The sequence below is a fragment of the Aquarana catesbeiana genome, linkage group LG11 (assembly GCF_042186555.1).
Source record: "Aquarana catesbeiana isolate 2022-GZ linkage group LG11, ASM4218655v1, whole genome shotgun sequence".
In the NCBI taxonomy this organism is placed as follows: domain Eukaryota; kingdom Metazoa; phylum Chordata; class Amphibia; order Anura; family Ranidae; genus Aquarana; species Aquarana catesbeiana.
The window spans coordinates 283725303-283935736 of NC_133334.1; the positions used below are offsets into that span (position 1 = coordinate 283725303).

At 46.9% G+C, this 210434-nt stretch overlaps 2 protein-coding genes and 1 long non-coding RNA gene across 3 annotated transcripts; 1 reads left to right on the forward strand and 2 right to left on the reverse strand.

The window, feature by feature from the left end:
* Positions 1-4345: 4345 nt before the first annotated feature.
* On the reverse strand, positions 4346-121022 carry TERB1 (telomere repeat binding bouquet formation protein 1). The gene is made up of 20 exons (XM_073605981.1): positions 120914-121022; positions 111662-111790; positions 110003-110134; positions 71765-71825; positions 68853-68856; positions 65707-65815; positions 65443-65565; positions 60089-60241; positions 52805-52936; positions 50043-50168; positions 47822-47967; positions 43395-43833; positions 36641-36815; positions 30514-30563; positions 26427-26516; positions 22132-22299; positions 13396-13470; positions 9029-9310; positions 6713-6807; positions 4346-4870 (listed from the first exon to the last, which is right to left on the reverse strand). Exons 1-20 carry the CDS (start codon positions 121020-121022, stop codon positions 4643-4645), a joined length of 2826 nt encoding a protein of 941 aa, XP_073462082.1. The 3' UTR covers positions 4346-4642.
* Positions 121023-139302: 18280 nt separating this feature from the next.
* Positions 139303-141253, forward strand: LOC141112879 (uncharacterized). The gene is made up of 3 exons (XR_012236655.1): positions 139303-140809; positions 140869-140968; positions 141079-141253. It is a non-coding gene; the product is annotated as an uncharacterized lncRNA (long non-coding RNA).
* NAE1 (NEDD8 activating enzyme E1 subunit 1) lies at positions 140920-209372 on the reverse strand (the record flags this gene model as incomplete). Its single annotated transcript, XM_073605982.1, is given in 20 exon segments — positions 140920-141257; positions 142289-142338; positions 145874-145988; positions 148144-148236; positions 148396-148482; positions 148627-148666; positions 152098-152173; positions 154005-154138; positions 156207-156266; positions 156351-156442; positions 166966-167029; positions 167102-167164; positions 168593-168702; positions 193790-193899; positions 195427-195506; positions 198423-198494; positions 201227-201257; positions 204943-205003; positions 207666-207769; positions 209312-209372. Coding segments are annotated over 20 exon segments (1596 nt in total). The 3' UTR covers positions 140920-141147.
* Positions 209373-210434: the final 1062 nt, after the last annotated feature.

Sequence of the window (210434 nt, forward strand, 5' to 3'; positions counted from 1 at the left end):
CTTCAGTAAATGAGTTGAAAACCTTTTTGGAAGTATATGAGCCTCCTTGTTCCTGCCATTGGTCCAGGTCCTTGGTTAGTGGATTCTTTAGAATTTTGTGAAATTGAAGGACTGTGATTGGTCCCGGGTGCTGTATGGAATGGCGGTGACTGGTCCCGGGCGCTGTATGGAATGGTGGTGACTGGTCGCGGGCGCTGTATGGAATGGCGGTGACTGGTCGCGGGCGCTGTATGGAATGGCGGTGACTGGTCGCGGGCGCTGTATGGAATGACGGTGACTGGTCGCGGGTGCTGTATGGAATGGCGGTGACTGGTCGCGGGCGCTGTATGGAATGGCAGTGACTGGTTGTGGGCGCTGTATGGAATGGTGGTGACTGGTTGCGGGCGCTGTATGGAATGGCGGTGACTGGTTGCGAGCGCTGTATGGAATAGTGGTGACTGGTCCCGGGCGCTGTATGGAATGGCAGTGACTGGTTGCGGGCGCTGTATGGAATGGTGGTGACTGGTTGCGGGCGCTGTATGGAATGGCGGTGACTGGTTGCGAGCGCTGTATGGAATAGTGGTGACTGGTCCCGGGCGCTGTATGGAATGGCGGTGACTGGTCGCGGGCGCTGTATGGAATGGCGGTGACTGGTCCCGGGCGCTGTATGGAATGGCGGTGACTGGTCCCGGGCGCTGTATGGAATGGCGGTGACTGGTCCCGGGCGCTGTATGGAATGGCGGTGACTGGTCCCGGGCGCTGTATGGAATGGCGGTGACTGGTCGCGGGGATTGTTAGTCACCCGCAGAGGAATGGTGATCGTTTGTCACCCGCAGAGGAAGGGGGATGGGATGTGCTGGGTTTTGATTGGTCTCTTTTCCTCACCTTGTATGAGAACAGAAAACTTTCTGTGGGGGGGGGGGGGGAACTGTAGGCTGTGTGGGGGGTGATCTGTAGGTGATCTGTGTGGGGGGTGATCTGTGGGTGATCTGTGTGGGGGGTGATCTGTAGGCCGTGGGGGGGTGATCTGTGGGGGTTGATCTGTAGGCTGTGGGGGGTGATCTGTAGGTGATCTTTGGGGGGTGATCTGTAGGCTGTGGGGGGTGATCTGTAGGCCGTGGGGGGGTGATCTGTGGGGGTTGATCTGTAGGCTGTGGGGGGGTGATCTGTAGGTGATCTGTAGGTGATCTGTGGGGGTGATCTGTAGGTGATCTGTGGGGGGTGATCTGTAGGTGATCTTTGGGGGGTGATCTGTAGGCTGTGGGGGGGTGATCTGTGGGGGTTGATCTGTAGGCTGTGGGGGGGTGATCTGTAGGTGATCTGTGGGGGGTGATCTGTAGGTGATCTGTGGGGGGTGATCTGTAGGTGATCTGTGGGCTGTGGGGGGTGATCTGTGGGGGTTGATCTGTAGGCTGTGGGGGGGTGATCTGTAGGTGATCTGTGGGGGGTGATCTGTAGGTGATCTGTGGGGGGTGATCTGTAGGTGATCTGTGGGCTGTGGGGGGTGATCTGTAGGTGATCTGTGGGGGTGATCTGTAGGTGATCTGTGGGGGGTGATCTGTAGGTGATCTGTGGGCTGTGGGGGGTGATCTGTAGGTGATCTGTGGGGGGTGATCTGTAGGTGATCTGTGGGCTGTGGGGGGTGATCTGTAGGTGATCTGTGGGGGGTGATCTGTAGGTGATCTGTGGGGGGTGATCTGTAGGTGATCTGTGGGCTGTGGGGGGTGATCTGTAGGTGATCTGTGGGGGGTGATCTGTAGGTGATCGCTGTGGGGGGTGATCTGTAGGTGATCTGTGGGGGGTGATCTGTAGGTGATCTGTAGGTGATCTGTAGGTGATCTGTAGGTGATCTGTGGGGGGTGATCTGTAGGTGATCTTTGGGGGGTGATCTGTAGGCTGTGGGGGGTGATCTGTAGGTGATCTGTAGGCCGTGGGGGGGTGATCTGTGGGGGTTGATCTGTAGGCTGTGGGGGGGTGATCTGTAGGTGATCTGTGGGGGGTGATCTGTAGGTGATCTGTGGGGGGTGATCTGTAGGCTGTGGGGGGTGATCTGTAGGTGATCTGTGGGGGGTGATCTGTAGGCTGTGGGGGGTGATCTGTAGGTGATCTGTGGGGGGTGATCTGTAGGCCGTGGGGGGGTGATCTGTGGGTGATCTGTGTGGGGGGTGATCTGTGTGGGGGGGGTGATCTGTAGGCCGTGGGGGGGTGATCTGTAGGTGATCTGTGTGGGGGGTGATCTGTAGGCCGTGGGGGGGTGATCTGTAGGTGATCTGTGGGGTGATCTGTAGGCCGTGGGGGGGTGATCTGTAGGTGATCTGTGGGGGGGTGATCTGTAGGCTGTGGGGGGGTGATCTGTAGGTGATCTGTGTGGGGGGTGATCTGTAGGCCGTGGGGGGGTGATCTGTAGGTGATCTGTGGGGTGATCTGTAGGCCGTGGGGGGGTGATCTGTAGGTGATCTGTGGGGGTTGATCTGTAGGCTGTGGGGGGTGATCTGTAGGTGATCTGTGGGGGTTGATCTGTAGGCTGTGGGGGGTGATCAGTAGGTGATCTTTGGGGGTGATCTGTAGGCTGTGGGGGGTGATCTGTAGGCTGTGGGGGGTGATCTGTGGGGGTGATCTGTAGGTGATCTGTGGGGGGTGATCTGTAGGTGATCTTTGGGGGGTGATCTGTAGGTGATCTGTAGGCCGTGGGGGGGTGATCTGTGGGGGTTGATCTGTAGGCTGTGGGGGGGTGATCTGTAGGTGATCTGTGGGGGGTGATCTGTAGGTGATCTGTGGGGGGTGATCTGTAGGTGATCTGTGGGGGGTGATCTGTAGGCCGTGGGGGGGTGATCTGTGGGGGTTGATCTGTAGGCTGTGGGGGGGTGATCTGTAGGTGATCTGTGGGGGGTGATCTGTAGGTGATCTGTGGGGGGTGATCTGTAGGTGATCTGTGGGGGGTGATCTGTAGGCCGTGGGGGGGTGATCTGTAGGCTGTGGGGGGGGTGATCTGTAGGTGATCTGTGTGGGGGGGTGATCTGTAGGCCGTGTGGGGGGTGATCTGTAGTTGATCTGTGTGGGGGGTGATCTGTAGGTGATCTGTGTGGGGGGGTGATCCGTAGGCCGTGGGGGGGTGATCTGTAGGCCGTGGGGGGGTGATCTGTAGGCTGGGGGGTGATCTGTAGGTGATCTGTGGGGGTTGATCTGTAGGCTGTGGGGGGTGATCTGTAGGTGATCTGTGGGGGGGGGGTGATCTGTAGGCTGTGGGGGGGTGATCTGTAGGTGATCTGTGGGGGGGTTGATCTGTAGGGGGTGATCTGTGTGGGGGGTTGATCTGTAGGCCGTGGGGGGGTGATCTGTAGGTGATCTGTGTGGGGGGTGATCTGTAGGTGATCTGTAGGCCGTGGGGGGGTGATCTGTAGGTGATCTGTGGGGGTTGATCTGTAGGCTGTGGGGGGGGTGATCTGTAGGTGATCTGTGTGGGGGGTTGATCTGTAGGCTGTGGGGGGTGATCTGTAGGTGATCTGTGGGGGGTGATCTGTAGGGGGTGATCTGTAGGCCGTGGGGGGTGATCTGTAGGTGATCTGTGTGGGGGGTGATCTGTAGGTGATCTGTAGGCCGTGGGGGGGGTGATCTGTAGGCCGTGTGGGGTGATCTGTAGTTGATCTGTGTGGGGGGGGTGATCTGTAGGCCGTGGGGGGGTGATCTGTAGGTGATCTGTAGGCTGTGGGGGGTGATCTGTAGGTGATCTGTGTGGGGGGTGATCTGTAGGTGATCTGTGTGGGGGGGTGATCTCTAGGCTGTGGGGGGTGATCTCTAGGCTGTGGGGGGTGATCTGTAGGTGATTTGGGGGGTGATCTGTAGGTGATCTGTGTGGGGGGTGATCTGTAGGTGATCGCTGTGGGGGGTGATCTGTAGGTGATTTGGGGGGTGATCTTTGGTGGTGAAAACTGACTGGGGGAAAGTTCCGCTGACATATGACCGGATGCTACAATTTATAATCCTTTCCAATATCAATCAATTCCTGTTGATGTTTTATTGTTGAAGTACCACTATGTAACACTAGAGGGCAGATGATACATTTCCATGTTCTCAGCCATTGGTGGACTTTACATAGCGATCCCAGAGGGACGATCTCAGTCATATAACACATATAATACGGTTTATATAAAATGAAACAAAAAAAAAACAAATCCCAAAACTCAATATTTCGGACACTAAAGAGACAAAGTCCGGCATCCGGCTCGATCGTCAGTTCCGATGAGGAAGAAGACATTCCGGAGGTGCTGGACGTTCGATGTGAGTTCATATTAAACATGGAGATCTCTGGCTCGGGTCAGGCCACTCACAATGGACAGAGCCCCCCCCCCCCCTCCAAGTACCCAGAAAAAGAAAATGCACCAATGGAAGCGGCACCAGATAAAGGACACATCGATCGTTCACTCTCTAATTCCAGCAATGCCCTTCCCTAGACTCCCCCATCTCTTATTTATCAGGAAGTCCTGATGAAGGGGGCGGAGTTCTCTGGCTCCTGAAATGCGTTGTGTTCTTTTAGTGTAAACGGATACATTGATCGACTCTTTTCATTCGGTGTGGCGCTCCCTCCATTGGTGAATGTTTTTCTCTGAGGACAGTACGGCGGTGTGAGATCCCGGCATGGCGGACGATCGAAGATTCGATGTCCTCATTGCTCGGTATCGTCACATGTCTGCAGCACTTGGAGCTGTTTGTACTTTTTGGCGAGATCGACGTTCCTTCTTCCTCTCTGGAAGGGATACGACCACAAAATCGCATTCCAGTGATGTCCGAACTTCCTCACCCCGTCCAGCAGGTCTGCGATCTCCTTCCCAGTGAAGTCTTTACGAATCGCTCTTCTGGGATTGGTCAGATCAGAGTTCCTGAGACTCTCTCCCTACAATAGACAAGATCGGCGTTATCTCTTATAGAAATTATTTTATAATCTTCAAAATCATCGAGAATAATAGGAGGAGGCTGGAAATGATCGAATACAATGTAGAGATGACTATATGATGTTCTGTTTGTTCACAGAGAAGCTTTAAAGCGGCTCTTCAGTCATTTTTTCATCTATTAAATCTTCTGCATTTGTTGTTGTTGTTTTATCTTTGGATAGTAAAACATTTTTTAAATTTTTTTTTTTTCTGCCAGTAAATCCCTTTCATGGCCCACTTCCTGTTTCCTGTTTGGTCATTGGCCGAGGCTTATGACATCATAAACAGCTCTCTCTCTCTTACGCTCGTGAGAGTTTGCAAGGAAGGGAGGAGGGGATGAGTCATAAGAGGGCCAATGACAGCTGCTGAGCTGGAGGTGTGCCTCTGTGTAAATCCAGGAAGTGAACAGGCAGCAGCTTCAGCTGCCCACAGTTAAAATGGCTGCAGCCAGACTCAGTGGAGGGAGATTTGTGCAGCATATTTGGCAAAGTACAGAATCCCAATATATATAAAATAATATGCAAAGTGGTTGGAGGGAAGCTTCAGAATGGCAAAGATGTTTTTATTACAAATTAATGACTGCAGTTCCTCTTTAACCTCCGGCATCCCCAGAGTCTCTATCACAATGTATTCTCTTATTGGTGCTGCTGATCATACAACTGCGCCATCTAGTGACTGAACAAGAGACACACAACCCATCCTCTAGGGATGCAGCTTTCATATATTTCTCAGTGACTCGGACTTGACAACAATAACGTTTCTGGATCTTAGAATTGTCAGGGAAATGTGAACCACAAAAGACAACAAGAGCGCAATTTCACACAAAGAGTGGATATTTTGTGACTGGAGGAGAGCGCAGTCATGGAGCCGGGATCTCCTCCTCCTCGCCCTCCTCCTCCTCATTCACAGAATAGGGCTTCCCTCTGTACACAGTGGAGGGCACATCCGACTTTGCCACATTGAGGGTCCAATGGACGGGACCATGTATTGTAAGATCTTGGAGGAGAACCTTCTTCCCTCATCCAGAACACTGAAGATGGGTCATGGATGGGTCTTCCAGCATGATAATGACCCAAAACATATCACCAAGGCAACAAAGGAGTGGCTCAAGAAGAAGCACATTAAGGTCATGGAGTGGCCTATCCAGTCTCCAGACCTTAATCCTATAGAACATTTATGGAGGAGATGAAACTTCGAGTGGCCAAGAGACCTTCAGGATTTAGAGAAGATCTGTAAAGAAGACAAAATCCCTCCTGAGATGTGTGGAAACTGATCACCACCTACAAGAAACGTCTGACCTCTGTGATCACCAACAAGGGTTTCTCCACCAACTACTAAGGGGAGCAAATACTTATTTTACTCCATTTATAACATTTGTATTGTGTGATTTTTCTGGATTTTTGGTTGATATTCTGTCTCTATCATATAAAATACACCTATGATAACAATTATAGACCCTTCATTTCTATGTAAGGGGGCAAAACTTACACAATCTGCAGGGGAGACGATCCTTATTTCCCCCACTGTATGGCCTGCCTCAGATCCAATGTGTTCAGCAGGAAGTTCTCTCACCCCAGACAATGGAAGGTAGCAGGAAATAGTTAATGAGGAATGAGCTCCATAGCGGGGGAGGGGGGGGGGTCTAAAGTATAATATTACATTCTGCAGCCACAACTTTCTACCCCAAAGAAACGATTTCATCATCAGAGGACTTCTGGATATTCCCCCCCCCCCACCTCCATGGCCCCGCTGATTGTAATCCACATCAATAAACTTCTACATTGAAGATCAATGGATTTCTCTACCTGATCTCTCGTAGACTCGATCTCATTATTGATCATTTCCTGGATAATTCCGGGTGATTCTTTCCGATGCTCCAAGTTTAAATCAGATTTTCTTACTGAAAAAAAAATCCCCATTAATACAATGGAAGAGCTTTCCTATTAGTATCCAGTGACTATCGATTGAAATCCTGGAAGCTTCACAGAAAACTGTTTAATTATTTCTTATCTAGAGAAAGGAACTTCTATGATTATCACCCGTGGCGGGGGAAGGGAGGAGAAGTGATGGGGGAAGGAAGTTCCAGATTTGTAGGACCATTAAATCATTTTTTGCAATGTGTTGCTCCACAAATGAGAATTTGGAATCAGATATGTGATGTTAAGTAAATACAGTCAGGTCCATAAATATTGGGACATGGACACAATTCTAATCTATTTGGCTCTATACACCACCACAATGGATTTAAAAAAACGAAATGAACAAGATTTGCTTTAACTGCAGACTTTCAGCTTTAATTTGAGGGTATTTACATCCAAATCAGGTGAACGGTGTAGGAATTACAACAGTTTGTATATGTGCCTCCCACTTTTTAAGGGACCAAAAGTAATGGGACAGATTAACAATCATCCATCAAACTTTCACTTTTTAATACTTGGTTGAAAATCCTTTGCAGTCAATTACAGCCTGAAGTCTGGAACACATAGACACCACCAGACGCTGGGTTTCATCCCTGGTGATGCTCTGCCAGGCCTCTACTGTAACTGTCTTCAGTTCCTGCTTGTTCTTGGGGCACTTTCCCTTCAGTTTTGTCTTCAGCAAGTGAAATGCATGCTCAATCGGATTCAGGTCAGGTGATTGACTTGGCCATTGCATAACATTCCACTTCTTTCCCTTAAAAACTCTTTGGTTGCTTTTGCAGTATGCTTCGGGTCATTGTCCATCTGCACTGTGAAGAGCCGTCCAATGAGTTCTGAAGCATTTTGCTGAATATGAGCAGATAATATTGTCCGAAACACTTCAGAATTCATCCTGCTGCTTTTGTCAGCAGTCACACCATCAATAAATACAAGAGAACCAGTTCCATTGGCAGCCATACATGCCCACGCCATGACACTACCACCACCATGCTTCACTGATGAGGTGGTATGCTTTGGATCATGAGCAGTTCCTTTCCTTCTCCATACTCTTCTCTTTCCATCACTCTGGTACAAGTTGATCTTGGTCTCATCTGTCCATAGGATGTTGTTCCAGAACTGTGAAGGATTTTTTAGATGTTGTTTGGCAAACTCTAATCTGACCTTCCTGTTTTTGAGACTCACCAATGGTTTACATCTTGTGGTGAACCCTCTGTATTCACTCTGGTGAAGTCTTCTCTTGATTGTTGACTTTGACACACATACACCGACCTCCTGGAGAGTGTTCTTCATCTGGACAACTGTTGTGAAGGGTGTTTTCTTCACCAGGGAAAGAATTCTTCGGTCATCCATCACAGTTGTTTTCCGTGGTCTTCCGGGTCTTTTGGTGTTTCTGAGCTCACCGGTGCGTTCTTTCTTTTTAAGGATGTTCCAAACAGTTGATTTGGCCACACCTAATGTTTTTGCTATCTCTCTGATGGGTTTGTTTTGTTTTTTCAGCCTAATGATGGCTTGCTTCACTGATAGTGACAGCTCTTTGGATCTCATATTGAGAGTTGACAGCAACAGATTCCAAATGCAAATAGCACACTTGAAATGAACGCTGGACCTTGTAAATAGGATAATGAGGGAATAACACACACCTGGCCATGGAACAGCTGAGCAGCCAATTGTCCCATTACTTTTGGTCCCTTAAAAAGTGGGAGGCACATATACAAACTGTTGTAATTCCTACACCGTTCACCTGATTTGGATGTAAATCCCCTCAAATTAAAGCTGAAAGTCTGCAGTTAAAGCAAATCTTGTTCATTTCATTTCAAATCCATTGTGGGGGTGTATAGAGCCAAAAAGATTAGAAATGTGTCGATGTCCCAATATTTATGGACCTGACTGTACATGACGAGTCACGTGTCAGTGAATGATGTATGGATAGAGATCTCCCCCGACAACGTCTTCATCTCCGACTTCTGGGCTGTAAAGTCCATGTTTGTATACAAAGCAGCCCGGCTCTTCTAGTTCTACTTCTAGTACCATCCGGATCAACAACCTACTTCTGGGCTCCTACCTTTACCTTCCCCTATCTAAGTGATTGGGGGAGGGGGGAGGGGGGGCAAAACTGTCAGCAATGTAGAATGTAGGCATGCAGATTTTAAAGTAGTAATAATAATAATAAGAGAATAACGGGCATTTTGGTGGAATACTAACATTGTGGGAAGCGCTCTGTATAGGCGGGATCTCGCTCCTCCTCCAGTCTCTTCGGATTTCGCTCCTCCTCCAGTCTCTTCGGATCTCGCTCCTCCTCCTCCAGTCTCTTCGGATCTCGTTCCTCCTCCTCCAGTCTCTTCGGATCTCGTTCCTCCTCCTCCAGTCTCTTCGGATCTCGCTCCTCCTCCTCCAGTCTCTTCGGATCTCGCTCCTCCTCCTCTAGTCTCTTCGGCTCTCGCTCCTCCTCCTCCAGTCTCTTCCTTATTGGTTTCAGCAGAATACCTGCAACATCCACATCCAACCTCCACATTACTTTCCATTCAGCCAAAGAAGAAATATTTTGTGTTTTTACATTCATTCCTTTTCCCACTTTTTTGTCCAATCAGCAATAATAGTAAAATATTAAAGTCCAACTCCAGGAGATGGAAATCAGTTTTATCTTGTTAAACTTCTAAAGCCTGAGGCCCCTTTCACAGGTGCGGACAGTTTTCGGATGAAATACGGACATACATGCATCCCTATGGGATAGCGGGTGTCAGCGGATATCATCCAGCCCTGCTATGGTCCGATTCTGCAGATGGAGGAAAATCCTATTTTTCTATCCGTCTGCAGAGCGGATCGGATGAACTTCGACAAACGGTCCGTGTTCATCCGATCCCTCGCATAGGGGAGGGAGGAGATCTGACAGGGCGGTCCCAGCACAACTGAGCGATCCCCGATGAGCAAGCGGATGTTCATTTTGTATTTTTAATACATTTGTAAAGATTTCATACGAACTTCTCTCACGTTGTCATTATGGGGGATTGTTTGTAGAATTTTGAGGAAAGTAATGAATTTATTCCATTTTGAAATAAGGCTGTAACATAACAAAATGTGGAAAAAGTGAAGCGCTGTGAGTACTTTCCAGATGCATTGTACAATCTCTTCCTGCCCTCAGGCTCGGTTCACACTGGAAATGGCCACGGATCGCATGGAAACGCTGTGCTCCCTGTTCTCCTTTTCAGGGATGAATCTTTCCTGAATTCGGCCCTGAGATGGAGGTAGACGCACGGCGTTTCTGTGCAGTGCGCTCCGCGGTCCCCGGAGATGTGTGAACCAGTTCCATACAGACCTCCATAGAGAGCTCCATAGAGACCTTCATAGAGACCTCCATAGAGAAATCCATAGAGACCTCCATAGAGAGCTCCATAGAGGAATCCATAGAGACCTCCATAGAGAGCTCCATAGAGAAATCCATAGAGAGCTCCATAGAGAAATCCATAGAGACCTCCATAGAGAGCTCCATAGAGAAATCCATAGAGAGCTCCATAGAGAGCTCCATAGAGAAATCCATAGAGAGCTCCATAGAGAAATCCATAGAGACCTCCATAGAGAGCTCCATAGAGAACTCCATAGAGAGCTCCATAGAGAGCTCCATAGAGACCTCCATAGAGAACTCCATAGAGAACTCCATAGAGACCTCCATAGAGACCTCCATAGAGAAATCTATAGTGAACTCCATAGAGAGCTCCATAGAGAACGCCATAGAGACCTCCATAGAGACCTCCATAGAGAAATCCATAGTGAACTCCATAGAGAACTCCATAGAGAGCTTCATAGAGAAATCCATAGAGAGCTCCATAGAGACCTCCATAGAGAGCTCCATAGAGGCCTCCATAGAGAAATCCATAGAGACCTCCATAGAGAAATCCATAGAGACCTCCATAGAGAGCTCCATAGAGAGCTCCATAGAGAAATCCATAGAGAACTCCATAGAGAGGTCCATAGAGACCTCCATAGAGAGCTCCATAGAGGCCTCCATAGAGAAATCCATAGAGACCTCCATAGAGAAATCCATAGAGACCTCCATAGAGAGCTCCATAGAGAAATCCATAGAGAACTCCATAGAGAGGTCCATAGAGACCTCCATAGAGAAATCCATAGAGAGCTCCATAGAGACCTCCATAGAGAGCTCCATAGAGACCTCCATAGAGAAATCCATAGTGCACTCCATAGAGACCTCCATAGAGAGCTCCATAGAGAACGCCATAGAGACCTCCATAGAGACCTCCATAGAGAAATCCATAGTGAACTCCATAGAGACCTCCATAGAGAACTCCATAGAGAACTCCATAGAGAGCTTCATAGAGAAATCCATAGAGAGCTCCATAGACAGCTCGATAGAGACCTCCATAGAGAGCTCCATAGAGGCCTCCATAGAGAAATCCATAGAGACCTCCATAGAGAAATCCATAGAGACCTCCATAGAGAGCTCCATAGAGAGCTCCATAGAGAGCTCCATAGAGAACTCCATAGAGAGGTCCATAGAGACCTCCATAGAGAAATCCATAGAGACCTCCATAGAGAACTCCATAGAGAGCTCCATAGAGAGCTCCATAGAGACTTCCATAGAGAAATCCATAGTGAACTCCATAGAGACCTCCATAGAGAGCTCCATAGAGAACTCCATAGAGACCTCCATAGAGAACTCCATAGAGAGCTCCATAGAGAACTCCATAGAGACCTCCATAGAGAACTCCATAGAAAGCTCCATAGAGAACTCCATAGAGACCTCCCATTGGGGACCCCTGCAGAGACTCTGGGCTATGGGCCCCAGATTTGGGGCTATAGCCCCAAAAGCCACCCCCTAGCGACGCCACTGCCTGCAATACCCCCAAAACAAAGCGCAGCTAAAGCTGAATAAAAGCCCCTCAAAAGCCGCAGGTGCTGAAAATGAGCGCTGTCATAGACTTCTGTGGAGGGTTTGGAGACGCTCTGAAGCACCAAGAAAGTGACACGGAGATTATTTTTGGAGTGAAACAAACACAACATGTGACCAGGACTGTAAGGAGCCATTTTATTTAGTGGGAGGGGCTTTGATTGCCATTCAGAGCGCTTTAAAAAGCGTTCAATGCCACATTCTGAAGCGAATGTAAACAAGGCCTAACTTTTGTCAAAATTGTCTGAAAACTTGTGTGTGTGGCCTGGAGTGACGAGGTCAGAGAGCCTGGAAAGTAGCATTTTCAGAAATAGGCCAACAATGGCAGCCCAATTATCGAGCTTCCTTGAAGACTGAGGGAGGGGTGACAGGCTCAGACCCCCCACAAATGATATTTGTACTGGGCTCACACCTATACATACAAGTTATTATGTGCGTTATCATATGTGCACCATGGCGCATTCATCATTCTAAATGGCACCCAACACATGTATGCAGTATAAACACATCTCCATAGAGACCTCCATAGAGAAATCCATAGAGAACTCCATAGAGACCTCCATAGAGAAATCCATAGTGAACTCCATAGAGACCTCCATAGAGAGCTCCATAGAGAACGCCATAGAGACCTCCATAGAGAACTCCATAGAGAGCTTCATAGAGAAATCCATAGAGAGCTCCATAGACAGCTCCATAGAGACCTCCATAGAGACCTCCATAGAGAAATCCATAGAGAGCTCCATAGAGAAATCCATAGAGACCTCCATAGAGAGCTCCATAGAGAAATCCATAGAGAGCTCCATAGAGAAATCCATAGAGAGCTCCATAGGGAAATCCATAGAGAACTCCGTAGAGAGGTCCATAGAGACCTCCATAGAGAAATCCATAGAGAGCTCCATAAAGACCTCCATAGAGAGCTCCATAGAGACCTCCATAGAGAAATCCATAGTGAACTCCATAGAGACCTCCATAGAGAGCTCCATAGAGAACTCCATAGAGACCTCCATAGAGAACTCCATAGAGAACTCCATAGAGACCTCCATAGAGAACTCCATAGAGAGCTCCATAGAGAACTCCATAGAGACCTCCATAGAGAACTCCATAGAGAGCTCCATAGAGAACTCCATAGAGAACTCCATAGAGAACTCCATAGAGAAATCCATAGAGAACTCCATAGAGACCTCCATAGAGAGCTCCATAGAGACCTTCATAGAGAGCTTCATAAAGAAATCCATAGAGAGCTCCATAGAGAGCTCCATAGAGAACTCCATAGAGACCTCCATAGAGAGCTCCATAGAGAGCTCCATAGAGACCTTCATAGAGAGCTTCATAAAGAAATCCATAGAGAACTCCATAGAGACCTCCATAGAGAAATCCATAGAGAGCTCCATAGAGAGCTCCATAGAGAACTCCATAGAGAGCTTCATAGAGAAATCCATAGAGACCTCCATAGAGAGCTCCATAGAGAGCCGGTCACATTCTCCTGATATGCGGGGAAAGCCTCATCCATCCACATAGGTGTGACCCCGGCCTTAATGACGGTTTTCTATCACAGACGGGGGTGATCTCTGATATTATGTGGTCAGTTTATATGTAGATTGAGCTCAGTAGATATAATCCTATAATTCTGACTTCCAGACATCTCGGGAACCCTTCCCTAAACACTCACCATGTGGGAGACGTTCTCTCTGGAGAGATTGCCCCGCCTCCTTTCTTCCTGTTCTTAGGGGTGTCAGCGAGAAACCTGGATCACACAAACACGAGTTGTATGTCAGCCAAAGATATTCATTTTCCTATCACTATACAACATTCGCTGCAAAGTCACACTCTAATCGATCGTTTACATTTCACTTCAACACACAATAAGGCGCCTATCGCTGCACCGCACTTCTCCGATGTGTGTTCAGTGCTTTCTTCAAGCTTTAATGAAGTTTGGCAAATGCCCTGTGTGGTGATTTTTGATTTGTTTTAAGGGGGTCCAATAGAATCCCAGCTCAGTGGTGCCCCCAATCAGCAGACCCCCAGCTTATTAGTACCCTTGTTCAGCAGATCCCCCACTCAGTAGTATCCCCCAGCTCTGCTGATCCCCACTCAGTAGTATCCTCCAGCTCTGCTGATCCCCCGCTCAGTAGTAACCCCCAGCTCTGCTGATCCCCCACTCAGTAGTATCCTCCAGCTCTGCTGATCCCCCGCTCAGTAGTAACCCCCAGCTCTGCTGATCCCCCGCTCAGTAGTATCCCCAGCTCTGCTGATCCCCCACTCAGTAGTATCCCCAGCTCTGCTGATCCCCCACTCAGTAGTAGTAACCCCCAGCTCTGCTGATCCCCCGCTCAGTAGTAACCCCCAGCTCTGCTGATCCCCCTCCCAGTAGTAACCCCCAGCTCTGCTGATCCCCCGCTCAGTAGTAACCCCCAGCTCTGCTGATCCCCCACTCAGTAGTATCCCCCAGCTCTGCTGATCCCCCACTCAGTAGTAACCCTCAGCTCTGCTGATCCTCTGATTTGCTGATCCTCCTCTCTCTCCGGTCCCCGCTCACTTCCCGCTATGCTGCTCCCACGCTGCTCACCACGTGTGACATCTGCTTGTCATTCTTGCTCCAGTTCCCCAGCTCTGCTGATCCTCTACCGTTCAGTTCTCTATCTCCACTCACCTTCTGCTATAACGTTCCCGGACCCCAGGAATCGCCTTCCTGCTGCTCCACACTGCACACCAGATGTGACGTCTGCACCAGACACTCCCAGAATATCTACACATGAACCGGAAGTGACTACTAATGACGTCTTTCTGGTTCGCTTGTTGGTTTCCTAGTGCATCCTGGGATATCTCATACCTGCAATCAGGGGAGTTGCTAGGTCTACAAAAGATCTGGGGCTAGAGCCCATAGCAGAGTAGTAAAGAAAGTAATACGCTTGGGCGAGCATACACATGTATATAATATACGTGTGTGTGTATATATATATCCCCAGAGACCCCCCCCTTACATCAGGGTCCCCAGAGAGCCTCCCCCTTGTATCAGGGTCTCCAGAGAGCCCCCCTTACATCAGGGTCTCCAGAGAGCCCCCCTTACATTATGGTCCTTAGAGAGCCTCCACCTTAAATCAGGGTCCCCAGAGAGCCTCCCCCTTGCATCAGGGTCTCCAGAGAGCCTCCCTTACATTATGGTCCTTAGAGAGCCTCCACCTTAAATCAGAGTCCCCAGAGAGCCCCCCCTTACATCAGGGTCTCCAGAGAGCCTCCCCTCCCATTGGGGACCCCTGCAGAGACTCTGGGCTATGGGCCCCAGATTTGGGGCTATAGCCCCAAAAGCCACCCCCTAGCGACGCCACTGCCTGCAATACCTCCAAAACAAAGCGAAGCTAAAGCTGAATAAAAGCCCCTCAAAAGCCGCAGGTGCTGAAAACGAGCGTTGTCATAGACTTCTATGGAGGGTTTGGAGACGCTCTGAAGCACCAAGAAAGTGACACGGAGATTATTTTTGGAGTGAAACAAACACAACATGTGACCAGGACTGTAAGGAGCCATTTTATTTAGTGGGAGGGGCTTTGATTGCCATTCAGAGCGCTTTAAAAAGCGTTCAATGCCACATTCTGAAGCGAATGTAAACAAGGCCTAACTTTTGTCAAAATTGTCTGAAAACTTGTGTGTGTGGCCTGGAGTGACGAGGTCAGAGAGCCAGGAAAGTAGCATTTTCAGGAATAGGCCAACAATGGCAGCCCAATTATCGAGCTTCCTTGAAGACTGAGGGAGGGGTGACAGGCTCAGACCCCCCACAAATGATATTTGTACTGGGCTCACACCTATAAATACAAGTTATTATGTGCGTTATCATATGTGCACCATGGCGCATTCATCATTCTAAATGGCACCCAACACATGTATGCAGTATAAACACATCTCCACTACAGAGAGCCGCTAAACACACATGGGAACGATCAGTGCGTTATGTGCCAGAAATAATGCGGGGAGGTTTTTTGCATGTTGAGGCCGATTGCCTTCATACAAAGTACATCAACACACTGAAAATGTACAGAAGTGTGCTGACAGGTCTGAGGCTCACCTTAATGTAGCTGTTGGAAAAGTTAAAGTATCTCTCTAGAGAAAGCTTTTTTAGTTTCGGATTGGGTGGAGACGAGTTGGACCCCCTGTCAAGTTTTTAATACGATCGAGTGTCCCCTATGGAAAGATTTGCCCCTTTGTTTGCCCTGGTGACACTTGTCAGAGAGGAAGAGAGAGGGAAATCCAAACTTTTAGAGTTGTCCCCAAAACAAGAATAAAGCTTCCAATGGGAACGGCCAACTGTCTAAGGGGGAAGAGTTCCTTCACCTTCAGAGATCTCCTTTAAGTTCTTGTTGCACCTCTGGAACAGGAAGTGGTGGGAAATGTCTCCGCTGGTACACAGATGGCAAAAATACCTCTTACATAGTTGGTAAAGTAGAATAAAGACAATAGTCCATCCAGTTCTACCTGTGTAGGTGTGTCAGTGTCAATAATCATTTCTTATATCTCTGTATGTTGTGTTCTTTAAGATGCGCGTCCAAGAGTCTTCTAAACATATCAATATCTGACACCACCAATTGTGGAAGAGAGTTCTACATTCTTAACACCCTGACAGTGATAGACCCCCCTACACAGCTTAAGGTTAAACCGCTTCCCCTCCAACCTCATTGTGTGGCCCCGTTTCCTCTCACACCCCGTCAGATTGAATAGCTTTTTTCCTATGCTGGGATCACCATTGAGATATTTGTAAATCTCTATTATGTCCCCTCTCAGCATCTTTTCTAAAGCGAGAATACATTTAGTGCTTGGAGTTGCTCCTCGTATTTGAGATCCTCCAATCCCCTTATTAATTGAATTGCCCTTCTCTGGACTCTCTCCAGCTCCAGCACATCCTTTCTGAGGACTGGTGACCAGAACTGGACAGAATACTCCAGGTGCAGCCGGACCAGAGTTTTATAAAGTGGCAGGATTATCGTTTTATCTCTGGAGTGAATCCCCTTTATTATGCATGCTAACATTCTGCCGGCTTTGGTAGGTGCGGCTTGACATTGCAGGGCCCTCAGATCTTTCTCCATCCTTGATTCCCCCAGAAGTTCTCTATCTGAAGGAACAGGGTTCTCTGGGCTGTGTTCCTGGTTCTGCACACCTCCTGTGGTCATTAGGAGGGACTCCCAGTCTTCCAGCATTTATTTATTTTTCACGTTCATCCTTCCTGCTGGATTTCTAGTTATGTTCTATTATAGAGAATGTAAAGGGAGCAGCTGGACCACACAAGGTGGGTGGAGATACCTGAAACTCCTAGGTGGATGAGAAGAGAAACCATAGCAGGGAGAAGACCCACGGGAAGTCAGGAGATGGATCAGCTCCAGGCTCCACCTATAACACAAATGTTACTTTTCAGTGGCTTGGCCTTTTACCTTTGGCTGGCTGTTCCATGTGACCAAATACACAAATTATATTGGATTGGTGGGTTTTCTAGCCACAGTAACCAATCAGATTTCAATTAGTGAAAAAAGATGGCAGCTTGGTTGCTGTGGGTTACTGTATTTCCCTAAATGCTTTTATTTGTAAATCGTATGTTTTACTTGGATGTCTGGTAGAATGGTGGGGATTGGAATTTGTATTTTCCTTCACTCACACATCGGGGAATCGTTCTTGTCAGTGGCAGGTCAGGAAGACAAGAGGATGATAAATAGGGAACTGAATTCCAGCTGCTATAGTGAAATATTATGCAGCTGCAAAGACCAAAGAAATGCTTTTTACTTGTTCTGTTGAATAGGATGTATTTGGCTCCTGCTGGGAGGTCTGGACCTTATTCCATCTAGCATACACCAGTCGCCATGGTAACTGCCAGCATATTTACATGAAGTCCCTGACAACTTATAGCTGGACCTTCACTTCTTCCCTGCTATGACAACGCATGCATCAGCAGGATCCGGGGGAAGATTGCAAATGATTGAAGTACATCAGCCATCCGCAAACTACTAAAAGCACAGATTGAGGAGCGCAGAGTTCAGTGACTATGGGGGGGGTGGGGGGGATGTACATTGATTTTGTAGCTTGCTGTATCTGTGTGATAACAGACAAATAGATTTCTTCCTGTTACCAGATAATCCCGAGCCGGCTGTTATGTGTCCAGAAACCTGACAAAGGTAAAACATCTGTGCCCATCACCTCCCTGCCTCCTTTGTAGGGCTAATCAACATGGGTGCCGAAAAACGGGCGCCTTTCAAATCCATACCACCAATCTGCATGCAGCTCTACTATAGGCAATGTGCCCATAGACATGGGGGTAGGGGTGTGTGAACTTTATCAGCAGTATTCAGCTGCCTGGAGAAGTTTCTGATGTAAGCTATAGAATTGTGGTGGAAGTGAGAAATCATGTGCAACCAGAATGTCATATTTTTCATGCAATTATTGCCAGCAGCTGAAGCACCCAAAGCTCCCATGAGGCCTGAACATCCACCTGATAGAAACTGGAAAACGTGTGAATAGAGGACCAGGTGGCAGCATTGCAAATCAGAGATACAGATGCTTGATGATGAAAAGCCCAAGAAACGCCAACAGTCCTGGTGGAATGACCTTTGATGGGGAATGGAGAAACACTTTTCTCAAGAGCGTAGGTCCTGGAGGTAAGTCGTTGAATCGACCTGGCAATGGTGGAGCAGGATGTCCTCTACTGAAACCTCCAGATAGAACATAAAAGGAATAGAGGCTGTAGCTGCCAAACAGACAATGACAGACCTAACCACATTCAAACAGTGTCATGTTTGTCATGTTTTTTTAAGGAGGACAGAAGAACAGGAGGACAATGTCCTGACTGAGGTGAAAAGAAGAGACCACCTTAGGTAAAAAGGAAGGTATTGGTCTCAAACCACCTTGTCCAAAACAAGAAAAGGCTCTTTATAAGAAGTTGCTAGACGTGATGGCAAATAGGAAGGCAACCTTACAAGTGAGGTCCTCCAAAGAAATGTCTTTAATTTGTTCAAAGAGGGACATCAGAGGAGCATAGAGAACAAGGCTGAGATCCCAGAAAGGAACTCCAGAAAGGAAAGGTCTTGATTAAGGATTGCAAGGCAAGAGGTTTCTGGAAGAGGATAGATAAGGTATAAACCTTTCCCTTGTGGGTACTCGGGGGGCCACAGTCAAAACCAGACTGAAGAAAGGCCAAAATACGTGTGACAGTATTATATGGGATTTAGCCATCTGACCTTGCACCATGCAACAAAGGCCTTCCATGTGAGATGGTAAATATTGCGGGAGTTGGAGAATACCTGAATCAGAGATACTCCTATCATTTAGGACTTGGGTTTCCATAGCCATGACATTAATGTCAGTGACTGAAGTAGCATGGAACAGGTGCTTTGGGCCAGATAGCCTGGTCTGTTTGCAAGGGGCCAGGGCTCGTCTGCTTGTAGTCTGAATATGTCTGTGTACCATGTTCTCTTGGGCCAGTTTGGTGTAATGAGAATCACCAGGACCCTTTTCTATCTTACGCAGCAGTCGAGTGAAGCTCGTTATCTGGATGGAAGGCATAAACCAGTTGGAGTTGAGTCCAAGGAATCACCACAGCATCTACTGCATAAGCTAGAGGACCCTTGACCTTGGCTACAAACTTGTTCAGCTTATTATTGAACCTGGAGGCCAGGATGTCCACATCAGGTTTTCCCCATGTTTGACTGAGATTCTGAAAGATCTCGGAGTGCAGACACCACTCCCCAGGTCTAGGCATTGGTGGCTTAGGAAGTCTGCTTGCAAATTGTCTACTCCAGGGATGTGGACTGCTGAGAGAGCTAGAATGTAATTTTCCACACAGGCTAGAATCAGAATTGTTTCTCTTATAGGGCAGCTAGACTTCCGGGGCCCCTTTTGATTTAAGTTGTAGCATTGTCTGATTGTACCTTATATGTGTGACCTTGCAGAAGAGAGGTCCAATGATGGATGTAGAGATTTTCTGATGGCTCTCAGTTCCAGAATGTTGGTGGGGAGTTTTGTTTCCTGCGGTGACCATGTCTCTTGGAAAGTCAGGGAGTTGTAAACTCGGCCCTAGCCTGTAAGGCTGGCATCATTACCACATGTGAAGGATGACATGTAAAGCAATGCCTTTCCCAGTTCCAGGACAGGATTGGAGGTCTACCAAGCCAGGGAGATCTTGGTTTGGCTGGACAGAGGCATTGGGGAATCCAAGGATTGGATTTGCTTGTTACACGTCTTAAGTATGTTGGATTGAAGAGGTTGAGGCAAAGGAACTGCCTAGGAGCCACCAAGAGGCCCAGAACCCTTTATGCAGAAGGAAAGTGAGGGGTGTTATGCTAGAAGGTAAAAATAAAGGCAAATAAAACAAGAAAACAAATGTAGCCATCGCATCGAAGATCTGCAATATTTTACATTTTTGTTCTTGTGTTACATACACTTTAACATTTTGTTACGTAGCTAATTGCAGATTCTGGTAATATTAGAAGCCATGTCAGGCTAGCAAAAGGCAACGGAAACAGTGAGTGCTAAAGACTCCATTGGAATTATTATACAGGAAGTCAGCTCTGCCTAGAGCAGTGGTCTCCAACCTGCGGACCCTTGCTTGCCTTTATCCAGCCCTTGGGGCACTAATCCTCCCACTGATACCAATGATGGGGCACTAATCCTCCCACTGACACCAAGGATGGGGCACTATTCCTCCCACTGACACCAATGATGGGGCACTATTCCTCCCACTGATACCAATGATGGGACACTATACCTCCCAATGATGGGGCACTATTCCTCCCACTGACACCAATGATGGGACACTATACCTCCCAATGATGGGACACTATTCCTCCCACTGACACCAATGATGGGACACTATTCCTCCCACTGACACCAATGATGGGACACTATTCCTCCCACTGACACCAATGATGGGGCACTATTCCTCCCACTGTTACCAATGATGGGACACTATTCCTCTCACTGACACCAATGATGGGACACTATTCCTCCCACTGACACCAATGATGGGACACTATTCCTCCCACTGACACCAATGATGGGGCACTATTCCTCCCACTGACACCAATGATGGGACACTATTCCTCCCACTGACACCAATGATGGGACACTATTCCTCCCACTGACACCAATGATGGGACACTATTCCTCCCACTGATACCAATGATGGGGCACTATTCCTCCCACTGACACCAATGATGGGACACTATTCCTCCCACTGATACCAATGATGGGGCACTATTCCTCTCTCTGACACCAATGATGGGACACTATTCCTCCCACTAACACCAATGATGGGACACTATTCCTCTCTCTGACACCAATGATGGGACACTATTCCTCCCACTAACACCAATGATGGGACACTATTCCTCCCACTGACACCAATGATGGGGCACTATTCCTCCCACTGTTACCAATGATGGGACACTATTCCTCTCACTGACACCAATGATGGGACACTATTCCTCCCACTGACACCAATGATGGGGCACTATTCCTCCCACTGACACCAATGATGGGACACTATACCTCCCAATGATGGGGCACTATTCCTCCCACTGACACCAATGATGAGACACTATACCTCCCAATGATGGGACACTATTCCTCCCACTGATACCAATGATGGGACACTATTCCTCCCACTGACACCAATGATGGGGCACTATTCCTCCCACTGACACCAATGATGGGACACTATACCTCCCAATGATGGGGCACTATTCCTCCCACTGACACCAATGATGAGACACTATACCTCCCAATGATGGGACACTATTCCTCCCACTGATACCAATGATGGGGCACTATTCTTCCCACTGACACCAATGATGGGACACTATTCCTCTCACTGACACCAATGATGGGACACTATTCCTCCCACTAACACCAATGATGGGACACTATTCCTCCCACTGACACCAATGATGGGACACTATTCCTCCCACTAACACCAATGATGGGACACTATTCCTCCCACTGACACCAATGATGGGACACTATTCCTCCCACTGACACCAATGATGGGGCACTATTCCTCCCACTGACACCAATGATGGGACACTATACCTCCCAATGATGGGGCACTATTCCTCCCACTGACACCAATGATGGGACACTATTCCTCCCACTGACACCAATGATGGGACACTATTCCTCCCACTGACACCAATGATGGGACACTATACCTCCCAATGATGGGGCACTATTCCTCCCACTGACACCAATGATGGGACACTATACCTCCCAATGATGGGACACTATTCCTCCCAGTGACACCAATGATGGGGCACTATTCCTCCTCCTTAAGATTCATTATTTTGTTTGTATACTTCAGGTTCTTTCTCCAAGACAAGATAGCACTTTGGATTTACAGACACATTTAATGTGCATCAGGTAAATATAAAACTGATTTTACTGTTATGAGGGGTGTAGATTCTGGTGGCGCTCAGTAATTTCCTTAATTCGGCTTTATATCGCTCCTCCGTCTGTAGAACGATTCTGTGGTTGTCACATAAGTGGGGGCATTTCTGTAAGATGTTGCTGCAGTTTCTGCTATTCATGGACAACCCTGTCACCAGGCAGCCTGGAAAACGGACAGGATCATGGCACAAAATTCCACTCAATCATCTACGGAAATCATCTACGGGGGACACACAATCGTCTACGGGGACACACAATCGTCTACGGGGGACACACAATCGTCTACGGGGACACACAATCGTCTACGTGGGACACACAATCGTCTACGGGGGACACACAATCATCTACGGGGGACACACAATCATCTACGGGGGACACACAATCATCTACGGGGACACACAATCGTCTACGGGGGACACACAATCGTCTACGGGGGACACACAATCGTCTACGTGGGACACACAATCGTCTACGGGGACACACAATCGTCTACGTGGGACACACAATCGTCTACGGGGGACACACAATCATCTACGGGGGACACACAATCATCTACGGGGACACACAATCGTCTACGGGGGACACACAATCGTCTACGGGGGACACACAATCGTCTACGTGGGACACACAATCGTCTACGGGGGACACACAATCGTCTACGGGGGACACACAATCGTCTACGGGGGACACACAATCGTCTACGGGGGACACACAATCGTCTACGTGGGACACACAATCGTCTACGGGGGACACACAATCGTCTACGGGGGACACACAATCGTCTACGGGGGACACACAATCGTCTACGGGGGACACACAATCGTCTACGTGGGACACACAATCGTCTACGGGGACACACAATCGTCTACGGGGGACACACAATCATCTACGGGGACACACAATCGTCTACGGGGGACACACAATCGTCTACGGGGGACACACAATCGTCTACGTGGGACACACAATCGTCTACGGGGACACACAATCGTCTACGTGGGACACACAATCGTCTACGGGGGACACACAATCATCTACGGGGGACACACAATCATCTATGGGGGACACACAATCATCTACGGGGGACACACAATCGTCTACGGGGGACACACAATCGACTACGTGGGACACACAATCATCTACGGGGCACACACAATCATCTACGGGGGACACACAATCATCTACGGGGGACACACAATCGTCTACGGGGGACACACAATCATCTACGGGGGACACACAATCGTCTACGTGGGACACACAATCGTCTACGGGGGACACACAATCGTCTACGGGGGACACACAATCGTCTACGTGGGACACACAATCGTCTACGGGGACACACAATCGTCTACGGGGACACACAATCGTCTACGTGGGACACACAATCGTCTACGTGGGACACACAATCATCTATGGGGGACACACAATCATCTACGGGGGACACACAATCGTCTACGTGGGACACACAATCGTCTACGGGGGACACACAATCGACTACGTGGGACACACAATCATCTACGGGGCACACACAATCATCTACGGGGGACACACAATCATCTACGGGGGACACACAATCATCTACGGGGCACACACAATCATCTACGGGGACACACAATCATCTACGTGGGACACACAATCATCTACGGGGACACACAATCATCTACGGGGGACACACAATCATCTACGGGGGACACACAATCATCTACGGGGGACACACAATGATATCAGTCATCATCTCCTTGTTCTGATCTCGGTCATCGTCTCCTTGTTCTGATCTCAGTCATCTCCTTGTTCTGATCTCAGTCATCGTCTCCTTGTTCTGATCTCAGTCATCATCTCCTTGTTCTGATCTCGGTCATCGTCTCCTTGTTCTGATCTCAGTCATCGTCTCCTTGTTCTGATCTCAGTCATCGTCTCCTTGTTCTGATCTCAGTCATCGTCTCCTTGTTCTGATCTCGGTCATCGTCTCCTTGTTCTGATCTCAGTCATCTCCTTGTTCTGATCTCGGTCATCGTCTCCTTGTTCTGATCTCGGTCATCGTCTCCTTGTTCTGATCTCAGTCATCGTCTCCTTGTTCTGATCTCGGTCATCTCTTTGTTCTGATCTCGGTCATCGTCTCCTTGTTCTGATCATCGTCTCCTTGTTCTGATCTCGGTCATCATCTCCTTGTTCTGATCTCGGTCATCGTCTCCTTGTTCTGATCTCAGTCATCGTCTCCTTGTTCTGATCTCAGTCATCTCTTTGTTCTGATCTCAGTCATCGTCTCCTTGTTCTGATCTCGGTCATCGTCTCCTTGTTCTGATCTCGGTCATCGTCTCCTTGTTCTGATCTCGGTCATCGTCTCCTTGTTCTGATCTCGGTCATCGTCTCCTTGTTCTGATCTCGGTCATCGTCTCCTTGTTCTGATCTCGGTCATCATCTCCTTGTTCCGATCTCGGTCATCATCTCCTAGTTCTGATCTCGGTCATCGTCTCCTTGTTCTGATCTCGGTCATCGTCTCCTTGTTCTGATCTCGGTCATCGTCTCCTTGTTCTGATCTCGGTCATCTCTTTGTTCTGATCTCGGTCATCGTCTCCTTGTTCTGATCTCGGTCATCGTCTCCTTGTTCTGATCTCAGTCATCATCTCCTTGTTCTGATCTCGGTCATCGTCTCCTTGTTCTGATCTCGGTCATCGTCTCCTTGTTCTGATCTCAGTCATCATCTCCTTGTTCTGATCTCGGTCATCATCTCCTTGTTCTGATCTCAGTCATCTCTTTGTTCTGATCTCGGTCATCGTCTCCTTGTTCTGATCTCGGTCATCGTCTCCTTGTTCTGATCTCGGTCATCGTCTCCTTGTTCTGATCTCAGTCATCTCTTTGTTCTGATCTCGGTCCTCGTCTCCTTGTTCTGATCTCGGTCATCGTCTCCTTGTTCTGATCTCGGTCATCGTCTCCTTGTTCTGATCTCGGTCATCGTCTCCTTGTTCTGATCTCGGTCATCGTCTCCTTGTTCTGATCATCGTCTCCTTGTTCTGATCTCGGTCATCGTCTCCTTGTTCTGATCTCAGTCATCGTCTCCTTGTTCTGAACTCAGTCATCTCTTTGTTCTGATCTCAGTCATCGTCTCCTTGTTCTGATCTCGGTCATCGTCTCCTTGTTCTGATCTCGGTCATCGTCTCCTTGTTCTGATCTCGGTCATCGTCTCCTTGTTCTGATCTCGGTCATCGTCTCCTTGTTCCGATCTCGGTCATCGTCTCCTAGTTCTGATCTCGGTCATCGTCTCCTTGTTCTGATCTCGGTCATCGTCTCCTAGTTCTGATCTCGGTCATCGTCTCCTTGTTCTGATCTCGGTCATCGTCTCCTTGTTCTGATCTCGGTCATCGTCCCCTTGTTCTGATCTCGGTCATCGTCTCCTTGTTCTGATCTCAGTCATCGTCTCCTTGTTCTGATCTCAGTCATCTCCTTGTTCTGATCTCGGTCATCATCTCCTTGTTCTGATCTCAGTCATCATCTCCTTGTTCTGATCTCAGTCATCGTCTCCTTGTTCTGATCTCAGTCGTCGTCTCCTTGTTCTGATCTCGGTCATCGTCTCCTTGTTCTGATCTCGGTCATCATCTCCTTGTTCTGATCTCGGTCATCGTCTCCTTGTTCTGATCTCGGTCATCGTCTCCTTGTTCTGATCTCGGTCATCGTCTCCTTGTTCTGATCTCGGTCATCGTCTCCTTGTTCTGATCTCGGTCATCGTCTCCTTGTTCTGATCTCAGTCATCGTCTCCTTGTTCTGATCTCAGTCATCTCTTTGTTCTGATCTGTCATCGTCTCCTTGTTCTGATCTCGGTCATCGTCTCCTTGTTCTGATCTCAGTCATCGTCTCCTTGTTCTGATCTCGGTCATCGTCTCCTTGTTCTGATCTCAGTCATCATCTCCTTGTTCTGATCTCAGTCATCATCTCCTTGTTCTGATCTCAGTCATCTCTTTGTTCTGATCTCAGTCATCGTCTCCTTGTTCTGATCTCAGTCATCGTCTCCTTGTTCTGATCTCAGTCATCGTCTCCTTGTTCTGATCTCGGTCATCGTCTCTTTGTTCTGATCTCAGTCATCTCCTTGTTCTGATCTCGGTCATCGTCTCCTTGTTCTGATCTCAGTCATCATCTCTTTGTTCTGATCTCGGTCATCGTCTCCTTGTTCTGATCTCAGTCATCTCTTTGTTCTGATCTCAGTCATCGTCTCCTTGTTCTGATCTCAGTCATCGTCTCCTTGTTCTGATCTCAGTCATCGTCTCCTTGTTCTAATCTCAGTAGTCATCGGCGTATTACCTGAACACCTCAGCCGGGCCTGTGAGATATGAGATCTGAGAACGCTGCTGATCTCCTCGCTGATGATTTCCGCACATAAAGACATCGGATCTGAAGAGGTTAAATATTTAGAAAAAAACAGCATTTTATTGGTCCTTTAATTTCATGGTTATAATGAAGTTTTGTTGTTATAAATAAAGTTTTGTTGTTATAAATGAGATCTAAACTATGAAGAGAACCTTCATATCATCTTAAGAATGACGCAGAATCTAAGATTCCACTTCATGACTTTTCAATGGAGGATCTTCAGACTAAACATTATTTACTTTCATGTATTCCGTATATTATGATAAGAAATGTTTAGGCCTCAGTATTGCCCCTCCCCCTTTACTTACCTGAGCTCTTATTCGATCCATTGCTGTGCCCATCTGCAGCTCTTCTCTCCGATCACTTCCAGGTCTCATTGGCTTTACTGGGGCATCAAATGCCATTGGCTCCCAGTGCTGTCATTCAAAGCCAATGATGAAGGAGTGGGGGGGTGGGACCCATTCTCCCTTTGTGTCAATGGATATTGCAGCGGGGCTCAGGAGCGAGCACACAAGAGTGCCCCCATGGAAAGCTTCCTGTGGGGGGTGCTGAACAGAGAAGAGGAGCCAGGAGCGCCGGCGGGGGATCCGAGAAGAGGGGGATCCGAGAAGAGGGGGATCTGAGAAGAGGAGGACCCGAAAAGAGGGGAACCCGAGAAGAGGAGGATCCGAGAAGAGGGGGACCCGAGAAGAGGAGGATCTGAGAAGAGGGTGACCTGAGAAGAGGGTGACCTGAGAAGAGGAGGATCCGAGAAGAGGGGGATCCGAGAAGAGGGGAATCCGAGAAGAGGGGGACCCGAGAAGAGGAGGACCCGAGAAGAGGGGGACCCGAGAAGAGGAGGATCCGAGAAGAGGGGGACCCGAGAAGAGGGAGACAGGAGAAGAGGAGGATCCGAGAAGAGGGGGACCCGAGAAGAGGAGGATCCGAGAAGAGGAGGATCCGAGAAGAGGGGGACCGGAGAAGAGGAGGATCCGAGAAGAGGAGGACCCGAGAAGAGGGGGATCCGAAAAGAGGGGGACCCGAAAAGAGGGGGATCCGAGAAGAGGGGGACCCGAGAAGAGGAGGATCCGAGAAGAGGGGGATCCGAGAAGAGGGGGACCCGAGAAGAGGAGGATCCGAGAAGAGGGGGACCTGAAAAGAGGGGGATCCGAGAAGAGGGGGATCCGAGAAGAGGAGGATCCGAAAAGAGGGGGACCCGAAAAGAGGGGGACCCGAGAAGAGGAGGATCTGAGAAGAGGGTGACCTGAGAAGAGGAGGATCTGAGAAGAGGGGGATCCGAGAAGAGGGGAATCCGAGAAGAGGGGGACCCGAGAAGAGGGGGACCCGAAAAGAGGAGGATCCGAGAAGAGGGGGACCCGAGAAGAGGAGGATCCGAGAAGAGGGGGACCTGAAAAGAGGAGGATCCGAGAAGAGGGGGATCCGAGAAGAGGTGGACCCGAAAAGAGGGGGATGCGAGAAGAGGGGGACCCGAGAAGAGGAGGATCTGAGAAGAGGGTGACCTGAGAAGAGGGTGACCTGAGAAGAGGAGGATCCGAGAAGAGGGGGATCCGAGAAGAGGGGAATCCGAGAAGAGGGGGACCCGAGAAGAGGAGGACCCGAGAAGAGGGGGACCCGAGAAGAGGAGGATCCGAGAAGAGGGGGACCCGAGAAGAGGAGGACCCGAGAAGAGGGGGACCCGAGAAGAGAAGGATCCGAGAAGAGGGGGACCCGAGAAGAGGAGGATCCGAGAAGAGGGGGACCCGAGAAGAGGAGGATCTGAGAAGAGGGGGACCCGAGAAGAGGAGGATCCGAGAAGAGGGGGACCGGAGAAGAGGAGGATCCGAGAAGAGGGGGGCCCGAAAAGAGGGGGATCCGAAAAGAGGGGGACCGGAGAAGAGGAGGATCCGAGAAGGGGGGGATACGAGAAGGGGGGGACCCGAGAAGAGGAGGATCCGAGAAGAGGGGGACCTGAAAAGAGGGGGATCCGAGAAGAGGGGGATCCGAGAAGAGGGGAATCCGAGAAGAGGGGGACCCGAGAAGAGGGGGACCCGAAAAGAGGAGGATCCGAGAAGAGGGGGACCCGAGAAGAGGAGGATCCGAGAAGAGGGGGACCTGAAAAGAGGGGGATCCGAGAAGAGGGGGATCCGAGAAGAGGGGAATCCGAGAAGAGGGGGACCCGAGAAGAGGGGGAGTTTTCTGCTACCTCCCCCACCCACATTCTTACTGGCCCATCACTGCTCAGCGGCCAATAGGAAGGTGAAGGGGCAGCGAGGGGTATCAGTAAGTGTTGTAGGTTTTGCCTGATGTTCAGGTATAAAAGGACACTGGAGGTGGGGGGAGGGGATAATCTTTGGTAGGAATGGCTGCAGCTTAGCTTCCTGAAATACACCGATCAGCCATAACATTATGACCGGTAAAGGGAATATCTGGTTACAATGGCATCTGAAAATTGGTGGGATATATTAGGCAGCAAGTGAACATGTTGTCCATGAAGTTGATGTGGTGAAAGCAGAAAAAATGGGTATCAGTTGTTGTTTTTGGGGCTGTGAAGCCCATGGTGACCCGAGTCCATAGCCAAAAACTTCTACAAGGGTCACATGAACCTCAGGAGTGGAGTACGGAGGAATGGAAGGAGGTGGTCTGATGAATGACGTTTTCTTGTACATCATGTGGGTGGCCGGGGAAGAGATGCCCCGGGGTCCTGCCATTGAATGGTACTTGGGGATCCTGCCATTGGATGGTACTTGGGGGTCCTGCCATTGGATGGTACTTGGGGCTCCTGCCATTGGATGGTACTTGGGGCTCCTGCCATTGGATGGTACTTGGGGGTCCTGCCATTGGATGGTACTTGGGGGTCCTGCCATTGGATGGTACTTGGGGCTCCTGCCATTGGATGGTACTTGGGGCTCCTGCCATTGGATGGTACTTGGGGCTCCTGCCATTGAATGGTACTTGGGGGTGCTGCCATTGGATGGTACTTGGGGGTCCTGCCATTGGATGGTACTTGGAGCTCCTGCCATTGGATGGTACTTGGGGGTCCTGCCATTGGATGGTACTTGGGGGTCCTGCCATTGGATGGTACTTGGGGGTGCTGCCATTGGATGGTACTTGGGGGTCCTGCCATTGGATGGTACTTGGGGGTCCTGCCATTGGATGGTACTTGGGGGTCCTGCCATTGGATGGTACTTGGGGGTGCTGCCATTGGATGGTACTTGGGGGTCCTGCCATTGGATGGTACTTGGGGGTCCTGCCATTGGATGGTACTTGGGGGTCCTGCCATTGGATGGTACTTGGGGGTCCTGCCATTGGATGGTACTTGGGGGTCCTGCCATTGGATGGTACTTGGGGGTGCTGCCATTGGATGGTACTTGGGGGTCCTGCCATTGGATGGTACTTGGGGGTCCTGCCATTGGATGGTACTTGGGGGTCCTGCCATTGGATGGTACTTGGGGGTGCTGCCATTGGATGGTACTTGGGGGTCCTGCCATTGGATGGTACTTGGGGCTCCTGCCATTGGATGGTACTTGGGGGTCCTGCCATTGGATGGTACTTGGGGGTCCTCCCATTGGATGGTACTTGGGGGTCCACACCTCAATGGCTCAGGGCTGCTCTATACTCAATATTAGTTGGGTGGTCATAATGTTATGGCTGATCGGTGTCAGCTGTCATTTATCTGGAAACGATCGGTATAAATGGCTGCTGAAGGTTTATGTCGGTACCTCCAGATGTCTGAACTTCATACTGACAACATCCAAGTATTAGGGAGACGGATTACATACAACTGACGCTCTGCAATCTCTAATATTATGAAACATCCACAATGCTGGAGACAAGGACATCATTTCCCAGGTTGTAGGTCACAGGAGGGAACTCCATTTCCTTATATGAAGAGGAAAGAAGAGGAACGTTTATTTCCTGGAATTGCAGGATTTGATCATTGGTTACATTCGTCCTACCGATCGATGTAAACTGGGACTTCTAATGATACGAAAAGGAAACCATCATCTTTATATTTCCATCTGATTATAACCTCCATATTCACCCGTATTCATTCTTCTTCTGATTGAAGGGGATTCTCCAGCCGCGTTGCTCCTATAAAAGACCCGGCAGAGATATTGTTAGAGACGATTATTCTAATCATCACATCCGATGACAATTCCTCACATCACCTCCTTTCTTTATATCTCTGCAATTCTTCCTTTTGTAGCTTTTTATAGGATTTTCACAAGACAAACGTCTCCAATCTCAGGTGCTGAATACAAAGTACCGATTGTATTCCATTATAGAACATTCACACTCACCGCCATTCATATAATCACAGTATACATAGAAATACATCGAGGAGCCAGTCCTCCTGTATACAGATATATACAACATCAGACAAAAGTAAGTACACCCCTCAGTGACATTTGTGTAAATCTTTTCTTCTATCTTTTCATGTGACAACACTGAAGAAATGACACTTGTCTACAATGTAAAGTAGTGAGTGTACAGCTTGTATAACAGTTATACAATGTTATACTCCGCATTGTGGTCCCGACACTCTACTCCGCATTGTGATCCCGACACTCTACTCCGCATTGTGATCCCGACACTCTACTCCGCGTTGTGATCCCGACACTCTACTCCGCATTGTGATCCCGACACTCTACTCCGCATTGTGATCCCGACACTCTACTCCGCATTGTGATCCCGACACTCTACTCCGCATTGTGATCCCGACACTCTACTCCGCATTGTGATCCCGACACTCTACTCCGCATTGTGATCCCGACACTCTACTCCGCATTGTGATCCCGACACTCTACTCCGCATTGTGATCCCGACACTCTACTCCGCATTGTGGTCCCGGCACTCTACTCCGCGTTGTGATCCCGACACTCTACTCCGCATTGTGATCCCGACACTCTACTCTACATTGTGATCCCGACACGCTACTCTGCATTGTGATCCCGACACTCTACTCCGCATTGTGATCCCGACACTCTACTCCGCATTGTGATCCTGACACTCTACTCTACATTGTGATCCCGACACGCTACTCTGCATTGTGATCCCGACACTCTACTCCGCATTGTGATCCCGACACTCTACTCCGCATTGTGATCCCGATACTCTACTCCGCATTGTGATCCCGACACTCTACTCCGCATTGTGATCCCGACACTCTACTCCGCATTGTGATCCTGACACTCTACTCTACATTGTGATCCCGACACGCTACTCTGCATTGTGATCCCGACACTCTACTCCGCATTGTGATCCCGACACTCTACTCCGCATTGTGATCCCGACACTCTACTCCGCATTGTGATCCCGACACTCTACATTGTGATCCCGACACTCTACTCCGCATTGTGGTCCCGACACTCTACTCCGCATTGTGATCCCGACACTCTACTCCGCATTGTGATCCCGACACTCTACATTGTGATCCTGACACTCTACTCCGCATTGTGGTCCCGACACTCTACTCCGCATTGTGATCCCGACACTCTACTCCGCATTGTGGTCCCGACACTATACTCCGCATTGTGATCCCGACACTCTACTCCGCATTGTGATCCCGACACTCTACTCCGCATTGTGGTCCCGACACTCTACTCCGCATTGTGATCCCGACACTCTACTCCGCGTTGTGATCCGACACTCTACTCCGCATTGTGATCCCGACACTCTACTCCGCGTTGTGATCCCGGCACTCTACTCCGCGTTGTGATCCCGACACTCTACTCTGCGTTGTGATCCCGACACTCTACTCTGCGTTGTGATCCCGACACTCTACTCCGCGTTGTGATCCCGACACTCTACTCCGCATTGTGATCCCGACACTCTACTCCGCATTGTGATCCCGACACTCTACATTGTGATCCCGACACTCTACATTGTGATCCCGACACTCTACTCCGCATTGTGATCCCGACACTCTACATTGTGATCCCGACACTCTACATTGTGGTCCCGACACTCTACATTGTGATCCCGACACTCTACATTGTGATCCCGACACTCTACTCCGCATTGTGATCCCGACACTCTACATTGTGATCCCGACACTCTACATTGTGATCCCGACACTCTACTCCGCATTGTGATCCCGACACTCTACTCCGCATTGTGATCCTGACACTCTACTCTACATTGTGATCCCGACACTCTACTCCGCATTGTGATCCCGACACTCTACTCCGCATTGTGATCCTGACACTCTACTCTACATTGTGATCCCGACACTCTACATTGTGATCCCGACACTCTACTCCGCATTGTGATCCCGACACTCTACTCCGCATTGTGATCCTGACACTCTACTCCGCATTGTGATCCCGACACTCTACTCCGCATTGTGATCCCGACACTCTACTCCGCGTTGTGGTCCCGACACTCTACTCTGCATTGTGATCCCGACACTCTACTCCGCATTGTGATCCCGACACTCTACTCCGCATTGTGATCCCGACACTCTACTCCGCATTGTGATCCCGACACTCTACTCCGCATTGTGATCCCGACACTCTACTCTGCATTGTGATCCTGACACTCTACTCTGCATTGTGATCCCGACACTCTACTCCGCATTGTGATCCCGACACTCTACTCCGCATTGTGATCCCGACACTCTACTCCGCATTGTGATCCCGACACTCTACTCCGCATTGTGATCCCGACACTCTACTCCGCATTGTGATCCCGACACTCTACTCCGCATTGTGATCCCGACACTCTACTCCGCATTGTGATCCCGACACTCTACTCCGCATTGTGATCCCGACACTCTACTCCGCATTGTGATCCCGACACTCTACTCCGCATTGTGATCCCGACACTCTACTCCGCATTGTGATCCCGACACTCTACTCCGCATTGTGATCCCGACACTCTACTCCGCATTGTGATCCCGACACTCTACTCCGCATTGTGATCCCGACACTCTACTCCGCATTGTGATCCCGACACTCTACTCCGCATTGTGATCCCGACACTCTACTCCGCATTGTGATCCTGACACTCTACTCTACATTGTGATCCCGACACGCTACTCTGCATTGTGATCCCGACACTCTACTCCGCATTGTGATCCCGACACTCTACTCCGCGTTGTGATCCCGACACTCTACTCTGCGTTGTGATCCCGACACTCTACTCCGCGTTGTGATCCCGACACTCTACTCCGCATTGCGATCCCGACACTCTACTCCGCATTGTGATCCCGACACTCTACTCCGCATTGTGATCCTGACACTCTACTCTACATTGTGATCCCGACACGCTACTCTGCATTGTGATCCCGACACTCTACTCCGCATTGTGATCCTGACACTCTACTCTACATTGTGATCCCGACACGCTACTCTGCATTGTGATCCCGACACTCTACTCCGCATTGTGATCCTGACACTCTACTCTACATTGTGATCCTGACACTCTACTCCGCATTGTGATCCCGACACTCTACTCCGCATTGTGATCCCGACACTCTACTCCGCATTGTGATCCCGACACTCTACATTGTGATCCCGACACTCTACTCCGCATTGTGATCCCGACACTCTACTCCGCATTGTGATCCCGACACTCTACTCCGCATTGTGATCCCGACACTCTACTCCGCATTGTGATCCGGACACTCTACATTGTGATCCGGACACTCTACTCCGCATTGTGATCCGGACACTCTACTCCGCATTGTGATCCGGACACTCTACATTGTGGTCCCGGCACTCTACTCCGCATTGTGATCCCGACACTCTACTCCGCATTGTGATCCGGACACTCTACATTGTGGTCCCGGCACTCTACTCCGCATTGTGATCCCGACACTCTACTCCGCATTGTGGTCCCGACACTCTACTCCGCATTGTGATCCCGACACTCTACTCCGCATTGTGGTCCCGACACTCTACTCCGCGTTGTGATCCCGACACTCTACTCCGCGTTGTGATCCCGACACTCTACTCCGCGTTGTGATCCCGGCACTCTACTCCGCGTTGTGATCCCGACACTCTACTCCGCGTTGTGATCCCGACACTCTACTCTGCGTTGTGATCCCGACACTCTACTCCGCATTGTGATCCCGACACTCTACTCCGCATTGTGATCCCGACACTCTACATTGTGATCCCGACACTCTACATTGTGATCCCGACACTCTACATTGTGATCCGGACACTCTACATTGTGGTCCCGACACTCTACATTGTGATCCCGACACTCTACTCTACATTGTGATTCCGACACTCTACATTGTGATCCCGACACTCTACTCTACATTGTGATTCCGACACTCTACATTGTGATCCCGACACTCTACATTGTGGTCCCGACACTCTACATTGTGATCCGGACACTCTACATTGTGGTCCCGACACTCTACATTGTGATCCCGACACTCTACTCTACATTGTGATTCCGACACTCTACATTGTGATCCCGACACTCTACTCTACATTGTGATTCCGACACTCTACATTGTGATCCCGACACTCTACATTGTGATCCCGACACTCTACATTGTGATCCCGACACTCTACTCTACATTGTGATCCCGACACTCTACATTGTGATCCCGACACTCTACTCTACATTGTGATCCCGACACTCTACATTGTGATCCCGACACTCTACTCTACATTGTGATCCCGACACTCTACATTGTGATCCCGACACTCTACATTGTGGTCCCGACACTCTACATTGTGATCCCGACACTCTACTCTACATTGTGGTCCCGACACTCTACATTGTGGTCCCGACACTCTACATTGTGGTCCCGACACTCTACATTGTGATCCCGACACTCTACATTGTGATCCCGACACTCTACATTGTGATCCCGACACTCTACATTGTGATCCCGACACTCTACATTGTGATCCCGACACTCTACTCTACATTGTGGTCCCGACACTCTACATTGTGGTCCCGACACTCTACATTGTGGTCCCGACACTCTACATTGTGATCCCGACACTCTACATTGTGATCCCGACACTCTACATTGTGATCCCGACACTCTACATTGTGATCCCGACACTCTACATTGTGGTCCCGACACTCTACATTGTGATCCCGACACTCTACTCTACATTGTGGTCCCGACACTCTACATTGTGATCCCGACACTCTACATTGTGATCCCGACACTCTACATTGTGATCCCGACACTCTACATTGTGATCCCGACACTCTACTCTACATTGTGATCCCGACACTCTACATTGTGGTCCCGACACTCTACATTGTGGTCCCGACACTCTACATTGTGATCCCGACACTCTACTCTACATTGTGATCCCGACACTCTACATTGTGATCCCGACACTCTACATTGTGGTCCCGACACTCTACATTGTGATCCCGACACTCTACATTGTGATCCCGACACTCTACATTGTGGTCCCGACACTCTACATTGTGATTCCGACACTCTACATTGTGGTCCCGACACTCTACATTGTGATCCCGACACTCTACATTGTGGTCCCGACACTCTACTCTACATTGTGATCCCGACACTCTACATTGTGATCCCGACACTCTACTCCGCATTGTGATCCCGACACTCTACATTGTGGTCCCGACACTCTACATTGTGGTCCCGACACTCTACATTGTGGTCCCGACACTCTACTCTACATTGTGATCCCGACACTCTACATTGTGATCCCGACACTCTACATTGTGGTCCCGACACTCTACTCTACATTGTGATCCCGACACTCTACATTGTGATCCCGACACTCTACTCCGCATTGTGATCCCGACACTCTACATTGTGATTCCGACACTCTACATTGTGATCCCGACACTCTACATTGTGATCCCGACACTCTACTCTACATTGTGATCCCGACACTCTACATTGTGATCCCGACACTCTACTCCGCATTGTGATCCCGACACTCTACATTGTGGTCCCGACACTCTACATTGTGGTCCCGACACTCTACATTGTGATCCCGACACTCTACTCTACATTGTGGTTGGCTCCATAGATTTAGACCTTAAATAATATCAGAGCGCCGGGAACGTATGGGTGGCAGGTAAACTGTCGGGAAAGCCAATATTCTGTAGCTGTGTTCTATCTATGGCAGGTAAGTTACCTTCCTCCCCAAACTCTACTGCAAAATGTTTTGTGGAGTTCTTCTTTAACAAGCAGCACTTTATACCTTGAATTAGAAGGAGAATGCCTGCGAGGATTGGTCTGCTTTCCTTCCTCTACAAGCTCGGTGTATGGCTGGAGGTCGGTCATGTGATGTTCGGCGGTCTGGGTGGCTGCGTGTTTGGAAGACGGATTCTTTCTGAAGGAGTCAGACTTGTAGCTCCTATCTCTGCACATCGGGCCTGTGTGTGATTCCTGTACAGCCCAATGCCTGTCACTTCTATTACAGGAGGCCGATGGTGGAACCGCCGCGATGTCTGGGGGGACGCCGAGACTTGCTTTATCCTAGATATGAATCATTTATAGATGACATAATCAAATACTACAACACAGCAAAGCAACTAGAATACATACAGTGTACACAGGCGTGTATATAGTGTGTGTATATATATATATATATATAATATTCTGTGTGTATATATATATAATATTCTGTGTGTATATATATATAATATTCTGTGTGTATATATATATAATATTCTGTGTGTGTATATATAATATTCTGTGTGTATATATATATAATATTCTGTGTGTGTGTATATATATATATATATATATATATATATATATATATATATATATATATATATATGGTGTGTGTACAGCCGGGGCCAAAAGTCTTGAGAATGACACAAATATGAATTGTCACAATTTTCATCTACTCCAGAATGTTATGAAAAGCGATCAGATGAAGTCCCTCTTTTCACCAGTGCAGGGGGGGGGGGGGGGTAATTGGGGCATCACCACTGCAGGGGGAGGTGGGGGATGGTGGCACAACCAGTGCAGAGGGGGGGGATGGCGGCACCACCAGTGCAGAGAGAGGGGGGGATGGCGGCACCACCAGTGCAGATGGGGGTGGGGGGGGGTAATTGGGGCACCACCATTTCAGAGGGAGGTGGGGGATGGGGGCACCACCAGTGCAGAGAGGGGGGGGATGGGGGCACCACCAGTGCAGAGGGAGGTGGGGGGATGGCGGCACCACCAGTGCAGATGGGGGTGGGGGTGGGGGTAATTGGGGCACCACCATTTCAGAGGGAGGTGGAGAATGGGGGCACCACCAGTGCAGAGGGAGGTGGGGGATGGGGGCACCACCAGTGCAGAGAGGGGGGGGATGGGGGCACCACCAGTGCAGAGGGAGGTGGGGGGATGGGGGCACCACCAGTGCAGATGGGGGTGGGGGGGTAATTGGGGCACCACCATTTCAGAGGGAGGTGGGGAATGGGGGCACCACCAGTGCAGAGGGAGGTGGGGGATGGGGTCACCACCAGTGCAGAGTTTGCTGAGGAATGGTGGCAGGCAGGTGTGAGGACATCGGCACACAGTGAGGAGAAGACTTTTGGAGGACGGTCTGTTGTCAGGAAGGGCAGCAAAGAAGTCACTTCTCTCCAGGAAAACATCAGGGGCAGACTGATATTCTGCAGAAGGTCCAGGGATTGGACGCTGAGGACTAGGGGGGGATCATTTACTCTGATGAATCCCCTTTCCCATTGTTTGGGGTGAGTGCTGCTATCAGTCCTGTGTCATGCCTCCTGAGGTCATTCATGTGTATGTGTGTGGGGGGGGGGGGCTCACTCACACACCGCCATGAATAAACAAGGGTACAAAAACATCCTCCACGAGCAACTTCTCCCAACCATCCAAGAACAGTTTGGTGATGAACAATGCCTTCTCCAGCATGATGGAGCACCTTGCCATCAGGAAAAAGTCATAAACAATTGGCTTGAGGAACAAAACATGAAGGTTTTGGGTCCATGGCCAGGAAACTCCCCAGACCTGAATCCCATTGAGAACTTGTGGTCAATCCTCAGGAGGCGGGGGAAAAAAACCCCACAAATTCTGACAAACTCCAACCATTGATTATAGAAGTATTGGGGGGGCAGCCATCAGTCAGGGTGTGGCCCAGAAGTTGAGTGACAGCATTCCGGGGGAATTACAGAGGTCAGGAAAAAAGAGTCATCACTGCAAATATTGACTCTTCTCATTAACTTCCCATAGTAACATCTGACACTTATGATGTCATTATACTTCCGTATCCATAGTAACATCTGACACTTATGATGTCATTATACTTCCGTATCCCATAGTAACATCTGACACTTATGATGTCATTATACTTCCGTATCCATAGTAACATCTGACACTTATGATGTCATTATACTTCCGTATCCCATAGTAACATCTGACACTTATGATGTCATTATACTTCCGTATCCATAGTAACATCTGACACTTATGATGTCATTATACTTCCGTATCCCATAGTAACATCTGACACTTATGATGTCATTATACTTCCGTATCCATAGTAACATCTTACAAAAATATCTAAACACTGAAGCCGCAGACTTTGTGAAAATGAATATTTGTATCATTCTTAAAACTTTTGGCCCCGGCCGTCTATGCAGAATATGTGAACACTCAGTTATCACTCTATTAGGTACACCTGATTGTTAAAGCCCAATTCAAACATAATTTAAAAAAATTAAATCAAACTAAAAAAAGCAGCTTAAATTGCAATACTTATCGCTTTAGTGCTTTTTCCTTGCAATACCTCTTCTCTGCCACAAGATGTCCTCAGTCTCCCATGTTGAAAAACCCTGGGCTGAAGACTGAGGACATTCTGTGAGTACGGGGTCTCATGGACCCCCCTGAAGAGCGTCACCATAACACTTTGCACTTACAGTGTATAGATACATAGACAGGAACTGATATCTCCGCATCAGAGGGTTACTTTAAGGTGGTTTTCAAAGCGATTTTTAGGGTGCAATGGGCTTTAATCCTAATGGCTCCTGGGTTACAGAAGTTTCTTTCATCTATCCTGGACTTGTTCTTGTGCCGATGAATGTTCCCTTTTAGTTGGTAACACGACATTAGCTATTATAACAAACACTCAATGTTCTAACAATTGGCCTTTTTTTACACGACTATTGTAACCTATGCTTGTTTTTGGGGCACACATCATCAATACTGTCCATTTCTTGCCCACATATTGAATCCATGGCCAGTTTGTTGCCCACCTCTGGGTGTGATTGCCCGTTTGTTGCCTGCATATTGTCAGGACTGTCATTTTTTGTCTTTCTATTGTTAAATAATCATTGTTTGTTCAGAGAACCGTTTTACTATAATTGATTACCCTTCAGGCCTGTCACCATCAGATATCCTGCTGCTGGTTTGCTGCGGTCTGGTGACATTGGAGACTCATTGTGGTGACTTTTTGGAGGATTGTCCATGCCGGTGGTGATGTATTGGTGTAGGAAAGGGTCTCTTGGTGCACATTAGTTCCTCATACCAGCTGAGCATCTCTAATGCCGCGTACACACGAGCGGACTTTACGGCAGACTTTCCGAATGAACGGACTTGCCTACACACGATCACACCAAAGTCCGACGGATTCGTACGTGATGACGTACACCGGACTAAAACAAGGAAGTTCATAGCCAGTAGCCAATAGCTGCCCTAGCGTCGGTTTTTGTCCGTCAGACTAGCATACAGACGAGCGGACTTTTCTACCGGACTCGAGTCCGTCAAAAAGATTTGAAACGTTTCATTTCCAGGTCCGTCAAACTTTTGGGGAAAAAAAGTCTGCAGAAGCCCACACACGATCGAATTGTCCGACGGACTCCGGTCCGCAGGACCAAGTATGCCGTAAAGTCCGCTGTAAAGCCAGTTGTTGCTGAGCATTTACCAGATCGGTGAAGTGGTCACCATGTAAGTATATGAAGGGCCACTATATATACAGTATATACTATATACAGGCACATTCTATATACAGTATATATTACTGTAAAATGTTGTCATGGTGGGTGAGAAGGAGGAGAAATAACAATCGATATGTTAGGAGACACTCAGCACACCCCCCTATTATACAGCGGCAGATATAAGAGTGATCATCCATCACAATGAATCGTCTCTCCAGCCAGTCTATACAATCACTGCACTCCACCAACGATCGGCCTATGGAGAGGTGTGTTAAGCAGCATTTCTGATCTCTGAGACCCCCAGCTGATTATTATTTTCTCTATGGAGAGAAGAAATAATGCTGAAGAGTCGCTGATCTAGAAAACGGCGTTGGATGTGTGCGACTCGCAGAGCCAGACAGAGGGCTTCCCATCCGTGCTTCTCAGTGACACGTCTACTCGTGTGTAGTCAGCTTCTTATCGATCATACATGGGCTTATATTCTGAGAATAACGGGGGGCCAGAGATCTGACAGAGAATAACGGGGGGCCAGAGATCTGACAGAGAATGAGGGGGGCCAGAGATCTGACAGAGAATGAGGGGGGGCCAGAGATCTGACAGAGAATGAGGGGGGCCAGAGATCTGACAGAGAATGAGGGGGACCAGAGATCTGACAGAGAATGAGGGGGGCCAGAGATCTGACAGAGAATGAGGGGGACCAGAGATCTGACAGAGAATGAGGGGGACCAGAGATCTGACAGAGAATGAGGGGGGGCCAGAGATCTGACAGAGAATAACGGGGGGCCAGAGATCTGAAAGAGAATGAGGGGGGGGCCAGAGATCTGACAGAGAATGACGGGGGGCCAGAGATCTGACAGAGAATGAGGGGGGCCAGAGATCTGACAGAGAATGAGGGGGGGCCAGAGATCTGACAGAGAATGAGGGGGGCCAGAGATCTGACAGAGAATGAGGGGGACCAGAGATCTGACAGAGAATGAGGGGGGCCAGAGATCTGACAGAGAATAACGGGGGGCCAGAGATCTGACAGAGAATGAGGGGGGGCCAGAGATCTGACAGAGAATGAGGGGGGCCAGAGATCTGACAGAGAATGAGGGGGACCAGAGATCTGACAGAGAATAACGGGGGGCCAGAGATCTGACAGAGAATAACGGGGGGCCAGAGATCTGACAGAGAATGAGGGGGGGGCCAGAGATCTGACAGAGAATGAGGGGGACCAGAGATCTGACAGAGAATAACGGGGGGCCAGAGATCTGACAGAGAATAACGGGGGGCCAGAGATCTGACAGAGAATGAGGGGGGCCAGAGATCTGACAGAGAATAACGGGGGGCCAGAGATCTGACAGAGAATAACGGGGGGCCAGAGATCTGACAGAGAATGACGGGGGGCCAGAGATCTGAAAGAGAATGAGGGGGGCCAGAGATCTGACAGAGAATAACGGGGGGCCAGAGATCTGACAGAGAATAACGGGGGGCCAGAGATCTGACAGAGAATGAGGGGGCCAGAGATCTGACAGAGAATGAGGGGGGGCCAGAGATCTGACAGAGAATGAGGGGGGGCCAGAGATCTGACAGAGAATGAGAGGGGGGCCAGAGATCTGACAGAGAATGACGGGGGGCCAGAGATCTGACAGAGAATGAGGGGGCCAGAGATCTGACAGAGAATGAGGGGGGGGCCAGAGATCTGACAGAGAATGAGGGGGGCCAGAGATCTGACAGAGAATGAGGGGGGGCCAGAGATCTGACAGAGAATGAGGGGGGGCCAGAGATCTGACAGAGAATGAGGGGGGGGCCAGAGATCTGACAGAGAATGAGGGGGGCCAGAGATCTGACAGAGAATGAGGGGGGGCCAGAGATCTGACAGAGAATGAGGGGGGGGCAGAGATCTGACAGAGAATGAGAGGGGGGCCAGAGATCTGACAGAGAATGACGGGGGGCCAGAGATCTGACAGAGAATGAGAGGGGGGCCAGAGATCTGACAGAGAATGAGGGGGGGGCCAGAGATCTGACAGAGAATGAGGGGGGCCAGAGATCTGACAGAGAATGAGGGGGGGCCAGAGATCTGACAGAGAATGAGGGGGGCCAGAGATCTGAAAGAGAATGACGGGGGGGGGGGGCAGGGATCTGACAGAGAGTGATGGGGGGCAGGGATCTGACAGAGAATGAGGGGGGGCCAGAGATCTGAAAGAGAATGAGGGGGGGCCAGAGATCTGACAGAGAATGAGGGGGGCCAGAGATCTGAAAGAGAATGAGGGGGGCCAGAGATCTGAAAGAGAATGACGGGGGGGGGGGGGGCAGGGATCTGACAGAGAGTGATGGGGGGCAGGGATCTGAAAGAGAGTGATCGGGGGGGGGGGGGCAGGGATCTGACAGAATGATTGGGGGGGCAGGGATCTGACAGAGTGATTTGGGGGGGCAGGGATCTGACAGAGAGTGATTGGGGAGGGGGGGGGGCAGGGATCTGACAGAGAGTGATCGGGGGGGGGGGGGGCAGGGATCTGACAGAGAGTGATCGGGGGGGGCAGGGATCTGACAGAGTGATGGGGGGGCAGGGATCTGACAGAGAGTGATCGGGGAGGGGGGGGGGGGGGGGGGCAGGGATCTGACAGAGCTTTTCTGAACCCTTGAACCTTCAGAACCAGTTCCACATTTTTTTCGGTATCGGCGATATATGTGACAAAAATATTACATTTTTTTAACAAGGTTTATGAATGATGAGGGATTTCTTTTTTGATTCACTTCGGGTAACCCCTACATTGTTCTCCATATGGGGGGGGGGCAAAGACTCTTTTCTCCCGATTTCTCAGCCTCAGAATAGAGAAAAGACAATATCAGCCCGACACCCCCACCCCCACCCCCACACGCACACACACCCCGGGGGGGGCACTCTCCCCACAGACCAGCCATGTATTAATTTCTATAGATAAGAAAGGAAAAAGCCGTCTATAAATCTGAAATACAGTCAGATATAAACAGCCACCAGTTAAAGCTTAAATTCACCCTAAAGGGGCTACAACTACCTACAGACATGACCTACCTTGTGTGCACTGCCCCCCTGCTCTGTACTTCCAGCACAGGGAGGATTATTCTGTAACTTCTCTGCAGGTTTGTTACTCTTCTCCAGTAATCTCTGATTGGATCCCACCAGACTGGGATCATTTCTCTTCTCCAGTAATCTCTGATTGGATCCCACCAGACTGGGATCATTTCTCTTCTCCAGTAATCTCTGATTGGATCCCACCAGACTGGGATCATTTCTCTTCTCCAGTAATCTCTGATTGGATCCCACCAGACTCTTCTCCAGTAATCTCTGATTGGAACCCACCAGACTGGGATCATTTCTCTTCTCCAGTAATCTCTGATTGGAACCCACCAGACTGGGATCATTTCTCTGCTGATTTGAATGGCTGTTTATAAATGGTAATGTGAACACGGCATTGGCTGCTGGTCTCCGATGAGGACTCCTATCTCTACTTCCTTCTGGTTCCTCCATGTTTGCAATATCCTAAAAAGAAAAACAATATAAAAAATATGCAAAGCCAACATAATGTGCAACAAACTGAATCTAAATTAATTCTATTGTTTCAACAATATTATCCAACTGGGAATCAGATCCAATCTCCAGGGGTCAGATCCAATCACCGAGGATCAGATCCAATCACCAGATATTAGATCCAATCACCAGGGGTCAGATCCAATCACTGGGGGTCAGATCCAATCACCAGATATTAGATTCAATCACCAGGGGTCAGATCCAATCACCAGGGGTCAGATCTAATCACCAGATATTAGATCCAATCACCAGGGGTCAGATCCAATCACCAGGGGTCAGATCTAATCACCAGATATTAGATCCAATCACCAGGGGTCAGATCCAATCACCAGGGGTCAGATCTAATCACCAGATATTAGATCCAATCACCAGGGGTCAGATCCAATCACCAGGGGTCAGATCTAATCACCAGATATTAGATTCAATCACCAGGGGTCAGAGCCAATCACCAAGCATCAGATCCAATCACCGGGGGTCAGATCCAATCACCAGATATTAGATCCAATCACCGGGGGTCAGAGCCAATCACCGGGGGTCAGATCTAATCTCTGGGGGTCAGATCCAATCACTGGGGGTCAGATCCAATCTCTGGGGGTCAGATCCAATCACCGGGGGTCAGATCTAATCTCTGGGGGTCAGATCCAATCACCGGGGGTCAGATCCAATCTCTGGGGGTCAGATCCAATCACCAGATATTAGATCCAATCACCGGGGGTCAGAGCCAATCACTGGGGGTCAGAGCCAATCACCGGGGGTCAGATCTAATCTCTGGGGGTCAGATCCAATCACCGGGGGTCAGATCCAATCACTGGGGGTCAGATCCAATCTCTGGGGGTCAGATCTAATCTCTGGGGGTCAGATCCAATCTCTGGGGGTCAGATCCAATCACCGGGGGTCAGATCCAATCACCGGGGGTCAGATCCAATCTCTGGGGGTCAGATCTAATCTCTGGGGGTCAGATCCAATCACCGGGGGTCAGATCCAATCTCTGGGGGTCAGATCCAATCACCGGGGGTCAGATCCAATCTCTGGGGGTCAGATCCAATCACCGGGGGTCAGATCCAATCACCAGATATCAGATCCAATCACCGGGGGTCAGATCCAATCACCAGATATCAGATCCAATCACTGGGGGTCAGATCCAATCACCAGAGATCCAATCACCAGGGATCCGATTCAATCACTTCTTCAGAAATGATATATAAGGTCCTCCTCCTTTAACATCAGTACAAATGCATCTCCCCATCTGGAATGGAGCAGACCTTTCTGATTGGGCTTCCCTATGTGATGTCTACTTACCTCCGCTTGTGTGACTTGGGTCCACACTCTCTGGTAAGCGTACCCTCTACATCCATGGTGGTGGGATTGTCACCATGTTATCATTATTTATGGATCATCACTTCAGGCACTTCTGTGAAGTTGATCATTGCTGGGCACATTATTGGTGGTCCTCTGTGGACATTCATGTTATGAATTCTTTATTTTTTAAGTTTTTTTTAGACTTTTGTATCTCTTTTCCATTGTGTTTTGACATATGCACATAGGTATGATCACTAAATGCAAGGATTGCTTAGCGCAGCACTTTGGATTTTTAAAGTTTTGCACAATATTTGTCAATTGTGGTGCTAACAGCTTTTCTCATAATCACAAGTGCGGTAATCTTCCCGATCTACAGCTTGCTTCACATGGTCCTCCCATTAGGATCTGTGTTCAATGTTTACACACTGGAGCTGAATGGTGCTTTAAAAGCTTTGACAAAACTTGCTGTTCACCTGTCTCCTATACAAGCTGGAGCCTGAGTGAGACGGGTGAGACAAGTAAGACGGGTGAGATGAGTGAGACGGGTGAGACGAGTGAGACGGGTGAGACAAGTGAGACGGGTGAGACAAGTGAGACGGGTGAGACGGGTGAGAGGGGTGAGATGGGTGAGACGAGTGAGACGGGTGAGAGGGGTGAGACAAGTGAGATGGGTGAGACGAGTGAGACGGGTGAGAGGGGTGAGAGGGGTGAGACGGGTGAGAGGGGTGAGACAAGTGAGACGGGTGAGACAAGTGAGATGGGTGAGACGAGTGAGACAAGTGAGACGGGTGAGACGGGTGAGACGGGTGAGACAAGTGAGATGGGTGAGACGAGTGAGACAAGTGAGACGGGTGAGACGGGTGAGAGGGGTGAGACAAGTGAGATGGGTGAGACGAGTGAGGCGGGTGAGACGGGTGAGAGGGGTGAGACGGGTGAGACAAGTGAGACGAGTGAGATGGGTGAGACAAGTGAGACAAGTGAGACGGGTGAGACAAGTGAGACGGGTGAGACGAGTGAGACGGGTGAGACGTGTGAGACGGGTGAGATGGGTGAGACAAGTGAGACGGGTGAGACGGGTGAGACGAGTGAGACGGGTGAGACGGGTGAAACGGGTGAGACGGGTGAGACGAGTGAGATGAGTGAGACGGGTGAGACGAGTGAAATGGGTGAGACGGGAGAGATGGGTGAGACGAGTGAGACGGGTGAGATGGGTGAGACGGGTGAGACGAGTGAGACGGGTGAGACGAGTGAGACGGGTGAGACGGGTGAGACGGGTGAGACGAGTGAGACGGGTGAGACGGGTGAGATGGGTGAGACGGGTGAGACGAGTGAGACGGGTGAGATGGGTGAGACGAGTGAGACGGGTGAGATGGGTGAGACGAGTGAGACGAGTGAGACGGGTGAGACGAGTGAGACGGGTGACATGGGTGAGACGGGTGAGACGAGTGAGATGGGTGAGACGAGTGAGACGAGTGAGACGGGTGAGACGAGTGAGACGAGTGAGACGGGTGAGACGAGTGAGACGGGTGAGATGGGTGAGACGAGTGAGACGAGTGAGACGGGTGAGACGAGTGAGACGGGTGACATGGGTGAGACGGGTGAGACGAGTGAGATGGGTGAGACGAGTGAGACGAGTGAGACGGGTGAGACGAGTGAGACGGGTGAGACGGGTGAGATGGGTGAGACGGGAGAGATGGGTGAGACGAGTGAGACGAGTGAGACGGGTGAGACGAGTGAGACGGGTGACATGGGTGAGACGGGTGAGACGAGTGAGATGAGTGAGACGGGTGAGACGAGTGAGACGGGTGAGACGAGTGAGACGAGTGAGACGGGTGAGACGAGTGAGACGGGTGAGATGGGTGAGACGAGTGAGACGAGTGAGACGGGTGAGACGAGTGAGACGGGTGACATGGGTGAGACGGGTGAGACGAGTGAGACGGGTGACATGGGTGAGACGGGTGAGATGGGTGAGACGAGTGAGACGAGTGAGACGGGTGAGACGAGTGAGACGGGTGAGACGGGTGAGACGGGTGAGATGGGTGAGACGGGTGAGATGAGTGAGACGGGTGAGACGGGTGAGACGGGTGAGATGAGTGAGACGGGTGAGATGAGTGAGACGGGTGAGATGAGTGAAATGGGTGAGATGAGTGAGACGGGTGAGACGGGTGAGATGAGTGAGACGGGTGAGATGAGTGAGACGGGTGAGATGGGTGAGACGAGTGAGACGGGTGAGATGGGTGAGACGGGTGAGACGGGTGAGATGGGCCTCGTGAGGAACGGGCAGCTGCAGGAAGACCACAAGCAATACTTGGGATCAGTGCACTTGCCTATTTTTGAGCGCAGCTCTCAGTTGAATTCCTCTTGAATACAATTATTAGGATTCCATTTGTCACATTTCTAGTGACTCTACACACGGGGAGGGTCTCGATGAAATCACAGGACGTTATGCAGTATCTAATGACATGAAACACCCACAATGCTCCTGACATTCGGAGAATGGAGGGAAGGATCACATGGAGGTGTTCAGGAAGTGAGAGATATGAAGAGAACCCCCCGTCACCTGAAGAGGCTCTAAATGCCCCAATAATTACCCCAGTGTCATATTGGGGCTGGTTATGGCCACCTTTACACGCACACTTACCTCATTATGCTGCTGCTGTAGATATTCTATTTTGCGATAAATTTCTTTTGCTTTCTCCCAGAATTCATCATGGCGGTTCTCCGGGATCTTCCAGGCCGCAGCCTGTTCTGGATTTGGCGTTTCTTCACTCAGAGACAACATTTCAGCTGCAATCAGGGAGAGGAAAAATGAATCAAAGAAAAGAGAATATTATTACCCCCAAGCTGGTAATAGTTCTATAAATCGCCCCACCAGACTCTGATCTTAGGGGGGTAAAAAGCCAGAGAATCTCCCAGCATGAATAAAGGGTGGAAGAACCGTTCCTGAGAGTCCAGACTTCCATCATCGGAGTGTGGAGTCCCCTCCCCCCCCTTGTATTATTCCTTTCTTCACCTTTCATCCATTCACACCAGAAATGGTGCCTTCACTCCGAATGTTTGCATGCGCAGTGACATGTGTTTGGCACACATTTCTATGTGCGTTTTCACACATTTTTGGGCATTTCTGTGTATTTGTAGTGCAGAAAAATACGTCTTGTTGTATTTCACGGCACAGCAATATTGTGAAGAGCGCCCATAGAATATCCCGGATTTGATTGGACTGTCTGTGGGAATGTTGGGAAGTCAGAAATGCGTCCCGCTGCATGTGGAGTGGATGGGCCTGACTGGTAGATTCATTCAGAAGATTTTACATGTAATCATTTTCTCTTAGTCTTTGTAGAAAGTAGCGGATCTCAGTTTGTAGAATTGTTTCCACTCTCCCTGTAATCACCAATATATAGATCGTTTTATAGATCGATTTATACAAATCTGCCATTGGCTGACACAGGGGAGATCACATGACCTGGCTGGAGTGGGCTGATAACAGGTAAGTATACAGATTTCTGACACAGGTGAGTCAGAATAGGTGGGGGGTGGAGCATTTTTAAGACTAGTCAGGTAAAGCCCGGAATTTTACTTTTAATCTTTCATTACAATAATATCCGGTGATCCCGCCAGGATGGTCTTTGTTCAGGCGCTTCCTGTTATTGGGTGACAATCGTCTTCTGATTCTGCTCCTGTCACACAGACTTCTGATGGAGGACATTTCTGCACATATTACTTCTCTATCACCCCCCTCAGGAAATCAGATGACACGCACCAATCAGTGGACTGCGTATAGCAACAAAGTATAAAAAGAAAATAAATCGGCACTGAGACATAAACAGCAATTGATTACGGCACCCAGAGCTGCAGCCAACCTAATATGATCTATTTAGGGTTTACATCCACTTTAACCACTTAAGGACCGCAAGGTTTTACCCCCTTAATGACCAGGCCATTTTTTGTTATACAGCACTGCGTCGCTTTAACTGACGATTGCGCGGTCGTGCGACGCTGTACCCAAATAAAATTGATTTTCCCACAAATAGAACTTTCTTTTGGTGGTATTTGATCAGCTCTGCGGTTTTTATTTTTTGCGATATAAACAAAAATGATGACTTCCTTTCATGTCATCCATTGTGTACAATTGTGTTCCTAGCTGTGATTGGTCGGTGTGATCACATGGTACAGACAGGACCAATCACAGCCCATCTGTACCATATGATTAGCTCTGGCCAATCACAGCTAATCAAAACAAAACAGCTGAATTATTCAGTTTCATTCAGTAAAATGCTTTATTATAGAAATGTAAAAACAATCCCGATCACTTCCCCAGAGTAGTATATTCTTACTGAGGTCACATTATTATATTGCTCTGGTCACAGTTTGTTAAAAAAATCTTTAAAAAAAAATGTAGTAAAAATAAAAATATATATGATTTTTTTTTGGCCGGTCAGCAGTCAATGTCCCCGATCATCACTCCAGTTATATTATATGATAAAGCTGCACTGGTGGATCGTATGTAAAAATAGATTTTTTTTTTTACATTTCTTCATTTCCCCAAAAAATTACAACTTCAAAACCTTGTTATGCCTCCTACTAAACACCTCGGACTGTCTACTCTCCATAAAGGGTCATGTGGGGGTATTTGTACTGTCCTGGTGTTTTTATATCTCAGGAAATGAGATCGGCCGTCAGTACATCAGGATTGATCGAATGATCAGATATATATCCCATACTTTGTGGACTCGATTACTGTCCTACACACTAAATAATATTCACTGATTTGGGGGATTTTCACCAAAGAAATGGAGCAGAATACATTTTATTACCCAGAAGTACATTTGCAGCGTGAGAAGTGACAGTTGAGCGTCTCTTACTTGTATGTCTGCAGTTCTGAAGGACGAAGGTGGCAGCTTTGTGAGTCTCGTCATCTTGTGACTCCGTCAGAATCTGAATCATGAGGGGAAGTCCGTTGCCTCTCAGCAGCTCGTATTGATTCGGTTCTGTTGAATGAGACGCTCATTAAATTCTGATGACATAAATGATCGTGTGTCTGATCGTTGCTGTCCCAGCGATACACAGCGAACGATGTTTTAGGCGGCCCAGCACGTCGATCAATAAAATGCAACAGCAGAGGAAAGATAAAACAAATGGTATTTATCTCACACAGAGTGCTGCCAATCCATTATATGGGGTCCTTTGTAGGGAAGGCGCCTTCTCTACCAGCGTGACATCCGAGCGCCGTGTGAGGTCTACACATATGAAGAGCACCACTAATCACACTTCATAGGAAATGTTCTTTAGAAATTCATTCCAATCAAACCTGAACAGCTAACAAAGGAAGAAATATTCCACTTTCCTTAAAGCCCAACTCCGAGCCCAGCCCCCCCCTCCACCACCAAAACCTCCCCCTCCCCCCAAGAGCCTTCCACCCATGCTGGATTCTTAACTTAAACTTTCCTGAAGTTTTCAGGCCGGTCATGTGACATTGGGGTCCTCTTCCCCCTTCCCTCTGAGTTGTCCCTGAAGATGAAAAAAATGTAATCACAATATTGCTGATCTCTGCAGTGCGGGGGTCCGATGACTCCTCCAGACGGGGGTCCGATGACTCCTCCTCCAGACGGGGGTCCGATGACTCCTCCAGACGGGGGTCCGATGACTCCTCCTCCAGACGGGGGTCCGATGACTCCTCCTTCAGACGGGGGTCCGATGACTCCTCCTCCAGACGGGGGTCCGATGACTCCTCTTCAAGACGGGGGTCTGATGACTCCTCCTCCAGAAAGGGGGTCCGATGACTCCTCTTCCAGACGGGGGTCTGATGACTCCTCTTCCAGACGGGGGTCTGATGACTCCTCCTCCAGACGGGGGTCCGATGACTCCTCCTCCAGACGGGGGCCCGATGACTCCTCTTCCAGACGGGGGTCTGATGACTCCTCCTCCAGACGGGGGTCCGATGACTCCTCCTCCAGACGGGGGTCTGATGACGCCTCCTTCAGATGGGGGTCTGATGACTGATGAACCCTCCTCCAGATGGGGGTCTGATGATGCCTGACAGCACTGAGAGATACAATACAGAGCCCCCCTCCCCCGAGGTCTGACAGCACTGAATCACACACACTGCCTTCCAGCCCCTACATGACAGTATCAGACACACAGCCCCGTATTATTTACCTTCGTAGGGCTTTTTATGTGATACTTTCATACAATCTCAGAGGACATCATTGCAGGGTCAGGTCAGGTCACGTCAGGTCAGGCCAGGTCACGTCAGGTCAGGTCAGGCCAGGTCAGGTCAGATCAGGTCAGGTCAGGTCAGGTCAGGTCAGGTCAGGTCAGATCAGGTCAGATCAGGTCAGGTTAGATCAGGTCAGATCAGGTCAGGTCCAGTCCGGTCCGGTCAGATCAGATCAGGTCACGTCAGGTCCGGTCCGGTCAGATCAGGTCAGGTCAGATCAGCTCAGGTCAGGTCAGGTCAGGTCAGGCCAGGTCAGGTCAGGTCAGGCCAGGTCAGGTCAGGTCAGATCAGGTCAGGTCCGGTCAGGTCAGGTCAGGTCAGATCAGCTCAGGTCAGGTCAGGTCAGGTCCGGTCCGGTCAGGTCAGGCCAGGTCAGGTCAGGTCAGGTCAGGCCAGGTCAGGTCAGGTCAGGTCAGGTCAGGTCAGATCAGGTCAGGTCCGGTCAGGTCAGGTCAGGTCAGGTCAGATCAGCTCAGGTCAGGTCAGGTCCGGTCCGGTCAGGCCAGGTCAGGTCAGGTCAGGTCAGGTCAGGCCAGGCCAGGTCAGGCCAGGCCAGGTCAGGTCAGGTCAGGCCAGGTCAGGTCAGGTCAGGCCAGGTCAGGTCAGGTCAGGCCAGGTCAGATCAGGTCAGGTCAGGCCAGGTCAGGCCAGGTCAGGTCAGATCAGATCAGATCACGTCAGTTCAGGTCAGGTCAGGCCAGGTCAGGTCAGGTCAGGCCAGGTCAGGCAGTTGGTAGTAGAAGAAGAAATAATTGCACTTTTCCTTTTCCAGCATTTTACTAATAAACGTTTCTGAAATGTGGCCTTTAATATATTCCCAGTCCTGGTCTCCAGTATACGTACCTCCAGATTCCTTCCAATAGGAGGCTGACAAAAGGAAGACAATCTTCGTATTGTTATGAGTTCAGACCATGCCAGACACTGCTAGATGACAAGAGGCTGCAGTCCCAAAAGTCCCAAAGAAAGAAGATGACTGACATTGGCTGCAATGGACTTTACACAGCGTGTCCCCTCCCCCGTTCCTCCGCCCTGCGCTCTGTACATCGTTCCTTATTCTCACATTAAACCTTTTCTCTTTGGCTGCTTTCTAAAACGCAGCTCTGAACTCAGTACCCCCTCCTCCACCCCCCCCCAATTCCACCGGAGCGCCTCAACCCTCTGATAACAATAATATCCACACAAACCTGTTTTATGGATCTTTGGTTCATTTTGAACATAACCGGTTCTCTTTATCAGGTGGTGAACACTGAAGAGCGACACCACTTTAGGGATTCTCTTCAGCCTCCACAGTAGGGGGTGGGGGGATTGATGACCTGGGCTCACAGGAGGTGGGTATAGGAGGGGAGGACTGGGATTGGTGAATGGGTGACAGATTCCTGACCAGTAATAGAAAGTCCTGGTACTTACCACAGTCCTCAGTGCAGTGCCCTAGAGTGAGGACAATGCTGAACCTGTCCTCGGGATTCAGACTTCTGTGGGCCAGCAAGGCGATCAGACTCGATACCACGCCGTACTGTGACAGGCAACGCACAGCTCCGCCTACAGAAACAACGCACAGCTTTATTGTCAACAAAAAATAATCACATTTAACAAACAGCGGACAGAATACGATCATTCAAAATGTGTGAAAAACAGATCGAGGATTCCAACCGATTAAAGAAATATTTCGATTGCCATTCACTGTCACACAGCAGGACCCCGAAGTGTCTATTATATGGGGGGGGGGGGGAGGGGGGGATCACAGAACAAATCACGTTCTAATAATGTCTTTGGATTATTTCACTTATTTTTGCACTATTTGTACTCAAATCTGCGATTTGTTTCTAGAAAAATAGGGGGATGGGGGACATCAATTGCACAGGGTCTTTTCTGGACAATTAAATAGAAAAGTCTGGGGGGGGGAGGGGGATATATAACCTTCAGTAATTCAGGTCGGGTTTGTTGTGGAAATTATATGAAGATGTATTTATAGTGGAGCTCCACCCACTTTTACAACTCTTCACCATCCCTCACTAATCTGTGCACTGTAAACAAATTGGATATTTTTAATTTTTTTTTCTCAGCACCTCCTGTATATCTGCTGTATTCATTTTTCACTTCCTCCTCCCTGGCCGCGGCCCATCACATCATTTCCTGTTTGCAATGCCTTCTGGGAAGGGGCGGCAACTTCCTCCGACACTGCTGTTGCTATGGAAACCTGACCTGAAACCTAGTACACTGCTTGTGCCGCACTGAGCATGTGCGAGATCTGCAAGGATGAGATCCAGGAAGAAATACAGTCTGGCTTCAGATGCCCACACTTAAGATGGCCACGGCCTGCTGTAAGTTTATAAAATAACAAACTACTTCTATAAACTAACAAAACAGACCTTCGTTTACAGACTCACTTTACTAGAATACATTGAGCTTGTGTATTATAGGGGGATTTTTATTTAAAAAGTATAATTTCGGCCGGAACATCACTTTAATATGTATTGTCATCGTGTGTCCCGGTGTTAGATCTCTCGCTCTATAGAGCTGACCAGCCCGACTGACGCTGGTGAGACCCGTTTTGGTAGTGAAAAGCTTCCTGAGGTTGCAGAGAAGTGTTTGCAGAGTGGGGATATGTCCGCCAGCGAAGGGCCCCTGTGCAATGCACAGAACGATCGTCTGGGGGGGGATGTGCTCTGTGAAGACATTATCGGTTATGGGGGGTGTTTCCCTCCTCAGGAATGGTAGAATAATCCGGGGATGTGATGTTCTCTGAACAACGCAGAATAAGGATTCACCCCAATGGTAAAAACGGGGAGTCTTTGTGTGTGTTGTGATCGGGGGGTCTTTGGGTGCGTTGTGGTCGGGGGGTCTTTGGGTGTGTTGTGATCGGGGGGTCTTTGGTGTGTTGTGGTCGGGGGGTCTTTGGGTGCGTTGTGGTCGGGGGGTCTTTGGGTGCGTTGTGGTCGGGGGGTCTTTGGTGTGTTGTGGTCGGGGGGTCTTTGGGTGCGTTGTGGTCGGGGGGTCTTTGGGTGTGTTGTGATCGGGGGGTCTTTGGTGTGTTGTGGTCGGGGGGTCTTTGGGTGCGTTGTGGTCGGGGGGTCTTTGGTGTGTTGTGGTCGGGGGGTCTTTGGGTGTGTTGTGGTCGGGGGGTCTTTGTGTGCGTTGTGGTCGGGGGGTCTTTGGTGCGTTGTGGTCGGGGGGTCTTTGGGTGCGTTGTGGCTGGGGGATCTTTGGTGTGTTGTGGTCGGGGGGTCTTTGGTGTGTTGTGGTTGGGGGGTCTTTGTGTGCGTTGTGGTCGGGGGGTCTTTGGTGTGTTGTGGTCGGGGGGTCTTTGTGTGCGTTGTGGTCAGGGGGTCTTTGTGTGCGTTGTGGTGTCTTTGGTGCATTGTGGTCGGGGGGTCTTTGGTGTGTTGTGGTCAGGGGATCTTTGGTGTGTTGTGGTCGGGGGGTCTTTGGTGTGTTGTGGTTGGGGGGTCTTTGTGTGCGTTGTGGTCGGGGGGTCTTTGGGTGCGTTGTGGTCGGGGGGTCTTTGGGTGCGTTGTGGTCGGGGGTCTTTGGTGTGTTGTGATCGGGGGGTCTTTGGTGTGTTGTGGTCAGGGGGTCTTTGGATGCGTTGTGGTCGGGGGGTCTTTGGTGTGTTGTGATCGGGGGGTCTTTGGTGTGTTGTAGTCGGGGGATCTTTGGTGTGTTGTGGTCGGGGGGTCTTTGGTGTGTTGTGGTTGGGGGGTCTTTGTGTGCGCTGTGGTCGGGGGGTCTTTGGTGTGTTGTGGTCGGGGGGTCTTTGTGTGCGTTGTGGTCAGGGGGTCTTTGTGTGCGTTGTGGTGTCTTTGGTGCATTGTGGTCGGGGGGTCTTTGGGTGTGTTGTGGTCGGGGGGTCTTTGGTGTGTTGTGGTCAGGGGGTCTTTGGTGTGTTGTGATCGGGGGGTCTTTGGTGTGTTGTGATCGGGGGGTCTTTGGTGTGTTGTGATCGGGGGGTCTTTGGGTGTGTTGTGGTCGGGGGGTCTTTGGTGTGTTGTGGTCAGGGGGTCTTTGGTGTGTTGTGATCGGGGGGTCTTTGGTGTGTTGTGGTCAGGGGATCTTTGGTGTGTTGTGGTCGGGGGGTCTTTGGTGTGTTGTGGTTGGGGGGTCTTTGTGTGCGTTGTGGTCGGGGGGTCTTTGGGTGCGTTGTGGTCGGGGGGTCTTTGGGTGCGTTGTGGTCGGGGGTCTTTGGTGTGTTGTGATCGGGGGGTCTTTGGTGTGTTGTGGTCAGGGGGTCTTTGGATGCGTTGTGGTCGGGGGGTCTTTGGTGTGTTGTGATCGGGGGGTCTTTGGTGTGTTGTGGTCAGGGGGTCTTTGGATGCGTTGTAGTCGGGGGATCTTTGGTGTGTTGTGGTCGGGGGGTCTTTGGTGTGTTGTGGTTGGGGGGTCTTTGTGTGCGTTGTGGTCGGGGGGTCTTTGGTGTGTTGTGGTCGGGGGGTCTTTGTGTGCGTTGTGGTCAGGGGGTCTTTGTGTGCGTTGTGGTGTCTTTGGTGCATTGTGGTCGGGGGATCTTTGGTGTGTTGTGGTCAGGGGGTCTTTGGGTGCGTTGTGGTCGGGGGTCTTTGGTGTGTTGTGATCGGGGGGTCTTTGGGTGCGTTGTGGCTGGGGGATCTTTGGTGTGTTGTGGTCGGGGGTCTTTGGTGTGTTGTGATCGGGGGGTCTTTGGTGTGTTGTGGTCAGGGGGTCTTTGGATGCGTTGTGGTCGGGGGGTCTTTGGTGTGTTGTGATCGGGGGGTCTTTGGTGTGTTGTAGTCGGGGGATCTTTGGTGTGTTGTGGTCGGGGGGTCTTTGGTGTGTTGTGGTTGGGGGGTCTTTGTGTGCGTTGTGGTCGGGGGTCTTTGGTGTGTTGTGGTCGGGGGGTCTTTGGGTGCGTTGTGGTCGGGGGGTCTTTGGTGTGTTGTGGTCGGGGGGTCTTTGGGTGCGTTGTGGTCGGGGGTCTTTGGTGTGTTGTGATCGGGGGGTCTTTGGTGTGTTGTGGTCAGGGGGTCTTTGGATGCGTTGTGGTCGGGGGGTCTTTGGTGTGTTGTGATCGGGGGGTCTTTGGTGTGTTGTGATCGGGGGGGTCTTTGGGTGCGTTGTGGTCGGGGGTCTTTGGTGTGTTGTGATCGGGCGGTCTTTGGTGTGTTGTGGTCAGGGGGTCTTTGGATGCGTTGTGGTCGAGGGTCTTTGGTGTGTTGTGGTCGGGGGGTCTTTGGTGTGTTGTGGTCGGGGGGTCTTTGTGTGCGTTGTGGTCAGGGGGTCTTTGTGTGCGTTGTGGTGTCTTTGGTGCATTGTGGTCGGGGGGTCTTTGGGTGTGTTGTGGTCGGGGGGTCTTTGGTGTGTTGTGGTCAGGGGGTCTTTGGTGTGTTGTGATCGGGGGGTCTTTGGTGTGTTGTGATCGGGGGGTCTTTGGGTGTGTTGTGGTCGGGGGGTCTTTGGTGTGTTGTGGTCAGGGGGTCTTTGGTGCATTGTGATCGGGGGGTCTTTGGTGTGTTGTGGTCAGGGGATCTTTGGTGTGTTGTGGTCGGGGGGTCTTTGGTGTGTTGTGGTTGGGGGGTCTTTGTGTGCGTTGTGGTCGGGGGGTCTTTGGGTGCGTTGTGGTCGGGGGGTCTTTGGGTGCGTTGTGGTCGGGGGTCTTTGGTGTGTTGTGATCGGGGGGTCTTTGGTGTGTTGTGGTCAGGGGGTCTTTGGATGCGTTGTGGTCGGGGGGTCTTTGGTGTGTTGTGATCGGGGGGTCTTTGGTGTGTTGTAGTCGGGGGATCTTTGGTGTGTTGTGGTCGGGGGGTCTTTGGTGTGTTGTGGTTGGGGGGTCTTTGTGTGCATTGTGGTCGGGGGGTCTTTGGGTGTGTTGTGGTCGGGGGGTCTTTGGTGTGTTGTGGTCGGGGGGGTCTTTGGGTGCGTTGTGGCTGGGGGATCTTTGGTGTGTTGTGGTCGGGGGGTCTTTGGTGTGTTGTGGTCGGGGGGTCTTTGGGTGCGTTGTGGATGGGGGGTCTTTGGGTGTGTTGTGGTCAGGGGGTCTTTGGTGTGTTGTGGTCGGGGGGGTCTTTGGTGTGTTGTAGTCGGGGGATCTTTGGTGTGTTGTGGTCGGGGGGTCTTTGGTGTGTTGTAGTCGGGGGATCTTTGGTGTGTTGTGGTCGGGGGGTCTTTGGGTGCGTTGTGGCTGGGGGATCTTTGGTGTGTTGTGGTCGGGGGGTCTTTGGTGTGTTGTGGTCGGGGGGTCTTTGGTGTGTTGTGGTCGGGGGGGTCTTTGGGTGCGTTGTGGCTGGGGGATCTTTGGTGTGTTGTGGTCGGGGGGTCTTTGGTGTGTTGTGGTCGGGGGGTCTTTGGGTGCGTTGTGGATGGGGGGTCTTTGGGTGTGTTGTGGTCAGGGGGTCTTTGGTGTGTTGTGGTCGGGGGGGTCTTTGGGTGCGTTGTGGCTGGGGGATCTTTGGTGTGTTGTGGTCGGGGGGTCTTTGGTGTGTTGTGGTCGGGGGGTCTTTGGTGTGTTGTGGTCGGGGGGGTCTTTGGGTGCGTTGTGGCTGGAGGATCTTTGGTGTGTTGTGGTCGGGGGGTCTTTGGTGTGTTGTGGTCGGGGGGTCTTTGGGTAGCTGATTAAGCACTGTTTGTAGTGTGAAACGCGTAAGCTCTTTTGTCCGTTCTGCTGTGTCATGTATTTTTGTTGACACTTTTTGAATAAAGGGCAAAAACTTCTTTGGAGTGCGGCTGTCCAAAACTTGATGATTTTGATTGCTATCGGCAGCTTAGAAGTGTTTCCCCTGGCACATTCCCCAATTTCCTCCCCACACCCCCTCTAGCACATGTCCCATCCCCATATAATGTTTTCTTATACCTTCTTCCTGTAGTGAACAGCTGACTTTATTACTACCTGTGATATCATCATCCGGCTTGTAGAATTCTTACAGGGACAGCTATTGGGAGCTTCATTCCAACAGACATGGAAACTTCCACCAGAACTACATATCCCAAAAACCCTTTCCCTGCACACAATGTCTGGGCAGACTTTTGGGCATCAGGCAGTAGCATTGTACAGCCGGGGAAGAAATTGATGTATGCGGAGGAGAGGGGCAGAGAAGGGTGGGGGGTGGACAGAGTTCTGTAGTCAGAAGGCAGAGCTGACAACGATTCTGGAATTTGAGTGCAGCAGAGGCACGGTGTTGTCAGCACCTAGCTCAGTATATACCTGTGCTAGGTAGATGTATATACTCACTTTTGTGGGATACAGTATATACCTGTGCTTGGTAGATGTATATACTCACTTTTGTGGGATACAGTATATACCTGTGCTAGGTAGATGTATATACTCACTTTTGTGGGATACAGTATATACCTGTGCTTGGTAGATGTATATACTCAGTTTTATGAGATACAGTATATACCTGTGCTAGGTAGATGTATATACTCACTTTTGTGGGATACAGTATATACCTGTGCTAGGTAGATGTATATACTCACTTTTGTGGGATACAGTATATACCTGTGCTAGGTAGATGTATATACTCACTTTTGTGGGATACAGTATATACCTGTGCTAGGTAGATGTATATACTCACTTTTGTGGGATACAGTATATACCTGTGCTAGGTAGATGTATATACTCACTTTTGTGGGATACAGTATATACCTGTGCTAGGTAGATGTATTTCAGAGATTTACTGATTTTTTTTTTTTCCCTAACATGCACTTTCAGGAACAAATCACATTGCGATTGCAGAGCAGTCAGAGCGCTCCGGCTGCTGTGTGTTTCCGGCTGGCTAGGGGGCAGTGTGGTGCACGATTCTGTATACCACACCCTCCCCTTTTTTTGTAGCAGCTTTATTTGAAGTGTACAAAATGTACACCTCATTCACTAAATGTCGGGACGTGCGCACGCTGCTAGACATTGAAGTGCGATTCGGTGAGCTGTGATAAAATGTCGCATATCTGCATTGTATTGCAGCACAGAGCTGAGCAACATTGCAGTGTGAATGGGATATATAAGAAACGATTGTTGTCCCTGTGGTGACAGATATTATACCATGAAGTAAAACGCCCGTCACCGTACACAAGGCCTCCTGAACACCGGGCATAAAACAATGCTGATTACACAGAGCTCGGGTGTTTTCTGTCTTCAGCCTGTATAACCAGCTTTACGTTCCTCTATATATATCTATATATATCTTTGGGCCTCTTTTCATTCATATTTGTAGAAGAACATTTTCAGACCGAAAGAAACCCCCCAAAATAATCACAAGTACGTTTTTGAGAGGAAGTTTCTGGTAGAAGAAATGTTGACGTGGCGTTTAGGAGAGCTCAGCACTTGATTATATAAAAAATGCCCCAAATACTCCCCTAAATTCGGTGCAATACGAGCCGCTATCTGCGATTTTATGCTGCTTTTCCTACCAGAGCTTCTGCCATTGATGTACCCTCCCCCCTCCCCCCAGTGTACATGGACCCCCATAGGGGTGACTTGTAAGCAGATCTAATATAATGTATTCTTTAAATCATAAATCAAATCTGAGAGATCTTCATGTTCAGAGGAATCTGTGAATCTGAAGAGAAACAAAGATACCAAAACGCAAGTACTGGAGCTCCGCCCCTTTCAGAAAAGTAGAGCAGTCGCCCCCTTTTCATTCTTTGTTTGATTTCCGATAAAATAAAAGACAATCATATAACTTCCATGTTTCCTCCACAGTTCTGTACTGAGATTTTATCATCAGCCCACAGATAAGGATGACTTACGGTTCTCTGCGATACACGCATCCAAAGTCTTTGATACGACCACAGCCAACATGGAGTCCATCCCCCTTGTCTGCACATTGGTCACCAGCTGGAGGAGAACCTTGGCCAACGTGTCCAACCCACCGACCGAGAGGAAGCAATCCTGAGAGAAGCCTGAGGAGACGGGAAGAATCAGACATTTATATCTTTATTTCTCCATAAATCACAAAGTCCCTTTTTATCCGGCACATCCAATAATATCTTCCGCCTTCCTCTACATTCACCAGAATCTATGAACTTCTATAACTTCGTTTATTATTTGTAATCTTCACACATAAATGTCAAATGGGAAAGTCACCATTATTATTTATATATTTATTTAGAGCTCAGCTGTCCTATAAATAAATCCTAAACCTCCTAAGTTTTCTCCGGCATGTAGAAATACCTCCATCTCTGCTCCTCGGGTCTTCACTGCGCCTCCTAGTGGGAAGAATTGCCATTAACCTGTTTATTCCTATGGAAGGACAATAGTCTGCTAGACAGCTGGAAGCCGCCATGAGTATGAACAGGATCTGAAGCCACAACCTCTGCTGTGTCTGGCAGTACATCTCCCTGCTGAGCTGAAAGTGAATAATCTTACCTTTCACCTGGTTTCTGGTGAACTTTGAACTCTTTGCTCCTCCCATAAACTTCCTATTTCAGCCATGTCTTTGCACTTCCTGTCTGCCAGATGATTGTGCTCTCTCCAGCAGATATCTTGCTCCTTTGCATACCTGCAGCTCTCCGTATCTCCACTACCACTTGTTACTGACCTTTCTCTTATTTACTGACTACTTTTCTGCTTGATCCCTATCTGCTATATCTGTTACTGGACCCCGGCTTGTAAAGCAGTGTAGTGCCACGTTTGGGAGCCACGCAGGACCCCTTCATGAGATGCCTGACAAAGGGGTCCCGCGTGGCACTACACTGCTTTGTGATGTGATCTTTGTTGAATAAATAAAACATTTGGATGACATTGATGATCTTTGGTGTGCTGCAGAATATCTACATAAGTTCCAGTATTCAGCTGGTGGTCGTTACAACACCCAATAGCTAAAGAGCTGGACTACGTGTGCGGAACGTGTGCAATATGGACTGCTGCTTCTGTACCGGCCCAGCTCCTCATGGGACATTTTCTGCATTACTGAAGACGCCTCAAACCTGTGATTAGAAGACAAGTTCAGAGATCCTGAAGAGGACCTGTCATGGCAGAAGTATGGAGGGGCCTCTGCTGACTTGTTTTTATTAAGCAGCTTCCAGGGCCGTCATCCATTTCCTTCTCTCTATTATTATTATTATTATACAGGATTGATGCGGCGCCAACAGCGCTTTACAATATAAAAGGAGACAATACAGTTATAATACAATAAAATACAAGAGGATTAGGAGGGCCCTGTTCGGAAGAGCTTACAATCTAATAGGGTGGGGCAGGTGGTATAAAAGGTTGTCACTGTGGGGGATGAGCTGATGGAAGTGGGAGGAGATTAGTTGGAGACGTGATCGGCTTTCCTGAAGAGATGAGTTTTCAGGGATCGTCTGAAGGTAGAAGAGTAGGGGATAGCCGGATAGATGGAGGTAGGGAGTTCCAGAGGATGAGAGAGGCTCTGGAGAAATCCTGGAGAGGATGTGAGGAGGACATGAGAGAGCTTGAGAGTAGGAGGTCTTGAGAAGAGCGGAGAGGAGGATTTGGGTGATATTTGGAGACAAGATTGGTGCTGGAGCTCAGAGCAGAGTTGTGAATGGCTTTGTATGTTGTGGTTAGTATTTTGAATTGAATTTGCTGGGTGATTGGGAGCCAGTGTAGGGATTGGAGGAGAGGGTTGGCAGACACTGAATGGAGACCAGTGTAGGGATTGGAGGAGAGGGTTGGCAGACACTGAATGGAGACCAGTGTAGGGATTGGAGGAGAGGGTTGGCAGACACTGAATGGAGACCAGTGTAGGGATTGGAGGAGAGGGTTGGCAGACACTAAATGGAGACCAGTGTAGGGATTGGAGGAGAGGGTTGGCAGACACTGAATGGAGACCAGTGTAGGGATTGGAGGAGAGGGTTGGCAGACACTGAATGGAGACCAGTGTAGGGATTGGAGGAGAGGGTTGGCAGACACTGAATGGAGGTCAGTGTAGGGATTGGAGGAGAGGGTTGGCAGACACTGAATGGAGACCAGTGTAGGGATTGGAGGAGAGGGTTGGCAGACACTGAATGGAGACCAGTGTAGGGATTGGAGGAGAGGGTTGGCAGACACTAAATGGAGACCAGTGTAGGGATTGGAGGAGAGGGTTGGCAGACACTGAATGGAGACCAGTGTAGGGATTGGAGGAGAGGGTTGGCAGACACTGAATGGAGACCAGTGTAGGGATTGGAGGAGAGGGTTGGCAGACACTGAATGGAGACCAGTGTAGGGATTGGAGGAGAGGGGTGGCAGACACTGAATGGAGACCAGTGTAGGGATTGGAGGAGAGGGGTGGCAGACACTGAATGGAGACCAGTGTAGGGATTGGAGGAGAGGGTTGGCAGACACTGAATGGAGACCAGTGTAGGGATTGGAGGAGAGGGGTGGCAGACACTGAATGGAGACCAGTGTAGGGATTGGAGGAGAGGGGTGGCAGACACTGAATGGAGACCAGTGTAGGGATTGGAGGAGAAGGTTGGCAGACACTGAATGGAGACCAGTGTAGGGATTGGAGGAGAGGGATGGTGGACACTGAATAGAGACCAGTGTAGGGATTGGAGGAGAAGGTTGGCAGACACTGAATGGAGACCAGTGTAGGGATTGGAGGAGAAGGTTGGCAGACACTGAATGGAGACCAGTGTAGGGATTGGAGGAGAAGGTTGGCAGACACTGAATGGAGACCAGTGTAGGGATTGGAGGAGAGGGTTGGCAGACACTGAATGGAGACCAGTGTAGGGATTGGAGGAGAGGGGTGGCAGACACTGAGTGGTTGGTGGATAAGTCTGGCAGCAGCATTCATGATAGACTGAAGAGAGGAGGAGCCTATGGAGAGGCAGGCCAATGAGAAGGGAGTGAATGAGGAGTTCGGTGGTTTCATTTGATAAAAAGGGGCGTGGTTTAGAGATGTTATGGAGGTGAATTCTTGGATTTGAGGCTGAAATGACAAGTCAGAGTCTAGGATTACACCGAGGACCCTGGTGTGAGGGGAGGATTAGAATTGCTGTGGGAGGGTCATGTTATTGATCACGTCATGGTTCATGTTATTGATCACATCATGGGTCATGTTATTGATCACATCATGGGTCATGTTATTGATCACATCATGGGTCATGTTATTGATCACATCATGGGTCATGTTATTGATCACATCATGGGTCATGTTATTGATCACGTCATGGGTCATGTTATTGATCACTTCATCGGTCATGTTATTGATCACGTCATGGGTCATGTTATTGATCACATCATGGGTCATGTTATTGATCACATATACAGTACAGAGAAAAAAGGGGAAAAATCTGTTCTAGTGATCTGAAGAAGTGATATCTGCTGAACACGTATATCACCTATGATACCCGCTACATCAAATAACATAAAACACAAGTGCAGCACAGATATTCTATAATCATAAAAAAGTGATAATTATTGTGCAACACATTCAACAGTGAAAATACCAATATAAAAAATGTCCTAAAATAATCGGTGAGATGTAATAATCGGTGAGATGTAATAATCGGTGAGATGTAATAATCGGTGAGATGTAATAATCGGTGAGATGTAATACTCGGTGAGATGTAATACTCGGTGAGATGTAATAATTGGTGAGATGAAATAATCGGTGAGATGTAATACTCGGTGAGATGTAATAATCGGTGAGATGTAATAATCGGTGAGATGAAATAATCGGTGAGATGTAATAATCGGTGAGATGTAATACTCGGTGAGATGTAATAATCGGTGAGATGTAAAAATCGGTGAGATGTAATACTCGGTGAGATGTAATAATCGGTGAGATGTAATAATCGGTGAAATGAAATAATCGGTGAGATGTAATAATCGGTGAGATGTAATAATCGGTGAGATGTAATAATCGGTGAGATGTAATACTCGGTGAGATGTAATAATCGGTGAGATGTAATACTCGGTGAGATGTAATAATTGGTGAGATGAAATAATCGGTGAGATGTAATACTCGGTGAGATGTAATAATCGGTGAGATGTAATAATCGGTGAGATGTAATACTCAGATGTAATACTCGGTGAGATGAAATAATCGGTGAGATGTAATAATCGGTATAATAACCTCCAAGGTGAGTATAGGAAGAAAAGGAAAGGTGGAAAGGAATCCAGGAATAGCCGGAGTGACACCCAAAGAAAGATCCACACCAGAGACTTACCGCAATGCCAGAGACCCCCTCATTCAGGGGGGTAAAATCCCGCCGATCAGACAAAGATTCCAGAGATCAGATCTCAGCAGACGGTGACATGGAGAGTAAAGGCTCAACATAGTGTAATATGTGTTAACAAAGGTATAAATGAAGAAATAATATCCCGAGGTCCTGCTGCATGCGCTGGAGGAGTGTCTGGAAGCACCACACAAATCTAACACAATCGTCTATTAATATCACACTGACATGTCTACAACCAAATGGAGTAGAGATTAGTTGTTCATCGGCTCTGGGAGGGGCCGGAAATTTGCGACCCCCTAAAAGTTCCAAATGTGGCACCGGAGGGGGGGGGGAGGGGGGGGGGGGCTGTGAACACTTTTGAGTGGAACTCCGCTTTAACAAACTTTGTTCCAAATTCCTACCTTTTGTTATTCTTACGAAATCCCTGTGTGTTTCTCTGTGTCCATGTGGGAAAGTGAGTCTAATGGGAGTGGTTTCAGAATTATCAATCAGCTGCTGGTGGATGCAGGAGATGCCCAAAATCTGACTCGTATCTTAGTGCAGACTTCTGGGAAAATCAGTGAGCCAATCACACAAGCAGGAAATGACATTTCTGGGGGGCGGGGTTCTGTATACCATCTGTGTACAGAGCGCCTCCAGGTGGCCATATTGCATTTTCAGAAAATTACAGCGGCTGCAGATTGATAAAGAAAAGTCATTTTTATAACATTCAATTACAATGTGATTTGACTACAATTTCTATACTCTGGATTATTTTTTCTTTGTTTGCAATTTTTTCCCTTTACAAAAGTGGAGTTCCCCTTAAAGTGCCAGGGACTGACATGAATGGTGCCCTATACCCAGTAAAGAGCCGCATGGTATTTTCTGTATAATGAAAATCTAGAAAATGAACTCCTCCAATGACTGAGTGAAATCTAAAGGTAGCAATGAATGTACCGCGCCTTAGCAGGGAGTGGAGGCTTCTGTTTACTTACGATTATTGGCCACAGAGAGACCAATCAGAGAGCAGACAGGTCTGACTATCTCGGGTCGGAGGGAGTGCTGCAGATATTTCTCTGCCCGGGGAAATGCTGAGCTGCACAGTTTTTGGTTCTCCTCTGGAAGAGAATCACAAATTCAATCAGTCACAGTTTAGGCATGGAAAAGTGAGCGGCTCTGTCATCGCCCTTCATGGGTGAATAATTCTGTTCATTAACATGTCAGGAGCAGAAAAGAAACTGGGAAGGGGGAAAGCTTACCATTCTGAGGATTATTAACACAGGCGCTCAGGGCACTGCACACCGACAGCCACAGCTGGTACCGGGGGTCACCGCTCTCCACCCACGGCTGGTACCGGGGGTCACCGCTCTCCACCCACGGCTGGTACCGGGGGTCACTGCTCTCCACCCACGGCTGGTACCGGGGGTCACCGCTCTCCACCCACGGCTGGTACCGGGGGTCACCGCTCTCCACCCACGGCTGGTACCGGGGGTCACCGCTCTCCACCCACGGCTGGTACCGGGGGTCACCGCTCTCCACCCACGGCTGGTACCGGGGGTCACCGCTCTCCACCCACGGCACCATGGACTGCGCTGTTCTGCCACTGGAAAATAAAGCATTACTACTAAGTAACACCAAAACCTAATTCAGGGTGAACCTGTCTACAGTGTGAAGGCAACCTACCTCCTCCGAAGACAACCGCACAAAACCTCGAGCTTTACCAGGCAAACTTTATTAATGAGTACGGACTCACAAAATCCAAAGGCTGGTAGGGCAGTAAAATCCAGACCCAGGCGACCCTCATAGGTATGTAGTGAACACAACGCCGGCATCACCGAGACTTGCCAGCCAACGCGTTTCAAGGAAGGAACCCTTTTCATCAGGCTGATGAAACGCATTAGCTGGTGAGTCTCTGTGATGCTACAGCAAACAAACACTATAGACAGCCAAGCACTTCAAAGACCCTTGAGGTAACAGTTTGGTGAAGACCCTTTTCTGTTCCAGCATAACTGTGCCCCCCCACCCCCCGGTGTCCAAAGCCAGCTCCATAAGGACATGGTACAGTTTTGCTCATAAGTTTACATACCCTGGCAGAATTGATAATTTCTTGGCCATTTTTCAGAGAATATCAATGATAACACAAAAACATTTTCTATCACTCATGATTAGTGTTTGGCTGAAGCCATTTATTATCAATCATCTGTGTTTACTCTTTTTATATCATAATCACAACAGAAACTACCCAAATGACCCTGATCAAAAGTTTACATGGTTTTGGTCTGATAACATGCACACAAGTCCACACAAAGGGGTTTGAATGGCTATTAAAAGGGAACCCTCTAAAAGTAGAAGAATTAACGGCCACCATTAAAACGCTGCCATCACATAAATCTCCCGGCCCACATGGCCTCCCTTATGAATACTACAAGACTTTTCTAGCGATTCTCCTGCCGCATCTGTGTAGGTTGTTTAATGCCTTTCTTCAACAAACCCCTATCCCTTCAGACAGGCAGAGGTCATACCTCACGTTGATCCCCAAGCCTGACAAGGATCCTTCATTATGTGCCAGTTACAGGCCAATCGCACTTTTAAACTCTGACCTAAACATTTTTACTAAGCTCCTCTCGATGCGATTAAACCTGATACTCCCCTCTTTAATCCACAAGGATCAGGTGGGCTTTGTCCTCCTTCGTCAGGCAGGGGACAATACGAGACGGATTATTGACCTCATAGACGTGGCGAACAGGGACAAGCTGGAGACACTGATCCTTGGATTAGATGCCGAAAAGGCTTTCGATCGCCTTGGCTGGCCCTTCCTGTTCGCCACGTTGAAATGCATGGGATTCCGGGGTCCTTTTTTGCAGGCCATTCGACATCTATACACAAATCCCACATCTCAGATGAAGACCCCCTTTGCCTTGTCCTCTGTCTTTCCAATTGCGAACGGGACCCGCCAGGGGTGTCCACTCTCGCCACTATTGTTCGCATTGTGTGTCGAGTCTCTGGCGGCTTCCATTCGAAAAAATCAGAGCATACATGGGGTCCCGGAGCGGGGAAGGGAATTTAAACTAGCACTGTTCGCAGACGACATTATACTTACCTTGACCCAACCTAGGATCTCACTCCCCAACTTACACGCTGAACTTGACCTTTTTCGATCTCTTTCTGGCTATAAAATAAACGCTACTAAGTCAGAGGCTTTACCCATCAATATCCCAGCAGCAGAGGTTCAGCATCTACAACAATGCTTCTCATATCATTGGAAGACAACAGCTCTGAAATATTTGGGAGTTCAGATCACCTCCTGTTACACTACCCTATACCGAGCCAATTTTCCCCCCTTGTTCAGTTCCATAAGGGACCTGTTGCAAAAATGGAAGGCTCACCATATCTCCCTACTGGGAAGAGTGGCCTCAGTCAAAATGACTATTCTCCCCAAACTTCTTTACCTTTCCAAACAATCCCCATTCAAGTTCCACAAGCAGATTTGAGGAAACTTCAGGCAGATTTGGTGCTCTTTGTTTGGAATTATGGTAGACATAGAATATCTCATTCAGTCTTAACGGCGGGGCGCTCGGAGGGTGGACTGGCATTCCCTGACATGCATAAATACTACCAAGCTGCCCAACTACGAGCCCTGGCCTCTTGGTTTCCCCAACGGTCTTATAATAGATGGACAGAAATTGAGAAAATATGGATGGCACCTATACACCCAAATAGCCTGCTCTGGAATGTAAATGTGGAGGTGGACTCGGATCGGCTTCTGGGCCCCTTGCTCCATCTTCGAACACTCTGGCGAAGACTGTCCCGAGTTCACAAGCTGGGCTCAGAGAAATCGCCCCTCACGTCATTCCTCTATAACCCCAGAATGCCTGCAGGCCTTACACACCAGATGTCTTTCCCATGGGCGATGCAGAACTTATTCCATTTTGGTCATCTAGTGCATACGTAGAATGCTCTCATTCACAGAACTCCAAAAGAAATTTGACTTACCCCGCCAGGTATTCTATGGGTACCTGCAGATTAGATATTATGCCCAATCTTTCGCCCCGAACTTACAATTTTCAGTGCCAACTCCATTTGAGAGCTTGATGTTAGAGGGTTCTACACGTCGAGGCTTAATTTCGGACATATACCGGGTGCTAAACTCCTACAGCTTTACCACCCAGGGTAAGCATGCATACATGCGTCGCTGGGAGAGGGTACTAGGAGAGGAAATTCCAGAAACGACGTGGCAGACGATTTGATCCCAGGCAGCTAAGAGTTCCTTTTGTACTCTTTACAAGAAGAACGCCTACAAAATTCTTTTTTTCTGGTACCTGACGTTCTCCATGCCATTTATCTGTCCAGCTCAGATAGGTGCTGGCGCTGTCTGGGAGACAGAGGGACCTTATACCACATTTACTGAACTTGCCCTAAGATAGTCCCTTTTTGGACGGAGACGCAGCAGTTATTGACTCGTCTTTTGGATGTACAGATTCCTAAACATTCTAAAAAATTGCTTAGACATGTCCTGACGGCCGCGAGATGCCTTATTGCCCTTCATTGGAAACGACGGGACCCACCTACCCAAACGGACCTATACACCAGAATAAAAGACATAGAGCTGATGGAAAAAATGACAGCTAGACTGCAAGATAGATTGGAAGCACATGATAAGGTCTGGGAGGAATGGCATAGATGGGAAGATCCGCCCTGAATCAGTGGCCGAACCCCTCCCTCCCCCTCCCTTCCCTCTACTGTGCTCTTTTCTTTTTTCTCCTAGAATGTGCTAAGTATCATGCTGAAATCTACTTACTTACTTACTTATTAGCTACCGAATGCTACATGGAACTTGATACGAATCTTCTATATTCAGTTTATTATATACTGACATTTGACATCTGTTGGCTTTTTTGCTGGATTGTTGAGCTTTATATAATGCAGTGTCGATGTCCTACTTGTTCACCAGCAAATATGTTTAATAAAAAAATGTTATTTGAAAAAAAATAAAAAGGGAACCCTCCTCACCTGTGATCTGTTTGTAATTAGTGTGTGTATAAAAGGTCAATGAGTTTCTGGACTCCTGACAGACCCTTGCATCTCTCATCCAGTGCTGCACTGACGTTTCTGGATTCTGAGTCATGGGGAAAGCAAAAGAATCGTCAAAGGATTTGCGGGAAAAGGTAGTTGAACTGTATAAAACAGGAAAGGGATATAAAAAGATATCCAAAGAATTGAGAATGCCAATCAGCAGTGTTCAAACTCTAATCAAGAAGTGGAAAATGAGGGGTTCTGGTGAAACCAAACCAGGGTCAGGTAGACCAATTAAAATTTCAGCCACAACTGCCAGGAAAATTGTTCGGAATGCAAAGAAAACCCCACAAATAACTTCAGGTGAAATACAGGACTCCCTGAAAACATGAGGTGTGGATGTTTCAAGATGCACAATAAGGAGGCACTTGAAAGATGGGCTGCATGGTCGAGTCTTCAGAAGAACGATGGGCTGCATGGTCGAGTCTCCAGAAGAAAGATGGGCTGCATGGTCGAGTCTCCAGAAGAAAGATGGGCTGCATGGTCAAGTCTCCAGAAGAAAGATGGTCTGCATGGTCAAGTCTCCAGAAGAAAGATGGTCTGCATGGTCGAGTCTCCAGAAGAACGATGGGCTGCATGGTCAAGTCTCCAGAAGAAAGATGGTCTGCATGGTCAAGTCTCCAGAAGAAAGATGGTCTGCATGGTCAAGTCTCCAGAAGAAAGATGGGCTGCATGGTCAAGTCTCCAGAAGAAAGATGGTCTGCATGGTCGAGTCTCCAGAAGAACGATGGGCTGCATGGTCAAGTCTCCAGAAGAAAGATGGTCTGCATGGTCAAGTCTCCAGAAGAAAGATGGGCTGCATGGTCGAGTCTCCAGAAGAAAGATGGGCTGCATGGTCAAGTCTCCAGAAGAAAGATGGTCTGCATGGTCGAGTCTCCAGAAGAAAGATGGTCTGCATGGTCGAGTCTCCAGAAGAAAGATGGGCTGCATGGTCAAGTCTCCAGAAGAAAGATGGTCTGTATGGTCGAGTCTTCAGAAGAAAGATGGGCTGCATGGTCGAGTCTCCAGAAGAAAGATGGGCTGCATGGTCGAGTCTCCAGAAGAAAGATGGGCTGCATGGTCGAGTCTCCAGAAGAAAGTCATTACTACACAAATGTCACAAAGTATCCGCTTACAATACACCAAACAGCACAGAGACGAGCCTCAAACCTTCTTCCACAAAGTCATTTGGAGTGATGAGACCAAAATTGAGCTTTTTGGCCACAACCATAAACACTACATTTGGAGAGGAGTCAACAAGGCCTATGATAAAAGGTCCACCATCCCTACTGTGAAACACGGAGGTGGATCGCTGATGTTTTGGGGATGTGTGAGCTACAAAGGCACGGGAAATTTGGTCAGAATTGATGGCAAGAGGAATGCAGAATGTTATCAAATAATACTGGAGGAACATTTCATTCATCAGCCAGGAAGTTACGCATGGAATGGACTTGGACATTCCAACATGACAATGATCCAAAACACAAGGCCAAGTCCACCTGTCATTGGCTACAGCAGAATAAAGTGAAGGTTCTGGAGTGGTCATCTCAGTCTCCTGACCTCAATATCATTGAGCCCCTCTGGGGAGATCTCAAACATGCCGTTCATGGAAGACAGCCCAAGAATTTACAGGAACTGGAGGACTTTTACCAAGAGGAACCATCTGAGAAGATAAAGAGCCTCATCCACAAATACCACAAAAGACTTCAAGATGTCATTGATGGTAAAGAGGGCAATACACGGTATTAAGAACTGGGGTATGTAAACTTTTGATCAGGGTAATTTGGGTAGTTTCTGTTGTGATTATGATATAAAAAGAGTAAATACAGATGATTGATAATAAATGGCTTCAGCCAAACACTAACCATGAGTGAGAGAAAAGTTTTTGTGTTATCATTTATATTCTCTGAAAAATGGTCAGGAAATCATAAATTCTGCCGGGGTATGAAAACTTATGAGCACTGTATAACCGGTTTGCTGTGGAGGAACTCCAGTGGCTGCACAGAAGTTTTTACTGAAATACTTGAATGGACGAGTCTGATATGCGTTGTCCCCGTCACACTCTGCAAGCCAAATTAAAATTGCCTCAATGCATTCCAAGGCAGCAAAGCCTCAGTATGTGAACAGCCCTGTCTGTCTGCATTGGTAGCATTTATATGGGAGGTTGGGGGATGGGGACAGTACAATCATCTCCCCGGGCTGCTGCCGCCATGAATAGAGCACCGGGGTCACCAGGACAAATTCAGAGTTGGGAGTTTTTCTTACCTGAAGAGAAGGAGAAGTAAATCTATACATCCGGATTCCCTCACAAAGACTTGGCCGGCCTCTGAAATAATTCAAGCAATTTACATTCTCAGCAACAAAGACTTCACATCCGAAAAATACTTTTCCTTTCTATATTCCAAGATCAGAAACATTTGTGTGAGCCCCGCCTTCCCGGCTGTGACTTGTGTGTGAGCTCCGCCTTCCCGGCTGTGACTTGTGTGTGAGCTCCGCCTTCCCGGCTGTGACTTGTGTGTGAGCTCCGCCTTCCCGGCTGTGACTTGTGTGTGAGCTCCGCCTTCCCGGCTGTGACTTGTGTGTGAGCTCCGCCTTCCCTGCTGTGACTTGTGTGTGAGCTCCGCCTTCCCGGCTGTGACTTGTGTGTGAGCTCCGCCTTCCCGGCTGTGACTTGTGTGTGAGCTCCGCCTTCCCGGCTGTGACTTGTGTGTGAGCTCCGCCTTCCCGGCTGTGACTTGTGTGTGAGCTCCGCCTTCCCAGCTGTGACTTGTGTGTGAGCTCCGCCTTCCCTGCTGTGACTTGTGTGTGAGCTCCGCCTTCCCGGCTGTGACTTGTGTGTGAGCTCCGCCTTCCCGGCTGTGACTTGTGTGTGAGCTCCGCCTTCCCGGCTGTGACTTGTGTGTGAGCCCCGCCTTCCCGGCTGTGACTTGTGTGTGAGCTCCGCCTTCCCGGCTGTGACTTGTGTGTGAGCTCCGCCTTCCCTGCTGTGACTTGTGTGTGAGCTCCGCCTTCCCAGCTGTGACTTGTGTGTGAGCTCCGCCTTCCCTGCTGTGACTTGTGTGTGAGCTCCGCCTTCCCGGCTGTGACTTGTGTGTGAGCTCCGCCTTCCCAGCTGTGACTTGTGTGTGAGCTCCGCCTTCCCGGCTGTGACTTGTGTGTGAGCTCCGCCTTCCCAGCTGTGACTTGTGTGTGGGCTCCGCCTTCCCGGCTGTGACTTGTGTGTGAGCTCCGCCTTCCCAGCTGTGACTTGTGTGTGAGCTCCGCCTTCCCGGCTGTGACTTGTGTGTGAGCTCCGCCTTCCCAGCTGTGACTTGTGTGTGGGCTCCGCCTTCCCGGCTGTGACTTGTGTGTGAGCTCCGCCTTCCCAGCTGTGACTTGTGTGTGAGCCCCGCCTTCCCAGCTGTGACTTGTGTGTGAGCTCCGCCTTCCCGGCTGTGACTTGTGTGTGAGCTCCGCCTTCCCAGCTGTGACTTGTGTGTGAGCTCCGCCTTCCCGGCTGTGACTTGTGTGTGAGCTCCGCCTTCCCTGCTGTGACTTGTGTGTGAGCTCCGCCTTCCCAGCTGTGACTTGTGTGTGAGCTCCACCTTCCCTGCTGTGACTTGTGTGTGAGCTCCGCCTTCCCGGCTGTGACTTGTGTGTGAGCTCCGCCTTCCCTGCTGTGACTTGTGTGTGAGCTCCGCCTTCCCGGCTGTGACTTGTGTGTGAGCTCCGCCTTCCCAGCTGTGACTTGTGTGTGAGCTCCGCCTTCCCGGCTGTGACTTGTGTGTGAGCTCCGCCTTCCCGGCTGTGAATTGTGTGTGAGCTCCGCCTTCCCGGCTGTGAATTGTGTGTGAGCTCCGCCTTCCCTGCTGTGACTTGTGTGTGAGCTCCGCCTTCCCTGCAGTGACTTGTGTGTGAGCTCCGCCTTCCCAGCTGTGACTTGTGTGTGAGCTCCGCCTTCCCGGCTGTGACTTGTGTGAGCTCCGCCTTCCCGGCTGTGACTTGTGTGAGCTCCGCCTTCCCGGCTGTGACTTGTGTGAGCTCCGCCTTCCCGGCTGTGACTTGTGTGTGAGCTCCGCCTTCCCGGCTGTGACTTGTGTGTGAGCTCCGCCTTCCCGGCTGTGACTTGTGTGTGAGCTCCGCCTTCCCGGCTGTGACTTGTGTGTGAGCTCCGCCTTCCCTGCTGTGACTTGTGTGTGAGCTCCGCCTTCCCGGCTGTGACTTGTGTGTGAGCTCCGCCTTCCCGGCTGTGACTTGTGTGTGAGCTCCGCCTTCCCAGCTGTGACTTGTGTGTGGGCTCCGCCTTCCCGGCTGTGACTTGTGTGTGAGCTCCGCCTTCCCAGCTGTGACTTGTGTGTGAGCTCCGCCTTCCCAGCTGTGACTTGTGTGTGAGCCCCGCCTTCCCAGCTGTGACTTGTGTGTGGGCATCCAAGCACTCTGCCAGCTCTATGGGCATCCAAGCACTCTGCCAGGTCTATGGCAGAACAGTTCCTACATAAGAATTTCCAAAAAAGTCCCAGGATACACATCCCCCACCACAAACAATGATTACCAATCCACCACAAAGACAAAACCACAACCTACAAAGCTGAATCCACCATCAAAACAATCAAATAATACAAAACACACATTGTTCAGATATCATGAAATAAGAATTCATACAACCCACACGCAATCTGGAGCACAAATAAGTAAAATACGCAATAATACGAGACTACAGCCGATGTCATACAATGTAGCCGGGAGGAGGGCGGTACATGTGGAGATATCATCACTGGGGAGTCCCTGATCAAGGACTGGAACTCACAGCCCAACACCACAACTGACCATAGGAGTCCCTGATCAAGGACCGGGACTCACAGCCCGCCCGCCATAACTGACTATAGGAGTCCCTGATGGGGGAGGGATCCAGTGGTGGGAACATCGGCTCTATCTGCTGCAGCAAAGCGCTCCTTACCTTTATGCTGTGAGATCTGTATGGTCTGGTAAGAGGCCTTGAAAAAGTATTCATACCCCTTGAAATTTTCCACATTTTGTCATGTTACAACCAAAAAATTAAATGTATGTCATGTAAATGTAAAGCCTTGTGTTGGTCCATCATATAAAATCCCAATAAAATATATTTATGTTTTTGGTTGTAACAAAATGTGGGGAATTTCAATGGGTATGAATACTTTTTTAAGGCGCTGTAATTTGGTGGAAGATTCACAAATACTGGAGCACTAAGGAGCACTTTGATAGACTGAATTTCATTTTATAATATTGAACTGATGATCTCTGAATTTAAATATCACTGAATTATTTATGTTACACTTTATATTGTAGTGTATTGTATATTATATATTGTAGTGTATTGTATATTGTAGTGTATTGTATATTGTAGTGTATTGTATATTGTAGTGTATTGTGTATTATATATTGTATATTGTAGTGTATTGTGTATTATATATTGTAGTGTATTGTGTATTATATATTGTATATTGTAGTATATTGTAGTGTATTGTAGTGTATTGTATATTGTAGTGTATTGTATATTGTAGTGTATTGTATATTGTAGTGTATTGTAGTGTATTGTAGTGTATTGTATATTGTAGTATATTGTATATTATATATTGTAGTGTATTGTATATTATATATTGTAGTGTATTGTATATTGTAGTGTATTGTATATTGTATATTGTAGTATATTGTATATTGTAGTGTATTGTATATTGTAGTGTATTGTATATTGTAGTATACTGTATATTGTAGTGTATTGTATATTGTAGTATATTGTATATTATAGTATATTGTATATTGTAGTATATTGTATATTATAGTATATTGTATATTGTAGTATACTGTATATTGTAGTGTATTGTATATTGTAGTATATTGTATATTGTAGTGTATTGTATATTGTAGTATATTGTATATTGTAGTGTATTGTATATTGTAGTATATTGTATATTATAGTATATTGTATATTGTAGTATATTGTATATTGTAGTGTATTGTATATTGTAGTATATTGTATATTGTAGTGTATTGTATATTGTAGTATACTGTATATTGTAGTGTATTGTATATTGTAGTGTATTGTATATTATATATTGTAGTATATTGTATATTGTAGTGTATTGTATATTGTAGTATATTGTATATTGTAGTGTATTGTATATTGTAGTATATTGTATATTATAGTATATTGTATATTGTAGTATATTGTATATTGTAGTGTATTGTATATTGTAGTATATTGTATATTGTAGTGTATTGTATATTGTAGTATATTGTATATTATAGTATATTGTATATTATAGTATATTGTATATTGTAGTATATTGTAGTATATTGTATATTATATATTGTATATTGTAGTATATTGTATATTGTAGTGTATTGTATATTGTAGTATATTGTATATTATAGTATATTGTATATTGTAGTATATTGTATATTATATATTGTATATTGTAGTATATTGTATATTGTAGTATATTGTATATTATAGTATATTGTATATTGTAGTGTATTGTATATTGTAGTATATTGTATATTGTAGTGTATTGTATATTGTAGTATATTGTATATTGTAGTGTATTGTATATTGTAGTATATTGTATATTGTAGTGTATTGTATATTGTAGTATACTGTATATTGTAGTGTATTGTATATTGTAGTATATTGTATATTGTAGTATACTGTATATTGTAGTGTATTGTATATTGTAGTGTATTGTATATTGTAGTATACTGTATATTGTAGTGTATTGTATATTGTAGTATACTGTATATTGTAGTGTATTGTATATTGTAGTATATTGTATATTGTAGTGTATTGTATATTGTAGTATACTGTATATTGTAGTGTATTGTATATTGTAGTATATTGTATATTGTAGTGTATTGTATATTATAGTATATTGTATATTGTAGTGTATTGTATATTGTAGTATACTGTATATTGTAGTGTATTGGTGCATTTTTTTCTAATTTGCTCTCTGTGCTTATGGTTGCACATGGGTTGTGTGAATTGATTATTTTTTTTGTATTATTTGATTGTTTTGATGGTGAATTCAGTTTTGCAGGTTGTGGTTTTGTCTTTTTGGTGGATTGGTAATCATTGTTTGTGGTGGGGGATGTGTATCCTGGGAGTGGGAACATATTTGAAAGGATGGGGCACTGTTTTGTTTTTTTCTATATTTTTCTTACCCAATATTCCCAATATGTTTTTGAAGTGCAGCAGTCTGTTTTAGGCCTGGTTCACAACCTATGCATTTTTTAGTGCGTCTTCAGAACTACAGTCCATGTAACACCCTACAGGCCATGTAACACACTACAGGCCATGTAACACACTACAGGCCATGTAACACACTAGAGCCCATGTAACACACTACACTCCATGTAACACGGTGTCCTGTGGGTCACATGTGTGCACTTTATGGGAGGGGGTCGGGGACTTTTTTCTGGTTCCATAGACTTCAATGGATCAGAAACGTGTATTGAAAAACGCAAAATGCACCCGAAATATACAACCCGCATCCCGTATAGGTGAGAGCCGGACCAATCAGATCGTAGATCAGGATTGTTCTTTGTAGACAGAGAGATTTCCACAGCTGCAGTTACTTATTATCTCCTTGTACTCAGACATTGGAATGTGTTGTATACAAACTGACTGCTTTACCATCTTCTCTACAGCCAACCAATCAATAGATACATGTGCTCTATAATACTCTATAATACTTTATAATACTCTGTAATACTCTGTAATACTCTATAATACTCTGTAATACTTTATAATACCCTATAATACTCTGTAATACTTTATAATACTCTATAATACTCTGTAATACTTTATAATACCCTATAATACTCTGTAATGCTCTACAATGCTCTGTAATACTCTGTAATAGTCTATAATACTCTGTAATACTCTATAATACTCTGTAATACTTTATAATACCCTATAATACTCTGTAATACTTTATAATACTCTATAATACTCGGTAATACTTTATAATACCCTATAATACTCTGTAATACTTTATAATACTCTATAATACTCTGTAATACTTTATAATACCCTATAATACTCGGTAATACTCTATAATACTCTATAATACTCTGTAATACTCGGTAATACTTTATAATACCCTGTAATACTCTGTAATACTTTATAATACTCTATAATACTCGGTAATACTCTATAATACTCTATAATACTCTGTAATACTTTATAATACCCTATAATACTCGGTAATACTCTATAATACTCTATAATACTCTGTAATACTTTATAATACCCTATAATACTCTGTAATGCTCTACAATGCTCTGTAATACTCTGTAATAGTCTATAATACTCTGTAATACTCTATAATACTCTGTAATGCTCTATAATACTCTATAATACTCGGTAATACTTTATAATACCCTATAATACTCTGTAATACTCTATAATACTCTGTAATACTCTATAATACTCTGTAATACTTTATAATACCCTATAATACTCTGTAATACTTTATAATACTCTATAATACTCGGTAATACTCTATAATACTCTATAATACTCTGTAATACTTTATAATACCCTATAATACTCGGTAATACTCTATAATACTCTATAATACTCTGTAATACTTTATAATACCCTATAATACTCTGTAATGCTCTACAATGCTCTGTAATACTCTGTAATAGTCTATAATACTCTGTAATACTCTGTAATACTCTGTAATAGTCTATAATACTCTGTAATACTCTAGAATACTCTGTAATGCTCTGTAAAGCTCTGTAATACTCTGTAATGCTCTGTAATACTCTGTAATGCTCTCTGTAATACTCTATAATACTCTGTAATGCTCTATAATACTCTGTAATACTCTGTAATGCTCTGTAACACTCTGTAATACTCTGTAATGCTCTGTAATGCTCTGTAATACTCTGTAATGCTCTATAATACTCTGTAATACTCTGTAATGCTCTCTAATACTCTGTAATGCTCTCTGTAATACTCTGTAATGCTCTATAATACTCTGTAATACTCTGTAATACTCTCTAATGCTCTATAATACTCTGTAATACTCTATAATACTCTATAATACTCTGTAATACTCTATAATACTCTGTAATACTCTACAATGCTCTGTAATGCTCTGTAATACTCTACAATGCTCTGTAATGCTCTGCGATGCTCTGTAATACTCTGTAATGCTCTATAATACTCTGTAATGCTCTCTGTAATACTCTGTAATGCTTTGTAATACTCTGTAATGCTCTATAATACTCTGTAATGCTCTCTGTAATACTCTGTAATGCTCTGTAATACTCTGTAATGCTCTATAAAACTCTGTAATACTCTGTAATACTCTATAATACTGTGTAATGCTCTATAATACTCTATAATACTCTGTAATACTCTGTAATAGTCTATAATACTCTATAATACTCTGTAATAGTCTATAATACTCTGTAATGCTCTGTAATACTCTGTAATGATCTGTAACACTCTGTAATACTCTGTAATGCTCTGTAATACTCTGTAATGCTCTGTAATGCTCTGTAATACTCTGTAATGCTCTGTAATACTCTGTAATACTCTGTAATGCTCTCTGTAATACTCTATAATACTCTGTAATGCTCTATAATACTCTGTAATACTCTGTAATGCTCTGTAATACTCTGTAATACCCTGTAATGCTCTCTGTAATACTCTATAATACTCTGTAATGCTCTATAATACTCTGTAATACTCTGTAATGCTCTGTAACACTCTGTAATGCTCTGTAATACTCTGTAATACTCTGTAATGCTCTATAATACTCTGTAATACTCTGTAGTGCTCTCTGTAATACTCTATAATACTCTGTAATGCTCTGTAATACTCTGTAATGCTCTGTAATACTCTGTAACGCTCTATAATACTCTGTAATACTCTGTAATGCTCTATAATACTCTGTAATGCTCTCTGTAATACTCTGTAATGCTCTGTAATACTCTGTAATGGTCTCTGTAATACTCTATAATACTCTGTAATGCTCTATAATACTCTGTAATACTCTGTAATACTCTGTAATAGTCTATAATACTCTGTAATACTCTATAATACTCTGTAATGCTCTGTAATACTCTGTAATGCTCTCTGTAATACTCTATAATACTCTGTAATACTCTGTAATGCTCTGTAATACTCTGTAATGCTCTATAATACTCTGTAATACTCTGTAATAGTCTATAATACTCTGTAATACTCTATAATACTCTGTAATGCTCTGTAAAGCTCTGTAATACTCTGTAATGCTCTCTGTAATACTCTATAATACTCTGTAATACTCTGTAATGCTCTGTAATACTCTGTAATGCTCTATAATACTCTGTAATACTCTGTAATGCTCTCTGTAATACTCTATAATACTCTGTAAAGCTCTGTAATACTCTGTAATGCTCTCTGTAATACTCTATAATACTCTGTAATACTCTGTAATGCTCTGTAATACTCTGTAATGCTCTATAATACTCTGTAATACTCTGTAATGCTCTCTGTAATACTCTATAATACTCTGTAATGCTCTATAATACTCTGTAATACTCTGTAATGCTCTGTAATACTCTGTAATACTCTCTGTAATACTCTGTAATACTCTATAATACTCTGTAATGCTCTATAATACTCTGTAATACTCTGTAATACTCTCTGTAATACTCTGTAATGCTCTATAATACTCTGTAATACTCTGTAATACTCTCTAATGCTCTCTAATACTCTATAATACTCTGTAATGCTCTGTAATACTCTGTAATACTCTACAATGCTCTGTAATGCTCTGTAATACTCTACAATGCTCTATAATACTCTGTAATACTCTGTAATAGTCTATAATACTCTGTAATACTCTATAATACTCTGTAATGCTCTGTAAAGCTCTGTAATACTCTGTAATGCTCTCTGTAATACTCTGTAATGCTCTGTAATACTCTGTAATGGTCTCTGTAATACTCTATAATACTCTGTAATGCTCTATAATACTCTGTAATACTCTGTAATACTCTGTAATAGTCTATAATACTCTGTAATACTCTATAATACTCTGTAATGCTCTGTAATACTCTGTAATGCTCTCTGTAATACTCTATAATACTCTGTAATACTCTGTAATGCTCTGTAATACTCTGTAATGCTCTATAATACTCTGTAATACTCTGTAATAGTCTATAATACTCTGTAATACTCTATAATACTCTGTAATGCTCTGTAAAGCTCTGTAATACTCTGTAATGCTCTCTGTAATACTCTATAATACTCTGTAATACTCTGTAATGCTCTGTAATACTCTGTAATGCTCTATAATACTCTGTAATACTCTGTAATGCTCTCTGTAATACTCTATAATACTCTGTAAAGCTCTGTAATACTCTGTAATGCTCTCTGTAATACTCTATAATACTCTGTAATACTCTGTAATGCTCTGTAATACTCTGTAATGCTCTATAATACTCTGTAATACTCTGTAATGCTCTCTGTAATACTCTATAATACTCTGTAATGCTCTATAATACTCTGTAATACTCTGTAATGCTCTGTAATACTCTGTAATACTCTCTGTAATACTCTGTAATACTCTATAATACTCTGTAATGCTCTATAATACTCTGTAATACTCTGTAATACTCTCTGTAATACTCTGTAATGCTCTATAATACTCTGTAATACTCTGTAATACTCTCTAATGCTCTCTAATACTCTATAATACTCTGTAATGCTCTGTAATACTCTGTAATACTCTGTAATACTCTACAATGCTCTGTAATGCTCTGTAATACTCTACAATGCTCTGTAATGCTCTGTAATACTCTGTAATACTCTACAATGCTCTATAATACTCTGTAATGCTCTGCGATGCTCTGTAATACTCTGTAATGCTCTCTGTAATACTCTGTAATGCTCTGTAATACTCTGTAATGCTCTATAATACTCTGTAATGCTCTCTGTAATACTCTGTAATGCTCTGTAATACTCTGTAATGCTCTATAAAACTCTGTAATACTCTGTAATACTCTATAATACTCTGTAATGCTCTATAATACTCTATAATACTCTGTAATAGTCTATAATACTCTGTAATACTCTGTAATAGTCTATAATACTCTGTAATGCTCTGTAATACTCTGTAATGCTCTGTAACACTCTGTAATACTCTGTAATGCTCTATAATGCTCTGTAATGCTCTGTAATACTCTGTAATACTCTGTAATGCTCTGTAATACTCTGTAATACTCTGTAATGCTCTCTGTAATACTCTATAATACTCTGTAATGCTCTATAATACTCTGTAATACTCTGTAATGCTCTATAATACTCTGTAATACTCTGTAATGCTCTCTGTAATACTCTATACTACTCTGTAATGCTCTATAATACTCTGTAATACTCTGTAATGCTCTGTAACACTCTGTAATACTCTGTAATGCTCTGTAACACTCTGTAATACTCTGTAATGCTCTATAATACTCTGTAATACTCTGTAATGCTCTCTGTAATACTCTATAATACTCTGTAATGCTCTATAATACTCTGTAATACTCTGTAAATGCTCTATAATACTCTGTAATACTCTGTAATGCTCTATAATACTCTGTAATGCTCTGTAATACTCTGTAATACTCTGTAATGCTCTCTGTAATACTCTATAATACTCTGTAATGCTCTATAATGCTCTGTAATACTCTGTAATGCTCTATAATACTCTGTAATACTCTGTAATACTCTGTAATGCTCTCTGTAATACTCTATAATACTCTGTAATGCTCTATAATACTCTGTAATACTCTGTAATGCTCTGTAACACTCTGTAATGCTCTTTAATGCTCTGTAACACTCTGTAATACTCTGTAATGCTCTGTAATACTCTGTAATACTCTGTAATGCTCTATAATACTCTGTAATGCTCTATAATACTCTGTAATACTCTGTAATGCTCTATAATACTCTATAATACTCTGTAATACTCTGTAATAGTCTATAATACTCTATAATACTCTGTAATACTCTGTAATAGTCTATAATACTCTGTAATGCTCTGTAATACTCTGTAATGCTCTGTAACGCTCTGTAACACTCTGTAATGCTCTATAATACTCTGTAATACTCTGTAATGCTCTGTAATACTCTGTAATGCTCTGTAATGCTCTCTGTAATACTCTATAATACTCTGTAATGCTCTCTGTAATACTCTATAATACTCTGTAATGCTCTATAATACTCTGTAATACTCTGTAATGCTCTGTAACACTCTGTAATACTCTGTAATGCTCTGTAACACTCTGTAATACTCTGTAATACTCTGTAATGCTCTCTGTAATACTCTATAATACTCTGTAATGCTCTATAATACTCTGTAATACTCTGTAACGCTCTATAATACTCTGTAATACTCTGTAATGCTCTATAATACTCTGTAATACTCTGTAATGCTCTATAATACTCTGTAATACTCTGTAATACTCTGTAATGCTCTCTGTAATACTCTATAATACTCTGTAATGCTCTATAATACTCTGTAATACTCTGTAACGCTCTATAATACTCTGTAATACTCTGTAATGCTCTATAATACTCTGTAATGCTCTCTGTAATACTCTGTAATGCTCTGTAATACTCTGTAATACTCTGTAATGCTCTCTGTAATGCTCTATAATACTCTGTAATGCTCTATAATATTCTGTAATACTCTGTAATGCTCTATAATACTCTGTAATACTCTGTAATGCTCTCTGTAATACTCTATAATATTCTGTAATGCTCTATAATACTCTGTAATACTCTGTAATGCTCTGTAACACTCTGTAATACTCTTTAATGCTCTGTAACACTCTGTAATACTCTGTAATGCTCTATAATACTCTATAATACTCTGTAATGCTCTATAATACTCTATAATACTCTGTAATACTCTGTAATAGTCTATAATACTCTATAATACTCTGTAATACTCTGTAATAGTCTATAATACTCTGTAATGCTCTGTAATACTCTGTAATGCTCTGTAACACTCTGTAATACTCTGTAATGCTCTATAATACTCTGTAATGCTCTGTAATACTCTGTAATACTCTGTAATGCTCTGTAATACTCTGTAATACTCTGTAATGCTCTCTGTAATACTCTATAATACTCTGTAATGCTCTATAATACTCTGTAATACTCTGTAATGCTCTATAATACTCTGTAATACTCTGTAATGCTCTCTGTAATACTCTATAATACTCTGTAATGCTCTATAATACTCTGTAATACTCTGTAATACTCTGTAATGCTCTCTGTAATACTCTATAATACTCTGTAATGCTCTATAATACTCTGTAATACTCTGTAATGCTCTGTAACACTCTGTAATACTCTGTAATGCTCTGTAACACTCTGTAATACTCTGTAATGCTCTATAATACTCTGTAATGCTCTATAATACTCTGTAATACTCTGTAATACTCTGTAATGCTCTCTGTAATACTCTATAATACTCTGTAATGCTCTATAATACTCTGTAACGCTCTATAATACTCTGTAATACTCTGTAATGCTCTATAATACTCTGTAATGCTCTCTGTAATACTCTGTAATGCTCTGTAATACTCTGTAATGCTCTGTAATGCTCTGTAATACTCTGTAATGCTCTCTGTAATACTCTATAATACTCTGTAATGCTCTATAATACTCTGTAATACTCTGTAATGCTCTGTAATACTCTGTAATACTCTCTGTAATACTCTGTAATACTCTATAATACTCTGTAATACTCTGTAATACTCTCTGTAATACTCTGTAATGCTCTATAATACTCTGTAATACTCTGTAATACTCTCTAATGCTCTATAATACTCTGTAATACTCTATAATACTCTGTAATGCTCTGTAATACTCTGTAATACTCTGTAATACTCTACAATGCTCTGTAATGCTCTGTAATACTCTACAATGCTCTGTAATGCTCTGTAATACTCTGTAATACTCTACAATGCTCTATAATACTCTGTAATGCTCTGCGATGCTCTGTAATACTCTGTAATGCTCTCTGTAATACTCTGTAATGCTCTGTAATACTCTGTAATGCTCTATAATACTCTGTAATGCTCTCTAATACTCTGTAATGCTCTATAAAACTCTGTAATACTCTGTAATACTCTATAATACTCTGTAATGCTCTATAATACTCTATAATACTCTATAATACTCTGTAATAGTCTATAATACTCTGTAATACTCTGTAATAGTCTATAATACTCTGTAATGCTCTGTAATACTCTGTAATGCTCTGTAACACTCTGTAATACTCTGTAATGCTCTATAATGCTCTGTAATGCTCTGTAATACTCTGTAATACTCTGTAATGCTCTGTAATACTCTGTAATACTCTGTAATGCTCTCTGTAATACTCTATAATACTCTGTAATGCTCTATAATACTCTGTAATACTTTATAATACCCTATAATACTCTGTAATGCTCTACAATGCTCTGTAATACTCTGTAATAGTCTATAATACTCTGTAATACTCTATAATACTCTGTAATGCTCTATAATACTCTATAATACTCTATAATACTCGGTAATACTTTATAATACCCTATAATACTCTGTAATACTCTATAATACTCTGTAATACTCTATAATACTCTGTAATACTTTATAATACCCTATAATACTCTGTAATACTTTATAATACTCTATAATACTCGGTAATACTCTATAATACTCTATAATACTCTGTAATACTTTATAATACCCTATAATACTCGGTAATACTCTATAATACTCTATAATACTCTGTAATGCTCTACAATGCTCTGTAATACTCTGTAATAGTCTATAATACTCTGTAATACTCTGTAATACTCTGTAATAGTCTATAATGCTCTGTAATACTCTAGAATACTCTGTAATGCTCTGTAAAGCTCTGTAATACTCTGTAATGCTCTGTAATACTCTGTAATGCTCTCTGTAATACTCTATAATACTCTGTAATGCTCTATAATACTCTGTAATACTCTGTAATGCTCTGTAACACTCTGTAATACTCTGTAATGCTCTGTAATGCTCTGTAATACTCTGTAATGCTCTATAATACTCTGTAATACTCTGTAATGCTCTGTAATACTCTGTAATGCTCTCTGTAATACTCTGTAATGCTCTATAATACTCTGTAATACTCTGTAATACTCTCTAATGCTCTATAATACTCTGTAATACTCTGTAATACTCTATAATACTCTGTAATACTCTATAATACTCTGTAATACTCTACAATGCTCTGTAATGCTCTGTAATACTCTACAATGCTCTGTAATGCTCTGCGATGCTCTGTAATACTCTGTAATGCTCTATAATACTCTGTAATGCTCTCTGTAATACTCTGTAATGCTTTGTAATACTCTGTAATGCTCTATAATACTCTGTAATGCTCTCTGTAATACTCTGTAATGCTCTGTAATACTCTGTAATGCTCTATAAAACTCTGTAATACTCTGTAATACTCTATAATACTCTGTAATGCTCTATAATACTCTATAATACTCTGTAATACTCTGTAATAGTCTATAATACTCTATAATACTCTGTAATAGTCTATAATACTCTGTAATGCTCTGTAATACTCTGTAATGATCTGTAACACTCTGTAATACTCTGTAATGCTCTGTAATACTCTGTAATACTCTGTAATGCTCTGTAATACTCTGTAATGCTCTGTAATACTCTGTAATACTCTGTAATGCTCTCTGTAATACTCTATAATACTCTGTAATGCTCTATAATACTCTGTAATACTCTGTAATGCTCTGTAATACTCTGTAATACTCTGTAATGCTCTCTGTAATACTCTATAATACTCTGTAATGCTCTATAATACTCTGTAATACTCTGTAATGCTCTGTAACACTCTGTAATGCTCTATAATACTCTGTAATACTCTGTAATGCTCTATAATACTCTGTAATACTCTGTAGTGCTCTCTGTAATACTCTATAATACTCTGTAATGCTCTATAATACTCTGTAATGCTCTGTAATACTCTGTAACGCTCTATAATACTCTGTAATACTCTGTAATGCTCTATAATACTCTGTAATGCTCTCTGTAATACTCTGTAATGCTCTGTAATACTCTGTAATGCTCTGTAATACTCTGTAATGCTCTCTGTAATACTCTGTAATGCTCTCTGTAATACTCTATAATACTCTGTAATGCTCTATAATACTCTGTAATACTCTGTAATACTCTGTAATAGTCTATAATACTCTGTAATACTCTATAATACTCTGTAATGCTCTGTAATACTCTGTAATGCTCTCTGTAATACTCTATAATACTCTGTAATACTCTGTAATGCTCTGTAATACTCTGTAATGCTCTATAATACTCTGTAATACTCTGTAATAGTCTATAATACTCTGTAATACTCTATAATACTCTGTAATGCTCTGTAAAGCTCTGTAATACTCTGTAATGCTCTCTGTAATACTCTATAATACTCTGTAATACTCTGTAATGCTCTGTAATACTCTGTAATGCTCTATAATACTCTGTAATACTCTGTAATGCTCTCTGTAATACTCTATAATACTCTGTAAAGCTCTGTAATACTCTGTAATGCTCTCTGTAATACTCTATAATACTCTGTAATACTCTGTAATGCTCTGTAATACTCTGTAATGCTCTATAATACTCTGTAATACTCTGTAATGCTCTCTGTAATACTCTATAATACTCTGTAATGCTCTATAATACTCTGTAATACTCTGTAATGCTCTGTAATACTCTGTAATACTCTCTGTAATACTCTGTAATACTCTATAATACTCTGTAATGCTCTATAATACTCTGTAATGCTCTGTAATACTCTGTAATACTCTCTGTAATACTCTGTAATGCTCTGTAATATTCTGTAATACTCTGTAATACTCTACAATGCTCTGTAATGCTCTGTAATACTCTACAATGCTCTGTAATGCTCTGCGATGCTCTGTAATACTCTGTAATGCTCTCTGTAATACTGTGTAATGCTCTGTAATACTCTGTAATGCTCTATAATACTCTGTAATGCTCTCTGTAATACTCTGTAATGCTCTGTAATACTCTGTAATGCTCTATAAAACTCTGTAATACTCTGTAATACTCTATAATACTCTGTAATGCTCTATAATACTCTATACTACTCTATAATACTCTGTAATAGTCTATAATACTCTGTAATACTCTGTAATAGTCTATAATACTCTGTAATGCTCTGTAATACTCTGTAATGCTCTGTAACACTCTGTAATACTCTGTAATGCTCTATAATGCTCTGTAATGCTCTGTAATACTCTGTAATACTCTGTAATGCTCTGTAATACTCTGTAATACTCTGTAATGCTCTCTGTAATACTCTATAATACTCTGTAATGCTCTATAATACTCTGTAATACTCTGTAATGCTCTATAATACTCTGTAATACTCTGTAATGCTCTCTGTAATACTCTATACTACTCTGTAATGCTCTATAATACTCTGTAATACTCTGTAATGCTCTGTAACACTCTGTAATACTCTGTAATGCTCTGTAACACTCTGTAATACTCTGTAATGCTCTATAATACTCTGTAATACTCTGTAATGCTCTCTGTAATACTCTATAATACTCTGTAATGCTCTATAATACTCTGTAATACTCTGTAAATGCTCTATAATACTCTGTAATACTCTGTAATGCTCTATAATACTCTGTAATGCTCTATAATACTCTGTAATACTCTGTAATGCTCTGTAATGCTCTCTGTAATACTCTATAATACTCTGTAATGCTCTATAATACTCTGTAATACTCTGTAATGCTCTGTAACACTCTGTAATGCTCTTTAATGCTCTGTAACACTCTGTAATACTCTGTAATGCTCTGTAATACTCTGTAATACTCTGTAATGCTCTATAATACTCTGTAATGCTCTATAATACTCTGTAATACTCTGTAATGCTCTATAATACTCTATAATACTCTGTAATACTCTGTAATAGTCTATAATACTCTATAATACTCTGTAATACTCTGTAATAGTCTATAATACTCTGTAATGCTCTGTAATACTCTGTAATGCTCTGTAACGCTCTGTAATACTCTGTAATGCTCTATAATACTCTGTAATACTCTGTAATGCTCTGTAATCCTCTGTAATGCTCTGTAATGCTCTCTGTAATACTCTATAATACTCTGTAATGCTCTCTGTAATACTCTATAATACTCTGTAATGCTCTATAATACTCTGTAATACTCTGTAATGCTCTGTAACACTCTGTAATACTCTGTAATGCTCTGTAACACTCTGTAATACTCTGTAATGCTCTATAATACTCTGTAATACTCTGTAATACTCTGTAATGCTCTATAATACTCTGTAATACTCTGTAATACTCTGTAATGCTCTCTGTAATACTCTATAATACTCTGTAATGCTCTATAATACTCTGTAATACTCTGTAACGCTCTATAATACTCTGTAATACTCTGTAATGCTCTATAATAATCTGTAATGCTCTCTGTAATACTCTGTAATGCTCTGTAATACTCTGTAATACTCTGTAATGCTCTCTGTAATGCTCTATAATACTCTGTAATGCTCTATAATATTCTGTAATACTCTGTAATGCTCTATAATACTCTGTAATACTCTGTAATGCTCTCTGTAATACTCTATAATATTCTGTAATGCTCTATAATACTCTGTAATACTCTGTAATGCTCTGTAACACTCTGTAATACTCTTTAATGCTCTGTAACACTCTGTAATACTCTGTAATGCTCTATAATACTCTGTAATACTCTGTAATGCTCTGTAACACTCTGTAATACTCTGTAATGCTCTGTAACACTCTGTAATACTCTGTAATGCTCTATAATACTCTGTAATACTCTGTAATGCTCTCTGTAATACTCTATAATACTCTGTAATGCTCTATAATACTCTGTAATACTCTGTAAATGCTCTATAATACTCTGTAATACTCTGTAATGCTCTATAATACTCTGTAATGCTCTGTAATACTCTGTAATACTCTGTAATGCTCTCTGTAATACTCTATAATACTCTGTAATGCTCTATAATGCTCTGTAATACTCTGTAATGCTCTATAATACTCTGTAATACTCTGTAATACTCTGTAATGCTCTCTGTAATACTCTATAATACTCTGTAATGCTCTATAATACTCTGTAATACTCTGTAATGCTCTGTAACACTCTGTAATGCTCTTTAATGCTCTGTAACACTCTGTAATGCTCTGTAATACTCTGTAATACTCTGTAATGCTCTATAATACTCTGTAATGCTCTATAATACTCTGTAATACTCTGTAATGCTCTATAATACTCTATAATACTCTGTAATACTCTGTAATAGTCTATAATACTCTATAATACTCTGTAATACTCTGTAATAGTCTATAATACTCTGTAATGCTCTGTAATACTCTGTAATGCTCTGTAACGCTCTGTAACACTCTGTAATGCTCTATAATACTCTGTAATACTCTGTAATGCTCTGTAATACTCTGTAATGCTCTGTAATGCTCTCTGTAATACTCTATAATACTCTGTAATGCTCTCTGTAATACTCTATAATACTCTGTAATGCTCTATAATACTCTGTAATACTCTGTAATGCTCTGTAACACTCTGTAATACTCTGTAATGCTCTGTAACACTCTGTAATACTCTGTAATACTCTGTAATGCTCTCTGTAATACTCTATAATACTCTGTAATGCTCTATAATACTCTGTAATACTCTGTAACGCTCTATAATACTCTGTAATACTCTGTAATGCTCTATAATACTCTGTAATACTCTGTAATGCTCTATAATACTCTGTAATACTCTGTAATACTCTGTAATGCTCTCTGTAATACTCTATAATACTCTGTAATGCTCTATAATACTCTGTAATACTCTGTAACGCTCTATAATACTCTGTAATACTCTGTAATGCTCTATAATACTCTGTAATGCTCTCTGTAATACTCTGTAATGCTCTGTAATACTCTGTAATACTCTGTAATGCTCTCTGTAATGCTCTATAATACTCTGTAATGCTCTATAATATTCTGTAATACTCTGTAATGCTCTATAATACTCTGTAATACTCTGTAATGCTCTCTGTAATACTCTATAATATTCTGTAATGCTCTATAATACTCTGTAATACTCTGTAATGCTCTGTAACACTCTGTAATACTCTTTAATGCTCTGTAACACTCTGTAATACTCTGTAATGCTCTATAATACTCTGTAATACTCTGTAATGCTCTATAATACTCTATAATACTCTGTAATACTCTGTAATAGTCTATAATACTCTATAATACTCTGTAATACTCTGTAATAGTCTATAATACTCTGTAATGCTCTGTAATACTCTGTAATGCTCTGTAACACTCTGTAATACTCTGTAATGCTCTATAATACTCTGTAATGCTCTGTAATACTCTGTAATACTCTGTAATGCTCTGTAATACTCTGTAATACTCTGTAATGCTCTCTGTAATACTCTATAATACTCTGTAATGCTCTATAATACTCTGTAATACTCTGTAATGCTCTATAATACTCTGTAATACTCTGTAATGCTCTCTGTAATACTCTATAATACTCTGTAATGCTCTATAATACTCTGTAATACTCTGTAATACTCTGTAATGCTCTCTGTAATACTCTATAATACTCTGTAATGCTCTATAATACTCTGTAATACTCTGTAATGCTCTGTAACACTCTGTAATACTCTGTAATGCTCTGTAACACTCTGTAATACTCTGTAATGCTCTATAATACTCTGTAATGCTCTATAATACTCTGTAATACTCTGTAATACTCTGTAATGCTCTCTGTAATACTCTATAATACTCTGTAATGCTCTATAATACTCTGTAACGCTCTATAATACTCTGTAATACTCTGTAATGCTCTATAATACTCTGTAATGCTCTCTGTAATACTCTGTAATGCTCTGTAATACTCTGTAATGCTCTGTAATGCTCTGTAATACTCTGTAATGCTCTCTGTAATACTCTATAATACTCTGTAATGCTCTATAATACTCTGTAATACTCTGTAATGCTCTGTAATACTCTGTAATACTCTCTGTAATACTCTGTAATACTCTATAATACTCTGTAATACTCTGTAATACTCTCTGTAATACTCTGTAATGCTCTATAATACTCTGTAATACTCTGTAATACTCTCTAATGCTCTATAATACTCTGTAATACTCTATAATACTCTGTAATGCTCTGTAATACTCTGTAATACTCTGTAATACTCTACAATGCTCTGTAATGCTCTGTAATACTCTACAATGCTCTGTAATACTCTGTAATACTCTACAATGCTCTATAATACTCTGTAATGCTCTGCGATGCTCTGTAATACTCTGTAATGCTCTCTGTAATACTCTGTAATGCTCTGTAATACTCTGTAATGCTCTATAATACTCTGTAATGCTCTCTGTAATACTCTGTAATGCTCTCTAATACTCTGTAATGCTCTATAAAACTCTGTAATACTCTGTAATACTCTATAATACTCTGTAATGCTCTATAATACTCTATAATACTCTATAATACTCTGTAATAGTCTATAATACTCTGTAATACTCTGTAATAGTCTATAATACTCTGTAATGCTCTGTAATACTCTGTAATGCTCTGTAACACTCTGTAATACTCTGTAATGCTCTATAATGCTCTGTAATGCTCTGTAATACTCTGTAATACTCTGTAATGCTCTGTAATACTCTGTAATACTCTGTAATGCTCTCTGTAATACTCTATAATACTCTGTAATGCTCTATAATACTCTGTAATACTTTATAATACCCTATAATACTCTGTAATGCTCTACAATGCTCTGTAATACTCTGTAATAGTCTATAATACTCTGTAATACTCTATAATACTCTGTAATGCTCTATAATACTCTATAATACTCTATAATACTCGGTAATACTTTATAATACCCTATAATACTCTGTAATACTCTATAATACTCTGTAATACTTTATAATACCCTATAATACTCTGTAATACTTTATAATACTCTATAATACTCGGTAATACTCTATAATACTCTATAATACTCTGTAATACTTTATAATACCCTATAATACTCGGTAATACTCTATAATACTCTATAATACTCTGTAATGCTCTACAATGCTCTGTAATACTCTGTAATAGTCTATAATACTCTGTAATACTCTGTAATACTCTGTAATAGTCTATAATACTCTGTAATACTCTAGAATACTCTGTAATGCTCTGTAAAGCTCTGTAATACTCTGTAATGCTCTGTAATACTCTGTAATGCTCTCTGTAATACTCTATAATACTCTGTAATGCTCTATAATACTCTGTAATACTCTGTAATGCTCTGTAACACTCTGTAATACTCTGTAATGCTCTGTAATGCTCTGTAATACTCTGTAATGCTCTATAATACTCTGTAATACTCTGTAATGCTCTGTAATACTCTGTAATGCTCTCTGTAATACTCTGTAATGCTCTATAATACTCTGTAATACTCTGTAATACTCTCTAATGCTCTATAATACTCTGTAATACTCTGTAATACTCTATAATACTCTGTAATACTCTATAATACTCTGTAATACTCTACAATGCTCTGTAATGCTCTGTAATACTCTACAATGCTCTGTAATGCTCTGCGATGCTCTGTAATACTCTGTAATGCTCTATAATACTCTGTAATGCTCTCTGTAATACTCTGTAATGCTTTGTAATACTCTGTAATGCTCTATAATACTCTGTAATGCTCTCTGTAATACTCTGTAATGCTCTGTAATACTCTGTAATGCTCTATAAAACTCTGTAATACTCTGTAATACTCTATAATACTCTGTAATGCTCTATAATACTCTATAATACTCTGTAATACTCTGTAATAGTCTATAATACTCTATAATACTCTGTAATAGTCTATAATACTCTGTAATGCTCTGTAATACTCTGTAATGATCTGTAACACTCTGTAATACTCTGTAATGCTCTGTAATACTCTGTAATACTCTGTAATGCTCTGTAATACTCTGTAATGCTCTGTAATACTCTGTAATACTCTGTAATGCTCTCTGTAATACTCTATAATACTCTGTAATGCTCTATAATACTCTGTAATACTCTGTAATGCTCTGTAATACTCTGTAATACTCTGTAATGCTCTCTGTAATACTCTATAATACTCTGTAATGCTCTATAATACTCTGTAATACTCTGTAATGCTCTGTAACACTCTGTAATGCTCTATAATACTCTGTAATACTCTGTAATGCTCTATAATACTCTGTAATACTCTGTAGTGCTCTCTGTAATACTCTATAATACTCTGTAATGCTCTATAATACTCTGTAATGCTCTGTAATACTCTGTAACGCTCTATAATACTCTGTAATACTCTGTAATGCTCTATAATACTCTGTAATGCTCTGTAATACTCTGTAATGCTCTGTAATACTCTGTAATGCTCTCTGTAATACTCTGTAATGCTCTCTGTAATACTCTATAATACTCTGTAATGCTCTATAATACTCTGTAATACTCTGTAATACTCTGTAATAGTCTATAATACTCTGTAATACTCTATAATACTCTGTAATGCTCTGTAATACTCTGTAATGCTCTCTGTAATACTCTATAATACTCTGTAATACTCTGTAATGCTCTGTAATACTCTGTAATGCTCTATAATACTCTGTAATACTCTGTAATAGTCTATAATACTCTGTAATACTCTATAATACTCTGTAATGCTCTGTAAAGCTCTGTAATACTCTGTAATGCTCTCTGTAATACTCTATAATACTCTGTAATACTCTGTAATGCTCTGTAATACTCTGTAATGCTCTATAATACTCTGTAATACTCTGTAATGCTCTCTGTAATACTCTATAATACTCTGTAAAGCTCTGTAATACTCTGTAATGCTCTCTGTAATACTCTATAATACTCTGTAATACTCTGTAATGCTCTGTAATACTCTGTAATGCTCTATAATACTCTGTAATACTCTGTAATGCTCTCTGTAATACTCTATAATACTCTGTAATGCTCTATAATACTCTGTAATACTCTGTAATGCTCTGTAATACTCTGTAATACTCTCTGTAATACTCTGTAATACTCTATAATACTCTGTAATGCTCTATAATACTCTGTAATGCTCTGTAATACTCTGTAATACTCTCTGTAATACTCTGTAATGCTCTGTAATATTCTGTAATACTCTGTAATACTCTACAATGCTCTGTAATGCTCTGTAATACTCTACAATGCTCTGTAATGCTCTGCGATGCTCTGTAATACTCTGTAATGCTCTCTGTAATACTCTGTAATGCTCTGTAATACTCTGTAATGCTCTATAATACTCTGTAATGCTCTCTGTAATACTCTGTAATGCTCTGTAATACTCTGTAATGCTCTATAAAACTCTGTAATACTCTGTAATACTCTATAATACTCTATAATACTCTATAATACTCTGTAATAGTCTATAATACTCTGTAATACTCTGTAATAGTCTATAATACTCTGTAATGCTCTGTAATACTCTGTAATGCTCTGTAACACTCTGTAATACTCTGTAATGCTCTATAATGCTCTGTAATGCTCTGTAATACTCTGTAATACTCTGTAATGCTCTGTAATACTCTGTAATACTCTGTAATGCTCTCTGTAATACTCTATAATACTCTGTAATGCTCTATAATACTCTGTAATACTCTGTAATGCTCTATAATACTCTGTAATACTCTGTAATGCTCTCTGTAATACTCTATACTACTCTGTAATGCTCTATAATACTCTGTAATACTCTGTAATGCTCTGTAACACTCTGTAATACTCTGTAATGCTCTGTAACACTCTGTAATACTCTGTAATGCTCTATAATACTCTGTAATACTCTGTAATGCTCTCTGTAATACTCTATAATACTCTGTAATGCTCTATAATACTCTGTAATACTCTGTAAATGCTCTATAATACTCTGTAATACTCTGTAATGCTCTATAATACTCTGTAATGCTCTATAATACTCTGTAATACTCTGTAATGCTCTGTAATGCTCTCTGTAATACTCTATAATACTCTGTAATGCTCTATAATACTCTGTAATACTCTGTAATGCTCTGTAACACTCTGTAATGCTCTTTAATGCTCTGTAACACTCTGTAATACTCTGTAATGCTCTGTAATACTCTGTAATACTCTGTAATGCTCTATAATACTCTGTAATGCTCTATAATACTCTGTAATACTCTGTAATGCTCTATAATACTCTATAATACTCTGTAATACTCTGTAATAGTCTATAATACTCTATAATACTCTGTAATACTCTGTAATAGTCTATAATACTCTGTAATGCTCTGTAATACTCTGTAATGCTCTGTAACGCTCTGTAATACTCTGTAATGCTCTATAATACTCTGTAATACTCTGTAATGCTCTGTAATCCTCTGTAATGCTCTGTAATGCTCTCTGTAATACTCTATAATACTCTGTAATGCTCTCTGTAATACTCTATAATACTCTGTAATGCTCTATAATACTCTGTAATACTCTGTAATGCTCTGTAACACTCTGTAATACTCTGTAATGCTCTGTAACACTCTGTAATACTCTGTAATGCTCTATAATACTCTGTAATACTCTGTAATACTCTGTAATGCTCTATAATACTCTGTAATACTCTGTAATACTCTGTAATGCTCTCTGTAATACTCTATAATACTCTGTAATGCTCTATAATACTCTGTAATACTCTGTAACGCTCTATAATACTCTGTAATACTCTGTAATGCTCTATAATAATCTGTAATGCTCTCTGTAATACTCTGTAATGCTCTGTAATACTCTGTAATACTCTGTAATGCTCTCTGTAATGCTCTATAATACTCTGTAATGCTCTATAATATTCTGTAATACTCTGTAATGCTCTATAATACTCTGTAATACTCTGTAATGCTCTCTGTAATACTCTATAATATTCTGTAATGCTCTATAATACTCTGTAATACTCTGTAATGCTCTGTAACACTCTGTAATACTCTTTAATGCTCTGTAACACTCTGTAATACTCTGTAATGCTCTATAATACTCTGTAATACTCTGTAATGCTCTATAATACTCTGTAATACTCTGTAATAGTCTATAATACTCTATAATACTCTGTAATACTCTGTAATAGTCTATAATACTCTGTAATGCTCTGTAATACTCTGTAATGCTCTGTAACACTCTGTAATACTCTGTAATGCTCTATAATACTCTGTAATGCTCTGTAATACTCTGTAATACTCTGTAATGCTCTGTAATACTCTGTAATACTCTGTAATGCTCTCTGTAATACTCTATAATACTCTGTAATGCTCTATAATACTCTGTAATACTCTGTAATGCTCTATAATACTCTGTAATACTCTGTAATGCTCTCTGTAATACTCTATAATACTCTGTAATGCTCTATAATACTCTGTAATACTCTGTAATACTCTGTAATGCTCTCTGTAATACTCTATAATACTCTGTAATGCTCTATAATACTCTGTAATACTCTGTAATGCTCTGTAACACTCTGTAATACTCTGTAATGCTCTGTAACACTCTGTAATACTCTGTAATGCTCTATAATACTCTGTAATGCTCTATAATACTCTGTAATACTCTGTAATACTCTGTAATGCTCTCTGTAATACTCTATAATACTCTGTAATGCTCTATAATACTCTGTAACACTCTATAATACTCTGTAACACTCTGTAATGCTCTATAATACTCTGTAATGCTCTCTGTAATACTCTGTAATGCTCTGTAATACTCTGTAATGCTCTGTAATGCTCTGTAATACTCTGTAATGCTCTCTGTAATACTCTATAATACTCTGTAATGCTCTATAATACTCTGTAATACTCTGTAATGCTCTGTAATACTCTGTAATACTCTCTGTAATACTCTGTAATACTCTATAATACTCTGTAATGCTCTATAATACTCTGTAATGCTCTGTAATACTCTGTAATACTCTCTGTAATACTCTGTAATGCTCTATAATACTCTGTAATACTCTGTAATACTCTCTAATGCTCTATAATACTCTGTAATACTCTATAATACTCTGTAATGCTCTGTAATACTCTGTAATACTCTGTAATACTCTACAATGCTCTGTAATGCTCTGTAATACTCTACAATGCTCTGTAATGCTCTGTAATACTCTGTAATACTCTACAATGCTCTATAATACTCTGTAATGCTCTGCGATGCTCTGTAATACTCTGTAATGCTCTCTGTAATACTCTGTAATGCTCTGTAATACTCTGTAATGCTCTATAATACTCTGTAATGCTCTCTGTAATACTCTGTAATGCTCTGTAATACTCTGTAATGCTCTATAAAACTCTGTAATACTCTGTAATACTCTATAATACTCTGTAATGCTCTATAATACTCTATAATACTCTATAATACTCTGTAATAGTCTATAATACTCTGTAATACTCTGTAATAGTCTATAATAATCTGTAATGCTCTGTAATACTCTGTAATGCTCTGTAACACTCTGTAATACTCTGTAATGCTCTATAATGCTCTGTAATGCTCTGTAATACTCTGTAATACTCTGTAATGCTCTGTAATACTCTGTAATACTCTGTAATGCTCTCTGTAATACTCTATAATACTCTGTAATGCTCTATAATACTCTGTAATACTCTGTAATGCTCTATAATACTCTGTAATACTCTGTAATGCTCTCTGTAATACTCTATACTACTCTGTAATGCTCTATAATACTCTGTAATACTCTGTAATGCTCTGTAACACTCTGTAATACTCTGTAATGCTCTGTAACACTCTGTAATACTCTGTAATGCTCTATAATACTCTGTAATACTCTGTAATGCTCTCTGTAATACTCTATAATACTCTGTAATGCTCTATAATACTCTGTAATACTCTGTAAATGCTCTATAATACTCTGTAATACTCTGTAATGCTCTATAATACTCTGTAATGCTCTATAATACTCTGTAATACTCTGTAATGCTCTGTAATGCTCTCTGTAATACTCTATAATACTCTGTAATGCTCTATAATACTCTGTAATACTCTGTAATGCTCTGTAACACTCTGTAATGCTCTTTAATGCTCTGTAACACTCTGTAATACTCTGTAATGCTCTGTAATACTCTGTAATACTCTGTAATGCTCTATAATACTCTGTAATGCTCTATAATACTCTGTAATACTCTGTAATGCTCTATAATACTCTATAATACTCTGTAATACTCTGTAATAGTCTATAATACTCTATAATACTCTGTAATACTCTGTAATAGTCTATAATACTCTGTAATGCTCTGTAATACTCTGTAATGCTCTGTAACGCTCTGTAATGCTCTATAATACTCTGTAATACTCTGTAATGCTCTGTAATCCTCTGTAATGCTCTGTAATGCTCTCTGTAATACTCTATAATACTCTGTAATGCTCTCTGTAATACTCTATAATACTCTGTAATGCTCTATAATACTCTGTAATACTCTGTAATGCTCTGTAACACTCTGTAATACTCTGTAATGCTCTGTAACACTCTGTAATACTCTGTAATGCTCTATAATACTCTGTAATACTCTGTAATACTCTGTAATGCTCTATAATACTCTGTAATACTCTGTAATACTCTGTAATGCTCTCTGTAATACTCTATAATACTCTGTAATGCTCTATAATACTCTGTAATACTCTGTAACGCTCTATAATACTCTGTAATACTCTGTAATGCTCTATAATAATCTGTAATGCTCTCTGTAATACTCTGTAATGCTCTGTAATACTCTGTAATACTCTGTAATGCTCTCTGTAATGCTCTATAATACTCTGTAATGCTCTATAATATTCTGTAATACTCTGTAATGCTCTATAATACTCTGTAATACTCTGTAATGCTCTCTGTAATACTCTATAATATTCTGTAATGCTCTATAATACTCTGTAATACTCTGTAATGCTCTGTAACACTCTGTAATACTCTTTAATGCTCTGTAACACTCTGTAATACTCTGTAATGCTCTATAATACTCTGTAATACTCTGTAATGCTCTATAATACTCTGTAATACTCTGTAATAGTCTATAATACTCTATAATACTCTGTAATACTCTGTAATAGTCTATAATACTCTGTAATGCTCTGTAATACTCTGTAATGCTCTGTAACACTCTGTAATACTCTGTAATGCTCTATAATACTCTGTAATGCTCTGTAATACTCTGTAATACTCTGTAATGCTCTGTAATACTCTGTAATACTCTGTAATGCTCTCTGTAATACTCTATAATACTCTGTAATGCTCTATAATACTCTGTAATACTCTGTAATGCTCTATAATACTCTGTAATACTCTGTAATGCTCTCTGTAATACTCTATAATACTCTGTAATGCTCTATAATACTCTGTAATACTCTGTAATACTCTGTAATGCTCTCTGTAATACTCTATAATACTCTGTAATGCTCTATAATACTCTGTAATACTCTGTAATGCTCTGTAACACTCTGTAATACTCTGTAATGCTCTGTAACACTCTGTAATACTCTGTAATGCTCTATAATACTCTGTAATGCTCTATAATACTCTGTAATACTCTGTAATACTCTGTAATGCTCTCTGTAATACTCTATAATACTCTGTAATGCTCTATAATACTCTGTAACACTCTATAATACTCTGTAATACTCTGTAATGCTCTATAATACTCTGTAATGCTCTCTGTAATACTCTGTAATGCTCTGTAATACTCTGTAATGCTCTGTAATGCTCTGTAATACTCTGTAATGCTCTCTGTAATACTCTATAATACTCTGTAATGCTCTATAATACTCTGTAATACTCTGTAATGCTCTGTAATACTCTGTAATACTCTCTGTAATACTCTGTAATACTCTATAATACTCTGTAATGCTCTATAATACTCTGTAATGCTCTGTAATACTCTGTAATACTCTCTGTAATACTCTGTAATGCTCTATAATACTCTGTAATACTCTGTAATACTCTCTAATGCTCTATAATACTCTGTAATACTCTATAATACTCTGTAATGCTCTGTAATACTCTGTAATACTCTGTAATACTCTACAATGCTCTGTAATGCTCTGTAATACTCTACAATGCTCTGTAATGCTCTGTAATACTCTGTAATACTCTACAATGCTCTATAATACTCTGTAATGCTCTGCGATGCTCTGTAATACTCTGTAATGCTCTCTGTAATACTCTGTAATGCTCTGTAATACTCTGTAATGCTCTATAATACTCTGTAATGCTCTCTGTAATACTCTGTAATGCTCTGTAATACTCTGTAATGCTCTATAAAACTCTGTAATACTCTGTAATACTCTATAATACTCTGTAATGCTCTATAATACTCTATAATACTCTATAATACTCTGTAATAGTCTATAATACTCTGTAATACTCTGTAATAGTCTATAATACTCTGTAATGCTCTGTAATACTCTGTAATGCTCTGTAACACTCTGTAATACTCTGTAATGCTCTATAATGCTCTGTAATGCTCTGTAATACTCTGTAATACTCTGTAATGCTCTGTAATACTCTGTAATACTCTGTAATGCTCTCTGTAATACTCTATAATACTCTGTAATGCTCTATAATACTCTGTAATACTCTGTAATGCTCTATAATACTCTGTAATACTCTGTAATGCTCTCTGTAATACTCTATACTACTCTGTAATGCTCTATAATACTCTGTAATACTCTGTAATGCTCTGTAACACTCTGTAATACTCTGTAATGCTCTGTAACACTCTGTAATACTCTGTAATGCTCTATAATACTCTGTAATACTCTGTAATGCTCTCTGTAATACTCTATAATACTCTGTAATGCTCTATAATACTCTGTAATACTCTGTAAATGCTCTATAATACTCTGTAATACTCTGTAATGCTCTATAATACTCTGTAATGCTCTATAATACTCTGTAATACTCTGTAATGCTCTGTAATGCTCTCTGTAATACTCTATAATACTCTGTAATGCTCTATAATACTCTGTAATACTCTGTAATGCTCTGTAACACTCTGTAATGCTCTTTAATGCTCTGTAACACTCTGTAATACTCTGTAATGCTCTGTAATACTCTGTAATACTCTGTAATGCTCTATAATACTCTGTAATGCTCTATAATACTCTGTAATACTCTGTAATGCTCTATAATACTCTATAATACTCTGTAATACTCTGTAATAGTCTATAATACTCTATAATACTCTGTAATACTCTGTAATAGTCTATAATACTCTGTAATGCTCTGTAATACTCTGTAATGCTCTGTAACGCTCTGTAATACTCTGTAATGCTCTATAATACTCTGTAATACTCTGTAATGCTCTGTAATCCTCTGTAATGCTCTGTAATGCTCTCTGTAATACTCTATAATACTCTGTAATGCTCTCTGTAATACTCTATAATACTCTGTAATGCTCTATAATACTCTGTAATACTCTGTAATGCTCTGTAACACTCTGTAATACTCTGTAATGCTCTGTAACACTCTGTAATACTCTGTAATGCTCTATAATACTCTGTAATACTCTGTAATACTCTGTAATGCTCTATAATACTCTGTAATACTCTGTAATACTCTGTAATGCTCTCTGTAATACTCTATAATACTCTGTAATGCTCTATAATACTCTGTAATACTCTGTAACGCTCTATAATACTCTGTAATACTCTGTAATGCTCTATAATAATCTGTAATGCTCTCTGTAATACTCTGTAATGCTCTGTAATACTCTGTAATACTCTGTAATGCTCTCTGTAATGCTCTATAATACTCTGTAATGCTCTATAATATTCTGTAATACTCTGTAATGCTCTATAATACTCTGTAATACTCTGTAATGCTCTCTGTAATACTCTATAATATTCTGTAATGCTCTATAATACTCTGTAATACTCTGTAATGCTCTGTAACACTCTGTAATACTCTTTAATGCTCTGTAACACTCTGTAATACTCTGTAATGCTCTATAATACTCTGTAATACTCTGTAATGCTCTATAATACTCTGTAATACTCTGTAATAGTCTATAATACTCTATAATACTCTGTAATACTCTGTAATAGTCTATAATACTCTGTAATGCTCTGTAATACTCTGTAATGCTCTGTAACACTCTGTAATACTCTGTAATGCTCTATAATACTCTGTAATGCTCTGTAATACTCTGTAATACTCTGTAATGCTCTGTAATACTCTGTAATACTCTGTAATGCTCTCTGTAATACTCTATAATACTCTGTAATGCTCTATAATACTCTGTAATACTCTGTAATGCTCTATAATACTCTGTAATACTCTGTAATGCTCTCTGTAATACTCTATAATACTCTGTAATGCTCTATAATACTCTGTAATACTCTGTAATACTCTGTAATGCTCTCTGTAATACTCTATAATACTCTGTAATGCTCTATAATACTCTGTAATACTCTGTAATGCTCTGTAACACTCTGTAATACTCTGTAATGCTCTGTAACACTCTGTAATACTCTGTAATGCTCTATAATACTCTGTAATGCTCTATAATACTCTGTAATACTCTGTAATACTCTGTAATACTCTGTAATACTCTGTAATGCTCTCTGTAATACTCTATAATACTCTGTAATGCTCTATAATACTCTGTAACACTCTATAATACTCTGTAACACTCTGTAATGCTCTATAATACTCTGTAATGCTCTCTGTAATACTCTGTAATGCTCTGTAATACTCTGTAATGCTCTGTAATGCTCTGTAATACTCTGTAATGCTCTCTGTAATACTCTATAATACTCTGTAATGCTCTATAATACTCTGTAATACTCTGTAATGCTCTGTAATACTCTGTAATACTCTCTGTAATACTCTGTAATACTCTATAATACTCTGTAATGCTCTATAATACTCTGTAATGCTCTGTAATACTCTGTAATACTCTCTGTAATACTCTGTAATGCTCTATAATACTCTGTAATACTCTGTAATACTCTCTAATGCTCTATAATACTCTGTAATACTCTATAATACTCTGTAATGCTCTGTAATACTCTGTAATACTCTGTAATACTCTACAATGCTCTGTAATGCTCTGTAATACTCTACAATGCTCTGTAATGCTCTGTAATACTCTGTAATACTCTACAATGCTCTATAATACTCTGTAATGCTCTGCGATGCTCTGTAATACTCTGTAATGCTCTCTGTAATACTCTGTAATGCTCTGTAATACTCTGTAATGCTCTATAATACTCTGTAATGCTCTCTGTAATACTCTGTAATGCTCTGTAATACTCTGTAATGCTCTATAAAACTCTGTAATACTCTGTAATACTCTATAATACTCTGTAATGCTCTATAATACTCTATAATACTCTATAATACTCTGTAATAGTCTATAATACTCTGTAATACTCTGTAATAGTCTATAATAATCTGTAATGCTCTGTAATACTCTGTAATGCTCTGTAACACTCTGTAATACTCTGTAATGCTCTATAATGCTCTGTAATGCTCTGTAATACTCTGTAATACTCTGTAATGCTCTGTAATACTCTGTAATACTCTGTAATGCTCTCTGTAATACTCTATAATACTCTGTAATGCTCTATAATACTCTGTAATACTCTGTAATGCTCTATAATACTCTGTAATACTCTGTAATGCTCTCTGTAATACTCTATACTACTCTGTAATGCTCTATAATACTCTGTAATACTCTGTAATGCTCTGTAACACTCTGTAATACTCTGTAATGCTCTGTAACACTCTGTAATACTCTGTAATGCTCTATAATACTCTGTAATACTCTGTAATGCTCTCTGTAATACTCTATAATACTCTGTAATGCTCTATAATACTCTGTAATACTCTGTAAATGCTCTATAATACTCTGTAATACTCTGTAATGCTCTATAATACTCTGTAATGCTCTATAATACTCTGTAATACTCTGTAATGCTCTGTAATGCTCTCTGTAATACTCTATAATACTCTGTAATGCTCTATAATACTCTGTAATACTCTGTAATGCTCTGTAACACTCTGTAATGCTCTTTAATGCTCTGTAACACTCTGTAATACTCTGTAATGCTCTGTAATACTCTGTAATACTCTGTAATGCTCTATAATACTCTGTAATGCTCTATAATACTCTGTAATACTCTGTAATGCTCTATAATACTCTATAATACTCTGTAATACTCTGTAATAGTCTATAATACTCTATAATACTCTGTAATACTCTGTAATAGTCTATAATACTCTGTAATGCTCTGTAATACTCTGTAATGCTCTGTAACGCTCTGTAATGCTCTATAATACTCTGTAATACTCTGTAATGCTCTGTAATCCTCTGTAATGCTCTGTAATGCTCTCTGTAATACTCTATAATACTCTGTAATGCTCTCTGTAATACTCTATAATACTCTGTAATGCTCTATAATACTCTGTAATACTCTGTAATGCTCTGTAACACTCTGTAATACTCTGTAATGCTCTGTAACACTCTGTAATACTCTGTAATGCTCTATAATACTCTGTAATACTCTGTAATACTCTGTAATGCTCTATAATACTCTGTAATACTCTGTAATACTCTGTAATGCTCTCTGTAATACTCTATAATACTCTGTAATGCTCTATAATACTCTGTAACGCTCTATAATACTCTGTAATACTCTGTAATGCTCTATAATAATCTGTAATGCTCTCTGTAATACTCTGTAATGCTCTGTAATACTCTGTAATACTCTGTAATGCTCTCTGTAATGCTCTATAATACTCTGTAATGCTCTATAATATTCTGTAATACTCTGTAATGCTCTATAATACTCTGTAATACTCTGTAATGCTCTCTGTAATACTCTATAATATTCTGTAATGCTCTATAATACTCTGTAATACTCTGTAATGCTCTGTAACACTCTGTAATACTCTTTAATGCTCTGTAACACTCTGTAATACTCTGTAATGCTCTATAATACTCTGTAATACTCTGTAATGCTCTATAATACTCTGTAATACTCTGTAATAGTCTATAATACTCTATAATACTCTGTAATACTCTGTAATAGTCTATAATACTCTGTAATGCTCTGTAATACTCTGTAATGCTCTGTAACACTCTGTAATACTCTGTAATGCTCTATAATACTCTGTAATGCTCTGTAATACTCTGTAATACTCTGTAATGCTCTGTAATACTCTGTAATACTCTGTAATGCTCTCTGTAATACTCTATAATACTCTGTAATGCTCTATAATACTCTGTAATACTCTGTAATGCTCTATAATACTCTGTAATACTCTGTAATGCTCTCTGTAATACTCTATAATACTCTGTAATGCTCTATAATACTCTGTAATACTCTGTAATACTCTGTAATGCTCTCTGTAATACTCTATAATACTCTGTAATGCTCTATAATACTCTGTAATACTCTGTAATGCTCTGTAACACTCTGTAATACTCTGTAATGCTCTGTAACACTCTGTAATACTCTGTAATGCTCTATAATACTCTGTAATGCTCTATAATACTCTGTAATACTCTGTAATACTCTGTAATGCTCTCTGTAATACTCTATAATACTCTGTAATGCTCTATAATACTCTGTAACACTCTATAATACTCTGTAATACTCTGTAATGCTCTATAATACTCTGTAATGCTCTCTGTAATACTCTGTAATGCTCTGTAATACTCTGTAATGCTCTGTAATGCTCTGTAATACTCTGTAATGCTCTCTGTAATACTCTATAATACTCTGTAATGCTCTATAATACTCTGTAATACTCTGTAATGCTCTGTAATACTCTGTAATACTCTCTGTAATACTCTGTAATACTCTATAATACTCTGTAATGCTCTATAATACTCTGTAATGCTCTGTAATACTCTGTAATACTCTCTGTAATACTCTGTAATGCTCTATAATACTCTGTAATACTCTGTAATACTCTCTAATGCTCTATAATACTCTGTAATACTCTATAATACTCTGTAATGCTCTGTAATACTCTGTAATACTCTGTAATACTCTACAATGCTCTGTAATGCTCTGTAATACTCTACAATGCTCTGTAATGCTCTGTAATACTCTGTAATACTCTACAATGCTCTATAATACTCTGTAATGCTCTGCGATGCTCTGTAATACTCTGTAATGCTCTCTGTAATACTCTGTAATGCTCTGTAATACTCTGTAATGCTCTATAATACTCTGTAATGCTCTCTGTAATACTCTGTAATGCTCTGTAATACTCTGTAATGCTCTATAAAACTCTGTAATACTCTGTAATACTCTATAATACTCTGTAATGCTCTATAATACTCTATAATACTCTATAATACTCTGTAATAGTCTATAATACTCTGTAATACTCTGTAATAGTCTATAATACTCTGTAATGCTCTGTAATACTCTGTAATGCTCTGTAACACTCTGTAATACTCTGTAATGCTCTATAATGCTCTGTAATGCTCTGTAATACTCTGTAATACTCTGTAATGCTCTGTAATACTCTGTAATACTCTGTAATGCTCTCTGTAATACTCTATAATACTCTGTAATGCTCTATAATACTCTGTAATACTCTGTAATGCTCTATAATACTCTGTAATACTCTGTAATGCTCTCTGTAATACTCTATACTACTCTGTAATGCTCTATAATACTCTGTAATACTCTGTAATGCTCTGTAACACTCTGTAATACTCTGTAATGCTCTGTAACACTCTGTAATACTCTGTAATGCTCTATAATACTCTGTAATACTCTGTAATGCTCTCTGTAATACTCTATAATACTCTGTAATGCTCTATAATACTCTGTAATACTCTGTAAATGCTCTATAATACTCTGTAATACTCTGTAATGCTCTATAATACTCTGTAATGCTCTCTGTAATACTCTGTAATGCTCTGTAATACTCTGTAATGCTCTGTAATACTCTGTAATACTCTGTAATGCTCTCTGTAATACTCTATAATACTCTGTAATGCTCTATAATACTCTGTAATACTCTGTAATGCTCTATAATACTCTGTAATACTCTGTAATACTCTGTAATGCTCTCTGTAATACTCTATAATACTCTGTAATGCTCTATAATACTCTGTAATACTCTGTAATGCTCTGTAACACTCTGTAATGCTCTTTAATGCTCTGTAACACTCTGTAATACTCTGTAATGCTCTGTAATACTCTGTAATGCTCTATAATACTCTGTAATGCTCTATAATACTCTGTAATACTCTGTAATGCTCTATAATACTCTATAATACTCTGTAATACTCTGTAATAGTCTATAATACTCTATAATACTCTGTAATACTCTGTAATAGTCTGTAATACTCTGTAATGCTCTGTAATACTCTGTAATGCTCTGTAACGCTCTGTAATACTCTGTAATGCTCTATAATACTCTGTAATACTCTGTAATGCTCTGTAATACTCTGTAATGCTCTGTAATGCTCTCTGTAATACTCTATAATACTCTGTAATGCTCTCTGTAATACTCTATAATACTCTGTAATGCTCTATAATACTCTGTAATACTCTGTAATGCTCTGTAACACTCTGTAATACTCTGTAATGCTCTGTAACACTCTGTAATACTCTGTAATGCTCTATAATACTCTGTAATACTCTGTAATGCTCTATAATACTCTAATACTCTGTAATGCTCTCTGTAATACTCTATAATACTCTGTAATGCTCTATAATACTCTGTAATACTCTGTAACGCTCTATAATACTCTGTAATACTCTGTAATGCTCTATAATACTCTGTAATGCTCTCTGTAATACTCTGTAATGCTCTGTAATACTCTGTAATACTCTGTAATGCTCTCTGTAATGCTCTATAATACTCTGTAATGCTCTATAATATTCTGTAATACTCTGTAATGCTCTATAATACTCTGTAATACTCTGTAATGCTCTCTGTAATACTCTATAATATTCTGTAATGCTCTATAATACTCTGTAATACTCTGTAATGCTCTGTAACACTCTGTAATACTCTTTAATGCTCTGTAACACTCTGTAATACTCTGTAATGCTCTATAATACTCTGTAATACTCTGTAATGCTCTATAATACTCTATAATACTCTGTAATACTCTGTAATAGTCTATAATACTCTATAATACTCTGTAATACTCTGTAATAGTCTATAATACTCTGTAATGCTCTGTAATACTCTGTAATGCTCTGTAACACTCTGTAATACTCTGTAATGCTCTATAATACTCTGTAATGCTATGTAATACTCTGTAATACTCTGTAATGCTCTGTAATACTCTGTAATACTCTGTAATGCTCTCTGTAATACTCTATAATACTCTGTAATGCTCTATAATACTCTGTAATACTCTGTAATGCTCTATAATACTCTGTAATACTCTGTAATGCTCTCTGTAATACTCTATAATACTCTGTAATGCTCTATAATACTCTGTAATACTCTGTAATGCTCTCTGTAATACTCTATAATACTCTGTAATGCTCTATAATACTCTGTAATACTCTGTAATGCTCTGTAACACTCTGTAATACTCTGTAATGCTCTGTAACACTCTGTAATACTCTGTAATGCTCTATAATACTCTGTAATGCTCTATAATACTCTGTAATACTCTGTAGTACTCTGTAATGCTCTCTGTAATACTCTATAATACTCTGTAATGCTCTATAATACTCTGTAACGCTCTATAATACTCTGTAATACTCTGTAATGCTCTATAATACTCTGTAATGCTCTCTGTAATACTCTGTAATGCTCTGTAATACTCTGTAATGCTCTGTAATGCTCTGTAATACTCTGTAATGCTCTCTGTAATACTCTATAATACTCTGTAATGCTCTATAATACTCTGTAATACTCTGTAATGCTCTGTAACACTCTGTAATGCTCTATAATACTCTGTAATACTCTGTAATACTCTGTAATGCTCTCTGTAATACTCTATAATACTCTGTAATGCTCTATAATACTCTGTAATGCTCTGTAATGCTCTCTGTAATACTCTATAATACTCTGTAATGCTCTATAATACTCTGTAATACTCTGTAATGCTCTGTAACACTCTGTAATACTCTTTAATGTTCTGTAACACTCTGTAATACTCTGTAATGCTCTGTAATACTCTGTAATACTCTGTAATGCTCTATAATACTCTGTAATGCTCTGTAATACTCTATAATGCTCTCTGTAATACTCTATAATACTCTGTAATGCTCTATAATACTCTGTAATACTCTGGAATACTCTCTGTAATACTCTATAATACTCTATAATGCTCTGTAATGCTCTGTAATAAGAGATTTTCTGGTTTAATAAGGAAAACAAACTTACTGTTATTAGAAACCAGAACCAGAAGAAGGAAAACTGATATCCTTTTAAAACTGACAGACGATCGATCATCAGATAACACAATACTGACATCTTTGAAAAGCTCCGGAATGCACAACGTCTGCTGGCAAAATACTGAATGAGACAAAAACGTCATGAAATCTTCTTCCTGCAGCCCCTCGTCCCATCTAGACATAGAATAATACAAATTCCTCCTCCGCATCTCCCACACACCGGCCAGACCAGTGAACATCCCCGGGTCCCCCGAGTGTTGGAGATGTATCTTCTCTCCCCCTTATATTTTGGCTTTGCCCCGTCATTGGGCGGTTTTGGGAAGAGGTTACACAAAATCTCTCTATTCTCACAGCTCTGTTCACCATCCAGGTATATCGGTCGGGTTTCCCAGAAGATCCAGTGAATTCAGAGACACTCGGAACGATGGGGCGGGCTTCTTTTTTATGCCCAGTCCTCCTCCAATGGAAAAGTTCTGTGGCTTGTGCTCTGACCAATAGGAAAGGACTGGTGAACAAGGCTCCCTATCTATTTACATTGGGGGTGTCCTAGGAAGTCTGAGAAGGTACGGGGCAGCTGGATGTAGGTGACAGATACAAGCAGGTAGTTCCTCAAGCGGGTAGTTCCCCAAGCGGGAAGTTCCCCAAGCGGGTAGTTCCCCTCTGTACCCCTCCCCCTCTATTCTGGGTACAGAGATGGTTTTTGCAGAAGAGAAGGCAGACATGGCGGGTTTATTTATTGTTCTCCTCAGTTGCTTGCACTGTTCTAGATTGCGCTGTGGCTCTGTTCCTCCCTATATCCGGTTGCCGGGGGTGATGTATCCTTTGGGGGGCCTATGTCTTAATTTTTGTCCCGATGTCCTCACCTGGTTTATATCATCTCATATCATAAATAGGGGTACACCAAATACATTTTATAAACGATGGGAGCCATGGTTGGCGGCCCCAGGTCTTTAGTATCCTTCAGATTCCTGGTCGATCCTGCGATGATATTGTATGATCTCCATAACATATACAGTAGAGCAATGACTGATCTCTACAAGGTCACTTCAGACGCTCGGTTGTTGCACACGATCTATAGATAAAGGGGTTGGTCATATTTGTGAGATGTCTGGGACTAATCTGGTCTATATAAATAGAAGTGGGACTCTTCTTCTACACCGTGCAATCATATAGTGCTTGTCAAGATGTTACCTGAGATACAATGTTACCAAACCCTGTTCATATCTTCTCTGAATCTTCTCTGAATTGTGTATCTCTGCTGTGTGACTAAAAACAGAAATGTCGGCTTGGAAGCTTACATGTTTGTACAATGTGAGGACAGGTGAATATTTTGGGTGTTTGTTACACCATTACCTTTTTTTTTTTTTTTAATGTAAAAACATGTAAAAACTTCAAAAAAAATTATTGAAAACAAATAAATAAAAAGATATGGTTAAGGGGAGTCTGCTATTCTGGTGGGGGGGGGGGGGGGGTAACCATTATTGCCTCCTGGGGGTAGTTTGTGACTGTTATTCTATATATTTTTTTGTACTGCTATTTTTGGACTTTATACTTTTAAAACTCAAACAGAATTTGCATAAAAAATAAATGAATAAAAATATAATCTTTGTGCACAAAGCTGACAATCTGTTATGTGAGACATGATTACCGTTACTCTCTGCGAGGATTCCGAGAGTGTAGAAGGAGATCTCCTTCAATGTCAGGTGAGTGCTGGATCTCACCAAACTCACGATGAAGAGCAATCCACCAATTTCTCTGAAGTACTCACAGGCATCACCTGCAGAAAATACAAGAGGAGTCTGAGATTCATGTCAATGTATATTTTCATCAACTGAATAATAATCATTTTATAATACAATAATATAAGTACTCTGCCACCCTCGTGAGATCTATATACCATCAGAGGCCCCCGTCCTCCATACATTGCCCTTCCCTCTACACGGAACACCCCCATCTTCACCCCTCACCTCCCTTATAGGCCCCACCTCTCTGAGGTCCCCTGCCTTATCTGCCCCACCTCTCTGAGGTCTCCTCCCTTATCTCCCCCACCTCTCTGGTGTCTCCTCCCTTATCTCCCCCACCTCTCTGGTGTCTCCTCCCTTATCTCCCCCACCTCTCTGGTGTCTCCTCCCTTATCTCCCCCACCTCTCTGGTGTCTCCTCCCTTATCTCCCCCACCTCTCTGGTGTCTCCTCCCTTATCTCCCCCACCTCTCTGGTGTCACCTCCCTTATAGGCCCCACCTCTCTGGGGTCTCCTCCCTTATCTCCCCCACCTCTCTGGGGTCTCCTCCCTTATCTCCCCCACCTCTCTGGGGTCTCCTCCCTTATCTCCCCCACCTCTCTGGTGTCTCCTCCCTTATCTCCCCCACCTCTCTGGGGTCTCCTCCCTTATCTCCCCCACCTCCCTGGTGTCTCCTCCCTTATCTCCCCCACCTCTCTGGTGTTTCCTCCCTTATCTCCCCCGCCTCTCTGGGGTCTCCTCCCTTATCTCCCCCACCTCGCTGGTGTCTCCTCCCTGATCTCCCCCACCTCTCTGGGGTCTCCTCCCTTATCTCCCCCACCTCTCTGGGGTCTCCTCCCTTATCTCCCCCACCTCTCTGGGGTCTCCTCCCTTATAGGCCCCACCTCTCTGGGGTCTCCTCCCTTATCTGCCCCACCTCTCTGGTGTCTCCTCCCTTATCTCCCCCACCTCTCTGGGGTCTCCTCCCTTATCTCCCCCACCTCTCTGGGGTCTCCTCCCTTATCTCCCCCACCTCTCTGGGGTCTCCTCCCTTATCTCCCCCACCTCTCTGGGGTCTCCTCCCTTATCTCCCCCACCTCTCTGGTGTCACCTCCCTTATAGGCCCCACCTCTCTGGGGTCTCCTCCCTTATCTCCCCCACCTCTCTGGGGTCTCCTCCCTTATCTCCCCCACCTCTCTGGTGTCTCCTCCTTTATCTCCCCCGCCTCTCTGGGGTCTCCTCCCTTATCTCCCCCACCTCCCTGGTGTCTCCTCCCTTATCTCCCCCACCTCTCTGGTGTTTCCTCCCTTATCTCCCCCGCCTCGCTGGTGTCTCCTCCCTGATCTCCCCCACCTCTCTGGTGTCTCCTCCCTGATCTCCCCCACCTCTCTGGTGTCTCCTCCCTGATCTCCCCTACCTCTCTGGTGTCTCCTCCCTGATCTCCCCCACCTCTCTGGGGTCTCCTCCCTTATCTCCCCCACCTCTCTGGGGTCTCCTCCCTTATCTCCCCCACCTCTCTGGCGTTTCCTCCCTTATCTCCCCCGCCTCGCTGGTGTCTCCTCCCTGATCTCCCCCACCTCTCTGGTGTCTCCTCCCTGATCTCCCCCACCTCTCTGGTGTCTCCTCCCTGATCTCCCCCACCTCTCTGGGGTCTCCTCCCTTATCTCCCCCACCTCTCTGGGGTCTCCTCCCTTATCTCCCCCACCTCTCTGGGGTCTCCTCCCTTATCTCCCCCACCTCTCTGGTGTCTCCTCCCTTATCTGCCCCACCTCTCTGGTGTCTCCTCCCTTATCTCCCCCACCTCTCTGGGGTCTCCTCCCTTATCTCCCCCACCTCTCTGGGGTCTCCTCCCTTATCTCCCCCACCTCTCTGGTGTCTCCTCCCTGATCTCCCCCACCTCTCTGGGGTCTCCTCCCTTATCTCCCCCACCTCTCTGGGGTCTCCTCCCTTATCTCCCCCACCTCTCTGGGGTCTCCTCCCTTATCTCCCCCACCTCTCTGGCGTTTCCTCCCTTATCTCCCCCGCCTCGCTGGCGTCTCCTCCCTGATCTCCCCCACCTCTCTGGTGTCTCCTCCCTGATCTCCCCCACCTCTCTGGTGTCTCCTCCCTGATCTCCCCCACCTCTCTGGGGTCTCCTCCCTTATCTCCCCCACCTCTCTGGGGTCTCCTCCCTTATCTCCCCCACCTCTCTGGGGTCTCCTCCCTTATCTGCCCCACCTCTCTGGTGTCTCCTCCCTTATCTCCCCCACCTCTCTGGGGTCTCCTCCCTTATCTCCCCCACCTCTCTGGTGTCTCCTCCCTTATCTGCCCCACCTCTCTGGTGTCTCCTCCCTTATCTCCCCCACCTCTCTGGTGTCTCCTCCCTTATCTCCCCCACCTCTCTGGGGTCTCCTCCCTTATCTCCCCCACCTCTCTGGTGTCTCCTCCCTTATCTCCCCCACCTCTCTGGGGTCTCCTCCCTTATCTCCCCTACCTCTCTGGGGTCTCCTCCCTTATCTCCCCCACCTCTCTGGGGTCTCCTCCCTTATTTCCCCCACCTCTCTGGTGTCTCCTCCCTTATCTCCCCCGCCTCTCTGGGGTCTCCTCCCTTATCTCCCCCACCTCCCTGGTGTCTCCTCCCTTATCTCCCCCACCTCTCTGGTGTTTCCTCCCTTATCTCCCCCGCCTCGCTTGTGTCTCCTCCCTGATCTCCCCCACCTCTCTGGGGTCTCCTCCCTGATCTCCCCCACCTCTCTGGGGTCTCCTCCCTTATCTCCCCCACCTCTCTGGTGTCTCCTCCCTTATCTCCCCCACCTCTCTGGTGTCTCCTCCCTTATCTCCCCCACCTCTCTGGGGTCTCCTCCCTTATCTCCCACACCTCTCTGGGGTCTCCTCCCTTATCTCCCCCACCTCTCTGGTGTCTCCTCCCTTATCTCCCCCACCTCTCTGGGGTCTCCTCCCTTATCTCCCACACCTCTCTGGGGTCTCCTCCCTTATCTCCCCCACCTCTCTGGTGTCTCCTCCCTTATCTCCCCCACCTCTCTGGGGTCTCCTCCCTTATCTCCCCCACCTCTCTGGTGTCACCTCCCTTATAGGCCCCACCTCTCTGGGGTCTCCTCCCTTATCTGCCCCACCTCTCTGGGGTCTCCTCCCTTATCTGCCCCACCTCTCTGGGGTCTCCTCCCTTATCTCCCCCACCTCTCTGGGGTCTCCTCCCTTATCTCCCCCACCTCTCTGGGGTCTCCTCCCTTATCTCCCCCACCTCTCTGGTGTCACCTCCCTTATAGGCCCCACCTCTCTGGGGTCTCCTCCCTTATCTCCCCCACCTCTCTGGGGTCTCCTCCCTTATCTCCCCCACCTCTCTGGTGTCTCCTCCTTTATCTCCCCCGCCTCTCTGGGGTCTCCTCCCTTATCTCCCCCACCTCTCTGGTGTTTCCTCCCTTATCTCCCCAGCCTCGCTGGTGTCTCCTCCCTGATCTCCCCCACCTCTCTGGTGTCTCCTCCCTGATCTCCCCCACCTCTCTGGTGTCTCCTCCCTGATCTCCCCCACCTCTCTGGTGTCTCCTCCCTGATCTCCCCCCACCTCTCTGGGGTCTCCTCCCTTATCTCCCCCACCTCTCTGGGGTCTTCTCCCTTATCTCCCCCACCTCTCTGGGGTCTCCTCCCTTATCTGCCCCACCTCTCTGGTGTCTCCTCCCTTATCTCCCCCACCTCTCTGGGGTCTCCTCCCTTATCTCCCCCACCTCTCTGGTGTCTCCTCCCTTATCTGCCCCACCTCTCTGGTGTCTCCTCCCTTATCTCCCCCACCTCTCTGGGGTCTCCTCCCTTATCTCCCCCACCTCTCTGGGGTCTCCTCCCTTATCTCCCCCACCTCTCTGGTGTCTCCTCCCTTATCTCCCCCACCTCTCTGGTGTCTCCTCCCTTATCTCCCCCACCTCTCTGGGGTCTCCTCCCTTATCTCCCCTACCTCTCTGGGGTCTCCTCCCTTATCTCCCCCACCTCTCTGGTGTCTCCTCCCTTATCTCCCCTACCTCTCTGGTGTCTCCTCCCTTATCTCCCCCACCTCTCTGGGGTCTCCTCCCTTATCTCCCCCACCTCTCTGGTGTCTCCTCCCTTATCTCCCCCACCTCTCTGGTGTCTCCTCCCTTATCTGCCCCACCTCTCTGGTGTCTCCTCCCTTATCTCCCCCACCTCTCTGGGGTCTCCTCCCTTATCTCTCCCACCTCTCTGGGGTCTCCTCCCTTATCTCCCCCGCCTCTCTGGGGTCTCCTCCCTTATCTCCCCCACCTCCCTGGTGTCTCCTCCCTTATCTCCCCCACCTCTCTGGTGTTTCCTCCCTTATCTCCCCCGCCTCGCTGGTGTCTCCTCCCTGATCTCCCCCACCTCTCTGGGGTCTCCTCCCTTATCTCCCCCACCTCTCTGGGGTCTCCTCCCTTATCTCCCCCACCTCTCTGGGGTCTCCTCCCTTATCTCCCCCACCTCTCTGGTGTCACCTCCCTTATAGGCCCCACCTCTCTGGGGTCTCCTCCCTTATCTGCCCCACCTCTCTGGGGTCTCCTCCCTTATCTGCCCCACCTCTCTGGTGTCTCCTCCCTTATCTCCCCCACCTCTCTGGGGTCTCCTCCCTTATCTCCCCCACCTCTCTGGGGTCTCCTCCCTTATCTCCCCCACCTCTCTGGGGTCTCCTCCCTTATCTCCCCCACCTCTCTGGGGTCTCCTCCCTTATCTCCCCCACCTCTCTGGGGTCTCCTCCCTTATCTCCCCCACCTCTCTGGTGTCACCTCCCTTATAGGCCCCACCTCTCTGGGGTCTCCTCCCTTATCTCCCCCACCTCTCTGGGGTCTCCTCCCTTATCTCCCCCACCTCTCTGGTGTCTCCTCCTTTATCTCCCCCGCCTCTCTGGGGTCTCCTCCCTTATCTCCCCCACCTCCCTGGTGTCTCCTCCCTTATCTCCCCCACCTCTCTGGTGTTTCCTCCCTTATCTCCCCCGCCTCGCTGGTGTCTCCTCCCTGATCTCCCCCACCTCTCTGGTGTCTCCTCCCTGATCTCCCCCACCTCTCTGGTGTCTCCTCCCTGATCTCCCCCACCTCTCTGGTGTCTCCTCCCTGATCTCCCCCACCTCTCTGGTGTCTCCTCCCTGATCTCCCCCACCTCTCTGGTGTCTCCTCCCTGATCTCCCCCACCTCTCTGGTGTCTCCTCCCTGATCTCCCCCACCTCTCTGGTGTCTCCTCCCTGATCTCCCCCACCTCTCTGGGGTCTCCTCCCTTATCTCCCCCACCTCTCTGGGGTCTTCTCCCTTATCTCCCCCACCTCTCTGGGGTCTCCTCCCTTATCTGCCCCACCTCTCTGGTGTCTCCTCCCTTATCTCCCCCACCTCTCTGGGGTCTCCTCCCTTATCTCCCCCACCTCTCTGGTGTCTCCTCCCTTATCTGCCCCACCTCTCTGGTGTCTCCTCCCTTATCTCCCCCACCTCTCTGGGGTCTCCTCCCTTATCTCCCCCACCTCTCTGGGGTCTCCTCCCTTATCTCCCCCACCTCTCTGGTGTCTCCTCCCTTATCTCCCCCACCTCTCTGGTGTCTCCTCCCTTATCTCCCCCACCTCTCTGGGGTCTCCTCCCTTATCTCCCCTACCTCTCTGGGGTCTCCTCCCTTATCTCCCCCACCTCTCTGGTGTCTCCTCCCTTATCTCCCCTACCTCTCTGGGGTCTCCTCCCTTATCTCCCCCACCTCTCTGGGGTCTCCTCCCTTATCTCCCCCACCTCTCTGGTGTCTCCTCCCTGATCTCCCCCACCTCTCTGGTGTCTCCTCCCTTATCTCCCCCACCTCTCTGGCGTCTCCTCCCTTATCTCCCCCACCTCTCTGGTGTCTCCTCCCTTATCTCCCCCACCTCTCTGGTGTCTCCTCCCTTATCTGCCCCACCTCTCTGGTGTCTCCTCCCTTATCTCCCCCACCTCTCTGGGGTCTCCTCCCTTATCTCCCCCACCTCTCTGGGGTCTCCTCCCTTATCTCCCCCACCTCTCTGGTGTCTCCTCCCTTATCTCCCCCACCTCTCTGGGGTCTCCTCCCTTATCTCCCCCACCTCTCTGGGGTCTCCTCCCTTATCTCCCCCACCTCTCTGGTGTCTCCTCCCTTATCTCCCCCACCTCTCTGGTGTCTCCTCCCTTATCTCCCCCACCTCTCTGGGGTCTCCTCCCTTATCTCCCCTACCTCTCTGGGGTCTCCTCCCTTATCTCCCCCACCTCTCTGGTGTCTCCTCCCTTATCTCCCCTACCTCTCTGGTGTCTCCTCCCTTATCTCCCCCACCTCTCTGGGGTCTCCTCCCTTATCTCCCCCACCTCTCTGGTGTCTCCTCCCTGATCTCCCCCACCTCTCTGGCGTCTCCTCCCTTATCTCCCCCACCTCTCTGGCGTCTCCTCCCTTATCTCCCCCACCTCTCTGGTGTCTCCTCCCTTATCTCCCCCACCTCTCTGGTGTCTCCTCCCTTATCTGCCCCACCTCTCTGGTGTCTCCTCCCTTATCTCCCCCACCTCTCTGGTGTCTCCTCCCTGATCTCCCCCACCTCTCTGGCGTCTCCTCCCTTATCTCCCCCACCTCTCTGGTGTCTCCTCCCTTATCTCCCCCACCTCTCTGGTGTCTCCTCCCTTATCTGCCCCACCTCTCTGGTGTCTCCTCCCTTATCTCCCCCACCTCTCTGGTGTCTCCTCCCTTATCTCCCCCACCTCTCTGGTGTCTCCTCCCTTATCTCCCCCACCTCTCTGGTGTCTCCTCCCTTATCTCCCCCACCTCTCTGGTGTCTCCTCCCTTATCTGCCCCACCTCTCTGGTGTCTCCTCCCTTATCTCCCCCACCTCTCTGGTGTCTCCTCCCTTATCTCCCCCACCTCTCTGGTGTCTCCTCCCTTATCTCCCCCACCTCTCTGGCGTCTCCTCCCTTATCTCCCCCACCTCTCTGGTGTCTCCTCCCTTATCTCCCCCACCTCTCTGGTGTCTCCTCCCTGATCTCCCCCACCTCTCTGGCGTCTCCTCCCTTATCTCCCCCACCTCTCTGGTGTCTCCTCCCTTATCTCCCCCACCTCTCTGGTGTCTCCTCCCTTATCTGCCCCACCTCTCTGGTGTCTCCTCCCTTATCTCCCCCACCTCTCTGGTGTCTCCTCCCTTATCTCCCCCACCTCTCTGGTGTCTCCTCCCTTATCTCCCCCACCTCTCTGGTGTCTCCTCCCTTATCTCCCCCACCTCTCTGGTGTCTCCTCCCTTATCTGCCCCACCTCTCTGGTGTCTCCTCCCTTATCTCCCCCACCTCTCTGGTGTCTCCTCCCTTATCTCCCCCACCTCTCTGGTGTCTCCTCCCTTATCTCCCCCACCTCTCTGGCGTCTCCTCCCTTATCTCCCCCACCTCTCTGGTGTCTCCTCCCTTATCTCCCCCACCTCTCTGGTGTCTCCTCCCTTATCTGCCCCACCTCTCTGGTGTCTCCTCCCTTATCTCCCCCACCTCTCTGGTGTCTCCTCCCTTATCTCCCCCACCTCTCTGGTGTCTCCTCCCTTATCTCCCCCACCTGTCTGGGGTCTCCTCCCTTATCTCCCCCACCTCTCTGGGGTCTCCTCCCTTATCTCCCCTACCTCTCTGGTGTCTCCTCCCTTATCTCCCCCACCTCTCTGGTGTCTCCTCCCTTATCTGCCCCACCTCTCTGGGGTCTCCTCCCTTATCTCCCCCACCTCTCTGGGGTCTCCTCCCTTATCTCCCCCACCTCTCTGGTGTCTCCTCCCTTATCTCCCCCACCTCTCTGGGGTCTCCTCCCTTATCTGCCCCACCTCTCTGGTGTTTCCTCCCTTATCTCCCCCGCCTCTCTGGTGTCTCCTCCCTTATCTCCCCCACCTCTCTGGTGTCTCCTCCCTGGTGTCTCCCCCACCTCTCTGGTGTCTCCTCCCTTATCTCCCCCACCTCTCTGGGGTCTCTTCCCTTATCTCCCCCACCTCTCTGGGGTCTCCTCCCTTATCTGCCTCACCTCTCTGGGGTCTGCTCCCTTATCTCCCCCACCTCTCTGGGGTCTCTTCCCTTATCTCCCCCACCTCTCTGGGGTCTCCTCCCTTATCTGCCTCACCTCTCTGGTGTCTCCTCCCTTATCTCCCCCACCTCTCTGGGGTCTCTTCCCTTATCTCCCCCACCTCTCTGGTGTCTCCTCCCTTATCTCCCCCACCTCTCTGGGGTCTCCTCCCTTATCTCCCCCACCTCTCTGGGGTCTCCTCCCTTATCTGCCCCACCTCTCTGGTGTTTCCTCCCTTATCTCCCCCGCCTCTCTGGTGTCTCCTCCCTTATCTCCCCCACCTCTCTGGTGTCTCCTCCCTTATCTCCCCCGCCTCCCTGGTGTCTCCCCCACCTCTCTGGTGTTTCCTCCCTTATCTCCCCCGCCTCTCTGGTGTCTCCTCCCTTATCTCCCCCACCTCTCTGGTGTCTCCTCCCTTATCTCCCCCGCCTCCCTGGTGTCTCCCCCACCTCTCTGGTGTCTCCTCCCTTATCTCCCCCACCTCTCTGGGGTCTCCTCCCTTATCTCCCCCACCTCTCTGGGGTCTGCTCCCTTATCTGCCCCACCTCTCTGGTGTTTCCTCCCTTATCTCCCCCACCTCTCTGGTGTCTCCTCCCTTATCTCCCCCACCTCTCTGGTGTCTCCTCCCTTATCTCCCCCGCCTCTCTGGTGTCTCCTCCCTTATCTCCCCCACCTCTCTGGTGTCTCCTCCCTTATCTCCCCCACCTCTCTGGGGTCTCCTCAGGCCGGTGTCGGCGGGGAGATCAGAGCTGCAAAGCTGAGGAATAACAATGGATCTCATGTTCAGAATTCCTAATAATACTCAGCACCACATCTGTGTAGGATATGAAACCCTCATTGTATATAATGAAACACATTTCTGCCCGGAGTTCAGAGCCCATTGGCCGGTTCTGCAGACGCCTGAGATTCAGGGTGTGTCCCTCCCCCCCGTTCAATAGAAGTCACTCGTTAGATCAACTTCTGACAAACCTACAAGTTGGAAAACTTTTCTTGATGAGCGACTGCGGCCGCCGATCAGCGAATTCTGACAGCAGAGAGAGCCGCAGTCACAATATAATGTCCTGGGAGGGGGGGAGGGGATTCTTTCATCCCCCTTGTCTGTGAATAGAGGAGATTCTTATTCCATTCTCCCCCCATTCACAATACAGACGGAGAACTTACTGTTATTCTGGCAGATGGAGCGGATCGCCACCAACGTCTCCTTCTGTAACTCCGGATTATCCATCTCATATTTCAGACATTCCAATAATAATTTCAGATCAGTCTTCATCTCTACAAAGAAAAAATATATGAGAAGAAGGAAAAGTAAAAACAATACAGAGACATGGAAGAAGATTGTGGGAGCGCTCCGCAGGGACACTCATAGAAGATTGTGGGGGCGCTCCGCAAGGACACTCATAGAAGATTGTGGGGGCGCTCCGCAGGGACACTCATAGAAGATTGTGGGGGCGCTCCGCAGGGACACTCATAGAAGATTGTGGGGGCGCTCCGCAGGGACACTCATAGAAGATTGTGGGGGCGCTCCGCAAGGACACTCATAGAAGATTGTGGGGGCGCTCCACAAGGACACTCATAGAAGAAGATTGTGGGGGCGCTCCGCAGGGACACTCATAGAAGATTGTGGGGGCGCTCCGCAAGGACACTCATAGAAGAAGATTGTGGGGGCGCTCCGCAAGGACACTCATAGAAGAAGATTGTGGGGGCGCTCCGCAAGGACACTCATAGAAGATTGTGGGAGCGCTCCGCAGGGACACTCATAGAAGATTGTGGGGGCGCTCCGCAAGGACACTCATAGAAGATTGTGGGGGCGCTCCGCAAGGACACTCATAGAAGATTGTGGGGGCGCTCCGCAAGGACACTCATAGAAGATTGTGGGGGCGCTCCGCAGGGACACTCATAGAAGATTGTGGGGGCGCTCCGCAGGGACACTCATAGAAGATGGTTGTGGGGGTGCTCCGCAGGGACACTCATAGAAGATTGTGGGGGCGCTCCGCAAGGACACTCATAGAAGAAGATTGTGGGGGCGCTCTGCAAGGACACTCATAGAAGAAGATTGTGGGGGCGCTCCGCAAGGACACTCATAGAAGATTGTGGGGGCGCTCCGCAAGGACACTCATAGAAGAAGATTGTGGGGGCGCTCCACAGGGACACTCATAGAAGAAGATTGTGGGGGCGCTCCGCAGGGACACTCATAGAAGAAGATTGTGGGGGCGCTCCGCAAGGACACTCATAGAAGATTGTGGGGGCGCTCCGCAAGGACACTCATAGAAGAAGATTGTGGGGGCGCTCCGCAGGGACACTCATAGAAGAAGATTGTGGGGGCGCTCCGCAGGGACACTCATAGAAGATTGTGGGGGCGCTCCGCAAGGACACTCATAGAAGATTGTGGGGGCGCTCCGCAAGGACACTCATAGAAGATTGTGGGGGCGCTCCGCAGGGACACTCATAGAAGATTGTGGGGGCGCTCCGCAGGGACACTCATAGAAGATTGTGGGGGCGCTCCGCAAGGACACTCATAGAAGATTGTGGGGGTGCTCCGCAAGGACACTCATAGAAGAAGATTGTGGGGGTGCTCCGCAAGGACACTCATAGAAGATGATTGTGGGGGCGCTCCGCAGGGACAATCATAGAAGAAGATTGTGGGGGCGCTCCGCAAGGACACTCATAGAAGAAGATTGTGGGGGCGCTCCGCAGGGACACTCATAAAAGATGGTTGTGGGGGTGCTCCGCAGGGACACTCATAAAAGATGGTTGTGGGGGTGCTCCGCAGGGACGCTCATAAAGAAGATTGTGGGGGCGCTCCGCAGGGACAATCATAGAAGAAGATTGTGGGGGCGCTCCGCAGGGACACTCATAAAAGATGGTTGTGGGGGTGCTCCGCAGGGACACTCATAGAAGAAGATTGTGGGGGCGCTCCGCAGGGACACTCATAGAAGATGGTTGTGGGGGTGCTCCGCAGGGACACTCATAGAAGATTGTGGGGGCGCTTCGCAGGGACGCTCATAGAAGAAGATTGTGGGGGTGCTCCGCAGGGACACTCATAGAAGATGGCTGTGGGGTGCTGCGCAGGGACACTCATAGAAGATTGTGGGGGGGCTCTGCAGGGACGCTCATAGAAGAAGATTGTGGGGGTGCTCCGCAGGGACACTCATAGAAGAAGATTGTTGGGGCGCTTCGCAGGGACACTCATAGAAGAAGATTGTGGGGGTGCTCCGCAGGGACACTCATAGAAGAAAATTGTTGGGGCGCTTCGCAGGGACACTCATAGAAGAAGATTGTGGGGGCGCTCTGCAGGGACACTCATAGAAGAAGATTGTGGGGGCGCTCCGCAGGGACACTCATAGAAGAAGATTGTGGGGGCGCTCCGCAGGGACACTCATAGAAGAAGATTGTGGTGGTACTCCGTAGGGACGCTTATAAAGAAGATTGTGGGGGCGCTCTGCAGGGACACTCATAGAAGAAGATTGTGGGGGCGATCCGTAGGGACGCTCATAAAGAAGATTGTGGGGGCGCTCCGCAGGGACGCTCATAAAGAAGATTGTGGGAGCGCTCCACAGGGACGCTCATAAAGAAGATTGTGGGGGCGCTCCGTAGGGAAGCTCATAAAGAAGATTGTGGGGGCGCTTCGCAGGGACACTCATAGAAGATTGTGGGGGTGCTCCGCAGGGACGCTCATAAAGAAGATTGTGGGGGCGCTCTGCAGGGACACTCATAGAAGAAGATTGTGGGGGCGCTCTGTAGGGACGCTCATAAAGAAGATTGTGGGGGTGCTCCGCAGGGACGCTCATAAAGAAGATTGTGGGGGCGCTCCGCAGGGACACTCATAGAAGAAGATTGTGGGGGCGCTCTGTAGGGACGCTCATAAAGAAGATTGTGGGGGCGCTCTGTAGGGACGCTCATAAAGAAGATTGTGGGGGTGCTCCGTAGGAACGTTCATAAAGAAGATTGTGGGGGCGCTCCGCAGGGACGCTCATAGAACAAGATTGAACAAAGAGGAACCCCCTAAATGGGACTTTGAAAGATCACCAACTCTGATGTAAAAATAAATATCTTTAATAATGAAACGTAAATCTATACAAATAGGTAAAAAGACGTGTAACGTCTATACAATATATATATTAAACATAAAACCAAAACACATAAACATAAAAACAAAATCATGACATACAAAAGAATATCAATACTCTCCAATGGGTAGTGTCCCCTGATACCCGACGCGTTTCCAGTTTTTTAACACCTTCATCAGGGGTAGAGAGTGAAGAATAGTCAGATACATTTTAGTTCAATTCGAGTGATTCCATGTTCAAAAAAGATAGGAGGCGACTATTCCAGTAGTCACAGAGGAACGCCAAACCAGGATAGCCGGATACTTCGAATATAAAAGTGTGTATGGCAGGGAGTGTGCTGGGCAGCAATCAGACTCCACCCACAGAAGGTCAGGACCGGGTGTCGCTAAAACTTCAAATGTGGCAACTCAGTAAGAGAATTGAATCCATGAGTCTCTGGTGTCACACATCCTGAGGAAGATAAGATCCTGCGTGGGGTGTCGTGCCTCTATGTCAGTGCTGCTCTTCTAGAAGAATGGTCAAACCTTCCCATAGACACCCTCCTAAACCTTGTGGACGGCCTTCCCAGAAGAGGTGAAGCTGTTATAGCTGCAAAGGGCGGAGCCAACTCAATATTGAACCCTCCGGACTAAGACTGGGATGTCATTAAAGGTCATGTGTGTGTAAAGGCAGGCGTCCCAATACTTTTGGTGATATAGTGTGTGTAAAGGCAGGCGTCCCAATACTTTTGGTGATATAGTGTGTGTAAAGGCAGGCGTCCCAATACTTTTGGTGATATAGTGTATATATTTAAGCACTGAGAGAGGAGTAACTATAATCTCACCAAATGAGCACAGTGCTCCCCCAGACCGGTGCGCTGCCATCACATTCCTCTGGATGAGCTGAAACAACACAGACCAATCATATGAATCTCGGTGAAGATAAACATTATCCCCAGAGGGCGGCCATTCTGTGCAGAGTATACAGTATATATACACCACCCTGCCCTTCCACCTAGGGGGCGCTGCGTTCTGCTGTGATTAGTGCCAGCCAATGAATGTCCTCTGGCACCCGCCGATCGTCAAGCGATGCTGAATGGAGCTCTGTCTATGTAAACAATGCAGAGCTCTGTCCTGTCAGCGGGGGATGTGCAACGCAGGGAGTAAAATCCATCACATCCCTTAGTGGAAGCAGCACAAAAACACTGGCTAGGCACACATATAACCCTTTACACGCCCCTGATGTCAACCCCTTCCCTGCCAGTGTTATTAGTACAGTGACAGTCTATAGTATTAGCACTGATCACTGTATTAGTGTCATCGGTCCCCAAAAGTGTCAGTTAGTGTCTGATTGTCTGCCGCAATGTCGCAGTCCTGCTAGAAGTTGCTGATCACAGCCATTACTAGTATAAAAAAAATAAAAGAGGAGGAGGCAAGGAACCCCCTGAGGAGAGAGGAGGAGAAGGGAAGGAACCCCGGAGGAGAGAGGAGCAGAAGGGAGGGAACCCCCTGAGGAGAGAGGAGGAGGAGGGAGGGAACCCCGGAGGAGAGAGGAGCAGAAGGGAGGGAACCCCCTGAGGAGAGAGGAAGAGGAGGGAGGAAACCCCGGAGGAGAGAGGAGGAGAAGGGAAGGAACCCCCGGAGGAGAGAGGAGGAGAAGGGAAGGAACCCCCGGAGGAGAGAGGAGGAGGAGGAGGGAGGGAACCCCCGGAGGAGAGAGAGGAGAAGGGAAGGAACCCCCGGAGGAGAGTGGAGGAGAAGGGAGGGAACCCCCGGAGGAGAGAGGAGGAGAAGGGAGGGAACCCCCGGAGGAGAGAGGAGAAGAAGGGAGGGAACCCCCGGAGGAGAGAGGAGGAGAAGGGAGGGAACCCCCTGAGGAGAGAGGAGGAGGTGGGAAGGAACCCCGGAGGAGAGAGGAGGAGGAGGGAGGGAAACCCCTGAGGAGAGAGGAGAAGAAGGGAGGGAACCTCGGAGGAGAGAGGAGGAGGGGGGGAAGGAAACCCCTGAGGAGAGAGGAGGAAAAGGGAGGGAACCCCCTGAGGAGAGAGGAGGAGAAGGGAGGGAACCCCCTGAGGAGAGAGGAGGAGAAGGGAAGGAACCCCGGAGGAGAGAGGAGCAGAAGGGAGGGAACCCCCTGAGGAGAGAGGAGGAGAAGGGAGGGAACCCCGGAGGAGAGAGGAGCAGAAGGGAGGGAACCCCCTGAGGAGAGAGGAGGAGGAGGAGGGAAGGAACCCCCGGAGGAGAGAGAGGAGAAGGGAAGGAACCCCCGGAGGAGAGTGGAGGAGAAGGGAGGGAACCCCCGGAGGAGAGAGGAGGAGAAGGGAGGGAACCCCCGGAGGAGAGAGGAGAAGAAGGGAGGGAACCCCCGGAGGAGAGAGGAGGAGAAGGGAGGGAACCCCCGGAGGAGAGAGGAGAAGAAGGGAGGGAACCCCGGAGTAGAGAGGAGGAGGTGGGAAGGAACCCCGGAGGAGAGAGGAGGAGGAGGGAGGGAAACCCCTGAGGAGAGAGGAGAAGAAGGGAGGGAACCTCGGAGGAGAGAGGAGGAGGGGGGAAGGAAACCCCTGAGGAGAGAGGAGGAAAAGGGAGGGAACCCCCTGAGGAGAGAGGAGGAGAAGGGAGGGAACCCCCTGAGGAGAGAGGAGGAGAAGGGAGGGAACCCCCTGAGGAGAGTGGAGGGAACCCCGGAGGAGAGAGGAGGAGGAGGGAGGAAACCCCGGAGGAGAGAGGAGGAGAAGGGAAGGAACCCCCGGAGGAGAGAGAGGAGGAGAAGGGAAGGAACCCCCGGAGGAGAGAGGAGGAGAAGGGAGGGAACCCCCGGAGGAGAGAGGAGAAGGGAGGGAACCCCGGAGGAGAGAGGAGGGGGGAACCCCGGAGGAGAGAGGAGGGGGGAGGGAGGGAACCCCCTCAGGAGAGAGGAGGGAGGGAACCCCGGAAGAGAGAGGAGGAGGGGGGGAGGGAACCCCCTGAGGAGAGAGGAGGAGAAGGGAGGGAACCCCGGAGGAGAGAGGAGGAGGAGGGAGGGAACCCCCTGAGGAGAGAGGAGGAGAAGGGAGGGAACCCCGGAGGAGAGAGCAGGAGGGAACCCCGGAGGAGAGAGGAGGGGGGACGGAGGGAACCCCCTCAGGAGAGAGGATAAGGGAGGGAACCCCGGAAGAGAGAGGAGGAGGAGGGAGGAAACCCCGGAGGAGAGAGGAGGAGAAGGGAAGGAACCCCGGAGGAGAGAGAGGAGGAGAAGGGAAGGAACCCGGAGTAGAGAGGAGGAGGAGGGAAGGAACCCCCTGAGGAGAGAGGAGGAGAAGGGAGGGAACCCCCTGAGGAGAGAGGAGGAGAAGGGAGGGAACCCCCTGAGGAGAGAGGAGGAGAAGGGAGGAACCCCCGGAGGAGAGAGGAGGAGAAGGGAAGGAACCCCCGGAGGAGAGAGGAGGAGAAGGGAGGGAACCCGGAGTAGAGAGGAGGAGGAGGGAAGGAACCCCCTGAGGAGAGAGGAGGAGAAGGGAAGGAACCCCCGGAGGAGAGAGGAGGAGAAGGGAGGGAACCCCCTGAGGAGAGTGGAGGGAACCCCGGAGGAGAGAGGAGGAGGAGGGAGGAAACCCCAGAGGAGGAGAAGGGAAGGAACCCCCGGAGGAGAGAGAGGAGGAGAAGGGAAGGAACCCCCGGAGGAGAGAGGAGGAGAAGGGAGGGAACCCCCTGAGGAGAGAGGAGGAGAAGGGAGGGAACCCCCGGAGGAGAGAGGAGGAGAAGGGAGGGAACCCCCTGAGGAGAGAGGAGGAGAAGGGAGGGAACCCCGGAGTAGAGAGGAGGAGGAGGGAGGAAACCCCGGAGGAGAGAGGAGGAGGGAGGAAACCCCGGAGGAGAGAGGATGAGGAGGGAAGGAACCCCGGAGGAGAGAGGAGAAGAAGGGAGGGAACCCCGGAGGAGAGAGGAGGAGGATGGAGGAAACCCCGGAGGAGAGAGGATGAGGAGGGAAAGAACCCCGGAGGAGAGAGGAGAAGAAGGGAGGGAACCCCGGAGTAGAGAGGAGGAGGAGGGAAGGAACCCCCTGAGGAGAGAGGAGGAGAAGGGAAGGAACCCCCGGAGGAGAGAGGAGGAGAAGGGAGGGAACCCCGGAGTAGAGAGGAGGAGGAGGGAGGAAACCCCGGAGGAGAGAGGAGGAGGAGGGAGGAAACCCCGGAGGAGAGAGGAGGAGGAGGGAGGAAACACCGGAGGAGAGAGGAGGAGAAGGGAGGGAACCCCGGAGGAGAGAGGAGGAGGGAACCCCGGTGGAGAGAGGAGGGGGGAGGGAGGGAACCCCCTCAGGAGAGAGGAGGGAGGGAACCCCGGAAGAGAGAGGAGGGGGGGGGAGGGAACCCCCTGAGGAGAGAGGAGGAGAAGGGAGGGAACCCCGGAGGAGAGAGGAGGACCCCCTGAGGAGAGAGGAGGAGAAGGGAGGGAACCCCCTGAGGAGAGAGGAGGAGAAGGGAGGGAACCCCGGAGGAGAGAGGAGGAGGGAACCCCGGAGGAGAGAGGAGGGGGGACGGAGGGAACCCCCTCAGGAGAGAGGATAAGGGAGGGAACCCCGGAAGAGAGAGGAGGAGGAGGGAGGAAACCCAGGAGGAGAGAGGAGGAGAAGGGAAGGAACCCCGGAGGAGAGAGAGGAGGAGAAGGGAAGGAACCCGGAGTAGAGAGGAGGAGGAGGGAAGGAACCCCCTGAGGAGAGAGGAGGAGAAGGGAGGGAACCCCCTGAGGAGAGAGGAGGAGAAGGGAGGGAACCCCCTGAGGAGAGAGGAGGAGAAGGGAGGAACCCCCGGAGGAGAGAGGAGGAGAAGGGAAGGAACCCCCGGAGGAGAGAGGAGGAGAAGGGAGGGAACCCGGAGTAGAGAGGAGGAGGAGGGAAGGAACCCCCTGAGGAGAGAGGAGGAGAAGGGAAGGAACCCCCGGAGGAGAGAGGAGGAGAAGGGAGGGAACCCCCTGAGGAGAGTGGAGGGAACCCCGGAGGAGAGAGGAGGAGGAGGGAGGAAACCCCAGAGGAGGAGAAGGGAAGGAACCCCCGGAGGAGAGAGAGGAGGAGAAGGGAAGGAACCCCCGGAGGAGAGAGGAGGAGAAGGGAGGGAACCCCCTGAGGAGAGAGGAGGAGAAGGGAGGGAACCCCCGGAGGAGAGAGGAGGAGAAGGGAGGGAACCCCCTGAGGAGAGAGGAGGAGAAGGGAGGGAACCCCCGGAGGAGAGAGGAGGAGAAGGGAGGGAACCCCCTGAGGAGAGAGGAGGAGAAGGGAGGGAACCCCGGAGTAGAGAGGAGGAGGAGGGAGGAAACCCCGGAGGAGAGAGGAGGAGGAGGGAGGAAACCCCGGAGGAGAGAGGATGAGGAGGGAAGGAACCCCGGAGGAGAGAGGAGAAGAAGGGAGGGAACCCCGGAGGAGAGAGGAGGAGGATGGAGGAAACCCCGGAGGAGAGAGGATGAGGAGGGAAAGAACCCCGGAGGAGAGAGGAGAAGAAGGGAGGGAACCCCGGAGTAGAGAGGAGGAGGAGGGAAGGAACCCCCTGAGGAGAGAGGAGGAGAAGGGAAGGAACCCCCGGAGGAGAGAGGAGGAGAAGGGAGGGAACCCCGGAGTAGAGAGGAGGAGGAGGGAGGAAACCCCGGAGGAGAGAGGAGGAGGAGGGAGGAAACCCCGGAGGAGAGAGGAGGAGGAGGGAGGAAACACCGGAGGAGAGAGGAGGAGGAGGGAAGGAACCCCCTGAGGAGAGAGGAGGAGGAGGGAAGAAACCCCGGAGGAGAGAGGAGGAGAAGGGAGGGAACCCCCTGAGGAGAGAGGAGGAGAAGGGAGGGAACCCCCTGAGGAGAGAGGAGGAGAAGGGAGGGACCCCCTGAGGAGAGAGGAGGAGAAGGGAGGGAACCCCCTGAGGAGAGAGGAGGAGAAGGGAGGGAACCCCAGAGGAGAGAGGAGGAGGGAACCCCGGAGGAGAGAGGAGGGGGGAGGGAACCCCCTCAGGAGAGAGGAGGGGGGAGGGAGGGAACCCCGGAAGAGAGAGGAGGAGGGGGGAGGGAACCCCTGAGGAGAGAGGATAAGGGAGGGAACCCCGGGGGAGAGAGGAGGAGGGGGGAGGGAACCCCAGAGGAGAGAGGAGGAGGGAACCCCGGAGGAGAGAGGAGGGGGGAGGGAACCCCCTCAGGAGAGAGGAGGGGGGAGGGAGGGAACCCCGGAAGAGAGAGGAGGAGGGGGAGGGAACCCCGGAGGAGAGAGGAGGAGGGGGAGGGAACCCAGGAGGAGAGAGGAGGAGGGGGAGGGAACCCCGGAGGAGAGAGGAGGGGGGAGGGAACCCAGGAGGAGAGAGGAGGAGGGGGGAGGGAACCCAGGAGGAGAGAGGAGGAGGGGGAGGGAACCCCGGAGGAGAGAGGAGGAGGGGGGAGGGAACCCCGGAAGAGAGAGGAGGAGGGGGGAGGGAACCCAGGAGGAGAGAGGAGGAGGGGGAGAGAACCCCGGAGGAGAGAGGAGGAGGGGGGAGGGAACCCAGGAGGAGAGAGGAGGAGGGAGAGGGAACCCAGGAGGAGAGAGGAGGAGGGAGAGGGAACCCCGGAGGAGAGAGGAGGAGGGGGGAGGGAACCCCGGAGGAGAGAGGAGGAGGGGGGAGGGAACCCCGGAGGAGAGAGGAGGAGGAGGGAGGGAACCCCGGAGGAGAGAGGAGGAGGAGGGAGGGAACCCCGGAGGAGAGAGGAGGAGGAGGGAGGGAACCCCGGAGGAGAGAGGAGGAGGAGGGAGGGAACCCCGGAGGAGAAAGGAGGAGAAGGGAGGGAACCCTGGGCACTGATTGGGGGGTTCTGCTCCCGGACGCACTGATTGGGGGGTTCTGCTCCCGGACGCACTGATTGGGGGGTTCTGCTCCCGGACGCACTGATTGGGGGGAGAGGATTCTGCTCCCGGACGCACTGATTGGGGGGTTCTGCTCCCGGACGCACTGATTGGGGGGAGGGGGTTCTGCTCCCGGACGCACTGATTGGAGGGAGGGGATTTTGCTCCCGGACCCACTGATTGGGGGGATGGGGATTTTGCTCCCGGACCCACTGATTGGGGGGAGGGGATTTTGCTCCCGGACGCACTGATTGGAGGGAGGGGGTTCTGCCAGGAGGTGTTTAGTAGAGATGGGTAAGCTCCGCCCCCTCTTGGACTGGGAGGAGTTGGGACCTCAGTGGCTGATCGAGATGAAGATGAATTTCTCCGCAGTGCTCAGAGCTACAGAGATGAGTGACGGTGACTCCTAATATGTTCCTTCAGAATAGGTGAATATCTTAGCGTGGGGGAGGGGTCACCCTAATAATAGAACCCCAAACTATCCACCACCCCTCCCCCTACAAGGATCCCCCCATATTGGACAGCGGGGGGGGGGTAGCTGGTCAAATTTTTAGCCTCCCAGATCTGGGCACAAGGTGGGGGAGGGGTGGGGTGAGTGGGTGAGAGGGGTTGGGGGAAGGAGGAGGAGTGGTGGAGGGAGGAGTTGGTTGGAAGTGGAGGAGTGGTGGGGGGGGTTGGGAGGAGGAGTTGGGGGGTTGGGAGGAGGGGTGAGGAGTGGAGTGGAAGTGGGGGAGAGGTTGGGTGGAAGTGGGGGAGGGGTTTGGATGAGGTGGGGGTGGGGTTGGGGGGAGGAGTGGAGGGAGGGGTTGGGTGGAAGTGAGGGAGGGGTTGGGGGAGGGGTTGGGTGGAAGTGAGGGAGGGGTTGGGAGGAGGAGTTGGGTGGAAGTGGGGGAGGGGTTGGGTGGAAGTGGGGGAGGGGAGTGGTTGGGAGGAGGAGTTAGGTGGAAGTGGGGGAGGAGTTGGGTGGAAGTGGGGGAGGGGTTGGGTGGAAGTGGGGAGTGGTTGGGAGGAGGAGTTAGGTGGAAGTGGGGGAGGAGTTGGGTGGAAGTGGGGGAGGGGTTGGGTGGAAGTGGGGGAGGGGAGTGGTTGGGAGGAGGAGTTAGGTGGAAGTGGGGGAGGAGTTGGGTGGAAGTGGGGGAGGGTTTGGGGCTGGGAGGAGGAGTTGGGTGGAAGTGGGGGGGGTGAGGGGGGGTTGGGAGGAGGAGTTGGGTGGAAGTGGGGGGGGTTGGGAGGAGGAGTTGGGTGGAAGTGGGGGGAGGGGGAGGGGGGGTTGGGAGGAGTAGTTGGGTGGAAGTGGGGAGGAGGGGTTGGGTGGAAGTGGGGGAGGGGTTGGGGGAGGAGTTAGGTGGAAGTGGGGGAGGGGTTGAGTGGAAGTGAGGGAGGGGTTGGGGGAGGAGTTAGGTGGAAGTGGGGGAGGGGTTGGGAGTGGGGGAGGGGTTGGGGAGGAGTTGGGTGGAAGTTAGGGAGGGGGAGGGGTTGGTGGAAGTGGGGGAGGGGTTGGGGGAGGAGTTAGGTGGAAGTGGGGGAGGGGTTGGGTGGAAGTGAGGGAGGGGTTGGGGGAGGAGTTAGGTGGAAGTGGGGGAGGGGTTGGGAGTGGGGGAGGGGTTGGGTGGAAGTTAGGGAGGGGTTGGGTGGAAGTGGGGGGAGGGGTTGGGAGTGGGGGAGGAGTTGGGTGGAAGTTAGGGAGGGGGAGGGGTTGGGTGGAAGTGGGGGAGGGGTTGGGGAGGAGTTAGGTGGAAGTGGGGGAGGGGTTGGGTGGAAGTGGGGGAGGGGTTGGGGGAGGAGTTAGGTGGAAGTGGGGAGGGGTTGGGTGGAAGTGGGGGAGGGGTTGGGTGGAAGTGGGGAGTGGTTGGGAGGAGGAGTTAGGTGGAAGTGGGGGAGGAGTTGGGTGGAAGTGGGGGAGGGGTTGGGTGGAAGTGGGGGAGGGGAGTGGTTGGGAGGAGGAGTTAGGTGGAAGTGGGGGAGGAGTTGGGTGGAAGTGGGGGAGGGTTTGGGGCTGGGAGGAGGAGTTGGGTGGAAGTGGGGGGGGTTGGGAGGAGGAGTTGGGTGGAAGTGGGGGGAGGGGGAGGGGGGGTTGGGAGGAGTAGTTGGGTGGAAGTGGGGGGGAGGGGTTGGGTGGAAGTGGGGGAGGAGTTAGGTGGAAGTGGGGGAGGGGTTGGGTGGAAGTGAGGGAGGGGTTGGGGGAGGAGTTAGGTGGAAGTGGGGGAGGGGTTGGGAGTGGGGGAGGGGTTGGGGGAGGAGTTGGGTGGAAGTTAGGGAGGGGTTGGGTGGAAGTGGGGGAGGGGTTGGGAGTGGGGGAGGGGTTGGGGGAGGAGTTGGGTGGAAGTTAGGGAGGGGTTGGGTGGAAGTGGGGGAGGGGTTGGGTGGAAGTGGGGGAGGAGTTGGGTGGAAGTGGGGGAGGGGTTGGGGGAGGAGTTAGGTGGAAGTGGGGAGGGGTTGGGTGGAAGTGGGGGGGGTGAGGGGGAGGGGTTGGGAGGAGGAGTTAGGTGGAAGTGGGGGAGGGGTTGGGAGTGGGGGAGGGGTTGGGTGGAAGTGGGGGAGGGGTTGGGAGGAGGAGTTAGGTGGAAGTGGGGGGGGTGGGGTTGGGAGGAGGAGTTAGGTGGAAGTGGGGAGGGGTTGGGTGGAAGTGGGGGGGGTGAGGGGGAGGGGTTGGGAGGAGGAGTTAGGTGGAAGTGGGGGAGGGGTTGGGGGAGGAGTTAGGTGGAAGTGGGGGAGGAGTTAGGTGGAAGTGGGGGAGGGGTTGGGGGAGGAGTTAGGTGGAAGTGGGGGAGGGGTTGGGAGTGGGGGAGGGGTTGGGTGGAAGTTAGGGAGGGGGAGGGGTTGGGTGGAAGTTAGGGAGGGGGAGGGGTTGGGTGAAAGTGGGGGGGGTGAGGGGGAGAGGTTGGGGGAGGAGTTAGGTGGAAGTGGGGGAGGGGTTGGGAGGAGGAGTTAGGTGGAAGTGGGGGAGGGGTTGGGAGGAGGAGTTAGGTGGAAGTGGGGGAGGGGTTGGGAGGAGGAGTTAGGTGGAAGTGGGGGAGGGGTTGGGAGTGGGGGAGGGGTTGGAGGGTCTGATCAGGTTTGTTATTTCCTCTATGGATGGGATCAGCTGACTTCCGGGGTCACGTGGGGTGTCAGGATGGATGACACACCGGAAGTGACTGGTTGCCTGGTAACCAAACATGACCCCCTGAGTCCTTTTCGCACAGATCTCCCCCCTCCCCCTCAGCACGCTGGGATTTGTAGTACTACACAGAGGACCCGCCCACATCACACACCGCCATCCTACAGGCTCCTTTCCCGCTCTTACCGCCGGAAGTAGAAAGGAACGGCACTTCCGCCAACGTCATCAACACCCGCGGGCTGTGATTGGATAGGGAGACGCGGGGGAGGGGAAAGATCGGCCAAGCTGACAGGAGGAGATAGCGCAGAGGGGGCGGGAGGAAAGGTGATTGGATGAGAACTGCCTATGGGGGGCGGGGCCCGGTGTTGATGGACAGGAGGGGGAGGAGTGTGAGATGTGAGGAGATAATATAGAAGGATGAGAGGAAGTGACAATCATGTATACAGAGGATCGTATACAATGTATCGGATGTATATATATATATATAATATTCATTGTGTCATCAGATATAAAATGTCCAAAAAAACAAAAACATCTCAAACATTGAAGAAACATTCCTCTGTGGTGAATAGAATGGGGCCGCGCCCGCGTGTCGTCCTCACCGGATCTTCTCACCCACCAAAGGGGCAACAAGACTTCATAATACCCCTCCCCACCCCCACGACACTCCTCTCCAACATGGAACAATCATTTATTTTACTCAGAAATATTATATATATTGTTTTAGCAGAGACCCTGGGGAATAAAATGACGGTCTTGGAATATTTTACCTCGCATGATATTTAGGCTGCGATTTTTCAAACGTGTTTTTTTTGGAAAATAAAGTTTCATGAATTAAAAAAAAATAAAACAGTAAAGTTAGCCCAATTTTTTGTATAATATAAAAGACGATGTTATGCCGAGTAAATAGAAACCAAACATGTCACACTTTACACTTTACAATTGTGAACACTCAGAGAACGGCACCAAACTTCAGTCCTTAATGTGGATCTAAAACCGCTCTGATCATTTCTAGAGGACTTCCATAGTGCTGATCTCTAAGGACACGCCTCCCGCATGTGTCTCTAAGGATAGACACGCCTCCCGCATGTGTCTTTAAGGATAGACACGCCTCCCGCATGTATCTATAAGGATAGACACGCCTCCCGCATGTGTCTCTAAGGATAGACACGCCTCCCGCATGTATCTCTAAGGATAGACACGCCTCCCGCATGTATCTCTAAGGATAGACACGCCTCCCGCATGTGTCTCTAAGGATAGACACGCCTCCCGCATGTATCTCTAAGGATAGACACGCCTCCCGCATGTATCTCTAAGGATAGACACGCCTCCCGCATGTATCTCTAAGGATAGACACGCCTCCGTATGTATCTATAAGAATAGACACGCCTCCCGCATGTATCTATAAGGATAGACACGCCTCCCGTATGTATCTATAAGGATAGACACGCCTCCTGTATGTATCTATAAGGATAGACACGCCTCCTGTATGTATCACTAAGGATAGACACGCCTCCTGCATGTATCTCTAAGGATAGACACGCCTCCCGTATGTATCTATAAGAATAGACACGCCTCCTGCATGTATCTCTAAGGATAGACATGCCTCCTGCATGTATCTCTAAGGATAGACACGCCTCCTGTATGTATCACTAAGGATAGACACGCCTCCCGCATGTATCTCTAAGGATAGACACGCCTCCTGCATGTATCTATAAGGATAGACACGCCTCCTGTATGTATCACTAAGGATAGACACGCCTCCTGTAGGTATCTATAAGGATAGACACGCCTCCTGTATGTATCACTAAGGATAGACACGCCTCCTGCATGTATCTCTAAGGATAGACACGCCTCCTGCATGTATCTATAAGGATAGACACGCCTCCTGTATGTATCTATAAGAATAGACATGCCTCCCGCATGTATCTCTAAGGATAGACACGCCTCCCGCATGTATCTATAAGGATAGACACGCCTCCTGTATGTATCACTAAGGATAGACACGCCTCCCGCATGTATCTCTAAGGATAGACACGCCTCCTGCATGTATCTATAAGGATAGACACGCCTCCTGTATGTATCACTAAGGATAGACACGCCTCCTGTATGTATCACTAAGGATAGACACGCCTCCCGCATGTATCTCTAAGGATAGACACGCCTCCCGTATGTATCTATAAGAATAGACACGCCTCCTGCATGTATCTCTAAGGATAGACACGCCTCCTGCATGTATCTCTAAGGATAGACACGCCTCCCGCATGTATCTCTAAGGATAGACACGCCTCCCGCATGTGTCTCTAAGGATAGACACGACTCCCGCATGTGTCTCTAAGGATAGACACGCCTCCCGCATGTGTCTCTAAGGATAGACACGCCTCCCGCATTTGTCTCTAAGGATAGACACGCCTCCCGCATGTATCTCTAAGGATAGACACGCCTCCCGCATGTGTCTCTAAGGATAGACACGCCTCCCGCATGTGTCTCTAAGGATAGACACGCCTCCCGCATGTATCTCTAAGGATAGACACGCCTCCCGCATGTATCCTCCCGCATGTATCTCTAAGGATAGACACGCCTCCGTATGTATCTATAAGAATAGACACGCCTCCCGCATGTATCTCTAAGGATAGACACGCCTCCCGCATGTATCTCTAAGGATAGACACGCCTCCTGTATGTATCTATAAGGATAGACACGCCTCCTGTATGTATCTATAAGGATAGACACGCCTCCTGCATGTATCTCTAAGGATAGACACGCCTCCTGTATGTATCTATAAGAATAGACACGCCTCCTGCATGTATCTCTAAGGATAGACACGCCTCCTGTATGTATCTATAAGAATAGACACGCCTCCTGCATGTATCTCTAAGGATAGACACGCCTCCTGCATGTATCTATAAGGATAGACACGCCTCCTGTATGTATCACTAAGGATAGACACGCCTCCTGCATGTATCTCTAAGGATAGACACGCCTCCTGTATGTATCTATAAGAATAGACACGCCTCCTGCATGTATCTCTAAGGATAGACACGCCTCCTGCATGTATCTATAAGGATAGACACGCCTCCTGTATGTATCACTAAGGATAGACACGCCTCCTGCATGTATCTATAAGGATAGACACGCCTCCTGTATGTATCACTAAGGATAGACACGCCTCCCGCATGTATCTCTAAGGATAGACACGCCTCCTGTATGTATCTATAAGAATAGACACGCCTCCTGCATGTATCTCTAAGGATAGACACGCCTCCTGCATGTATCTCTAAGGATAGACACGCCTCCTGCATGTATCTATAAGGACAGACACGCCTCCTGTATGTATCACTAAGGATAGACACGCCTCCTGCATGTATCTATAAGGATAGACACGCCTCCTGTATGTATCACTAAGGATAGACACGCCTCCCGCATGTATCTCTAAGGATAGACACGCCTCCTGTATGTATCTATAAGAATAGACACGCCTCCTGCATGTATCTCTAAGGATAGACACGCCTCCTGTATGTATCACTAAGGATAGACACGCCTCCCGCATGTATCTCTAAGGATAGACACGCCTCCTGTATGTATCTATAAGAATAGACACGCCTCCTGCATGTATCTCTAAGGATAGACACGCCTCCTGCATGTATCTCTAAGGATAGACACGCCTCCTGCATGTATCTCTAAGGATAGACACGCCTCCTGCATGTGTCCTCACCTGTCAAATATCTCCCCTTTACCTGTTTGGAGCCCCGCAATACTCCGGATTCTGTGGGCGGGTCTGTTGCCTGGAGCTCAATGGGTGGAGTCGTGATGTCAGCAGACTCCCCGCCCACCTCTACACTCCCCTTGGCCGGCCATCCATATTTCTTACACTGGTGGATTATGCCCCATGATCATTAACATCCAGTCAAAACCCAGGAAAGTCACCACATGACTTCAGCATGTCCAATCATACTGAGTTGTGGAGCAGCCAATCCTGGGAGAGCTGGAGAAGAAAGGAGGAGGGGATGTGAAGTACACAGAATGTCTCTCTCACCTCCTGCATGAGATAAGGCAATCACCCGTCATTCACAGCAAGGGGGGAGAATGGACTTCGATCTCTCTGCGTCTGTTTTTATCTCACTTAAAAAAGATCAGAGGATTGCTCAGAGCTGGATTATCTCTTCGTGGCAAGTCGGGGCACAGATGACATGACATCCTCTACTGTAACAGATAAACAGATTGGTTTGTTTCTCATATATCCTTTTCTTGAACGATTGGGACCGGAGGGGTCCATGCCTAAAGCATCATCCAGCCGTCCATGTGAACAGGCACAATCCTGCACAAGCACTAGTGACTCTCTTTTTAAGTAAAGGGGTCATTGGTATCTGGTAAGCAGATATCTATTACTTCAAGGTGTATTCTCTTCTTTACTTTGGTGACGGAACTTTTTATATCAGCGGCAAGAATTTGGCACATATTGGAAGATATCACTTCACTTTAGAATGTATTCACTGTATTGGGAACATTTATCACCAGCACTGTTATCAATGCATTGTCTTTTGTAGGCCATGTACTAACTTTATTGCCATTAATTTATTATTCTTTATAAATTTTGTACCAATTATGGTATTCAATTAAGTATTTTTTGATTTTGCACTTTAAACTATTCTATTCTAGTCTCTAGCGCCCCCTATCTATTTACTTGTAACAGATATGAGCCTTCATTAAAAAAAAAAAAAAGATTTTTGGGTTTACATCCACTTTAAAAATCTCCATAGTAAAATAATGTAAAAATGTTTACAGGTTACATGTTCAGAGTCACAGAGAAGGTCTTTTGTAGAATTATCGCTCCAACGATTGTGGCGATACCGCACATGTGGTTTGAAAGTCGTTTTCATATGTGGGTGTGAATTATGTATACATTCACTTCTGTAAGCGGGGACGGGGCACTTTTTATTGTTTATTTTACTTTTATTTTCCTATTTTGACACTTTCTTTTTGCATTTTTTTTATCACTTTTATTCCTATTACAAGGAATGTAAACATCCCATGTAATAGGAATAGGGCGGGACAGGCCCTCTTTGCAGTGAGATCTGAGGGGTCTATATGTCCTCACATCTCTCCTCCAGGCTGGGAAGCCTGAAATTAAAAAAAAAAAAAAAAGATCTTGGCTTACCAGCCGAGGCGGCGGCACTTTTTGAAATGCAGAGGCCGGCTGTGATGTCATAACATCCCCCCCCGGCCTCCGGGAGGTCATAGAGACTTCCGGGGACCATCTGGCCCGCAGTATTCTCTATCACAAACTTCCAGCACCAGCAGATTCCTTCTCGGGGCGAGCCGATTGCATGGGTGAGCCGGTAGAAGCACCGGAGGGCCGCGGGGGAGGGGGAAGGGAGGGGGGCGTCTCCTCCCGCCGCCTGTAAGAACAATCAAGCGGCTGAACAGCCACTATCATTTGTTCTTATGGTGAAGAGAATCTGAAAAAAAATTCTATCTGAATGATGCCTGTAACTGCACCCGTCATTCACATATCACCAATGAAAGTCCGTGACGTCACATGACGTCACCCAGGGAGAATACAATCATGTGATAGAAAGCCGACACACAGAAAATCAAACTCTTTATTGGGATTTGTTCTACTGTCAAGAACATTTTTATTCTACAATTTCTACATTCTGAGACAGACGGGGTCCTGCCGTCCAGAGCTGATATTTCTATACTGGACGCTGGGAGTCTAAATGACCCCGGTTCCCACCATCAGGACCACAGAATACGTCTGTCACTCCCTCCTCCTCATCTACAGCCGTCTTTATCTGTAAAGGAACACAAATCTAGCCGATGGATTGGGGGTGCCATATCAATGCAACAGAATCTGAAGGGAGCCCACTGCGCCTGTTGCCAAGAAGAAGCCAATGGGTGAGTCAGTCCTCTCCTTACATACCAGTGTTAGGGGCTCTGTCCCTTCAAAGGAAAGAAATAACGTCCGGAGAATAATAGAAACAAAGCCGATTCTCTGAGAAATCCAAGCTGGAAGGTGGCCGAGGTCTGGGACATGGTGCTGTAGATGAAGGTGGCCGAGGTCTGGGACATGGCGTTGTAGATGAAGGTGTTATCAGAGCTGGAAGGTGGCCGAGGTCTGGGACATGGTGTTGTAGATGAAGGTAGCTGAGGTCTGGGACATGGCGTTGTAGATGAAGGTGTTATCAGAGCTGGAAGGTAGCTGAGGTCTGGGACATGGCGCTGTAGAAGAAGGTGGCCGATGTCTGGGACATGGCGTTGTAGATGAAGGTGTTATCAGAGCTGGAAGGTAGCTGAGGTCTGGGACATGGCGCTGTAGAAGAAGGTGGCCGATGTCTGGGACATGACGTTGTAGATGAAGGTGTTATCAGAGCTGGAAGGTAGCTGAGGTCTGGAATATGGCGTTGTAGATGAAGGTGGCTGAGGTCTGGGACGTGGCGCTGTAGATGAAGGTGTTATCAAAGCTGGAAGGTGGCCGAGGTCTGGGACATGGCGTTGTAGATGAAGGTGGCCGAGGTCTGGGACATGGCGTTGTAGATGAAGGTGTTATCAGAGCTGGAAGGTGGCCGATGTCTGGGACATGGCGTTGTAGATGAAGGTGGCCGAGGTCTGGGACATGGCGTTGTAGATGAAGGTGTTATCAGAGCTGGAAGGTAGCTGAGGTCTGGGACATGGCGTTGTAGATGAAGGTGTTATCAAAGCTGGAAGGTGGCCGAGGTCTGGGACATGGCGTTGTAGATGAAGGTGGCCGAGGTCTGGGACATGGCGTTGTAGATGAAGGTGTTATCAGAGCTGGAAGGTAGCTGAGGTCTGGGACATGGCGCTGTAGAAGAAGGTGGCCGATGTCTGGGACATGGCGTTGTAGATGAAGGTGTTATCAGAGCTGGAAGGTAGCTGAGGTCTGGAATATGGCGTTGTAGATGAAGGTGGCTGAGGTCTGGGACGTGGCGCTGTAGATGAAGGTGTTATCAAAGCTGGAAGGTGGCCGAGGTCTGGGACATGGCGTTGTAGATGAAGGTGGCCGAGGTCTGGGACATGGCGTTGTAGATGAAGGTGGCCGAGGTCTGGGACATGGCGTTGTAGATGAAGGTGTTATCAGAGCTGGAAGGTGGCCGAGGTCTGGGACATGGCGTTCGTTGTAGATGAAGGTGGCCGAGGTCTGGGACATGGCGTTGTAGATGAAGGTGTTATCAAAGCTGGAAGGTGGCCGAGGTCTGGGACATGGCGTTGTAGATGAAGGTGGCCGAGGTCTGGGACATGGCGTTGTAGATGAAGGTGTTATCAGAGCTGGAAGGTGGCTGAGGTCTGGGACATGGCGTTGTAGATGAAGGTGTTATCAGAGCTGGAAGGTGGCTGAGGTCTGGGACATGGCGTTGTAGATGAAGGTGGCCGAGGTCTGGGACATGGCGTTGTAGATGAAGGTGTTATCAGAGCTGGAAGGTGGCTGAGGTCTGGGACATGGCGTTGTAGATGAAGGTGTTATTAAATATCACAAACTGCTTTGTAATGATCTTTATGGCTTCCTGGGCAGCAGCTCCTGAAAAACAGAAATGGAAGGTTATTAATGTGAACAATAAACATCCAGCAGGTGATTGAGGGGGATGGAAATTACGATGTGAGTGACGAATGGCGTCCAGTAAACCCAGAAGAGGTGCTGAAGCCCAGATGAACCTTTGGGGTGAATGAGCTGAATACAAAACAAAAGATGTGCAAAGTCTAAAGTTTGTTTGCTTTAAAAGCCAGCCTGAATAGAGAAGCCAGTCCCCTGCCAGCAGCTGTAAAGAGGGGCCCCTGCTCTCTGTGAGGAACCAGTGACCTCTCTGTAGAGGTCTGACACACCCCCTGCCAAGATCTCCAATTTGCTGGTTGTAGAACTCTAGGTTTGACTCAGTAGGGGGCATGTTGGACCTCTGCATGGATACCACTGCTTCTCAGCAGACAGCAAGGGCCCCAATCTAAAACTGCTAGCAGGGATCAGACTTTTCTCCTCAGGCTGTGGCTGCTTAACACCTTCAATAGAAGAATAGACAATACATTGTCACACTAGAGGAGACGATACATGGTCATACTAGAGGAGAAGATACATCGTCACACTAGAGGAGAAGATACATCGTCACACTAGAGGAGAAGATACATCGTCACACTAGAGGAGAAGATACATCGTCACACTAGAGGAGAAGATACATCGTCACACTAGAGGAGAAGATACATCGTCATACTAGAGGAGAAGATACATCGTCATACTAGAGGAGAAGATACATCGTCATACTAGAGGAGAAGATACATTGTTATACTAGATTAGAAAAAGATGCATTGAGGGAGATTTACTAAAACTGCAAAATCTGGTGCAGCTGTGCATGGTGGCCAATCAGCTTCTAACTTCAGCTTGTTCAGTGAAGCTTTGACAATAAAACCTGGAATCTGATTGGCTCCCATGGACGGCTGCACCAGATTCTGTGCTCCAGTAACCCTCCCCCCATAGTGTGATTATAGTGTGTGCCGGGTGTGTCAGTAACACAGGAGAGGTTTATGATGAACGTCTTGTTATCAGACAGATGAGAGATTTACCTCCTAAGAAGGAAGCGATGGTGTGTGGCTCGGCCGCTCCGTACCGGCAGCTGGAAAAGAAGAAATGTCCGCAGTTAGTGCAGCAAAGAACGGCGAAGAGTCTGACCTACTTCCCGCCAGATACTCGTCCATCTCATCACTCCCAGAGCACTGGGGGGAGGGGGGGGGGGCGTTCAGCCCTCGGGGGTCATATATATATATATATATATATATATATATATATATATATATATATATATATATATATATATATATATATATATATATATAGTCTGCTCTCCGCTCATTCTACTGAGGAATGAATGATTAGCGGCGTTATCAGAAAGACGGGCCGCAGTCCGGGGTGAAAAGTCTGCATGAGGGCGGAGCATACTATGCAATAAGAATGTATACGGCGTATATTCCTTTCCATGACATCATTCTAACCACAAACTATACCAGAGATTATCAAGATAACATGAAAACTTATTGCTGCTTATGTTCCCTTCATGTGTTATGTATGTCTGGGCTATATATATATATATATATATATATATATATATATATATATATATATATATATATAAAGAAAAAACATTTACAGTACATCCCTGCAATAAATTTATATTTTTTGCCTCTTTACAAATGAAGAAAATACAAAAAAATATCCGTTAATCTGACAGAAATCCAGGGAGTTTCCTGCCTGCCTGACAACTCTGCCTCTACTTGAATGAAATCCTGAGCCGTGTTGTCAGCTCTGCCTGAGCTTTCCTCTGCTGGACTGGAGATCAGCATCCGCCTATTCTAATTATTTCTCTGTATTTGCAGTTTGTAAAGAGATAATGAGGACCTGCTGAATCCCTGCATATTTGATGGCGGCACAGCGGGTACCAGACGCGTCACGGTTTTCAGTGGTGGCACAGCGGGTACCGGGCGTGTCAGTGTTTGATGATGGCACAGCAGGTACCGGGCGTGTCACGGTTTTCGGTGGTGGCACAGCGGGTACCGGCTTGTCGCGGTGTTGATGATGGCACAGCGGGTACCGGGCATGTCATGGTTTTCGGTGGTGGCACAGCAGGTACTAGGCGTGTCACTGTGTTTGATGATGGCACAGCGGGTACCGGGTGTGTCTCAGTGTTTGATGATGGCACAGCAGTTACCGGGCGTGTCACTGTGTGTTTGATGTTGGCACAGCGGGTACCGGGCGTGTCACTGTGTGTTTGATGATGGCACAGCAGGTACCGGGCGTGTCACAGTGTTTGATGATGGCACAGCGGGTACCAGGCGTGTCACTGTGTGTTTGATGTTGGCACAGCAGGTACCGGGCTTGTCACAGTGTGTTTGATGATGGCACAGCAGGTACCGGGCGTGTCACGGTTTTCGGTGGTGGCACAGCGGGTACCGGGCTTGTCGCGGCGTTTGATGATGGCACAGCGTGTACCGGGTATGTCATGGTTTTCGGTGGTGGCACAGCAGGTACTAGGCGTGTCACTGTTTGATGATGGCACAGCGGGTACTGGGCGTGTCACGAGTGTTTGATGATGGCACAGCGGGTACCGGGCGTGTCACTGTGTGTTTGATGATGGCACAGCAGGTACCGGGCGTGTCACAGTGTGTTTGATGATGGCACAGCAGGTACCGGGGCGTGTCACAATGTTTGATGATGGCACAGCGGGTACCGGGCGTGTCACTGTGTGTTTGATGATGGCACAGCAGGTACCGGGCGTGTCACTGTGTGTTTGATGGTGGCACAGCAGGTACCGGGCGTGTCACTGTGTGTTTGATGGTGGCACAGCAGGTACCGGGTGTGTCTCAGTGTTTGATGATGGCACAGCAGGTACCGGGCGTGTCACAGTGTGTTTGATGATGGCACAGCAGGTACCGGGCGTGTCACTGTGTGTTTGATGGTGGCACAGCAGGTACCGGGCGTGTCACTGTGTGTTTGATGATGGCACAGCAGGTACCGGGCGTGTCACTGTGTGTTTGATGATGGCACAGCAGGTACCGGGCGTGTCACTGTGTGTTTGATGGTGGCACAGCAGGTACCGGGCGTGTCACAGTGTGTTTGATGATGGCACAGCAGGTACCGGGCGTGTCACTATGTGTTTGATGGCACAGCAGGTAACGGGCGTGTCACAGTGTGTTTGATGATGGCACAGCAGGTACCGGGCGTGTCACTATGTGTTTGATGGCACAGCAGGTACTGGGCGTGTCACTGTGTGTTTGATGGTGGCACAGCAGGTAACGGGCGTGTCACAGTGTGTTTGATGATGGCACAGCAGGTACCGGGCGTGTCACAGTGTGTTTGATGATGGCACAGCAGGTACCGGGCGTGTCACTGTGTGTTTGATGGTGGCACAGCAGGTAACGGGCGTGTCACAGTGTGTTTGATGATGGCACAGCAGGTACCGGGCGTGTCACAGTGTGTTTGATGATGGCACAGCAGGTACTGGGCGTGTCACTATGTGTTTGATGGCACAGCAGGTAACGGGCGTGTCACAGTGTGTTTGATGATGGCACAGCAGGTACTGGGCGTGTCACAGTGTGTTTGATGATGGCACAGCAGGTACTGGGCGTGTCACTATGTGTTTGATGGCACAGCAGGTACTGGGCGTGTCACTATGTGTTTGATGGCACAGCAGGTACTGGGCGTGTCACTATGTGTTTGATGGCACAGCAGGTAACGGGCGTGTCACAGTGTGTTTGATGATGGCACAGCAGGTACTGGGCGTGTCACAGTGTGTTTGATGATGGCACAGCAGGTACCGGGCGTGTCACTGTGTGTTTGATGGTGGCACAGCAGGTAACGGGCGTGTCAGTGTGTTTGATGATGGCACAGCAGGTACCGGGCGTGTCACTGTGTGTTTGATGGCACAGCAGGTAACGGGCTTGTCACAGTGTGTTTGATGATGGCACAGCAGGTACTGGGCGTGTCACAGTGTGTTTGATGATGGCACAGCAGGTACTGGGCGTGTCACAGTGTGTTTGATGATGGCACAGCAGGTACCGGGCGTGTCACAGTGTGTTTGATGATGGCACAGCAGGTACTGGGCGTGTCACAGTGTGTTTGATGATGGCACAGCAGGTACCGGGCGTGTCACAGTGTGTTTGATGATGGCACAGCAGGTACTGGGCGTGTCACTGTGTGTTTGATGGTGGCACAGCAGGTACCGGGCGTGTCACTGTGTGTTTGATGGTGGCACAGCAGGTACTGGGCGTGTCACTGTGTGTTTGATGGTGGCACAGCAGGTACCGGGCGTGTCACTGTGTGTTTGATGGTGGCACAGCAGGTACCGGGCGTGTCACTGTGTGTTTGATGGTGGCACAGCAGGTACCGGGCGTGTCACAGTGTGTTTGATGATGGCACAGCAGGTACCGGGCGTGTCACAGTGTGTTTGATGATGGCACAGCAGGTACTGGGCGTGTCACAGTGTGTTTGATGATGGCACAGCAGGTACTGGGCGTGTCACAGTGTGTTTGATGATGGCACAGCAGGTACCGTGTGTGTCACAGTGTGTTTGATGATGGCACAGCAGGTACCGGGCGTGTCACAGTGTGGGGTGGGGGGAGATGTTTCCTATGGAGGTGAAATGGAGGCAGACTTACAATTCCTGGATATATTCATCCTTCACACACAGAGATAATCCGTATTCCTGGAGGAGACCGCTCAGACATGTCTTCAGCTTCCCACAATCCCCCTCTACCTGGAAGTTATGGACGCCTGCAGGAGAAGCACAGCGGAGGATGAGCCTTCCTCTATCAGGGTACACTCACCGCTTTCCATACACCCTCATAAACTTCTACATCATTTCACTAACCTCTCTTTTTTGGTTTTTACACTTTTCCCTGTTTTTTAGGATTTTGATACTTGAACAATAAAAGTGATTTCTTTTTCTATATTTTTTGATTGATGTTACATTGTTAGTTTGATTGAAAAGACACAAGTCCATCCAGTTCTACCAATCACATAACAACATATTGATACATTTGATCACCTCGGCTGTGGAGTAAAGAGGAAGTGAACTTCCATCACTTTTCCCTCTAGGTGGTCCTAGAATAAGACTTACCTATAGGTAATGTAAATATATACTGTACATGTATCCGGTGACATCACTGGCACATGTGCTCTGAAGGGACGTCATCGCGGCTCGGCCCGGTCACAACGCTGGAGACTGCGAACCCGGAAACAAGACGGGTGAAGATGGGAGCGTTTGATATCTCAGCACTGGAAGGGCTTTGTTTTAAGGTAAGTTTAACATAATGTGCTAGTATACGATGCATACTAGCACATTATGACATTACCTTACAGGGTAAAATAAAAGCGTCCAGCGGTTTACAACCACTTTAAGAGTTTGCTGCCTTTGTATATTGGAAGTGATCCTCCCAGCAATGTATTGGGATCTGAGGATCACTAATCCTCGGGATCTGAGGGAAGAGTAAAGTGACTTAAAGGTTTTTATCATCTCATACTTCCCGGCTCTGTGATGGTTTTGCACAGAGCAGCCCAGAACCTCCTCTTCTCAGGTCCCTCTTCCGTGCTCTTGGCCCCTCCCTCCTGAGTTCCCCCCACAACAAGCAGATTACTATGGGGGCACCTGAGCCGAGTCACAGCTCCCAGCGTCCATTCAGAACAGAGCTGCGGCCCAGCTCCACCCCCTGCTCTCTTCTCATTGGCAGTGATTGGCGCCCATTGCTGTCTTCACCAATGAGGAGAGGGAGTCCCGGGACAGCCTTGTCTCTCATGCACATCACTGGATGGAGAGGGGGCTCAGGTGAGTATTGGGGGGAGGGGCACACAGAAGGTTTTTTTACCTTCATGTATAGAATGAAGCTTCAGCCTTTACAACCACTTGAAGGGCCAGTTCACACCACATACAGTCCAGTGCAGTTTATTTCTGCATCAAAAAAGCATGGACAGTAGGTTATATGGTGTCCAATGGCAGAGTTCACACCAGTACATTCCAGAAAAAAAATGTAGAACATGCTGCATTTTTCCTGCACTGGAACGCATCTAAAAGCACCAAAAAAGCCCCTGAACACCCATGTCCTCAATTAAGGTTAAGAACATAGAGGGGGGAAAAATGCACTGAACGTGTCAAAACAGTGCATGCAGAAAAGCATCTGGACTGCGTTTCTATGGTGTGAACCGGCGCTAAGGCCATATAAGACACCCACCAACTCTACTACATTCAGTCTAATCAATGTACCCTTAAAGGAAACCTTTACCAGGGAAATGCCAGCTGCCATTGCCGACCTCTTCATCTGAACATGTGTCATGCTGATCCTCCTGCTTCAATACTCCGAGTCACTCACCCAGAACAGATATTCAGCTCAGGATTTCCACTTCTTCTAAGGAAGTGACTCCGGAAGTTGGAGTGTCAGCATAACAGCCGAGGAATTGGCATTTTTAGAAGGTCGGCAATGGAAGCCGCAGATTCCAACTATGGAAAGTTTTCTTGGTGTCCATGTAGAGCCGACAACGGCTCCCCTCCTGCCGGGTCTATGACATCAGTAGGTGACATCACAGTGGTGGGGAGCCGAGGATTAATGACAGGCGTGCATAGGGGACCGGGTGTGACATCACCAACGTCGTCATGTGACCTTCCTGGGACCCCTCTAGTACAGATCTCAGGACCCCAGGAATCGGTCTGAACACCACAGCAAGGTCTGGGAGAAAAGCAGAGACTCGGCTCGGATGATTCTTCTCCATACATCTTATGGTTGGATTAGAGATCACCATTCAATAATCATCTATGGGTCAGATGAGTGCAGGGACCAGAAGTCCTGGAATACTTCCCCTCCCCCCTCCGGGATTCAGGACACATTTCTCACTATTTCTTCTACAATATGAATGAAGATACAGAAGGAAAACGTACCCGGGTATCTTCCATGCTGCTTGTAGAAGCGGTCCACCGCTCTCAGCATGAGATAGAAGACAATTTCACTGTCCGGATTCTCCATAAATGAGACTGGAAGAGAAGGACAATCAAATGTTGTTTTAGGATCTGCTCTGTGAATGGAAACAATGTAACATATGAAGTGGAGAAACACTTTATAATGAATGTTGAGGTCAATAAAGAGAAAAGAGCGGTGATTGCGGACGCACAACGTGCGCTGTCATCTCTTACCGATGTCATCTTTCTTCGCCGTGTCCAAACCGTATTCCTCACACACAGATCTGCCCCTCACCACCCGCAGGAAAGCGCAATTCCTACCTGAACAGCAAGAAAAACACATCTCTCAACAGTCTGAAGGGAAAAGATTTTATATATATATATATATTTTTTTTTTTCAGATTAGCTCTTTTCTGTTTTTTCATCCACTGGTCATTAAATGTAAGAAAACATACAAGAACTTACAAAAGAGACGAATTTCTTTTTCCGATATGCTTTCCGGAGGCTGCAATGACAGCAGAAAGTTATAAACAAGACAATTTATAAGGTTCAAAGAGTACTCTGTAATTACAGAACATTTTTTTTAAGTTTGAAAGACCGAATCTCTGAGCCCGTAGTATGGGCCTGTGGGTCCCCTTCTAATCTCTGAGCCCGTGGTATGGGCCTGTGGGTCCCCTTCTAATCTCTGAGCCCGTGGTATGGGCCTGTGGGTCCCCCTTCTAATCTCTGAACCCGTGGTATGGGCCTGTGGGTCCCCTTCTAATCTCTGAGCCCGTGGTATGGGTCTGTGGGTTCTCTTCTAATCTCTGAGCCCGTGGTATGGGTCTGTGGGTTCTCTTCTAATCTCTGAACCCGTGGTATGGGTCTGTGGGTCCCCTTCTAATCTCTGAGCCCGTGGTATGGGTCTGTGGGTCCCCTTCTAATCTCTGAGCCCGTGGTATGGGTCTGTGGGTCCCCTTCTAATCTCTGAGCCCGTGGTATGGGTCTGTGGGTCCCCCTTCTAATCTCTGAGCCCGTGGTATGGGTCTGTGGGTTCTCTTCTAATCTCTGAACCCGTTGTATGGGTTTGTGGGTCCCCCTTCTAATCTCTGAGCCCGTGGTATGGGTCCCCTTCTAATCTCTGAGCCCGTGGTATGGGTCTGTGGGTCCCCTTCTAATCTCTGAGCCCGTGGTATGGGTCTGTGGGTTCTCTTCTAATCTCTGAACCCGTTGTATGGGTTTGTGGGTCCCCCTTCTAATCTCTGAGCCGGTGGTATGGGTCTGTGGGTCCCCTTCTAATCTCTGAACCCTTGGTATGGGTCCCCTTCTAATCTCTGAGCCCGTGGTATGGGCCTGTGGGTCCCCTTCTAATCTCTGAACCCTTGGTATGGGTCCCCTTCTAATCTCTGAGCCCGTGGTATGGGTCCCCTTCTAATCTCTGAGCCCGTGGTATGGGTCTGTGGGTCCCCTTCTAATCTCTGAACCCGTGGTATGGGTCTGTGGGTCCCCTTCTAATCTCTGAGCCCGTGGTATGGGTCTGTGGGTCCCCTTCTAATCTCTGAGCCCGTGGTATGGGTCTGTGGGTTCTCTTCTAATCTCTGAACCCGTTGTATGGGTCTGTGGGTCCCCTTCTAATCTCTGAACCCGTGGTATGGGTCTGTGGGTCCCCCTTCTAATCTCTGAGCCCGTGGTATGGGTCTGTGGGCCCCCTTCTAATCTCTGAGCCCGTGGTATGGGTCTGTGGGTCCCCTTCTAATCTCTGAACCCTTGGTATGGGTCCCCTTCTAATCTCTGAGCCCCTGGTATGGGCCTGTGGGTCCCCTTCTAATCTCTGAGCCCGTGGTATGGGTCTGTGGGTCCCCTTCTAATCTCTGAACCCGTGGTATGGGTCTGTGGGTCCCCTTCTAATCTCTGAGCCCGTGGTATGGGTCTGTGGGTCCCCTTCTAATCTCTGAGCCCGTGGTATGGGTCTGTGGGTCCCCTTCTAATCTCTGAGCCCGTGGTATGGGTCTGTGGGTCCCCTTCTAATCTCTGAACCTGTGGTATGGGTCTGTGGGTTCTCTTCTAATCTCTGAGCCCGTGGTATGGGCCTGTGGGTCCCCTTCTAAACTCTGAGCCCGTGGTATGGGTCTGTGGGCCCCCTTCTAATCTCTGAGCCCGTGGTATGGGCCTGTGGGTCCCCTTCTAATCTCTGAGCCCGTGGTATGGGGCTGTGGGTCCCCTCCCAATCTCTGAGCCCGTGGTATGGGTCTGTGGGTCCCCCTTCTAATCTCTGAGCCCGTGGTATGGGGCTGTGGGTCCCCTTCTAATCTCTGAGCCCGTGGTATGGGTCTGTGGGCCCCCTTCTAATCTCTGAGCCCGTGGTATGGGTCTGTGGGCCCCCTTCTAATCTCTGAGCCCGTGGTATGGGCCTGTGGGTCCCCCTTCTAATCTCTGAGCCCGTGGTATGGGTCTGTGGGTCCCCCTTCTAATCTCTGAGCCCGTGGTATGGGTCTGTGGGCCCCCTTCTAATCTCTGAGCTCGTGGTATGGGTCTGTGGGCCCCCTTCTAATCTCTGAACCCGTGGTATGGGCCTGTGGGTCCCCCTTCTAATCTCTGAGCCCGTGGTATAGGTCTGTGGGTCCCCCTTCTAATCTCTGAGCCCGTGGTATGGGCCTGTGGGTCCCCCTTCTAATCTCTGAGCCCGTGGTATGGGTCTGTGGGTCCCCTTCTAATCTCTGAGCCCGTGGTATAGGTCTGTGGGTCCCCCTTCTAATCTCTGAGCCCGTGGTATGGGTCTGTGGGCCCCCTTCTAATCTCTGAACCCGTGGTATGGGCCTGTGGGTCCCCCTTCTAATCTCTGAGCCCGTGGTATAGGTCTGTGGGTCCCCCTTCTAATCTCTGAGCCCGTGGTATGGGCCTGTGGGTCCCCCTTCTAATCTCTGAGCCCGTGGTATGGGTCTGTGGGTCCCCCTTCTAATCTCTGAGCCCGTGGTATGGGTCTGTGGGCCCCCTTCTAATCTCTGAGCCCGTGGTATAGGTCTGTGGGTTCCCCTCTAATGCAATCAGATAGGAACAGCTGGCAGAAGGCAATGAAGCGCTGGCACAGGGACGGGTAGCTGCTCCTAGTATAGAGGTTGGGGGGATTTCTTGTCATTGCTCTGTATAAGGAAATCATAGGGACACACCCGGAAGGTTCACAGAAACATAATCAGGACGAGGCTCCAGGAGCGAGATTCTGGGTGAACTGAATATTCACACTGTTCTGTGTGTGCCACTGAAGGAACGGCACAGGAAATGCGGGGCAGTGGCAGGGAAGACAGGAGAGCGAGCTGTACAATGTGCAGGGTGGGGGGCGCTGCCCCTAGTGGCCGGTGTAGAAATTCCTGATCTACAGCTTATGAATACATTGGAGATAGGAGCCACAATGAAGAACATTCCTCTGACATGGGAAGATCACACGGCTCACACAGCTCTCAGAACACGTGTGATAGGAATGTGCGGCTCTCAGAACACGTGTGATAGGAATGTGCGGCTCTCAGAACACGTGTGATAGGAATGTGCGGCTCTCAGAACACGTGTGATAGGAATGTGCGGCTCTCAGAACACGTGTGATAGGAATGTGCGGCTCTCAGAACACGTGTGATAGGAATGTGCGGCTCTCAGAACACGTGTGACAGGAATGTGCGGCTCTCAGAACACGTGTGATAGGAATGTGCGGCTCTCAGAACACGTGTGATAAGAATGTGCGGCTCTCAGAACACGTGTGATAAGAATGTGCGGCTCTCAGAACACGTGTGATAAGAATGTGCGGCTCTCAGAACACGTGTGATAGGAATGTGCGGCTCTCAGAACACGTGTGACAGGAATGTGCGGCTCTCAGAACACGTGTGATAGGAATGTGCGGCTCTCAGAACACGTGTGATAGGAATGTGCGGCTCTCAGAACACGTGTGATAGGAATGTGAGGAGCACTTACCCTGCCCACTGTCTGGAGGAGTTTGGAGACGTAATGCTCCACGGTGGCGGCGTCTTTTTTGGCCTTTTCCCGATACCTGAACAGCGAATGGAGAAGAGAGTCCTGTGATTACCATCGCATGTCATAGTGAGAGGGATGTGAACCCCAACAATGAATGTCATAGTGAGAGGGATGTGAACCCCAACAATGAATGTCATAGTGAGAGGGATGTGAACCCCAACAATGAATGTCATAGTGAGAGGGATGTGAACCCCAACAATGAATGTCATAGTGAGAGGAATGTGAACCCCAACAATGAATGTCTCTGATTTCCTCTCTTAGTTTGATGGATACATCTCTGAAAGTTGAATTCTATCTGTTCAATAAATGCAATCAATCCCTGGTGATCCCGCCAGAAATCCAATCTAGGAGTGTCCTGTGTCAATGTTATCAGGAAGTGTGATAAGACTACAGAACACCTTCTCCCCCACATTGTTTAACTGAGGGGGGGGGGGGGTGTATTGTAGTCCACACACAACACCTTGATGAAGGGTGACAACACCGCTCCTCTGAAGATCAAAAGCAAATATTTTTCTGCAGGATCCGATTCCCAAATCCTAACCCATTCCGACCCGCAGCCAGTTCCCGATAGTCATCGGCCGCTCCCCGGGAAGGAAATGATCCCTGTAGTAGAAGCCTCAACTCCATTCATTCATCCAGACAACAAACCCAACAATCCATCTGAGGTACAACCACCCAACGCGTTTCACTCAGTAGGGATCTCACTCATAGGGAAGAGTATACAGGAGAGTAAAGGAAGAGTATATAGGAGAGTTATAGAAGAGTATACAGGAGAGTAAAGGAAGAGTATATAGGAGAGTAAAGGAAGAGTATATAGGAGAGTTATAGAAGAGTATACAGGAGAGTAAAGGAAGAGTATATAGGAGAGTAAAGGAAGAGTATATAGGAGAGTAACGGAAGAGTATATAGGAGAGTAACGGAAGAGTATATAGGAGAGTTATAGAAGAGTATATAGGAGAGTAAAGGAAGAGTATATAGGAGGGTAAAGGAAGAGTATATAGGTGAATAAAGGAAAAGTATATAGAAGAGGAAGAGTATATAGGTGAATAAAGGAAAAGTATATAGAAGAGGAAGAGTATATAGGTGAGTAAAGGAAGAGTATATAGAAGAGGAAGAGTATATAGTGCAGAGATATGGGAGTTCACAGCAAACAGTAACATGGGCAGAGCAGAGGGATGTTAAAAGGTACACGCTGCAGTTAAAGGAGCGTATAGTATATACTCAATGAAGATATATTCTACTTGCTCTTCTACTTGATATCAGGTGGCTCAGGTTGAACATCGGCTTCCTTCACCCTCCCAGGGAGAGGTCTATGGGGGTCCGGATTACTCCATCCACAGACCACAACCTTCATATAAAGGTGGACACCACAGTCAGCCGACATCCATCTGATGCATTTTGGACCTAAATGCCGTCTATAGACATTTGTCTGACCGATGTGCCGATTGTATCAATAAAGGAAAAATCTGAAGCGGGATGAGGGGCCGGCCTCTTGGTTGGTTGGATGTTTGGGGGCTGCAGCACATAACCCAGGGGGTCCGATGCCTATGGGGGGGGGGGGGGGGATTGGGGTCCGATGTCTATGGGGGGGGGGGGGGGGGGGGGGATGTCAGATTTATGTCTCATCATTTATGAACAGTCTGAGGAGCAACAACCTCGTCTCCCTTTTTTTTCCTTTCTATTTTCTTGATTTATCCAATGATTTGGGGTCTTTGAACTATGAATATTTCCACCCAAACGACCCCCTGTGGACTTACCTGTACAATGGACTTACCTGTACAATTAAACAAATCTGCCATCATACTACTAAACTCCTGTATTTCGTTGACAACAATCCCGGAACTTACACATTCTGTAGCTTTATGAACTTGTCGGAGTCGGCGATCATGTCCGGAATGGTTCCTCGCAGAGGTAAGTTCCCGTTGCTTTCCGCGGCTGTGAATTCTTTAATGGCTCGAGCCAATATCCAGAAGTTGGGGGTCTGGTGGTAAAAACTCGGCTCAGTCAAGGTCTTAGTTGCACATTTAGGAAGTGATCAGCAATAATTTCACAATTGACACCCTCAGATTTAGGGGATTCCTGTCACTGGGGGATTTAAAGTGAACATGCATGGAAATGATTCCTTCAATAAATGAGCCCTTTAAATGGACTTGTAGTCTACAGAACACGGAGGTTATACAAAAATAGGGCAGCCCCCCCCCCCAATATATAACTGTCCTCAGCAGAGAGGAGCACATAGGAGGACAACGCACATCACATACTAACATTTCCCAGCAGAGTTCCCAGCCGGCCTGCAAACAAACCAAACTGATCCGGTCTAACAATCCTACCTAAAACCTGAACTGAAATGAATAGACAGGAAAATGAGGTTTGTTTGCAGGCTGGCTGGGAACTCTGCTGGGAAATTTTAGTTTGTCTGTGATCTCCGAGATTAATATCTACCTCCAGTCCTTACCTTCTGACACCAACCGAAACCAGCGACACCAACCGAAACCAGTGACACCGACAGAAACCAGCGACACCGACAGAAACCAGCGACGCCAACCGAAACCAGCGACGCCGACAGAAACCAGCGACGCCGACAGAAACCAGCGACGCCGACAGAAACTAGCGACGCCGACAGAAACCAGCGACGCCAACAGAAACCAGCGACGCCGACAGAAACCAGCGACGCCGACAGAAACCAGCGACACCGACAGAAACCAGCGACACCGACAGAAACCAGCGACACCGACAGAAACCAGCGATACCAACCGAAACCAGCGACACCAACCGAAACCAGCGACGCCGACAGAAACCAGCGATACCAACCGAAACCAGCGACACCGACAGAAACCAGCGATACCAACCGAAACCAGCGACACCAACCGAAACCAGCGACGCCGACAGAAACCAGCGATACCAACCGAAACCAGCGACACCGACAGAAACCAGCGATACCAACCGAAACCAGCGACACCAACCGAAACCAGCGACACCAACCGAAACCAGCGACGCCGACAGAAACCAGCGATACCAACCGAAACCAGCGACACCGACAGAAACCAGCGATACCGACCGAAACCAGCGACACCGACAGAAACCAGCGACACAAACAGAAACCAGCGACACAAACAGAAACCAGCGACACCAACAGAAACCAGCGATACCGACCAAAACCAGCGATACCGACCAAAAACAGCGACACCAACAGAAACCAGCGACACCGACCGAAACCAGTGACACCAACCAAAACCAGCGACACCGACAGAAACCAGCGACACCAACAGAAACCAGCGACACCAACAGAAACCAGCGACACCAACAGAAACCAGCGACACCGACCGAAACCAGCGATACCGACCGAAACCAGCGATACCGACCGAAACCAGTGACACCGACCGAAACCAGTGACACCAACCGAAACCAGCGACACCAACAGAAACCAGAGATACCGACCGAAACCAGCGACACCAACAGAAACCAGCGACACCGACCGAAACCAGCGACGCCGACAGAAACCAGTGACACCAACAGAAACCAGCGACACCGACCGAAACCAGTGACACCAACCGAAACCAGCGACACCAACAGAAACCAGAGATACCGACCGAAACCAGCGACACCAACAGAAACCAGCGACACCGACCGAAACCAGCGACGCCGACAGAAACCAGTGACACCACTGTGACAGCAGTAATGAGAGCTGGTATGTTCACACAAAGAATGCAGACCAGTGTGGAAAAAATCATCCCTGAAATAATGACAACCAATACAGGAGAGATTACAGACCTCGTAAAGTACAATAATGGTGAACGAACATGACAGAAGAGAATATGGGGGGGTTCTTAGCACTGTGTTCGCACTTCCCCAGCAATTTTATGGGGGGCTTCTGCAGGTAAGTGGGGGAAAATATGGAAGATAAATAACTGCCCCTTTATCTCCCTGCTCCAAAGTGAACCAGTTATTTAGCCCCGAATGGGCCAAACAACCAAAAGCCTCTTTATTTTGAAGGTAACCGAACGCTGAAAAAGTCCTAAAACAATAAGAGAGCTGTACAAGAAGAGTACCTGTTGTGTGATATTTGTGCAGCGATCGTCACTAAAGATTTCTTCGATGTGGCCGGGACACTGCAGAGACAATAAATAAGAATATAATTCCTCAGAACTGACAGGGAAGACGGGGACAATAGAAGAGATAAGAAGGTGACATACTTTGGTGATGTTTAATGCCGTGTTGACGTTCTTCACGGCTTCCTCAAAGTTCTCCTCGTCTTCTGGAACTCCATTCTCGTTTTTTAGAACTCCTGTGACCACATAGAACATATTATAAATCGCTTTCTCTAGTCCTTACCACTAGAATTGTTTCACCTGTCATTCCACAGATTATATATATCTCATAACTTCAAAGTATCCATCAGCTTTCGATTTGGAAATCGCTATGGATTATTTATCAATCGTTTTTTTTCCCTTTAAGGCCCCTTTCACACTGACGGACCGATCAGACCATCCATTGCCCTTTATGAAACAGCAGATGTCAGCAGACATGTGTCCGTTGACACCCGCTGGGATCCGATCCATTAAAAACAGACATCTTCCCATCTGTCTAGCGGATCGGATTGGATGGCAATCGGATGTAAACAGAAAGTCAGTCCGTTTACATCCAACTGCCCAAAGAGCAGAGTGGGCTATGTCTGTGACCGCCCTGCATAGAGGAGCGGACACAGACCTGCCATCTGCCTGCTCAGCAGGGGATCAGCAGAGAGATCAGGGGGATCAGCGGAGAGATCAGGAGGATCAGCGGAGAGATCAGTGGAATCTGCGGAGAGATCAGCGGGATCTGCGGAGAGATCAGCGGGATCTGCGGAGAGATCAGCGGGATCTGCAGAGAGATCAGCGGGATCTGCAGAGAGATCAGCGGGATCTGCAGAGAGATCAGCGGGATCTGCAGAGAGATCAGCGGGATCTGCAGAGAGATCAGCGGGATCTGCAGAGATCAGCGGGATCTGCAGAGAGATCAGCGGGATCTGCAGAGAGATCAGCGGGATCTGCAGAGAGATCAGCGGGATCTGCAGAGAGATCAGCGGGATCTGCAGAGATCAGCGAGATCTGCAGAGAGATCAGCGGGATCTGCAGAGAGATCAGGGGGATCTGCAGGGGGATCTGCGGAGAGATCAGGGGGATCTGCGGAGAGATCAGGGGGATCTGCGGAGAGATCAGCGGGATCTGCAGAGAGATCAGCGGGATCTGCAGAGAGATCAGCGGGATCTGCAGAGAGATCAGCGGGATCTGCAGAGAGATCAGCGGGATCTGCAGAGAGATCAGCGGGATCTGCAGAGAGATCAGCGGGATCTGCAGAGAGATCAGCGGGATCTGCAGAGATCAGCGGGATCTGCAGAGAGATCAGCGGGATCTGCAGAGAGATCAGCGGGATCTGCAGAGAGATCAGCGGGATCTGCAGAGAGATCAGCGGGATCTGCAGAGATCAGCGAGATCTGCAGAGAGATCAGCGGGATCTGCAGAGAGATCAGGGGGATCTGCAGGGGGATCTGCGGAGAGATCAGGGGGATCTGCGGAGAGATCAGGGGGATCTGCGGAGAGATCAGGGGGATCTGCGGAGAGATCAGGGGGATCTGCGGAGAGATCAGGGGGATCTGCGGAGAGATCAGGGGGATCTGCGGAGAGATCAGGGGGATCTGCGGAGAGATCAGCGGAGAGGTCAGGAGGATCAGCGGAGAGATCAGGAGGATCTGTGGAGAGATCAGGGGGATCTGCGGAGAGATCAGCGGGATCTGCGGAGAGATCAGCGGGATCTGCGGAGAGATCAGCGGGATCTGCGGAGAGATCAGGGGGATCTGCGGAGAGATCAGGGGGATCTGCGGAGAGATCAGGGGGATCTGCGGAGAGATCAGCAGAGAGATCGGGAGGATCAGCGGAGAGATCAGGGGGATCAGTGGAGAGATCAGGGGGATCTGCGGAGAGATCAGCGGAGAGATCCGGGGGATCTGCGGAGAGATCCGGGGGATCTGCGGAGAGATCAGGGGGATCTGCGGAGAGATCAGGGGGATCTGCGGAGAGATCAGGGGGATCTGCAGAGAGATCAGGGGGATCTGCGGAGAGATCAGCGAGATCTGCAGAGAGATCAGCGGGATCTGCAGAGAGATCAGGGGGATCTGCAGAGAGATCAGGGAGAGATCAGGGGGATCTGCGGAGATCAGGGGGATCTGCGGAGAGATCAGGGGGATCTGCGGAGAGATCAGGGGGATCTGCAGAGAGATCAGGGGGATCTGCAGAGAGATCAGGGGGATCTGCAGAGAGATCAGGGGGATCTGCGGAGATCAGGGGGATCTGCGGAGAGATCAGGGGGATCTGCGGAGAGATCAGGGGGATCTGCGGAGAGATCAGCGGGATCTGCAGAGAGATCAGCGGGATCTGCAGAGAGATCAGCGGGATCTGCAGAGAGATCAGCGGGATCTGCGGAGAGATCAGCGGGATCTGCGGAGAGATCAGCGGGATCTGCGGAGAGATCAGCGGGATCTGCAGAGAGATCAGCGGGATCTGCAGAGATCAGCGGGATCTGCAGAGAGATCAGCGGGATCTGCAGAGAGATCAGCGGGATCTGCAGAGAGATCAGCGGGATCTGCAGAGAGATCAGCGGGATCTGCAGAGATCAGCGAGATCTGCAGAGAGATCAGCGGGATCTGCAGAGAGATCAGGGGGATCTGCAGGGGGATCTGCGGAGAGATCAGGGGGATCTGCGGAGAGATCAGGGGGATCTGCGGAGAGATCAGCGGGATCTGCAGAGAGATCAGCGGGATCTGCAGAGAGATCAGCGGGATCTGCAGAGAGATCAGCGGGATCTGCAGAGAGATCAGCGGGATCTGCAGAGAGATCAGCGGGATCTGCAGAGAGATCAGCGGGATCTGCAGAGAGATCAGCGGGATCTGCAGAGATCAGCGGGATCTGCAGAGAGATCAGCGGGATCTGCAGAGAGATCAGCGGGATCTGCAGAGAGATCAGCGGGATCTGCAGAGAGATCAGCGGGATCTGCAGAGATCAGCGAGATCTGCAGAGAGATCAGCGGGATCTGCAGAGAGATCAGGGGGATCTGCAGGGGGATCTGCGGAGAGATCAGGGGGATCTGCGGAGAGATCAGGGGGATCTGCGGAGAGATCAGGGGGATCTGCGGAGAGATCAGGGGGATCTGCGGAGAGATCAGGGGGATCTGCGGAGAGATCAGGGGGATCTGCGGAGAGATCAGGGGGATCTGCGGAGAGATCAGCGGAGAGGTCAGGAGGATCAGCGGAGAGATCAGGAGGATCTGTGGAGAGATCAGGGGGATCTGCGGAGAGATCAGCGGGATCTGCGGAGAGATCAGCGGGATCTGCGGAGAGATCAGCGGGATCTGCGGAGAGATCAGGGGGATCTGCGGAGAGATCAGGGGGATCTGCGGAGAGATCAGGGGGATCTGCGGAGAGATCAGCAGAGAGATCGGGAGGATCAGCGGAGAGATCAGGGGGATCAGTGGAGAGATCAGGGGGATCTGCGGAGAGATCAGCGGAGAGATCCGGGGGATCTGCGGAGAGATCCGGGGGATCTGCGGAGAGATCAGGGGGATCTGCGGAGAGATCAGGGGGATCTGCGGAGAGATCAGGGGGATCTGCAGAGAGATCAGGGGGATCTGCGGAGAGATCAGCGAGATCTGCAGAGAGATCAGCGGGATCTGCAGAGAGATCAGGGGGATCTGCAGAGAGATCAGGGAGAGATCAGGGGGATCTGCGGAGATCAGGGGGATCTGCGGAGAGATCAGGGGGATCTGCGGAGAGATCAGGGGGATCTGCAGAGAGATCAGGGGGATCTGCAGAGAGATCAGGGGGATCTGCAGAGAGATCAGGGGGATCTGCGGAGATCAGGGGGATCTGCGGAGAGATCAGGGGGATCTGCGGAGAGATCAGGGGGATCTGCGGAGAGATCAGCGGGATCTGCAGAGAGATCAGCGGGATCTGCAGAGAGATCAGCGGGATCTGCAGAGAGATCAGCGGGATCTGCGGAGAGATCAGCGGGATCTGCGGAGAGATCAGCGGGATCTGCGGAGAGATCAGCGGGATCTGCGGAGAGAACAGGGGGATCTGCGGAGAGAACAGGGGGATCTGCGGAGAGATCAGGGGGATCTGCGGAGAGATCAGGGGGATCTGCGGAGAGATCAGGGGGATCTGCGGAGAGATCAGGGGGATCTGCGGAGAGATCAGGGGGATCTGCGGAGAGATCAGAGGAGAGATCAGGGGGATCTGCGGAGAGATCAGCAGAGAGATCAGTGGAGAGATCAGGAGGATCTGCGGAGAGATCAGGGGGATCTGCGGAGAGATCAGGGGGATCTGCGGAGAGATCAGGGGGATCTGCGGAGAGATCAGAGGAGAGATCAGGGGGATCTGCGGAGAGATCAGAGGAGAGATCAGGGGGATCTGCGGAGAGATCAGGGGGATCAGTGGAGAGATCAGGAGGATCTGCAGAGAGATCAGGAGGATCTGCAGAGAGATCAGGGGGATCTGCGGAGAGATCAGGGGGATCTGCGGAGAGATCAGGGGGATCTGCAGAGAGATCAGGGGATCTGCAGAGAGATCAGGGGATCTGCAGAGAGATCAGCGGGATCTGCAGAGAGATCAGGGAGAGATCAGGGGGATCTGCGTAGAGATCAGCGGAGAGATCCGGGGGATCAGCGGAGAGATCAGGGGGATCTGCGGAGAGATCAGGGGGATCTGCGGAGAGATCAGGGGGATCTGCGGAGAGATCAGGGGGATCTGCGGAGAGATCAGCAGAGAGATCAGGAGGATCAGCGGAGAGATCAGGGGGATCAGTGGAGAGGTCAGGAGGATCTGCGGAGAGATCAGGAGGATCTGCGGAGAGATCAGGGGGATCTGCGGAGAGATCAGGGGGATCTGCAGAGAGATCAGGGGGATCTGCAGAGAGATCAGGGGGATCTGCAGAGAGATCAGGGGATCTGCAGAGAGATCAGCAGGATCTGCAGAGAGATCAGCGGGATCTGCAGAGAGATCAGGGAGAGATCAGGGGGATTTGCGTAGAGATCAGCGGAGAGATCCGGGGGATCAGCGGAGAGATCCGGGGGATCTGCGGAGAGATCAGGGGGATCTGCGGAGAGATCAGCGGAGAGATAAGGGGGATCTGTGGAGAGATCAGGGGGATCTGCAGAGAGATCAGGGGGATCTGCAGAGAGATCAGGGGATCTGCAGAGAGATCAGGGGATCTGCAGAGAGATCAGGGGATCTGCAGAGAGATCAGCAGGATCTGCAGAGAGATCAGCGGGATCTGCAGAGAGATCAGGGAGAGATCAGGGGGATCTGCGTAGAGATCAGCGGAGAGATCCGGGGGATCAGCGGAGAGATCCGGAGGATCTGCGGAGAGATCAGGGGGATCTGCGGAGAGATCAGCGGAGAGATAAGGGGGATCTGTGGAGAGATCAGGGGGATCTGCAGAGAGATCAGGGGGATCTGCAGAGAGATCAGGGGGATCTGCAGAGAGATCAGGGGGATCTGCAGAGAGATCAGGGGGATCTGCAGAGAGATCAGCGGAGAGATCAGGGGGATCTGTGGAGAGATCAGGGGGATTTGCAGAGAGATCAGCGGGATCTGCAGAGAGATCAGCGGAATCTGCAGAGAGATCAGCGGGATCTGCAGAGAGATCAGCGGGATCTGCAGAGAGATCAGGGGGATCTGCAGAGAGATCAGGGAGAGATCAGGGGGATCTGCGGAGAGATCAGGGGGATCTGCGGAGAGATCAGGGGGATCTGCGGAGAGATCAGGGGGATCTGCGGAGAGATCAGGGGGATCTGCGGAGAGATCAGCGGGATCTGCGGAGAGATCAGGGGGATCTGCGGAGAGATCAGGGGGATCTGCGGAGAGATCAGGGGGATCTGCGGAGAGATCAGGGGGATCTGCGGAGAGATCAGGGGGATCTGCGGAGAGATCAGGGGGATCTGCGGAGAGATCAGGGGGATCTGCGGAGAGATCAGGGGGATCTGCGGAGAGATCAGCGGGATCTGCAGAGAGATCAGGGAGAGATCAGGGGGATCTGCGGAGAGATCAGGGGGATCTGCGGAGAGATCAGGGGATCTGCAGAAAGATCAGGGGGATCTGCGGAAAGATCAGGGGGATCTGCGGAAAGATCAGGGGGATCTGCGGAAAGATCAGGGGGATCTGCGGAAAGATCAGGGGGATCTGCGGAAAGATCAGGGGGATCTGCGGAAAGATCAGGGGGATCTGCGGAGAGATCAGGGGGATCTGCGGAGAGATCAGAGGAGAGATCAGGGGGATCTGCGGAGAGATCAGGGGGATCTGCGGAGAGATCAGCACAGAGATCAGGGGGATCAGTGGAGAGATCAGGAGGATCTGCGGAGAGATCAGGGGGATCTGCGGAGAGATCAGCGGAGAGATCAGGGGGATCTGCAGAGAGATCAGGGGGATCTGCAGAGAGATCAGGGGGATCTGCAGAGAGATCAGGGGGATCTGCAGAGAGATCAGGGGGATCTGCAGAGAGATCAGGGGGATCTGCAGAGAGATCAGGGGGATCTGCAGAGAGATCAGGGGGATCTGCAGAGAGATCAGGGGGATCTGCAGAGAGATCAGGGAGAGATCAGGGGGATCTGCAGAGAGATCAGGGGGATCTGCAGAGAGATCAGGGGGATCTGCAGAGAGATCAGGGAGAGATCAGGGGGATCTGCGGAGAGATCAGGGAGAGATCAGCGGGATCTGCAGAGAGATCAGCGGGATCTGCAGAGAGATCAGCGGGATCTGCGGAGAGATCAGGGGGATCTGCGGAGAGATCAGGGGATCTGCGGAGAGATCAGGGGGATCTGCGGAGAGATCAGGGGGATCTGCGGAGAGATCAGGGGGATCTGCAGAGAGATCAGAGGAGAGATCAGGGGGATCAGTGGAGAGATCAGGAGGATCTGCGGAGAGATCAGGAGGATCTGCGGAGAGATCAGGGGGATCTGCGGAGAGATCAGGGGGATCTGCGGAGAGATCAGGGGGATCTGCAGAGAGATCAGCGGGATCTGCAGAGAGATCAGGGAGAGATCAGGGGGATCTGCGGAGAGATCAGGGGATCTGCGGAAAGATCAGGGGGATCTGCGGAAAGATCAGGGGGATCTGCGGAAAGATCAGGGGGATCTGCGGAGAGATCAGGGGGATCTGCGGAGAGATCAGAGGAGAGATCAGGGGGATCTGCGGAGAGATCAGGGGGATCTGCGGAGAGATCAGCAGAGAGATCAGGGGGATCAGTGGAGAGATCAGGAGGATCTGCGGAGAGATCAGGGGGATCTGCGGAGAGATCAGCGGAGAGATCAGGGGGATCTGCAGAGAGATCAGGGGGATCTGCAGAGAGATCAGGGGGATCTGCAGAGAGATCAGGGGGATCTGCAGAGAGATCAGGGGGATCTGCAGAGAGATCAGGGGGATCTGCAGAGAGATCAGGGGGATCTGCAGAGAGATCAGGGGGATCTGCAGAGAGATCAGGGGGATCTGCAGAGAGATCAGGGGGATCTGCAGAGAGATCAGGGGGATCTGCAGAGAGATCAGCGGGATCTGCAGAGAGATCAGCGGGATCTGCAGAGAGATCAGCGGGATCTGCAGAGAGATCAGGGAGAGATCAGGGGGATCAGCGGAGAGATCAGGGGGATCAGCGGAGAGATCAGGGGGATCAGCGGAGAGATCAGAGGGATCTGCGGAGAGATCAGCGGAGAGATCAGGGGGATCTGCGGAGAGATCAGGGGGATCTGCGGAGAGATCAGGGGGATCTGCGGAGAGATCAGCGGAGAGATCAGGGGGATCTGCAGAGAGATCAGGGGGATCTGCAGAGAGATCAGGGGGATCTGCAGAGAGATCAGGGGGATCTGCAGAGAGATCAGGGGGATCTGCAGAGAGATCAGGGGGATCTGCAGAGAGATCAGGGGGATCTGCAGAGAGATCAGGGGGATCTGCGGAGAGATCAGGGGGATCAGCGGAGAGATCAGGGGGATCTGTGGAGAGATCAGAGGGATCTGCGGAGAAATCAGCGGAGAGATCAGGGGGATCTGCGGAGAGATCAGGGGGATCTGCGGAGAGATCAGCGGAGAGATCAGGGGGATCTGCAGAGAGATCAGGGGGATCTGCGGAGAGATCAGGGGGATCTGCGGAGAGATCAGCAGAGAGATCAGGGGGATCTGCAGAGAGATCAGGGGGATCTGCAGAGAGATCAGGGGGATCTGCAGAGAGATCAGGGGGATCTGCAGAGAGATCAGCAGAGAGATCAGGGGGATCTGCAGAGAGATCAGGGGGATCTGCGGAGAGATCAGGGGGATCTGCGGAGAGATCAGGGGGATCTGCGGAGAGATCAGGGGGATCAGTGGGGTTTTGCAGCTGGCAAAACATGCCAGCATGGCACACCTGGGGTGGATGCTTTGCTACTACAGACACTATGCTGGTCAGGATTACTGACCCAGCTGTCTGCAATCCCCTATTATATATATATCTATAGTGCTCTGTGCTTCTATTAGCCCCTGTTCCACCTGGCAGATACAAACAGCCACACCATTCCATCCAAGGTATAAGGTAAGCTTATCATGCGGTTTGGATGATGGGGCTCCCTACTCTATTTTATTCACCTTGAGGGTTACTCTACCGCAAGTATAACAGCGCCACGAGTTATATTCTGTATGTCTCTCTCTGTGGCTACCTTTAGATCAATAGTTCTCCAGCCATCAGGTAGATCCATGGACTAATTTATAGCCTGTGATGGTTCGGAGGATTGGATCCTGACCTGATCCGTGTGTATGGGGAATAACGACCATACATCTCCTTTAGAGTCACTGCCAATGTAGATATGGTGATTTTTTGGACGCTTTATATGTAGTTCCTGTTCATTCATTTTATGAACACTTTTTTGTGCCAATAGTTCATGTTTATTATATCTGAACTAATTGGTGGATTTATCGATTTACAATCTCTGCAGTGGGACTACTTGGGGATCGCTGGCTGTCGTTATCTTCCTGGTTTGAGGTCTGTGGGCGGCGGCTCTGACGGACATCTCTCTATTTTCATTATTGAGTTATGATCTCTCTCTGTATGGGTGGAGCTTCAACATTTGGGGTCGGTATGCTGAGCTGTGATTTCATTGTTTTTGATATAATATGTATGTATACTGTTCACATCTGAAATGTTAGATGCTGTATATCTTTGGATCCATATATACCTCTGATGATATGCATTTTGTTATCATAGATTGAAGCTACAGATTTGGAACTCGTAAGCCTTTTGTCCCTGAAGGAGATCTGCATTTCATTTTTTCGAAACGCGTTGGTCGTTCCGCCTGTCTGACAGGTTTTGGGCTTTCATTTCAGCCGTTTCCATCTCTGTTCCCAATATATGAGTTTGTTGCTTTTATTTCCACTCTGATATCATTGATCGTTATCAATGTTTAATAAATTTGTACATTTTTATTAAAATACTGGTTGTGGTCCCAATTTGAGGAACCTGTCATTACTCCGGAGCTGGAACATGTTATGTGGTCCACCCTGAACGTGTAACATGTTCCAAAAGGTGAATTTATCCTTAAGGCTGGGTTCTCACCGGTGCGATTCCAGACATCGCATGTGATTTGCACCACATTGCTGTACACATACCATCTCATGTCTCTTCGATGCGAATTCAGCCATACAGTTGGCGCAGGACCCTTTTGTTTGGTCCGCACTGGAATCGGATCGCATTGGGTGTTCAGAGCGATGCGGTTTCACAGTTCGCACTGCGTTTTTTGAACCGATTTGGGGGCGTCATTAACATTATACTGACAGCCTCAGCAATTTGCAGAGGGCAGTGTGAACTCAGAGCGAGTCAGATGTGGGAACCCGCACAGGAATCGCTGTGGTACCCGTATCGCACCAGCGGGAACCCGCACAGGAATCGCTGTGGTACCCGTATCGCACCAGCGGGAACCCGCACAGGAATCGCTGTGGTACCCGCATCACACCAGTGGGAACCTGCACAGGAATCGCTGTGGTACCCGCATCACACCAGTGGGAACCCGCACAGGAATCGCTGTGGTACCCGCATCACACCAGTGGGAACCCGCACAGGAATCGCTGTGGTACCCGTATCGCACCAGTGGGAACCCGCACAGGAATCGCTGTGGTATCCGCATCACACCAGTGGGAACCCGCACAGGAATCGCTGTGGTATCCGCATCACACCAGTGGGAACCCGCACAGGAATCGCTGTGGTACCCGTATCGCACCAGCGGGAACCCGCACAGGAATCGCTGTGGTACCCGCATCGCACCAGCGTGAACCCGCACAGGAATCGCTGTGGTACCCGCATCGCACCAGCGGGAACCCGCACAGGAATCGCTGTGGTATCCGCATCGCACCAGTGGGAACCCGCACAGGAATCGCTGTGGTACCCGCATCGCACCAGTGGGAACCCGCACAGGAATCGCTGTGGTATCCGCATCGCACCAGCGGGAACCCGCACAGGAATCGCTGTGGTATCCGCATCACACCAGCGGGAACCCGCACAGGAATCGTTGTGGTACCCGCATCGCACCAGCGGGAACCCGCACAGGAATCGCTGTGGTACCCGCATCACACCAGCGGGAACCCGCACAGGAATCGCTGTGGTACCCGCATCGCACCAGTGGGAACCGGCACAGGAATCGCTGTGGTACCCGCATCGCACCAGTGGGAATTGAGCCTCAATCAGAACATCCACTAGAATGTGAATTGTGCTCTGCACAGTAATGGCCGATTCCATAGAATCTTCTGGATTCTTCATTATAAAGGACTTACCTTGTCTGATCAGATCCCGGAAAGCTTCCTTATCTTTGTATGATTTGGGGATTTGTCCCGCGTTCTACACAAAGAAAATCGCATCAGAGAAGATTCCAGACAGAAACACTCCGTCACCCATCACACTCATACAAACCTCTCTGCGCCATTTCTCCAAAAACTTGGCGACGATGACAATCCACGGCGTGTGCGAATGATCCTAAACACAGAGAAATCATTGAGAATCCTCCACATAAAACTGCAATCACAAGATCAGAGAAAGGGGCGACTGTAATTCAGGGGTGACAGGATACTCCAGGAACAGATTTGGGGTTTTCTTTAATCATAAAAAAAATATTATGTTTTTTTTTAGCAAAATTTACAAAAACAGAAAAAGGAATCTTCAGCATAAAACAACCAAATCAGCATCAATCCATCCCCCATTGTGTGTACATTATGACAGTATACATGGTGCAGGGCAGAGAATTCCGAGGAGTATCCAACAACCTCATAGAGAAGCCCCCCGAGGGGCAGATTCTTATATGTAATAACTACTTGTTATCCCAGAAATAGGCGTTGTAGAGAACTATATGGGGGGTTATTTACTAAAACTGGAGAGCGCAAAATCTGGGGCAGCTCTGCAGAGAAACCAATCAGCTTCCAGGTTTTATTGTCAAAGCTTGCAGAGCTGCACCAATTTTAGTAAATCAACCCCATAGAGAACACGCATGTCATATCACACATACAATGAATCCATAGAGAACACGCATGTCACATCACACATACAATGTATCCATAGAGAACACGCATGTCACATCACACATACAATGTATCCATAGAGAACACGCATGTCACATCACACATACAATGAATCCATAGAGAACACGCATGTCACATCACACATACAATGTATCCATAGAGAACACGCATGTCACATCACACATACAATGTATCCATAGAGAACACACATGTCACATCACACATACAATGAATCCATAGAGAACACGCATGTCACATCACACATACAATGAATCCATAGAGAACACGCATGTCATATCACACATACAATGAATCCATAGAGAACACGCATGTCATATCACACATACAATGAATCCATAGAGAACACGCATGTCATATCACACATACAATGAATCCATAGAGAACACGCATGTCACATCACACATACAATGTATCCATAGAGAACACGCATGTCACATCACACATACAATGTATCCATAGAGAACACACATGTCACATCACACATACAATGAATCCATAGAGAACACGCATGTCACATCACACATACAATGAATCCATAGAGAACACGCATGTCACATCACACATACAATGTATCCATAGAGAACACGCATGTCACATCACACATACAATGAATCCATAGAGAACACACATGTCATATCACACATACAATGTATCCACAGAGAACACACATGTCATATCACACATACAATGTATCCACAGAGAACACGCATGTCACATCACACATACAATGAATCCATAGAGAACACACATGTCATATCACACATACAATGTATCCACAGAGAACATACATGTCATATCACACATACAATGTATCCATAGAGAACATACATGTCATATCACACATACAATGTATCCATAGAGAACACACCTTTCTGTCCATGTGATCGAGGTCATAGAGCTGCAGATGTTCCCGGAGTTCAGAGAACGGTTGATCCAATCTCAGATCCTCCAGAGCGTTATCAGGATGGGATTCGATCACTGGAAGGTCACACAAAGGTTCGGATTCAGCAGAAAAGGAAATAAATTTCTCATCTACATTCTGTGGCCTCCTGACCATCACAGACTTCTATACATAGAAGAAGAAGGTGGACACCCCACAGCCTCCGATCACATCTATGCAAATCACATGAATTCTGAACCGCATCCAATTCCATTCACATGTGAAGCAGACCAGCTTTCAATGGAGCCGGATCATATATATATATATATATATATATATATATATATATATATATATATATATATATATATATATATATTTATATATATATATATATATATATATATATATAAATAATGGGGGCAGGGGCGGATCCAGAGTCTAGTCTCGGGAGGGGCACTGCCAGAAAATAAGGTGTTGCTTACAGAACTGGGGGGGGGTCAGGAGAGCACACAACAGCAAGGTCAGGATGGCACACACAAGGGAGGTCAGAGTACAGGGTCAGGAGGGCACACACCGGCGGGAGGTCAGGACAACACAGTATGGGGTCAGTAGGGCACACACCAGGGAGGTCAAGAGAGCACAGTACGGGGTCAGGAGGGCACACAAAAGGGAGGTCAGGAGAGCACACACCAGGGAGATCAGGAGGGCATACACTGGGGGAGGGGTTGGAAGGGCACACTGTGGGGGAGGGGGAGGGCCAGAAGGGCACACACTGAGGGAGTCAGGAGGGCACACACTGGGGGATCAGGAGGGCACACACTGGGGGGGTCAGGAGGGCACACACTGGGGGGGTCAGGAGGGCACACACTGGGGGGGTCAGGAGGGCACACACTGGGGGGGGTCAGGAGGGCACACACTGGGGGGGGTCAGGAGGGCACACACTGGGGGGGGTCAGGAGGGCACACACTGGGGGGGTCAGGAGGGCACACACTGGGGGGGTCAGGAGGGCACACACTGGGGGGGTCAGGAGGGCACACACTGGGGGGGTCAGGAGGGCACACACTGGGGGGGTCAGGAGGGCACACACTGGGGGGGTCAGGAGGGCACACACTGGGGGGATCAGGAGGGCACACACTGGGGGGGTCAGGAGGGCACACACTGGGGGGATCAGAAGGGCACACACGGGGGGGATCAGGAGGGCACACACTGGGGGTGGATCAGGAGGGCACACACTGAGGGGGATCAGGAGGGCACACACTGAGGGGGATCAGGAGGGCACACACTGGGGGGGATCAGGAGGGCACACACTGGGGGGGATCAGGAGGGCACACACTGGGGGGGATCAGGAGGGCACACACTGGGGGGGATCAGGAGGGCACACACTGGGGGGGATCAGGAGGGCACACACTGGGGGGGGATCAGGAGGGCACACACTGGGGGGGGATCAGGAGGGCACACACTGGGGGGATCAGAAGGGCACACACTGGGGGGATCAGAAGGGCACACACTGGGGGGATCAGAAGGGCACACACTGGGGGGATCAGAAGGGCACACACTGGGGGGGATCAGGAGGGCACACACTGGGGGGGATCAGGAGGGCACACACGGGGGGATCAGAAGGGCACACACTGGGGGGATCAGAAGGGCACACACTGGGGGGATCAGAAGGGCACACACTGGGGGGATCAGAAGGGCACACACTGGGGGGATCAGAAGGGCACACACTGGGGGATCAGAAGGGCACACACTGGGGGGATCAGAAGGGCACACACTGGGGGGATCAGAAGGGCACACACTGGGGGGGATCAGGAGGGCACACACTGGGGGATCAGAAGGGCACACACTGGGGGATCAGGAGGGCACACACTGGGGGGGATCAGGAGGGCACACACTGGGGGGGATCAGGAGGGCACACACTGGGGGATCAGAAGGGCACACACTGGGGGATCAGAAGGGCACACACTGGGGGATCAGAAGGGCACACACTGGGGGATCAGAAGGGCACACACTGGGGGGATCAGAAGGGCACACACTGGGGGGATCAGAAGGGCACACACTGGGGGGATCAGAAGGGCACACACTGGGGGGATCAGAAGGGCACACACTGGGGGGATCAGAAGGGCACACACTGGGGGGGATCAGGAGGGCACACACTGGGGGATCAGAAGGGCACACACTGGGGGGGATCAGGAGGGCACACACTGGGGGATCAGAAGGGCACACACTGGGGGGATCAGAAGGGCACACACTGGGGGATCAGAAGGGCACACACTGGGGGGGATCAGGAGGGCACACAGCAGGGGGCAGTCACAATGCTTTATTGAGCCCAATTTCTCACTGTGCCACATGAAAAGATGCAGTCCCATTTGTCAGCTAACAGCTCCTCTATGCTAAGCTGCAATAACTCAGCAGACTTACCATAGAGGTGCCTGTAAACCAATCCAGGATATACTGCTAGCTGAGCTCACCTCCAGGAAGTTCAGTCACTAGGCTCCCTCTGCTTAGCTGCTCACACCTCCCTCTTCCAGGCGGGCGCGGTCTCGGGGGTCAGGCACATCCCCTTCCCTCCCACTCAAGCAGAAGCCTGCAGGAGAGAGGCTGGAAAGCTGCTGGGGGAGGTACAGGGGGCGGAGAGAGCAGTTCCGAGTGTGTGCTGTAATTCCTAATGCTGAGAATGGCTGTGAGTTGTCCCGACCGTAGGACATTCTCGGGGCGCGCTAAGCCTCAGAGTCAGCAATATTTTCTCGGGGGGTGCAATTGCCCTGTTGCCCCCCCCCCTGGATCCGCCCCTGAATGGAGGTCGGTTGTGTTGCAGTTCAGATTTTAGTGTCAAATTTTCACCTGAACTGCTGAATAGAAACCTCTTCACCAAAACCGATCCCCATATATGTGAACCCCACATTACAATATATCATTCCTGGGAGCCTCATACAAAGACATTGCAGACAATTCTGTTCTTCCAACCTTCTGCTAACAGTTTGAAGACCCTTTTCTGTACCCCCCCCCCCATGTAGACTCCATATCACCCTCCATGTAGTCTCTACATCACCCTCCATGTAGTCTCTACATCACCCTCCATGTAGTCTCTACATCACCCTCCATGTAGTCTCTACATCACCCTCCATGTAGTCTCTACATCACCCTCCATGTAGTCTCTACATCACCCTCCATGTAGTCTCTACATCACCCTCCATGTAGTCTCCATATCACCCTCCATGTAGTCTCTACATCACCCTCCTTGTAGTCTCTACATCACCCTCCATGTAGTCTCTATATATCACCCTCCATGTAGTCTCTACATCACCCTCCATGTAGTCTCTACATCACCCTCCATGTAGTCTCTACATCACCCTCCATGTAGTCTCTATATATCACCCTCCATGTAGTCTCTATATATCACCCTCCATGTAGTCTCTATATATCACCCTCCATGTAGTCTCTACATCACCCTCCATGTAGTCTCTATATCACCCTCCATGTAGTCTCCATATCACCCTCCATGTAGTCTCTACATCACCCTCCTTGTAGTCTCCATATCACCCTCCATGTAGTCTCTACATCACCCTCCATGTAGTCTCTACATCACCCTCCATGTAGTCTCTACATCACCCTCCATGTAGTCTCTACATCACCCTCCATGCAGTCTCTATATATCACCCTCCATGTAGTCTCTACATCACCCTCCATGTAGTCTCTATATATCACCCTCCATGCAGTCTCTATATATCACCCTCCATGTAGTCTCTACATCACCCTCCATGTAGTCTCTATATATCACCCTCCATGCAGTCTCTACATATCACCCTCCATGCAGTCTCTACATATCACCCTCCATGTAGTCTCTATATATCACCCTCCATGTAGTCTCTACATCACCCTCCATGTAGTCTCTACATCACCCTCCATGTAGTCTCTACATCACCCTCCATGTAGTCTCTATATATCACCCTCCATGTAGTCTCTATATATCACCCTCCATGTAGTCTCTATATCACCCTCCATGTAGTCTCTATATATCACCCTCCATGTAGTCTCTATATATCACCCTCCATGTAGTCTCTATATATCACCCTCCATGCAGTCTCTATATATCACCCTCCATGTAGTCTCTATATATCACCCTCCATGTAGTCTCCACATCACCCTCCATGTAGTCTCTATATATCACCCTCCATGCAGTCTCTATATATCACCCTCCATGTAGTCTCCACATCACCCTCCATGTAGTCTCTATATATCACCCTCCATGCAGTCTCTATATATCACCCTCCATGCAGTCTCTATATATCACCCTCCATGCAGTCTCTATATATCACCCTCCATGCAGTCTCTATATATCACCCTCCATGCAGTCTCTATATATCACCCTCCATGTAGTCTCTATATATCACCCTCCATGTAGTCTCTATATATCACCCTCCATGTAGTCTCTATATATCACCCTCCATGTAGTCTCTATATATCACCCTCCATGTAGTCTCTATATCACCCTCCATGTAGTCTCCACATCACCCTCCATGTAGTCTCTATATATCACCCTCCATGTAGTCTCCACATCACCCTCCATGTAGTCTCTATATATCACCCTCCATGTAGTCTCCACATCACCCTCCATGTAGTCTCTATATATCACCCTCCATGTAGTCTCTATATATCACCCTCCATGTAGTCTCTATATATCACCCTCCATGTAGTCTCTATATATCACCCTCCATGTAGTCTCTATATATCACCCTCCATGTAGTCTCTATATATCACCCTCCATGTAGTCTCCACATCACCCTCCATGTAGTCTCCATATATCACCCTCCATGTAGTCTCCATATATCACCCTCCATGTAGTCTCCACATCACCCTCCATGTAGTCTCTACATCACCCTCCATGTAGTCTCTATATATCACCCTCCATGTAGTCTCTATATATCACCCTCCATGTAGTCTCTATATATCACCCTCCATGTAGTCTCTATATATCACCCTCCATGTAGTCTCTATATATCACCCTCCATGTAGTCTCTATATATCACCCTCCATGTAGTCTCTATATATCACCCTCCATGTAGTCTCTATATATCACCCTCCATGTAGTCTCTATATATCACCCTCCATGTAGTCTCTATATATCACCCTCCATGTAGTCTCTATATATCACCCTCCATGTAGTCTCCACATCACCCTCCATGTAGTCTCTATATATCACCCTCCATGTAGTCTCTACATCACCCTCCATGTAGTCTCCACATCACCCTCCATGTAGTCTCTATATATCACCCTCCATGTAGTCTCTATATCTCCCTCCATGTAGTCTCTATATATCACCCTCCATGTAGTCTCTATATATCACCCTCCATGTAGTCTCCACATCACCCTCCATGTAGTCTCTATATATCACCCTCCATGTAGTCTCTATATATCACCCTCCATGTAGTCTCTATATATCACCCTCCATGTAGTCTCTATATATCACCCTCCATGTAGTCTCCACATCACCCTCCATGTAGTCTCTATATATCACCCTCCATGTAGTCTCTATATATCACCCTCCATGTAGTCTCTATATATCACCCTCCATGTAGTCTCTATATATCACCCTCCATGTAGTCTCTATATATCACCCTCCATGTAGTCTCTATATATCACCCTCCATGTAGTCTCTATATATCACCCTCCATGTAGTCTCTATATATCACCCTCCATGTAGTCTCTATATATCACCCTCCATGTAGTCTCTATATATCACCCTCCAAGTAGTCTCTATATATCACCCTCCATGTAGTCTCTATATATCACCCTCCATGTAGTCTCTATATATCACCCTCCATGTAGTCTCTATATCACCCTCCATGTAGTCTCCACATCACCCTCCATGTAGTTTCTATACATCACCCTCCATGTAGTCTCTATATATCACCCTCCATGTAGTCTCCACATCACCCTCCATGTAGTTTCTATATATCACCCTCCATGTAGTCTCTATATATCACCCTCCATGTAGTCTCCACATCACCCTCCATGTAGTCTCTATATATCACCCTCCATGTAGTCTCTACATCACCCTCCATGTAGTCTCTACATCACCCTCCATGTAGTCTCTACATCACCCTCCATGTAGTCTCTACATCACCCTCCATGTAGTCTCTACATCACCCTCCATGTAGTCTCTACATCACCCTCCATGTAGTCTCTATATATCACCCTCCATGTAGTCTCTATATATCACCCTCCATGTAGTCTCTACATCACCCTCCATGTAGTCTCTATATCACCCTCCATGTAGTCTCCATATCACCCTCCATGTAGTCTCTACATCACCGTCCTTGTAGTCTCCATATCACCCTCCATGTAGTCTCTACATCACCCTCCATGTAGTCTCTACATCACCCTCCATGTAGTCTCTACATCACCCTCCATGTAGTCTCTACATCACCCTCCATGCAGTCTCTATATATCACCCCCCATGTAGTCTCTACATCACCCTCCATGTAGTCTCTATATATCACCCTCCATGTAGTCTCTATATATCACCCTCCATGTAGTCTCTATATATCACCCTCCATGTAGTCTCTATATATCACCCTCCATGTAGTCTCTATATATCACCCTCCATGTAGTCTCTATATATCACCCTCCATGTAGTCTCTATATATCACCCTCCATGTAGTCTCCACATCACCCTCCATGTAGTCTCTATATATCACCCTCCATGTAGTCTCTACATCACCCTCCATGTAGTCTCCACATCACCCTCCATGTAGTCTCTATATATCACCCTCCATGTAGTCTCTATATCTCCCTCCATGTAGTCTCTATATATCACCCTCCATGTAGTCTCTATATATCACCCTCCATGTAGTCTCTATATATCACCCTCCATGTAGTCTCCACATCACCCTCCATGTAGTCTCTATATATCACCCTCCATGTAGTCTCTATATATCACCCTCCATGTAGTCTCTATATATCACCCTCCATGTAGTCTCTATATATCACCCTCCATGTAGTCTCTATATATCACCCTCCATGTAGTCTCTATATATCACCCTCCATGTAGTCTCTATATATCACCCTCCATGTAGTCTCTATATATCACCCTCCATGTAGTCTCTATATATCACCCTCCATGTAGTCTCTATATATCACCCTCCATGTAGTCTCTATATATCACCCTCCAAGTAGTCTCTATATATCACCCTCCATGTAGTCTCTATATATCACCCTCCATGTAGTCTCTATATATCACCCTCCATGTAGTCTCTATATCACCCTCCATGTAGTCTCCACATCACCCTCCATGTAGTTTCTATATATCACCCTCCATGTAGTCTCTATATATCACCCTCCATGTAGTCTCCACATCACCCTCCATGTAGTTTCTATATATCACCCTCCATGTAGTCTCTATATATCACCCTCCATGTAGTCTCCACATCACCCTCCATGTAGTCTCTATATATCACCCTCCATGTAGTCTCTACATCACCCTCCATGTAGTCTCTACATCACCCTCCATGTAGTCTCTACATCACCCTCCATGTAGTCTCTACATCACCCTCCATGTAGTCTCTACATCACCCTCCATGTAGTCTCTACATCACCCTCCATGTAGTCTCTATATATCACCCTCCATGTAGTCTCTATATATCACCCTCCATGTAGTCTCTACATCACCCTCCATGTAGTCTCTATATCACCCTCCATGTAGTCTCCATATCACCCTCCATGTAGTCTCTACATCACCGTCCTTGTAGTCTCCATATCACCCTCCATGTAGTCTCTACATCACCCTCCATGTAGTCTCTACATCACCCTCCATGTAGTCTCTACATCACCCTCCATGTAGTCTCTACATCACCCTCCATGTAGTCTCTACATCACCCTCCATGCAGTCTCTATATATCACCCCCCATGTAGTCTCTACATCACCCTCCATGTAGTCTCTATATATCACCCTCCATGCAGTCTCTATATATCACCCTCCATGTAGTCTCTACATCACCCTCCATGTAGTCTCTACATCACCCTCCATGTAGTCTCTACATCACCCTCCATGTAGTCTCTACATCACCCTCCATGTAGTCTCTACATCACCCTCCATGTAGTCTCTACATCACCCTCCATGTAGTCTCTACATCACCCTCCATGTAGTCTCTATATATCACCCTCCATGTAGTCTCTATATATCACCCTCCATGTAGTCTCTACATCACCCTCCATGTAGTCTCTATATCACCCTCCATGTAGTCTCCATATCACCCTCCATGTAGTCTCTACATCACCGTCCTTGTAGTCTCCATATCACCCTCCATGTAGTCTCTACATCACCCTCCATGTAGTCTCTACATCACCCTCCATGTAGTCTCTACATCACCCTCCATGTAGTCTCTACATCACCCTCCATGTAGTCTCTACATCACCCTCCATGTAGTCTCTACATCACCCTCCATGTAGTCTCTACATCACCCTCCATGCAGTCTCTATATATCACCCCCCATGTAGTCTCTACATCACCCTCCATGTAGTCTCTATATATCACCCTCCATGCAGTCTCTATATATCACCCTCCATGTAGTCTCTACATCACCCTCCATGTAGTCTCTATATATCACCCTCCATGCAGTCTCTATATATCACCCTCCATGCAGTCTCTATATATCACCCTCCATGTAGTCTCTATATATCACCCTCCATGTAGTCTCTATATATCACCCTCCATGTAGTCTCTATATATCACCCTCCATGTAGTCTCTATATATCACCCTCCATGTAGTCTCTATATATCACCCTCCATGCAGTCTCTATATATCACCCTCCATGCAGTCTCTATATATCACCCTCCATGTAGTCTCTATATATCACCCTCCATGTAGTCTCTATATATCACCCTCCATGTAGTCTCTACATCACCCTCCATGTAGTCTCTACATCACCCTCCATGTAGTCTCTACATCACCCTCCATGTAGTCTCTACATCACCCTCCATGTAGTCTCCACATCACCCTCCATGTAGTCTCTACATCACCCTCCTTGTAGTCTCCATATCACCCTCCATGTAGTCTCTACATCACCCTCCATGTAGTCTCTACATCACCCTCCATGTAGTCTCTATATATCACCCTCCATGTAGTCTCTATATATCACCCTCCATGTAGTCTCTACATCACCCTCCATGTAGTCTCTATATATCACCCTCCATGCAGTCTCTATATATCACCCTCCATGTAGTCTCTACATCACCCTCCATGTAGTCTCCACATCACCCTCCATGTAGTCTCTACATCACCCTCCATGTAGTCTCTATATATCACCCTCCATGTAGTCTCTATATATCACCCTCCATGCAGTCTCTATATATCACCCTCCATGCAGTCTCTATATATCACCCTCCATGTAGTCTCTATATATCACCCTCCATGTAGTCTCTACATCACCCTCCATGTAGTCTCTACATCACCCTCCATGTAGTCTCTACATCACCCTCCATGTAGTCTCTACATCACCCTCCATGTAGTCTCTACATCACCCTCCATGTAGTCTCCATATCACCCTCCATGTAGTCTCCATATATCACCCTCCATGTAGTCTCTACATCACCCTCCATGTAGTCTCCATATCACCCTCCATGTAGTCTCCATACATCACCCTCCATGTAGTCTCTATATATCACCCTCCATGTAGTCTCTACATCACCCTCCATGTAGTCTCTACATCACCCTCCATGTAGTCTCTACATCACCCTCCATGTAGTCTCTACATCACCCTCCATGTAGTCTCTACATCACCCTCCATGTAGTCTCTACATCACCCTCCATGTAGTCTCTACATCACCCTCCATGTAGTCTCTACATCACCCTCCATGTAGTCTCTACATCACCCTCCATGCAGTCTCTATATATCACCCTCCATGTAGTCTCTACATCACCCTCCATGTAGTCTCTATATATCACCCTCCATGCAGTCTCTATATATCACCCTCCATGTAGTCTCTACATCACCCTCCATGTAGTCTCTATATATCACCCTCCATGCAGTCTCTATATATCACCCTCCATGCAGTCTCTATATATCACCCTCCATGTAGTCTCTATATATCACCCTCCATGTAGTCTCTACATCACCCTCCATGTAGTCTCTACATCACCCTCCATGTAGTCTCTACATCACCCTCCATGTAGTCTCTATATATCACCCTCCATGTAGTCTCTATATATCACCCTCCATGTAGTCTCTATATCACCCTCCATGTAGTCTCTATATATCACCCTCCATGTAGTCTCTATATATCACCCTCCATGTAGTCTCTATATATCACCCTCCATGCAGTCTCTATATATCACCCTCCATGTAGTCTCTATATATCACCCTCCATGTAGTCTCCACATCACCCTCCATGTAGTCTCTATATATCACCCTCCATGCAGTCTCTATATATCACCCTCCATGTAGTCTCCACATCACCCTCCATGTAGTCTCTATATATCACCCTCCATGCAGTCTCTATATATCACCCTCCATGCAGTCTCTATATATCACCCTCCATGCAGTCTCTATATATCACCCTCCATGTAGTCTCTATATATCACCCTCCATGTAGTCTCTATATATCACCCTCCATGTAGTCTCTATATATCACCCTCCATGTAGTCTCTATATATCACCCTCCATGTAGTCTCTATATATCACCCTCCATGTAGTCTCTATATATCACCCTCCATGTAGTCTCTATATATCACCCTCCATGTAGTCTCTATATATCACCCTCCATGTAGTCTCCACATCACCCTCCATGTAGTCTCTATATATCACCCTCCATGTAGTCTCCACATCACCCTCCATGTAGTCTCTATATATCACCCTCCATGTAGTCTCCACATCACCCTCCATGTAGTCTCTATATATCACCCTCCATGTAGTCTCTATATATCACCCTCCATGTAGTCTCTATATATCACCCTCCATGTAGTCTCTATATATCACCCTCCATGTAGTCTCTATATATCACCCTCCATGTAGTCTCCACATCACCCTCCATGTAGTCTCTATATATCACCCTCCATGCAGTCTCTATATATCACCCTCCATGTAGTCTCCACATCACCCTCCATGTAGTCTCTATATATCACCCTCCATGCAGTCTCTATATATCACCCTCCATGCAGTCTCTATATATCACCCTCCATGCAGTCTCTATATATCACCCTCCATGCAGTCTCTATATATCACCCTCCATGCAGTCTCTATATATCACCCTCCATGTAGTCTCTATATATCACCCTCCATGCAGTCTCTATATATCACCCTCCATGCAGTCTCTATATATCACCCTCCATGTAGTCTCCACATCACCCTCCATGTAGTCTCTATATATCACCCTCCATGCAGTCTCTATATATCACCCTCCATGCAGTCTCTATATATCACCCTCCATGCAGTCTCTATATATCACCCTCCATGCAGTCTCTATATATCACCCTCCATGTAGTCTCTATATATCACCCTCCATGTAGTCTCTTTATATCACCCTCCATGTAGTCTCTATATATCACCCTCCATGTAGTCTCTATATATCACCCTCCATGTAGTCTCTACATCACCCTCCATGTAGTCTCTATATATCACCCTCCATGTAGTCTCTATATATCACCCTCCATGTAGTCTCTATATATCACCCTCCATGTAGTCTCTACATCACCCTCCATGTAGTCTCTATATATCACCCTCCATGTAGTCTCCACATCACCCTCCATGTAGTCTCTATATATCACCCTCCATGTAGTCTCTATATATCACCCTCCATGTAGTCTCTATATATCACCCTCCATGTAGTCTCCACATCACCCTCCATGTAGTCTCTATATATCACCCTCCATGTAGTCTCTATATATCACCCTCCATGTAGTCTCTATATATCACCCTCCATGTAGTCTCTATATATCACCCTCCATGTAGTCTCTATATATCACCCTCCATGTAGTCTCCACATCACCCTCCATGTAGTCTCTATATATCACCCTCCATGTAGTCTCCACATCACCCTCCATGTAGTCTCTATATATCACCCTCCATGTAGTCTCCACATCACCCTCCATGTAGTCTCTATATATCACCCTCCATGTAGTCTCTATATATCACCCTCCATGTAGTCTCTATATATCACCCTCCATGTAGTCTCTATATATCACCCTCCATGTAGTCTCTATATATCACCCTCCATGTAGTCTCTATATATCACCCTCCATGCAGTCTCCACATCACCCTCCATGTAGTCTCTATATATCACCCTCCATGTAGTCTCTATATATATCACCCTCCATGTAGTCTCTATATATCACCCTCCATGTAGTCTCCATATATCACCCTCCATGTAGTCTCTATATATCACCCTCCATGTAGTCTCTATATATCACCCTCCATGTAGTCTCTATATATCACCCTCCAAGTAGTCTCTATATATCACCCTCCATGTAGTCTCTATATATCACCCTCCATGTAGTCTCTATATATCACCCTCCATGTAGTCTCTATATATCACCCTCCATGTAGTCTCTATATATCACCCTCCATGTAGTCTCTATATATCACCCTCCATGTAGTCTCTATATATCACCCTCCATGTAGTCTCCACATCACCCTCCATGTAGTTTCTATATATCACCCTCCATGTAGTCTCTATATATCACCCTCCATGTAGTCTCTATATATCACCCTCCATGTAGTCTCTACATCACCCTCCATGTAGTCTCTATATATCACCCTCCATGTAGTCTCCATATATCACCCTCCATGTAGTCTCTACATCACCCTCCATGTAGTCTCTACATCACCCTCCATGTAGTCTCTACATCACCCTCCATGTAGTCTCTACATCACCCTCCATGTAGTCTCTACATCACCCTCCATGTAGTCTCTATATATCACCCTCCATGTAGTCTCCACATCACCCTCCATGTAGTCTCTATATATCACCCTCCATGTAGTCTCTATATATCACCCTCCATGTAGTCTCTATATATCACCCTCCATGTAGTCTCCACATCACCCTCCATGTAGTCTCTATATATCACCCTCCATGTAGTCTCTATATATCACCCTCCATGTAGTCTCTATATATCACCCTCCATGTAGTCTCTATATATCACCCTCCATGTAGTCTCTATATATCACCCTCCATGTAGTCTCCACATCACCCTCCATGTAGTCTCTATATATCACCCTCCATGTAGTCTCCACATCACCCTCCATGTAGTCTCTATATATCACCCTCCATGTAGTCTCCACATCACCCTCCATGTAGTCTCTATATATCACCCTCCATGTAGTCTCTATATATCACCCTCCATGTAGTCTCTATATATCACCCTCCATGTAGTCTCTATATATCACCCTCCATGTAGTCTCTATATATCACCCTCCATGTAGTCTCTATATATCACCCTCCATGCAGTCTCCACATCACCCTCCATGTAGTCTCTATATATCACCCTCCATGTAGTCTCTATATATATCACCCTCCATGTAGTCTCTATATATCACCCTCCATGTAGTCTCCATATATCACCCTCCATGTAGTCTCTATATATCACCCTCCATGTAGTCTCTATATATCACCCTCCATGTAGTCTCTATATATCACCCTCCAAGTAGTCTCTATATATCACCCTCCATGTAGTCTCTATATATCACCCTCCATGTAGTCTCTATATATCACCCTCCATGTAGTCTCTATATATCACCCTCCATGTAGTCTCTATATATCACCCTCCATGTAGTCTCTATATATCACCCTCCATGTAGTCTCTATATATCACCCTCCATGTAGTCTCTATATATCACCCTCCATGTAGTCTCCACATCACCCTCCATGTAGTTTCTATATATCACCCTCCATGTAGTCTCTATATATCACCCTCCATGTAGTCTCTATATATCACCCTCCATGTAGTCTCTACATCACCCTCCATGTAGTCTCTATATATCACCCTCCATGTAGTCTCCATATATCACCCTCCATGTAGTCTCTACATCACCCTCCATGTAGTCTCTACATCACCCTCCATGTAGTCTCTACATCACCCTCCATGTAGTCTCTACATCACCCTCCATGTAGTCTCTACATCACCCTCCATGTAGTCTCTACATCACCCTCCATGTAGTCTCTACATCACCCTCCATGTAGTCTCTATATATCACCCTCCATGTAGTCTCTATATATCACCCTCCATGTAGTCTCTATATATCACCCTCCATGTAGTCTCTACATCACCCTCCATGTAGTCTCTATATCACCCTCCATGTAGTCTCCATATCACCCTCCATGTAGTCTCTACATCACCCTCCTTGTAGTCTCCATATCACCCTCCATGTAGTCTCTACATCACCCTCCATGTAGTCTCTACATCACCCTCCATGTAGTCTCTACATCACCCTCCATGTAGTCTCTACATCACCCTCCATGCAGTCTCTATATATCACCCCCCATGTAGTCTCTACATCACCCTCCATGTAGTCTCTACATCACCCTCCATGCAGTCTCTATATATCACCCCCCATGTAGTCTCTATATATCACCCTCCATGTAGTCTCTATATATCACCCTCCATGTAGTCTCTATATATCACCCTCCATGTAGTCTCTATATATCACCCTCCATGCAGTCTCTATATATCACCCTCCATGTAGTCTCTATATATCACCCTCCATGTAGTCTCTATATATCACCCTCCATGTAGTCTCTATATATCACCCTCCATGCAGTCTCTATATATCACCCTCCATGTAGTCTCTATATATCACCCTCCATGTAGTCTCCACATCACCCTCCATGCAGTCTCTATATATCACCCTCCATGCAGTCTCTATATATCACCCTCCATGCAGTCTCTATATATCACCCTCCATGCAGTCTCTATATATCACCCTCCATGTAGTCTCTATATATCACCCTCCATGTAGTCTCTATATATCACCCTCCATGTAGTCTCTATATATCACCCTCCATGTAGTCTCTATATATCACCCTCCATGTAGTCTCCACATCGCCCTCCATGTAGTCTCTATATATCACCCTCCATGTAGTCTCCACATCACCCTCCATGTAGTCTCTATATATCACCCTCCATGTAGTCTCCACATCACCCTCCATGTAGTCTCTATATATCACCCTCCATGTAGTCTCTATATATCACCCTCCATGTAGTCTCTATATATCACCCTCCATGTAGTCTCTATATATCACCCTCCATGTAGTCTCTATATCTCCCTCCATGTAGTCTCCACATCACCCTCCATGTAGTCTCTATATATCACCCTCCATGTAGTCTCTACATCACCCTCCATGTAGTCTCCACATCACCCTCCATGTAGTCTCTATATATCACCCTCCATGTAGTCTCTATATATCACCCTCCATGTAGTCTCCACATCACCCTCCATGTAGTCTCTATATATCACCCTCCATGTAGTCTCTATATATCACCCTCCATGTAGTCTCTATATATCACCCTCCATGTAGTCTCTATATATCACCCTCCATGTAGTCTCTATATATCACCCTCCATGTAGTCTCTATATCTCCCTCCATGTAGTCTCTATATATCACCCTCCATGTAGTCTCCACATCACCCTCCATGTAGTTTCTATATATCACCCTCCATGTAGTCTCTATATATCACCCTCCATGTAGTCTCCACATCACCCTCCATGTAGTCTCTATATATCACCCTCCATGTAGTCTCTATATATCACCCTCCATGTAGTCTCTATATATCACCCTCCATGTAGTCTCTACATCACCCTCCATGTAGTCTCTACATCACCCTCCATGTAGTCTCCACATCACCCTCCATGTAGTCTCTATATATCACCCTCCATGTAGTCTCTATATATCACCCTCCATGTAGTCTCCACATCACCCTCCATGTAGTCTCTATATATCACCCTCCATGTAGTCTCTATATATCACCCTCCATGTAGTCTCTATATATCACCCTCCATGTAGTCTCTATATATCACCCTCCATGTAGTCTCTATATATCACCCTCCATGTAGTCTCTATATCTCCCTCCATGTAGTCTCTATATATCACCCTCCATGTAGTCTCCACATCACCCTCCATGTAGTTTCTATATATCACCCTCCATGTAGTCTCTATATATCACCCTCCATGTAGTCTCCACATCACCCTCCATGTAGTCTCTATATATCACCCTCCATGTAGTCTCTATATATCACCCTCCATGTAGTCTCTATATATCACCCTCCATGTAGTCTCTATATATCACCCTCCATGTAGTCTCCACATCACCCTCCATGTAGTCTCTATATATCACCCTCCATGTAGTCTCTATATATCACCCTCCATGTAGTCTCTATATCTCCCTCCATGTAGTCTCTATATATCACCCTCCATGTAGTCTCCACATCACCCTCCATGTAGTCTCTATATATCACCCTCCATGTAGTCTCTATATATCACCCTCCGTGTAGTCTCTATATATCACCCTCCATGTAGTCTCCACATCACCCTCCATGTAGTCTCTATATATCACCCTCCATGTAGTCTCTATATATCACCCTCCATGTAGTCTCTATATATCACCCTCCATGTAGTCTCTATATATCACCCTCCATGTAGTCTCTATATATCACCATCCATGTAGTCTCTATATATCACCCTCCATGTAGTCTCTACATCACCCTCCATGTAGTCTCTATATATCACCCTCCATGTAGTCTCTATATATCACCCTCCATGTAGTCTCTATATATCACCCTCCATGTAGTCTCTATATATCACCCTCCATGTAGTCTCTATATATCACCCTCCATGTAGTCTCTATATATCACCCTCCATGTAGTCTCTATATCTCCCTCCATGTAGTCTCTATATATCACCCTCCATGTAGTCTCTACATCACCCTCCATGTAGTCTCTATATATCACCCTCCATGTAGTCTCTATATATCACCCTCCATGTAGTCTCTATATATCACCCTCCATGTAGTCTCTATATATCACCCTCCATGTAGTCTCTATATATCACCCTCCATGTAGTCTCTATATATCACCCTCCATGTAGTCTCTATATATCACCCTCCATGTAGTCTCTATATATCACCCTCCATGTAGTCTCTATATATCACCCTCCATGTAGTCTCTATATATCACCCTCCATGTAGTCTCTATATCACCCTCCATGCAGTCTCTATATATCACCCTCCATGTAGTCTCTATATATCACCCTCCATGTAGTCTCCACATCACCCTCCATGTAGTCTCTATATATCACCCTCCATGTAGTCTCTATATATCACCCTCCATGTAGTCTCTATATATCACCCTCCATGTAGTCTCCACATCACCCTCCATGTAGTCTCTATATATCACCCTCCATGTAGTCTCTACATCACCCTCCATGTAGTCTCTATATATCACCCTCCATGTAGTCTCTATATATCACCCTCCATGTAGTCTCTATATCACCCTCCATGCAGTCTCTATATATCACCCTCCATGTAGTCTCTATATATCACCCTCCATGTAGTCTCTATATATCACCCTCCATGCAGTCTCTATATATCACCCTCCATGTAGTCTCCACATCACCCTCCATGCAGTCTCCACATCACCCTCCATGTAGTCTCTACATCACCCTCCATGTAGTCTCTACATCACCCTCCATGTAGTCTCTACATCACCCTCCATGTAGTCTCTATATATCACCCTCCATGTAGTCTCTATATATCACCCTCCATGAAGTCTCTATATATCACCCTCCATGTAGTCTCCACATCACCCTCCATGTAGTCTCTATATATCACCCTCCATGTAGTCTCTATATATCACCCTCCATGTAGTCTCTATATCACCCTCCATGCAGTCTCTATATATCACCCTCCATGTAGTCTCTATATATCACCCTCCATGTAGTCTCTACATCACCCTCCATGTAGTCTCTATATATCACCCTCCATGTAGTCTCTATATATCACCCTCCATGTAGTCTCTATATCACCCTCCATGTAGTCTCTATATATCACCCTCCATGCAGTCTCCACATCACCCTCCATGCAGTCTCCACATCACCCTCCATGTAGTCTCTACATCACCCTCCATGTAGTCTCTACATCACCCTCCATGTAGTCTCTATATATCACCCTCCATGTAGTCTCTATATATCACCCTCCATGTAGTCTCTATATATCACCCTCCATGTAGTCTCTATATATCACCCTCCATGTAGTCTCTACATCACCCTCCATGTAGTCTCTATATATCACCCTCCATGTAGTCTCTATATATCACCCTCCATGTAGTCTCTACATCACCCTCCATGTAGTCTCTATATATCACCCTCCATGTAGTCTCTACATCACCCTCCATGTAGTCTCTATATATCACCCTCCATGTAGTCTCTATATATCACCCTCCATGTAGTCTCTATATATCACCCTCCATGTAGTCTCCATATATCACCCTCCATGTAGTCTCTATATATCACCCTCCATGTAGTCTCTATATATCACCCTCCATGTAGTCTCTATATATCACCCTCCATGTAGTCTCTATATATCACCCTCCATGTAGTCTCTATATATCACCCTCCATGTAGTCTCTATATATCACCCTCCATGTAGTCTATATATATCACCCTCCATGTAGTCTCCACATCACCCTCCATGTAGTCTCTATATATCACCCTCCATGTAGTCTCCACATCACCCTCCATGTAGTCTCTATATATCACCCTCCATGTAGTCTCTATATATCACCCTCCATGTAGTCTCTATATATCACCCTCCATGTAGTCTCTATATATCACCCTCCATGTAGTCTCTATATATCACCCTCCATGTAGTCTCTATATATCACCCTCCATGTAGTCTCTATATATCACCCTCCATGTAGTCTCTATATATCACCCTCCATGTAGTCTCTATATATCACCCTCCATGTAGTCTCCATATATCACCCTCCATGTAGTCTCCACATCACCCTCCATGTAGTCTCTATATATCACCTCCATGTAGTCTCTATATATCACCCTCCATGCAGTCTCTATATATCACCCTCCATGCAGTCTCTATATATCACCCTCCATGCAGTCTCTATATATCACCCTCCATGCAGTCTCTATATATCACCCTCCATGTAGTCTCTATATATCACCCTCCATGCAGTCTCTATATATCACCCTCCATGCAGTCTCTATATATCACCCTCCATGTAGTCTCCACATCACCCTCCATGTAGTCTCTATATATCACCCTCCATGCAGTCTCTATATATCACCCTCCATGCAGTCTCTATATATCACCCTCCATGCAGTCTCTATATATCACCCTCCATGCAGTCTCTATATATCACCCTCCATGTAGTCTCTATATATCACCCTCCATGTAGTCTCTTTATATCACCCTCCATGTAGTCTCTATATATCACCCTCCATGTAGTCTCTATATATCACCCTCCATGTAGTCTCTACATCACCCTCCATGTAGTCTCTATATATCACCCTCCATGTAGTCTCTATATATCACCCTCCATGTAGTCTCTATATATCACCCTCCATGTAGTCTCTACATCACCCTCCATGTAGTCTCTATATATCACCCTCCATGTAGTCTCCACATCACCCTCCATGTAGTCTCTATATATCACCCTCCATGTAGTCTCTATATATCACCCTCCATGTAGTCTCTATATATCACCCTCCATGTAGTCTCCACATCACCCTCCATGTAGTCTCTATATATCACCCTCCATGTAGTCTCTATATATCACCCTCCATGTAGTCTCTATATATCACCCTCCATGTAGTCTCTATATATCACCCTCCATGTAGTCTCTATATATCACCCTCCATGTAGTCTCCACATCACCCTCCATGTAGTCTCTATATATCACCCTCCATGTAGTCTCCACATCACCCTCCATGTAGTCTCTATATATCACCCTCCATGTAGTCTCCACATCACCCTCCATGTAGTCTCTATATATCACCCTCCATGTAGTCTCTATATATCACCCTCCATGTAGTCTCTATATATCACCCTCCATGTAGTCTCTATATATCACCCTCCATGTAGTCTCTATATATCACCCTCCATGTAGTCTCTATATATCACCCTCCATGTAGTCTCTATATATCACCCTCCATGCAGTCTCCACATCACCCTCCATGTAGTCTCTATATATCACCCTCCATGTAGTCTCTATATATATCACCCTCCATGTAGTCTCTATATATCACCCTCCATGTAGTCTCCATATATCACCCTCCATGTAGTCTCTATATATCACCCTCCATGTAGTCTCTATATATCACCCTCCATGTAGTCTCTATATATCACCCTCCAAGTAGTCTCTATATATCACCCTCCATGTAGTCTCTATATATCACCCTCCATGTAGTCTCTATATATCACCCTCCATGTAGTCTCTATATATCACCCTCCATGTAGTCTCTATATATCACCCTCCATGTAGTCTCTATATATCACCCTCCATGTAGTCTCTATATATCACCCTCCATGTAGTCTCCACATCACCCTCCATGTAGTTTCTATATATCACCCTCCATGTAGTCTCTATATATCACCCTCCATGTAGTCTCTATATATCACCCTCCATGTAGTCTCTACATCACCCTCCATGTAGTCTCTATATATCACCCTCCATGTAGTCTCTACATCACCCTCCATGTAGTCTCTACATCACCCTCCATGTAGTCTCTACATCACCCTCCATGTAGTCTCTACATCACCCTCCATGTAGTCTCTACATCACCCTCCATGTAGTCTCTACATCACCCTCCATGTAGTCTCTATATATCACCCTCCATGTAGTCTCTATATATCACCCTCCATGTAGTCTCTATATATCACCCTCCATGTAGTCTCTATATATCACCCTCCATGTAGTCTCTACATCACCCTCCATGTAGTCTCTATATCACCCTCCATGTAGTCTCCATATCACCCTCCATGTAGTCTCTACATCACCCTCCTTGTAGTCTCCATATCACCCTCCATGTAGTCTCTACATCACCCTCCATGTAGTCTCTACATCACCCTCCATGTAGTCTCTACATCACCCTCCATGTAGTCTCTACATCACCCTCCATGCAGTCTCTATATATCACCCCCCATGTAGTCTCTACATCACCCTCCATGTAGTCTCTACATCACCCTCCATGCAGTCTCTATATATCACCCCCCATGTAGTCTCTATATATCACCCTCCATGTAGTCTCTATATATCACCCTCCATGTAGTCTCTATATATCACCCTCCATGTAGTCTCTATATATCACCCTCCATGCAGTCTCTATATATCACCCTCCATGTAGTCTCTATATATCACCCTCCATGTAGTCTCCACATCACCCTCCATGCAGTCTCTATATATCACCCTCCATGCAGTCTCTATATATCACCCTCCATGCAGTCTCTATATATCACCCTCCATGCAGTCTCTATATATCACCCTCCATGTAGTCTCTATATATCACCCTCCATGTAGTCTCTATATATCACCCTCCATGTAGTCTCTATATATCACCCTCCATGTAGTCTCTATATATCACCCTCCATGTAGTCTCCACATCGCCCTCCATGTAGTCTCTATATATCACCCTCCATGTAGTCTCCACATCACCCTCCATGTAGTCTCTATATATCACCCTCCATGTAGTCTCCACATCACCCTCCATGTAGTCTCTATATATCACCCTCCATGTAGTCTCCACATCACCCTCCATGTAGTCTCTATATATCACCCTCCATGTAGTCTCCACATCACCCTCCATGTAGTCTCTATATATCACCCTCCATGTAGTCTCTATATATCACCCTCCATGTAGTCTCTATATATCACCCTCCATGTAGTCTCTATATATCACCCTCCATGTAGTCTCCACATCGCCCTCCATGTAGTCTCTATATATCACCCTCCATGTAGTCTCCACATCACCCTCCATGTAGTCTCTATATATCACCCTCCATGTAGTCTCCACATCACCCTCCATGTAGTCTCTATATATCACCCTCCATGTAGTCTCTATATATCACCCTCCATGTAGTCTCTATATATCACCCTCCATGTAGTCTCTATATATCACCCTCCATGTAGTCTCCACATCACCCTCCATGTAGTCTCTATATATCACCCTCCATGTAGTCTCTACATCACCCTCCATGTAGTCTCCACATCACCCTCCATGTAGTCTCTATATATCACCCTCCATGTAGTCTCTATATATCACCCTCCATGTAGTCTCCACATCACCCTCCATGTAGTCTCTATATATCACCCTCCATGTAGTCTCTATATATCACCCTCCATGTAGTCTCTATATATCACCCTCCATGTAGTCTCTATATATCACCCTCCATGTAGTCTCTATATATCACCCTCCATGTAGTCTCTATATCTCCCTCCATGTAGTCTCTATATATCACCCTCCATGTAGTCTCCACATCACCCTCCATGTAGTTTCTATATATCACCCTCCATGTAGTCTCTATATATCACCCTCCATGTAGTCTCTATATATCACCCTCCATGTAGTCTCCACATCACCCTCCATGTAGTCTCTATATATCACCCTCCATGTAGTCTCTATATATCACCCTCCATGTAGTCTCTATATATCACCCTCCATGTAGTCTCTATATATCACCCTCCATGTAGTCTCCACATCACCCTCCATGTAGTCTCTATATATCACCCTCCATGTAGTCTCTATATATCACCCTCCATGTAGTCTCTATATCTCCCTCCATGTAGTCTCTATATATCACCCTCCATGTAGTCTCCACATCACCCTCCATGTAGTCTCTATATATCACCCTCCATGTAGTCTCTATATATCACCCTCCGTGTAGTCTCTACATCACCCTCCATGTAGTCTCTATATATCACCCTCCATGTAGTCTCCACATCACCCTCCATGTAGTCTCTATATATCACCCTCCATGTAGTCTCTATATATCACCCTCCATGTAGTCTCTATATATCACCCTCCATGTAGTCTCTATATATCACCCTCCATGTAGTCTCTATATATCACCATCCATGTAGTCTCTATATATCACCCTCCATGTAGTCTCTATATATCACCCTCCATGTAGTCTCTATATATCACCCTCCATGTAGTCTCTATATATCACCCTCCATGTAGTCTCTATATATCACCCTCCATGTAGTCTCTATATATCACCCTCCATGTAGTCTCTATATATCACCCTCCATGTAGTCTCTATATATCACCCTCCATGTAGTCTCTATATATCACCCTCCATGTAGTCTCTATATATCACCCTCCATGTAGTCTCTATATATCACCCTCCATGTAGTCTCTATATATCACCCTCCATGTAGTCTCTATATATCACCCTCCATGTAGTCTCTATATATCACCCTCCATGTAGTCTCTATATCACCCTCCATGCAGTCTCTATATATCACCCTCCATGTAGTCTCTATATATCACCCTCCATGTAGTCTCCACATCACCCTCCATGTAGTCTCTATATATCACCCTCCATGTAGTCTCTATATATCACCCTCCATGTAGTCTCTATATATCACCCTCCATGTAGTCTCCACATCACCCTCCATGTAGTCTCTATATATCACCCTCCATGTAGTCTCTACATCACCCTCCATGTAGTCTCTATATATCACCCTCCATGTAGTCTCTATATATCACCCTCCATGTAGTCTCTATATCACCCTCCATGCAGTCTCTATATATCACCCTCCATGTAGTCTCTATATATCACCCTCCATGTAGTCTCTATATATCACCCTCCATGCAGTCTCCACATCACCCTCCATGCAGTCTCCACATCACCCTCCATGTAGTCTCTACATCACCCTCCATGTAGTCTCTACATCACCCTCCATGTAGTCTCTATATATCACCCTCCATGTAGTCTCTATATATCACCCTCCATGAAGTCTCTATATATCACCCTCCATGTAGTCTCCACATCACCCTCCATGTAGTCTCTATATATCACCCTCCATGTAGTCTCTATATATCACCCTCCATGTAGTCTCTATATCACCCTCCATGCAGTCTCTATATATCACCCTCCATGTAGTCTCTATATATCACCCTCCATGTAGTCTCTACATCACCCTCCATGTAGTCTCTATATATCACCCTCCATGTAGTCTCTATATATCACCCTCCATGTAGTCTCTATATCACCCTCCATGCAGTCTCTATATATCACCCTCCATGTAGTCTCTATATATCACCCTCCATGTAGTCTCTATATATCACCCTCCATGCAGTCTCCACATCACCCTCCATGCAGTCTCCACATCACCCTCCATGTAGTCTCTACATCACCCTCCATGTAGTCTCTACATCACCCTCCATGTAGTCTCTATATATCACCCTCCATGTAGTCTCTATATATCACCCTCCATGTAGTCTCTATATATCACCCTCCATGTAGTCTCCATATATCACCCTCCATGTAGTCTCTATATATCACCCTCCATGTAGTCTCTATATATCACCCTCCATGTAGTCTCTATATATCACCCTCCATGTAGTCTCTATATATCACCCTCCATGTAGTCTCTATATATCACCCTCCATGTAGTCTCCACATCACCCTCCATGTAGTCTCTATATATCACCCTCCATGTAGTCTCCACATCACCCTCCATGTAGTCTCTATATATCACCCTCCATGTAGTCTCTATATATCACCCTCCATGTAGTCTCTATATATCACCCTCCATGTAGTCTCTATATATCACCCTCCATGTAGTCTCTATATATCACCCTCCATGTAGTCTCTATATATCACCCTCCATGTAGTCTCTATATATCACCCTCCATGTAGTCTCTATATATCACCCTCCATGTAGTCTCCATATATCACCCTCCATGTAGTCTCCACATCACCCTCCATGTAGTCTCTATATATCACCTCCATGTAGTCTCTATATATCACCCTCCATGTAGTCTCTATATATCACCCTCCATGCAGTCTCTATATATCACCCTCCATGTAGTCTCTATATATCACCCTCCATGCAGTCTCCATATCACCCTCCATGCAGTCTCCATATATCACCCTCCATGCAGTCTCTATATATCACCCTCCATGTAGTCTCTATATATCACCCTCCATGCAGTCTGCATTGGTTTTTACTCACCGGTATGCTCTTTAACAATAACTCTCATATATCCCACAAATCCGTACGCTCGGCAGACCAGAAGCGGGATATTGGCGTTCCACAGCGTCTCGGCCAGACTCAGCAATGTGCTGGAAGGAAGAGGTGGAGAGATATGAATCCCTCTCCGTATACACAGAGGTCAGAGGTCAACCTCTCCTTCTCCGCAGGATGTGGAAATCTTGCAAAAAGACCTGAACAAATTAATGGGGGAGGGGCGACTACATGGCAAATGAGGTTCAATGTAGAAAAATGTAAAATAATGCATTTGGGTGTCAAAAATATGAATGCAATCTATACACTGGGGGGAGAACTTCTGGGGGAATCTAGGATGGAAAAGGACCTGGGGGTCCTAGTGGATGATAGGCTCAGCAATGACATGCAATGCCAAGCTGCTGCTAATAAAGCAAACAGAATATTGGCATTAAAAAGGGGGATCAACTCCAGAGATAAAACGATAATTCTCCCGCTCTACAAGACTCTGGTCCGGCCGCACCTGGAGTATGCTGTCCAGTTCTGGGCACCAGTCCTCAGGAAGGATGTACTGGAAATGGAGCGAGTACAAAGAAGGGCAACAAAGCTAATAAAGGGTCTGGAGGATCTTAGTTATGAGGAAAGGTTGTGAGCTCTGAACTTATTCTCTCTGGAGAAGAGACGCTTGAGAGGGGATATGATTTCATTGTATAAATACCGGACTGGTGACCCCACAATATATAAATACCGGACTGGTGACCCCACAATATATAAATACCGGACTGGTGACCCCACAATATACAAATACCAGACTGGTGACCCCACAATATACAAATACCGGACTGGTGACCCCACAATATATAAATACCGGACTGGTGACCCCACAATATATAAATACCGGACTGGTGACCCCACAATAGGGAGAAAACTTTTTCACAGAAGAGAGTTTAACAAGACTCGTGGCCACTCATTAAAATTAGAAGAAAAGAGGTTTAACCTTAAACTACGTAGAGGGTTCTTTACTGTAAGAGCGGCAAGGATGTGGAATTCCCTTCCACAGGCGGTGGTCTCAGCGGGGAGCATTGATAGCTTCAAGAAACTATTAGATAATCACCTGAATGACCGCAATATACAGGGATATGTAATGTAATACTGACACATAATCACACACATAGGTTGGATTTGATGGACTTGTGTCTTTTTTCAACCTCACCTACTATGTAACTATGTAACTATATGTAACCTCACCCCAATTACCCAGCAGCCAATCAGAGCGCACTTGTGGTAGTTTAGTGCAGTCAGGTTAATAGAAGATGATTTCTGATTGGGTGATATGGATTGCAGTGCACTTGCTCATTCATGTCCATGTAAAGATCCCCCCCCAGACACCCCCATGTCAGGTAGTGGGGGGGAGGGGTGACGTCACCCTCTCTGACATGTGACAGCATGTGGGCCTGGTGATTGGCCGCTATACCCGAGTGCTATCACATGGGGGAGGTCCCAAGCTCCCCCAATAATTGGGTATTACTGAAGCAGTGATGGGGGGAGCGCTGGCCATGTGACTATATGGGGGGGTTGGGGGCCCCTTTACCTGACCCCGGCGGTAAGTGATCGCCTGTTTCTAATTGCTGAGATCACAGACTTACCTCTCCGGTAACTGAGTGGCGATCACTAAAGTAAATTTGTTGAAGAAAGACGGATCCGTGTCTAGAAGTTGTTCTGGATGCTAAAAAACAAAAGACGACGTCATTGGTCAGAAGGAAACCGGCTTTTCCTGCAATATTCACTATCAATACAAAGATATCCAATGCAAAACGTTTTTATGTCCTCAGTCTGATTGGCCAGCATCATTCAACCCACTTCCTCTGAGCCCAGGTTGTCCTGGACCCTCCCCAGCCTGTGACGTGAAATCAGCAGAGTGATGAGCTCATCTCCCTGTCCTCTCCTCCAATCAGCATGCTCCTTGTCAGCACAGGAACTGACTGATCTCTCACTTCCAGCCATACAGAGCCTGCAGGAGGCGGGTCCAACTCCGGAACTTCCACGGCTTACAGAGAAGCTTTTATATGGATTTCACATCTGCCTATAATTCAGTGTTACTCCAACCAACTTACCTACCTACCTACCTACCAACCAATCTACCTACCAACCTACCTACCAACCAACCAACCTACCTACCAACCTACCAACCTACCTACCAACCTACCAACCTACCTACCAACCTACCAACTTACCTACCTACCTACCTACCAACCTACCAACCTACCTACTAACCTACCTACCAATCTACCTACCAACCTACCAACTTACCAACCTACCTACCAACCAACCTACCAATCTACCTACCAACCTACCAACTTACCAACCTACCTACCAACCAACCTACCAACCTACCTACCAACCTACCTACCAACCAACCTACCTACCAACCTACCAACTTACCTACCTACCTACCAACCTACCTACCAATCTACCTACCAACCTACCAACCTACCTACCAATCTACCTACCAACCTACCAACCAACCAACCTACCTACCAATCTACCTACCTACCAACCTACCTACCTACCAACCAACCAACCTACCAACCTACCTACTAACCTACCTACCAATCTACCTACCAACCTACCAACCTACCTACCAACCTACCTACCAACCTACCTACCAATCAACCTACCAACCTACCTACCAACCTACCTACCAATCTACCTACCAACCTACCTACCAACCTACCTACTAACCTACCTACCAATCTACCTACCAATCTACCTACCAACCTACCAACCAACCTACCAACCTACCCACCTACCAACCTACCTACCTATCAACCTACCTACCAACCAACCTACCTATCAACCTACCTACCAACCAACCTACCTATCAACCTACCTACCAACCAACCTACCTACCTACCAACCTACCTACCAACCTACCAACTTACCTACCTACCTACCAACCTACCAACTTACCTACCTACCTACCAACCAACCAACCTACCAACCAACCTACCTACCTACCAACCTACCTACCAACCTACCTACCAACCTACCTACCAACCTACCAACCTACCTACTAACCTACCTACCAACCTACCTACTAACCTACCTACCAACCTATCAACCTACCTACCAACCTATCAACCTACCTACCTACCAACCAACCTACCTACCAACCAATCAACCTACCAACCTACCTACTAACCTACCTACCAACCTACCTACCAACCTATCAACCTACCTACCTACCAACCAACCTACCTACCAACCTACCTACCAACCTACCTACCAACCTACCAACCAACCTACCTACCAACCTACCTACCAACCTACCTACCAACCTACCTACCAACCTACCTACCAACCTACCTACCTACCAACCTACCTACCAACCTACCTATCAACCTACCTACCAACCAACCTACCTACCAACTTACCAACCAACCTACCTACCAACCTTCCAACCAACCTACCAACCAACCTACCAACCAACCTACCTACTAACCTACCTACCAACCTACCAACCTACCTATCAACCTACCTACCAACCAACCAACCAACCTACCAACCAACCTACCAACCAACCTACCTACTAACCTACCTACCAACCTACCTACCAACCTACCTACCAACCTACCTACCAACCAACCTACCTACCTACCTACCTACCAACCAACCTACCAATCTATCAACCTACCTACCTACCAACCTACCTACCAACCTACCTACCAACCTACCTACCAACCAACCTACCAACCTACCTACCTACCAACTTACCAACCTACCTACCTACCAACCTACCTACCAACCTACCTACCAACCAACCTACCAACCTACCTACCAACCTACCAACCAACCTACCAACCAACCTACCTACCAACTTACCAACCTACCTACCTACCTACCAACCTACCTACCAACCTACCAACCTACCTACCAACCTACCAACCAACCTACCTACCTACCAACCTACCTACAGGAAGACTCCGTCCCAACCTTGTAATAGTCATTATTGGGGGAGCTCAGATCAGACATCCTCCTATGGAATACAAGCTTCACTCAGGAGATAATCACACAGGCTCCTCATCTCACTATGGGGGGAGGGGGGGGGGTCAACAAAAGGAATGACCAGGGAGGGGGAAGAGCCGGTGTCCACGTTTTCCAAGTACCAGATTACTAGTGCTGATTGCACTCCAGGTCCAGTGTGAGCTCTGTGTGTTCTCCATACAACTGGCCAGCGAAGGCCGGGGGGGGAACAACCCCCCCCCCCCCCAACTTACCCCATCGGTGGCGGGGAACAGAGGGCACATCATGCAGGGGGACAGGTTATGGCGGGCATCTCCCCTGAGATCACAGCAGCAACTTCTCCCCTCCTCCTAGACGTCCAATAGGATCCCCTGACCTTTTAGCCAATTGGGAAACGGGTAACAGATCCGCACTTCCTGATTGGCGGAGAGGCGATTCAGTGTTAGAAAAGAGAATATTCATTTGCTTTCCCAGGTGCAATGCTCTGCACCCTGTGCCCACCCCATTCGGAAGCCTATTAGAAAGGGGCGGGACGCCTGAATAGGGGGTGAATCTATCTATTACCATATAGGGGCGTGGCCTACAACCGGCGCCGTTCACTGACAGATCCGGTACAAACCTGAGACACGAAGTTCCCCGTCACGTCTTCATTCAACTCCTGCAGCAGCTCCATGGCGGTCTCAGCCCGACTCTGATAATAAAACGGGAAAAATCAGATAAAAGTCTCACATGATTGGTTGTCACAACAACTTAAAGCAGCCTATCAGGTCAAAGACGGGTCAGAAGGAGGTCATCTGCAGGTCACATAAACCCACCAATGACCTGATAGTATTCTATGTGAAGGGATAAGGATTGGATGATTGAGGAGATAGTCAGACTCCTCCCACCAAGACATCCATTGGCCACCGCCGGGCTGCTCAGTGTGAATGAATGCCGACATCCTCCAATCACAACCACCAGAAATCTCATGTAGCTGCAAACCTGATACAGCAATCAGCACCATGTGACAAACGTACGATAAAGTAGAGGGCGGGGCCACTATATGCCGCCTCCCCATTATTGCCCCAGATAGACTCCGGCATAAATCCTCCTCTAAATCCCCATTCCTCCGAGTTTTCAATGCAAATCCCTATTTTTGGTGTGAATGTGCGGCCGCTGCGGGTGAACTCCCCTCCCCCTCTGACAACGGAGTGATGGATGGAAGGCCGCGGGTGAACTCCCCTCCCCCTCTGACAACAGAGTGATGGATGGAAGGCCGCTGCGGGTGATCTCCCCTCCCCCTCTGACAACGGAGTGATAGATGGAAGGCCGCTGCGGGTGATCTCCCCTCCCCCTCTGACAACAGAGTGATAGATGGAAGGCCGCTGCGGGTGATCTCCCCTCCCCCCTCTGACAACGGAGTGATAGATGGAAGGCCGCTGCGGGTGATCTCCCCTCCCCCCTCTGACAACGGAGTGATAGATGGAAGGCCGCTGCGGGTGAACTCCCCTCCCCCTCTGACAACAGAGTGATAGATGGAAGGCCGCTGCGGGTGATCTCCCCTCCCCCCTCTGACAACGGAGTGATAGATGGAAGGCCGCGGGTGATCTCCCCTCCCCCTCTGACAACGGAGTGATGGATGGAAGGCCGCTGCGGGTGATCTCCCCTCCCCCTCTGACAACGGAGTGATGGATGGAAGGCCGCTGCGGGTGATCTCCCCTCCCCCTCTGACAACGGAGTGATAGATGGAAGGCCGCTGCGGGTGATCTCCCCTCCCCCTCTGACAACGGAGTGATAGATGGAAGGCCGCTGCGGGTGATCTCCCCTCCCCCTCTGACAACGGAGTGATAGATGGAAGGCCGCTGCGGGTGATCTCCCCTCCCCCTCTGACAACGGAGTGATGGATGGAAGGCCGCTGCGGGTGATCTCCCCTCCCCCTCTGACAACGGAGTGATGGATGGAAGGCCGCTGCGGGTGAACTCCCCTCCCCCTCTGACAACGGAGTGATGGATGGAAGGCCGCTGCGGGTGAACTCCCCTCCCCCTCTGACAACGGAGTGATGGATGGAAGGCCGCTGCGGGTGAACTCCCCTCCCCCTCTGACAACGGAGTGATGGATGGAAGGCCGCTGCGGGTGAACTCCCCTCCCCCTCTGACAACGGAGTGATGGATGGAAGGCCGCTGCGGGTGAACTCCCCTCCCCCTCTGACAACAGAGTGATGGATGGAAGGCCGCGGGTGAACTCCCCTCCCCCTCTGACAACAGAGTGATGGATGGAAGGCCGCTGCGGGTGAACTCCCCTCCCCCTCTGACAACGGAGTGATGGATGGAAGGCCGCGGGTGAACTCCCCTCCCCCTCTGACAACAGAGTGATGGATGGAAGGCCGCTGCGGGTGAACTCCCCTCCCCCTCTGACAACGGAGTGATGGATGGAAGGCCGCTGCGGGTGAAATCCCCTCCCCCTCTGACAACGGAGTGATGGATGGAAGGCCGCTGCGGGTGAAATCCCCTCCCCCTCTGACAACGGAGTGATGGATGGAAGGCCGCTGCGGGTGAAATCCCCTCCCCCCTTTGACAACGGAGTGATGGATGGAAGGCCGCTGCGGGTGATCTCCCCTCCCCCTCTGACAACGGAGTATTAGATGGAAGGCCGCTGCGGGTGAACTCCCCTCCCCCTCTGACAACAGAGTGATGGATGGAAGGCCGCTGCGGGTGAACTCCCCTCCCCCCTCTGACAACGGAGTGATGGATGGAAGGCCGCGGGTGATGTCACCACTCTGTGTAGTTCAGTTCTGAGGAGGCGGAGCTCTGTGGTGATCATGTGACCGGCAGCCTATGCGTGACCACATGAAAAAGCTTAAAGTGTTTGTAAACCTCAGACATGAAATCTGAACAAAGCACATCCCTCTATAGTGTGTACTTGTCTCAGTCCAGAGCACTAAGTGTCATTTCTGTCTGCTGCTCCTTCCTTTGATATCAGCATGAGACTCTTCTAAAGGGGTTTTCCTGACACCAAGAGATAAATGGTGACAGGGGAGGGAGCTCCAACACACAGCCTGTGATTGACAGCCTCACCTCTGTTCCTGTGTGGAGGGGGTGTGTCCCTTCCCTCCAATCAACTCTTATGGAGCTTTGCAGAGTGTAATTTCAGCCCCCCACCCCATGCTTTCTGAAAGCTCAGACACACTGTATAAATGCTGGACCTTGCATGGATGTAGAGAGGGAAGACTGCAGATAAACAGGTACAACTTATTTAGGAGAATTTGTCTCATCTCTGTGTGTCACCTGAAGCCGGTCACTACACTGGGGATATGGAGGGATTACACCCACTTTATATTGTGAATTATACTGAAATGTATGGAGGGAATCCAGAGGCAACTTTTCCTTCTACTTCATATTTCCCGGCAATCACCGGCACAAAAAATCCGAAGTCACTTCCACTTACCTTCCCGATATTACTTCTGGTGAGGAAGAAACTACGGAGAGAAACAAAATCATTCCTTTTACAATTTCCATAAATGGTCAATCCATCAGAAACAGTTTTCCCATCAGCTTCTGTCTGACACACCCGAGTTCCTGGCTCCACCCACCCCAAGTTCCCAGCTCCACCCACCTGAGTTCCTGGCTCCACCCACCCCAAGTTCCCAGCTCCACCCACCTGAGTTCCTGGCTCCACCCACCCCAAGTTCACGGCTGCACCCACCCAGGGTTTCCGGCTCCACCCACCCAGGGTTTCTGGCTCCACCCACCCAGGGTTCCTGGCTCCACCTACTCCAAGTTCACGGCTGCACCCACCCAGGGTTTCCGGCTCCACCCACCCAGGGTTTCTGGCTCCACCCACCCCAAGTTCCCAGCTCCACGCACTGAGTTCCCAGCTCCACCCACCCAGAGTTCCTGGCTCCACCCACTGAGTTCCCAGCTCCACCCACCCAGAGTTCCTGGCTCCACCCACCCAGAGTTCCTGGCTCCACCCACCCAGAGTTCCTGGCTCCACCCACCCAGAGTTCCTGGCTCCACCCACCGCAGTTTCTATTCTTTTTACATCCTTTGCACATTCCTTTTTTTGTACATTACGCAGGAGGAGGAGTGAAACGTCATGGCCACAGAGGTCACCTGGGGGGAGGAGTTATGAATTCCAATAACTGAATATGTATCTGCACTGCCACACAATACGGAGGAAGTCTGCGGCAATCATTACATATAATGGTGATTTCTGACTAAAATCTGATGACACAAAGCAGAATTGTTCCTTCCTTTGTGGAGAATAGTGAAGACGTGACGAGTCAAAAGAGCCAACTTCCCTAAACTACGAACCTTGCTAGAAGATATAAACTGGGATAAAATATTATAAACAAAGAATACGGAGGAGAGATGGGTTTGCTTTAAGAGCATATTAAATAAGGGCATTAGCCAATGTATCCCATTGGGTAATAAATTTAAAAGAGCGAACAAAAGTCCTGGATGGCTTAACTCCAAAGTAAAAATGCATATAAAAGCAAAGGAGAAGGCCTTCAAAAAATACAAGGTTGAGGGATCATCATCAGCATTCCAGAAATGTAAGGGTCCAATTAGGGCGGCTAAGACAGAACATGAAAGACACGTAGTGGAGGAGAGCAAAAAAAAGAAAAGTATACAAACAGTAAAAAAAAGGGAGGACAGACCATATTGGCCCCATAAAGAATGAGGAAGGACATCTGGTTACAAAGGATGGGGAGATGGCGAAGGTATTGAATGTATTCTTCTCCTCAGTCTTCACGAGTGAATCGGGGGGCTTCAGTAACCAAAACTGCAGTGTTTATCCTCATGACACAACACAGGAAGCACCTCCATGGTTATCAGAGGACGGAATTAAAATTAGACTTGAGAAATTTAACATTAATAAATCACCGGGACCAGATGGCTTGCACCCGAGGGTACTTAGGGAACTCAGTCAGGTGATTGCCAGACCGTTGTTCCTAATTTTTACTGACAGTCTACTGACTGGAATGGTACCAGCTGATTGGAGAAAAGCCAATGTAGCACCAATATTTAAAAAGGGCCCAAAATACATCCCTGGGAATTACAGACCAGTCAGCCTAACATCAATAGTATGTAAACTCTTGGAGGGGATGATAAGGGACTATATACAAGATTTTAGTAATAAGAACGATATCATTAGCAGTAATCAGCATGGATTCATGAAGAATCCTTCTTGCCAAACCAATCTATTAACCTTCTATGAGGAGGTGAGTTGCCATCTAGATAAAGGAAGGCCCGTAGACGTGGTGTATCTGGATTTTACAAAAGCATTTGACACAGTTCCCCATAAACGTTTACTGTACAGAATAAAGTGCGTTGGCATGGACCATAGGGTGAGTACATGGATTGAAAACTGGCTACAAGGGCGAGTTCAGAGGGTGGTGATAAATGGGGAGTACTCAGAATGGTCAGGGGTGGGTAGTGGGGTTCCCCAGGGTTCTGTGCTGGGACCAATCCTATTTAATTTGTTCATAAATGATCTGGAGGATGGGATAAACAGTTCAATCTCTGTATTTGTGGACGATACTAAGCTAAGCAGGGCAATAACTTCTCCGCAGGATGTGGAAACCTTGCAAAAAGATCTGAACAAATGAATGGGGGAGGGGCAACTACATGGCAAATGAGGTTCAATGTAGAAAAATGTAAAATAATGTATTTGGGTGGTAAAAATCTGAATGCAATCTATAGACTGGGGGGAGAACCTCTGGGGGGATCTAGGATGGAAAAGGACCTGGGGGTCCTAGTAGATGATAGGCTCAGCAATGACATGCAATGCCAAGCTGCTGCTAATAAGGCAAACAGAATATTGGCATTAAAAGGGGATCAACTCCAGAGATAAAACGATAATTCTCCCGCTCTACAAGACTCTGGTCCGGCCGCACCTGGAGTATGCTGTCCAGTTCTGGGCACCAGTCCTCAGGAAGGATGTACTGGAAATGGAGCGACTACAAAGAAGGGCAACAAAGCTAATAAAGGGTCTGGAGGATCTTAGTTATGAGGAAAGGTTGTGAGCTCTGAACTTATTCTCTCTGGAGAAGAGACGCTTGAGAGGGGATATGATTTCATTGTATAAATACCGGACTGGTGACCCCACAATATACAAATACCGGACTGGTGACCCCACAATATAGAAATACCGGACTGGTGACCCCACAATATATAAATACCGGACTGGTGACCCCCCAATATATAAATACCGGACTGGTGACCCCCCAATATATAAATACCGGACTGGTGACCCCCCAATATATAAATACCGGACTGGTGACCCCACAATATACAAATACCGGACTGGTGACCCCACAATATATAAATACCGGACTGGTGACCCCACAATATATAAATACCGGACTGGTGACCCCACAATATATAAATACCGGACTGGTGACCCCACAATATATAAATACCGGACTGGTGACCCCACAATATACAAATACCGGACTGGTGACCCCACAATATATAAATACCAGACTGGTGACCCCACAATATACAAATACCGGACTGGTGACCCCACAATATACAAATACCGGACTGGTGACCCCACAATAGGGAGAAAACTTTTTTGCGGAAGGGAGTTTAACAAGACACGTGGCCACTCATTAAAATTAGAAGAAAAGAGGTTTAACCTTAAACTACATAGAGGGTTCTTTACTGTAAGAGCGGCAAGGATGTGGAATTCCCTTCCACAGGCGGTGGTCTCAGCGGGGAGCATTGATAGCTTCAAGAAACTACAGACACCGACCTCAGAGAATGTTGCTCGGGTATTGTCCTTCCAGATAGAATGGAGAAGGTCGGCACCTCTAGCTCCCCCCTGAGCCTCCATTGTATATAATGAAGAGACATTCAGGAGGAAGGAGGGGCCTTGTACCGCACATCGGGGGCATGGATTTCTAGGTCTCATCATTGGCTGAGGGGATTATTCTCTATCCAATCAGACACATTGGGGACACCAAGATAAATGTGTAATCGAGGGGTTAAACCTTATAGTGGGTGATTGGGGGGTGCAGCTCAGATGTCTGCGGGGAAATAATTATTACAGCTCAGCTTCTCTTCATCTTGTGTTCAATTCACTAATAAACAAAGTATTTTCTTCTCCAATCAAATGACTTCCTATGATACAAATCTCTCCTTCACATCACTTACTTGTTCCCGACATCTTCTCCTCTCACCACATTCCCGTCCACAATGGTGAAGGATCCAATCCCTGCAAGAGATCACATGAAGATCATCAATCATCCAACTCACATATATACAATGAGATTCAAGTGATTGTCCTGAACGATCGTCACATTCCTCCATCATTATGTGATAAGAAGAGCCGCTACATAGGCACAGAACACGGTAATCACACGCATCCAACTGCCACTTCTATCATCATATACATGGCTGTCATTGTCATCCATCTGGAGGTGACATCACAGTCATACGATTATCCCACCAATGACACGTCACAGTCATACGATTATCCCACCAATGACACGTCACAGTCATACGATTATCCCACCAATGACACGTCACAGTCATACGATTATCCCACCAATGACACGTCACAGTCATACGATTATCCCACCAATGACACGTCACAGTCATACGATTATCCCACCAATGACACGTCACAGTCATACGATTATCCCACCAATGACACGTCACAGTCATACGATTATCCCACCAATGACACGTCACAGTCATACGATTATCCCGCCAATTACACGTCACAGTCATGCGATTATCCCGCCAATTACACGTCACAGTCATGCGATTATCCCGCCAATTACACGTCACAGTCTGACAGCCAATTAGACACAAAATTACCAATTCTACAAAATATTTACCAGGCGTCTCCTTCACATCACTGAACTCCAGATCCCAGGAATCAGAGGAAGACTGACATCAGAAATCCCAGGAATCAGAAGAAGACTGACATCAGAGATCCCAGGAATCAGAGGAAGACTGACATCAGAGATCCCAGGAATCAGAAGAAGACTGACATCAGAGATCCCAGGAATCAGAAGAAGACTGACGTCAGAGATCCCAGGAATCAGAGGAAGACTGACATCAGAGATCCCAGGAATCAGAGGAAGACTGACATCAGAAATCAGAGGAAGACTGACATCGGAGATCCCAGGAATCAGAGGAAGACTGACATCAGAAATCAGAGGAAGACTGACATCAGAAATCCGAGGAATCAGAGGAAGACTGACATCAGAAATCAGAGGAAGACTGACATCGGAGATCCCAGGAATCAGAAGAAGACTGACATCGGAGATCCCAGGAATCAGAGGAAGACTGACATCAGAGATCCCAGGAATCAGAGGAAGACTGACATCAGAGATCCCAGGAATCAGAGGAAGACTGACATCAGAGATCCCAGGAATCAGAGGAAGACTGACATCAGAAATCAGAGGAAGACTGACATCGGAGATCCCAGGAATCAGAAGAAGACTGACATCGGAGATCCCAGGAATCAGAGGAAGACTGACATCAGAGATCCCAGGAATCAGAGGAAGACTGACATCAGAGATCCCAGGAATCAGAAGAAGACTGACATCAGAGACTCCAGGAATCAGAGGAACAATGACATCAGAGATCCCAGGAATCAGAGGAAGACTGACATCAGAGATCCCAGGAATCAGAGGAAGACTGACATCAGAGATCCCAGGAATCAGAGGAACACTGACATCAGAGATCCCAGGAATCAGAGGAAGACTGACATCAGAGACTCCAGGAATCAGAGGAAGACTGACATCAGAGATCCCAGGAATCAGAGGAAGACTGACATCAGAGATCCCAGGAATCAGAGGAAGACTGACATCAGAGATCCCAGGAATCAGAGGAACACTGACATCAGAGATCCCAGGAATCAGAGGAAGACTGACATCAGAGACTCCAGGAATCAGAGGAACAATGACATCAGAGATCCCAGGAATCAGAGGAACACTGACATCAGAGATCCCAGGAATCAGAGGAAGACTGACATCAGAGACTCCAGGAATCAGAGGAAGACTGACATCAGAGATCCCAGGAATCAGAGGAAGACTGACATCAGAGATCCCAGGAATCAGAGGAAGACTGACATCAGAGATCCCAGGAATCAGAGGAAGACTGACATTTGGGGGGGGGGGGGTCACAAAATATTGGCACACAGATTCAACAATATTCAGAATCTCAAAATCCTGGGCACTGGAATTCTATTGGATGATAAAACTCAGGAATCTCGGGCAGTGTTAGTGCTGATCAGTTTACAGGAGAACCCAAATCACTGAAATCTCAGATAATCTTCATGAGAAGATTGTTTTATAGTTTTACATCTGTAACTTTCTATATGAAATAATAGACGGTGATCCCGCCATAGCACTCCTTATACAGTATAAATGTCAGTTGTCTGTGATGCGGAGTGTCCTATCAGTATAAATGTCAGTTGTCTGTGATGCGGAGTGTCCTATCAGTATAAATGTCAGTTGTCTGTGATGCGGAGTGTCCTATCAGTATAAATGTCAGTTGTCTGTGATGCGGAGTGTCCTATCAGTATAAATGTCAGTTGTCTGTGATGCGGAGTGTCCTATCAGTATAAATGTCAGTTGTCTGTGATGCGGAGTGTCCTATCAGTATAAATGTCAGTTGTCTGTGATGCGGAGTGTCCTATCAGTATAAATGTCAGTTGTCTGTGATGCGGAGTGTCCTATCAGTATAAATGTCAGTTGTCTGTGATGCGGAGTGTCCTATCAGTATAAATGTCAGTTGTCTGTGATGCGGGGTGTCCTATCAGTATAAATGTCAGTTGTCTGTGATGCGGAGTGTCTTATCAGTATAAATGTCAGTTGTCTGTGATCCCAGGAATCAGAGGTCATCCACATTGATTTACTCACCCGGCAGCACTAAGTTTTTGAGAATCTCGGTGCCGGTTGCCGTGGCATTTATAAGACAAACGTGAGCCGATTCCAGAGCTTCCTGTCCGTGGTCACCCCATAACCTGAAAAAGAAATGGAGCTCATTGGTCACATGACTATGGTGACGGAGTACATTATAAACACTAAAACATGGCTGACGGGAGGCGCTGACCCCGCCCCACTGCAGCAATGATCGCACTGTCATGTGGAAAGTGAATGCTGACATCTGATTGGTTGTTGTAAACATCTGAGAGTTCTATGATTCATTCTTCTCTAATGATATACAAATACAGAGCACAGCGAGGATGAGAACTGCAGATGTACAGATGCTCCGGATACAGAGACACATAAACCTGGAGGTAACAGCAGAACTGGATCACAGACAGTTCTTATTCCCAAAACACCTCCTTTTCCAATACAAAACTACAATAAGAGGATAATAGGTCCCCTGCATAAAAGACATTTGAAGAGGAATGCCAGTCCTCCATCAGAGGAGATCAGAGAGACTCCAGACCCTCGTGCTCCATCAGATGATCTCTGCGGACCCTCGTCCTCCATCAGATGATCTCTGCGGACCCTCGTCCTCCATCAGATGATCTCTGCGGACCCTCGTCCTCCATCAGATGATCTCTGCGGACCCTCGTCCTCCATCAGATAATCTCTGCGGACCCTCGTCCTCCATCAGATAATCTCTGGAGACCCTCGTCCTCCATCAGATAATCTCTGGAGACCATTGTCCTCCATCAGATGATCTCGGGAGACCACTGTCCTCCATCAGATGATCTCTGCGGACCCTCGTCCTCCATCAGATGATCTCGGGAGACCACTGTCCTCCATCAGATGATCTCGGGAGACCACTGTCCTCCATCAGATGATCTCGGGAGACCATTGTCCTCCATCAGATGATCTCGGGAGACCACTGTCCTCCATCAGATGATCTCGGGAGACCACTGTCCTCCATCAGATGATCTCTGCGGACCCTCGTCCTCCATCAGATGATCTCGGGAGACCACTGTCCTCCATCAGATGATCTCGGGAGACCACTGTCCTCCATCAGATGATCTCGGGAGACCATTGTCCTCCATCAGATGATCTCGGGAGACCATTGTCCTCCATCAGATGATCTTGGGAGACCATTGTCCTCCATCAGATGATCTTGGGAGACCATTGTCCTCCATCAGATGATCTCGGGAGACCACTGTCCTCCATCAGATGATCTTGGGAGACCATTGTCCTCCATCAGATGATCTCGGGAGACCATTGTCCTCCATCAGATGATCTCTGCAGACCACTGTCCTCCATCAGATGATCTCTGGAGACCATTGTCCTCCATCAGATGATCTCTGGAGACCATTGTCCTCCATCAGATGATCTCTGGAGACCACTGTCCTCCATCAGATGATCCCTGCAGACCATTGTCCTCCATCAGATGATCTCTGGAGACCATTGTCCTCCATCAGATGATCCCTGCAGACCATTGTCCTCCATCAGATGATCTCTGCAGACCATTGTCCTCCTCTGCAGACCATTCATTATAGAATACAGATGGTGATGAGACCCCAGTACACCCATCCCCCTTCAGTACAGTCAGTACCCCCTCCCCCTCCCCCTCCTGCTCCCCATACCTGAGCTGTCTGTCATATTTCTGCTCCTTCTCCACCTTCGCCATGATCCTCACCCGGAAGTGAACCAACTGCAACCGATGTGCAGTACTCATATTTCACCAGCAGGTGGCGCCAATACACCACCGTACACCGAGCCTGCTGCAGCCGGTCACGGGCAGTAATCAATTTATACCAGCAGGTGGCGCTGTAGCTACACAGAACTACACAGTCTACACAGAACTATCCGCAGCAACGCACCAGCAGCCCGCGGACTTCACCGGCAGGTGGCGCCAACACCGCAGAGATTATTATACTGCGCCTGTCTATAGAGGAGAAATCTTCCTATTATATCATTTATATTATAATCATCAATTATTATCCCTGCAGAGAAATCCAACCTCACATCACATCCATCACAAAATCTGTTTCTCTTGTTTCTTCCCCAAATATGTTTATTAGAATTTTTAATTTTACAAACAGAAAATTCATAAAATAAAAAGAGAGACTAAAGAGAGGAATAAATAAAAGTCCTAAAGAACCTTCCGGGGTAAAAATTCTCCACCTCCAATATTCCATCTGTAATATTCATTCAGTATTATTATTATTATTATTATTATACAGGATTTATATATTATTATTATTATTATTATTATTATTATTATTATTATTATTATTATTATTATTATACAGGGTTTATATATTATTATTATTATTATTATTATTATTATTATTATACAGGATTTATATATTATTATTATTATTATTATTATTATACAGGATTTGTATATTATTATTATTATTATTATTATTATTATTATTATTATTATAATACAGGGTTTATATATTATTATTATTATTATTATTATTATTATTATTATTATTATTATTATTATACAGGATTTGTATATTATTATTATTATTATTTTTATTATTATTAGTTATAATACAATTCAATACAGGAGGAATCAGAGAGCCCTGATCCGGAGAGCTTACAATCTAGAAGGGAGGGTCAAGAGATACAAAAGGTAACAACTGTGGGGGATGGACTGATGGAGAAATGAAGAGTAGTTAGGTGGGGGCAGGGTAGGCTTCTCTGAAGAGGAGGGTATTCAGGGATCGAGTAGGAGATTGGGGTAGGGAGTTA

Bases quoted from the DNA above. Each gene is read 5' to 3' on its own strand.
- TERB1 (XM_073605981.1), bottom strand. From the start codon at position 121,022: ATGAAGACTGATCTGAAATTATTATTGGAATGTCTGAAATATGAGATG. The intron at 110,135-111,661 runs GTAATCATGTCT...TGTCTCATTCAG, and splicing joins AATCCTCGCAGAGAGTAACG to TATTTTGCCAGCAGACGTTG. The intron at 47,968-50,042 runs GTAAGAGACGCT...CCCTGATTGCAG, and splicing joins TCAGAACTGCAGACATACAA to CTGAAATGTTGTCTCTGAGT.